Here is a 288,358-nt window from a genome sequence, read left to right as displayed (position 1 = left end):
CTTGAAGCTGGCTAAAAATAATATTGAATTCAGTCAAGTGAGAAGCAATGGAGACCCCTTCCTTCACCTATTGCTCAAACAACCTCTTCATGAGGTAAACTTTATTAGAGACAGTCTCCTTTTCATAAGTGGCACACAGTTTCTTCCACAAATCTTCTGTAGTCTGCTCATTTACTACTGTGAAATAAACTGACTCTGCAAGATGAAGTCTAATAGTAGATTTTGCTAATGCATCCAACTCATTCCAATCATTCTCAGACATATTTGCAGGCTTAGCTTCAATCCCTGCCAAGGGTTTAATCTGCTTCTTTTGAATAAGCACATCCCTTATTTGTTCTTTCCATAAGGAAAAGTTTGTCCCATCAAACTTTTTAATGCTAAAAGACTCATTTTTAGACATGGAAGAGGATGCCATGATGCAAATGAAGCAAAAATCCCAAATGCTAGTGCCTACAAGAGAGAATCAAACCAAATACCAGGTGCACCCAAATGTTATGCCACAATAGAGTGAAATATCACCAAAACTCATGTCTCAAAGCATCTAACTCATGTGCATATACTATGCATCCATATGAGCAAATCTGGCCCAAAAGAAAATGCCAACTACAATGGCAATCCAAAATGCCAATAAGTGCCAAATAACTCAAGCATAAACACCGTCCACTGGCATATGCATTAATAATATCTCACCCAAGAGAGCGTAGCACTATCAGTGCATCACTTGCAATGTGTCAAAGCTGCCCCTTAGCATAAAATAGCATCCATGTGCAAAGCGTCCATAAAAATAGCATCCCACAAGGCAATTTGGGCCTATTAGCGCATCCAATAAGGACCGCAATGCATCCAAATGACCTATAAATCATCCACTGCAACCCAATGCACATTAGGAATGAGTGCACACTGTTCAAACTGCAACCAGAGTGATCTGCATAAGGTATGCTCAAGAAATCATAGTCTCACGGTAATGACCGCTACTGAAAATACAACGTGAGATGCCTCAAAACATGGGTGCCATTGCATAATCGGACTCAGTAAGAAAATTTGTAAATATCTCTCTTCTGCCGGAACTCAAAAATCCCAACCGATGAGTGAGAAATGAGAGTCAACACTTATCCACTGCCATGTGGCATAAATCAAGGTTTCAAAACCTTAGAATGAAAAATGCATAATAGAGAGACGAAATCGAATATATAGAGATCTATAACTTTGAAAATCCTCCACCGAATCGTGTAAGAACTGACAGGTAGGGTTTTTTGGGCGTCCGGAACGCAATGGGACAGACGGTTTTAGAAACCGTGGTCTCAATCACTGGGTCCAACACACGGACTGAAAAACGTTTTTGGAAACAGAGCTATTTGTAAACTCCACCAGAGTGTGAATGATGAGCAACATAAAAGTTTTAGGACCTCCTAAGTCCATTGGAGCTGACAGATCTGCAAATGGTTGCTCCAAACTTGAGTTCTAACACCCGAGCAGAAAAACGTAGAAATTGACACAGTGAGTTAGAAATCCAATGAAATGATCCCAGATTCAAGAATGAAGGTGTTTCCAAGCTCCTAAAATAAAGTGGACACCAAAAGCAAGCAATAATTGCCTCTACAAGTCAATACGGAGTCTCTGTCATTGAATGGAATATGGAAAAGCTCAAAAAACGACTTTTTCTTTGAAAACATTTAACAGGCTCTCAAAACCACTTCGCAAAACCAAAGTGACTTTTCCAGAGGTTCCTCCAAGGTCTCTACACACTCGGATGTAAGTAAAGTCACCCACAAAGCTTCCCATAGAGCTTCTTCTTCCTCCCACAGAGCTGCTGAGCTTCAAGCATTCACGCACGCTCAGCTAGATCACCCAGGCTCTGATACCAGTTGAGAGTGCTCTCAGCGAAAGCAAGAACGGAAGAGGGAGAGAGAGAGACAGAGAGCCACACAAGTTTTGGTGGGTGTAGAATACCCTAATCTTCTTTTTCGTTCATTTATATATGTGTTTGAGTATTGTACATAACTGGGGTAAAGGCATACTGACCTTTAACCCCCACAAGAAGTACTCGACTAGTTCCCACTCCTTAAAGTCTGAAAGAAATACATTTGCTATGCACAAGTGCTATTTCAAAATACAATTTCAAACTGACTCATTACACTAGTTTCATTTCAAAATACAATTTCAAGCTGACTCATTACACTTCAAAATCTTACATAAAATGCAAACTTATAATGCGATGGTATTGTCGATTGATTACTCAACGGAAGAAGGCACATGTCCTTCCCCATGTAGATGTGTTGCACCTTTGCAAGCTATCCTTTCTTCCCAAGCTTGAACTTCATGATGCGGCCCTTCCATTCATGTAAAAGCTCACCTCTTTTGCTCTTGGGAAGCTTATGTGAACCCTTGCCAGATCCTATCATGACTATCCAATCATTCAAGATGTAGGTGCAAGGCACTCATTCACCCAGTGCATTTTTACTTCTGTGGGACACAGAGTACATGTATGGTCTCCTCACCATGCTTGTACATAGGTCACAACAGTAATAGTGGACTAGAAAGTGCAACTTGGAGGGAGAGAGCAGCTCCGATAGAGGGAGAAAGAGGGAGAAGGTATAGAGGGAAGCTTGAGAGAAGTCCAAGAGGTGCTGTAGCTAGGAATGGAGGGAGAAAGAGTAGAGAGAGATGAGCAGCTGCTCTAGGAGGTGTTGTAGCCAGGAATGGAGGGAAAAGAGCAGAGGGGGATGAGCAGCCACTACAGGAGGTATTGTAGCTAGGAATGGAGGAAGAAAGAGTAGAGGGGGATGAGCAGCTGTTGTTGTAGGAGGTGCTGTAGCTAGGAGTGAAAAGAGAATGAGCAGCTGCTACAGGAGGTGCCGGAAAGGGAGAAACACAGTGGACCAGAGCAAGAGGGGGCAGAGAAGATGCCAAATGAGTTCCCACATTTGAAAAATAGAGGGAGAATGGAGTTAGACCAGAGAAGAGAAGGGGGTAGCCTGTAACAAGCTGAGAGGGGAGAAAAATTCACCTAGAAGGGCCCACTGCTTCTTGAATGACTTGTAGGTTTGTTTGGGGGAGGTGCATATGGGAGAAAGGTCAAGCATAGGTTGAAGGGGGGGGGGGGGATGGTTTAAGTGGTCCCCGGTGTAAGAGGAGTAGCCAATAGGGGCTGTTTATAGGTCTATCCACCCTCCACCTCAACATGGCATTGCCCCACAAAAAGGAGCACTCCCATTGGTACACCTCAAATACCTCACTAATCCCTTGAAATTAGGAAACACTAATTGGGGGCCCTTTGGAGACCCCAATTCTCTCCTAATGTGGATACGAATTTATTCTGTGAGCTTGTACATGATGCGCTATATTTATTAGCAGGAGAACAGACCAAAACAATGGACCAATAGATGGTGCACATTTTCAGATATGTATTAATTGTGTGAATCTCTGCCCATCACTTTGGAGGTAGCCCACCACTCCTTTTCTTCATGCCACTTTGGAGGCAACCTACCACTCATGCAATGAGCTACCAAACCAATGATGTCAATATTGAAGCCCGAGAGTGTGAACAACTAACTTCATGTTAACTTCTAACATCATGCTAACTTCTAACTTCATTTTTACGATCTTGTAACTATCCATCAATAGAACTATGATATTCTAACTTCACGCTAACTTCTAACTTCATTCTAACTATCATGATAACGATCTAACTTTCCATCATGCTAACTTCTAACTTCATTCTAACAATCATGCTAATAATTATGCCTAACCGAGTGTTTTGCCTAACTGGAAGAACTAAGCATTCTGCTAAACTGAGTGTTCTATGAAGCGATTACCAATAATCTAAAGCGGTTGCCATCTTCATGTAAAACTGACTCTCCATCTATCCGTTTTCATGAAAATCTGACGTTCCACCCTCAATGAAAACTACGCTCAATGAAGCGGCTTGCTCATGCTGCAAATCTGTCAGCTCCATCTTCCCCATCTTGACTTCAGGCTTTGCTTCAAGCTTGCTCTCAAGCTTTGCTTCAAACTTCCTTTGCTCCATCTTCGCTCTTGACGCCAAGAATCCTGACGCTCACCAATCCTGACTCTAAGAATCTTGACGCTCACGAGCATTCTTCTCCCCTTCCCCCTCCTCCTTCTCATCAGGTACCTTCTCCTTTTTCCTTTCATACGCATTTTCCTTGCTTCCTTGCATGAATTTTCTGAAGCATATCATAGACGGAAAGTAGACGGATTGCACGATTTTCATCTTTGGTGTTTGCTTGAGCTGGATCTGCCATGCTGAGGAGCAGATTGTTAGGAATGCCTACCATCACCTCGATACTAGAGTTGGCTAGTGCCATGAGCGCGCTACTGTTGGAATCAAAGAGCTTCACTTTAGGTATGTGATTGCCCTTCAACATATTTGACGATTGTCTGGGGAGAGATTGATTCATCTTGACACCAAGCGCCACAGCCGATTGGGATAGAGGTCCCCAAGCGAGAGAGAGAGCGCAGAGATTGATTCATCTTGACACCAAGCGCCAGAGCCGAGTAAGCATGCATGTTGGTTACGCGAGAAAGCTAAGGCAGAAAGCCGCGCTTCTTTCTTGCGGGGGATGGCGAGCAGAGCAGCCGGTTGGGCATCAGTGTATGTGGTCGCCGTCACTGTGGAGCTGCCTGCATCTAAATGAAATGTACGATAGATCTTCAAGATGAAGAAGGTACAGAGAAGCTTTGAGCAGCATCCAACACGAAGCTTGCGGGGAATGTGGTAGGGAGTGGGCAAAAAGCTAGAAGGTGCGAAAGGCAACAAGAAGCTGGCAAGGAGAGGACGATGCAGGGTGGACATTGAATGTGTGTGGGGGGGGGGGGAGCTGGCGAAAGATGGACAGGAAAGGAGTAAAGGGAGTGAAGCCAAAGGAAGCTACTGCGGCAGCAAGCAGAGTAAGAAGATGATAGGAGGAAGACGAGGGGTGAGGAAGATGAAAGGCAAGGTAAAAGAGAGAACTGTAGTGCTGAGCTCTGGCTATGGGGATTGGCGAAGCTTCAACTAGGCTTCAAGTGGTCTGTGCAGTGTGAATGGTTATGGTCGTCAATTTGTGCTGAGCTCTAGCTATGGCGATTGGCGAAGCCTGATTCGCGGGGGATGTAGCGGAGCTTCTTTGAAATGTTGCTCCTCCATTCCGCGTGTGCAGCCTCTGCTCCCTTGTCTTCCTCGATTCTACAATAAGCAGAAATCCCTCACCTGACTGATGTGCGACGTCGTTGTTCTGGGAGATGAGGAGACAAAGCTTTCGAGCAACAATCTCTACGATGCCGACCGCTGCACTTTCTTTCCTTATCGGCGTCCCCAACAACGACACCACCGCAGCCATGTCGTGGGTGCAGCAGAACGTGGCCTCCTTCCTCCCCACCACCAACATCATCGGCATCATCGTAGGCAATGAGATCTTCAGTGGCACCATGCTCATGTCGCAGGTTCTTCCGGCCATGAAAAACATCTACGCAGAAGCAGATGGTCGTCTCCACCACACATTCCTTCTCGCCTCCTCCAATCCCCCCTCCTCTAGCGCCTTCAATGCGGCCATTGCTGCAACCTACATGCAGCCCCTCTTCGCTTTCCTCTCGTTCGCTCATTCGCTCCTGCTGCATCCAAGCCTCCAGTAGAAAAGCCTCTAGACTCCAGTCTCCCTTTCATGGCTTGAGCACCGCCGATTAATACGCGGTGCCAAACTGTATTATATAAGCTAAAATGAGTGCCTTCTCTCCAAGCTCTTTTTCCATGGAACCGACATGAGTGCCTTCTCTCCAAGCTCCTTTTCCATGGAACCAACATGGATCTTCGCCCTTTCATGGCTTGAGCACCCCGTGTTAATACGCGATGCCAAACTTATATCATAATAAGCTGAAATGACTCCCTTGCATGCAAACCCTCTCTCCTTGACAAGAGGAAGTAGTTTATGCTTGAATTATCACTTCCTCTTAGTTTGAATTATCACTTCCTCCTTAATTAAATAACTATTTTAATTGCCACTTCCTCACATATCACAAAGCTTTTTGATCAAATCGTCATCTCCAACTCGACTAGAGCCGTGGAGATAAATCTAGTACCATGATAACAAGTTTGGAATGAAGGCCTTTCAAGCAAGCTCTAAATGCATTTTTTTCATTGGTAGAGCATGCGTATTAATACGCGGTGGAAAATCTTTTAAATCTTGCTTTTTTTCAAATGTTCTACCATTGTCTCATGCTTCAAAGATTTTATAGTTTGCCTTTTATCAGTTCTCCATTGAGGTGATTTGTTAGCAAGAATGATGTGTTTTAGGCAGTGATTTGTTGGCCAAAGCACAGCGTATTAATGCACGGTTCCAAACATTATTACAATTCCAGATTTGCGCTGGAGGAAGGCAAGATTCCAGAGGTCATTAAATAAGACAATTTGCAGGTTTTAGCTCATCGTATTAATACACTATGCAAAAGGTTGTTCCTCATGTAGATTTACGAGGGCATATTATTGTTGTGCTCGTGACTACTCTTGGAGCCATTTGTTGGGGCTCGAGCAAAAAGGTGATTTTTAGCCTACCTTGATATAACAAATGCTTGAAAAATAATAATTTGATTGTTTTTTCATCATGGATTGCTTTTTGTTATTGGTGGATTTTAGTCTTGGAATCATGTTTAAGAAGAGGGTTTTGAAACTTTGTGAAAACAAAAAGCCTCCTCTTACCATTGCTGCAAGGGCACAAAGAAGGAAAAGAGAGTACCCCCCGAGTGAGAGATCTGTGCATGACAATGTAGGGAACGAAAGAGAGGTTCTTGAAGTGGATAGTGTTGCAATTCAGGGTATGGATGAAGACATTGAGCAATCGCTTCCACAACAGGATGAAGAGATAGATGTGGATCTTGCAGAAATGGAGGTGGAGATGGCAAGAGGAGGTGATGTCATTGGTGTAAAGAGAGTGGGAGAGAAGGAAAGAGTCTCACTTGCAGCTTTCTCACGTCGTACACAATGGGGGAATATACACAAAGGTGGAGGCTGAATACAGTTTTCCTCTTCTTAGTTGTGAAAGCCAAAAGAACTCTGAGTACAAAAGAATAGGTGAACCCTATATGTGGGTCTCAAACCAAACTCAGCTAACTAAGGTGGCATACTAACTGAGCCACTAACTAGAGTACATAAAGATAGGTGTCATCCAGCTATTATTCATGGGCAGTGTACCAACTGCATCTGCAGCTAACCAGTCGGTGACATAAATGCACAACAGTCACCCTGGCATATCATGAGTGGAGCTCGATATCTCAACAATTGGCAGATGCAGACTCCTTGGCTCTGATAAGTGTCCACGAATACCATTGTGTAGGATGATTTCATATGCTCATGTATGTGGTCTGAGGTCTGATGTGGCAACACTTAAAAGTGCTTTTCAATATGAAGGTTACTTACCTGAAAAAGGGGCTTTCATTGTTTCTCTTTACACTTCAAATGGGGAGGAAACAAAAGTCATAAATGAAGTCAGAGAAACATGGACACCATTGTGGAGGGAAGTTGAAGGTGAATTTGAAAAGGAGCTTGTAAGTAAAAAGGAGTGGCAATTTATGTGTAAGAAGATGTTTTATGTATGGGAGGGCAATCATCGTACCACTGCAGGATGCAATTGATTTTTGAGGCCTACATGGAGACTAAGGAAAGACACATTAGGGTGATGTCCACAGTGATAGACCCTTGCCGTACTTCAAAGATTGCATTGCTTACTGGATTGCAAAGAATGAATTCGTAAGTACATTAAAATATTTTCTTTGATGCCATGCACGATTTAATATGGAAACTACTAACTAGAATGCTATTTGAACCTTGTCTATTTGTGCAGATTGAATGAGCATGCTATTATTAAACCTAGTGTACGAGACACTCTTGTTAACAAAAACAATATATGTGAGTGTGATGCCACCTTGTTTCTTAGTACTTTGACTAGTGAACAATGTGTAGTCATTGAAAAAGCAAGGACAAGGGATTCAAAGGGGAAAAAACAATGGTACCCTTTGACAAGAGGATATCTTGCACATTTGGTATTTCAAGTGTGCTCATTTTTATCGTATTCACATTTCTCATTATATTCATTGTTTTCATTTAGCAAGATTAGCATGTTTGATTGTATTTATTCACTATTTCTCAAGGGTCTTGATTTCATAGGTTGAATACACTGGAGACCTTACGCAAGCAATATAACATGTAGGAAAGATAGTTTTTGAAGAGAGGAGGGTAGAGGCTGAGCGCAAAGAGCACACAAGAATTCACAAAAAGTTCTCGGATAAAATGGGCATGGCATGTGACCATCTTTTTCTTGAATGCTATTGATGGCTTTTAATGTGAAGTATCTTATCTTTTTGCTTATGTTGAATCATCCCAGGTGCTCAACATCCTTGATCCTAAACTTGGTGATGTGTGGAAGAAAAAGGTTTTTTCATTGCACTTTGAAAGTCATGATTCTATTGTTACCTTATCCAAGCTAAATATCTTGCTAATGCAAAGTTGAGAAATGAGAAGAGACTCATGTTGCTATCACTTCTCGATGCTAACAAGAGGATGAGGGAGATGTATTTTATGCCTGCAAGAGATAATGAGTTTAGAGGGTAAGTGTTTCATGCCTGTCCTATATTTTCTCAAGATGGTATGTGCTTAGTTGGATTTCTTTCTTTGATGTGCTAGTTTGATTTATTTCCAAGTAGGTGGTTAACAAAGGAGACATCCCTTGAGAAAGTGGAGATCCAATCATCAATGGCTTTGGAGGATTTATGTGCACTTTGTGCAATGACCCAGCCACTTGATTTGTTGGAAGACTATACACTACAACAATATATAGAGGACATTAAGTTGGAGGGACGAAAGCATATGTTTGCTTCCTTGAGATCCAAGGTTGGTAAGGCTGAGCTCAAGAGTGAGAGAAGAGGAGATGGAGGAGCACAGAGGAAGGTAATAGAGCTTGATCAAGCAGCACAACGTGTGGTTTTTAGGTATAGTTTTGAGTTATTTTGTTATGTTGCATTATCTTTGTGAGCACTTTGACACAACATTAAATTGTATGTCATACAATGTTTAAGGTATCTCTCCCACTTGGTCTAAGAAGGAAAATTGAAAGATCTCCCTAGGTAGTGCAAAGGGTGGTTTAGGGTTACCTTGCATTATCTTTCTAAGAACTTTGACACAACATTAAATTATATGTCTTTAAGGTATCTCTCCCACTTGGTGCAAGAAGGAAAATTGAATGATTTGCCTAGACAGTGCAAAGGGTGGTTGGAGATTAGGAACCCAGCAAGTTGCATGTACCCAGGAACCATGCATGCATTGTTTCAATGGGAACTTGCACACTGCCCTTGGTGGATTGACTTCACTGAAGGTCAAGTTTTAACAAGAGAGAGAGATCTCTGAGTCGGAGCCAGACCGACAGGGGTCACAGTAGCCCTAGTTAGACGCAGAGCTATGACCAACCTAGTGCAAACCCGGGCACAACATCTGCAATAGTGTGTAGTAGTACCAGCAAGAAAAGGCTCGCTAGAGAGAGAGAGTGGTTGCATCCAACCTGTTGCTTGAGAAACAAAGTTGGACCTTTCACCAACGTATCTCTCATGACCTTCCAGCTCATGTTGATAAAGAACGTCAGGAAAGCATTGGCCAAGACTAAGGTATAGTCATTTCTCCTTTCATGAAACAATTGCTCTATATACAATAACTCATTGTTATATCATTTTCATTATTGCAAGAAAAGGTTGTATTGTTATATTCGTGATATTGTATATTACAGGAAGTAGGATGGTTGTGTGTGAAAGAGATGATCACTTATGTCTTTCATCGTCCATCACCTATGGATCCCACTGTGTGTCGAGGAGACACATTGCTTTGCAATTGTTCCATTGAAGATTATATTGCCATGGGCTTGGACTTTGTTGATGGGAAGACGAATGGTGTTTACACATAGGCTGATGAGTTTTTCTTAGCAGTGGCTCAAAAAGAAATAGACAATAGGAGATTTGGTAAGAAGGTGAAGTGGGCTACAAACTTTATGTTGCTTGACTTTCTGATTGGTTTTGAGATTTTTGGAGATGTTGGCCTCCTGTCATGGAACAAACTCACAGAGGATCACTTGAAGTATGGCATAGCTATAGCTGTAGCGATGTTGGATGATGATGGGTGGTTGGTCCTTATCTATCCATTAGCAAGTAAGCTTCTATTTACATCCATTTTCTTCCTTCTTTTGCTTTACTTCCATTTAAGACTTAGAGCATGGATGCTCTTTGACAATATGGATATTTTGTATGATCTGTATATGAAGGACCATGTATTACATGGATGGAACGATATGTTCGTGCACAAGGATTGGAGCTGGACCGTCGTGTACTTGTGCTAGAAAAGCTTCCATATGGTCACATAAATGTACATGAAGGAGAAGATATGTTGGTGAGTTGAGTTCATGAAATTTCTTCCTATCATTGTATGGTGTGAGAGATAAAATGTCAATAACATATGTTCATCTTGCAGAAGCGATCCTTCATGCTTGTGTTTATGAGGCATGTGGGCCATAAACCACCAACATTCCATGCGGAGAGTAAACCTCTTTTTGACAAGTTGAATGTTTGCCAAATGAGTGACCATTGGACTCATTATCTCCCTGATATACAAAAGACAGCTCAAGGAGCATTAGAGAAATCTGCTAGTTTCATTGAGTGTCTGTTGATCCTTTTATGTCGTCCTGGTGGTTTGTGCATGGAGATGGGATGTGGTGTTGCAGCTCTCATGAGAGCATGCTTCGCAAATCAGCATGCATGCTTCTCTTTTGATAATGATGCTTTCATTGTGAGTAGTGTTGTGGAGCCACTTGTGCAGACCACCAATGCAAAGAGAGCTCGATTGGAACTTCTTGATCAAGACATTGAGGGTGATGAGAATGCTATTGAGCCTCTCAAAACCCCTTATGACTCATAGTGAGCTACTCTTAGCTTGACTTCTTTTGTGCTTGTTTTGGTGATATCTAGTGACATTTTAGAGTTATGTGATTAACATGGTCAGGGGTAATGACAGTTTATGGCGATTGGTGTTTTTAATACTTTTGATTGGAGAAAGACACATGAATTCTAGCACTCATCTAACTATTCTCTTATGCCACACTTAAATTAAGACTCACTCCATGTGATCTTATGTGATATTGGTCAAACTATGAAGTGCAAATGATAAGTAATTTCTTTTGGAAAGTCAAATGCAATGCTTTAGGATGAGTACATTGTGTGGACAAAAATGTAAATATGTATTTTACTTGTTGCATGCTGATGAGTTGGTGCTATTAGCTGGAAAAGAAATCAGGACCAGAGGCTAGAGGCTAAATGGCGACGCTCGAGGGCTATAGAGGAAAGGAGAACGTGAGGGCGAAACGTTATCATGGGAGGGGAAAAGGAATTAGAAGGGGAGGGAATGAAGAGGGAGACTATGACACAAGGGGAAAGGGAGAGGGGGAAGAGAAGAATGTACATGATGGGAGGAGGAATGTAAAGATGGAGACATAAAGGGAAGAGGACCATGATTTATTTTAAAAGGAAGGGAAGGGAGAAATCAAAGTACTAGCTAGGTGGCTTTACAAGAATCAGCGTATCTCATCAAGGAATAGCCCCCTCGTTTTATAGCCAAGAGAAAGGGTCTCTCCCAATAAATGCATCCTCCCACATGCATGGTGTGTGTGGAAGAGTCTCCCATGTGGGCTAGGTAGTTACGCACTCTCAATTGTGTGCGATAACCTTGGCCACATTTTTCCACATATATCAACTCCCATATCCCAAGTCTATGATACTCCCTTGGTCTCTTCCCAATTTTATAATACGTTCAAACATCTAGGAGGACAAGTGGAGGGTTGGCACAAGGAATCTTGCCACCTCATCCTACTTTTCCCATTATTTAACTTGCATCCTTGGACTATCTATACCTCCCCCACATGGGCCTATCCTATATGGAAGGAATAACCCAATATAATATCCATCTCCACCTATTTTATATTACTTCTCCCATGGACTTTGAGCCATATATCACTAAATGCAGCCTAGGTGGAGGGGTGGCACATGGAGGAGCCATGCCACCTTACATTTTATAATATTACTAACATGGATCACACCTTATGGGTCCTCTTATGTGGAAGGGTGGCACATGGTCATGCACTGCCACCTCAACCCTGGGCCCTATGCACACCATATTTTATTATACTATTGCCACACATACAAACACACACACATATTAATGCCTTTTTCTTTAGACAAATTTATCCATAACAGTTCCCCCCCCCAGGCAAGGAATGCATAGCATTTCCATGCCTGGGTCCATCATGCACAAAGAAGGGCTTGAGATAACGCTTGTTGATCACCTTCCTGCCATATGGCTCATGCAACTCCTGAACTTGTATAGACCCATTGCTATGTTCCTTGATGACTTTGTATGGACCGGTCCATAGTGGCAGAAACTTCTTATCCATTGGGTGGTCCAGCCTGTTATCAAAGCATAGCACAACATCCCCCTTAGCAAAGTGTCTTTCCCATCCCTTGCGAATCTTAGCATCCAAGCGGTCCTTTTGTCGATTCTTTTGAATCTCTGTTTGATGTAGGGCAAGGCATCGGGTTTCATCTAGCTTCTCAAGTTGCACCAACTGGGCCTCTACATGTTCATCTTCTATCATCCTCTGTTCTTGTGCCAATCTCAAAGCTGGAATCTCTATCTCTAGTGGTAAAACGGCCTCAGTACCATATACCAACTCAAAAGGAGTGTGACCTGTAGATGTTTTATGAGTGATGTTGTAAGCCCATATGGCTTCTGTGACCTTTTGATCCCACTGGCTCCTGTTCCCTGTGGCCATTTTTCCCATGGTTTTACAAAGGAGGCCATTGGTCTACTCCGTTTGACCCATGGATGCTGGATAATAGATGCTAGAAGTGCAATGATCAATACCCATGCGATCCATGAGTAACTCCATTGCTTCATTTAAGAATGGACTCCCATGGTCGGAGACTATTTCCATGGGTGTCCCAAACCTTGTGCAGATACGTTCAAATATGAAATTTGAAACTGCCTTACCATTTGCAGTGGGGAGGGTGATAGCTTCAGCCCACTTAGTGACATATTGAGTGGCTACCAAAAGATACTTCTTTTTGCGGGTAGTCATGGGCAAGGGCCCTACAAAATCTATTCCCCACTTCTGAAACAGATGGATGGACATCACTGGGTGATGTTGCCCAGGACGCAAATCCTTCCTACCAAAGAATTGGCATGGTTCACAGGTTTTGCAATACAAAGTGACATCCTTGAACAAGGTCGGCCAATAGTATCCAACATGTAAAATCTTCTTAGCTATATAGTCACTGGCATAGTGGCCTCCACAAAATCCATCATGATAATGCTTCAATACCTTAGGTACTTCATCTGCATCAATGGCCCATCTGAGTATCCCATCCATGCCTTGACGGTACAACACCCCATCAAAGAGGGTGTAGCGCCTACTATCTCTGCGGATCTTCTTTCTCTCATAGCTAGTACTTTCTGGAGGAAAGGAGAAAGCAGTCAGAAACCTGTAGATACCACCATACCATGGATTCCCCACTTCTATGGCTGCTACAAGGGTTACATCGAGGCACTCCTCTAAATCAATCAAAGCATTCTTCAAGTTGGAACAACCCCCTTTTACAATTTTGAAAGAAAAATCATATTCTTGTAGAACTGCCAACCATGTGGCCAACCAGCCCATGGGATTTGGTGATTGAAGAATCTGCTTTGCAAGACCATTGCTAGAGATTATAATGAAGGACTTTCTAGCCACATAATACTTAAATTTCTCAACGTAGAAAGCCAAAGACAAGGCCAATGGGATACATGAACCGATCCTCCCCTTGTTGGAGAAGAATACCTGCCAGAGTGTGCTCACCAAACCTAGGAGTGATATAGAAAGTCTTTGACCCAATCTAGATTGCATAGAATGGGTTTTGAAGCCAGAGCATTCTTGATTTGTGCAAACCCATGATCACAATCCTCATCCCAAGAGAAATCAATCCCATCTTTTAATAGCATAGTCATGGGTCGTGTCAAAGTAGCATATTGATCAATGAAGCGGCGATAGTATCCTACTAGATTGACAAATGAGCATACCTGACGTTTGGTTATTGGTGGGGAGAGCTTGAGGATGCCTTTTACCTTCTCGGGGTCAGTAGGCTTGACACCCTCAAATGAGAGAATATGTCCTAGTAACCTCCCTTGAGTGGCTCCAATGGTGCATTTCTCTAGGTTGAGACTGCCATTCGCATCATTGACCCTTTGGAAGGCCAACCTAACCTTCATGACATGCTCCTTACGTGATGAGAATATACAAAAATATTCTAAAAACACCTCCGAGAAATCCCCCAAATAAGGAGCAAACACCATCTGCATAAATCTTTGAAAGGTAGCAGAAGCATTGGTGAGGCCAAATGGCATTACTTTGAATGCAAATGTCCCCCAGGGTGTGGCAAATGTGGTTTTAAGCACATCTTCTTCGGCAATTCTGATTTGATAAAACCTAGAGTAACCATCACATAAAGTATACATCTCATGACCACTTACCTTCTCAAGAATGAGGTCTTGAAAGGGAAGAGGATGATGGTCCCTCTTGGTGGCTGCATTGAGTTTCTTATAGTCGATGCAGACCCGCCACTTGTTGTTTTTCTTTGGGGTGACCCCTGCTGAAACCCATTCAGTATTGTGAACCAGAATAATAAACCCAGCTTCTACAAGCTTTTGCAACTCCGAGTGCAAAGCATCGGTCTATAAGGGCCCTAATCTTCGATACTTTTGAGCCATAGGCTTCGCATCAGGCTTCAGCTCTATCTTGTGCTCTATGGTAGTCACATGGTGAAGGTGGTGGTAGCTAGTTGCAAAGAGGTCAAGGAAATCTTTGAACATTTCTAGGAACTCATCTTTCTCACTTGGAGTGAGGTTTGGGGAAAGCATAGATTCTAGCTGTTACCTTTTTTGCAGGTGGTGGGGTCAGAGACACCCCCATCATGTAAACTTCCTCCTCTGAGAACTCCTCCCCCCCGTCTGATTCTTCCATTGATTCAGACATCGAGGATGAGAGGGTATCACTGTCTTGCTCCTCTTCTTCTTCTAGTTCTATGGCACCTGGTTGCACCGGGATCTTCTCCTTAGAAGCACCAAAAGACATGTGTCTTGTCTTGCAATAGCTGACTGCATCACTCTTTCTCAACCATGGTCTCCCAAGTATGGCTGGGTAACTCCTACCTGTATCTTCAATGTCCACTACATAGAAATTGATGGTGGTGGTCAACCCATTGACAGTGATGGGCAAATCCTCAATGACTCCCAAGGTGGTGAGTCATCGACCATTTGCTACCTTGATTCGAGTGGAGGAATGCCTTGTACATTTCAAATTCAATTTCTTCATGATTCGGGCACCATGATATTACATGCAGCTCCCCCATCAACACACACATTTTTGACTCAGCAATTATCTATGATGACATCGACTGTATGTGGGTGCCGATCAATTTCTTCAAAGATAGAAGATACCTCTCTTACCTTTCCCTTTTTCTTGTTCCTCCACTCGCGTCATGCATGATTGAAGTACAAGCTTCTCGTGCCAAGAAATCAGTAACTATATTTTGAGTTCGAGGGATATGCTAAATTTTTACCTCTTCAAATTGTTGGTACAGTTCCAATGCTTGTTGATGTCATGGAACCAAGCCTTTGCTCTGCACCTTCCACCTTCCACTAACTTGTTCACACGCTAGTTGAGAATCTCCTTGCACCTCAAGTTGCTTGATGTGATGCTCTTGTGCCTTTTGTAGCTCAAAAATGAGTGCCAAGTACTCAGCTTGGTTGCATGTACTTGCAGGTGCAGACTTGCTATAACAATACTCACCACCTGGTGAAGTGAGCTTCACACCCACACCAGCAGCCTTGGTCGAAGGTTTGTAAGCTCCATCAAATCGAAGGATCCAAGATGTCATCACACCAAGACTAAAATCCGAACATCCCAAGTTCCTTGGTAGTCCAAGATAGGTAGAAGGAGAGGATGGGGAGAATTCAATACTTGAGCCAAACATTCAGCACCAAATAAACTGGTAATCCTTTGTTGATAGTTTATCTTTAGACCAAAAAGAATTACAACTTGAAGCTCAAAATGAGGCACAAAGGGTTGATTAGGTACGAATGGATTCCTTGGTCAAAACATTACCAACCATAGCCAAGGCCTAGAAACCTTTGTAGTGAGATTGAGAATAAACCATTCAAGATGAGCTTATCCACATGAATTAATAAGCAGATGCACCAAATCTCCCCCCAAGCTTGGGGAGCATCCGACCCTTCGAAGAAGGACACCATTTTAATTACCTATAAAGCAGCAAGTAGCTCAATCAGAGTAGAAATGAAATCAAAGTTCTCCAAGCGTATCAATAGTTCTTCACCTTGAATCATCCATGGTGTATCATCCCACACGTCATCTCCTTGAGCAATGCACTATTAAGGTGCGAAGGACCAGGCACCAAATCCTTGAACTCATCGAGAAGTGACATAAATATCTACCCTCTTCATGTGGTGTGCGTCCGTGAAGTGAACTCAAAAAAGTTTAGAATCTGTAATCTAGTAGGAGATATGAGTAGACTCGTAAAGTGAAGTACTTTTGCTTTTTACAGCATGTGAAAACTCCCTATGGTTATAGAGTTACAGTTTCTGAGATTTCAATATATAAGCAAGAATCATTACATTTTCATCACTTTTTATCTACTGGCCCAATGGTAAGTCTCCCTCTTGTGAAGGGGGAGGTCTTGGGTTCAAATCCCACTCTTTAATAAAAAGAGAGAAGAGGAGAGGAGAAGGAGAAGAGAAAGAGAAAGAGGAGGAGAAGAAGAGAAGAGAAGAGAGGGGGGCACGGGATTTGTTACAGTTTTACAGAAACCCAAAAAAATAGTCCGCGACCAAAAGATGCACGAGCCCAAAAAAACGTCGCGATTTGTTCGCGATGTGCACGATTGTACATAGTGGATGCACGAATGCATGCATGGGAGCACAGATGTTGCAATTTTGTAGCTCCAATCGGTACGAGCACAAGATTCGCCAGCCATAATACACGTGGGAACCACAAGAAGAAAGCAGGCCGACTGGAAGCACAGAAGTAAGGCAGTTTTGCAACCGTAGAGACAGGGAAGGCACGCAGTTTGGAGGCACAAAAGAAGAGAATTGTGCACAAAAGAGGCCACAGTGCTGCACCTAATCATAGGAGTAACAGATTTTATACCACTAGCCGTGGAGATTTTGATCCCAGCAGCCACACCATTTCTACTAGCCACAAAAGAAATCAAAACCAGAGGCTAGTGGCTAAGCATGGCGATGCTTGAGGGCCATAGAGGAAAGGAGAATGTGAGGGCAAAACATTATCATGGGAGGGGAAAAGGAATTAGAAGGGGAGGGAATGAAGAGGGAGACTATGACACAAGGGGAAAGGGAGAGGGGGAAGAGAAGCGTGTATACGATGGGAGGAGGAATGTAAAGATGGAGACATCAAGGAAAGAGGACCATGCTTTATTTTGAAAGGAAGGAAAGGGAGAAATCAAAGTACTAGCTAGGTGGCTTTACAAGAATGAGCGTGTCTCATCAAGAAATAGCCCCCTCCTTTTATAGCCAAGAGAAAGTGTCTCTCCCAATAAATGCATCCTCCCACATGCATGGTGTGTGTGGAAGAGTCTCCCATGTGGGCTAGGCAGTTATGCACTCTCAATTGTGTGCGATAATGCTTGGCCACATTTTTCCACATATATCAACTCCCATATCCCAAGTCTATGATACTCCCTTGGTCTCTTCCCAATTTTATAATAGGTTCAAACATCTAGAAGGACAAGTGGAGGGTTGAGACAAGGAATCTTGCCACCTCATCCTACTTTCCCCATTATTTAACTTGCATCCTTGGACTATCTATACCTTCCCCACATGGGCCTATCCTATATGGAGGGAATAACCCCATATAATATCCGTCTCCACCTATTTTATATTACTTCTCCCATGGACTTTGAGCCATATCTCACTAAATGCAGCCTAGGTGGAGGGGTGGCACATAGAGGAGCCATGCCACCTTACATTTTATAATATTACTACCATGGATCACACCTTATGGGTCCTCTTACATGGAAGGGTGGCACATGGTCATGCCCTGATAGAATAGTATGTACCACCATTAGCAAAGTGGCAATTTGCAACATTGTCATTTTTGTTGATAAATACGCCCTTGAATAAAAGCACAGTTGTTGTATGACCACAATAGGATCGCTTTGACACCTGTGATTTTGCCCACATGTAAGTTTGCAAATAGTATAAAAAATCATATAATAATATATTAATAGTTTGCAAATGTGTATAGCAAGTGAGTAATGGGAAGTGGAAGTGGGAGTGAGGAGGGAGGAGTGGAATGGGAGAGGGAAGTAATAGGGGTGTATGATAATAAGTATAAAAAATAGTATAATAATATATTAATAGTTTTCAAATGGCAAGTGAGTAATGGGAAGTGGAAGTGAGAGTGGGGAGGGAAGAATGCAATGGGAGAGGGGAAGGTAATAGGGGAGTAGGATAATAAGGGAGTGAAATGAGTGAGGGGAGTTAATAGGGGATGAAAAAGAGGAGGGTGAGATGGGGAAATATGGGATTTTGGGAAATGGGAGGAGTATGGGACGTGGTGGAAATGTGGGATGGGAGTGGTGGCAATGGGGGAGGAAGAAGAAATGGATGGAGGAAGGGCTAATGGAAGATTGGGATGAGGGATGGGGGTCCAATGGCAGAGGGGGAGTAATGGGAACTCATGGGAAGTTCACATGACTCAAGATAAAAGGAAAAATACTCATGACATTATAAACACACGACACAGGACAACAATGAAAAGCATGTCATCCCACACCAATTGCTTTGGAGTGTCTACTGCAACCACACTGCTTTTCATCACCTCCTAGAAGTCCTTGTAGAAGTATCTACCATCTATACATCTGTGTACAGTCTTTATGAGAGTATCCATAGCCCATTTCCTCCATCAACTAGCTATGTACATAGCTATGCACTGTTATGGATAAATTTGTCTAAGGAAAAAGGCATTAATATGTGTGTGTGTTTGTATGTGTGGCAATAGTATAATAAAATATGGTGTGCATAGGGCCCAGGGTTGAGGCTTGGTGTAAAGAGATTAGGAGAGGCATGCAATTGATTGAATGCCTATCTAGAACCATGTGTGGATTAAGTCTAAGGTTTGGAAATAAGCTTTTAAGGCTTAGTGTATGAATTGGGAGAAATTTTTTAGAGTGGTAAAATGTTATTGCTGAGGTGGCCGAATTGATTTGGAAAGGATACCATGCGTGTGAACGTGAGGAGAACGTGAGTACGTGAAACTTTTCTGAAGCTTCTAGATGGCGAGGTGTTACATGATGAGGGGATTGATGTTTCTGGATTGCATGCAAGGTGGCGACGAGATCTCTTCTGTGACGAGATCTAGAAAGGAGAATTGGGGGAAGTAGAAAAGGAAGGGGAGGCTAGGAAGAGCAAGGAGGAGGACCGTGACTATAGTTTTTCGGCAAGGAAGTTGTGACGAGGAGAATTGTGATCAGAGGAGGGTCGCATTCACGTGGAGACAAGGAAGAGTTTTTGGAAAAGGAAGGAAGCATGCATCGCTAAAAAGGCTGGGGGTTCATCGAGGGATGCATGGTGGCCAGTGTGGAGTTTACCATGGTAGTTGTTGCTTTATACTATGAGCTCATGGTGAAAGTATGGCCAGTGATAGAGAGCTTCTGGGAGAGCAATGCAATGAATTAGGCTGGAGGAATTTGGTTGATGCATTATCATGATCTACTGAGGGGTACAGGTAGCCATGGGCTATGGTTTTTTGGGAGATGGAGCTGGGAGAGTAGGTGGCAATGTTACTGCAGCACTGGGGTAAGTTATTTTGTCACTAGGGGAGCACCATTAGTAGGAGCATGGAGGGAAGGAGGTCATGAGATCTGGAGTAAGAGGGAGGCTACTGGTGGTCTAGACAAGGAGGAGCTTGGTGGGTGGAGAGTTTGATGAGCAAAGGGGGAGCTTCTAGAGTGGGACGGGATTAAAACTGCAAGTTCGGGGTGAAGAGGATGAGAGTTTGGGAGTAAGGAGAGAGCTACGCATAAGCTCAAGGGGTTCTGAGAAGCAAAAGAACCAGGGATTGCATTGGGGAGAGGCGTTGCTTGTGGCAGAAAAACTATGGACAGTAGAATGGAGAAAGAAGCGTGATGCTTCGATAGAGGAGACCCGCAATGCATCACAAATAGCTATGGCAATGTGCAAACAAATTAATAAGTGAGCACAATCTTGAGAAGATGCTCTCAAGGCAGAGTTTTTATAAATCAATGCAATGAAGGAAAAGGAACTCAACGATATGCATGCAAAGATGAAACAAGGTGATAGTTGGTAATCTACTGTGAAGTTTATTTGTCACACAACTAAAATGTGGATAGTGGTTGGCTATGCATTTGGAAGGGGTGGTACCTCTACTATGGGGGGTTATGTGGATTGCAATCTATTAGTCAAAAGTGAAGGAGCCGTGATTTGATAGGAGAGGTCCTCGTCTAGGTAAGGAGGACTGATGGCAGTGGCAGAGTCAGAGCGAGTGGAAGATGTGTGAGCACTTCCGGAGCAAGGAGTAGCAGTGGAAGTATGAGAGGGAAAGGGACCTGATTGAAACTGTGTCTCGAGACCAAGTGGAGACCTGTAGGGATGTGAGTGTGCTGACTCGTCTACATCTCCTGAGTCAGCACAACATAAGCGGCCCCTCCTACTTTTCATTCCCTTACGAGAGGCACGTGCAGGTCATGACCCCTCGATCGAAGGGACATGAGGGGACGGCTGGGCAGTAGGTCTAGCCATCAGTGTAGGAGAGGGATGGTTGAGGTCGTCTGAGATAGCAGAGATAAGAATCTCACTGCCTCCTCATCGGTCATCTGTGCTACAAACTCATCGGGACTCCTGACAAAGCCATGTGTTGCTAGCAAAGGAGTTCCCCGAGGGGTAGTCGCAGTGCTAGTCGGACTAGGGGTAGTCACAATGCTATGTCCGAGTGGAGTCAGACAAGGTGTAGTCCCCTCAGGTGTCGCCTGAGAGGAATCAAAGTCCTTTGGAGCATAGAGATCATGATGTCTCCTCCTGCGAGGCTATCCATACTTGTCGGACGTGCGACGTGATCCCATGTCTAACATAGACACAAACACAAAAACAAAAAACAAAAAACAAACATAAGCATAGGCATAGGCATAGGCAAATACATATGCTTATGATCGAAAGAGAAAAATGAGACATGCTCATGAGAGAGGGAAAAGAGGGAAAAGAGGGAGGGAAAGTGAAAAAGAGATTGAAAGAGGGAGACATATGCTCATACTTATGCTTATGCATGAGCATAAGAGAAAGAGACATATGCTTATGCTTATGCATGAGCATAAGAGCATGAGCATCAAAGAGGGAAAAGAGGGGGGAAAAGAGGAGAAGAGAGAAGAAGAGGGAAAGGAAAGAGAGATTGGAAAAGGGGAAAGAGGGGAAAAGAGACATATGCTCATGCATGATGATATGTCTCCTTCTCTTATGCTTATGCTTATGCTTAGGAGAAAGAGACATATGCTTATGCTTATGCATGAGCATAAGGGCATGAGCATGAAATAGGGGAAAGAGGGGGGAAAAGAGGGAGACATATGCTCAAGAGGGAGACATATGCTCAAGAGAGGAAAGAGGCAAAAGAGGGAGGAAAGAGGGAAAGAAAAGAGGGGAAGAAAGAGGGAAAGAAAGAAATACTGAAAGAGAGACTCCTCTTATGCATAAGCATAAGAGAAGGAGACATATGCTCATGCTTATGCTTATGCATGAGCATAAGAGCATGAGCATGAAAGAGGGAAAAGAGGGGGGAAAAGAGGAGAAGAGAGAAGAAGAGGGAAAGGAAAGAGAGATTGGAAGAAGGGAAAGAGGGGGGGAAAGTGAGAAGAAGAGGGAAAGGAAAGAGGGAAAAAGAGACATATGCTCATGCTTATGCATGAGCATATGTTTTCTTCTCTTATGCTCATGCATAAGCATAAGCATGAGTATATGTCTCCTTCTCTTATGCTTATGCTTATGCATAAGAGGAGACATATGCTCATGCATAAGCATAAGCATAAGAGAATGAGACATATGCTCATGCTTATGCTTATGCATGAGCATAAGAGCATGAGCATGAAAGAGGGAAAAGAGGGGGAAAAAGAGGGGAAGAGAGAAGAAGAGGGAAAGAAAAGAGGGAAAAAGAGACATATGCTCATGCTTATGCATGAGCATATGTCTCCTTCTCTTATGCTCATGCATAAGCATAAGCATGAGCATATGTCCCCTTCTCTTATGCTTATGCTTATGCTTATGCATAAGACTCCTCTTATGCATAAGAAGAAGCATAAGCATAAGAGAAAGGGACAAATTTCCTCCTGCTTATACTTATGCATGAGCATGGAAAGAGAGATTGGAAAAGGGGAAAGAGGGAAAGAAAGAGAGAAGAAGAGGGAAAGGAAAGAGGGAAAAAGAGACAGATGCTCATGCATGAGCATATGTCTCCTTCTCTTATGCTCATGCATAAGCATATGCATGAGCATATGTCTCCTCTTATGCTAATGCATAAGCATAAGCATGAGCATATGTCTCCTTCTCTTATGCCTATGCTTATGCTCTTAGCATAAGAGCATAAGCATAGGCATAAGAGAAGGAGAATGTTAAGAGCATAAGCATAGGCATAAGAGAAGGAGACATATGCTCATGCTTATGCTTATGCATGAGCATAAGAGCATGAGCATGAAAGAGGGAAAAGAGGGGGGAAAAGAGGAGAAGAGAGAAGAAGAGGGTAAGGAAAGAGAGATTGGAAAAGGGGAAAGAGGGAAAGAAAGAGAGAAGAAGAGGGAAAGGAAAGAGGGAAAAAGAGACATATGCTCATGCATGAGCATATGTCTCCCTCTCTTATGCTCATGCATAAGCATATGCATGAGCATATGTCTCCTTCTCTTATGCTCATGCATAAGCATAAGCATGAGCATATGTCTCCTTCTCTTATGCTTATGCTCCTCTTAAGCATAAGCATAAGAGAAGGAGACATATGCTCAAGAGGAGCATAAGCATAAGAGAAGGAGACATATGCTCATGCTTATGCTTATGCATGAGCATAAGAGCATGGGCATGAAAGAGGGAAAAGAGGGGGGAAAAGAGGAGAAGAGAGAAGAAGAGGGGAAGAGAGAAGAAGAGGGAAAGGAAAGAGAGAAAAAGAGACATATGCTCATGCATAAGCATAAGCATAAGCATGAGCATATGTCTCTTTCTCTTATGCTCATGCATATGCTTATGCATGAGCATTAGAGAAAGAGACATATGCTCATGCTTATGCTTATGCTTAGCATATGCATGAGCATTAGAGAAAGAGACATATGCTCATGCTTATGCTTATGCTTATGCATGAGCATAAGAGAAGGAGACATAACCGAGGGGAAAGAGGGGGGAAAAGAGATTGAAAGATGAAAAATAGAAGAGAAGAGGAGGGAAAAAGAGATTGAAAGAGGGGGGAAAAGAAGAGGGGAAAAGAGATTGAAAGAGGGAAAAAAGAAGAGATGGAAGAGGAGAGAAGAGGGAAGAGAGGGGAAGAGAGGGTTCCTATGCCCATCACTGTAGCTAGCGCTTAAGGCACTAGCTGTAGGCCAATGCAAATCACAAAAATAACAAATGGAAAAAAGAGGAAGCACTTACCTAGAATAGTACATCCCGCTCGGTGTTTTGTGGACTGGCCCTACAAAAGAGAGGAAACATACCATTTTTCAAATAAATGTTAGAGGAAGGAGGAGATTACAGAAGCGACTTCTCAAAGAGATTGGATTGAGGAGACAAGGAGAAATAGAAGGAAGAGAAATACAAAAAAGACTAGAGGAGATGAGTCTTCTTTCTTTCTTGAAATCTCGTTTTTTGTCTTCAATCCTTTGAAATCAAGCATGAAAACTAGTACACAGCTTTAGCAATATAATGAGAAACATGCTTCAACACTCACAAAACAAAATCTCACAAAAAATGAACCTACATTGTTCAAAGAGACTCACCTTCTTGAAAAACTTCATTTCAAGAAACCAAAGAGGGAAGGGTGGAGAGGGAGCACAAGTGTTAGGAGAGGGGTGAGTAGTGGTGAGGAGTGGAGAATAGAGTGGGAGGTCATCAGAAATAGGTGGGAGGAGAGATTGCTTTGCTTACAATTGAGATTAGAGATTGCTAAAGAAAGCATCGTGCATCACGTTGAGGTTCGGGTTTTAACCCATAGAGTTGCTATATAGCGATGGAACAGAGCAAATCGTCACTATATAGCAATGGAACAGGTCAAAATGTCACTATATAGCGATGCTTCAGGACACTTTATGTTTAAAGTTAAAAAAGAAGCTGATAGATGCTATTTTATAATTGTTAATATATTTCCTTGCAACTTATGTTGTGATTTTATAAGTGTAGATGGAAGGGATGAGTGGAAGCTCGCATTCGATGATGCACCAATGCCAGAGATCACAAAGTGGCTTACAGAGAGGTTATATTATCATTGCACTCATTGCAAGCAAGAAGTATGACATCAACATCGTATTATCATGCGCCACTTGTAGATGTATGGGGAGGAGCCCGAACCAATTGGTGTTGCACGTGTTGATGGATTATCGGTAAGTCAAAGCTATTTAAGTTCGTGGTTAATATTGGATACCATTATGGTATGAAACCTTGAGACAAGATCTTATATTTACACGAAATCTTAAAATAGGATGAGGATGCTGACGAGGGTACGCATATACCTTCACACTTTGAGCAAGACTATAGTCTCCCGGATGATGATGAGGGCATGGTCGACATGATGCATTCTATTTTTAGGGGCACTACATCCCATGTACACATGATGTCAGAGTCTGAGGTCAAAATGCAAGAGTTGCAATCAACACAATTGTATGAGGGTGCTAGGATGTCTAAACTACATGCTTGTCTCTCAATCTTGAATCTGCAAGTAAAGTATGGGTGGTCAGATACAAGTGTCTCGGCCTTAATGAGGTTAGCTCTTGCATTAATTTGACTCATTATTTGGATATTGTTTGTTTTGAGAATCATCATGTATGGATTAGTGTACCGAATCATCATTGTTCAAAGCCTATGTATGTTTGAATTGTGATAGGTTGCTCCAGAAGATGTTGCCTACACCAAATACCATGCCCGCATCAAGAGATGAACCAAAAAAGATGCTAACAACAGTGGGTATGGATTATGATACCATCCATGCTTGCGTAATGATTGTATTCTCTTTCATCATGAGCATGGAGATTTGGCTAGTTGTCCGAAGTGTGGGAAACAATGATATAGAGATGACTTGCAGGGTGAGTAGATACTAGTAAAGGTCTTGAGACACTTTCCCATCATTGCAAGAATACAGCACATGTTCCGATGCAAATCCATAGCGGAGTTGATGACATGGCATGCATCTCATCAGTCCACTGATGACACATTGAGGATGCCCGCAGATTGTGCAGCTTAGAAGCACATAGACAATCAGTGGCCAGACTTTGCGAGGGAGCCACACAACTTACATCTTGGGCTCACCATGGACGGCATGAATCCTTTCAGATTACCTCAACATCTTGGTCGACATGGCCCATAGTCGTGATGAATTACAATATCCCACCATGGCTAACAATAAAAAAGGGACACCTCATGCTTGCACTACTTGTGCCAGGGAAGTACAAGGCAAAAAATATGGACGTGTACATGGCACCTTTGATAGTGGAGTTATAGATATTATGGAGAGGAGTGTGGGTCTTTGATATCTAGAGCTCCTAGACATACCAATGATATTTTGGTCAGGGGTGTCTTGATGTGGACCATGCATGACTACCCAGGATATGGAGAGTGCGCAAGTATGTGGTTGTGTCTCTACAAGTATAATATAGGATTATGCTTTTATGACTCTCTTTCGCATGCATGTCTTATACTAACACATTCATGCACGCATGCAAGACTTGTTACAAGTGGGTACCATGCTTGTCCTATTTGTGGACTGGGTTTGAAATCACTTACACAATACTCCAAACACATGAGGAAAAATGTTTATGAAGGTCATGCTCGATACCTTCCGCTGGACCATCTCACATGTGGAGGTCAACTTGATCCACCACTATCATATTTGAAGGCAAGTGACTGGATTCAAGCTTGGAGGGCAAATGGAGAGGAACGTCCTCCTAGTATGAAGAGGCTATCGATCTTTGACGAGCTTCCTTATTGGGGTCAGTTACAAATCAATCATCTCTTGGATCCCATGCATATCTTCAAGAATGTGGGGGATACTATTTGGGCACACTTGGTTGGTTCCAAAGACTCGAGAGGAGTGCGAGAAGACTTGCATGCTATGAATAGGATGTCTTGTTTGTGGCCCCAAGTGCATACTTCGGGAAAAGTTGTCCTCTCGAAAGCAACGTGGATCCTCTCTACTAGGTAGGATGTAGCGGTCAAGGTGGACATTGCCTCTTTTCAAACACCGACAGGGTACATGCATTGCTTGAAAGGAGCATTTTCAAAGGACAATAAGCTTAGTGGGCTCAAGTTCCATGATTGGAACAAGGTCTTGTAGGTATTCTAAGGTGTAGAATTAGTGTACCGATAATCGTGATGCATTAGCATAATTATGATTATGTTATATTGTTGACATGACTTCTTTGTTGCTTTGATAGTTCATCCTCCCAATTACAATAAAAGGGTGCTCATAAGAAGATGTTAGAAATGCTATATTCAAGATTAGTGGTATTGTGAGGTATGCTTACTATCAAATTGCATTGATTGCATTTTCTTCAATTTAAGCTGATTAATCTGTAGATTGATTATGAAAATATCTTAAATGGACATGTGAAATAGGTGGATATCTCAAAAAGAGATCTCCATATCGAGCATCGAGAAGGCTAGGGTGGAATCCATCAAAGCCGTATGCTTGCTTGAGAAGCACTTTCCCTCGAGCATTATGACAACTCAAGTCCACTTGCTTGTGCACATAGTTGATGAGGTGGCTATTGCAGGTACCGTTCATAGTCGATGGATGTTTTTTCTCGAGTGGTTTATGAAAACTTTGAAGGGATTTGTAAGACAAAGAGCAAGACTAGAAGCAAGCATGGTAGAGGGATGGCTTGTGCAAGAGTCATTAGTATATATCACAGAGTTTCTTGCATCCACGAATCCTAATATGCCGCAAGCTTGGCATAACAAGGATGATGATTGCATCGTTGGTGAGGTTCCCCTAGGAAAAGGGATTGAAAGAAAGATGAGCAAAGAGCAAATGGAGAAATTCAATAAGTTTTGTATCCTCAATAGACCTAAGATGCAGAAGTGGATTGAGAGATATGAAGTGGCCAAAGCAGAAAGAATAAATGCAAGGACGAGATTCAGAGTGATGTACAAGCGATCGCAACCATATCCACAGGATCTGGCTCTTCTCCCCACTCACATGTCACTTGATTGGCTACAATTGGATCTATAAAGCCGAACGCGATGGAGAGACAATAAACGAGCACGAGCGAGAGTTATCATCTGGATGTATGATGCATGTAATTTTTTTACCTCTTGACGTAATTAAGTAATTATTTGTGGCAATATATGCTATAAAATAGATGCATCTTCATTGTTTTAATGATGCTTTTTTACAGTACAAAAAGTACAATGCATTATGGTCATATGGACGACATTTTCGCATGGAATGCATCGATTCAAAGAGAGTCACGTATGATTGTAGAGTCATGGCTAACTTCACACAAGATAGCCGAGCAAGTGCTTCGGATACCAATCTTCTCTCCTCATAGTTGGATTATTGTGGAACCATACACGAAATCTATGAAGTTGATTTCAGACGATTTAGTATTTTCATTCTTGATGTAAAATGGTTTAGAACTATTTACAATGGTCCCCATGCGACAGTGAGAAATGATAGTAGCAGTTTCTTTGCAATAGAATCCACCAAACATTGGACTGATGAAAGTGACACTTTTGTTCTTCTCGAGCACTGTGAGTAGGTGCATACTAATGATTTAATTAATCAAAGCTTTCACTTTTAAAGATCCATTGATACATGTACTTGAGCATAATTTCATATATATAATTGATGACATTTGCACCCATCTTCAATATAGGTGGTTTTTCATTCGGATCGTTTTGATCCAAGATGGTGGTACGTGATCCAAGTTGCACCATGAAGTAAGCAAATTTTTTAAGATAGAGATGTGGATATGGAGATGCCACTACCAATGCTAGATCCAATTGATCCCAATGAATCTAGTGAAGAAGATGAAGATCACAATATGAGCCAAGAGGAAGATGTGCATAATGACATCGCACAGGAGGAAGATGGAGATCACGATATTGAGGAAGAAGACAACGATCATCAAGAATCACCACACTTTATTGAAGAAGATGATCAAGTACATTTAGGTGAATGTACAATGCTAGAGTATGATGATGATATAGGAGATCAACTCGGTATAGAGTTAGAGATAGACTTGTTTGATGCCTTAGACTTGGCTCAAGATGAAATAGTTGATGTAAATGCTCGTCATTGATTTTTTTCATCTCAAACTTGGACATGAATATATGAGCTTCAAAGGCTTGATGTACATGCTCTCATACTTTTATTCTCTCAAAAGATTAAACATGTATGAAAATTTAAAAAAATTTGTCATTGGAAAAAACTAACTTTAAAGGCCTATATGAGTAAAAAACCTCTCTAGAAAACATCACTATAAAATAGTATCTCAGTGTCGCTATATGGCGACACTTAAAAGTCGCTATATAGCGACTTTTATAATAGTCGCTATATAGTGACATTTACCTAAAGTCACTATATAGCGATGCTTTACGGGATGCACTTTCCATACCGACGATTAGAGCCCCACGCGTGCTAAAGAGAGGAAAGGGCTTCAACAGCATACAGAGTGATGGCAACAGGAAGTAGCTCCATAAGAAGCAGCTCAAGTTTAGTAGCTGATGCTGCACCAACAATCCAAGCGGTGAGGATTCGTCGCCCACCAGCCTTCACTGATGGTAAGCTAGATGGTACGAAATACACTTTGTGGAAGTTTAAAATTACTGCTATTCTAGATTCATATAAGCTTCTAGAGACAAAACTGGGGACTGACCCAGAACCACAAGGAACCCTTGACCTAGCAAATCCAGGGAGTATGATACCTCCTGATGCTGACCTTCTACAAGCTTGGAAATGCAGGAACACAGATGCTCTATGTGCCCTAGTTAGTAGAATCAGACAAGGATCCAGAACCTGGAGAATCAAATCGTAGCTGAGAAGTTTAATGAAGGAGAGATAGCAGAGGTGTTCATAACCCGAATCAAAAATCTGCGTGACCAGATGTCTAGTGTTGGGATAGAAAAAACTAGCGAAGAGCTAGCTCAACGGTGTCTCCAAATATGTCCACCAAGGTTTGATGGACTAGTAACAGCGCTTAACAGTCCAGGCGAGACCCCAACCATTGTCATTTGAGGAGTTCTATGCTTTACTTATGGAGGAGGAATTGAGGCTTAAATCTCGAGATGGAGGTGGCAATGGGGATGTTGCTTTCTCTACCACTACAAAAGGCAAAGGTGGTTCCTCCACCAAAGGTGAGTCCTCTACTAGTGGTGGCAAAAAGAAGAAGGGCAGAAAGAAGAAGTTTTAGGGAGAATGCTTCTACTGCAAAAAGAAGGGCCATATGATTGCAGATTGCCGAGTCAAGAAAGCATATGAAAAGAATGGTATCCTGAAGAAGACAGATAAGGGGAAAGAGATATCTAACACAGCAGAAGCAGGGTGGATCTATTTCTGGCCATTGAGGAAGAGTGTTTCTCAATTCAAGAAGCTTCAACCATTGATTCATGGGTGTTGGATAGTGATGCCTCCCATCACATGACTTGCAAGAAGGGTCTATATTGTTCCATGTAGCCTCTACAGGAACCCATCACCATGATGATTGGTAATAATGCAAAATGCCCTATTGAGGGTACAGGTACGGTTTCATTTGTTTCTATAAATGGAGATGTTAAGAAACTATCTAATGTGCTGTATGTTCCACAAATCAAGAGAAATTTGCTATCAGTTGCTTCCATAACTGACCTTGACCATGAGGTGAGGTTCAACAAGATAGGAGCAAAAATTTTGGATAGTGCAGGCGAGGTGCAGGCAATCTTGTTGGCAAGGAGTAAGGAGGAACAACCTGTATGAGCTAAGTGCTCTTACAGCCACCGCTAGAGTGGGCACAAGCAGACTTTGGCATGAAATATTCGGCCACATCGGATTTGTAGTGCTGAAGGAGATGCAGAAGCAAGGTATGGTTGCTCACTTACCTGCAGTCATAGAAATCAAAGAACCGTGTGAAGCTTGCATGATGGGCAAGCAATAGAGAAAGTCATTTCCACAAGAAAGCAAGAATAGAGCAAACGCTCCTCTAGAGATGGTGCATGTTGACTTGTGCGGTAAGATGCCTACACAGGCCTTGGGGGGATCTTCCTATTTTTTATTGATTTTTGATGACTAGAGTAGGAAGATGTGGGTGTACTTTCTTCACAAAAAGGCTCAAGCTTTTGGTAAATTTAAAGAATGGCTATAGTTTATTGAAATGAAACAGGGAGAAAAGTGAAGAAAATCAGATCGAATGGTGGTGGTGAGTTTGCACTATTGTTTGGGGATTGAAGTCTGGCAAGAGCTAGGCAAGATCTTCATCTCTCAACAAAAATATGCAAGGGAGATCTTGAAGGCATTTGGTATGTCCGAGTGCAAGGAGATAGCTACACCTATGGAGGTAAATGCGAGGTTGTCTGTGGAGGATGCCTCACCACAAGCAGACATCGGGAGGTATAGGAAGTTAGTTGATAGTCTCATCTATGTGTGCAACACCTGACCGGACATCAGTTTTGCTATTGGCATTTTGAGCAGGTTCTCCAATAAGCCCTGAGAGAATAATTGGAATGCAGGGATGTAGGTGCTCAGGTATGTGAAGGGCACTCTTGATTATGGCATCACCTATGGTACAAGCACTTCCTTGGTTGGTCATTATGACTCAGATTGGGCTGGAGATGTTGATTTCACAAAATTAGTTTATGGATATTGTTTCTCTTTAGGTTCAAGTATCTTCTCTTGGATCAGTAACAAACAACCAACAGTGGCATTGTCTTCTACCGAGGCCGAGTACAAGGCAGCATGTTTTGCTACATGTGAAGCAGTGTGGCTAAGGAGGATCTTATCGCACATGGGAGTGCAAGAGGATGAGGCAACTGTGCTGAGGTGCGGCGACAATCAAATTTGCATGGCCATTGCTAAAAATCCAGTGTTTCATGCGAGCACAAAGCATATAGAGATTCAGTATCACTATGTGCGTGATTTGATTAAGGACGAGATAGTGGAATTAGTCTACTGTTAAACAGAGAAAAATGGAGCATATATCTTCACCAAGGCACTCAAGAAGCTCAATACCCCACCCTTCTCGTAACCACCAGTGGTCCAAGGTGCTCAAGTTGTAAGGCAGCCATATGAGGAGAAGCCATGTGTGAGCTCGGGACACGTGCATGGATCCTAACTTGCATGTTAGATGAGGTCTATCATTGAGACTGTTGATGGTAGAAAGGCGATGGTATAGGGAATATTCCTTGAATATTCCATGGAAGACTAGTCGGTTCCACTGACTAGGTTGACTCGTCGGCTCCACCGACTAGGTCGACTCCACCGACTACATTGATCCGACTACCACGATCATAGCTATAAAGAGGCAACCTCCCCAGTCCACTATATTAGATCAGATTAGATAAGATCTTCCAGCTAGTAGCTCTTCACCTAGTATCTGTCTAGATTGCCATCTAAGCTCCACTATGGGAGCGCACGGGTGGACGGAGCAATCATTTGTACTACATCAGTATTGAAGGAAAAGTTTGTTCCTCTCTAATTTTCTATGTACTCTCTGTTCTTTGTTCAGTTTCTGTTCCATTGCATCGTGTAATTTAACAGAACTATATACATTTGTGGCTCATACCATTCGATATGTAATTGCTCAATCTCCAATTAAAGTAAATAAGACACCCAGTTTTCATCAAAGACTCTCGAGGAAGTAGAGACACAATATACTCCCAATCCATCACAACCTTTAAAGGAGTCTACTACTCTCGAAGCATCACAATCAAGTCTAGCGGAAGTACAGACTCAATCTACAGCCAAAGCATCACACCGTTCTGTGGAGTCCATGCCCAAAGAATCCTAGCAAATTCCACGAGTGGAAGTAGACTCATTCTATGCTGCAAGCATCACATTCTCTCGAAGAGTCTATGCCCAAGGAATCACCATCCACCCCACACTCAATAGGAGAGATTCAATATATGCCCAGAGAAGCACAACCTCCACTAGATTCTATGCCTAAACCATCACAACCAAGTCCACACTTGGAAGTATACAAATTCCATGCCCGAAGGATGATTCTATATATGCCTAAAAAATCAAAGCCTCGAGAGAAAGAGTCGATTTCCAAAGCATTACAACAAAGTCCACAGCAAGCATCAGAATCCACTTCATTGTGAAGCTTTATGATGGGGTTTAGCATCATGTACATGAGTTTTTCTTGTAGGAAAAACTTCCTATATACAATAAATATCTCATGATGAGAATCCAATAATTATATCATTCTTGTGTTCCATCACTTTATTTTATAGATTTTAATGTACTCAAAATCTATTGTCTCACATGTCTCACGTTACAGTCTTGCATCTATTACTTCACACAATCTAGTAGTCTAGCATTCTCCAACCATCATCTTAGCAACATCTCAGCCTCTCCCAATTCTTTATTCTAAATCTTTCATCTCACATTATGAGTTTGCAGTTCTATAAATCCCTCTCTAGTCGTTCGTCTTCTACATCTCACCTGCAGCCTTACAACTAAACACTTCTTCCACTTTGCTCTTATTACCTTTCTCCTCTCCTCAAGCTTACTCCTTCCATCTCACCTGTAGCCTTGTAGCCAAAAAATTCTTCCACTTTTCTCTCATTACCTCCTCCTCTCCTCAAACTTACTCCTTCCATCTTGCTCGCAGCCTTACTCTGGAACTCAACTCTCCTCCCATTATCATTCTTGCACTAAGCTCATAGCCTTACTCTCAAACTCTTCTTCCATCTCACCTTACTCCCTCACTATCTCTTGTTCCTAATTCCATATTCTTGTAACTTAAATCTTAATGGATCTTTTTGAAGTCATCAATTCCGTGGAGGAACCCATTAGCACCAACAAAGATTGGATTGCTGACAATGACACGAGAAGAGAAAGAGACAGCGAGCTCCATTAATCCAGGACGAAAAGGAGTAGTTTACTCTTTACAAGCGCCTAGAGAAGGAGGAGAGAGAAAAAATAAAGTAGGTCTACTAGCAAAATAGATAGATTACTTTCATATAGGAGAGAGCTAACAGACTATTTACATGAGGTTACTTTGCATGTGGCTCATTATGGGAGATTTCCACCCCAGGAAGTGCAAGCCATATGGAAGAGAAAGAGACAGTGAGCTCCATTTGTTAGATATGCTCAATGCCCCACCCTCTTGGTAACCACCAGTGGTCCACGGTGCTCAAGTTGTAAGGCCCCCATATGAGGAGAAGCCATGTGTGAGCCTGGGACACTGGATGGATCTTGACTTACATGTCAGATGAGGTCTATCATTGAGACTGTTGATGGTAGAAAGGCAATGGTATAGGGAATATTCCTTGAATATTCCATGGATGACTAGTCGGTTCTACCGACTAGGTTGACTGGTCGGCTCTACCGACTAGATTGACTGGTCGACTCCATCGACTACATTGATCCAACTACTACCATCATAGTTATAAAGAGGCAACCTCCCCAGTCCATTGTATTAGATTAGATCAGATCAGATCTTCTAGCTAGTAGCTCTTCACCTAGTATCTATCTAGATCGCCATCTAAGCTCCACTATGGGACCCCCGGCGGGTCCTCTAGAGTTTATCGTATCGTACCACATGAGTGTAAGGGAGGGGGGTTATATAAGAGAAGGAAGGTACATTTTATAAGGTAAGGTCCCGTAAATAGTGGGTAGATAAGGGGAATTTTCCTATATTTATTGCATGCAGGTGACGTCTCCTTATTACTACTAGTGAATCCCCCTAGTGGGAGCGCACGAGTGGATGGAGCAATCATCTATACTACATTAGTATTGAAGTAAAAGTTTGTTCCTCTCCAATTTTCCATGTACTCTCTATTCTTTGTTTAGTTTCTGTTCCATTCCATCGTGTAATTTAACAAAACTATATACATGTTGAGATATCGTGCTCCACTCGTGATATGCCAGGGTGACCGTTGTGCATTTATGTCACCGACTTGTTAGCTACAGATGCGGTTGGTACACCGCCCATGAATAATAGCTGGATGATAGCTATCCTTATCTACTCTAGTTCGTGGCTCAATTAGTATGCCACCTTAGCTAGCTGAGTTTGGTTTGAGAACCACATATAGGGTTCTTCTATTTCTTTGTACTAGAGTTCTTTTGGCTTTCACATCTAAGAAGAGGAAAACTGTTTTCAGCCTCCACCTTTGTGTGTATTCCCCCATTGTGTATGTGAGAAAGCCGCAAGTGAGACTCCTTCCCTCTCTCCCACTATCTTCACATGGTATCAGAGCCTTGTTCGTGGTAAGGAGCTCAAGAAAGCAAACCAAGTTCACGGTGTCCTGGTAAGAGGACCAGTGTTGCTTTCCTTTTTCGAGTTTGGGGGCAAATCTCTACAGGTAGCATAGATGAAAGTGCAAGAGTGCACTGCTCAGACTGAGACGCCCTTCGTGGTGTGGCGAGAGGGCATTTCTGATTTGATGCCATTTCGGGGCCCGTTTTGAAGGTGGAAGTTCTTCAGAGGCACTCAGAAAAAGGCCCTATTTTTTTTGTGCGACCACTGCTCTACAGGTCGGTGAAAAGTTGTCGCAGAAATTGCATCGTATGCCTGTGCGTAGAGATATTGGGAGTTGCAAAATCATCCTTATTGCCTGTTGATGCAAAATCATCACTAGGAAGTGACTGTGTGGTCAAATTCCACTTTCATCAGTTTTGCAAATCTGCCCGTGTGAGGAAAAAGTTGTGTTTTTTGCAGTGACAGAATATTTTGCAGTGTTTTGTAATGGCACCTGATTCTCTCTCACACATTGTCACTGAAAAGCTTGACAAGAACAACTTCCAGGCATGGAAGTTTAGAATGATGAATTTCCTTATGGGAAAAGGCTATTGGGAGTTCATTACAGGAAATGAAGAAGAACCAGTTCTCCCTAATGTTCCCAATCAACAGGAAATGCAGGCATTTAAAGGATGGCATGAGAGAGCCAGAAAAGTTATGTACTGGCTTTCTATCAGTATTTTGGATTCTATGATTGTGCATATTCAGGATGCAAGTACGCCAAAGGAGGCATGGGATACTTCGGCAAAAATATACAGCACAAACACACAAGCCAGGAAAATGCAGCTCAAGCAGGAGTTGCACAATGTGCAGAGAGAAAATATGAGCATCAATGACTACCACATGAAGGTGAAGAAAATTGCAGATGCACTTGCTTCCATTGGCTCACCAGTGGAAGATGATGATCTAGTTTCCGTGACCTTGAATGGTCTAGGAAAGGATTATGCATAGTCCCGGACATCCATTGCCGTCCGTGAAAAATTTCCTGATTTTGAGGAGTTGTTTGCTCTTCTAATTTATAAAGAGCAGAGAAATGGTGGTGCATCTTCTTTAGGAGGAACTTCAAAAGAAACTGTCTTCTACTCAAATGATGGAAGAGGTAGAGGCAGAGGTAGAGGAGGCCGATCTGGAAGCCATGGTAGAAATTAGAATATGTAGCAAACTCAAGAAAACCAATCCTTTGGAAGAGGATGTGGTAGCTCTAGAGGCAAGGGGAGCCAAAGAGGTCGTGGTGGATGGCAGAGAGGCCAAAATGCAAACAACAATGTTGAATGCTACTATTGTGGTAAAATGGGTCATATGGCTAAAGACTGCTACAAAAAGCAGAATGACATTATGAATGGAAAATTGCAGCAAGGCAATTATGCATCTTCTAGTAGACAGGGTGATGACAGAAATGAGCATCTGTTTATGGTGCAACACATGATCAATTCTGTGACAAGTGCAGAAGAAAGCAATTATGTGTGGTATGTTGACTCAGGTGCGTCAAACCACATGATAGGTCATGCAGAATGGATGCAGGATGCAAGGAAAATGGAAAGACCAGGATTTGTGGAGACTGGTGATGATACTGCACATCCTATTACGCAGATTGGTAAAATTCCTTTGTCTATGCAGGATGGGAAAAAGAAATACCTGTCTGATGTATTTCATGTCCTGAACATCACCAAGAACCTAGTTTCTGTTGGTCAAATGGTTGAGCAGGCTTGTAGGTCAGATTTAATCCTCATGGATGCTTTGTTGAGGATATGAAAAATAATGGTCGCTTGATAGCAAAAGGAAAGAAGAAGGTTAGGATGTTTATGTTGCATGCCAACATGCCTGAATTGAGTGCAGCAATGTTTGCACATGGGACCGATGTAGTTGCAGATATTGATATCTGGCATAAACGCATTGGTCATGTTAATGTACAGCGACTTAAATCAATGCAGGCCCAAAACATTGTTGCAGGATTGCCTAAATTCAAGGTTGCAAAAATGCATAAGGTATGTGAAGCCTGTCAATTTGGAAAACAGGCAAGGAAACCATTTCCTAGGCATGTTCAAGAGAGTAAGAAGCCATTGGAATTAATCCACTCTGATGTGTGGACTACTAAAGTTGCATCTATTGGAGGAGGTCATTATTTTGTCACTTTTATTGATGACTACAGCATAAAAGTTTGGGTGTATTTTATGAAAAAGAAAAGTGAAGTGTTTGGGCACTTCAAAGCTTTCAAAGCTATGGTTGAAGAAGAAACAGGACTGCAAATAAAATGCCTAAGGTCAGATGGAGAGGGAGAGTACCTCTCAAATGAGTTTGCAAGGTTCCTATAGGAGCATGGCATAAAGCAGCAATATTCATGCAGTCATAACCCACAGCAAAATGGACTTGCAAAAAGGAAAAATAGGCATATTGGAGAGGCATCTCGGGCCATGCTAAATGAAAAAGACCTTCCAGATTATTATTGGGCTAAAGCAGTTGCTACAGCAGTTTACATAATGAACAGGACTCCCACTGCAACAATACATGGCATGACACCAGAGGAGATGTATATTGGTAGGAAACCAGATATTTCTCATTTGAAAAATTTTGGTTGCATTGCCTATGTTCATGTGCGAGATGAGTTGAGGTCTAAGTTGGATCCAAAAGCTGAGAAGTGCATCTTTATTGGTTATTCTCTACAGCAGAAAGGGTATAGGTGCTATAACCCTTCTACTCGTAAGTTTACAGTGAGTAGAGATGTTGTTTTTTATGAGATGAGCAGCTAGTATAAACCAGTAAATGTGATGATTGATGTAGATGCACAAAATGGTAATGCTGCATAGAATTCACAGCAGCAATCACAAAATATTAGTGGACCTACAGTGTCCTCTAGCAGTGGTTCACATACTTCACCATGGATAGGCAGATTGAGATCAGGAGAATCTCCTCAAAGCAATGCAGATAGTGGTACGCAGGTATCACGAAAAGGAAAAGAGAAGGTCAATCAGCCCATGTTTGATGTGAATGCAGGTCACTCTTATGTGGATGGTGAATCCAGTGGCTCAGAACAGAGCATTGATGATGAGTTGGGTATTCCTTCTATTATTACACCTGGAGTAAGGAAGACCAGGGATGTATTGAGAGCACTCCGAAGTGAGCCTATTTTGCGTAGGTCTACTAGAGCTAGATATCCTATGGATAGGCTGAAATATGATGGATTTATAGCCATTCACTATGCCTATATGGTCAAAGTGATACAGGAACCAGAACTCACTTCTTTTGAGTAAGCCATGGGAAAAGAAAAATGGGAGAAAGTGATGGATGAAGAAATGGATGCCTTGGAAGCAAATGCTACATGGGAATTGGAGCCTTTGCCGAAAGACAAGAATGCAATTGGCTGTAAGTGGGCTTATAAGGTGAAGCACAATGCAAATGGTTTTGTGAACAAATACAAGGCAAGATTAGTTGTCAAGGGTTATGCACAGACATATGGGATTGATTATGAAGAAACATTCAGTCCGGTTGCAAGGATGGCAACCGTAAGAGCAGTCATTGCTATGGCTGCATCAAAGGGATGGTCTTTACATCAGATGGATGTAGAGAATGCCTTCTTGCATGGTGATTTACAAGAAGAGGTCTTTATGGAGTAGCCACCAGGTTATGTTCATGCTGTTCATCCTGAGTTTGTTTATAGGTTGAAGAAAGCCTTGTATGGCTTGAAGCAAGCACCTAGAGCATGGTCTGATAAGTTAGGACAATATCTTGTCACTATTGGATTTCAGATTTCCAAGGCAGATTTCTCACTGTATGTGACAAAAACAGAGAAAGGTATTATGCTGCTTGCCATTTATGTTGATGATTTGATCATCACAAGTGATAGTGATGAAGATATCCTTCATGTGAAAATGCTATTGAAGTAGAAGTTTGAGATGAAGGATTTGGGAGAGCTGCATTATTTCTTGGGCATTGAGGTGATTAGATCACCAAGTGGGATACAGCTCTTGCAGAGGCAGTATGGATTGGACATGTTGTCTAAATATGGGATGACAGGCTGTAAGCCTATTTTAGTTCCTTTGGAGCCGAATGTGAAGCTGAGTGCAAATGCAGGTGAGCTTCTGGAAGACCTTACTATGTACAGATGCATAGTAGGAAGTTTGATTTACATGACTATTACCAGACCAGATTTGAGCTATGCTATTGGATTGGTAAGTCAGTTTATGCAGGCTCCAAGGAAACCGCATTTGGATGCGGCTAGACACATACTCAGGTATGTGAAGTTCACATTGCAGTATGGAATATTTTATGAGGCTAGGGTTCAGATACAGTTGCATGGATACACTGATGCTGATTGGGCTGGTAGTATTTCAGATAGACGATCTACCAGTGGATATGTGTTGTCTTTTGGGAGTGCTGCAGTCACTTGGAGCAACAAGAAACAGCCTACAGTTTCCTTGTCAAGCACAAAGGTTGAGTACAAGGGTGCAGCAATGGCTGCATGTGAGATAGCTTGGTTGCATAAGCTACTTTATGGTATGCATTAGTCTACAGATGGGCCAGTTGTCATTTATTGTGAAAACATGAGCAGTATACACTTGGCAAATAACCCAGTCTATCATGCTAGAACAAAGCACATTGAGGTGCATTATCACTATGTGCAGGAGAAGGTTTTACTAGGTCTTATTGATCTAGTTTATGTCAGCACATAGGATCAGGTAGTTGACATATTTACGAAGGCATTGGGCGTAGAGAAGCTGCGCAAGTTCAGAGACCTGCTTGGTGTGCAGGAATTGGGATTGAGCTTGAGGGGGAGTGTTGAGATCTCGAGCTCCACTCGTGATATGCTAGGGTGACCATTGTGCATTTATCTCACCGACTTGTTAGCTGCAGATGTGGTTGGTACACCGCCCACGAATAATAGCTGGATGACAGCTATCCTTATCTACTCTAATTCATGGCTCAGTTAGTATGCCACCTTAGTTAGCAGAGTTTGGTTTGAGACCCACATATAGGGTTCTTCTACTTTGTACTAGAGTTCTTTTGGCTTTCACAACTAAGAAGAGGAAAACTGTTTTCAGCCTCCACCTTTGTGTGTATTCCCCCATTGTGTATGTGAGAAAGCCACAAGTGAGACTCCTTCCCTCTCTCCCACTATCTTCACAATACATTTGTGGCTCATACCATTCGATGTGAAGATAGTGGTAGAGAGGGAAGGAGTCTCACTTGTAGCTTTCTCACATGCACAATAAGGGAATACAAGCACAGGTGGAGGCTAAAAACAGTTTTCCTCTTCTTAGTTGTGAAAGCCAAAGGAACTCAAGTACAAAGAAATAGAAGAACCCTATATGTGGGTCTCAAACCAAACTCAACTAACTAAGGTGGCATACTAATTGAGTCACGAACTAGAGTAGATAAGGACAGTTGTCATCCAGCTATTATCCGTGGGCGGTGTACCAACCGCATCTGCAGCTAACAAGTCGGTGACATAAATGCACAACGGTCACCCTGGCGAGTGGAGCTCGATATCTCAACACTCCCCCTCGAACTCAATCCCAAATCTTGCACACCAAGCAAGTCTCTGAATTGCACAGCTTCTCTGTGCCCAATGCCTTCGTGAATATGTCAGCTACCTGATCCTCTGTGCTGACATAAACTAGATCAATAAGACCTAGTAAAACCTTCTCCCGCACATAGTGATAATGCACCTCAATGTGCTTTGTTCTAGCATAATAGACTGGGTTATTTGCCAAGTGTATACTGCTCATGTTGTCACAATAAATGACAATTGGCCCATCTGTAGACTGATGCATATCATAAAGTAGCTTATGCAACCAAGCTACCTCACATGCAGCCATTGTTACACCCCTGTACTCAGCCTCTGTTCTCGACAAGGCAACTATAGGCTATTTCTTACTGCTTCAGGTGACTGCAGCACTCCCAAAATATCCACGGGTAGATCGTCTATCAGAAATACTACTAGCCCAATCAACATCAGTGTATCCATGCAATTGTATCTGAACCCCATCCTCATAAAATAGTCCATACTGCAATGTGGACTTCACATACCTGAGTATGCATCTAGCCACATCCAAATGCGGTTTCCCTGGATCCTGCATAAATTGACTTACCAATCCAGCAGCATAGCTTAAATCTGGCCTGGTAATAGTCATATAAATCAAACTTCCTACTATGCATCTGTACATAATAGGGTCTTCTAGAAGCTCACCTGCATCTGTGCTCAGCTTCACATTCTGCTCCAAAGGAACTGAAATAGGTTTACAACCTGTCATCCCATATTTGGACAGCATGTCCAATCCATACTGCCTCTGCAAGAGCTATATCCCACTTGGTGATCTAATCACCTCAATGCCCAAGAAATAACGCAGCTCTCCCAAATCCTTCATCTCAAACTTGTGCTTCAATAGCATTTTCACATGAAGGATATCTTCATCACTATCACCTATGATGATCAAATCATCAACATAAATGACAAGCATCATAATCCCTTTCTTTGTTTTTCTCACATAGAGTGAGAAATCTGCCTTGGAAATCTGAAAGCCAATAGTAACAAGATACAGTCCTATCTTGTCAGACCATGCTCTAGGTGCTTGCTTCAAGCCATACAAGGCTTTCTTCAACCTACAAACAAAATCAGGATGAATAGCATGAACATAACCTGCTGGCTGCTCCATAAAGACCTCTTCTTGTAAATCACCATGCAAGAAGGCATTCTTTACATCCATCTGATGTAAAGACCATCCCTTTGATGCAACCATAGCAATGACTGCTCTTACCGTTGCCACCCTTGCAACCGAACTGAATGTTTCTTCATAATCAATGCCATATGTCTGTGCATACCCCTTGACAACTAATCTTGCCTTGTATCTATTCACAGAACCATCTGCATTGTGCTTGATCTTATAAACCTACTTACAGCCAATTGCATTCTTGTCTTTAGGCAAAGTCACCAATTCCCATGTAGCATTTGCTTCCAAGGCATCCATTTCTTCATCCATGGCTTTCTCCCATTTTTCATTTCCCATGGATTACTCAAAAGAAGTGGGTTCTGGTTCCTGTATCACTTTGACCATATAGGCATAGTGAATGGCTATAAATCCATCATATTTTAGCCTATCCACAGGATATCTAGCTCTGGTAGACCTGCACAAAATAGGCTCACTTCCAGGTGCTCTCAACTCATCATCAATGCTCTGTTCTGAGCCACTGGATTCACCATCCACATAAGAGTGACCTGCATTCACATCAAACATGGGCTGATCTACCTTCTCTTTTCCTTTTCATGATGGTACCTGCATACCACTATCTGCATTGCTTTGAGGAGATTCTCCTGATCTTAATCTGCCTATCCATGGCGAAGTATGTGAACCACTACTAGAGGACACTACAGGTCCACTGATATTTTGTGACTGCTGCATTGAATTCTGTGCAGCATTACCATTTTGTGCATCTACATCAATCATCACATTTACTAGTTTATACCAGCTACTCATCTCATCAAAGACATCTCTGCTCACTATAAACTTACGAGTAGAAGGGTTATAGCATCTATACCCTTTTTGCTACAGAGAATAACCAATAAAGATGCACTTCTCAGCTTTTGGATCCAACTTGGACCTCAACTCATCTGGCACATGAACATAGGCAATGCAACCAAAAATTTTCAAATGAGAAATGTCTAGTTTCCTACCAGTATACATCTCCTCTGGCGTCATGCCATGTATTGCTGCAGTGGGAGTCCTGTTCATTATGTAAACTATTGTAGCAACTGCTTCAGCCCAATAATAATCTGGTAGATCTTTCTCATTTAGCATGGCCCGAGATACCTCTCCAATATGCCTGTTTTTCCTTTCTACAAGTCCATTTTGCTATGGGGTATGACTGCATGAATATTGCTACTTTATGCCATGCTCGTGCAAGAACCTTGCAAACTCATTTGAGAGGTACTGTCCCCCTCCATCTAACCTTAGGCATTTTATTTGCAGGCCTGTTTCTTTTTCAACCATAGCTTTAAAAGCTTTGAAGTGCCCAAACACTTCACTTTTCTTTTTCATAAAATACACCCAAACTTTTCTGCTGAAGTCATCAATAAAAGTGACAAAATAGTGACAAACTCCAATAGATGTAGCTTTAGTAGTCCACACATCAGAGTGGATTAATTCTAATGGCTTTTTACTCTCTTGAACATGCCTAGGAAATGGTTTCCTTGCCTGTTTTCCAAATTGACAGGCTTCACAAACTTTATGCATTTTTGCAACCTTGAATTTAGGCAATCCTGCAACAATATTTTGGGCTTGCATTGATTTAAGTCACTGTATATTAACATGACCAATGTGTTTATGCCAGATATCAATATCTGCAACTACACCGGTCCCATGTGCAAACATTGCTGCACTCAATTCAGGCATGTCCGCATCCAACGTAAACATCCCGTCCTTCTTCTTTCCTTTTTCTATCAAGTGACCGTTATTTTCCATATCCTCAACAAAGCATCCATGAGGATTAAATCTGACTTGCAAGCCCTGCTCAACCATTTGACCAACAGAAACCAGGTTCTTGGTGATTTTCGGGACATGAAATACATCAGATAGGTATTTCTTTTTCCCATCCTGCATAGACAAAGGAATTTTACCAATCTGCACAATAGGATGTGCAGTATCATCACCAGTCTCCACAAATCCTAGTTTTTCCATTTTCCTTGCATCCTACATCCATTCTGCATGACCTGTCATGTGGTTTGATGCACTTGAGTCAACATACCACACATCATTTTGTTCTTCTGCACTTGTCACAGAATTTGTCATATGCTGCACCATAAATAGATGCTCATTTCTGTCATCACCCTATCTACTAGAAGATGCATAATTGCTTTGCTGCAATTTTCCATTCATAATGTCATTCTGCTTTTTGTAGTAGTCCTTAGCCATATGACCAATTTTACCACAGTAGTAGCATTCAACATTGTTGTTTGCATTTTGGCCTCTCTGCCATCCACCACGGCCTCTTTGGCTCCCCCTGCCTCTAGAGTTACCACGTCCTCCTCCATAGGACTGGTTTTCTTGAGTTTGCTGCATCTTCTGATTTCTACCACGGCTTGTAGATTGGCCTCCTCTACCTCTGCCTCTACCTCTTCCAGCATTTGAGTAGAAGACAGTTTCTTTTGAAGTTCCTCCTGAAGAAGATGCACCCCCATTTCTCTGCTCTTCAGAAATTAGAAGAGCAAACAACTCTTCAAAATCAGGAAATTTTTCACGGACGGCAATGGATGTCCGGGACTATGCATAATCCTTTCCTAGACCATTCAAGGTCACAAAAACTAGATCGTCATCTTCCACTGGCGACCCAATGGAAGCAAGTGCATCTGCAATTTTCTTCACCTTCATGTGGTAGTCATTGATGCTCAAATTTTCTCTTTGCACATTGTGCAACTCTTGTTTGAGCTACATTTTCTTGGCTTGCGTATTTGTGCTGTACATTTTTGCCAAAGTATCCCATGCCTCCTTTGGCGTACTTGCATCCTGAATATGCACAATCATAGAATCCGAAATACTGATAGACAACCAGTACATAACGTTTCTAGCTCTCTCATGCCATCCTTTAAATGCCTGCATTTCTTGTTGATTGGGAACATTAGGAAGAACTGGTTCTTCTTCATTTCCTGTAATGAACTCCCAATAGCCTTTTCCCATAAGGAAATTCGTCATTCTAAACTTCCATGCCTGGAAGTTGTTCTTGTCAAGCTTTTCAGTGATAATCTACGAAAGAGAATCAGACGCCATTATAGAACACTACAAAATATTCTATCATTGCAAAAAAACATAGCTTTTGCCTCACACGGGCAGATCTGCAAAACTGACGCAAGTGGTATTTGACCACACAGTCACTTCCTAGTGACAATTTTGCATCAACAGGCAATAAGCATGATTTTGCAACTCCCAATATCTCTGCACACAGGCATACGATGCAATTTTTGCGGCAACTGTTCACTGACCAGCAGAGTAGTAGTTGACAGCAAAAAATAGGGCCTTTTTCTGAGTGCCTGTGAAGAGCTTCCGCCTTCAAAACGGGCCCTGAAATGGCCTCGAATCAGAAAAATAGAACCACCAAGGGCTTTGCCCTTACGTGTAGCATATACTGCGCTCTCGCCACACTGCAAAGAGCGTCTCAATCTGAGACAGTGCACTCTTGCACTTCTGGTTGTGCTACTTGTAGAGATTTGCTCCCAAACTCAAAATAGGAAAGCAACACTGGTCCTCTTACCAGGACACCATGAACTTGGTTTTCTTTCTTGAGCTCCTTACCACGAACAAGGCTCTGATACCATGTGAAGATAGTGGGAGAGAGGGAAGGAGTCTCACTTGCGGCTTTGTCACATGCATAATGGGGGAATACACACACAGGTGGAGGCTGAAAACAGTTTTCCTCTTCTTAGTTGTGAAAGCCAAAAGAACTCAAGTACAAAGAAGTAGAAGAACCCTATATGTGGGTCTCAAACCAAACTCAACTAACTAAGGTGGCATACTAACTGAGCCACGAACTAGAGTAGATAAGGATAGCTGTCATCCAGCTATTATTCGTGGGCCGTGTACCAACCGCATCTGTAGCAAACAAGTCGGTGACATAAATGCACAACGGTCACCTTGGCATATCACGAGTGGAGCTCGATATCTCAACATTCGATACGTAATTGCTCAATCTCCAATTAAAGTAAATAAGACACCCAAGTTTGCATCAAAGACTCTCGAGGAAGTAGAGACTCAATATACTCCCAATCCATCACAACCTTTAAAGGAGTCTACTACTCCCGAAGCATCACAATCAAGTCCAGCAGAACTAGAGACTCAATCTATAGCCAAAGCATCACACCATTCTGGGGAGTCTATGCCCAAAGAATCCCATCAAAGTCCATGGGTGGAAGTAGAGACTCATTCTATGCCACAAGCATCACATCCTCCTGAAGAGTCTATGCCCAAGGAATCACCATCTACCCCACACTCAAAAGCAGAGATTCAATATATGCCCAGAGAATCACAACCTCCACTAGATTTTATGCCTAAATCATCACAACCAAGTCCACGCTTGGAAGTATACAAATTCCATGCCCAAAGGAAGAGACCACATACACCTAAAGAATCAAAGCCTCGAGAGAAAGAGTCTATTTCCAAAGCATCACAACAAAGTCCACAGCAAGCATCAGAATCCACTTCATTGTGAAGCTTTATGATGGGGTTTAGCATCATGTACATGAGTTTTTTTTTAGGTAGGAAAAACTTCTTATATACAATAAATATCTCATGATGATAATCTAATAACTATATCATTCTTTTGTTCCATCACTTTATTTTATAGATTTTAATGTACTCAAAATCTATCGTCTCACATGTCTCACATTATGGTCTTGCATCTGTTACTTCACACAATCTAGTAGTCTAGCATTCTCCAACCATCATCTTAGCGACATCTCAGCCTCTCCCAATTCTTTATTCTAAATCTTTCATCTCACATTATGAGTTTGTAGTTGTAGTTCTATAAATCCCTCTCTAGTCATTCGTCTTCTATGTCATCTCACCCATAGCCTTACAACCAAACACTTCTTCCACTTTGCTCTCATTACCTTCCTCCTCTCCTCAAGCTTACTCCTTCCATCTCACCTACAGCCTTATAGCCAAACAATTCTTCCACTTTTCTCTCATTACCTTTCTCCTCTCCTCAAGCTTACTCATTCCATCTTGCGCGCATCCTTACTCTGGAACTCAACTCTACTCCCATTATCATTCTTGCACTAAGCTCATAGCCTTACTCTCAAACTCTTCTTCCATCTCACCTTACTCCCTCACTATCTCTTGTTCCTATCGTGACTTAAAGCTTAATGGATCTTTTTGAAGTCATCAATTTTGTGGAGGAACCCATTAGCACCAACAAAGATTGGATCACCAACAATGACACGAATAGAGAGAAGAGAAGGAGACATCAAGCTCCATTAACCTAGGACGATGAAAAGGAGGAGTTTGCTCTTTAGAAGTGCCTAGAGAAGGAGAGAGAAAAAAATAAGTAGGTCTACTAGCAAAATAGATAGATTACTTTCATATATGAGAGAGCTAATAGACTATCTACATGAGGTTACTTCACATGTGGCTCATTTTGGGAGATTTCCACGCCATGAAGTGCAAGCCCTATGGAAGAGAAAGAGACAGTGAGCTCCATTTTTTAGATATGCTCAATGCCCCACCCTCCTGGTAACGACCAGTGGTCCACGGTGCTCAAGTTGTAAGGCCCCCATATGGAGAGAAGCCATGTGTGAGCCCGGGACACTGGATGGATCTTGACTTCCATGTCAGATGAGGTCTATCATTGAGACTATTGATGGTAGAAAGGTGATCTATGTGAGTCTAGCCTATTGGCTAGGCAAGGTAGGTAAGTTGGTAGCAGCACGAGGCACATTGTCTTGATTGTATGGGAGCCCCTTGCTCTCGCTAGGGTTTGGGGACCAGATGGCACGGGGGTCCTAGGGGGGCCAGCGGCCCCCTAATGGGGGTTCAGGGGGCGAGAGCCCTCGAGACGAAGGTATAGGGAATATTCTTTGAATATTCCATGGACGACTGGTTGGCTCCACCGATTAGGTTGATTGGTTGGCTCCACCTACTACGTTGATCTGGCTACCGCCCTCATAGCTATAAAGAGATGACCTTCTCAGTTCATTGTATCAGATCAGATCAGATCAGATCTTCTAGCAGAGATCTTCCAGCTAGTAGCTCTTCACCTAGTATCTGTCTAGATTGCCATCTAAGCTCCACTGCGGGTGGACGGAACCACCATCTGCACTACATCAGTATTGAAGGAAAATTTTGTTCCTCTCCAGTTTGCTATGTACTCTCTATTCTTTGTTCAGTTTTTGTGCCGCTGCACTGTGTAATTTAACACCATTAACCCATGATGAAAAGGAGGAGTTTGCTCTTTAGAAGCACCTAGAAAAGGAGGAGAGAAAAAAAATAATTAGGTCTGCTAGTGAAATAGATAGATTACTTTCATATAGGAGAGAGCTAATAGACTATCTAAGTGAGGTTACTTTGCATCTGGCTCCTTATGGGAGATTTCCACCCCAAGAAGCACAAGCCATACGGAATCAAGAAAGTGCTATACAGGAAAAAATTTATAGTTCCTTACTTCTCTTTTGCAATTTTAACTACATTGATCATGATGAGATGGTCTCAGCCCTTAAATGGGTTGAGTCTAGGATATCAATGGCAAATATTAATACCTTCTAGTGAGAGGCTTATTGTAACTTTTTGTGAAACTATTAACACCGTTATAAATATTGTAAGAGTTTGCTTTTAATATTGTAACTTTTGAAGGTGTTTGTTAACACCATTATAAATATTACGAGAGTTTACAACTACTGAATCTTATCTTTTGGTGTAACTTATCTATGTCACATTAAATTTTATAATTTTGATTTCATCTCCTTTAAAAATCTCTAAAAAATTGCTTGTTTTTATGTTTTCATCTATGCTTTGAAGAGTGGATTTTTTTTTTAATTTTATTCAAAAACTAGTTCAAAAGTTTCTGTAAAAATGAAATTGTACATTGACAAGTCCAAAATTGATGAAATAAGTGTTGGTTGTACCTCTACCATCATGCATATGTATTTGATGGGTACAATACTTTGTAGAGGAATTCTTTTGATTAGTTTTGCATCGGTATCCAACTACCATGTGGAGGTTTGGTGTGGATGATCTAGATCAACTTGAAACTGGTAGTGGAGTCATTTCTTACTCTAGCTATTAAAAATTCAATGGATGTATGAAGAATGTGTGGTCTTATAGGAGAGGATGAACTTACAAGTGGTCCATAAGAGGTGAAGGGAAAAAATCCTTCTGAAAGTACCGTGCGGTAAGTACCACGTCAACCGGTTTTAAATATCCAATTTAAAAAAATGCAGCTTTGGACAATTGGAACATTTTTTATGTTCTTAAAATTTTAAAAAAGTATTCACAACAAGACAAAGCCCCCACAAACATGCACAGACGCGTTTATTGAACTAAAAAAAAAACTTACGGGCACATCTATTTGCACGTCTATTTTCACATCTAGAGACTCGCATCTAACAGTGTGTCTATATAGCAGACAGATGCACGTATAGACGTGCATCTAGATGCGTAAATAGATGCTCTACTAAAAATTTTAAAAGACAGATAGATGCATCATTAAACGTGTGTATAGACGCATCATTAAACGCGTGTGTAGACATGCAAATAGATGCTTCTCGAACAGACAGACGTGTATATAGATGCATTTATAGATGCACTGATAGATGCGCTACATAATATATTTTTTCAAATTTACAGAATGCTGTGTATGTTGTGTATGCTATATAGTTACAAGAATCCCATTTCCACATTGTGTAATTCAATTCTTACAGCCAACCGCATTTTAATTACAATTCCAAATAAAACATTACAACTCCAAAACGCAATAAAATTGAAAGCTCAAAAAGTGCTTGTATGTACATATAGCACAAAGCTAAGCCGCGTCATGTGGCTTCAAGTACAAAAAATAAGAGGAGTGTATATATAAGATGCACGAAGCCAAGCCAGTGGCTTTAAGTACAAAAAAGAGTAGCTAGCACTATTTCTATGACTAATCTATGTTCTCCACATCCTCGCTCCCTTCCATGCTCCCTTCTGCACTCCCTTCTCTGCCTCCTTCCTCGTCTTCTTCCTCACCTTCTTGTGCAAGGACCTGTAAACAAGGGACAACATATATCAATGTATGAAAAATCAAATCTTTACTTATAATATTGACATTATTTAGTTACTTTCAAATACCTTGGGGGCCACTCCAGTAGCCTAGATATACTGCTCCTCAGTAATCAACCCGTCATGATAGAAGTGCTTCTATGTATCTCCTTTGCGATGGAGGCAGTGGTAGGCTATCTCGACAAGAGTAGGGTATCTGCCCACGATATCAAGCTGCAAGATGACACAATTTGTGGAGGGGTTAGTACAAAGAAACAACCTCCTAATAAACTACATAAGCAATATAATTGAGATCGATACTTACAAATTGGGCCTCCCATGATTCAACACCACCTGCTCCAAAATGCATGCTTCCATATTGCTCCATCTAGATCCTTCGTGCCTCCATGTGCTGCAGACTGGGGTCCTCCCTTACTGACTTCATTGCTTTCTTCCACTCATGCTTATGAGCAGTGTGGGGCGGGCCCCTTGGTGGTTGACCTCCCTCGAGCCTGGCAAGCTCTGCTAGTGCCTGCCTCTTAAGTGAAGATCTTTTATTGCCAAGTATCGTAACAATCTTTGACTTGGCCCATTTATCTGTGAACTGATGATTGGGGGGGTTAGGATACCTAGAGCGAACAACAGCGAGGGTCTCATCAGCCAACCTCTTTGGCCGGTCTTTGTAGTGGATAAAGCAATCTCTGTAATTGTTAGCAATTACAGAGCGCATGAAGGCCATGATGTCATTCCCCGGTGCATCCATCAAGATGCCTCCTATCTGAGTGATGTCATAGAAGATCGTACCATCACCCGGAGGCACGTCTAAGTCATCTGAATCATCATCGTCCCCACCACCACCCATCCCAAAGCACTGTGCCATGCATCCCCCACTGCTCTCCCTTCTACTATGTCTGCTACCCTGTCGTGTCGAGCTAGTACGCTGGCCACTCGTAGCTGGAGATTGCATGGGACTACGTGGACCACTCGTAGCTGGAGAACCAAGTCTCGACTGCACAAGAGTACGCTGACGGCTTTGTGAGACAGGACCTCCTGACGGCATGGGGGAAGGGGCATAAGATGGCATGGCAAAAGGGGCATAAGACGGCATGGGGGAAGGGGCATAAGATGGCATGGGAGAAGGGCCTCGGCTATGTCGCCGGTTGGGCTATGCTAACTCCGCTGGGGTAATCTCAGCTGATGTGGGGTGGTTTGGAGTCTATAGTGTCGACTCCTGGGGGGTGTTTAGAGTACCTGTCATATACGTGTATAACTCCGCAGGACTAGGAGGGTGCCCTAAAAGGTTATATAAGTCCCTAAAAATAGACTCTCGGAGATCAGATGAGCCCAAAGAGCTTCTTGGCTACATGATGAACTAGAAAAAAGAAAAAAAGATGATTACTAATGAGCTGAGAAGAAAGAGGAAGGGAAAAAAAGATTACTATCAAAGCGCATCTATAGACGTGTCTAACAAGCGCATCTATTTTTGCATATAACAGCGCGTCTATAGATGTGGCTGTCCGTGTCTACACATAGGCTAGATGCACATCAAGACGCGGCTGTAGATGCGGTTTTAGATGCGCTCTAAGATGCGCCTATAGATGCACTCCGACAGACAGACTTTTCTAAAAAGTAGAAAAGGACATGCACCTGACACAAAAACATAACACTGATACCAAAATCATGCATTTCTTGGATACGAGAAAGGACAAATCCAAAGAGAGCAAACTTCCAAAAAAGATCAACTGTAAAAAGACTTACCTTGGATAGAGGTATGGAAGCTTTTTCTCCTTTTTCAAAGTTGCTTCTCTTCCTTGTTCACCCTCTTCTCCTTTAAGCTTAGAAGTAAGTGTGGGTGCCTTCCTCTTAAGTGTAAGCTTGGAAGTAAGTATGGGTGCCTTTCTCTTAAGCATTGAAACTGTGGATCTGCTAATAGCAAAGCAAGCAAGCCGCACGAAGTATAAGTAATGTGAAGAAAAGCAAAGCGAGCGTGCTTAAAGCAGATTTAAAAACCACGTCTATAGGTGTGTCTAATAGCGCATCTATACATGCGTCTAAATATGTGTGTAATTGTCTCGTAATTGTGCATCTAGATACACAGAGTAGATGCGGCTTTAGACGCGCTTGTAGATGCGCAACACTAAATAGACAAACGCGGTTTTAGACGCGCCACAGAGTTTAAAATTAAATATTTGAGAAAAATCAAATTTTTTTGGGTTGTTTGTTTGTAGGATGTCTTCATCTTCAACAAGTAGCTCCAGTGAGGATGAATCCCTCCGTATCCACCATCGCGAAATGTGGTTGGAACAAAAAATCAAATGTATGTGTGATTGATGTCGAGGAAACATGTATCATGCACACAGGATTACACTCAATCACATCTCAAAGAATGGAGAATGGGATGCAACCGTAAACATGGTAAGTGTTAAAGAGTTAAGGTTGATTGAGATACCTATGGGTGTTCATATGTTTGAGTTATGATCCTGTTTTAATTTGATACAGGATGCGGTGCCACACCTGCATAAGTTGCCCTATGCTCTCCGTGAGGAGGCAAAGCGTCAGCGATACGAGGTGGGATCTTCAGGAGGGACGGTTACGGATGCATGGAGTGATGGTGATAATAGCCCTCCACCATTACCTCATGAAGCCGTGGAGGAGGAGGTGTTTGATGATATGGTGCAGGATTTATATGTCCATTAAGGGAGGGATGATAGCATGGAGCAGGATGATTTTTTTACTGCAGCATCGACTCCAGTGTTTGAGGGGTGCACATTCTCTGTTCTACATGCCTCCCTTGAGTTACTAAACTTACAAACCATCTATGGATGGAGCAATGCAAGTTTGAATGCATTACTCAAGTAAGCTTTAAAGTCTATTTTGCAAACATGGTGAATTATGCTAGTGGGTCAATTACTCGAATGCTTTTCTTCATTTATGGTATTCATGTGCAAGCTATTGTGTAAAATGCTTCCAAGGGAGAATAAATTACCGACCTCAAGAGATATGGCAAGGCAACATGTGACCTCCCTTGGAGGATTAGATTACAAGCGCATCCATGCATGTGTCAACGATTGTGTTTTGTTTCGTGGACTACATAAGGATGCAAGAGAGTGCCCTACTTGTGGAGAGGCAAGATATAGAGCAGATCTCAAAACTTTGGACGTGCCTCGTAAGGTTCTGCAACATTTTCCCATAATCCCTCACATCCAACATATGTTCAAGTGCAAATCCATTGCAGAGCTTATGTCATGGTATTAAGCTTGACTTTCGACGCTTCTTTGTGTATGTTTTGGATGTAAAGTGGTTTAAGGGCGTGGTGGAAAGAGGTCCTAATGCAACAATCAAACGCCATGCAAGTTGCTTTGTAACTATTGACTCCACAAAGTTTTGGCAAAGTAGGAAGGACACACTAGTATTACCACAACAATGTGAACAGGTACTATGCACACATATAAAAATACTCGCTTTTAAATATTTGATGCAAGGAAAATAACATGATTGTATTTGTGTTTGAATTAGGTTGTCTATCAACCAATGGTGGATAATAATAGATGGTGGCATGTCATACCTATTATGCCACATTCCAAAGTGATGTATAGTACATTTACTAATATGGAGCGTATGGAGGATGATCATGGCCATGGACGTGATGATGACCGTGATACGAGAGAGGAGGATGATCATGAGATAGGAGATATGGATATTGAGGCCATTAATCGTGAGAATGAACCTACCATTGGTGACGCTGATTTCGATGAGCACATGAGTAGCACAAGTAGAAAAATTACCACATGGTAATTATGTGTATTGTGTGGTATATAAATACTGCATGGTAATTATGTATACCATGTGGTATTGCTAAAAGTCATGCAATATATTTACACAATATGGCACAATGTGTTTAGTTACTGCACAGGGACCACCTTTAGTGGTCTTGCTAGAAATACACAACTAGGTTGTTTTTAATCATTATAGGCCTCATTTCAAAACATTTAAAAAGCTTTAGAACAAAACCCAAAAATCCGTAAGATTCCCAATGCAGGGTGTTGCAGCAACCTTCAACTCAACATTTCCCTACCAACCCATTGGACTGCTTGATGGTCAGATCAATTCACCATGCAAGTCCATCCTCCATTGTTTGTGTGTTTCATCTGTCAACCCATTACCTTCTTCTCCATAGTTACACCTATGCCTCTCTTCTCTTCACAATTATGGGAACACAACATCACCCTTAATTACATCTACTAAATGTAAGCCATATGCCATCATTGCAATATCGAAGGAACACTACATCAGTAGCATGGATGATTTTTTCAAGTTAGTTTCATTAGCAAGTTAAACTTTTATATTGGTGTTGAGAGTTTGTATGCCATAATAAAAATCAATGTTGAAAAATTCACCAGTATTTGAAACTTTTATGCAAAAAAATTCAAAGTTTCGCGAGGATTTACATTTTTTCCTTCAAAATTCAAAAGAAAAAATATAAAGAAGTATTGCATTCTACCAAGATTGTGAAACTAAAAAAATGAGCTTGAAAACTTTTGCAAAGAATTTATTTTAATATATAAGCCATAAAAACATCCCTGATCAGTAGTTCAAATAGACCACCAAGGACCATAATCCCCTGGCTTATATTGATATTGGTCCACGGTCTCAAATTCACTAGGTAAACTCAAACCTCATTAGCTACAAAGATTTCAATACATTTGCTTTTAGAATGGAATTTCAGTGCCATTTATATCAACTACATGGGCATCATCTACACCTTTCTTCATGACTCCCACTCTAACAAAAAATTCTGCAAGAGTGGGCCCACAATACCTTGCTTCTCTACCGAATTGGATTCAATAATTTCATGAATCTCATTCCAAACGTTGTTTACATTACTCCTGTTAAGCTTTGGCAGACCTTAGAGGTTGCTTTTGATGTGCTAGCTAGGCTGAGTGCCTAGAGTATCACTTCAAGCTACATATATTTTCAAGAAATTATCCATATTCATGCTATCAAAATGCTTTCACGGTGGCTGCTCCTTAGAATTTTGAAATCCCTCAAGCATTCAATAGAGTAAATAGATAGCTTCAGCTATTGTTCACTTCTATTTTGCCCGAAATGACATAGCTTCATGTACCGTCTCAAAGGGTAAGACAAATGTGTGGTTATATGCTAAATGTAAAGTGCTACGTGATAAATGCAATTTCGTATGTACTATGCATATACTATGAATGTACTATGTACCCAAGGAAGGGCTCGTTCCTGGTTTTATAATTTTTTGAGAGAAAGTGTGCCAACTCTATGTATGTGCTAAATGCAAAGTGCAAAATGCTTTCCAATTATCTAACACAAATGCAATATTCAATTTCATGCTCACTTTTGCAAAGTGCTATATTCTAATGTGAATTGCTATGTGCCCTACGAAGGGCACACTCTTTGGTCTTTTTAACAAGAGACATGTACATTTTTTTAAATAGTCGCGTTCACGGATCTAATGTCAAGCGAGTTGGGCTATTAAACGGCGATTTGAAATACAAGAACTCAACACACACCAAAAAGGGATCCACTGTATCATTATCTCACCGAGTGCAACAAAAGTGAAGGTGTGAATGAAACTTCACTTTATTTATTTGTTGGAAAATAGAGAAAACTCGTTATTCTGCGAGGGGAAAGAAAACCCTAATAGACAGATTTGAAGTCCGCCGTAGATCTACATAATGTGAAGAGCTGCCCAACAAAGGCTCCAGGCTACGTTACAAGATCAAGAATTAATCTAATTTGGGTTTTGGGAGACTTTAAATTTAGCTTGATCGGCTGAGGAATGTAGAACGTCTGAGCATAGTCATAAGAAGGTCGAGAAGAGTAGATTTGGGAAGTTTTCACAAGCTATTCTGATTGTTGAGTTGGAACAAAGATGACATGCGGAAAGAGAATGTCCAATTCAGTTTTCCAGACAGGTATGGATATAGATGATTAGTGGAACTGAACCTGCTACATTTATTGCAATTAGAAAGATCTGCAGCTTCGAATAAGTTCCAGATCACAGGATTAAGTTGCAGTTTTTGAGTATCCAGAGCAGCAGATCATTTATTTTGAGAAAGGTTCATGAAATGACTAACAATTTACGGGCCTATCCGTTTTTGCTGTCGTATCAGCTGATCAACGTGAACAATATTTGCATGTTGCAGCAGATATATGTATGTTGATGCACGCCATTTCGTTTTCGCATTTATATTCTTGCTTGTTGCAGCAGCTAATGTAGCTTCATGCACGTAAAACAATCCGAACGGAATCAAGATTTAAGAGAAATTGCAGCAGCACTACTCATGTTGATCAACCATCGTAGGGTGTTCCGAAACTTAAGCTGCTTGTGAATTGATCCGATCGTCCTTCGTACGGTGGAGTTTGTTCCATTGACATAGACGCAGTCGATGCAGTCAATTCATCTTCTCGGATTTCTGTAATCATCTTGTGAACCTGGCTCATCTTTGGGCGTTGATCGGGAGATTTGGAAATGCACGCCATCGCTATCTGCAACATCGTCACAAGGGATTCCTCGGAAGCATTTGTGGCCACAAGGGTCCGATCGAACACCTCTGCAGTCCATTCTGATCGTACCACAGAGGTCACCCACTCTGGGAGGCTGAAGTTCGCGGGACTCTCGTTCATGTTGTCATAGTCAGCCATCCTGCCTGTGAGAAGCTCCAGCAACACGACGCCGAAGCTATAAACATCTGCCTTGTGGGATATCTTCTTGGTGGCGTCGTATTCGGGGGCCTTGTACCCGACCATCCGAAGGGAGGCGCTTGTGGGGTTCAAGAGCGGAGCTAAGCCAAAATCAGCAATGCAAGCCTCGAAGTTTTTGTCAATGAGGATGTTGGAACATTTGAGATTGCCGTGAGGGATCTTCTGGGACTCGCATTCGTGGTGGAGGAAGGCAAGGCCATTGGCGACACCTCGAGCGATTCGGACACGAGCATTCCACGAGAGAGGCTTCCGGGAGAACTTTGAACCTCTTGAACGGTTACCTGCTAAAACGGCAAGCTTTCAGTTAAACAAAAGTATTGATTTGGCACCGTTTTGCTACGTCAAAACCACTCGTTACGTTTTGATTTGCAACCTCTACGATTTTCGAACGTTAACCTTTGATCTGTCGCTCTTGCGCTAGCTCTGATTCTGTTGCTCACCTATTGCACATTCGAACGTTAAGCTTCGATCTGCTAAACTACTGACTGCGCACAACTTTCTAACGTTAAGATAAGGTCGAGCTCATCTGCTCAGCTACGATCATTGATTTGCTAAGTTTTCATCTGTTCAACTACGATTGTTGACTTGCAAAACTGCTGATTAAATTGGATTTCGCTTTTATGTAATCACCACGTTATTTCTGAAAATGGACGCGCAGGTTAATTAATGCCTGTCTCTCAACCCTCAGCAGCTGCAACAATTACTCTCTCTCTAGTCTCAGCAGTTGCATGAGATCGTCCATCCGATACTGTGCATGCATGTAAACACCATAAGCAAACAGAAGCATAAAGTGCGCTGTTGTTGATTAGATTTCGAAAATTTACCGTGAAGAAGCGTCATCAGATTGCCGTTAGGTTGATACTCGTACACCAGTAGCTTCTCGTCCTTCGCGTAGTAGTATGCCCACAATGGAACCACGTTTGGATGCGTGAGCTTTCCTACCAGCTGCATCTGCTGTTCGAATTCTTTTCGTGCAACGTTGTTCAGCTCCTTTAGCCTTTTCACAGCCATCGCCCTGCCATCTTCCATCACGGCTTTGTAAGCACTTCCCAGACTTCCTTTCCCTAGCAATTCTGCGGACGCACGCAGAAGATCTTCCAATCTGAACGGTTGATGATTTTCGAAGAAAACAAGTTTGGGTTTCTCTTCTTCAGCCACGGAAAGGAAGCTTGATTGGTAGTCTTCTGATCTCGTCTGATCTGGGAGCTTTGTGGAAGGATTGGTATCGCTGCTGCGCGCGTACCTCCGCTTATAGTATAAGAGGAAACCGAGGGTCAGCAGCACAAGGAAAGCCACATCCGCAAGCACGATTCCCACTATTTGACCGGTCGTTAGCCGCCGTTTTGGTGCTGTAGCTGGGCCGCGTCCGCTCGCAGTTTGAGTATCAGGCGCTGAGGAACTATTGCATGGTGTTGACAGTAGGTCTCCGCAGAGCATCGCGTTGCCTACAAACGCACTGGTTGAGATATGTTTAGAAGAGAGATCAGGCGGGATTGGGCCACTCAATTTATTGTTCGAGACATTGAAATCCGTCAAGGTTGTCTGCTTGAAGGGCGGGATGGTTCCGTCGAGTTCATTGTTCTCCACGTGGAAGCTCAAAAGACCAGGAATGTCAGCGAACGAAGACGGGATGCTTCCTGTCAGCTTATTGTTGGATAGGAACACCTTTTTCAGTCGGTGAGACAAAGGACTTGGGATTGGACCTGTAAGTTGATTGTCCGTCAGGTATATCATCTTCAGCTGTGTACATTTTGTCAAATCTGCAGGGATTGTTCCTATCAGCCCATTTCCGTTGAGGCTTAGTTTCCTCAATTGTGTCAATTGGCTCAATGAGTTTTGAGGGATCGATCCAGTAAGATTTTTGTTATCTAGGACCAACCCTGTCACTTCGCCAGCCTGACAATCTATCCCAATCCAGTTTCCCGTGCAAGGATCGTCACCTAGCCATTGTTTTGCCAGCGTCCCTTGACTTTCTGCAGATGCTATGAAGCTCTTGAGCACAACACCATCTATTTGGCTGGCCCGGGTGGTGCTCAGGAAAACTACAGAAACAAGAGCAATTTGGAGGTAGATTGCTGGCATAGAGGCCTCCTGTCTCCAGTGGCGTAAACTCCGCATCGTTCCCAAAAAAATATAGGGCAAAAGCAAGACTGTTTGTCGGCCAAAGAGCGGACGCTCGTGAATATATGGCTAGAACAACCAGTCCAACTCCAGTCTGGCAAAATCTGTGCAATTGGACCAAGAGTTTAGCAGAGCAGAATGCCAAAGCAAAACTGGGAGATCCGTCTGATCTGAGATAAGTGCTCTACGTATCGATTACCTTCACAACAGAACTTAGTTTGAATTTGTATGAGTGCGTAGGGGCAAAATAATATCAAAAGAGCTTGTTGTCCCCGTTTATTCCCTGCTATAACAGAAACCATCAATCAATTCACCATCGTTGCAGTTGGTTGGCTAGTTCTACAGCAGAAGCATCCAACGTTTCCCGCAGGAGATGTCGTAAACGATTCATTATATGAGGTCGTTTTCCCAGTGGATTACCGAAGGTGCTTCTCGTAAGGACCAACGAAATCGAAGCAAAACGGTTGCGATACGAGAAGGGCGTCCCCGAGGACTACCTGCAGCAACAACAACAAAAGAAGGAATCGATGGGTGAATTCGCAGCGGTGGATGACCCGATAAACAAGAGGAGGAAGGAAGGAGAGGAAAGCAAGAGGGGAGGGAGGTACGTGGGAAATGGGGAGATGGGTGCAGCTCCAAGGGCAGCCAAATTGATGCAGGAGAAGTATAGAATTGAGGAGGACGGTGCAGGCGGGGTGAGGACAAGGCAGGGCGGTGGGAACGACGAAGGTGGTGGAGTAGGAAAACGTGCAGCAGGCCGGAGCGAGAAAGAAAGAAAGAGCGAGGCGGCAAAATGCATTAGGCAACACAATTTAACGTTGTATATAGTGCCTAGCAACCTTAAGCTTATTCTACTACTCTTACGTGCCTGTCTACAAGGCCGGCCCTGCCGGCTCTACGCGTTTGTTTTCTTCTTGAATAACGCTTTCTTTGAAAAATTTTATGGGAATGCCTATTGTAATGTTCGAAAATTCGTATTAGTATTTTCGTCCCCTTGGAAAACATAATGCTTCATCTCGTGTCCCTTCATATTGATAGGAGAACTCATGGAATTACTAGTTTAGAGGATATTCATGTTAGCACTTTTTGAGGGTCAAGATCAACTAAGTGGGCACTCATTAGAAATATTTTCAAGAGAACCCTTCACTATACGATTACATCAAAAAGATTTGTGGGAACCGCTTAAGGAGCTCTTAAAATGAATAACCGATATGATATTGACCTCAACTACATGCATTTTTATATAAAAATAAGCGCACACTTTGTGCTCAACGTAATAGTATACTAAATGAAAAGGAATTGCTTTGTTAAGATCTAGTATCATTTATATAGTTGTATTGAGCCCATTGGCATAGCATGACAAGAAATGAAGAGGCCCTTCTTAGCAAGGACACACAATAGAAGTTAAGAAAGAAACTAATTTGCATTTCTTTCTTATTAAAAGAAATCATTACTTTTCAGAGCATATTACGATTATCTTCCCAAACATTTGGTCCCCTAGAGGTTGCACCTAAAAATATGCAACCATAGGTTGTAGGCTCAACACAAGGATCTTTTTAGTCTAGTAAATTCACATAAAAATACATACAAAATGGGTCTAGGATTTGTACGTAACTAGGGATCTGAATATTACCCCTTGAATGTGAATTGCATGAAAGTTTTCTAGTAGAGCACGTCTAAGGGGTTCTCATAGAATTTGATGAGAACTATGCAAAGAAACTCGAAAAGTGTTTTTTCCTAGTACTTCACCCCCCTACGGATACTCATAAGCTCAAATGAGAACTATGTGAGGAAGCTTGAAGGTGGTTTTTTATAATATTGCACCCTCTACTGATATTCGCAGGCTAATTATTGAAAGCTCCTAACTTATACATAACATTCTATATACCGACCTTGCTCATGCATCCCCTAGCATACTCCCATTCTTCCATTGTGTTATGCATCCCCTCGTCTCTCTCTGCTCTCTCCATTTCGTTAAGTAGCCATTGGAAGTGCTCTTAGATGCTGAGGCTATGGCACACGAGATCCGTGGTGTGTACAAAAGAGGACCCTTTCTCCTTGTCTTCTTGCCTTTGCATCCTTGTATCTTGTCACCCATCTTTTTATCACATCACGATTAAGCATGCAATAAAGGTTGATATTCTTAAGCGACTCCGTGTCGATTACTTTGTTGCGTCCTTTCCCTTGAGGCACAATAGAGGTCATCCTTAGGTCTTCATCATCTCTCCATAGTCGTGGGAGAGAGCTATCCACATCAAGGAACTCAGAAATATATACAAGTGACTCTTGTACCAACCAATACTCGGCCATGCTACCTTTGGGTCTTGCATTTTGTCTCACGAAGCCCTTCAAGGTCTTCATGAAGTGCTCAAGGAAGAACAACCATCGTGCATGTACAATACCGCATATAGCAATCTCATCCACCAAATGCACTATGAGATGTAGTTGGCTTGTCAAAATAGAACGTGGAAATGTTTCCTCCACTAAACAAACCACCTCCACTCACATAACTCGAGCATTCTCAAGCATGGTGGGATCTATTTCCTTTGAGCTCACATACCTAGAAAGGAAAAAGTATGCCATATTAGCAATATGAACACCTTGCATGGAGCATTCATACGCTTCACATTTTGTATCCTGTAAAGTACCTCACAAGCTCGCCCATCTTGTAAATACAATCCTTCACGTCCTTCGATGCACTGCGAGAAATGCCAGTAGGTAGTATGAACTGAACACACGAGGAATGGTTGATTAGTTGCTTCTAATTCACTCACAAATTTAGAAGGAAAAAGATATTATGCACATAAAATAATTACTTGGAGCATCTTGTGCCAATCATGAGATTTCAAGACATATAATTGCTCTACACCTCTTTTCTTGCTCTTTGTAAAGGCCCCCTTCAAACACCGCATGCATCCAGTAGGAGTACGAATTGTAGTGATAGCCCGCTTCACTGCGCCACCATCTCTAGCTTTGATAACCTCCATGGTGCACAAGGTAAAAAGACACGCCCATTTGGCCTCTCTTGTGGCCAAGCTTCACGCATACTCCCTGTGGTGCAAAGATCCTCCCTTATGCCTACAAAATCTCGTGTCCCATTTAAATGTTCCCAAATGGTAGACGCCACATTATTGAAGATATGCATGGGATCAAGTAGGTGATTGACCTTGAGGCGGGACCAATATGGTAAACGATAAAAGATGGAGTATCTAAACAAAAGCTAGTGTTAGCGGGCAATCTTCATTTTGATTCAATATAGCACATAATAGCTACAAACCCTTACCGACTCATGCCAAGTGGTGGAGGAGTCGTGGAACCATCCCAAATTCTCATCGAATCTCCTATAGTGAGTGATTGTGGGGGGACTTCATTCCAAGGGGCGACGTATCTAGGATGATCAGGTGGAAGAGATCGATGGTTATTCTCATAGATGACCTTATTCAATGCGTCTACCCATGAGGCAACTAGCGAAGGACCACAAACAGAACATGCATGGTAACCTGATGTAGTGAGACCTAAACAATAGATGCAATTAAGAGTTGAAGGGGGTTTAGGGTGCCACATCGATTGCCTACTCATAATTAAAAGTGTAATGCTTACCTCAATACTCACCATAGCTTGGGAAGTCATGCATCATCCACATTAAGACTGCTTTGCAGTTGAAGTCTCGTGACGAGGGAGGCCTGCTTACATCATGCACCTTGATAGCTCTCCAAAGTATCTCTAGCTCATCAATCAAAGGCTCCAAATAAACATCAGGATTTTTTACTTTATGTTTCCCTAGAATTAGAAGGGATAACATAACATGTCCTTTCTTAATCGTCGCCATAGAGGGTGGAAGATTATAATTCACCAATATCACTAGCCATACATTGTAAGAGGTGCTTTTGAGACCAAGTGGGTTCACACCGTCCATACCCAATCCAAGTCTCAAGCTCTTAGGTTCTTCCTTGAAGCTTGGCCATGTGTCTTCAATATGCTTCCACGCAAGAGTGTCTGTGGGAGTTCTCCACTTACCATCGGTTGATAGATGGGAGGAATGTCATGACATGAGCTCTGCAATGGATTTGCACTTGAACATATGTTGGATGCGAGGGATTATGGAAAAATGTCGCAGAACCTTACGAGGCACATCCAAAGTTTTGAGATCTACTCTATATCTTGCCTCTCCACAAGTAGGACACTCTGTTGCATCCTTATGTGGTCCACGAAACAGAACACAATCGTTGATGCATGCATGGATGCGCTTGTAATCTAATTCTATAAGAGAGGTCACATGTTGCCTTACCATATCTCTTAAGGTCGATAATTTATTCTCCCTTGGAAGCATTTTACACAATAGCTTGCACGTGAAGACCATAAATAAGAAAAAGCATTCAAGTAATTGACCCACTAGCATAATTTACCATGTTTGCAAAATAGACTTTAAAGCTTACTTGAGTCATGCATTCAAACTTGCATTGCTCCATCCATAGATGGTCTACAAGTTTAGTAACTCAAGGGGGGCATGTAGAACAGAGAATGTGCACCCCTCAAATAGGGGAGTCGATGCTGTAGTAAAAAGATTGTCCTGCTCCATGCTATCATCCCTACCTAAGGATTGATGGACATATAAATCCCACACCATATCATCAAACACCTCCTTCTCCATGAACTCACGAGGTAATGGCAAAGGGCTACTATCACCATCACTCCATGCATCTGTAACGGTCCCTCCTAAAGATCCCACCTCATATCGTTGATGCTTCGCCTCCTCCCGACGAGCATAGGGCAACATATGCGGGTGTGGTACTGCATCCTGTATCAAATTAAAATGAGATCATAACTCAAACACATGAACACCCATATGTCTCTCAATCAACCTTAACTCTTTAACACTTACCATGTTTTCGGTCGCATCCCATTCTCCATAGTTTGAGACGTGATTAAAACACCTATTTCATTAATTTTGGACTTTTTGTGTTGTTTTTGGATGAAGCCCAAAAATCCTTCCCAAATGAAAACTTTACTTTGTGAAAATATCCTTCCCAAATCAAAATTTTACTTTCTGAAAATATTCTTCCCAAATCAAAAGTTCACTTTGTGGCACTATCATATTCACATAAAAATATTGTTTTTTCAATCTATACTTTTGCACCAACATGCAAGAATTTGAAATAATCCTATATTAGAAATTCTAGCTATATCTAAGTTATTTGTTAATTTAATTATTTTTAATATTTTTCCTTGATGTTTTTCCTTTCCAAATCAAAAGTTCTCTTTGTGGCACTATTATATTCACATAAAAATATTGTTTTTTCAATCTATACTTTTGCACCAACATGCAAGAATTTGAAATAATCCTATATTAGAAATTCTAGCTATATCTAAGTTATTTGTTAATTTAATTATTTTTAATATTTTTCCTTGACTTTTTTCCTTGACGTGATAAATTTATAAATCCATGAAAGGAGACTTAAATATTTCATGAAAATAACATTGTCACTCTCAATATGCACAAAATTTTTAAAACTTTTAATAAATAGAAAAAAGACATGATGGCATAAGATCCAAGTTTTGTATTGAACCAAAGAGGTATAATAGCAATTATAGCTATTATTATATGATTACATTGAGAGACGTTGCTCTTAGCTAGAGTCTTTATATCCAAAATGATATAGATTGAACATATGTTTACAATTTAAATTGTTACTCTTAAAGAGCCTCAATTCGTGCCATCTGCATAATTTGACTCCCCATTGTCTTATTGCTCAATGTCATGACAGTCCCTTGCCAGGTGCCATCTGCATAATTTGACTCCCACTTGTCTTGCCAAGCCTTGCCCCTTGGGTGCATTGACTCCCCATTGTCTTATTGCTCAATGCGATAGTCCCTTGCCAGGTGCCATCTGCATTAACTCCCTATTGTCTTGCCAAGCCTTGACCCTTGGGTGACATCTATTGCAAAATGTGCCATCTGCATTAACTCCCACAAGTTATCTTGCCAAGCCTTGCCCCTTGGGTGCATTGACTCCCCATTGTCTTATTGCTCAATGTGATAGTCCCTTTCCAGGTGCCATCTGCATTAACTCCCTATTGTCTTGGCAAGCCTTGACCCTTGGGTGACATCCAGTGCATATTTTAACTCTCATTTGACATAGGAGGTGATGACTCTGATTATAATTGTCTTGGATTGGCTCCTTGCCTAGTACCCAAATAAAATCCTTCAATGGACTTCAATACAAAGCTTTAATCATGGACATTCTTCATTTGTGCTATCTCCTTCTACTTCCTCCATGGCGAGCATCCTTAAAAATTCATGTATATGCAAAATAGTTTGCTGTGGTATTTTTATTTTTCCTTCTACCTCATATCCCATGCGCTTCTTTGATTTCTTTGCCCTTGAATGCCAAGACACTATGATTGTCTCCGTCGAAACTTGAGACACCGCTTTATCATTTGGGACCCACTCGTTCATTATACAATTAGTATACAATGTGTTGTTATCCAGATTCTCCTTCCTACCCTTTGGCTCATACCATACCGCTGTAAATGTTGTAGCTTTTCCTCTTTCATCTCTTTGCACATCAACTACTTTTGCAACCCAAAACTTCACATTCTCATATTCATCATCCGATGGCCGAACCACAACAAAACAATCGACCTCTATATCTACTTGTGGCATAAACTCTCTGTTCTTCGGTCCACAATATGGACGTGGGAGTAATGACACAAATTCATTTTCAAAAACTGGAGCTGGGCGCAAATCGTTATGAACATTTGGCCAAAACATATTGCATTCTTCCTTGACATCCTTTGAGCCTCGCATTCTCTCAAGGTCCTTTATTAAATTTCGTGTCTTGTTAAGTACAGTGGCAGTGTGTTCTCTCCAAGTAGGCTTCGAATCAGGATATCTCCGGAGCATTTCCTCTTTGTATGTAATAAATGCTTTTAATCCTTCTATTTCACAATTAGACCTCTCATTGAATTCTTGTATAGGAGCCCATGTTGGATACCTTTCCTTGCTGGGAATTGAAGTTAAGAGACTGTAAGGTTCTTCAGGTTTCCATTTTGTATCATGAGAATACTGTTGCCATTGCATTACGGGTTTTTCATCTTTTAAAAAAAAATGAAAGTAGTGTGGATTGGTATGACCTGTCAATGCATCACCACCCGTTTGTATGAAAGGTAGAATGAAGCTCTTCCAATCATACATTCTTTCGAGCCTCTCACATACTGTACTTTCCTTATGACCACTAACTTGCCTGCCACATCTTCTTACCAAGTCATCTATTGTCTCCACATCCTTGCATTTAAGCTCCCTTGAGACTGTGCTAAAAACCTGATCGATATCCTCATGTGTATGCCCAACATACAAAAATCCACATTCGACCTCATTGAAGATTCGATGAGCAATTAGCATGGAGCAGAATGCAAACATGAGTACATTCTTATTTTCTCGCCAACAATAATCAGCTTGTATTCTCAAAGTTGGTGGTAGGCGACCTTTTTCTGCATGTACATTGCGAATTGCCTTCATAATAGATGTTACAACTTGATTGCTATCATGTAGATGCAAGGAATCAATCCATATATCTGCAAAGAACTTAATTCCATGCACTAACACTCCACATAGATGTGTCTTTAGAAAGTGCTTTCCTTGTAATTTAGGTTGAGTGGCAACAAAACGAGGCAATGTTGTTGTATTTTGATCCATGCCATCTACAATAAGGCACATGTAGCCATCGGGATGCGAAATAGCTTGCTCCTTCCAAAATGCATATTTTTGTTTGGAATTTCGAATAAGGTCATGATGAGATTTTCAGTTTTTTTTGTATAATTCCCTTTGATTTGGACATGTTGCACTCTCAATCGCTCGCTTTAAATCATCACAGACATTGCACTTTGACACTTTTTGCCTCATTGGGATTTAAACATATCCAAAGTTCTTCTTCCAAAGAGTATACAAAGTATGAGAAGAAGCTACGGCATCCCCTCTTTGCCTTTGCTTTTCTGCAATAGAGTCAAATACTTCGAGCTTTGTCAAGCCCATTGGAAGGTGCATTTCAATGATTGCATCACCATTAGGGAGTTTCGTAGATATATGGGGTTGAGGTAAAGCTTTCATGTATGAAGTCTTGCAAAATTGTTGCTGCCCTAACAGTTGAGATTCTTGATTTGGACCTTCCTCTATTATCGTGAATGCTAAATTTGTTGCTGCCCTTTGCCTTGGTGACTAAATCCCAATATGTACCATGGGATAATCCAGTAATATTGCGATATGCCTTATTGTAAATCCTTTTTCCATTTACGAGAGGTTTTACCTTTTGTCTTGAACTTAGCCTTTTATTGCCATTCTGAAGAAAGCAAGAGAGACTTGTGAGAAGGTATTCATTTCTTTCGCTTCCTCTTCTTTACCACACATGTCCTCTACATTCCCTGATGTCTGCAAGATCAATGAAGCACATACATCTTCGCTTGCAACATAGATATCCCAATGCATTTAACATGTTCTCCTCCTTCATTACTCTCTTCCTCTTTGGTTGCTTTTGTGGATCTGCCTGGATTCGCTTTCTCTTCATGCATATGTATGACTGTTTTCATTCCTCGTGCATGTTGTTATCTGTATTTATGCACTTCTTCTTGTTTGTAACCAAGCATCCATGGTTGGTCATTGCATCCTTGTCCATATCACAATCAAAGTTTAATATTGAATAATCCTCTGTTGATTTCATCCTCGTTTTTAACATACTCTTAGGACCATTCAATGAATTCAATATTCTACGAGAGTATTGAGAACCTTGAAACTCTTCCACTCCTGAGAGAACATCACTCATTGGGACATCTTGCATGGCTTTCACAAATCCACAAGCTTGATTGACACCAAGTTTGTTAATATGCATGAACTCATCCACACTTGACAAGACATCGCATTGAAACCTTTGCCCTTCTCACTGTGCGAGAATTCATCCACCCCAGATAAGGCTTCGCTTCTAAAATCATTTTGTTTCTTGGAACCAATGAACTCATCCACTCCAGATAAGATGTCAGTTCTATAATTGAGTATATTGAAATCATCCACATTTGAAGTGATAGAGCCTAGCACATGGGCACGCTTTTTAGGTCCTTTGATATTGTACTATACGTTGTCTTTATCATTGAAAACCACGTGCCTCTTTCTCATGTTTAAAAATTGCATGCTCCATCTCATATTCTTGCCTACCTCATAGTAGGGATCACATAAGGATGTTATGTTATCAACCATACCATCATCAGTGACTTTTAGAATCCTCATCTGTGCAAATGACCATTGCTCCACTTGTTCAAATCCCAATACTTCACCTTCTGCTACAATCTTATTTGCAAATGATCTCATTTGTAAAATGTCCCCTATAGTAAAATCCAAGGAGAATCCAAGGTGGTGCACTTTGTATTCTTGATAATGTCTGTTGCATAAGTCTCATCTTTGTCCCATGCTATAAATGATTTGTTGGATGTATTGTAGGGCATAACATCTCCAAGTGTTTCCATATCTCCACATTTATACTTTAGCTCAACATGTGTGCTAAGAATCTTTGATACAGTAACTGCCACCTTATCTTCGCCAAGTCTTCGAAAGTGGCAAACTGAATTGGGATCACTATCATGGATTGTAGCAAATGCAATTACTTCTCTTTTGCTATATAAAATCACATCCATCCCTGGAACAAAATCTATAGCCATCTCCTTTGTGAGAGTCCTTCGCAAGCAAGCTGCAGTAGCTAGCAGCAATTACATAAATATTAGTCTCTTTTTAATAATCTACTCATTTATTATAATTTTGAATTAGTACTTAATTTATTGGTGGGAGAAGTTATCCGATCAAGTACTCATCAAATGGACATGCCAAGTTATCCTTTGCATGGTCGATCAAGTATTAAATACCATTTTTGCTCTAGTGTCATGCACATCTATAAAAAAACATGAGCCTGCTAGGTATGTTATCCAATCAAGCACTAATGGGATGCGTGTGCCACTTTGCATGTAAGTCAATTCCACCTAGTTGAAGGTGTGTGTAAAGTATTGTGCCCATCGGATATGCTTTGAATTGTCGATCAAGCATAAAACACCATTTTTGCCTTAGTGTCATGCACAACCATGAAAAAACGCGGTCCTAAGTGTGTTAATCAAGCAAGTACTTATTGGATGGGGGCTCCACTTTTCACGCAAGTCTGTTTCAACTAGGTTGAGATGCGTGCAAAGTATTGTCACCATCGGATATGCTCTGCATGGTCGTTCATGCATTATACAACGTTCTTCCCGTAGTGATATGCACATTTGCAAAAAAACACGCCCTTATGTATATTATGTAACCAAGTACTACTTATCGGATGGGTGTGACTCTTTGATAAAATTTCAATACCACCTAGGTTAAGGCGTAGGAAAAGTATTGTTCCCATCAGATATGCTTTGCATGGTCGATCGAGCATTAAATACTATTTTTGCTCATGTCATGCACATCCGTAAAAAAAACACGCTGCTAGGTGTGTTATCCGATCAAGTACTTATGCGATGGGAATGCCACTTTGCATGTAAGTCAGAGGTGCGTGCAAAGTATTGTCACCATCGGATATGCTTTGCATGGTCGATCATGCATTTTACACCATTTTTTCCCTAGTGATATGGACATCCGCAAAAAAACATGCCATTAGGTGTGTTATCTGACCAAGTACTTATCGGATGGGTGTGCCTCATTGAGAACATCTCAATACCACCTAGGTTGCTGCATACGAAAAGTTTTGTGCCCATCGGATATGATTTGCATGGTCGATCACACATTATACACCGTTTTTCCCCTAGTGGTATGCACATCCGAAAAAAACACGCCCTTAGGTATGTTATCTGACCAACTACTTATCGGATGGGTGTGCCTATTTGAGAACATTTCAATACCACCTAGGTTGAGGTGTACGAAAAGTATTGTGCCCATCGGATATGCTTTGCATGGTCGATCGAGCATTAAATACTATTTTTGCTCTAGTGTCATGCACATCCGTAAAAAAACACGTTGCTAGGTGTGTTATCCGATCTAGCACTTATGGGATGGGTGTGCCACTTTGCATGTAAGTCCATTCCACCTAGTTGAAGGTGTGTGCAAAGTATTGTGCCCATCGGATATGATTTGCATTGTGGATCAAGCATAAAACGCCGTTTTTGCCTTTGTGTCATGCACAACCAAATAAAAACACGGCTGTAGGTGTGTTATTCAAATAAGTACTTATCAGATGGGGGCTCCACTTTGCACGCAAGTCCGTTTGAACTACATTGATGTGCGCGCAAAGTATTGTCACCATCGGCGGATATGCTTTGCATGGTCGATCACGCATTATACACCATTTTTTCCCTAGTGATATGGACATCCACAAAAAAACATGCCATTAGGTGTCTTATCTGACCAAGTACTTATCGGATGGGTGTGCCTCATTGAAAACATTTCAATACCACCAAGGTTGACGTGTACGAAAAGTGTTGTGCCCATCGGATATCCTTTGCATGGTCGATCGAGCATTAAATACTATTTTTGCTCTAGTGTCATGCACATCCGTAAAAAAACACGCTGCTAGGTATGTTATCCGATCAAGCACTTATGGGATGGGCGTGCCACTTTTCATGTGAGTCAATTTCACCTAGTTAAAGGTGTGTGCAAATTTTTGTGCCCATCGGATATGCTTTGCATTGTCGATCAAGCATAAAACACCGTTTTTGCCTTAGTGTCATGCACAACCATGAGAAAACGCAGTCCTAGATGTGTTATTCAAACTAGTACTTATCGGTTGGGGGCTCCACTTTGCACGCAATTCCATTTCCACCACATTGAAGGGCGTGCGAAGTATTGTCAGCATCGCATATGCTTTGCATGGTCAATCACGCATTATACACCATTTTTTCCCTAGTGATATGCACATCTGCAAAAAAACACGACCTTAGGTGTGTTATCTGACCAAGTACTTATCGGATGGGTGTGCCTCTTTGAGAACATTTCAATACCACCTAGGTTGATGTGTACGAAAAGTGTTGTGCCCTTATTTCCTTTGCATGGTCGATCGAGCATTAAATACTATTTTTGCTCTAGTATCATGCACATCTATAAAAAAACACACTACTAGGTATGTTATCCGATCAAGAACTTATGGGATGGGCATGCCACTTTGCATGTAAGTCCATTCCACCTAGTTGAAGGTGTGCGCAAAGTATTGTGCCCATCAGATATGCTTTGCATTGTCGATCAAGCATAAAACACCATTTCTGCCTTAGTGTCATGCACAACCATGAAAAAACACGGTCCTAGGTGTGTTATCCGATCAAGCACTTATGGGATGGGCATGCCACTTTTCATGTAAGTCAATTCCACCTAGTTAAAGGTGTGTGCAAAGTATTGTGCCCATCGGATATGCTTTGCATTGTCGATCAAGCATAAAAAACCGTTTTTGCCTTAGTGTCATGCACAACCATGAAAAAACACGGTCCTAGGTGTGTTATTCAAACTAGTACTTATCGGATGGGGGCTCCACTTTGCACGCAAGTCCGTTTCAACTACATTGCAGGGCGTGCCAAGTATTGTCACCATCGGATATGCTTTGCATGGTCGATCACGCATTATACACCATTTTTTCCATAGTGATATGCACATCCGCAAAAAAACATGCCCTTAGGTGTGTTATTTGACCAAGTACTTATCGGATGGGTGTGCCTCTTTGAGAAAATTTCAATACCACCTAGGTTGAGGTGTACAAAAAGTGTTGTGCCCATCGGATATCCTTTGCATGGTCGATCGAGCATTAAATACTATTTTTGCTCTAGTGTCATGCACATCCGTAAAAAAACACGCTGCTAGGTATGTTATCTGATCAAGCACTTATGGGATGGGCGTGCCACTTCTCATGTAAGTCAATTCCACCTAGTTAAAGGTGTGTGCAAAGTATTGTGCCCATCGGATATGCTTTGCATTGTCGATCAAGCATAAAACACAGTTTTTGCCATAGTGTCATGCACAACCATGAAAAAACACGGTCCTAGGTGTGTTATTCAAACTAGTACTTATCGGATGGGGGCTCCACTTTGCACACAATTCTGTTTCAACTAAATTGAAGGGTGTGCAAAGTATTGTCACCATCAGATATGATTTGCATGGTCGATCACGCATTACACACCATTTTTTCCCTAGTGATATGCACATCCACAAAAAAACACGCCCTTAGGTGTGTTATCTGACCAAGTACTTATCGGATGGGTGTGCCTCTTTGAGAAAATTTCAATACCACCTAGGTTGAGGTGTACGAAAAGTGTTGTGCCCATCGGATATCCTTTGCATGGTCGATTGAGCATTAAATACTATTTTTGCTCTAGTGTCATGCACATCTGTAAATAAACACGCTACTAGGTATGTTATCGGATCAAGCACTTATGGGATTGGCATGCCACTTTGCATGTAAGTTAATTCCACCTAGTTGAAGGTGTGTGCAAAGTATTGTGCCCATCGGATATGCTTTGCATTGTCGATCAAGCATAAAACAACATTTTTGCCTTAGTGTCATGCACAACCATGAAAAAACACGGTCCTAAGTGTGTTAATCAAACAAGTACTTATCGGATGGGGGCTCCAATTTGCACGCAAGTCCGTTTCAACTAGGTTGAGATGAGTGAAAAGTATTGTCACCGTCAGATATGATTTGCATGGTCGATCACGCATTATACACCATTTTTTCCCTAGTGGTATGCACATCCACAAAAAAACACGCCCTTAGGTGTGTTATCTGACCAAGTACTTATCGGATGGGTGTGCCTCTTTGAGAAGATTTCAATACCACCTAGGTTAAGGTGTATGAAAAGTATTCTACCTATCAGATATGCTTTGCATGGTCGATCGAGCATTAAATACCATTTTTGCCTTAGTGTCATGCACATCCGTAAAAAAACACGCTGCTAGGTGTGTTATCCGATCAAGTACTTATACGATGGGAATGCAATTTGCATGTAAGTCAATTCCACTTGGTTGAAGGTGTGTGCAAAGTATTGTGCCCATCGGATATGCTTTGCATTGTCGATCAAGCATAAAACACCGTTTTTGCCTTTGTGTCATGCACAACCATATAAAAACATGGCCGTAGCTGTGTTATTCAAATAAGTACTTATCGATGGGGGCTCCACTTTGCACGCAAGTCCGTTTCAACTATGTTGAGATGCGTGCAAAGTATTGTCACCATCGGATATGCTTTGCATGGTCGATCACGCATTATACACCATTTTTTCCCTAGTGATATGGACATCCGCAAAGAAACACGCCATTAGGTGTGTTATCTAACCAAGTACCTATCGGATGGGTGTGCCTCATTAAGAACATCTCAATACCACCTAGGTTGATGCATATGAAAAGTGTTGTGCCCATCGGATATGATTTGCATGGTCGATCACACATTATACACCGTTTTTCCCCTAGTGGTATGCACATCCGAGAAAAACACGCCCTTAGGTATGTTATCTGACCAAGTACTTATCGGATGGGTGTGCTTGTTTGAGAACATTTAATTACCACCTAGGTTGAGGTGTACGAAAAGTATTGTGCCCATTGGATATGCTTTACATGGTCGATCGAGCATTAAATACTATTTTTGCTCTAGTGTCATGCACATCCGTAAAAAAACACGCTGCTAGGTGTGTTATCTGATCAAGCACTTGTGCGATGGGCGTGCCACTTTGCATGTAAGTCAATTCCACCTAGTTGAAGGTGTGTGCAAAGTATTGTGCCCATTGGATATGATTTGCATTGTGGATGAAGCATAAAACACCGTTTTTACCTTTGTGTCATGCACAACCAAATAAAAACACGGCCGTAGGTGTGTTATTCAAATAAGTACTTATCGGATTGGCGCTCCACTTTGCACGCAAAGTCCGTTTGAACTACTTTGAGGTGCGTGCAAAGTATTGTCACCATCGGATATGCTTTGCATGGTCGATCACGCATTATACACCATTTTTTCCCTAGTGATATGGACATCCGCAAAAAAACATGCCATTAGGTGTGTTATCGTACCAAGTACTTATTAGATGGGTGTGCCTCATTGAGAACATTTCAATACCACCTAGGTTGACATGTACGAACAGCGTTGTGCCCATCGGATATCCTTTGCATGGTCGATCGAGCATTAAATACTATTTTTACTCTAGTGTCATGCAGGGGATGAGCATTTTCTGAGCGAAATCTTGCGAGCGTCCAAGTGAAGGAAAAAAAAAGCTTCCAACTATGCAAAAATATGACAAAAATGGATCAGAAGAAAACATAGTTTCACTTAGAAATATGAAAAGTATTAAAGGAATGCCTATTTTATACACGAATATTTATGTGAATCTTTGGGAATGGTGAGAACATAATGGGATGGCTTTTGAAGAAACCCACATATAGAGTAGACTTCAGTATGAAAATTCTCTTATGATCCTTCTTACAACTTCTTACTTAATAGGGGGTGACATTGAAAAACCTCTCTCAACCTATCTTCATGAAAGGGTTTCTCCAAAGAAAACTCATTGAAGCAAGCCATCAAGGTAGTTTCGCCAGTGAAACCCCTTTGAACAAGGTCTTTCAAGGTAGTTTCGCTGGCGAAACTATCTTGGACAGCACTTTTAAAAGTGACATAACTTTCACATCCAATGTCCAAATATAGTCATTCAGCCACTCAAATTGATCGGAAAACCCCATTTGAGCACATCTATGGGGTTATATTTTAGAAAACCTTGCATATATAGTATTAAATATTACATGTATTTTATGAGAGTGATATATAAGCCCAAGTTAATACTTATTTATAGTAATTTAAACTTCTGTAGAAACATGTCATAAATATCTTGTTATTAATACTATAAAAACACTTGAAAGATATTGCCATATGATATAAATGTGTTTATTAAGAAATTATTTATGTATAATATTATTATATTAACAGTGATTATGAGGGATATTATTATATTGAGAGTGATTAGAAGGGATGCTTCTTAAATGAATTATTTTTCAATACTTTTTTAAGGTAATAACAAGGGTACAAAGGGATGTCTATGAATAAGAAGATTTATGTTATGTAAAAGTGAATGAGTGACTAGTCTGTATAATTTTATGATAAAGGGATCTAGTTCTAATGAAAATAAAAGTGTAAAAACCATGTTTCCTAAACAAATACTATTTTTAAAATCTCTTGAAAAACACGCTCGTATAAACCTGCTCATAGGTTTTTGCTCGTAAAATTGACGCATCCATGCCATGCACATCCGTTAAAAAACACACTGCTAGGTATGTTATCCGATCAAGCACTTATGGGATGGGCATGCCACTTTTCATGTAAGTCAATTTCACCTAGTTAAAGGTGTGTGCAAAGTATTGTGCCCATCGGATATGCTTTGCATTGTCGATCAAGCATAAAACACCGTTTTTGCCTTAATGTCATGCACAACCATGAGAAAACACAGTCCTAGGTGTGTTATTCAAACTAGTACTTATCGGATGGGGGCTCCACTTTGCACGCAAGTCCGTTTAAACTACGTTGAAGGGCGTGCAAAGTATTGTCACCATCGCATATGCTTTGCATGGTCGATCACGCATTATACACCATTTTTTCCCTAGTGATATGCACATCTGCAAAAAAACACGCCCTTAGGTGTGTTATCTGACCAAGTACTTATCGGATGGGTGTGACTCTTTGAGAACATTTCAATACCACCTAGGTTGATGTGTACAAAAAGTGTTGTGCCCATCGGATATCCTTTGCATGGTTGATCGAGCATTAAATACTATTTTTGCTCTAGTATCATGCACATCTATAAAAAAACACGCTGCTAGGTATGTTATCTGATCAAGCACTTATGGGATGGGCGTGCCACTTTGCATGTAAGTCTATTACCCCTAGTTGAAGGTGTGTACAAAGTATTGTGCCCATCAGATATTCTTTGCATTGTCAATCAAGCATAAAACACCATTTTTGCCTTAGTGTCATGCACAACCATGAAAAAACACGGTCCTAGGTGTGTTATCTTATCAAGCACTTATGGGATGGCGATGCCACTTTTCATGTAAGTCAAGTCCACCTATTTAAAGGAGTTTGCAAAGTATTGTGCCCATCCGATATGCTTTGCATTGTCAATCAAGCATAAAACACTGTTTTTGCCTTAGTGTCATGCACAACTATGAAAAAACACGGTCCTAGGTGTGTTATTCAAACTAGTACTTATCGGATGGGGGCTCCACTTGGCACGCAAGTCCATTTCAAGTACGTTGCATGGCGTGCAAAGTATTGTCACCATCGGATATGCTTTGCATGGTCGATCACGCATTATACACCATTTTTTCCCTAGTGATATGCACATCCGCAAAAAAACACGCCCTTAGGTGTGTTATTTGACCAAATACTTATCGGATGGGTGTATGTTCTTGAGAACATTTCAATACCACCTAGGTCGAGGTGTACAAAAAGTGTTGTGCCCATCGGATACCCTTTGCATGGTCGATCAAGCATTAGATACTATTTTTGCTCTAGTGTCATGCACATCTGTAAAAAAACATGCTGCTAGGTATGTTAGCCGATCAAGCACTTATGGGATGGGTGTGCCACTCTACATTTAAGTCGATTCCACCTAGTTAAAGGTGTGTGCAAATTATTGTGCCCATCGTATATGCTTTGCATTGTCGATCAAGCATAAAACACCATTTTTGCCTTAGTGTCATGCACAACCATGAAAAAACACAGTCCTAGGTGTGTTATTCAAACAAGTACTTATCGGATGGGTGCTCCAATTTCCACTCGAGTCCGTTTCAACTAGGTTGAGATGCATGCAAAGCATTGTCACCATTGGATATGCTTTGCATGGTCGATCACGCATTATACACCATTTTTTCCCTAATGATATGCACATTTGCAAAAAAACACGCCATTAGGTGTGTTATCTAACCAAGTACTTATCGGATGGGTGTGCCTCATTGAGAACATTTCAATACCACCTAGTTTGAGGTGTACAAAAAGTGTTGTGTCCATCGGATATCCTTTGCATGGTCGATCGAGCATTAAATACTATTTTTGCTCTAGTGTCATGCACATCCGAAAAAAAACACGCTGCTAGGTATGTTATCCGATCAAGCACTTATGGGATGGGCGTGCCACTTTGCATGTAAGTCAATTCCACCTAGTTGAAGGTGTGTACAAAGTATTGTGCCCATCGGATATGCTTTGCATTGTCGATCAAGCCTAAAACACCGTTTTTGCCTTAGTGTCATGCACAACCATGAAAAAACATGGTCCTAAGTGTGTTATTCAAACAAGTACTTATCGGATGGGGGCTCCACTTTGCAGGCAAGTTCGTTTCAACTATTTTGAGGTGCATGCAAAGTATTGTCACCATCGAACATGATTTACATGGTCGATCATGCATTATACACCATTTTTGGCCTTGGTGTCATGTACAACCGTCAAAAAACACGGCGGTAGGTGTGTTATTCAAATAAGTACTTATTGGATGGGGGCTCCACTTTGCACGCAAGTCCATTTCAACTATGTTGAGGTGCGTGCAAAGTATTTCCACCATTAGATATGCTTTGCATGGTCGATCATGCATTATAGACCATTTTTTCCCTAGTGATATGGACATCCACAAAAAAACATGCCATTAGGTGTGTTATCTGACCAAGTACTTATCAGATGGGTGTGCCTCTTTGAGAACATTTCAATACCACCTAGGTTGAGTTGTACGAAAAGTGTTGTGCCCATCGGATATCCTTTGCATGGTTGATCGAGCATTAAATACTATTTTTGCTCTAGTGTCATGCACATCCGTAAAAAAACACGCTGCTAGGTATGTTATCCGATCAAGCACTTATGGGATGGGCATGCCACTTTGCATGTAAGTTGATTCCACCTAGTTGAAAGTGTGTGCAAAGTATTGTGCCCATCGGATATGGTTTGCATTGTCGATCAAGGATAAAACCCCAATTTAGCCTTAGTGTCATGCATAACCATGAAAAAACACGGTCCTAGGTGTGTTATTCAAACAAGTACTTATCGGATGGAGGCTCCACTTTGCACGCAAGTCCGTTTCAACTACATTGAGGTGCGTGCAAAGTAGTCACCATCGGATATGCTTTGCATGGTCGATCATGCATTAAACACCATTTTTTCCCGAGTGATATTCACATCCGCAAAAAAACACGCCCTTAGGTGTGTTATCTAACCAAGGACTTGTCGGATGGGTGTGCCTCTTTGCGAACATTTCAATACCACCTAGGTTGAGGCGTACGAAAAGCGTTGTGCCCATCGGATGTCCTTTGCATGGTAGATCGAGCATTAAATACTATTTTTGCTCTAGTGTCATGCACATCCGTAAAAAAACATGCTGCTAGGTATGTTATCCGATCACGCACTTATGGGATGGGCATGCCACTTTGCATGTAAGTTGATTCCACCTAGTTGAAGGTGTGTGCAAAGTATTGTGCCCATCGGATATGATTTGCATTGTGGAACAAGCATTAAACGACGCTGTTTTGGCCTTAGTATCATGCACAATCATCAAAAAACGCGGTCTAGATGTGTTATTCGACTAAGTACTTATGGGATGGGCACGCCACTTTGCATGTAAGTTGCCTTAGTGTCATGGACAACAACCAATAAAAAACATGGTCCTAGGTGAGATATTCTAAAAAGTACTTATTGAATGGGCGTTCCACTTTGCATGGAATACCATACCACCGCTTTTGAGGCACGTGCAAAGTATTGTGCCCATCTGATATGCTTTACATGGTAGATTGAGTATTAAATACCATTTTTGGCCTTGGCGTCATGTACAACGGTCAAAAAACACGATCGTAGGTGTATTTTTCAAACAAGTACTTATCGAATGGGGATGCCACTTTGCACACAAGTCAATACTGCCTAGGTTGAGGAACGTGCAAAGTCTTGTGTCCATTGGATATGCTTTGCATAGTCGATCTCACACGATACACCATTTTGTTCCTAGTGTTATGCACAATCGTCATAAAATACATTTGGAGGTGTGTTACCCGAACAAGTACTTATGGGATGGTGTACCACTTTGTATGAAAGTCAGTAAGACCTAGGTTGAGGCGTGTACAAAGTTTTGTGCCCATCGGAGAAATGTAGATGCGATAATATTAGAAAATTCTCGGTATGTGTATATGTGTGTGTGTGTGGCAAACAATTTTGATACAAAGTAAACACCTAGTGCACAAATTATGCACTTCATATCTTGAGTAAATAAGCTTGTTGATGAGGATAAATATGCCCTTGAATAAAAGCACAGTTGTTGTATGACCACAATAGGATCGCTTTGACACCTGTGATTTTGCCCACATGTAAGTTTGCAAATAGTATAAAAAATCTTATAATAAGATATTAATAGTTTGCAAATGTGTATAGCAAGTGAGTAATGGGAAGTGGAAGTGGGAGTGAGGAGGGAGGAGTGGAATGGGAGAGGGAAGTAATAGGGGTGTATGATAATAAGTATAAAAAATAGTATAATAATATATTAATAGTTTTCAAATGGCAAGTGAGTAATGGGAAGTGGAAGTGAGAGTGGGGGAGGGAAGAATGGAATGGGAGAGGGGAAGGTAATAGGGGAGTAGGATAATAAGGGAGTGAAATGAGTGAGGGAGTTAATAGGGGATGAAAAAGAGGAGGGTGAGATGGGGAAATATGGGATTTTGGAAATGGGAGGAGTATGGGACGTGGTGGAAATGTGGGATGGAGTGGTGGCAATGGGGAGGAAGAAGAAATGGATGGATGGGGGGAGGACTAATGGAAGATTGGGATGAGGGATGGGGGTCCAATGGGAGAGGGGGAGTAATGGGAGGCAATGGGAGAGGGATAAATGAAAAGCCAATAGGAGAGAGGGGAGGAATGGAAAGCCAATAGGAGAGGAGGAGGAAAACCTAATTTTCTTATATATAGTCTTCCTTCTTCATTCATTCTCCCCTCATTTCATTCATTGAAGCAAGAAAGCAAGGACGATCAAGAGAGCAAGGAAGGAAGAGCAAGAAAGCAAGAAAGAGCAAACTTACAAACTTTTTCCAGGTACTTGCAAATTTTTTGATTAATTATTTTTCTAGATTTTTTTTAAAAATTTGAAGAGAGAGAAAGGTTAAGGGGAGGAGAAGAAGACGATGGAGGGGCTGGAGGGAAGGGAGGAGGAAGGGAGGGAGAGGCTGCGGCTGAGTAGAGGGAGGAAAGGAGGAGGGAAGGGGGGCGGGGGGGAAGGGAGGGACTAGGTCTCCCCTAGAGGGGGGAAGGGGGGAGGGGAGGGGGGCTGGCGGAAGGGGAGGAGGGGGGGACTGGCGGGGGAAGGGGGAAGGGGGGCTGGCAGCGGGGGGGGGGGGGGAGGGGGGAGTGGGGAAGGGGGGGCTGGCGGCAGGGAGGGGGGGAAGGGGGGAGTGGGGAAGGGGGGGCGAGGGTGAAGAGGGGGGAGAGGGAAGGGGGTGGGAGGGGCTGGCGGCTGGGGGAAGAGGAGGGGGAGGAGGGGTGGGAAAAGCGGGGGGATGGGGGAAGGGCTGAGAGGGGGGTGGGGGTGCTGGGGGGCTGGCGGCCACAGCTGCCAGCTCGGGGGCGGGGAGCGGGGTGGGTGGGGCGGAAGGGGGTGGGAGGGGTGAAGGGGGTGGAGGGTTGAGGGGGGGGCGGGGGGGTTGGCAGCCGCGGTCGCCAGCTTGGGGGCGGGGGAGGGGGGTGGGTGGGGGCAAGGGGGTGGGAGGGCTGAAGGGGGTGGGAGGGGCTGAGAGGGGAGGGGGCTGGCGGCCGCGGCCGCCAGCTGGCAGGGAGGGGGGTGGGTAGGGGGGAAGGGGGTGGGAGGGGTGAAGGGGGTGGAGGGCTGAGAGGGGGGCGGGGGGGCTGGCGACCGCGACCGCCAGCTCGGGGGCGGGGAGGGGGGTGGGTTGGGGGCAAGGGGTGGGGAGGGGTGAAGGGGGTGGGAGGGGCTGAGAGGGGGGGGGTTGGCGGCCGCGGCCGCCAGCCTAGGGGAAGGGGGGTGGGGAAGAGGGGGGGAGGGCTGAGAGGGGGGCGGGCTGGGGGGCCGCGAAGGGGGGGTGGGGAAGAGGGGGGGAGGGCTGAGAGGGGGGGCTGGCGGCCACGGCCACCAGCCCAGGGGAAGGAGGGAGGGGGGGGGAGGGGGCGGGAAGGGGGTGGCGGGGGTGAAGGGGGGAGGGGGGGTGCGAGAGGGGGGTTGCAGAGGAGGGGGGGGCTGGGGGGCCGCGAAGGGGGGGTGGGGAAGAGGGGGGGCTGGCAGCCGTGGCCGCCAGCCCAGGGGAAGGGGGGAGGGGGGGGAGAGGGGGCGAGGAAGGGGGGGCGGGGGTGAACGGGGGGAGGGGGAAGGGGGTGGGGTGCGAGAGGGGGGTGTGAGGGGGGGAAGGCTGGCGACCGCGGTCGCCAGCCCATGGAGAGGGAAGGGGGTGGGGTGCGAGAGGGGGGGGAGGCTGGCGACCACGGTCGCCAGCCCGTGGAGGGAAGGCGGGGGTGAAGGGGCGAGAGGGGGAAGGGGGTGCGAGGGGGGTAGTGGAAGGGGGAGTGGGTCGAGAAAGGGGGAGGGGGGGCTGGGAGAGTGGGTCAAGAAAGGGGGAAGGGGGTGCGACGGGGTAGGGAAAGGGGGGAGGGGGGCTAGCGGCCGCGGCCGCCACCCCGAGGGAAGGGGGAGGGGGGCGGGGGGGAAGGGGGGAGGAAGGCAGTGGGACGGTGGGGGAGGAAGGGGGTAGGGGGGCCTGGCGGCCACAGCCGCCAGCCCTGGAGAAGGGGGAAAGGGGGGTGGAGGGGGAAGGGGGTGGGAAAGGGGGTAGGGGGGGAAAGGGGGTAGGGGGGGCTGGCGGCCGCCACCCTGGGGAAGGGGGGGGGGAGGGGTAAGGGGTTGGGATGGGACCGGGGGAAAGGGGGTAGGGGGGGAAAGGGGGTGGGATGGGGGCGAGGGGGAAAGGGGGTAGGGGGGGTGAAAAGGGGGGGGGAGGGGGAAGGGGGGGGCAGAGGGGGAAGGGGAGGGGGGAGCGGGAGGGGAGGGGTCAAGGGGGGGAGGGGTTTTGGCGACGGAGGGAGGGGAGGGGAGGGGAGAGGAGGAGGGGAGGGCGGGGGTCGAGGGAGGGAGGATTTTTGGCGGCGGAGGGAGGGGAGGGGAGGGGAAGGTAGGGGAGGGGAGGAGGGGAGGGCGGGGGTCGAGGGAGGGAGGGAGGGAGGGGAGCGGAAGGAGAAAGAGGAGAGAGAGAGGGAGAGGAGAGGAGGGAGTAGAAGGAGAGAGAGGGGAGAGGAGGATTTGACTTACTATCACGAGCAAGAGTGACAAATAAGATTTGACTTACGAGAAGAATGAAAAGGACTTACGAGAAGAAAGTATCGAGAAGAATGTTGAAGAAAGTATCAAGAAGAATGTTGAACACAAATTTGAATTCAAAAGGAACGTACGAGAAGAAAGTATGAGAAGAATGTTGAACACAAATTTGAATTCAAATTTATAATGAATTCAAATTTCCCTCTCTTTTTTGAAAATTCAAATTTATGCATAGGAGGAGTAGGCTAGTTTTTCTTATATATACTTTTCTTTCCATTCATTCATTCTAACTCTCTCCTCATTTCATTGAAGCAACCAAGAGTGGAAGAGAAAGGATAAGCGGAGCCTTAATTTTTTCACTTTTTCCAGGTACTTGCATTCTTTTTCATTCATCTTGTAATTCTTTTTCTTTACTTAAAATTCTTTTTCAATTAGTTTCTACCACGGTTCTAATGTGTGGTCGATGGCCGGGACCAACCTCTAGTCGGCTGTTTTGGGTCGACTGGGTCGGTCTCCTAATTGGGTCTAATTGACTACGACTAGTGGCTATATAAGAGCAAGCCTGTGAAGCCCATATTCATCACTGGCTACAGCAACCCTAATTCCTTAGCATCTAGCCTCCGTCCTCTATTGTTTCTAGCATTCCAGCGAAGCTTCTCACACAGGAGTGCATGGCTAGGAGGCAGTGCCCTCTATTGTATCAATTTTACAGTAATCAAATTTTTTATTCTCCAAACTATTTGCTTTTCTCTCTTGCATACGAGATCCTGTTATCTGTTGAGCACAGACATTGTATTATTTTCTTACAGATTATCTAAGCATCCTGCAAGGGGAATTGTAGACCATGTTAAGAGACCGGAGTGCTCCCGAGGCTAGATTTCTTACATACTATACATTGCACGACTTGATTCTTTAAGCACTACAGACCGTGTCAAGAGACCGAAGTGCTCCCGAGGCTAAATTGTTTACATACTATACGTTGCATGACTTGATTCTTGTGAGCATTCTACCAGGGGAATTGCAGATCGTGTCAAGAAACCGGAGTGCTCCCAAGGCTAGATTGCTTACATAGTATACGTTGCATGACTTAATTCTCTAAGCCTTATAGACCATGTCAAGAGACTGGAGTGCTCCCGAGGCTAGATTTCTTACCTACTATATGTTGCACGACTTGATTCTTGTGAGCATTCTGCTAGGGGAATTGCATATCGTGTCAAGAGACCGAAGTGCTCCCAAGGCTAGATTGCTTACATACTATACATTGCATGACTTGATTCTCTAAGCCTTCTACTAGGGGAATTGCATGTAAAGAGACTAGGAGAGAAGGAAGGAGTCTCACTTGCAGCTTTCTCACATACACAATGGGGGAATATACACAAAGGTGGAGGTTGAAAACAATTTTCCTCTTCTTAGTTGTGTAAGCCAAAAGAACTCTAAGCACAAAAGAATAGCCGAACCCTATATGTGGGTCTCAAACCAAACTCAGCTAACTAAGGTGGCATACTAACTAAGCCACTAACTAGAGTACATAAAGATAGTTGTCATCTAGCTATTATTCATGGGCAGTGTACCGACCGCATCTGCAGCTAATAAGTCGGTGACATAAATGCACAATGGTCACCCTAGCATATCATAAGTGGAGCGCGATATCTCAACACTCCCCCTCGAGCTCAATCCCAATTCTTGCACACCAAGTAGGTCTCTGAACTTGCGCAGCTTCTCTATGCCAAATGCCTTTGTGAATATGTTAGCTACCTGATCTTCTGTGGTGACATAACCTAGATCAATAAAACCTACTAGAACCTTCTCCCGCACATGGTGATAATGCACCCCAATGTGCTTTGTTCTAGCATGATAGACTGGGTTATTTTGCCAAGTGTATACTGCTCATGTTGTCACAATAAATGACAACTGGCCCATCTGTAGACTGATGCATATCATAAAGTAGCTTTTGCAACCAAGCTATCTCACATGCAACCATTGTTGCACCCCTGTACTCAACCTCTATGCTCGACAAGGAAACTATAGGCTGTTTCTTGCTGCTCCAAGTGACTACATCACTCCCAAAAGAGAACACATATCCACAGGTACATCGTCTATCAAAAATACTACCAACCCAATCAGCATCATTGTATCCATGGATGCAACTGTATTTGAACCCCAGTCTCATAAAATAGTCCATACTGCAATGTGGACTTCACATACCTTAGTATGCGTCTAGCCACATCCAAATGCGGTTTCCTTGGAGCCTGCATAAACTAACTTACCAAACTAACAGCATAGCTCAAATCTAGCGTGGTAATAGTCAAATAAATCAGACTTTTTACTATGCGTCTGTACATAGTAGGGTCTTCCAGAAGCTCACCTGCATCTGCGCTCAGCTTCACATTCTGCTCCAAAGGAACTGAGATAGGCTTACAACCTATCATCCCATATTTGGATAGCATGTCCAATCCATATTGCCTCTGCAAGAGCCATATCCCACTTGTGGATCTAATCACCTCAATGCCCAAGAAGTAACGCAGCTCTCCCAGATCCTTCATCTCAAACTTCTGCTTTAATAGCATTTTAGTCATAGAGCTGTCTTACCCATCACAGCAATGGCTTTTCTAGTGGTGTAACAAGAGGTTTGTGACTTATACCTTCATCATCTGATATTTCCTCCTCCTTTATAGCTCCTGGGATAGGTCCCTAGTGAATTACCCCTTCGCTTGATGATAAAGTGGAAGAGCTCTTCTCTGCCTCCACTGCATGTGGCTGCTCCCTGAACACCACATCGCGGCTCGCTATGATCTTCTTTGCCTCTTGGTCATACAACTTATAGGCTTTCTTCTCATCACAATAGCCTAAGAAGAGGTGCTTTTTGGTTGTAGCTTGTTTCTCTCTTTGTCTAGTACATGCGCATAGCATTCACACCCAAATGTTCTGAAGTCGGAGACAGCAGATGGCTTCTTACCGTTGTAAGCCTCATGTGGTGTTTTACCTTTGAGTGCCTTTGTATAGCTGTGATTAAGGATGTAAACCATAGTATTGACAGCCTCAGCCCAAAAGTGGTTTGGCAGAGTCCAGCACCTTTCAACATACACCTCCCCATCTCCATGGTGGTCTGCATTCGGCATTCAACAACTGAATTTTGTTGAGGTGTATGTGGTATCCTCATTTGTCACTTGATCCCTTTGCTCTTGCAAAAATCTCCAAACTCTGTAGAAACAAACTTAACACCACCATTCGATCTGATTTTCTTCACTTTTCTCCGTGTTTCATTTTCAACAAGTTGTAGCCATTCTTTAAATTTACCAAAAGCTTGAGCCTTTTCGCAAAGAAAGTACACCCACATCTTCCTACTATAGTCATTGACAATCAAAAAAAAATAGGAAGATCCCCCCAAGGCCTGTGTAGGCATCTTACCGCACAAGTCAACATGCACCAACTCTAGAGGAGTGTTTGCTCTATTCTTGCTTTCTTGTGGGAATGCCTTTCTCTGTTGCTTGCCCATCATGCAAGCTTCACATGGTTCTTTGATTTCTGTGACTGCAAGTAAGTGAGCAACCATACCTTGCTTTTGCATCTCCTTCAGCACTGCAAATCCGATGTGGCCAAATCTTTCATGCCAAAGTCTGCTTTTTCCCACTCCAACGGTGGCTGTAAGAGCACTTAGCTCATACAGGTTGTTCCTCCTTAAACCTGTTCCAACAAGATTGCCTGCACTATTTAGAATTTTTGCTCCTATCTTGTTGAACCTCACCTCATGGTCAAAATCAGTTATGGAAGCAACTGATACCAAATTTCTCTTGATTTGTGAAACATACAACACATTAGATAGTTTCTTAACATCTCCATTTATAGAAACAAATGAAACCATACCTATACCCTCAACAGGGCATTATTACCAACCGTCACGATGATGGGTTTGTGTAGAGGCTGCATGGAACAATATAGACCCTTCTTGCAGGTCATGTGATAGGAGGCACCACTATCCAACACCCATGAATCAGTGGTTGAAGCTTCTTGAACTGAGTAACACTCTTCCTCAATGGATAGAAATAGATCCAACTCTGCTTCTGCTATGTTAGCTCTCTTTCCCCTTATCTGTCTTCTTCAGGGTACCATTCTTTTCATCTGCTTTCTTGACCCGACAATCTACAATCATATGGGCCTTTTTCTTGCGATACAACCATTCTCCCTGAAACTTCCTTGCCACCCTTCTTCTTTTTGTCACCACTAGTAGAGGACTCGCCTTTGGTGGAGGAACCACCTTTGCCTTTCGCAGTGGTAGAGAATGTAGCATCCCCATTGCCACCTCCATCTCGAGCTTTAAGCCTCAATTCCTCCTCCACAAGTAAAGCACAGAACTCCTCAAATGACAATGGTTGAGTGTTAAGCGCTATTACCAGTCCATCAAACCTTGCTGGACATATCTGGAGACACCACCGAGCTAGCTCTTTGCTAGTCTTTTGTATCCCAACACCTGCCATCTGTTCACGCATATTTTCGATTCGGGTTATGAACGCCTCCATTGTCTCTCCTTCATTAAACTTCTCAGCTGCAAGCTGATTCTCCAAGTTCTGATTCCGCGTCTCATACTGAATCTTCAATATGTTCCAGGCCACAGTTGCCTTAGATGTATGTTGAATCAAGGTCAAAACACTATCAATAGTACTTGTAACCAGGGCACACAGAGCATCTACGTTCCTACATTTCCAAGCTCCTAGAAGGTTGGCATTAGGAGATATCATACTCCTTGGATTTGCTGGGTCGAGTGTTCCTTATGGTTCTGGGTCAATCCCCAGTACTGTTTCCAAAAGCTCATATGAATCCAGAATAGCAGTAATTTTAAACTTCCACAGAGTGTAGTTCATACCATCTAGCTTGCCTTCAGTGAAGGTTGGTGGGCGAATCCTCAATGCCTGGATTGTTGGTGTAGTAGTAGAGCTGCTGAACTAGAGCTGCTTCCTATTGCCATCACTCCGTATGCTATTGAATCCCTCACCTCTCTTCTATTATTTGATCCTTAGAGCCGCTTGGGCTCTAATACCATGTTAAATTACACGGCGCAACAGAACAGAAACTAAACAAAGAATAGAGAGTACACAACAAATTAGAGAGGAATAAACTTTTTCTTCAATACTGATGTAGTACAGATGATGGCTCTGTCCACCCATGCACTCCCACAATGGAGCTTAGATGGCGATCTAGACAAATACTAGGTGAAGAGCTACTAGCTAGAAGATCTGATCTGATTTGAACTAATCTGATGCAATGGACTGGGGAGGTCACCTCTTTATAGCTATGAGGGCGATAGTTGGGCCAATGTAGTCGATGGAGTCGACCACTCGACCTAGTCGGTGGAGCCGACCAGTCAACCTAATCAGTGGAGCTGACTAGTCGTCCATGGAATATTTAAGGAATATTCCCTATACCGTCGCCTCGGGGGCTCTCGCCCTGGAACCCACTCCAGGGGGGCCAGCTAGCCCCCAAGCCCCAATGAGAATAAGGGGCTCCCATGCAATCACCTTTCTACCATCAACGGTCTCATTGATAGACCTCATCTGACATGCGAGTTCGAGTCAGGATCCATCCAGTGTCCTGGGCTCTCACACATGGCTTCTCCTCATATGGGAGCCTTACAACTTGAGCACCTTGGACCACTAGTGGTTTCCAGGAGGGTGGGGCACTAGGCATATCTAACATGCTTACATACTATACATTGCACAACTTGGCCTTTCCCTAAAGAAGTATGCATGCATTTGCCCATCCAAAATGATGCTAGCATAGTCGTGTACAAGCACAAGACATGCAAGCATAGTTACTTATAGTGGATACGGTTCTTTTTAGTTTGAAGAAACTAATGTGCTACAAGAATTACTCTATTACCATGCCAAGATAGAGTGCCATAGAGCATCTAAGCCCCTTTTTGATTAACTAAGAAGTTAATGCTATAGTGCATTCAAACTAGCTCAAACAAGAGCCTGAAACCAAATATCAAAGCATTTTGCAATTTACTTTGGCCACAAACACTAAAGTGTTTGCATAAAGAAGCCATTGTCCAATACAATGCAAATGACTTATATTTTGACAATACATTGCGCAACTTAGATTCAAACTATGGTGTCAATCAAGACCTTCTTGTCCAGAAATCGTAACATTACAACTCAATTTATTTCTTGATAGTTTGTGGCAATCCCCTTTACAATGGGGATGATATTTATCGTGAACACATAATTAGCTTAATTATCACTACAATAATCACTTCAAAGATCACATGCCTTTCTTATTCTATCATTAATAAATGCATAGCAATTGCACCATATCTTAACCATAGAACTCACAAATTCTTTGACATGCATTAGAGTCTATAGTAGCCATGAAACATTCCAGATAGGCAATAGAGACTCAAGAATACTCAAGAGAATCTACAAGAACAAGGTAGTTTTTTTTATCACCATACATGTCAATCTTAGTATGATATTTGGGTAGCACAAGTTGAAAACTTGAACAATGACACTACGACAGTGTCATTATATGGCTTTAATACCCTCCTTAAGCTTCCTACATGGTCAGCTGAGTCAATCTTATAACATGCAATTCTTGCCCCATAGATGCTCATTGCCTCAAATGGTAATCATCCCCTAGATCTAGAGTCATTTAATTTTGATATCAACAATTATGCAATCTTCTACAAATCATAAGTACTATCATGACAAAGATTGAGAGATATCTCCTCACACAGGTGGTTCCAACCCTATCAGTGTGAGGTGATGTGACTGGGGATCTCATGATGCAATCTCAAGGGTATGTCCTCCCTCCAATGCAATGGATGGGAACTGAGATGATGGACAACATAATTGATAGTTTGCCACCTAGTTTTATGTTCTTTGAAAATTGTGATAAACTAGGAGACCATCGGCCAATTCCTCATTATTTTCTAGTTTTGCATTCCAAGAGACTAGAAGCTGATTGCTCAAAACAAAATCCACCCTTTCAACCAATGTTGGAAGTCTACATGCAAAAAAGGCAATTGAAGACGAGCTGAATGCCATGAAGAACTTGCCTTCATAGTTAGCTTTCCCTAGTCATGCAAGATCCCGTGAAAGTAGCAAGGTCCTTCTTCAAAGGATTGAAAGTCCTCTTGACTACTAAAATCTTGGCCAAGATTAGAATAATGCCCATGAAATGAGAGAATAATATACAATAAGGAGAAGTTTATGTTGGAATAGGTAGCCATGTGATGGAAAAAATGGAAAGCCTATTTCATGTAAGTGTCTCGTTTCCTTAATGAGATGGTTAAGAGGCTTAACTTTCATATTCTAGTTGGATTTATTCATGCTCCCCCCCCCTAGCCCCCTCTTCCCTTTATCTCTCCTTAAGACATGGATGCATGTAAATTGGCCTAAAAATTGATTTAATGTCATAAATATCAAGCTCATGCAAAACATATTTATCGTTTTTCCATTTGAAAAGTCATAAAATGGAAAAAACTATGGTCAAGCACGAAAATTTTGGTGATGAAAAATGAGATCCTCTTGGTTCAAATGTGGGGTATTTATTTTAGTCTCAATATGCCCTTGCCCACTAAGGCTCCCATCTAGGTGGAATTCCTAGACCTCCCTTTAGCTTTGTGCACCTTTAGGACAATTTTTGGGGAGCAAATAGGAGTGATTTATTAGTCCTAAAGAGAATCTACAAGCATGTGTAATGAATAGGTATATGGCTATGTCAGAGGCTCTTTTTCAAGAAGTTGAGCAAGGAGGGAGGATGGTGCATAAAATTTTTTATAAGAATTTTCCAAACTCATGGCTTTTGTGTAGCATAGGTGGGCATTTTTATTCAAGATTGCCTACTACAAAAGTTAGACCGCAAGAATTCTAGAGGAAAATTTGAGGATGCTAAGAAGAAGTGTCAAAAGCCAACCTTGAGATAGAAGAAGCTCTTCAGGTTCAGGTAGCCCACCAAAGAGGGGACAAACGTTGCACATTCTTTGACAGTTCTAAACTCACCCTTACTTTGTATATGTCTTCAATATGATATTATGTAGTAGCATGCATTTTTAGCGAACCTAATATCAAGTAGAACATCAATTTTAAACCTTACTTTAATCATTGGTTACACTGTAATTCATGCTAATTTCAAGCTACAAGGATTAAGTGATATCATATGAGCCTTCAAAATATAAATTATAGTTATAGAGTGGCTCTGGTCATGAATGAGTGATATCAACAAAAAATACTTATATTATGTAGAATACTTATAGATACTTCAAAATTATAAAAGAAAGACTGGATGTGAAACTTGTTTTGAATCCTACCCAGGTGAAAAGCTATGTTGTTATGCATTTTTGGGCACTTTATAATCATTTGTGATGCTTTTTCATGTTCCTTATATCTTTTAAAATAAGTCATATGAGTTCAAGGACCTTCCTCTAGGAAGGAGATGAGGATAATAGAAAGGCAGACAAGGTGAGAGGGGAAGTATGTACCATACCCAAGGCTGAAGGAGGATTAGAGATTATCAACATTGAATGGTCTTTTGCATGCTTTATGGGATAGTGGATCATTAAGTCTTTCCAAAATAATGATTCCTGCTACTGCTCATCTATCTTAGTCAAGAGGCACCTAAGGTACACGAGACCCTGTTCATTGTAAAATCTAGAAGGATTTGGGTGATCTTGGCCTTGTTTGGAAATGAGCCCTATATCACTACAAGTTTGGGTCTATGGAGGGCTATGTGGAAGGGTTGGGAGTTTGTTTTCTGGAAGGGTTTCTCTAGGAAGATGGGAACCTTTACCTCCAAGGACTCGAGTTGGTTCTTTGTTATTTGGAAATCTAGGGTGCAGATTTGGGATAGAGACTCTATGTCCTTGGGATGGATGGGTGGTAGATAGATAGAATTTCTAAATGAATTCCAGTAGAAGGGACAGAATTCCACTAGAGGGTTGGTAGACAAATAGAATTTCTATACGACTTCCACTAGAAGCAAAAGGACATACTCCTTGTTGCCATCTTCTTTAGTTGGCAAGGCATTTTTGTTTCTTTAAGTAGAACATGGTTAAGAAGAGATGATGAGAAGATTTGGAGGATGAGGGTCAAAAGTTTTGGGATAAAAATCTACCAGAAAGACAGTATTGTCTATTATGGTTATTTGTTGGACAGGAAGTAGCGAAGCAACAATAGGTAAAGGGTCTCCCATGTGCCAACATTGTCACAATTCTATAAAAGACACTACCCACATCTTCCTTAACCATAGGTTCTCCAAATACATTTGGTATACGCTAACCAGATGCTCACTCCTAAGTTACACTATGGTCGTTTTGGGGGGTAAGCCTCTTAGGTGGGAGTGTAAGAAAACAATACAACGTCTGTGCTCAACAGATAACAGGATCTCGTACGCAAGAGAGAAAACAGATAGTATGGAGAATCAAAAATTTGATTACTACAAAACTGATACAATAGATGGTGCTGCCTCCCAACTGTGTGCTCCTATGAGAGAAGCTTCGATGACATGCTAGGAACAGTAGAAGACAGAGGCTAGATGCTAAGGAATCAGGGTTGCTATAGCTAGTGATGAAATGGGCTTCACGAGCTTGCTCTTATATAGCCACCACTAGTAGTCAGTTAGACCCAATTGGGTGACCGACCCAGTCCGCCCAAAACGATCGACTGGGGGTCGGTCCCGAAATAGGCCACCAACCACACGATAGAACCATGGCACAAAATAGAGCAACTAACCTATAGTTGCTATTCGGCCCAGAGCCATCTGGGATTATCTGAGGCTCCAAACGGGCCCCGCAACCCGAGAGTGGGCTGCCTCGGGAAATGCTCCATCTACCCTCAGTGCAGTCAGTCATGGGATGCCTAAACACACTTGCATGTAGACTAGTTGGCAGTGTGTCAACTATATTTGAAGTCGTCCAGCCATCAGGCCACACATGGCCCCCATCTGGTGTCCAAACCAGGACTACTGGATAACCGAGCTACTCAAATGTCTTCTCCTCATATGGGGGGGCTTACAAGTAGAGTTAGCTGGTTCCCGCATAGTTACACAAGAGCTCAGGGGGGTCACTATGTATAAACCCTCTATATCACGTGCGTTCAGGGCCGATTTGTAAAATCCCTTATCTGTAATTTTCCTAATAATAAAATGTACCCTTTTTCTATACAAATATGTAAATTTTTCCCAAAATTATTTTAAAAATTCCCTTATGTAAATTAATTTTTGTAAAATTTAGATATTAAAAATATCCTTCTGTTGAACTCACGTGATAGGGTTACATATGATGACTGACCTCCCCGAGCACAAGAGTGGAGCATTGATATTTAACAGGGAGGAGGGATGGATAGTAGTGAGAAGTCAGATGTTATGGTTCATTTGGCTTCAACAAAATGCAATTCATTGATGTTGTGCCTCTCATGTCAAACTAGCGCTTGTGATGTTTGCATTGACTAGATTGCTAAGAATCTTAAATTGGATGTGGCATTGGCTTCTACACACTTGTTGGTTGCAAAAATATTTGGAATCTATTCGATGATCTCCACACTACTTTCTAGAAACAACAGAAGCACTTGGAGATAATCTTTAACTCCCTAACCACACAAGAATGATGGTGTCAGTCTTGGTGCTTTTCTTTTGTTTTGGTTGGTCAGTGTCTTGGTTGGTAAATCATGTGACTTGACCCTTCTTTACCTTAGTTGCTTGGTTTCTTGGTCAGTAGATTATGTGACTTGATCCTTCTCTATATGGGGTTGTTACTCGTGTTTTGGATCGGTGGTTCTTTCGGTGTTATGGCACACAATGCCCTTGTAAAGACTCTTTTGTTAGCTATATAAATCATAAATAAAATACCCTCTTTCTTGGGAAAACATACATTATCATGAAAACATGCTTACATATGCATAATCATCTTTAGTTGACTGATCCATTGGTCTTGATTTGGTCTTGATACTGGCAACAACCCATCATCTAGTGCTAACAAATTCTTTGTTTCAGGTGGCTATGATCCTCAAGTCTACCACTCAAATGATAGGCAAACAGGAGCAACATCCCAATTGCTAATGTATAATGGCTTTGTCAAAAAAGGTGAAGGATAGAGCCCCTTGTTTTCTCTCATCACATTTTGTCCATTGTTACATCTTATAATCTCAAGCTCACAACTTAGGATGGAGAATGAAGAGTAGTTATGTTGCTCATCTTTTGCAATGTTTGCAACTATGTTTGGTAGCATTGTTAACACTTATTCTCAAGCACAATCTCTGTCAGGTGAATTAATTTCAATTTTTTCTTTTGTAGCAAGTTTTGCTTATGTATCAAAAGTTCAAAATGTAACTCCACCCTCATCTTTCAAAGTGCAATTCAAGAGGGGATGAAAAATATGTAAATTGCACTTGGATATGTGAATGTGTGTGTGCGCGTGCACGTGCGTGTGTGCATGCCTGCGTGCGTGTCTGCATGCGTGCATGCGTGTGTGTGTGTGTGTGTGTGTGTGTGTGTGTCTGTGTGTGTGTGTGTGTGTGTGTGTGTGTGTGTGTGTGTGTGTGTGGAATGGGGACTAAGGCTGATGTGAATGTGTTTAGAAGGGTTACAGTATGAGTATATTCTCTTTGTAATACATGAGGACACCTTTCATTTGTATCTTGCATTTGTTGTGTGTGTGTGTGTGTGTGTGTCCTCTCTCTCTCTCCTCAATATATAAGATGTCTTTGTATGTGTTTTAGATGTGATTCGATAGATACATCTTAGTGTTGGGAATTTGGTTGGACTACACTTCCAATCAAAGGAGGTTCCCTTTCATTATAATTGAAGATTATAATATGGACCATTCAAAAACTTGTCATAGACTTTGTGCTTGTGCTTATTGGATGGGATAGTTTTTGAAGGAACCACTCAACGTCATAGCTTGGAGGACTAAAAAAGGAACATGGCTATGTCTAGCTACTTTTGTTTTTAGAAGCAAGCCTTGCTTGCATTGTGCTTTTTGGCCTTTTCAAGGTACTATGGCCCATGGCTATTGTGGGTGAGCCATCACTTGTAACGTGTATGAGATGTTGGCACTAATAATGCTAGGGTGAAGCATCTTGAAAGGTTTGTGTTTTCTTTCTAGAGAAGTCATTAAAAGTTTTCATTGAGTGGCATATGTGTAGGTCACGGAATGCTCAATTGGAAGACGTCCAGAAATCTTTGGATTTTATTTCTAGAGAATTCCACATTTAATAAAGTTTTCTTTTTAAAAGATTTATGAAGGAGCATAGGAGTATGTTAGGGGGTGCTTAATTCATATAGAAGAATCTCTCTAAGTTGTGCTAAGATAGAGCTCATATAATGTTGGAGGTAATTAAATACTTGTAATTTAAATTGGCATGACCTTGCCTGAAGGATGGTAAACCCATTATGGTTGATTGGTTTGCTTATGGTTTAATGTTGTTGTTGGCATTGTTAGGCCATGATGATTTCTCATTATTGTTTGTTTGCTTGTTTTTTAATGCACTCTTTCGCCCAAGCTCACAAATAAAGAAAAGGGGTGGGTTAGCCCTATACACATCAAAGTTTGAACATTGCCATGGGGAATCGAATGCTCATAGTTGCTTAAGAAAGTGAGTGCCTACCAGTGCCATTTGAGTTGGTAATTTAGGTCGGAGAGGGGGTGTGGGTCTAAAATGATAGGAATGAGACAGGGAAAGGGTGGATAGATAGATAGCTACGAGGAAGAGGGGGGTGACGTGGGAGGGGGGAGGGGGAAGGGGCCACGTGGAGGCTGAGGTGTCAAAAAGGGAGGGGGGTGTGGGTGGAGGAGGGGGGGACAGCGTGGAAGCCTCTTTTTCCACGCAACTGCCACCTTCCTTCCTAACAGCAAACCAATCACGCCGCCATAGCCACCCTCTCTAAGCTTTCTGTTTCTCAATTTCTAAGAATCTCACAGTCCGCCATAGCCACCCCCTCAAAGCTTTCTTTTTCTCAATCTCAAAACACTTCACAGTCCTCCATAGCCACCCTCCTCCAAGCTTTCCTTTTCTCAATCTCACAGAAGCTCACAGCCCGCCGCCATCGCCAACCTCCTCCACGCTCTCTCACCTTTCCTCCATAGCCACCCTCCCAACCTCTCCACCCTCTCCACGCTCTTTCCTCCTCCCTCCCATCTCCTTTCTTCATCTTTCCTTTGTTTCACCTTCTTGCATATCTGCTCTTCGTTGCTCTCTACCCAGTTTAACACATAAATATATTCAAATCGCTCTCCCCACAACTTCCGAGCATTCTTTTAAGACCATGGCTGTCGCTCGCTGCGCCGCACCTTCCCTGCTGCCTGCTGAACTATGGCGCCAAACGACGGACCCTCTCCTTAGTACACGCTCGCTTTCTAGCATTACCACCTCTGCGAGGTCTAGCGTATCGTTCCAGACTGTCGGGCAATATGATGCAGTAGCGAAAAGAGCTCGATTCAAAACGGCTAGCAGCTTGGAGTCGCAATTCCTGGGTCGTTGGAGCTATCAAGAAGTCCTGTCGACCGAGCAAGAGAAGAGGGCAGCCCTTCGTCCAGTTCATCGCAGCCCCACTGTGGTGAGTGTACAACAAAATGACATATTCCGCCCTTGCACGACGAACTGAAGTTTTTTGTAACGATTAAGCCTTCGTCTTCAGGTGGCCAGGTTGTTTGGGTCGGCGATTTTCGAGGCATCCAAGCTCAAAGTGTTATTTCTTGGCGATGGCAAAGACAAACACCCTGATCAGCTGCCTCGCACTTACACGCTCACCCACAGCGATCTCACAGCTAAGCTGACGCTTGCCGTTTCTCAAACGATCAACAAAGCCCAGGTTCGTGTTGATCTCTGGTTTCACACGTTAGTTCTCCTTCATGCTTTGATGTTCAACTGAAATCTTTTGCTTCCCCGAGCGCAGATTCAGGGCTGGTATAGTAGGCTGCAGCGAGACGAGGTGCTGGCAGAATGGAGAAAGTCTCAAGGTTCTATGTCGCTGCATGTTCATTGCCACATCAGTGGGGGGCATTGGTTGCTGGACGCTATTGCGAAGCTGCGATTCTACATCTTTCGGAAGGAGCTACCAGTGGTGAGAATCTTTTCGTGCTTGTGGAGGTTCGATGTTGTAGTCGTTGATCAGTTCACGGAGGGACATGACTCGTATTTCTCTTTTACAAGTGGCGGCTCTTCTTTCTTGCTCGTTTCGAAATGGTTGTTACGGTTTCTCTCAGTCTGAAGTTTAAATCATGTATGCAGGTGTTAGAAGCGTTCCGGTACGGGGATCAGAACTTGTTTAAGGAGCACCCAGGTTCGTTTGCATAGCTCTTTCCAAATTCTGGGGCCTTCAGAAAGGAAAGCTTGAGTTGCAAATCATTCAAATCTTGTCCTCGATTCTGAGAAGGATTTGAGGTTTCTTGAACCAGAATTGGAGGAGGCCCTGGTGTGGGTGTACTTCCACTCGAACATGGAGGAATTCAATCGAGTAGAGTGCTGGGGGCCGCTAGGGGAGGCTGCAAAGGCAAGTGCGAGGGCCAAGCTTGGAGTTATGGTGAAGCGATATGAATGGCAGATATTGATTGGGGTTGTGTGTGTGCAGGGGCAATCAGAGGCGACAAAGCAAGCGATCCACAACGCTTTGGACGAGATCGAGCAGGAGTCGTGGCCGAAGCAGAACTGGAAGAGGCCTCAGCGATGCCCCTACCCCTGCGACTGTTGCTTCCCTCCAGCCAACGTGATTCCTCTCCCCCCTTCCTTCCGAGAAGACAATCAGGAGCAACCTCAGCAGGCCTGATAATTGAGTGATTACTGGGTGAAAGTTCTCCTCAGCCGTTCATCTCTGGAATCTGTACAGAGACGCCTTTGTATATCTTGTTCTGGATCACTTGCTTGACTGGTAAATTCTCCATGGATGCAACTACTGGGGAGAGTCGCAGATCACTTCCTTTTCTTTCAACCTGTTAAATTCGTTGACACTACTTCAACCTGTTAAATTCCTTGACACTTCTGCTGCCCTTGGTGAAGGTGGATCGGTTTGTAGCTCTGAATCGACAACAGTTAAGATGTCGCTCCCCTTGAAGATCCAAGAAGATGTTTGGAAGTTATGTGGCTGTTCATCATAGAGATGAGGTTTATATGTAAACACAGTATGGAGGTCGTTGAGCAGCCAGGTTTCGAGTGTAGCTTCCGAGGGCAGAAAATATGAAGCTGGTCCTGGAAAAGAAACAACTTACTGAAGAAAATCTAAACACTTGCATCCTTTTCATGTACAAAAATATGTCTACACATATTGATGCTCCATCCACTTACGTAGCTGCTCTGTCAATGGCAGTTGCGAGATAACGCCCACTATTGAAAAGACATTCCATTTAAATTTTAGCTTGCATACTCGTGGTTTCACTCATAAAGCCACTATTTTCTTTATCACCTGCAGTTCTGTTATGGGATGATTAACATTGATCTGCCCCCAATCTCCCAAATACCAAAGGTAAATAGTCAGTGAAACTCTTTATCATAAAAAATGCAAGCAAGCTAGAGGAATCCTCTGGCCACATACAAGCCAAAGAAATACCAAAAAGACATATTGTAAATATTCCAATTATTATGAGGAAAAGCGTCTAGGTTTAAGAAAATCTCTGGGTAAAAGAAGTGAATTGAAAAAGAAGTTCGGAAGCATTCTTGTTGTGTTGTTATTGCACTCTTTGATGAGTTCGATGAAGTTAAGTTGGGTAGACACATCTTTAGACCAGAGTAGAAGACTAGACTCCATCAAAAAAGTACAAATACTTTAAAAAACTGTAGACAATAACATATCACCAAACAATAGGAGATTATAGCTCTTTAAATGGCCTTTTAGCTCCATGGAGCACGAAAAGAGTAAGTTAAAATTGAAGTTGAATCCTACCATTTTATGAATTTTTTTAAAGGAAAAAAAAGAATAAGTAGAAATATGGTCATGATAGTAGACGATGCAGGGTCCCAATCGTCCCTCCAAACGTCAAGGGTGGTGTTTTATTACAGGCTTGGTGATGTCCAAAGGTTTGTTCCTTTTGGGAATTGACGTGTAACAAATACATGGATAAGGCAATGCTCACAAGAGCTCATAATTCATCCTTTGTTGCAACCTTTATAAATATTGTGACATGGACTACAACCATGTGAATTGACATCCTTCGATCTTGCATCCAATTTGGCTATCTCTACGGACTCCGAATGTTCCCTCGCATCATGAATATGCATCAAAAGAGAGGACTGTTGTAAGAATTTAGATTGACGTAAATATATTTAGGGCAAGGAAAGCAACTAAAAATATTCCTCTAATAATAGATAATATAATTATTATAACCACACATAGTCTGGGTGAGGAGACGGCACGCTTCCTTCGCCAAAAAATTATAATCCGAGGAAATGGGCCCTTCCTTGGGCATTGAGTTTTAGAGCATCGAGTAGCATTGTGAATAAGTGTCAGGCTTTACTCATAACTATTATTGTAGATCTTCTTGTTCTAAAGAAACATGTTTAAAAAGCTCCCTAGTCTATGTTTCGAAGCTATAAAGTCTTGTTTCAAAGCTTTATTATGTTTGTGCCTACTAGTAAGGAGGATTCCATTATCAAGAGTAGGTGAGAAAAATCTATCTCTTGCCTCATTCTATTCCTTTCTTTTTTTAAGGGAGGAAAGCCCCCCCCTTGTCACATGCCTTTGTTAGGGACTAGCCCTTAGGCCTCTTGCTTGTCATGCTCTATGCCATCCTCTCATTGGGAGGTAAGATAAAACTCAAGCTCCCCTTCCTCATGCTTCAAGACCTTTATTTATTTTTATTTTTCATGGTCCAAGGGACTAACCATCAAAGTAGATGATGCCCTAGCCTCACACACAAGTCCATTAGGGACTCAACTATTGAGCTCCAAGGATTTTATGCCAAAGAAGCAACATCTAGGGAGAACCATATGCAAAGTGGACCACAAAGCTTGAGAGTTCCATCAACATTACAATAACAAATGATAGAAGAAATGAAAGAAAATGTCTTATTCACTTACTCAGAGTGATATGGTAAGAGGATGATAGTGATCATGGTGAAGTCACAGTGTTTAAACCACCTGACCAGATTGTTTGTAGGAACCTTTGAATTTCTTAGTAAGGGAGACAGGCAAGGATCAAGTACATGAACCTCAATTTGATGCTTCTCTTTTAACCCTTCTCTATACATGCTGGTAAAAATATTGTTATCAGTGCATTGTATAAGAAACTCAATCCATATCATCAATTAGTTAAGAAACTCAACCCATGTATTAATCAACTAAGCATGAAGGTCAATAGAATTGTATTAGCCACCCACTCTCCTCATGACCTCAATGCTTGCAAACAGTCTTGGGTCAATTTAATATCTCTAACAGAAGTGGCATCTTGCAACTTCAAGATAATATTTGATCCCAACTAAGTTATCATTTGATTATTTCTAATGTCCCTTAGGGAAATATCTTGGATAAATTGCATGTTGGAAGCATCCTTCTACTCTATCATGGCTTGCTCATAAGCAATCTTACTCCTTGACATGTCCATGCTGTGTGTTACCTCCTCTATATGTATTCCTTCATCCTTTTGTTTCCTTTGCTGGTGGCATAAATAGGATATCCCTCATTTTTAGGTCCACCCAATCACAAGGATAAAGGAGTCTATAGTATCTATAATGAACTATCTTTAGTGTCTCAAAATCCTTCACCATCAAGGTGACTCAATGAGTATGAGCAACAACAACCATGCTATCTTGAAAGAATTCTATCATCCAAGCTTCAACTAGCTCTTGGAGGGAAAACATTGTAGACCTATGCCATCTATAACCTAGCTAAATGCCATAATAGAACTCCCTCACAAGCCTTTGATAGGGAGCCTTTGGTATTTCATATCCCATGGCCTTTATGCCTTCCTTATCTCCCTAATATAAGCACTGACACCTTTTGGGAAAACCTCCTCTTCTTTACCAGTTTAATTATTTGCACTGATAAACCAATGATGGTAACTCTTGATTTTGGAAAAGAAACTAAACTCCCCTCCTGGTTTAAGGGTGACCCCAAATTCTTCAACTTATAGACAGTACAACAGGAAATTACCTAAGCTTTGATACATGCCTTTTCTTTGGAAACACCTACAGTAGAGTCTTGGCAACTGGCTTTCTCTAACAATCAATGTATTTTAAAGGAAGCTAGGAAAAATAGAGCAACCATTCATGCCAGAAGGATGGTTCAAGACTCAAAAAAGATATTGAAGTACTAAAGCAACATGCTAGATCTCAAGATACTCAAGCACAGGTCAAACTGTTCGAGAAAAAGAGAGAAAAAAATGGCAAGAGCAAATAAAAATCAATTAACCTAAAATCCATTTTAGAGATTGGTAGTAGGAAATATTGATAGGCCCACTAGAGAAAATTTTTAACTTATTAGAATTCAAGAGGAAATCTGCTTACTCAGTAAAGGAGATGATGTCCTAGCTTCCTCAAATGAGGAAAACTTGGACAAAATTTGGCTGCATTTCGAGATCTTACTAAGCTTAACTATTGAGCTCAATGCTAACATAACATATGCAAGGAGATAGCGCAACCATGTAAAAAAAGCTACAGTTCGAGGGTATGATTGGGTGCAACTGGATAAACATGTGACACTCTAGGAGTTGAAGGATGCAATGTATTCACTACTGATGGTAAGACACCTTGTGAGGATGGACTTCCCTATGAATTTTATAAATGCTTATGGGAAACTGTAGGCCCATGTCTACTGAAGGTCTAAAGTCAAAGCGTTTCCTAGGAGAATCTTCCCTTTCATTTGAATGGTTGGATTACTAAGTTCATTCCTAAGGAGGGAGATAAAATTGAGCTAAGGAACTGGAGACCTCTCACAATGCTAAACTATAGTTACAAGATTCTAGAAAAATCTTTAGCTTTGAGAATCTAGAGAAGAATGGACAAATGGATACACCATGAACAGAAAGGCTTTATCAAAGGAAGACATATTCTTGAAGCTATTGTCAACATCTCGGAAGGATGTAAAGGAAACACAACAAGATATTTGCTTCATTAAGGTTGATTTTGACAAGGCTTGTGACAGACTAAATTGGGATTCCTTACTCCAATCTTTGCATGATCAATTCATATCTTTTGTCAAGCTTCTCCTTTCTAATGCCTCTGTGAAAATTTGTTTCAATGGAGAATCAACTCAACCCTTCTTTTTAAAGAGATCTATTGGATAGGGCTACCCCTTTCCCCTTTACTCTTTGCAATCTCAACTGATGCCCTGGGATGGCTACTCCATGAGCAGATAGATGAGGGAACACTTAGAGGCATTGAACTTCTTCGTGGTCTCCAGTTGGTAAACCAATAGTTTGCATATGATACTAACCTCATAGTAAGAAATACCCCTCAAGATGTGACTACAACACTTCAATGCATGGACATTTTTTGTGTGTCATCTAGGTCTATAATAAAGCACTCAAAGACAAGGGTATGCAATTTTGACAAATAGGGAGCAAAACACTCTAGAACAACTAGGATGCAAAAAGATTCCAAAGGTAAGGCCTTCATACTTCTTGGTATTCCCATGGGATTTTAAGTCTCCATGAAGGAAAGATGGGATTGGTTCTTAGAGCCAAACTTGACAAGTGGAGAGGATTTCAAGCCAATTTAATAAGGAGAAGAGTTGTTCTTAATATTGCATGTATACTATTTCCATCGTTTACCTCTCTGACTGATTCCCATCCAATTGACAAGTTTATCAGGCTATGTCGGTCTTTCCTTTAGAGAGGCACTGATACCAAAAGAAGACTTGCTAAGGTTAAGTGGTCCTTTTGCACAAGGCCTATGAAAGAAGGGGGCTTAAGAGTTACTGACATTCAACATGCTACTTTCAAACTATTGCCTCTTAATAGTGTAACATCTAGTTCGAGAATTGTAACCTCAAAATGAGAACTCTAGGGGAATCTTTCAAAGATTCCCTTCTTTTCATGTGAATTTTATATATATATTTTTAAAGATGGCCATTTTGCACAATGTCTTTTTACAAAAGACATAAAAGCCATCTTTCTTTGAAAAATTCTTGACAACAGTATTTCAGAAAATAGGCATGAAAACCTTTACTTAAAATACAAAATCCACATAAAATGCAATAATGTCTCAAAACCATTACAATATGGACCTGCTGCATCCAATGCAAATAAAAGGGCCATGGCATGACATATTTCAAAAGTCTAACATGCTAGAAATTACATTGCTTCACAAATATACATGCCATTGATTCTATAAAGAATAGTACTCATCCTCAAATCCTATACTTTCAAATGCACTAGAGATAAAGCTTTGTGGGGTAAAAGTTGTAAGATCCTTCCTCCTCCAAACTATCCACTAGAACATTCTTTGAGTCAACCTAGCCAATTTGAGATGCCACCCTCTATCTTGCATGGTGTGTCTTGGCTTTAACTTGTGCACTGCATTCAATTAATGTCTTTGGTATCTTTCAGGATAATGTTATGTATTGTGTCGCCTTTGGCAATTGCCCTGCTTGTCTCAATTGAAATGCATATACCAAAATATCTAACCCAATTGCTCAATCAATGATATCATCTACCAAGCTCTACCTTGCTTGCTTTATGAAACCATATGCTTGGTCAATGATATCATTGACCGAGTGAGCCAAAACCTTTGAAAGCTCTAAATTATTTGGAAAAAAATTTAAACTTTTTGTATATACATATTTTGGTACTTTTGACATTAGAAATGAGCTTGGAAGGCCCCAAAACCCTAAAAAGGACTACAAACATGGATACCTTCTGATGATATTTTTAAAAAGCCCATCGAAAAAAGCATGCGTCCATGTGCTAGGTCAATGATATCATCGACCTGACACACATATGGTCAATGATATCATATCATCGACCAAGAACATTCTTGGTTGATGATATCATCGACTAAATGCATGCCAAGTCAATGATATCAATGCTCGAGAGCCAGGTGCATGCTTTCCCATCTGGGATTTTCAAAAAATTGTCGGAAGGTATCCATGTTTGCAGTCGCTTTTAGGGTTTTGGGGCCTTTCAAGATCATTTATAATGTCAAAAGTACCAAAATATGAATGTACAAAAAAAAAAGTGTCTTTTCCTTCAAAGAATTTAAAGGTTTTAGCTCATTCGAATAAACATTTTTCATTATTTCTTTATGTGATTTAAAAAGTGGGTGAAAAGACTCGTTTGGACAATAATGAGTAGAACATGCTATTAGGCGCAACAAGTTAAGATAATAAAAGTTATTTTTTGATAAAAATACAAAGGGCATGGGAAGGAAAAATCTTTAAGACTTTGAGAATATAGAAAATCAAAAGATATTTTGCGATATAGTGGAGGCTCTTTTTAATTTATAGGCATGATGTTTGAAAAATATATGAATTCTATAAGTTTTTAGTCTTTGACCGCAAAATATAGCTTTTTTTTAAAAAGTTATAATTTTAATGAAATTTTGAGGGAATCTTAAAATGGGTATCAATGTTACGTACTTGAAATAGATGTTACACTGTTTCTTGGCCCTTGGGTGATTAGAGATGATCTGCATCCTGAGGCAGACTAGGCTAGCCTCCTCCTGAGAAATTTTAATTATGTCAGGCCTATAAGTGTCTCTAAATGGAAGAATTATCCTAGACTCTCTGCTCTGTTCTACCCTAAACCTTATCAGACCAAGGGAAGCTAGCTTTGGAGATCACTTTGTTATGTCTTTGAGCAAGTCAAATGTCTGATAGTATTTTCTTGGTAAAGGGGCTTTCATGGGCATTGGTTCTTTTTGGGTCTTAGTTTTTTCAAGCAGTCCTCCCTTAATAATGTAGAGATTTTCAAATCTTGGTTTCTCTTTAAAAAAGGTTTACAAACATGGGAATAACTCTGGCACAAGCATGAGACTGAAAGATGACCAAATCAAGGAAAGGATCTGGTGATGAGTAGACTTCTATTGTGGTAGTAAGATGTTACTTGGAAAGGATGCCATGTGTTGAACCTGGCAAAAGAATTTATCCATCCCAACCCCTTTCAATGACATTGAAGAGATGACTCAATCTCTCAATTTAAAAGGGAAACTTGCTAACAACAAATAAAAATGGCAGAGTATGGAAGTATGTGTAAATGCAAGTTGGAGACCCTATTAATCGAGAAGTAATATTACTAGGAGACTCCTACAAAATGCCTCACTCCTCTCGGATTATTTTGAAAGCACATACACTGTGGCCTATAAGGATTGCGAGGAATGCCTACCAATTTTAAAATGAGACATTCAATGCTCTTGATTCTTTCTCACTTTGGTTTATCAAAATTTATTACTCTTGCAAAAGTAATTTTCAGATTATTAATATCTCTACTCATCGTGTGAGTAGGCCAAGTGCCTTCTTGATCACCAAATTTTTACAACTATTATAAATCACTTACTCATCTACAAGAAGAGGTCAAAGAACACTTCAAAGCCTTTAACATCTACAAAGGACTCTTTGAATGTTTGCAAAATCAAGGCATTCCTCCTATCTTTCCTGTTAAAAAAGAAGCAATTCTTGAATCTTCAGTCTACTCTAACAAGCTACCTCAAGCAAGTTTTTATATCGCTACAGATTTGTAGTTACAAGATCTTTTTTTACTTGGTTCTCTCTAGAACACAAAGGTTGTATGCAACTAAATTGTATAAAGCTTTTGTGAATATATATACAAATTAAAGTTTCTTCCCAAACTTGCATCTTCAAGCTCTTCAGTTGATTCAATACACCTTACTATTGCAAACTTGCACCTCTTGGACAAAAAATGTATCTCTATGACCAAAAGGATATGCCAACTCCCTAATAGCACCATTAATTTAGTCATTGTCCCCTAGGACTCTTATGGAGTTGGATTGGAAGGGCATTTGGTAGATCATGCATGCACTCTTGCTAAAGAGCTTCACAATGATCTCAACAATCATGGTCTAATAGGAAGAACCATAAGAGGCCTCTTACACATCTTAGAAAATTTTACTAGACCTATTTTAGACCCTTACAAACTCTCTCCTCCAATGAATTTTTTTTTAATGATAAGAACCTCATATATGGGATCATATTCCCATCTTTAAAGAATCCCTACTTGCTCATATTAAAAAGAGGGGGATGTTAAAGCCCTTGTGGAATGTTCACATTGACTCCTTCACTGATATTTAGACCCTTGATGAAACAAACCTTCTCTGTATAGTATAGTTGCATCTCAATTTCAAGCATGTCTCCTTACCAATCATCAAAAGTATGAAACAATCTATAAGAGACATTTTCCCTCCCCAAGCACTCTTGCACTGTAATTGCCTCCAAATTTATCCTTTTCCTAGCAATAATCACAAGATTTTCCCCTAGCTTGAAAGATAATTTTCTTGAAATGAACACACCAAATAATACTCCTCATAATAGCGACTTAGTATTAATCAAAACCTAGTCCCATCCACAACCTCGCAACCCACTCCCTCCCCCAAGAAAACCCATAAGAAAGTGCCCCAACAAGCAAAAAGGGTTAGTCTCATCATGCAGGTTATGGCTATCTCTCACAATCGCATACCCTAAATTTTGAAAATTGGAATTCCATTTTCCTAACTCCTAGATAATTTGTAAAGATTCATAACCTAGAGAAGGTCCTTATACATGTTGAGGCAAGTAACATGCCAGCATCTCTTCAAATTGCCTTACATATCAAGGAAGCCCATCAAAGAAAAGACACTAGGCATTTTAACTAGCATTCAAATACCCCACTTATCTATCTCCACACAGAAAACTAACCCAAATACAACCATCATAACTAAGAAGCCTTGTATAGGTGAAAATAATAATATTTCTATTGTTTAGGATCCCAAGGGCCATGTATTGGGAACTCTACCTATTTTGTGTTATACATTTCTCATATGCTTGAAAGGTACATGGGATTATGGATTGAAGTATGACAAGTTAATAGGTCTAAATTCTCATGTGGGCATTGACGTTGATTGGGCAAGAAGTGTAAATGATAGAAGTTGTACAAGTGGATATAATTTGAGTCTCAGTTTGGCAACCTTATCTTGGCAAAGCAAGAGGAAACCAAAAGTGTCATGATCTTAAATGAAAGTAGAATACTAATAAGGATCAAAAAATGATACATGTAAAGAATTTTGGTTCAAGAGACCTTAATTTAAATATTGAAATTCTTTTTGGAGAAGCAATTGTGCTCTATTCTAACAAAACAAAGCTACATTCAACAGGCAAAGAGTCTAGTGTTTCATGCCAAAGCAAAGTATATCAAAGTACGTTATCACTTTATAAGAGGAATGCTATTAAAAATCGATGTTCTTCACTATCCAACAAAAGAAAAAGCTACAAATGTCTTCACGAAGCCACTTTCCCTTGACATGTTCTCTTTTGTTTTTGCTAGTTTTCATTGTATCTCCCAATTAATTACAATGATTTGTGCCATGAAGGATTGCAAACAAGACTCAAAGACAATGTAGAACAACATATAGCCATTCATAATGTCAACTTTGACATTTTGAAATTAATTCTCCCTTAGGGCTTCTATATTGTCAATTGCCTTTATTGCTTGAGAAAGAGGTCCTAATAGAAGAAGAAAATCAATAAACATGCTTTGTATTTCTTCCTCTAGTCATAATTGCAATAAAACCTCTATGATTGATGCCCTTATATATCTATGCTTCTTAAGGCAACACTTAATTGAGCATACATAGTTAGCAAGTTTCTATCATAATGCATTTGCAATCGCCTATGTACTTGGCCTTGCACAGTGTTTTGATGATGTTTTCCAACCCCAAAAAATGTCCTCTTATGTGTGCAACTTCACTCATTATTTTTTTACAAGTTGGGTATAATCATCATCTACACATTGTTGGCTAGCTTACTTAGCATGTCCCTTATCTCTTCAGATCCAAGTGAAGGCTCGAAGGTTGGTTCATCCATGGTGCCTACAAGTACAATACATGCCAAAATATCCTTTAATATAAATGAAGGCTTAAGGGTTGATTCCACTATATACCAACAGTTCCTTTGATATAGAAGCATTGTACTCTACTATGATTAAAAACCACTAAATCTCGATGCAACTGTGTAATAAAGGAAACCAAAGTAAAATACTAAATGCAAGCCAATATTACCCTAGCTAGCAAACACTAATTCCTTTGCTACTAAAAGGGTCAAAAACCAAAAGAGATGCCAATTCTTGAAGAGCTCTTCCTCGGAATCACCCAAGCACCAATGCAGCCAAGCCTAATCTCAAACAATAAAACAGTTCAAAATCCTTTCCATTAAGACTTGAGAATTCAAGTTCTACACTCTAAGCTCAAATCCTATTCTCAAGATTGTTCAAGCCCTAATGAGAACGAAAAATTAGGTTATCTTGTTTTGGGTGGTTATACACATATTTTTCCTTTCCTTTCTTTGGGTGAGTAGGACGGAAAAAAGGGGGGGGGGAGGGGGATGAAGGAGGGAAAAGTAGAGATTTAATCAAGAAACTTAGGCACACAATATTTTTTTGTGAGTGTATAGTTCAAAAGCTGAAGTTTCCATTCTTGGTTCGTAAACATTCTTTTCTACTCCAAAAATTTTCTATATTTTGGAGGGGGAAAATAGAAATAGGCAGTGGGTAAGGTATAGGGGTATGGAGGCATTTATACAAAATCAAAATGGTAATTTTTTAAATTATCATAATGGCATACATGTAAAGGAAGAGACAATTATAGAAGATAGAAAATTCAATATTTAAAAAATATGAAGGTGCTATCTAGTGTGATATTATTCTTCTAAAAATCCAAAAGACTAGTTTTACATGGTGAAGCATGGGTTGATCATTCTTCTGTTTAAACCTCCAAGGATTACTCGAATTTTAAGCTTTCCCTTATATTGGCCTTATTCTCATACTCAACCAAATCTCGTGCATGCTCCAAATCCATTCCATGTCAAAAGAAGTCATCTAACTTACAACTTTCTCTTTTTTGGTGGTAGTATGTCTTGAGTAGAAGTCAAAGTGGAAGTGATTTCTTGCATGTTAGTTTGTGTCACATCTGGCATGTAATCCTCAACATTTGCATCTTCAAAGACATATTTCTTTTGAGGTGCAATTTCAACCTACAAACCACCACTTTTTATCCAACCAGATGGGATTTATAAAATACACACACTTTTGACTCTATATTACGTGTTGCTATGGGACATTCCATGATGACATGTTACAAACAATGCACAAGTCAAAAAAATGTGCCCATTAAGGGAACCCAAGACTTGATTTAGTGGATTGAACCCACTAGAGCAATTTTTTGACAATTTGTTGAGGTTTCCCGCATTCATTTGCAACATTTCTTAAGGGATTCAACACAGTCTAGTTCAACATGAATCAAGTTTGTATTTCTAGCACTAGCATGGTTGTCATGTGCAAAGTTTGATTAGTCCATATTGAAAGCATTGTAGATCAATTCTCTCTACTCAAAAATGATGACCAAATGTCCTTACTGCATTGAACAAGGTGTGGAACCCAAAAGGAGGCCACGTTAGAGAGTTATATTTGACGACTTCAAAATCAGTAAAGAAATGATTAACTTATTTGTTGCCAATTCCTATTTGCTACAATGTACAAACTCCCTCATTCCTTGTTCTCTTATCCTTATTGACTAAAAAGTCAGCACTTGAGACTTCCCAACACCTACTTAGATTTAGGTAGAGCAGAATCCTAAGGAATGAAATTTCCAACTAGAGACAAAGATCTAAAGAGGCGAAGCGACATCCAAGAGTGATATGGAACACCATCTATGGGTAGTTAAGGTCAACATTTGGATGACTATTAGGTCAAGAAAAAATTAAGGACAAAGAATAGCAATTTTGAAGAATAAGACGAGAAATAGATTCTGAGGAGATGATAGAGAGCATTGCGCAAAAGTGTATCGGTAAAATTGCCTAATCGTAGTTGTTTGAAAAGTCTATACGACTGATATTTTGTTTACTTTTGCACCTCTGTAAGTCTAGTTTGAGAAATTAAATTCATTCTAGAATTCATTTGCTATTCTCAATAAAGTTAATGTCAAAGAAGTTGATGAATCTTTTACATCTTCTATATTGTGTCCATAAAATTTGTCAATGTTAACAGTGTACGGCGATGGTTGTCATTCATTTTGTTCCCTTTTTATAGCAATCTTTTCTTTGTGTAAGAACTACAGTCTTAATCGGGTGCATATAAGCCCAAACGCTTTCTATTTGAGAAGAGAGATTGTGCTAGAGATAAGGGGTAATGGATTACAAAAAATTCATTCACTAACTGAGAGCATGTGAATCTTATTCAATCAAACAAAGAGCTTGATTTACAAAACCAACGACCAATTTGTTATGGAAAATGAGATCAATTCAACAATTTCGAGTTCAAAGAGAGTAGTTTTATGATACCAACAAAATAGAACTCTACCATTGGAATTCGGTAGTGAACAAGTGCCATTGGGGTTTGAGACTGCACAAGTAGAAAATCTTGAAGCATAACTTGCTAGAATGGCTCAAAAGGAGTGCAGTCTCTCAAGCTTCTAAAGTCCTTTAGTTTGCCTGGGGTTATCAAGATCTGAAGGAAATCAATCCTTGATTCTATTAGCACCACACAAATTTGAAGGATGATGTTAATTCAATGTGATAGCAATGGTACTGAATGAACCCCCATTATGCATTGAGTGAGATTAATGCAATTTTGGAGGCTAACGAAACATGGTTTTAATCCATTGCGATTGATTGAGTGTGAGTGTGAGTGTGAGTGTGAGTGAGTGTGAGTGTGAGTGTGAGTGTGCACGCACGCGCGTGCTTGCAGACTCGCTACATCGATCATGATGCATATTTAGCACATACAGAGATTTTCAACTGATGTAATTTCTAGCTCCTCGCTTTGAGGTGTCTTTTCTTTTAATATAAACAATCATAGCTTTCACTAAAAATGTGTGTCTTTTTTGAAACAAGGCTCAAGGAAAGCAATGATGGCTTACTAATTGCCTATGTTAAACAATGTAGGATCACCCCTATATTTGGGTAATTCAAGCTTAGCAAAGCTTTAGCTAGTGCTTTTCTTTTGGTCGTTCCTCCTTTATAACTACTAGCACTTTTCAAATTTTGTTCAACTCAATTGTACTATCCCATTGACTCCTTTCTAAGTTGTTCGATGTCTCAAAAAGCATGGAGAGTATGATTATGAAATTGCTCATTTATGGTCTAATTTGATTAGAGGTAGCAAGCCATGGAAGGGGTCAAATGCACCCCTCAATTTTTGAAAATAAAGGCCCCTAGCTTAGTCTTGAACAAAGGTGCATACACACTTGAGATGATCACACTAACAATTGACACTTGAACATTTAGCTTCTCATGTATGCAAGGCGATCAAGTTTGCAACATACCTTGCAAACATTGTGACTCTTATAAACATTTCACAATTAGCTATATCTTATACTAGTTTTTCAAAGTCTAATGCCTTCAATTACTGCACGTTTTTTTTTTCCAAAGTCTAATGCCTTCACTTATTGCAAGTCCTAATACTTGTAGTTTGACTATTTCTAAACAATTTGCAAATTTGGTCTGGTTGTGATAAGATGAATTACTATTGTTTAAATTTTCGTATAATTTTTATTTGATTCTCGAGGGCATTTCCAAGTAAAACATACACGGAGGCAATGGTGAGATGTTAGTGCTACCAGGGTTTGAGTGGGAACCAATCCACCTTAAGAACTTTAGGGTACAAAAATGAGTTAAGGTGTAGGAAGTGTTTGGGGTTTGAAAGGTAACGTGAAGTGGATGCAAAAAAGGTTCATAAAATATAGAAAGAACAAGAGTAGTACCTTTAAAGTTAGAAAATAATTAGAAAATGCTATTGAATCTTCCCAATCTCATTCCAAAGGCTGGTCTCAATCCCTCAGACCCATGTAACAACACAGACTTGGCAAGTGTATCAAACCAGAGTTTTCCAACTCCCAACACCATATGTTAAGATAATCTATTAAGAATCAGCCATAATCTTTCCATCTTGTGTCTTTATCAAGCTCCATTGTGATCAACCATGCAAGATTGATAATGAAAACAGGCCTGTTCAACTTTGTGAAATGATCCCAGTCGTGTTATGCCTCATAGATTACAGAAGAAGTATTAGCTTCCAGAGTTCATTGTAGTTTTTAGGATTACACCAGTACATACAACATTCCTTCTTGGGTTAGGTGCCTTACAAACTTGATACATGTACAGCAGATATATAATAACCTTGGTATATATAAATATGATTACAAGCCTGAAGTTTTACTCAGATTTTAGCTGATATATTGGGATTTTCCCAGGAAAGGATTTGCTCATCTAACTGACAAAAATTACAGCGAGACTTTGTCTCGAGGTCCGTAATTTTGGACCAGTAGAATGCTTTGTACACATGCTCAATCATTGAAGTCCTCATAGCATGAAGATGCATCAGACGATGCTTCACTTTGGAAGGATGGAGATTCTTGAGACTGCTCTTTGAAAAAAATTGCTGCTAACAAAGTAAAATGGCTGGAGTCAGTAGATGTTTGTCTCTTATACACAGTAAAAGTTTCAACAAGAGTTTCGCCAAGTCTATAGATCAGAGTGAAGCTGAAGATTCTTCACAACTTTGTGCATTCAAGCATGTAACTGCATGTGTGCATGTCTGAGTGACAGAAAAGAGAGAGAGAGAGAGAGAGTCTCCATGAACTACAGAAAGTCAAACCTTATGCCACATGTTTGAAAGAACTTCTTGGTATGGTGATGATGCAGCCGTGCATGTGTGTGTATGTGTGTGTGTGTGTGTTGAAAAACGTGCGTGTGTGTCTGGTGTGTGCGAAGAGAGCTGCGCAGGTGTGTGCGCACAGGTGAGTGTGTGAGCGAGATGACCTGCTCCACATTTCCTTTGGACTGTGTGCAGCCTGTTCGGAGCCCTTATCTCTGCTCGCGGGAGATTTCGTCACTGTTTCGCCACCCTGTGTGCTCTCTTAAACCACCTTCAGCGCCTCGTTTTTGGTTTCCTCTCAGTTTTTGCCCACTCTGTCAGTGCGTTGGATTAGTAAGTTGTGTGTAAGGCAGTATTCCTGCAAGCTTTTTTGTCGCAACAGGTCCCCGTGCCCTCTTGTCCAGGTCTCGTGCCCTTCTGTCCAAATCCTGTGCCCAGCTGCTATAGCATCACCGCCCTTTTTCTGGTTTCAACCCAACCTGTCTAGTTTGCGTTACTGTCTGGTTACTCCCTCTCTCGCTTGGATATTGCTCCGCTTGTCTATTCCTTTTCAGCTTGCTATCTGCCCCGACTGAAATTTCTGTCCAGTCTGTTTATTTCGTCTTGGCCCTCATCCCCCTCTATTTCATAGCTTGTTACCTAACTGCAATTTCAGATTTGAATCTTTCTATTGAATCGACTAGCTTCAATGGCAAAAACAAATAAGTATTATGTAAAGAGAGCGCTCTCTCCAGAACCCAAAAGACAGTCAAGGGAGACTCTGCCCCCCATAGCCCCTTCATCTGAAGATGCTTCCTATGTGTTTGACATGTTGAATGAGAAATTTCAACAAAGTAGAAGAGAATGGATGCTACCTGCTCCGAAACTCACTTACAAAATGAAGTTGCCTTCTCTTGTGCATCCTCTGAAGAAGCTCTCTCAGACTGCAGTCATCATCTTTTTCCCAGGGAAAATACCTTCGGCTAATGATGTGGGACAATGGGTGAATTCCCTCCTAGGTCCATGCTATGCGGAAGGAGTTTATTTTGCCTCCCGAGGATTTTATGAAGTTCATCTCTTGGATGCCTTGACAAAACAAAAGATGTTGGAAATGTCCCCTTTAATTTTTGGTCGTCAAATGGTGCACATCATGCCTTGGTCTCCTAATAAGGACTATCAGAATCTCATCAAGCATCATTGCCCTGTATGGGTTGAAGTGGTTGATTTCCCAGATTACATGAGAACGGAGCTTCGTGGCTTAGTGATGATATTCGGCCAAGTGATCTGTCCCCCTCGTCCCACAGGTAATAAAAATCGCTTTTGCATCTTATGGGATACTGATAGACCAACCCCTCCTTCTATTGCTGTTGAGATTGAGAGTGTTCTTTTTTTTTTTTTTTTTTTGGGCACAAAAAGTAGTGCTAGTTATATTGCTTGAAAACGAGAGTACAAGAAGGCCTAAAGGCCAGCGGGCTGTAATCACAAAACGGATACAGCCCGTGGTAACAAAATAATTACAAGCCTCTCAGGGCATAATCATCTGAGTGTGGACAAACAGCCACGGTGGGGGGGAGTAATGCCACTGAAGACTCTGAGCAGAGTGCTGGAAGAACAGCTCTTGATGGTCCGAGTCGCGAAGGAAGCGTCGTCGCTTCTCCTTCCCTGCCCGGGTCTCCCCCTGAATATGATCTCACTGACCCTTGAGCGTGTGAATGATCGTACTCCAGATGTCCGCTAGGGTCTGGGTAGCAGAGGAAACCTGATCTCCTAGGGTCTGCGCACATCTCGAAGTCCAGATATGCCAGCCTACAATACTCCCTATGATCTCCCAAACTGGGTGCCGAGTCATCGCTCCTGCATCTGTCTCTGTCAGATGCCAAGGGAAGCTGTCCATGTATGCCCAGGTGTCCTGCGTGATGAAGAAAACTGGATCCTGCCGGGAGAACTCATAAGCCAAGTGATGTCCCATCTCGGTGCTGCACCAGCGAACGGCTCCCCAAGTGACCGGTCCTAGCTCGGGTGCAGCCCTCGCTAAGATCCCCATGACTCCCTTCCACACTGTCTGAGCACGCGAGCAGCTCCAAAGGCAGTGCTTCAGGGACGACTCCTGAAAACACATCTGGCCTCCTGCCCCATCTGCCTCAGCCATCTCCCAACAGGTAGCCCCTTGTGGACCACCATCCAAAGAAAATAAGAGATCTTCCTCGGCCGCCAACTTGCCCAAAGAGTCTTTCAAAATGTACGAAGAAAAACCAGAGATATCCCTTGGGCATACCAACTATGTGCTTGGGTGGGTAGCTTGCGCTGGAGAGCACCAAGAGCACGCCTACCGGTACGCGCACTGTATGAGAAGAAGGGGGAAGGGTTCTCTGAGGTCTCCAGTGGTGGCCAGCGCCACTCCCTTGGGTCCCACTCCACCTCTGTCAAGGAGCGACCCTCCCAAATCCAGAGTCTCCAGTCCTAGTCCTGAACAATCAGGGGGTCTATATGCCACGCTTTCCCTTGCAGCCCTATGATGCAAAGGCGCTGCCAGGGAAGCTGGGGGTCGATCACAGCCTCTCTGCTCTGGAGACGGCTACCATCGACGACGGAGAAGAAGTGGATCGAGGAGTCCGAGAAAAGACCTGCAACCACCAAAGGAATGCCGCGGGGTGTGAACTGCCCTAGCCACCTCTCATCTCCTGGGAAGAGCTCTCTGGTGATCACTGGAATCCTCCAACCTGCAGGAATGGCAGCATCGATCTCCGCTCACCGAGCCTGGATCCCACGTGCCGTACCTACTGCTGCTGCCAGCTCGCCTGGGCCCAATTGGCTATAGACGTCCCTCCAAACCCAGAGCGAGCGCGTAGGCCCACACGCCCAGAGCGCCCATGGGATATGGGATCTCTCTCCAGCTGGCGACCTGTATCATCTGTCACCTGGCTACCCAGATCAGGGGCTGTCTGTCTACCTCCACTCAGTAGCTGGGGGGAACCTAAGAGAGGCTGTGCCGCAACTTCCTCCAGACCGAGACAAGGCCGCGGAGGAAGGGGGAACAGGGCTGAAGTGAAAATCCACCAGATAGACGGCTGCCAATCGCCCCCTTTCTGGGGGATGCATGCGCTGAGACCATGCTGAAGCAAGAGCTTCCACGTCTGCCCTCCTGGGGTCACACCACAGATGACTAACTTGCCAAGTAATGCCTGACTCTGTAGTTCTGGATCTATGATGCCAAGACCGCCCTCTGTCTGGGGGAGAATGACCATCTGCCAGGCGGCCCGGGCTCTGGTGGTGCCGGAACCATCTGAGCCAGACCACAGAAAGTTCCGCACCAGTCTCCTCAGCTAGGCTACGCATGATCTCGAGAAACACCAGCAAGAAGCCACGTACCAAGCGGTGGCTAGAAGGACCTGATTGACCACAAGGGCCCTGCCTGCCAGAGATAGCCGAGCCATGCTCGAGAAGGCTAGCTTCCATCGTATGGAAACTAGGACCGGTAGGAACTGCTAAGCCGGCGTGATATCCAGCCCTACCTGGAATCCCACGTAACGTGTCGTCTATCCTCTGGGGATCCAACGAAACCCCAAGAAAATACCCCACTATGAACTAGCTCCCGGATGTGTAAGAAAACCGACTGACTTATGCCAGTTGATTTTCGCCCCAGCAGCTAGGCAAAAAACCTCTAAAGACAGTCTCACTCGCTCGAGTGACTCGATATCATCCTGCACATACAGAGCCGTGTCGTCTGCATACTCGAAATCCAGAAGTTCTGCATCATCCCGAATAGGGAGGCGCATCCCTCGAAGACCAGTGGTACGGGCTCGTAGGAAGTGAGTCATGGCCTCCGCAAAAAATAGAAAGAGGTAGGGTGCAAGCGGGCAGCCCTGACGTACCGAGCGCTTGAGGGTGAATCTCTCCCCCATCTTGCCACTGATGATAACCCGGCTGGAGGCCGATCTGTAGAGGCTAGCAATACCTCTGATCCACTCGTCCGGGAAACCGAACTGAGAAGTGTACCCTCCAAGAAGGACCAGTCCACCCTGTCGTACGCGTTCTCAAAGTCAAGGAGTATGGCAAGGTGCTGGCCACTATGCTGGGCCCACTCCGTCGCCTCTGAGAATGTGAAGATGTTGTCCAAAATGCTGCGATCTTGGACAAAACGGGTCTGGGTGTCATGGATCAAGTCATGTAGCAAGGGTCAGATGCGGCTACTGATCATCTTGGCGAGGATTTTATAGGTAGTCGGGAGGAGGGTGATAGGGCGCCACTGTCTGATCTCCTGACGGTCCCCCCCTTTGGGGATGAGGCAAATCAAGCCTCATCGCAAGGCTCTCTGGCATCTGTCCGCTGGAGACGATATGCTAGAAGGCTGCGAGCAAGGGCTGGTGGATCTGCTCCCAGAAGGTGGTGAAGAAAGCTCCCATCCTCACCTGGGCATTTCTGCCCATCAATATCGCTCACAGCATCCTGCATCTCTGCCACGGTGAATGGGGCGAGAAGGGTTTCACTCATGCTAGGCTGCACGAGCGACGGCGTATACCTCCACACCTCCTTCCTGCATCGGCGGGCTCGAGGGTCTCGGGGCTCTTGCTGGAACAGGGATCTGTAGAAATCTGTCGCCAAGTCCCTGACCTCGTCTGGATTTGTTCTGACACTACCATCTTGCGCTCTAAGAGATCGGAGCTGTTCCCTTGCTGACCTCTGGCCATGAGTCCTGAAGAACTCTCTGCACATCCTGTCGCCTTTCCTAGCCCAAAAGGACTTGGAAGCATGAAACGAGAACTCTGAGCGTCGTTGGGTGATCTCCTGTAACATGGCTCGGGCTCTAACCTCCTGTCGTCTGAGCTTCTCAGAGCCTGGAGAAGACTGCTGCATCCGCTGTATCGAGGCAAGGTCTCGTCTGAGACCCCTCTCCTTCGCCCACCACTGCTGCCTGACCAGAGTCGCCTCCTGCTGACATATGAGACTAGACTCCGCAAGAACCTGAGCTACCTGAGCTGCCATATCCCCCATGGGGTCCCAATCCTGCTCCCACAGGTCCTCTATCCTGCTGCAAACCGCTGCTCTGGAGTAGATGGAGTCTGGGATCCGGCACGAGTGGGGAGTTAAGGAATGAGACGCTGAGTCCAGGACTAGGATGACGGGGGCATGGTCAGAGAGGGTCATCCCTGGAACCACCCCTAACTCTCCACCTCTGCCTATCGCCCAATCACTGACATAGAAACGGTCCAACCGCTCCAAAAGTCTGCCTCCCTCCCTCCTATAACCCCAAGAGAAGTCTAGGCTCCCTATCCATCTGCAGAAGGAAGGCTCCCTCCCACTGTCCCGTCCTCCCACAGCGAACAAGGAGTCCCATTCCGCCTGCTCCGCTTGAGCTATACCGAAAAACTCTGGGCCCCGTCCCTGCTGATCCTCTAAAGTCTCAAGGTTATTGAAATCCCCTCCTACAATCCAAGAATCCATCTCTGGCAACAAGTCTGTCAAAGAGCTCCAGAAAGCGGCTCTCCATCTAAGGTCGGTCGGGGCATAGATATTGAGGATGCCTATGCGGGATCCCTCAATATTCAAGCCCACCCAAAGCGCTCGTCCTGAGATCAAGGTGCCAAAGCCACTCACATGCTGAACTGGAGAAGCGCCGATGGAGGCACAGACACCCCCGCTCCTCTCCTACTCGCCAATCGAAGGTTCCCAGTAGGTGTGGGAGCGTCCTGTGAGGACCTTCCCACATTTACTGGTCTGAGAAGCCGAAAGCTTGTGTTCCTGTAATAGGAGCACATCTACCCTTCCCACCAAGGCTGGCTGGAGCTCCTGTCTGAGCACCATCTTCCTGGGTCCGCGGGTTCCTAATGAGTGGAACCCGTTGACGTTCCAAGAGATAATGCATATACTCATGAAGAGGAGAGATGGGCCACAAACAGCTGTCTGCTTGCGGTCGATGTCAAGGTGGTCGGAGGATGTCCAGTGTGCAGACGAAGGCGCTTCTGTGAAGGTTTTGAAGGAGAGGCCGGATCATCGGACCCATCCTCTAAAACCTTCAGCAGAGGGGAAAGGCCCTTCGTCCCATGGTGATAAGCTCTCTCTAACCAACTCGAAGCCTCCGCCAGGGAAATACTGTAGAAGCCCGCTACCTCTGAGGTCCTCCAAGGGCGGAGCCCTTCCGTGTAGATCCACTCCAGAGGCGGTCAAATGATGACCAAAAGGCGGAAGCGTTTGGCGTTGTGGCACCATCTCAAACGAACATCACCCTCCTTCCACTGCTGCTGAAGAAGCTCCGTTGCTCTGCTACTGATCCAGTCCTACACCTGCTCCTGGGACTGATCACGAATCGTCTCCCAAACATTTTCATTCATCCATTGCTCATTCCCGTCACTGGTGATAGTGAAGGAGTAGCTAGGACCATCATGAGGGGCAAGGATGGACACCTTACCCTCCGCCCCCTTTCAGAGGAAGAAGATGCTAATGTCTAGGCATGCAGGGAAGGAGCCAATACCAGCAGCATCCAAGTAATCCCAAGAACCTGCTCGGTAAAACTCCAAAGGTAGAGCTCTAGGAGCTGCCCTTGGGTGGGGGGACAAAGATGAGGAGTCAGAACCAGAAAGAGGGGTGCTGGCAGTCAAAGGAGCTGGAGTAATGCTGGCTGTCTGCAGGGAAGGACCTCTCCCCTCCACCGGGCCAGGAGGGATAGGCGCAGAGGAGGTCTGTGCTGGCTTCGGGCCACAGGCGGTGTAGGCGGATAGGGGGGTTCCCGCGGGAACATGCTCAAGGGAGAGGGGGGGGCTGAAACCAAAGGTGCCGGGGGGGGTCCCGGAGGGGGGGGAGATAGAGGAACCGAGGAGGAGGGGGGAGGAGGGGGGGGGTGGGGTGAAGGATGAGGAGGAGGCTGGCTGACCTTCTCCTTCCCCTTACCGGGCTGCTGCTGACTGGTGACCACAGGGGTCTCTTGCTGGAGAGGGGGGAGCTTTTTTGTTACTGTAGATTGAGAGTGTTAATTTGGGAAAGAAATATTTCACTTTGAAATGGGGAATTTTTGCTGGAGCTTGTTCCTCTTATCACGAGTTTGGGCACCTAGCTTCTGAGTGTCCCTCTATCCTTCATCCGCCTCCTCCGGCTGCCATTCCTCAGCCATCTAATAAAGGAGGTTAGAAGACTTACGTGGAAAAGAAAGAAGCCAAAGGAGCAAAGCCTTCAGTTCATACAGGGAGCCAAGTCATTTCAGCTCAAAACAAGGATAAAGGAAAGAGCAAGCTAGTGGAAAATAATTAATCTTCTCACGAGGGTTGGCAGACTACAAAGAAGACAGTGCCTCTCAAACAAAGACCCCTCCAATCTTGTAATTGGGATGCTTCTGCTCCTTCTCCTAGTCAACCATCTACCTCTTCGGACAGCCCCATCTCAAAGGCATGGTTTAATGTAGTCAAGAAGGGTATTCCGCTTTGTGAAGAAGATGATCTAGTCAGAGAATTGGATTCTGAGGGTCAGCAAGACCCTGAGGCAATGGCAGAGGCCTGATGTCTCCCTTTCTTTTTGAGGACTCTCATTTCTTGTACATATTTTCATGCGTGCTTCTCTTAAATGTGTTTCTTACAATATACAGGGCCTCTGCAACCCGAATAAATGGAGGCTCCTTTGGCACTATATAAATAAAACTCATCCAGATGTTGTGTGTCTGCAAGAGCATAATCAGCATTCTTTTGCTGGCCAGCATGGGTTCTTTTCAGGATATGATATATTTTATGCAGGCTCTGATCAATTCTCTGGGCTGTGCATTCTAGCCAGACATGATTTGCAGCCCTGGGTAGCATATAATGATCTATGTGTCTTTTTCAGATATTGAATTGGATGAAGCCCTCAAACATTTGGGTAAACATAAATCCCCTGGCTGGGATGGTTTGACGGTTGAATTTTTTGTAGCCTTCTGGGCTGAATTGAAGGGTCCAATCTTGAAGCTCATTAATGTAGCCTGGCAGCATCAACATCTTCCTTCAGCTTGGAAGCATGGTCTGGTCAAGCTTGTGCCCGAAAAACTCCTATGTGAGACTATGGTTGACTGGAGGGCCATCAGTTCGATGCCTGTTATATATAAACTTATTGCTAAAATGTTGGTTTATCGGATAAAGGATATTCTTCATGATGGACTTCATCCCAAGCAATATGGTTTTGTTCCAAGAAGGAATATACATGATAATATCTCCAATACTCTCATCGCAATGAAATATGCTAAATATTCAGCTCAAGATGTTTTGGTCATGCACGTGGATGTGGCAAAGGCATTTGATACCGTACAGTGGGATTATGTCTCTCAAATCTCCCCATCTTGCTTCTATAGCTTCATTGCTTCGAATGGAAAGCCTTCACTGGAGTGCTGTTTTTTACTCTCCTCTTGCTGTACAACAACCAATCAGAGCTTACAATCTCATGAAGTTGGGCATCCGGTTCATTGATGATGTGGTAGATACTCAGGGGCATATTCTCTCTTTTCCGGCAGCATGCCAACACTACAATCTTGGGATGCATCATAGACCCATATGGAAAGTAATTACAGATCTCTTACTCCCTTTGGTTCCGATTCCAACATTGGAAGTAAGAGACAGGCTTTAAGATTGGCATCTTCAGTCTTCAAGTCCAGGATTATCCTCTCAGCCTTTTTGCATCTATTAACTTCCATACAGGCTTATCGATTGATATTGCCTCCTCCATGGATTGCTCATCATGCAAATTCTCTTTGGCATCTGAATAAGTCTTTACCTTGGTGGAAAGGAAAATTGAAATTGATATGGAAGTTGAAAATGCCATTGAAGCATAGACTCTTTCTCTAGAGATGTATTGTTGGTATTTTTCCAGTGGGAGTGAAATTGGCTCAAAGAAGGATTGCCTCTCCTCTTTGTCCAAGATGTCATCATACATCTGAGAGTATTCATCACTTATTGTGGTTTTGTTCATATTCCAGAGACCTTCTGGACAAGATCTCCTATTTTTATCTCTCAGATTTCCAACACATAGGTTCTCGAGGTTTTTCTAGATATTTGGCAGATTATCAGCTTCTTTGTCACAGTATTCTCTTTTCTTTCATTGGATCAAATACTAGGCCTTATGGACCCTCTGGCTACAGCGAAATCATGCATTTCTGAATTCATCCCTTCAGCACCCTTATGAGTTCTTCCAGGCCTCATTGTGGCAGTCCTTATATGATGCCTTGCATGAGGAAGATTTGGATGTTTCTTGCATTCAGCTTTTCTTTTACTGTTTCTTATGGATAGGGCATTGGCTCTTTTCTCGAGCACTGCCTAGAGAGAGAGAGAGAGAGAGAGAGAGAGAGAGCTTCCCATTTTTTGGGATAGCTACCTTGTAATATAAAGCGTTCAAAGTTTTCACCCCCCCCCCCAAAAAAAAAATGTGTGTGTGTGTGTGTGTGTGTGAGTGAGAGAGAGAGAGAGAGAGAGAGAAAGAAAGAAAGAAAGAAAGAAATTTTATTAAAGGTCCACGGAAGGCCATACATGGCCTATGGGACACAAAATCATCCGAAAGGAAAATACATCATCAACGATGCGCCAACTAGGTGGCCTCATCGTAATACCGCTAAGATGCCAAAAATGGCTACAAAAATCCTAGATACAAAATGAAATGAAATAGAGTACCAAAATTGCCTAGATACAAAATGTAAAATATGGAATATGAGGAACATCGTCTTCCCTAAGGGGTCTGTGATCCAAAGAAATGATGGAAGTCATGGCCATCGACCATGCCTCCTGCCATGAGTGTGAAGATCTGGGCAAGTGTCAAATGGGCTGCTGGCGGTGCCAAGTCTCCATGGAGCAATCTCCTCCGAAAATCTGCCATCATCCTCCGTCGTCTAGAAATAAAGCGACGGGTACGGCCTCTGTGTAAGATCATCCTGCGGTGCTGCCGGATCATGTCATATGTACATCCTCGGGGTGGAACCATCGGTGCTCTCTGGCAAGATGGGCTATCTCTGTGCTCATGGTCCTGCGCCTCGTCCTGCTCCTCATGAATAACCAGGTCTCTGGCAGGGATGCGACGGTGCTCTCTGAGGAATCTCTCTCTGTATCTGGTGATCTCCCTGATGAACAACGCTAAGCAATACTGATCCTCATACTCCATAATCCGAGAGAGAGGTCCAAATCCGTGCCCAAATAAACAGTGAAATCTGCCACGGATCTCATAATATAAAGGGCATCTGCAAACAAAGTGCTCCTCAGTCTCCACCTCCCCCATAGTGCAACAAGGGCATATCCTAGTCTCTCGCCTGGGTCTATGTCCGGTAGCTGTACGACGCATCCTGCCGGCCTCAACGTCTAATCTGTGGGAAGATACCCTGAGCTGGCCCAAGGCAATCCTGAGTGAGTGCGACATATGAACGCCGATATATCCTGGGGATATGATGAAGCCATCCTCTGAAATCCTGAGAAAATGGTCACGATATGTGGCCATCTTCGTAGGAAGCTCCGTGGGATGAACCCAAGTGCGAAACGTGTATAGCTGCAACAAATCTGCCCTGATAACCTGACTGAGCTCATGTCGAGTGAGAGGGAGGCGAGGGGCATCTATGCTGTATCGAAATGGTGGCAGCCTATCCATATCCAAGCCCAGCGAGGTGAGCCATGTGGAGAGTGTGTGGTACCAACAAAAAGTATGACCTCTCTCCGCTAACATCTGCGAGGATGTCAGTGCTAGCCACGGTAATCGTGCTCTGCCTGCTGCTGAGTCTCCGAGCGCCCTGATCCTATGCAAGTACGTAACTGACTGAAATGCTGCATCTAGCGCTAGGGGTGTAGCTCCGAACTCTGCGAACGTAATCTGATGCGGTACCGTGGGCTTCGCTCTGATCAATCTGGAGAACATGATGATCTGTAACCTCTCTACTCGTCTCCAATCTGCAACCCTGAGATCTCCTGCCCAAAAGGGGCTAGCATACATGACTGCAGGTCTCACCAGCGTATCGAAAAGTAAGGACTTCGTGTCGGGATGCTGAAAATATGACTGTGCACACTGCCTCTCGAGAAGAGCCAAGGCGGCATACCCTCTACTGATCCTATCTCGTGCTGCATGCGTCATGGTGAAGACTGGACCTCTAAATGTGGCACCCAAATATGTATACTCCCTGACTAGCTCCACCTCCTGCCCATCAAATGTGAAAGAGAACTCGCCTCTCCTATAAACCTGGTATGACGTGTTGAAGACCATGACTTTGGTCTTCCCAAGGTTTACAGACAACCCTCTGTCCTGACAAAAGCTGTGGAGTGCATGGAGATGTGCCTGTAAACCCTGCTGGGAGGAAGAAATAAGAACCACGTCATCTGCATAGAGGAGAATCGGTATCGTGGATCCTGCCAGTAAAGAACCTGTACCACCCATCGTCTGTATGTACATCTCTAACTCATCGATATAGAGACCAAAGAGTGTCGGAGACAAAGGACACCCCTGCTTCACCCCTATCGTACTGCGTACTTCCCCCGACAGCCCCGCCCGTGTCCTGACTCTACCTGTGACTCTCTCATACAAGGCCATGATCACCCATTGAATCTCCCCATTGAATCCCAAGTCACGGAGTCGCTGGAAGAGTCTGAAACGCGGCACAGTGTCAAATGCCTTTCTGAAGTCCACGAAGCAACAATAGAGCCGTTGCTTACGTGACTTCGCCTCCTCAATCAAAGCCCTGAGTGTGAAGATATGATCTAGAGTCGAGTGCTCTGCACGAAATCCTGCCTGCCCTCTAGCTCTCATGCCTGTCGCCTCGGCATGGTCATTTATATGTCCTTCTAGAATGGTCGCATAAATCTTGGCCATGACATGGCCAATCATAATGGTCCTGTAGTTCGACGCCTCCAAAGGATCTCCCGACTTGTGTATGGGTACTATGGTATTTTCTAGCCAACTAGGTGGAAGACCTGTACAAATGGACTCGTTAAAAAGACGGGAGAGGACTGTAGCTAAGGCATCAATCCCATGGATTACATACTCCGCTTGCAATCCATCATGGTCCTTAGCTCTCCCAGTCTTCAAACGATGAGCTGCTGCTCGGACACTATTGGATGAGAATAAGGCAGAGGAGGTGGGTCTAGGCACATGGGATAAGTCGATCTGTGGCTGGTCTGGAATATCATATAAAGTGGAAGTATAGGCAAGCCAAACCTGCGGGTCTGTAAGAGGAGTTTGAGATTTCAAGCGAAGGAATTTCTTCCAGAATTCCTTGGAATCACAGCTGAAAAGTAAACTTCTCAGCTCCTCCTCATTCCGGGCTAGAAATTGGCACTTTTTGCGTCGCACCAAACGCTTGTAACTCTTCTTGGTCTCAATGAGGAGGGGAGACTTCTCCTGTGTCTCAAGGCGAAGCTTTTTGCGGAGTTCTTTACACTCCTCATCATACCATCCATTACAAGGCACAAGACCGACTGGTGGAGGACTGGATGTGTGGCAAGTGACGGGGAAGGACTTGTGGGCTGCTGAGATGATGGAGGTATGTACAAGGTCCCACCGATCCTGTGTGGAGGGTAGGGCATCGAGAAGGTGCGGACGGAGAAGACCACTCAGGTGCTGGCTATAAATATCATCAAACTGGTGGTCAAAATGAACCTCATAGTATGGCTGACGCTCATGATGTCTAGAAGGGGGGGCATGAGGAATCTGGGTAAGAATAAAGTGCAGACGTGCATGATCGGCTGAAGGCATAAAAGGGTCGACTGTGAGGTTATGTACAAAAGGGATTAAAGTCGGGGGACCCAAGACGTAATCAATGACGCTCGTGCCACCACCCGCGAAGGGAAAACATGTGGCTGTGGATGAATGCGGCCACTGTCGAAGTCCATTATAAATGACCATGCCGTGCGATGAGAGAAGCTCCAATAGGCGATGTCCCTGATCTGTCACCTCTACCCCTCTATCTGAAGATAAGCGTGAAAAACTCTCATCTGGGGCAGCTGGAACTAAGACTGGATCCTCAGCAAAGTCCAAAATCTCTGCCTGTCTGTCTGATGTCCTCGCGTTGAAGTCTCCTAAAAGGATGACCTCTCCGCGGCGTGAGTACTCCAATACATCGGCTGACAAATCCTCAAAAGGTGACTGTCCTGGTCCATCTGAGGCATAACGAGACTGTCTCGGGGGAAAGTAGCATACTGCAATAAACAAGTCTCTCAGGGGGGGTCTCCTGATCCGTACCCAAAGATATCTGGCCCGATGGTCTCTGCTCATGACTGTGAGTATCGATCTGAGATGCTCTCTATAAAGAACTGCCACACCGCCAGATCCTCTGACTCCTCCTAATCGTCTAGTCTGCTGTCGAAAGACAGACTCCCAGGCATACCCTGTCACCTGCGGCAAGCCTCTCTCTGGGCTCTCATGGGTCTCTGTAAAGAAGACGATGTCCTGATCAAAAAAGGCCTCTCGTAAGTTGCCAGGCTGAGCTGTGAGGGAACCATTACAGTTCCAAACTGCGAAACTCAAGCTATCTGGTAGACTACGTGTCCCATAGGCCTCGTGTCGTCAACTGTGGGCTCCAGCCGGTCTAGATCGCATAGCTCCTATCAAAAGTCTGCCCTCTCTGATCACGGCCCACTTGCCCTCACGACGGGCAACATCCCTCTGTGCAATGAGACGTCTATGCTCCTCCCACTGAAGAGCTGTAAGGTCCTCATCCATGTGAATCTGTGGATGGTCCCTCAATCTGGATCTCCTTCGTAATGCTGCGAGACGGGCCTCAGCATCTCTGAATCTGATGATAAGTGGCTGGTGCCGTGCTGGATCCCGGCCCACTCGATATGCAGCTACTATGCCATGATCCTGAACTCCGAGTGTCCCAGATATGAAATCTGTCGCCTGATCCATGGCTGATCTCGTATCTGATCGCTCAACTCCGCGGATGCGGATGTTGAGGGCCTTCTGAGCTCGCCGCTGACTCTCGGCAATAGTCTCAGAGACTGTGGTCTGCTGGGCCTGTGGGGCTCTACGCACAACGTCCACCCACTCTGAGGTCTTCTGTACCTCTGTCTGCAGTGTGGCCAACCTCTCCTCAACTGCTGCACTAGCTGGAGGAGCTACATGCAGCTGCTGGAGGCGATCATCGCATGCCACAACATGCTCCTGAATGCGTGTCTCCAGCTGCACTATGCGCTCAGCATGTGTCCGTAACTGGATATCCCGATCAATATCTCTGGTATGAAGCTGGCGAATATGGGAGTCCTGATCAGATCTATGACTCTCAACTGTCGATAGCTGATCAGTCAGTGTGTGTATCTGTGCTGTGAGAGACTGAATCGCAACGCCCTGAAGTCTGCAAGTCTCCATGCACTGCATAACTAAATCTCTCAATCGCAGATTATCTGCCGGGACTGCTTCCGCTGTGGAGGGTGAAGGGGAGAGGGGGTACAAGGATGAGGGGGTAAGAGGGTAAGAAGGTGAGTAAAGGAGGGGTGCAGAAAATGGAGGTCCTGAAGAGAGAGATCCGGTAGAAGGAAGTAGGGAGTCAGGGACCGAAGAAGAGCCTGCACTAGGGGAGGAAGGGGCTGAAAGGGAGGGTCGGTGGGGAGAGGTGGGAAGAAGCTGGGTAGGGACTAGGGGAGGGGAAGAAGAGGAGGGAGGAGGCTGGGTAGGGAATAGGGAAGGGGAGGAAGAGGATGGAAGAGGATGGATAGGGACTAGGGGAGGGGAGGAAGAGGAAGGAAGAGGATGGGTAGGGACTAGGAGAGGGGAGGAATAAGCAAGGGAAAGGGCTAGGGAGGAATGAACGGGAGCAAGAGGAGGAGGTGAGACTGAAGGAGGGAGAGGAGGAGGATTGAGTAGAGGAGGTGGGTAGGAAAGGGTTGGGATTGAGGCAAGGGAGGTAACCGGAAGTGATGGGGGAGATGGAAGTAAAGGAGATGGGGTCGGAGCCACAGGAGGATTGAGTAAAGTAGATGGGTAAGAAAGGGTTGGGGTGGAGGCAAGGGAGGTCGTTGGAGGTGGTGGGGAAGGAGATGTTAAGGGTAAAGAAGAACTTGCCTCTTCGGCTCTTGTACTGCTACCTATGCTTTTATCTTTCTCTACTTTTGCTCCTTGGAGGGCCATGGTGGAGCTCCTTGTTTGTGGCATCTCCTTACTCCTGGAAGTGCTGAATTCTCTGCTCAAAACTGCCTCTAAGGGCCATGGTGGAGCTGCTAAATTCTCTGCTTTCAAAACTGTCAAAACTGCCTCCTTTTGCCCTCAAAAACTGCCCCTTTTCTGTTTTTCCTGCACTTTAAGGACACTTGCTGTAAGTCTATTCGCACGGGGGGGGAGAGAAGTTTAAGACTTTCCTTAAACCCCCTTCCCTTCCAACAGAGGCTTCCGCAGGGAGCTGAGCTGCTGGCTTGCACAGGGAGGTTGCGGGGCTGAGCAGGAGCAACAGGGAGCTGAGCTGCTGGCTTGCACAGAGAGGTTGCGGGGCTGAGCAGGAGCAACAGGCAGGAGGCAAGAGAGGAGCAGCTTGCGCAGGGAGGGTTGGCGGGGCTGAGCAGGAGGGAGCTGTTGCGACTGAGCAGGAGGGAGCTGTTGCTGCGAGAGAGGCTGAGGCGGAGGGAAAGGGGCTGAGCGGGTGAGTGGCGGGCTGAGCCTGAGCGGGTGAGGGAGGGAGGGGAGCGGGTGAGTGGCGGGCTGAGGCTGAGCGGGTGAGAGAGAGTGAGCTGCGAGGGGGAGAGGGGGGGGGGGGAGCTGCGAGGGGGGGGTGAGGGGCTGCGAGGGGGGGGAGGGGTGAGCTGCGAGGGGGGGGAGGGGTGAGCTGCGAGGGGAGCTGCGAGGGGGGGGAGGAGTGAGCTGCGAGGGGGAGAGGGGAGCTCCGAGGGGGGGGTGAGGGGCTGCGAGGGGGGGGAGGGGTGAGCTGCGAGGGGGGGGAGGGGTGAGCTGCGAGGGGAGCTGAGAGAGAGAGAGAGAGAGAGAGAGAAAAGGGGATATTTCTACAACTTGGACTCTTGGTTGTTCTGTTTGACAAGGCTGTCCCCTCAGTGCTTTACTATTTGCCATAGCCACTCATGCAATGCTTCAATATATGGATCACCTTTTGGACACTGGCATGTTGCACGGATTGAAAATTCATGGCAGCCGTAGCATGATCGCTCAAGCATATGCTGATGATTCTTTCTTTACCCCGAAAAATACTCAGAGCGATCTTTCCTTGATTATGCAGGCTCTTTCTACATATGGCTTAGCTGCTGGTCTTCATGTGAATTTTCGGAAATCCAAGCTATTGCCGTTGCACGCTAAAGACTGGCATAGTCTTTTGTGGCCTGGGGAAATTGTTCCAACTTCTCAATTGATTCAACATCTTGGCTATCCTCTATATTGGGGACTCACTCATTCTCAACAAACTGATTGGGTGCTCACAAAGTTGAGGACAAAACTTGAATATTGGAAGCTTGCAACTTAGCCATTACATGTTCGTTTGCAAAAAACACAATCCATTTCGATAGCATACATACAATTCTATCTACCCCTCATCATGTTTACTAAGGCAGATCTGGTTTCCTTTATGTCTACTATCATGGAGATTTTCTGGTGTTCAAAAAATGGCAAGAAAAGTCTCAGATTACTCTCTATGCATCGTATCTGTTCTCCAAAGATGCACGGGGGTTTGAACATACTCAATATTCAAATGCATATACTTGCTCACAGGGGGAAAATGATGTTGCAGTTTATGCAAGGGGATCAGCCTTGGGCTTTCATGATCCGCTCTCTTTTGTTGCATATTGATACTTCTGCTTTTGGGCATTGGCAGCCTACACAGTGGGATTTTCTATTTGGCTCTATTCAAGGCAAGATCAAAGGTTGCCCTTTTGTCTCTCGTTTGCTTCTTGATTGGAAGCATATTTTATCCCACTTGGAATAGAATGGCAGGGATTCTTTGTCAGGAAATTCCTTGAAGGCTGAGAATATTTATTGGTCCAAAGTATTCCACCCTCCTTTGGCTATACAAGAACCCAGGCGTTCTTATTTTATATCTTTCAAAGGTATTTCTTCTGTGGCGGATGTACTTTAGGATGATGGCACTCTTTCATCTTTTTCTGCGGCTGCTAGCAAGTATGGTTTGGGAGCTCATTATTGTCCTTTATGGCACAAAATTTCAGAAATGCTTCAACCTTTCTTGCCAGTACCTCGTTTGGAACTTCAGGATAGGCTTGAGGATTGGACTCTCCATTCTTCCTCTTCTTCAGCCCGTCCTTTAAAGCTCTCACATATCATAGTGCCTTCTCTGTATAAAGTGTTGTTACCTCCGCCTTGGGTTTCTGACAGAGCCAATTCTGTTTGGCATATGGATCGCCCATCAAAGTGGTGGAGAAAGCGGCTGCGTCTCCTTTGGCATTATAAAGTCCCTCTTCAGCTACAACTTTTCCTTTGGCGAGTCCTACTTGGCATTTTTCCATCTGGGCAGTTACTCGCGCATAGACATATTGCCCCGGCTATTTGCCACAGATGTCTACATTCTGCTGAATCTGTGCCTTACATTTTCTCACACTGTCCACATACTTGTGATTTCCTCGCTCTCATTTGTCAGGGGCTTCGAGCGAGATTTCCTACTTTTACTTTTGGCACGTTCTTCTGGTTATTTGGTTTTCGTCCCGCTAGACAAGGTTTTGATTTATTTTTTGTCTAGGTGCGCTACTCGGCACTTTGGACTCTATGGATGGACTGAAATCATAGAGTCTTTGGTGATCCTACTTTTCCATCTTCGTTTTTTTCAAACGATCTCTGCGGCAATTGTTTTATGATTGCTTTCAGACTCATTTGATTGATCATGATGTATATATGGCTTATACTGAAATTTTCGGTTGAGTAGTAATTACTCCGCTTTAGGAGTAATTATGAATGTAATTATTCCACAGCAATCAAATATTTATTCTCACCAAAAAAAAAAATGTGTGTGTGTGCGTGTGTGTGTGTGTGTGTGTGTGTGTGAGAGAGAGAGAGAGAGAGTCCATGGCATACAAAAGGCAAACCTCTATGCCGCGTACTTGAAATAAACTTCTTCGTATGCCGACGTAGCAGCCGCTTCGCTTTGCTTATACTGAGCTGCCTGGTGAAAGGAGCACTGTCAGCGTCACTCTCTGTCCAATTTCCTCTGTTTTCTTCTTCACCATCGATGCCCGTGGTTCGCCGTACTATTGCCTTTGCTTTTCTGCGTTGTGAATTGAAGAGTCCTCGGATGGATGACACGAATCCTTCACCTGCACGGTCTCTTTGTCTTTTGAACATGGTGGGAAACTGTTCATAAATTCCCGTATTGCTTCCTTCACTGTCAGTTGAATTGGATTCATCACCAGGGTAGCCCCCACCTTCTGCTTGACCTTGTGCCTGGAGCTTGTCTTTAAATTTTTTCCCCTAAAACAAATTATATTCAGGAATTAGAAACCAAAATGAGCATACCGATGAAAATCCCATGCTCATTCCAAGCATTATAAACACATGATATTTACTTCATCAAAGTCTACACGTCTACACGAAAAGAATCGAACCAAAATACGAAAAAATATCCCATGGTTGTTGTTATTGAGATGTAGCTCCTATTGAGATGTTATGAACTCCATGACAATGAGCTGAGAGGGAAGCCCCAACTCTGACAACACAGAGAGAAAGAGAAGAGAAAAGCAAGCAGTAAGGCAGCGGAATAATTGGTGAGCGAAGAGGGGGAAACTCACAAAACAGGAAAAATCATGTGTGGTCATATGTGGAGAATATGCTAACAAGAGGTCAAATTGTGCAAGGGGAGAGAAAACAGCGCAGGAGAAAAAGACAGAGAGTCTGCCAAAAGTAGAAAAAAACCAGTACAGGAGGAAAGGACGGAGTCAGCCAAAAGTGGAAGGCAAAGGGACCTGCATAAGGGACAGCAGCACAGGGAGAGGTGGGGGCCTGCATATATGAGGGGAAAGGGGAAAGGACCCTCATAGAGGCAATCTGTTCAGGAGAAAAGAAGGGGGGAGTCCTGTGCAGGGAGGGCCACAGAAAGGAAAGACTACACATGGACAGCAAAGAAAGCGATAGGGGAAAAAGGAAAGGTGGCAAGGGGAAGGCTGAAGGGTAGGTGGAGCAGTGAGGGAGAGGGGAAATGCATGAGGGATGCAGGGAGAGTGACCACTGGCCAAAGGGAGAAAGTACTGCAAGACACACCTTTTCTTATACAAGGTAGCAGGATTGGCAATTTCATTGTAACGCACCTTGCAGCATGGCAAGGTCTTGTGCTCAAGTATTCCAATAACGTATTTCCAATACAAAGACGAGGATTTATGCAACGTTTTCTGGAATGAGATTCCAAAATGAGATAATGCTTTCAATTCAGAAGGTGTGAACACATGACCTAATTGCATGCATGCCAAATAGTCTTTAAGGAATTGTCTTGAGCACCACCATCAAAGTAGCAAGAGACCGTGAGAGTTTCAAGCAGGCACTGGTGTTGTCAAAAGGATACTAAAGAGAACCATGATGTGAAGCACGGTGGAGGATCCTGGTGCCACACAATAATTATTGCCAGTCTTGAACTGCAGGAACTTTGAAAGCAGAAATGTTAATACTGTTATGACTACATTAGAGAGTTGGGGCCTTCACAGAACTCTATTTACTCAATTTTTCAAATAACCTTCGGTTTCCGGTCATTTTCAAAGGAATCCATCTGTTACTGCTCATAAACAATATACACCAACAGTTCAGGGTCATTTTCAAAGGAACCCATCTGCTGCTGCTCATACCCAAAATACAACAAGTGAATCATTCTGAACTTCAATTTGCAGGATCTGTTTGATTAGAGACAGGGTGCTTTCCAAATTCAGCACTAGATTTCAAACTATTGCATAGACACTGGAATTATCGGTGTCTATGAAATAAAGAACTTCAAATGGAACACATCACATCACTATACTCTAGTAAGATACACAAAGATCCGTCCATTGTAGGACCACACACCTATACAAAGATCTGACTTTTGATCTTTTGACACCCATGGTGCCAATGACTAGCATTTTGTGGAAAACATACTCAAAGGAAGCCTTGAAAGAGCTTGAGCAAACACTGCTAAGATAAAATTACTTGGCATTAGAAAAGGAGAGAAAATCAAATGTTTGCTAGAGGAAGCATAAGGTATTGACCGGAAGGTTCACACACGTAGCAGATAAATGACACAAGCCTCGTGCTGCTAATTATTACCTGCATACCAGTGACAGATTTCAGGACTCCCCAAATTATATGTTTCTTCACTCGTGCAAACAATCTCCGCCAAGTTCCTGTAAACTCTAACCGTGTAAATGTGTCCATCAGAAGTCGCAACTCATTGACAGCTAACCTTGACCCTTCATATGTAACCAGCAGCTCCACCTGCATTCATAGGTAAGGAATTATGACAGGGAAAAGTGGCGATGCAGCAATTAAAAGCAGAGTATGATTAAGTTGCAGAACCCTGAAATGACAACAGGGAAAAGTGGAGATGCGGCAATTAAAAGCAGAGTCTGATTAAGTTGCAGAATTTTAGATGACAGCTTCAATCCAGCGCAATGGATGTTCCTTCAATCAGATATGTTATGTGCAGAATTTCCTGCACTCCTGTATAAAAAGGACCTACAGCTTAAGCATGATCACAATAGGCATGCAAGGCCCAAACCCCCCCCCCCCCCTCCCCTGGCCGGTGAAATAGACTTCTTTCTATTCATGCTTGACATAAACCACCGTACAAATCAGCAAAACCAACAGGTGTTGACCATGGGAAATAAGGAAACAAAGCTGGAACAAGGGCTAACAACCAAGGTAGCAGCCTATATAGCCAGTGAATACCTCTCGCAGTGAGGATATAGAAAATGTTTGCAGGCCATGCCTTGTAGAAACGCTCCCGCTTTTCGGCAGTTGCTCTAGAACTCAAAGTTCTGCGCTCCCATATGGCACGCAGGGTGTAAATAGTATACTGCCAGATGGCGGCAAGAGTAGCTGCCGGTGGAACAGGATGCCCCCCCATCACCCAACTGCAACAGAACCTAGATGTTCCAAGCAGTGATGCTCTCAGACACCCATCCTCCAATCCATAGTTTCCCGTGTGTTTCCTCTTCAACAATAGCTTTCCCTTTCCTCTCCCTTCCTCAGTTTCTATAGATACTATTTCTCTCTCTTGGACTCGTTATTGTAAAATAAAAGAGAGAGAAGGGGTCTTTGGAGAGGAAGAGGAAACCAGAGAATTGGAGGGTGAAATGGTTTTATACACATACACATATATGTTATGTATATATCTACATATATGTACATATACATACATACATACATACATATATCATGACAGCTTTTATCATGCAGAGGCATTGCTCCAACTATCTGTCGTTGGTGTTTAGCTCCAAGGGAATCAGTATCTCATATCTTTTGGCATTGCCCCGAGACACATATTGTATACATATGTATATATATGTATCTATATATCTACATATATACACACACACTTTTTTTAAGTGAAAACTCTGAATGCTGTATATATGTAGATATATAGATACATATATATACATATGTATACAATATGTGTCTCGGGGCAATGCCAAAAGATATGAGATACCGATTCCCTTGGAGCTAAACACCAACGACAGATAGTTGGAGCAATGCCTCTGCATGATAAAAGCTGTCCAGACGGAACAACCCCCAACAGAACACGCCATAAAAAGACCCGTTGGCATAATGGAGCCTTGGAGTGCCAAATCAGTTTCGATCTCTTTCTCCACCATTTGACTAGACGGTGCAATGCCCAAATCTGATTGGCCCTATCCGACACCCAGGGTGGTGATGGTGATAACATATCTTTATATAAAGAAGAGATTGTTATATGAGATAGCTTCAAAGGACGAATGGACGAGTATAAAGGAAGAACAGTCTAATTCTGAAGCATGTCTTTAAGTTCTAAAGGCGGTACTAGCTGAAATGGCTGAAGCATTCGAGTAATGACTTGCCATACTAGACGAAAGTGCATACCCAAACCATATTTTGCAGCAACCAAAGGGAAGGATAAAAGAGTGCCATCATCCAAAAACCCGTGACCAATGGATGCTCTCAGCTCGCAAAGAGTTACCCTGTAAAGAGTCTCTTCCATTCCATTCCAAGTGTGAAAGATTCCAATATTCCAATTTTTTCCTCAATTAAGCAAGAACCCAATCAATCTGTTGTCGACGAGTAATGCTCCAGAGGATATCCAAGATGATGAATCAATTGAGTTGGTGGAACAATTTCCCCCAGCCACAGCAATCTTTGCCAATCCTTAGAGTGCAATGGCAACAGACGGGATTTTCTGAAAATTAATGCGAAGGCCAGCAGCCAGTCCATAGTACCATGGTTGACACGTACGATCACGTTTGATGTGTACCGTTTGATATTAGTGTACTAAACGAACTAAAAAATCTTAGGCGTACGTCCGATGGTACATTCGATACCCAAAAAAAAAGACAAAGATTTTAGAGTTTTGGAGTAGGTACTTGTACAAGCTTTAAAACTTGTACAAACATGTAATATAGGTGCTTGATGGAGATAAAGAGGGAGAGAGATCAAGATGCTTGATGCAGCTTGAGCCTCGTCACTTGTTGGAGATGGAGAGGGGAGAGTCGAGACTCAGAGTCAGAGGTAGATGCTTAGTGTGAGATCATAGTGAGGACTCAAGAGAGAGGGGGTTTATATGGAACCTTCCCATTTCGGAGGCCCAAAATCAGTTTGGCAAAACCACCACCAATTACAAAACCAGTCATCCAAAACAAACGAACGCAAAAATAAAAACAAAAACACACCCTTTCCACACACAAAAAAAAGAACATAATGTACAGATTGTACGGTATCGTATGGAACGTTCCGTACGTTGAACGAGGGCAACCATGGTCCATACAAACAAAGAGCCTGCGTAAGCAAGAAAGATCTCTTGCAGTGTTCTCTCTCTCTCTCTCTCTCTTCCTCCCTCACACACTTTTTTTTTTTAGTGAAATCTTTTATTTCTGTGTGGGAAACCCCAAGAAGAGATAAAAACCCACCAATAAGTACAAAGGAAAATTTTACAAGTAAAGCCTCAGAGCAAAAGTCATGAGGCAACCAAGTAAAAGTTACAAGATCAAATTGGAGGAGGATCAAACACAACATCCTCCAGTTTCAGATTGTTGCTTTGTAAATATTGATGCAGTGAAGAAACTACACCATCAATAAAAACCAGCTGTTTTTTGCCCTTGTGATTCTTCTTAATATAAGCTGGAAGCCGGAATTTTTGAATCACAGGGTCAAAAACCTGTTGCATCATAGGATGAAAAGACTTAAGAGAAAAAGAAACATCTGCATCCTAAACAGAAAGAGACTCTGGCATAGTCTTCACAGACATAGGAACTGGATCAATATCTATACTCTCTAAAGGAGCATCTGACAAAAGAGCTGCATCAGATAAATCAAGACTCATCATTTCAGCTTCAGTCGGGATAGCAACCTGAGAGAGAGCATGCGCATCATCCTGTAAAATCCCCTTTGCAAGGGGCACATTCATATCCTGAGGAGAAGGAGATTGATAGTGCTCAACAAGGGTGCGATCCTGAGCTTCTTCAGTAAGAGAAAGATTGGCCTATGATTTATCTACCTTTCTCTAGTAGTGCTTCGGAGCAGTAGAAGAAGGCTTTTCCAATGAAGCCATAGCAGAAACCGGAGGAGAAGGGAGAGTAACCTTCACAGGTGAAGGAGTAGGAGGAGTGGGCCTGGATGCAAAAGGGCAATCACGTGCAAAATGACCAACTTGTCGGCACCGATAACATGCAGTGGAAAAAGATGCAAAATGCAGCCTGATGCACATCGGATGGGCAAATCCCAAATCAAGGTCCAGAGTAGATGGCACCGGCTGCATCATATCCCACAAAACGCAAAGGCGAACATCACGGGAAGCTTGCAAGAACTCCTATCTTGGAACATGAAGAGGCCTTCCCAAATGCACTGCAAGAGTAGGAAGATGCTGAAGAAGAGGCACAGGCAACGCTTTGAGAGTAATCCAGACCAGACAGTGAGTCAAAAGGGTAGCAGAAGGATCGAAAAGTGGATCCCATGGCATCACATAAGCAAAGAAACCAGCCCCAGGAACACCAGCACGACTGACGAGCCGCTCCACCACATCAATCGAAGAAACGTGGGCATAATAAAACCCTTTGCCCAAAAATACAAAGGAGGAAATACAATCCGGACCCATTGCGGCTTCAACCCAACGACGAAGATGAGCGGCAAAAAGAACCCTGCCCATAAAGTAGAGACAGACTCCAAACTACTGAGCCTGTCGAAGACCTAAAACCAAAAGGGCAGAATCCAATGAACAAACAAACGGGAAACCCGATGAAGAAACATCTGTGACAGAGGCTGAACATAACTGTCGCAGGAGATCCAGCTGAAGGGAAGAAGAAGGGCCATCTGCGAGATCAAGCTTTGCTAATTTGAAAGAGGATGAAGAAGGCAAAGCACCATGCTTCCGTCGAATGAAAACTCGGGCAAGAGGAACAGAGGAAGCAGAAAAAACAAAAGATGTTTTGGGACCCTGTATGGACGGCCGTACAGACTGTACGGGCCGTACGGACGGGGAATCATGTTCGGACAGCGAATCCTGTATGGACAGGAAATCGGGCAATTGGAACATGTACGGATGGGGAATGCTGTACAAATTTTGTAGGTATGGATGGAGCAGGTGGAGTAGATACGGATGAAGCAGGTACGGTCGACTGCACCACGTGTACCTGTATGGAGTGTTGTACAAAGGGCTGGACAGGAAGCGGAAGCTGTATAGGAAGGCTGCTGTACAAAGAACTGTAGGGGTCGGGGAGGCTGTACAGACTGTACGAAATTCCGTACAACTATACAGATGACGATGAAGACTGCAAGGAGGAAGAAGGGGGTTGTACGGGCAAAACCAGGGAGGGAATAGAGGCTGTCGGAGCAGAGGAGGAGGAGGTCTCCATCGCTCACACACACACACACACACCCACACACACCTCCCTCACACACACACACCCACACACCAACACATACACACATAAAAGACTAATAAGGGGTCTTTGGAGAGGAAGAGGAAACCTTAGAGAATTGGAGAATTTCAAAAGCTTTCTTGACTTTGTGCAACGTGGTCGTTGGTCTCCTATGTTTAGTATCCTTGTGTGCAAATCGCGTCGCTGCACGTCTCTACTTTACCTCTGCTACGTTTCAGCTTAAACTTTTGTTGGGAGGCTTGAGGCTTGGTAATGCTCTGCTTTTCTCTCATTCTATTAGGTTTCTTAATCAGCAGCATTCATCTCTAGCTAGCACAATTTGCTATATTCTCTTATAGGCAAGCCAACTCGTTTCAAACATATTACCAGTTGTGCCTACTCTGACTAATGGGACTGGTTTATCCTGACATGATGGATAATATGTTGCTTAGTTGCTCATCCGGTTCTTTTGGCTTAGCTTGCAATCTTTGCCAGATTCCCGTCTCATGAAAAAGGATACACATAAAAGATTGGCCGCGAAAGGATCTCAAGATTCCCATATTAACTCGAACGACGATCTATTTAAAAATAAACACTACTCAAACTTAAGCGCAGGCCTCAACACATGACTCCTTGAATTGAAATTAACGGCTGCTGCAATTCTGATTGTAGATCCCACGACTAAATCTAGAATTCTCCCCTCAACCCATTGCTGGCCACATGGAGCCTCCTTGAGTGCCATGTGTCCATAATGGACCTTATTACCTCTATGCCCCTTTAGACCTCGGCATTGCACTACATTCTATTGCCTAGGCATAGGATTCTCCATAGACCCAAACCTTCTGAACTCCCATTAATGCAAGCACTGTTGAGCCCTCTTGGTTTCTTGCCTCACCATAACCAAGCTGCACGCTTCCAAGATTATGGCTAACGTAATAGAAAAGATAGGACGTCCTCTCCATTCTTTGAGAGAGACCGTCCTCCATGCAAAGCTTGTCTAGAAAAACGCTACATCTAGACCAAATAGCAATGAAAGTATAATATCTACCCAAATGCAGGCTAAGGATGAGCTAGGTGGACCTGTGTCACTCCCCAACAAACTTGTATCCACTTGCTTAGCAATTTTTCTTTTACATTTCAATTTTAATAGCATGTTTGCAAAAGTAGATGAAAGTTTTCTTGCAGTTTCAGTTAGGCCATGGGACCTAGGTCTAGCACTTAAGGGTGGATCCCCTTGCTTGGGATTATGGGCATTAGTGACCCACAAGAGTGATGCCTTCTCTTGAGAAAGGACATTAGGAAATCACACCCCACCCGAGTACCCATCTTTGGGACCAAACAAATGCACAGATTGTATACCGACCTAGCAATTATCCAAGAGAATGTCTCAGGGCTTTGGGTGTGAGCCACGAAGCATGCCAAGAGGCATGGAGATACAAGATAAGATGACAAATAGATAAACCTCTTAACTAAGGTCAATTAAGCTCAAGCACGAAATTAGAATAGGTCAATATGTAGGACTACTTGGCAGGAATCCATTGGTGAAGTCAGAATTCAATTCTGCCTACTTTGAAATGTTAGGGCTTTCAGGTGATACGTGGAAGGTGACATGTGGCAGGCTTAGTTGGCAGCAAGGCCACTTGGCCATGCATGAAGGGGTGGGTGGCATCAAGAGGGACATTATGGTCCAATGGGACCTACTCCGTCAACGACAAGAAGAGAAAGTTAGTGAGTATGTTGCTTGCTTTTGGGATACATTGTTGAAAGTTCAAGCATTCATTTGGAAGGATTAAGAGGAACATCAAAGAAAGTTCTTTGCTAGGTTAAGGTATACCATTTAGAATGAGATAGATATCAATGCTCCTACTTCTTTGGAGGACACCATCAACATGGCTTTGAAGGTGGAAAAGAAACTGCTCTTCAACAACAACCGCAGCCCCAAAGACAAGCTGAAGTTCCAGAGAGACTTTTCAAAGGAGCAAAAGAAAAGAGACCTTACAAAGGACCAAAAGGGGACCAGCCAGCCTCCTCCAAAGAAGTCAGAGAAACCCTTGAATTCCCTCTCCCCTCAGCAAAAGCAAAAGTACTATTCCGAGAGAAGGTGCTTCAAGTGTGGCGAACGAGGCCATAACTTATGAATGCCCTAAGGCTACCAAAACCAGCCCCAACAACAACAATAAAGAGGCAGCCCAAAGCAAGAAGACTCCGGTAGTGATCAAAGTGGAAGCTACCCTACCAAAAGAAGGTGACATTGGTGCCCATAGTTTACTTAAAACATGGGGTCATGTAAAAGGATAAATCCACTCTTTTCTTTCTAGATAATGGTGCTACTCACAATTTTATTCCTCTTGTGATGGCTCAGAACTTGGGGATAGTCCCATAAGATCACGGAGAGGCCCCCGGAAGCACATAGGGCTTCCAGAAACAGTGAAGAAAAGGTGTATCCTCTCGTCGGCAAGTTAGAGTACAAATTCAAGGATATCTGGACCATCTATCCTTTATGGTATCTCCAATTCAATGGGCTGAGATAATTCTCAGGATGCCTTGGCATAAGCCATAGATTAATTACGCAAAGAACATTCACACCCTCCAACATAAGAGTAGGGATGTGAGAATCGCAGTAGGAGTGTCGGGGAACACCATTCCCATGGTAAGTCATGCAGGATCTTCCGATCTAATTAAGAAAGGAATGTGTTCTTTCCTCATTTTTGTACGTGCAAGGAAATACGATGAAGAAAGTTCAACTCCTCTTTTGCAAGAACGATTAGACTTTCTTAGGGAGTTTTCAAGTTGTTTTTCTTAAGAACTTCCAAAGCCATCTTCCTCCTGAAAGACCCGTACGTTAGAAACATGGTGTGTGTGTGTGTGTGTGTGTGTGTGTGTGTAGTGCTTTGGCACTGCCCGTCTTCTCGGAACCTCCTTGGGAAAATTTCAGATCATCTTCGCCTCCGTTTTCCGAGTCACAGATTTGGGAAACTTTTTTGGTTATTTGGCAGATTTAGGAGGTCTTTATCTCAATACTCACTATTTCTCTCATGGGTGAGATATTGGGCTCTTTGGACAATCTGGGATGAGCATAATTTGGCATACTTGGGCCGCCAGATTCACAAGTCATATGAATCTTTCAGAGCCTCATTGCGGCAATCTTTATATGATGCCTGCCATGAGGGTGATATACATGCTTCTTGCATAGAGCTTTTCTTTTTATGCTTCTGATCTTTGGGATACTCTCCATTTTGGAGACTTCCCATTTTGTAAAGTTATGAGAATATAAATACAATGCACTGGATTTTACCAAAAAAAAAGTGTGTGTGTGTAGTGTGTGGTGTGTGTGTGTGTGTGAGATTGGCCTCTACATGTTCGACTTCGGATAGTACAGTCTATCATTATGGCATATGTGCAATTTTATTTGCCTCTTCTTCCCTGGTCTTTTAAGCATTTGGCTTCCTATATGTCCCAGGCTATGGAGATATTTTGGAAAAGCAAATCTCACAAAAAGGCTTTGCGACTACTTCCCATGCACTCTGTTTGTTCTCCTAAGACTCATGGGGGACTGAATATTCTCAATCTTCAGTTTCATATGTTGGCAAGAAAGAGCACTATGATTGCTGATTTTTTTCAGCAAAAACAGCCATGGGCTATTATGTTAGCAGCTATGTGTGGAAACATGACGTCCCATGCATATGGGCATTGGATTACAGATCACTGGGAAGCAGTCATGACCACATTTCACGGGAAAATTCCTGGTTGTCCTATTTCTACTGCTTTTATTCATGATTGGAAGAGAATTCTCTCTTATGCTAAATGGTCAGGTGCTTCTTCCCATCATGGTAATTCTCTTCGCTTGGAAAGCATCCATTGAAGCAAGGTGTTTGAATCGCCTCTTGCTTTACAGGCACCTATTAAAGCATATAATCTTATGAAATTGGGCATAAGATTTGTCGGAGATGTTGTGGATCAACATGGTTATGTGCTTTCATTTCCACAAGCTTGCAGGACATTCCCCTTGGGTCTGCATCATAGGCCTATTTGGAGAATACTTACAACTATGTTGCAGCCATTTGTTCCTGTTCCTCCACTGTTTGTATAGGACAGATTACTGGACTAGAATCTGAATTCCTTATCTCCTGCTACCTATTCACTTTCAATGCATAATTTGGCCTCCTTGATGGTCTACAGATTTCTTCTGCCACCGCCATGGATTGATAAGCACGCCAACACTCTTTGGAATTTGGATAGGCCTTTATCTTGGTGGCAGTCACAACTCAAGAAAATTTGGAAAGCTAAATTGCCATTGAAACAGAGGCTTTTCTTTTGGAGATGTATAGTGGGAGCTTTTTCCATTGGGGTGAAATTGGCAGCACGTCGTATTGCTTCCTCTTCCTGCCCCCGTTGCTCTCATCACCGTGAGACAGTTTCCCATTTGTTATGGTCTTGCCCGCACTCTCGGATATTGATCACTCATGTCTCTCATTTGCTGCGGCTTCGGTTTCCCTCTATCAAATTCGGGAAACTCTTCTGGATGTTTGGATGCTTCTCATCTCAGATGTCTCCATTCCTCCTTTTCTTTCACTTGGCTCGTTTTTGGGTACTATGGACTATTTGGACACAGAGATTGCATTTTACGATGGGACAACAGTTTCCTCAGACATATGCTTTGTTCAGAATGTCCCTCAAGCAATCTGTATATGATAGTTATGCTGCGAGGGACTTGGATGCTACTAGCCTTGAAGTGTTTTCTGACTCTTTTTGAGTTCTTCCATTAGGCTCTCTTTTGGAGTCTAATGCCATGTACATTGATTTCATGTTAATGTTATAGTTACTGGTTTCACAAAAAAAAAAAAAAAGGTGTGTGTGTGAGAGAGAGGAGCTCTAGCCATGGCACCGATTCCAGCCCTCACCTGGCTCTGTTGGTGATCTTGACCTGCCCCTACTGCTGCCTATGGTATGCTGTTATCAGCCGCCTCTCTATCGCTCCATCTGGTTTCTTTTCCGCCTCATCTGCAGCCTCCTGCAGCTCCTCGTCTTTTGTGTGTGTGTTGTGGTGCGATCTCTGTTTTTCAGCCGTACAGATTCCGTACATCTGTACGGTCGCCGTACAGATTCCGTACGTTGACGTCCCGTCTACTTTCCGTACAGCCCCGTACGCTGTTTACCGTATAGTTTTTATCTCGTACGCTGCTGTCCTCTCTGTCGTACAGTTTCCGTACAACTGCACGGTCGCTGTCCAGTTTCTCCGTACAGTCCCCTCTCTGAATTTTCGTACAATCCTGTCCACAGGTCCATACATCTGATGTTCCTGTACTTCCCCGTACAGTCCCGTGTTTGCTAGCTCCTCTCTTCCTTCTTGTCTTGCCACAGTTCCCTTATGGCTTCAAATTCGGAAGTTTGTACATATGCTCGAAAAGAAAGACCTGCAGATGCTAAGCGTCGCCTTTAATAGCCTCAGAATATGTCGAAATAGCCTTGAAAGGTCACGAAAATCTGGAATAAATGCTCATAGATGGTTGACTTCTGCTGCAGCAACCTGCAAACCCTAGAATCGGGGTTGAAAAGCTCCAAGACAACTTCAAAGATCCACATGTGTAGGCGTGCCTTGAGCTATGTGCCAACCAACAAGCTAGGAGGAAGAGGGTGCACCGACCAACTATCCGAGAGGCTAAGGCTTTCAATGGCCTAGGCACTGCTCCAAGAGACCCGAATGGTGGCGGCTGGTTGAGGAGATCCTAGACGGGCAAGAATGAGCACAAAGGGCTGCAAGGAGAGGTGGCTATGGAGGCAGCAATGAAGGCGGCTGTGCAAAAAACCTAATCGGGTAGGAAGCAGCTCAAAAGAGGCGAAAATGAGCAGAGGGAAAGTTTCAGCTGTGACGGAAATGAGGCGGCTGCATAGGCTTCCGGCTTGAGCAGAATCATGGTTAGGGTTAGGGCAAAGATGATGTGGCAGCTATGGTAGGGTTAACCTCGCTCTGATACCATGTTAGAAACATGGTGTGAGGGAGAGAGAGAGAGAGAGAGAGAGAGAGAGAGAGAGAGAGAGAGGCTAGGGAGTGAAGAAATGGTAGACAAATGTAGAATCCATGAAGGCTTTCATTCATTCATCATTACTAAATGAGAGAAGTAAAGTACAAGCCTTGCAGGCTACACACTAACAAACTTGCACCAAGTGCTATGGAATAAGTCCCATAGTGATACGTGGCACTACACGACTCACAAAAGGACTAGTACTAGATCTCCTAGTACTACACACCAACATATCAACACACTCTTTGGCTATGATATCTCCAACACCGAAGATCACAAGATCGATATAGTTCCTGGATCCTCACCTCCAAATAGACATCCCTACAGAGTCAGCCAATCTCAGCAACAAAAAATCTTCAAACAAGTTCAATAACTCTTGGATAAGGGTTTGATCTGACCCAGTAGCTCTCCTTTTTGCTCTCCGCTCTTATTAAGTCCAAAAGAAAGACAACTTTTAGGATATGCATAGACTATAGGACTCCAAACAAACAGATTGTGAAAAATCGCTTTCTGATTCCCCAAATAGATGATATCTTTGATCATCTAGGATGATCACAAATATTCAGCCACATAGACCTTAACACTGGCTACCTTTTGGTCCATATTGTGCCTGAGGATATTTAGGTAAGCTTGAAGCCTCAACCTTGTTCGTGAAGACTCCTTCCGAACAACTTTCGGGCTGTATAAATACTTCGTAATGCCATTTGGCCTTACTAATGCCCGAGCCACTTTCAATCGGTTGATGGAGCAGCTGTTTGGAAACCATCGGCAGTTTGCAATAGTCTTCTTTGATGACATTCTCATTTTCGGCAAGAATCAAGAAGAGCATAGAATCTAAGGATTGTATTTCAAGTCTTAGTTGAAAATGCTCTCTTCATTAATGAAAAGAAGAGTGAATATTTTCTACCCGAAATTCAGTATCTTAGGCACATTATTTCACATTAAGGTGTCCGAATGGACCCGGCCAAGATACAGGCAATTGTGGAATGGCCCAACTTGAGAAATGCCCATGAGGTGAGATCCTTTCTGGGTCTATGCTCTTATTACTGAAGGTTCATTTGGCAAATTGCTGAAATTGCTGCCCCTCTACATGACCTCACCAAGAAAAATATGAAGTTTGGATGGACCCAAAAAGCAAAGCACTCCTTCAATTCTTTGAAGCATGCCTTGATTACAAGTCCTATACTTATCATTCCTGATTTAAGGAAACCTTTCTTAGTAGCAGCTGATGCAAGTGGTGATTTCCTTGGGGCTTCTCTTGCCCAAGATGGTCATGCAATAGTCTTTGAGAACAGACATTAAGAGATGCTGAGCTTCATTATGATATGTATGAAAAAGAACTGTTGGTTGTAATTCATGCTCTAAAGCTTTGGAAGCAATATCATTTAGGGATTGATTTCCTGGTAAAGATTGATCATGAAAGTCTCAAATATTTCCGAAAGCAACATCTGATTAGAGAGAGACATATGAAATGGTCTACCTTTTTGTAGTCATTTGATTTTCAAATCCTATACACCCCTGGTAAAATAATGTAGTGGCAAACGCTCTCCTGTAGACCAAAGATCTGTCACATCTCAGCCACTTACCATGATGAGCTGACAGCCCTTAAAGACTCATATGCAGGAGATGTTGATTTCTCACAGATATGGGCACATCTGACAACTGAGGTACTGATCCTGCCTATCGAGTTAGAGATAGATACTTGTTTATGCAAGACCAGCTATGCATAACAAAGGAACTTCGATCCAAAGTTCTAGAAGAAAGTCATAATCCACATTTTATGCTTATGACGAAGCATTTCAGTTGAGGACAACAAAAAAAAAGACGGAGGGAATGTCACTCCCCAATCCACTTGCTTTGTAATTTTTCTTTTACATTTCAATTTTAATAGCATGTTTTGCAAAAGTAGATGAAAGTTTTCCTGCAGTTCAGTTCAGTCACGGGGGCTAGGTGTAGCATTTGAGGATGGATCTTCTTGCCTGGGGTTATAGGCATTAGTGACCCACATGAGTGATGACTTCTCTTGAGAAAGGACATCAAAAAATCACAACACATCTTTGGGACCAATCAACTGGGTGTGAGCCAGGAAGCATGCAAAGAGACATGGAGAAAAAGATAAGACGACAAAAAAATAAACCTTTTAATTGAGGTCAATTAAGCTCAAACACAACTTTAGAATAGGTCAATGTGTAGGACTACTTGCAAAGAGCCCATTGGTGAAGTTAGAATTCAATTCTGACCACTGGTCCTCATGGCTGGGCCAACTGGCCTTGCTGCCAACTAAGCCTGCCACATGTCCGTCTGCCATGTGTTAGCTTGCCACGTGTCCGTCTGACACGTCACCTGGTGGGTGGCATGCAAGATGACGTGTGTGGGGGCTCACCCACCGCACTTGGTGGGCTGGGAAAACTTGCCAACTTGAGCAAGGGGGTGGGCTGGGCCTTTAAAAGAAGGCTCATTCCAAACAAATCCCACATCCATTTTCTACCCCTCCTTCCTCCTGGGTGCAGCAGCCCTCCTCCCTTCCCCCTCTTGGTGCAGCCAGCCTCTTCTCAGGCCCTCTTGGTGGGTGCAGCAGACTCTCTCTCCTCTGCCAGTATTTCTCTATCTATTGTGCAGAATTTCTCTCTCCACAGTTTCAGCCCTCTCTTCCTGAATAAATCTCTCTCTCTCTTCTCATCCCTAGAGCAGCAGCCACGTCTCTTTCCTTCCCCCTACCTTGGAGCAGCCAAAGCACTCTCTCTCTAGACCATTAGTCTACTCTAGGGCCTTCTCTCTCTAGACTGCAGCACCCTTTTCTGAGTTTTCCCTCTCTCTAGCCTCAGAATCCAGATCTTTTCAGCAAGGGGAGGCTGCCATTCCAGCAAGGTCTCCATCCTCAGAGGAGTTTGTATCTAAGTTTCTATTTTTTTCCAGCACTTCCTACTCACATTTTCGTTTTGTGATTTCTTTTCTTATGCTACTAATGTTGGATGAAGTTTGGATTATACAGGCATCTTCCTTGCGGATTGTGGTGCCCAGGAAGTCCAGTTCCCTCTAGTTCCAGCATTGAATCATTCCTTGTATAAAGCTCAATTTGAGCATCCCTTGTTTTTCAGTTGTGTCTGAGTCCTCTCTCTCTCTCAAGAGCATAAGTCAAAGTTTGTAAGGTGCATTACACCTTGGTCTTGTATCTCCATTTGAGTAATAAAAGAGCCTGGATAAAGAGGAGGGGGAGGGGGGGGCGGGGGGCTTCTTGGCCCCTCAACTCGAGTGCAATCATTGAATTTCTCTTGATGCTCTTTAAAATTATTAAGAAATGCAAGCATTCTGATTCATGCAAACTCCAATCCAACTTGCATCCATGTGCATTGTGAGAATTCCATAAAAACGGTCTTTAAAACCCTTTATCCGAACTGTTGAAAAGCATAGTGGTTTCAACCTGGTAGAGCAGGGGCATGCCTATACAAAACTGCACACCTTGGGGCTGCACCAAGAGAGCCCATGAGGAATCCTGACTCTAATAAAAGATCTAAGGCCCAGTAAGGGAGATCCGGGCCATGGAACCCCAAGCAATGAAGAAAGGGGAGAAGGGAAACAGTGCAGTAGATCTGTGATCCAAGTCTAAACAATCCTGGCCCATCTACACTCCCAAAGGCAGTACCGAGGACAAGAGGGATGAAGACCAAAAAATCTTCTCCACTCTCCCACAAGATTCTTATGACCTGAAGAAGGATGCCTGTGCCTGAAAAGCACCTATCCATCTAATAAGCCTAATGTTGTCCCCTATCAATAGAGGTCCACTTCAGAGGGATGGCTGCATCCATCTGAGCAATCAAAAGTAAAGTCAAGTCACTTTACTCACGCATGCAAAAGTATAGCTCAGCCATGCCTTGCCTTTAGTGGGCTAGCTCTATCCACAGAATCTAGACTTCAGCTTTGCTGGCTCTGGTCTCAACCCTAGGTTATTTCTAGCCCAGTTAGACCACATTCTAACCTTAGATCTAGTCCTAGATCCCACGTTAGTTAGGCCTAGGCTTTGATAAGCCTATACTCTGGTTAGTCCAGTCATGGATGTAACATTCTCCTGCCCTTAAAATAAGGTTTATGCTGGCATAAATCGAGATAGGAGAGCTAAATCAGTATTTCTTAGGCTATACTTCTCAATCCTTCATTTGATTCCAAATGGTAGTATCTCTAACGTATCCCTTCAAAAGAATCTTGGAATCAAGTCATTTACCATGCATGGTAAATGGAGAAGTATCAGTTTCAGAAACTTCTGAATAAACTTCTCAATTCTCATCCGAGATTTGAGTGCACTGCATTGAACATCTAGCTGAATGTATTGATTCTGATTTATTTCAGAATCCAGTTTATGCTGTAAATATGCCAAAATGTACTCAAAACTTCAGAAAAGAAGTGAGTATATTACATTCAATACTCAATTGAATGTTCAGATTCTCATTCAGCCCAGAATCTGAATTAGTGTTCAAATTATGCACAGATAAACCAGTTCTTTCAGATTTGGATTCAATATACTATCCATAGAGTAGTATCTGTACTATAATGCCTTAGAATCCATCTGAATTCCAGCAGGAACCTTAGAAGAATTGAGTGCACCTGGCAAACAATGAAGTCAATTTACAGCACTATAAAACTTTCATAACAGAAAGTTGAACGTGACTCACTTACCAAAAATCATTTAGTGAATTACCAGTCACCTTAGCCAATATTATTTGGGTAATAGCAGTCCATTGGTATGACTTTTTTCAGTCACACTCTCCAATGGAGAAAGCAAGATAAGCTAATGAAATTCTCAGCTAGAAAGTGATCAGCTTTACCAGTGCCAGCCACATTTCGAACCTTACACCAAATATAAAATCAAGGGCCCATTGGTAAAGATTCTGAATTCCCTGCCATATAGGAATTCTGATGCATCCACAATAGTATAGTGTCCCATACCACCACATACCATCCCTCAAGATGACCTATCTGGTTCATCAAGAGTAGACTTTTGTTGGATCCAATTTTCAAAGCACGGAATACTAGAATCCTTTTCAGGATCCTTGAATCTATTACTAGATTTGAGAAGATCGTTACAGATTTTCTCTTCTCTCCCTCATTTAAAGATAAATGTAAGGGATCCCAGACCTATACCACAATACCATGGCCATGAGGGAGAGGTATGGGTGGAATGTGAGTCAAGTACGCAACTCGACTTCCATCATGTCCATCAGACATGAGTGATCCTGTCCAGAAGGTTTACTCTTGCTAGAGTTACCTCTTTGCTTCCTGAAAGGGATTCTCAGCCAAGCAATCAACCTCTTAATCTGTCTCTCCATTTGAAAGCATAATCAGAATGTCTCTTTAGACAGTATACTTAATCCTTTTTGTAGGAGGGCTCTTTGTATCCTCTCTGCCTTATCTAGGAAAAGGATATAGGAATTCATAGTCTAATAGTACTAAGTGTTCTCATCCTGTGCTTAGTCAAGCACTGGATATGCTCACCTAAACGACTTTGCCATGTCGACAGGTAGAGGTCACTAGTCTTCCTGTACTTAACTAAATGATATCCCATGGATTTCATGAACAAGGGGTTAGCCAACCACACATTATTTGTGTGACCATCGCTAGGGCGATGTGATCGGCTATTAACATGGACGATTAGTCAAAGCATGACTAAACATTCAAACTCTTGTCCTTAATTTACATGTCCCATACCACGAAAATCCACCCAACGGGTGATAGGACAAGATGTGAATACCAAGGGATATACCAACAGTTGGGTAATCAAGACTTGACCAAACAAAATAAAATATCAACCTTTAAAAAACTTCTCAAATTCTGCATAGAACATAAAGTACTTTTGACACCTTTTTAAACAAATGCTTTAAACTTAAACTTAAAACTTATTCAATATAGCATATGAATTCCAAAAGAAGCATCAAATGGTGGCAAATAATCAACAAGGTGAATGATATTTAATCATTATAAGGCCTACCCAAGATCAAAAAGCGAAAAAGAATACACTGGAGATAATGTGTAGGAAGACTACAGGAGATAAAGGAAGGAGAGAGAGAGAGAGAGAGAGAGAGAGAGAGAGAGAGAGAGCGGGGGGGGGAGAGTAAAAGGTGGAGGATTTCAAGGGAAAGAAATAGAAAGTGGACCAATCATAAAATTTAGGAATTTCACAAAAAGAAAATTCTGAATTTTAGCTTCTTAGAGAAGAACCTCCACTTAGACCTACCCAAAGGGCAGGCCAAAAAGGACAAGTAGCAGTGATTATTATTAGAGTGGAAATTTTAATATATTAATAATTACATGCATATTTCACCACCCAAGAACAAAATGGTGGTTTTATAAAATATGACCTTTTTATTCGGGTTTCTTCTTTTCATTTCTTGATTCATCCTTCCTAGCCTCAAGACTTCCCCTTCTCGAGAAGTCATAATCAAAATCCTCCTCATCACTGCTGCTACTATCCCAGCTACTATCCCAGCCAGTTATTCAGATATGAAAAGATTGAAGTTTGAAAGAGGCAATCAGTTCTTGTTGTAAAGCCTTTATCTCCCAAATAATAGTTTTGGACGATCGTAGATTAAGCTGGGATGTAACTTCATCCTCCAGCTCAATCAAAGAATAATCAAGGGTCACGATTTTATTAGAGATGTAACTTCAATTAGAGAATAATCAAGGGTCGGGGTTTTATTAATGCCTTGTTGTTCAGGACGGTTCATTATGAATCTAGGGAATGAAACCCTTGACAGTTAAGCAAGGGGAGTACAAGTAGAATCGTAGAATAAGCTGGTCTTTGAGGGAGTGCTTGAGTGCATTAGTCGATAGATATCAACCCAATTACTACTTAGATAGTGATTTCAGGGAGCTGAAGTGAAATCGATGCAGGATCAGTGATGAGCGTCCTTGATCATGAGAGCGACCAATCGAGAACCAGGGCATGTGATGGTTGAAGCGCTGACTGTAAGACTGTCACGCTTGAAGCAAGCGGCACAATAGTATATGAATACAGACCAATATGCAAAGGGAATAGATGACAAGCGATCAGAGGTAAGCAGTGAAGCTGGGCAAGAGGAAGCGGTCATCACAAGGCAAATTTACAAATTGACAAAAGAAAATGGATCACTACTCTCTCCTGCCAGTTGCACTCAGCCTACCAGATTAAATACACATACGATGCACTTGAAGTATAAGCTAATTTGGGCATGCAGGATAAATTTTAGATACTTGATGAGTACTTTTAGTTCAAAGGCTAAAAGTAAGTACTCGTTTCATCTTGAGAAATACAAATACAGAACAATTAAACGCAATATGAGAACTAATTTCCCTTTTAAGAATATCTACTGCATCAGGAGAAAGTGCAATGCAAATAATAAATTTCTTCTTCTAGTCTTTCTAGAGGGTGTCTGATTGAATAATCTAATACTGCTTTTATTCGAATTTCTGAAAAATTCAGTTACTCACATTCCTACTCGTAATATCCATGAAAACCGATCATAATATTTAATTCAAAACTCAATTAAAAGCTATGGTTGCAGCAGAAGAACTGATGATGTTCATAAGTGAACAGTCCTGTGTTTTTTTTAAACATAACTTAATTTCCAGCAAGAAAACTAAGCATAGGTGCTGAAATGACAATATCAATAGTTAAATCATCCCGGCTTCCATCTCCATGTTAATACATCCTGAATTCCAGCTCCACATCAACACATCTGGATCTCGTATTGCATATCCGGATCCCACATCATCAACTCAACTCCAGTGCCATGTCAACACATCTGGTGCACGATCCGATACGCACTGCTATTCCAGAGTAGTCCCCAGATTACACATCAGTATTCCAAGTCTGGTGCCATGTTTGCACGATCTGGTGCACACTGTTTCTATATCCGGCAGAGTTTTCTTCCATTCCGGCCTAATCCGGATTTACAATTTTTGATCCAGCACACAGTCCCAGCTGATGAGTTCCATCTCCAACGTCATCTCAGAATACAGACCAAATCTGTCTGCTTTCATCACCCAAGGCCTGTTTCCCTGTTCATTCTCTCCACCAGCTTCAGAGTCATTGAGCAGGCACCTTGCAGATTGGACAATTAACGACCAACCTAGAACCTAGATAGAGCATCAATATTCGAGAGAGATGCAATGTTGACAAATATCATGATCATGTAAATAATGATGCTACCTTTGCATCTATCTTGCAAACCATGGATCCAAGTAGATCATTTTCATAGCATATAAAATATCATGCACTTAACTCTATGTAGCTTGAGGCAGGTTAAAACAAGCCATGGAAGTTTTGGCCAAGAGTCCTTCTAATGCTTTTATAGAAGGTAAAATACCATGCATCGAACTATTTGTAGCTTTATAGATAGGAAAGCACAAGCATGGAGGTTTTCACAAGGGCCGGCTTCAAGAGAAATCGCTTCCGCAAAATGGAACTCGGAGCAAAGCATATGAGAAGTAGTCAATGAGCTTATCAGGATCATCTGAGAGAACATGGTTGACCCAAAAGCCAGCCATGTGCCAAGAAACTGCATCTGTTCCATACTAGGGAAACAAAAGTCTGTCAGCCCCTTGAATCAGCGGAAAACAAAATTCCAGATTACATGTCATTGGGCTGCCATATGTCTGGCATCGAATGGCTGTATCTCTAATTGGCCCCATGTTGGTGGTCATGTCTAGTGAATCTTGCCAAGAGGCATCATGGCCATGTGACAAGGGAGGCGGCCAACTCAGGTTGGCTAAGGTGCAGATCCCTAGCTAGGGGTTTCAATTCCCTCCTAATTTACTCCTCATCCTTCCTTGAAGAGGTGTGAAGATATAAGAATCGCATCAATGTGCTTGGCAAAGCACATCGATGGTTGTACCACTCTTGGTTCACCTTGCGTTGGAGCAACATCTTGTGAGTACAAAGTGAACCAGAACGAATTCAAGGAGGACATAGATCAACTTTCAATCAAACAAAATTAAAAGAAACAAGTAAACGGATAATTAGTAGGGACACAAATCAAACCAACAGTGCTCTAGCCATCACAACTAGAAAGCAACAGACCAGCTTTAATACGAAACACAGTCAATTTCATTAACATCATTAGACGTATAAGTATATATAATAAAACAGACTCAGATGGTGCAAAATGCAATAGCATATTCAAAGAAGGCTCCATAATTCACAGACCTGACTGATCTTTATGTTGTGGAACTCTAGGTTGGTATGTTGGATTCTTGTACTCTTCTTCTCGTCCTGGGAAGTCACTTTGCCAAGTTTCTTATCCTCGTTTGACAATGCTTTGTGCAATTTGTTTACGCGAGTGCTGTCCTTGTTTTCAGTGAGATTGGCGGTTGCGCCAGTTTGCTGTGTACATTCCCCTTCATCTTGAGGGTGGAAACCTTGAGTATTTCTAGAGGAAGAAAAGAGCTGTTTCTTTGGAACAATATCCAGTGCAATCATTTCAGAAAAATTATCCTCCCGACTTCTATCGAAAGAGGACGTCCTCCGATGATTTGAAACCTTAGCTTTCCTTTCACTTGATGCTTTCATGTCTTTCTGCATTAGCAGGAGCCAACAATAAAAGGTTATCAAACATATTTGGCATAGAGCTAACAAATTGAAATGTAGATAAGAGACGATCAATGTTTGCTGGCAATGTCAGAATCATCAAATACCGCTGAAAAAATCATCTTTCGAAGATCACGTATGTCAGACATAATAGAAGAAAATGATTTTGAATATGACTTATTTTATATTTTTACATGGTTTTTGAAACTTTTCCAACATTACGTTGGCCCTCTTCTGATTGGTCGAGAGCCTATTTTTCTAAACCCTAAAAGGCCCCAAAATGAGCTCCCTTTTTTTCCTAATGTGCCCTGAGACCGAAACCATTTACAGATGAGTGCATACCAGGTTTTGCTGTCCTCGCATAAGCTAGCCATCAAGACAACTCTAGTGCCAACCTAGGTAGTCTCCATCTAGGAAAGGCCCATACCCTATGTAGATATGTCACTGTCTGGAAGATGGCATCAATCTGCAGCTGTGTCATAGTGAACTCAACCTGTATGATCTGGTGAGGGACTAATGCCCTAGTCCTAATCATTCTAGACCCCGTGACAACCTATAGCCTCTCCAATCTCCGCCACTCAATTATCGATAGATCACATCTCTAGAAGGGTTCTACATATATGGCTGTCGGTCTCACTACTGTATCAAACAGCCACCCCTTCGTCAAGGGATCCCATTATGGGTGATTCTTGTTAATACTGATGTCGCTAGCATTATTGGTGTTGTGCTTTGACCATAATTATTTTAGGACTGATTGATTTGGTGATTAGTTCAATTAATTATTAACTACTTTCTATAAATTTTATTTTATAAAGTAGAAAAGCTTTCACATATTACAATTTCGATGAAAAGAAGGATGCACTCACTATCCTATCATGGATTAGTAAGCTAGAAGATTAATTTTCAGGAGAGAGATTCTCTAAAAAAGATAAAATCAAATGTGTTGCTAAACATTTGGTAGAAAGCACTGCACTCTAGTGGAATCAACTAATTGATTTTTCTAGACCATTCTTTGTAGTTGTGACTAATGCTAGTGGTTATGGGATTAAAGCAGTTCTTATGCAAGATGGACATCCCATAGCCAAAGTTGCAAGAAACGTTTTGCTTATAAATATCATAGCTTATAAAAGCCATAAGTTAAAACCAACGGAATGCAATTATAGCACATATCATAAAGAATTAACCTTTGTTGTTCATGCATTAAGGATGTGGAAACATTATCTCGATAAGGCTGAATTCCTTACCAAGACGGATCAACAAAGTATCACACACTTGTTGACCCAACCATTGATTTCAGATAGGCACATCAAATGGGCATCATTTAAACAAATTTTGCTTCCCATGATTAAATATCAACCTAGCAAATACAAGCTCAGAAAACTTCATTGTAAGACAAGTAGATAGTGTAATCTATTCGCCGAACAAACAAGCAATCATAAAACGATTGCTTGAGTGACAGCCGGAAATAGTAGAACATGGAAGTAGACTCTCAAAAGACTCGGTAGTTCTTCTCTCTCCACTAAGTCAAGAATGCCCAGTATCAAACCCATGTGAAAAACAGATCAAATTCTGGTCTCTCTGGGTAAATGCCAAAGATCTAAAAAAGCTTGCCAACACAAGCAGTGGGAAAGCGGGCCTGGAGATGCTACTTAAGAATAGTAAGAAGTCATAGGTGATAGGGCAATTCCAAAAAAGATGAAGCAAGTATTCCCTGGGAGCTAAACATATGTGACATAGAGTAGAAGCAATATGTCTACGTGCCAAGAGTTGAGCATAAATAATAACACCAAGCATCACTTTCCATAGAAAAACTTGTTGGAGAAGCGGAAGTTTGCAGGACAAGGGCTATTGCAATCTTTAACTCCACCATTTGGCACTACGATGCAAAGACCAAAGCTGATTCACATGATGCGACATCCAAGGATGAGGCATCAAAACCATGTACAAACCAGCCACTAAGATATCTATCAGGCATAAGGGGCGAGCAGCAAAACCCTGCCGATGTAAGGTCCCCAGTCAATGATGAGGCCATACATAAACTCCAACCTGGGTACTGGTAAAAAGCAATGAAGCATCTGAGAAAGATGATGCCAGAGGGGCCTCTCAAATCCAAAAATTCTGGCCACCAAAGGAAAAGACAATAAAATACCGCCATCAGAAAGTACATCGTCAACAAGAGTAATTCCTTTTTTATGAACTAAAACATGAGCGCCTGGGTTCTTGAAAACAAGGGGTCGATCAAATGCCTTTGACCAGTGCAGGTTCTCAGCTCGCAAGGAATTTCCATCCAAAGAGTCACAACCATGCCATGTAAGATGAGAAAGAATCTCCTTCCAAGCCAAGAACATTTTGGAAACAAAAGAACAGCCTTTGACCGTGCCATCAATATAACCCAGAATGAAATCCCAGTGAGTGGGATGCCAATGCCCAAATCAGGAGTAGATGACACATCATGGCAACCAAAGGCTGATCAACCTGCAAAACTTGCAGCATCATTTTCCCCTTGTGAGCCAAAATATGGATATGAATATTCAATATATTCAAGCCACTGTGCATCTTCGGGGAACAGAGATGCTCCATAGAGAGTAATCTGATACTCTTACGGCCATGTTTTGAGCACCAAAAAGTCTCCATATGCAAGAAGAAATGCCTTTTTTGTCAAACACTATCAAAGGAAAGAATATAATCCACCAAAATTGATTGCACAATTCGGCGAGTAATATGCCATCCCAATGGATAGTCCAGATGACGATACAAGAAGATTGGGTAAAACAATTTCCCAAGGCCACAAAGAGCTATGCCAATCCTTAGCATGCAAAGGCAAAAGCTACACACTTTTTTTTTCTTTTGGTGGGGTAAAAACTTTGAATGCTTTATATTACAAGAAAGCTATCCCAAAACTGGGAAGCTGAGAAAGTACATCAAGAGAAAATCTCCATGTAGGACAAATATACATCATAATCTATGTAGTGAGTTTGCTGACAATCAAAGAGTGATTGCTCCAAAGAACAACGAAAGAAAAAAAAGGAGAAAACATAGGATCACCAAAGACTCTGTGGTTTCTATCTTGCTTCTTAAAATTACTACTACTACTTTTGACTATTGCAAACCTATGCAGTGGGATTTTCTGTTGGCCAGTATTGAAGGCAAGGTCAAAGGTTGTCCTCTCGTTTCTCAAATGCATATTCTTTCACATTTGGCTTGGCGTGGCCGTGACTCTTTGCAGGGTAACTCTTTGGATTGGAAACATATTCTTTCACATTTGGCTTGGCGTGGCCGTGACTCTTTGCAGGGTAACTCTTTGAGAACTGAGAGCATCCACTAGTCACGGGTTTTTTCTCCACCGTTGGCTTTGCAAGAGCCCAGACGCTGATATTTTCTTAATTCAAAAGGAAAAAGCTACACACAGACACTTTTTTTAGTGAAAACTTTGAGTGCTTTATATTACAAGATAGCTATCCAAAAAAATAACTGGTAAGCTGAAATATTACATAAGTGAAAATTCCATGTAGGAAAAATATACATCTTGATCTATGCAGTGAGTTTGCAGACAATCGAAAAGCGATTGCTACAAAAGAACAACGGAAGAAAACAAAAGAAGAAAAAACTAGATCTCCAAAGACTGTGGTTTGTAGCTTTCCACAGAATCTAGAGTGCCCAGTAGCGAACACAGAGACACACATTCTTAGCAAAAATCAATGAAGACAAAGTCCTGGTATGATGTACGATGCAAAACTCTTTTCACCAACCTCCCACCCAAGATCGATGGACTCCAAGGGCTCTATTTCTAGAGTAACAAACTAATGGGGATAGAGGGAGAATATCTCTATGACTGAGGAAACTACTTGGCCCTAACACTACCTCATCTCTACGTGAATTATCTCTTCAAATCCATTCAATAGGAGCTTGGTATGACGAATAAGGTGTGGTGGCTTGCTCTTGAAGCCTTTTGAATATAGTTGTCCCCTTGGAATCATTTTGTAATATCAAACACTACATGATCAAGGCTCATAATCACATGTTAAAAAAGCTACCCTTATCGAGGTGCTCAAGGGATTTTGGAATATTGTACTTAGGCAACAATGATAATGAAGAAGTGGATAAACACTTATTTATGTTTCTCCTATACCCACCCCCCCTTTCCCCTTAGTGTGTATTTGTGTGTGCGTGGGTCCCTCTGTCTTCTTAACCTAGTGTATCTCTTACTCCTAGATCCCCACAATGTGTATTTATATGTGTGCCCCCCCTCTCTGTTTCTAATGTTGTGCTTCCCTTCCTCCTAGATCCCCCCAACATGGATGTTTTTATCAAAGCTATGTTTATCTATTATTATAAAATTATCGGTGAAAGTTTCTCAACCTCATTTTTTTATATTCACAATATTGACACTTTTATTAATTTTTGAATTTTGAAATAAAAAAGCAAGTCTTGGTGCAACTTTAAATTTTTTTGCATAAAAGTTTCAAATCGTGGCGACTAATTTTTATTAGGGCATACAAACTTTGGACACCAATATAAAAATTTTAGCTTCTTAAGGAAACTATCTTGAAAAAATCATCCCTACCTCCCAAAGGAGAAAACCCTACCTTCCCACTCAAGTACTGTGTGCATTAAACCTATTTGGTTGTTCATGCCCCTTATCCCTAGGTTTTTGTGCGACCGTGTGCCTCTGTGTGTATGTGTGTGTGTGTGTGTGTGTGTGTGCGTGCTAGCTGAGAGCCTCGCCAAGACCTCCTTGCAGCCCCCACCTCTGTCCGTACGCCCGTACGATCGCCGTACGGTTTTTCCGGATAGCCGTACCAACAACTACGGTAGGGTCGACATCTCTGCACAGATTTGCGCGCAGGCCCGTACAGCTCTCTGACCTCTGTTTTTTCGTACGCACATACGGTTTCTATCAGTCCCTCCCTACAACACAATCTTTGCAGCGCCCATCAGCTTCCTCGTACAACCCAGCCTCTACCGTACAATTCCGTTGATATTTCCGTGCAGTCCATCTTTGTCCGTACAGTCTCCTTGCTGTCCCGTACAGTCTATCCCGTACCATCTTCCATACAGTCTCTGCCGTATAGTTCTGGGTTTTTTCCTCTGTGCTTTTCCGTACAGTTTCTTTGTCTAGTTTATCTTTCACTCTATTTCTCTCCGTACAGCTCTTTCTTGCCTTGCCATATTTCAATCATGGCTTCAGGTTCCGATGTCTGTATATATGCTAGAAAAGAAAGACCCGCAGATGCCAAGCGTCGTCCTTCACAGCCCGCATCACAAGATGATGAGCTTACTATGGAAGCTCAATATGTGTTTGATACACTTAAGGATGACTTTCAGCAGTCACGACAGGAATGGGGCAAACCAGTTCCAGAGGTCACATACAAACTGAAATTGCCATCCCTCGTGAATCCTCTCAGGAAGCTATCTCAAACCGCGGTAATAATTTTCTTTCCACGAAGAATCCCAACAGCCAGTGATGTCACACAGTGGATCAAGTCCATCCTTGGAGGATGCTTTGTAGAGGGTGTCTATTCTGCATCTAGAGGCTTTTAAGAGGTGCACTTATCAGATACCTTGTGCAAGCAAAGGCTACTTGAGCTTTCTCCCCTCTTCTATGGGAAGCAGATGGTACATGCTATGCCTTGGTCCCCAAATAAGGATTACCAAAGTCTTATACGACATCATTGTCCTGTATGGGTTGAGGTTGTCAACTTCCCGGATTATATGCATGAAGAATTGCCTGGACTGGCTGCTTCTTTGGGACAGGTCATTTGTCCTCCACGCCCCATGGGAAATCGTAACAGATTCTGCATCCTCTGGGACACTGACACACCTACCCCTCCTTCTATTGCAGTGGAAGTTGAGGGTGTGCAATTGGGGAAAAAGTATTTTGAATTGAAATGGGGTGTGTTTGCAAGAGCTTGCTTTGCCTGCCACAAGTTTGGGCATCTAGCCTATGAATGCCCAATGGTTCTGCATCAACCCCCTCCTAATGCCTTGCCGCCCCTGGACACAGGAAAAGAATGAGAATTTGCAAGTTAAGGCAGCAAATAGAAATGGAGCAAAGAATGAATCAGGTGCAATCACTTGCTGGAAAAGGAAAAGTAAAAGATAAAGAGAAGATGAAGGAATCTGAGGGAACAGATTGGGATGGGTTTCAACAGCCTAAGAAGGTGGTTGTATTGAAGCAACGCCCCTTTCAATCTCGTCAATGGGATGCTTCTTCTCCCTCACCAGGACAGGCTTCCACTTCAGCTCCTGTCCTTCAAAATTGGGTGGGGGTTTTGAAGAAGGGCATCCCCATATGTGATTCTGAAGAAGGGGAGAATGCTATATCTTTCATGGATCAAGAAGGCATGCAGCCCATGCAGGCAGAGGCTTTGCCTCTCTGATATCTTGTTTCATACTTATACTTTTCTATATATATCTCTTTCATGCATCAAACACTTAAGTGCTTTACATACAATGTACAGAGCTTCTGCAATGTCTCAAAGTGGAGGCTTTTCTGGAATTATGTACATAAAATGCAGCCAAATATTGTTTGTTTGCAAGAGCATAATCAACACTCTAAGGCTGGTCATCATGATTACTTTGGCGGCTATGATATATAATATGCTGGTACCACTACCTATTCATGTGTATGCATAATGGCTAGACATGAGCTGGAGCCTCAGTTAGCTTTCAATGACAGCAGTGGTAGATGGACGGTCATACAATGTAATGTCAATGGTGATATTCTTGAGTTAGCATCAGTCTATGCCTCCCAGACCTCTGGCATATGGGCTTCTTTATGGGATTCTTTAAGCAAATATCCATGGAGATCTAATGCATTTATCTGTGGAGATTTTAATAATTCCCCTCTACCGAGAGATAACACCACTTCAAGATCTCATTTGCTATCATCGGAAAGGCAAAAATGGGATAGCATGCTTCTTTCTGTGCAGGCTGAAGATTTATGGCTGTTGCTCTAAGGGTCAATGCCTGGATATACTTTTCATCATAATGCATTTACTACATACTGGGCAAGGCTTGACAGATGGTATTTGTTTTATCCACAACAATATGCAGATTTTAGCCCTCATCTCCTCATAGATTTCTCACTGGGCTTGTCAGATCATGCCCCATTATGGATAAATCTGCAACTTGATATGCCACTGGATGATTTGCCAACTCTTTCCAGTAGATTGCTGCATGTTAATCAGGCTTATCTCTGACATCAATATTTCCAGCAAATGATCAGACTTGCAATTCATCCCTTGCCTTTGCATGCCCAGGCCATTGTAATGTCCTATGTTCAGTTCTTTTTGCCTTTGCTACATTGGTCCTCCAGAGATATTTCAACCTTTATGTCTCAAGCTATGGAGCTGTTATGGAGGACAAAAACTGCTGTGAAAGCATTGAGACTGATGAAGATGGAAATGGTGTGCCCTCCTAGGATGCATGGGGGACTCAATGTTCTCAATATAAGATATCATGTACTTGCAAGGAAGGCGACTATGCTCCATACTTTTTTCCTCAACAACAGCCACGGACTTATATGATAGCATCCATGTGTGTCAACATGAGGACATCTGCTTATGGCCATTGGACTACTGATCATTGGGAGGTTGTCACTGGGAGATTTGTAGGGAAGATTCCTGGCTGCCCTTTCTCTATTGCTCTGATACTTGACTGGAAACAAGTACTTTCCAAGGTCAAATGGGCTCCTGATAATTGCTCGGGGACAAACTCAACAAGGAAAGAAAGTCTTCATTGGAGTGCCATCTTTGACATTCCACTTGCTTTACAGGAACCTGTTCAGGCATATAATCTCATCAAATTTGGAATTAGATACATCAATGATGTGGTAAATTATCACGGTTATGTCTTATCTTTTCCTCAGGCCACTGCCTCCTATGCATTGGGAATGCATCATAGGTCGATATGGAAGAAAATTGCTGATCTGTTACATCCTCTTCTACCTGTTCCTCCTATGGCTGACACAGACAAGCTTATGGATTGGCAATTGCAACCCTCTGCTACATGCTCTCATCCTGTTCCTCTGCCTGCTTTGACCTCCATCAAAGCCTACAAGCTTCTTCAGCCTGCTCCATGGATTCAGCAATATGCTAATACTCTGTGGCATATCAAGAAGCCCCTCTCATGGTGGCGGAAGAATCTCCGAATATTATGGTGTGAAATGCCTTTGAAACAAAGACTTTTTCTTTGGAGATGCATGACCGGCACATTGTCAGTGGGAATCACACTTGCCAAACATCACATTGCACCATCCACATGTTTACTGTGTCAGGCTCCTTCAGAGACTGTCCCTCATTTGCTTTGGCACTGCCCGTCTTCTAGGAACCTCCTTGGGAGAATTTCAGATCATCTTCGGCTCCGTTTCCCGAGTCACAGATTTGGGAAACAATTTTGGTTATTTGGCAGATTTATGAGGTCTTTGTCTCAATACCCACTATTTCTCTCATGGGTGAGATATTGGGCTCTTTGGACAATCTGGAATGAGCATAATTTGGCATACTTGGGCCGGCAGATTCACAAGTCATATGAATCTTTCCGAGCCTCATTGCGGCAATCCTTATATGATGCCTGCCATGAAGGTGATCTACATGCTTCTTGCATAGAGATTTTCTTTTTATGCTTCTGATCTTTGGGATACTCTCCATTTTGGAGACTTGCCATCTTGTAAATTTATGAGAATATAAATACAATGCACTGGATTTTACCAAAAAAAAAGTGTGTGTGTCTTACATGGAGGTGTGTGTGTGTGTGTGAGAGAGAGAGAGAGAGAGGACCTGCAGCCCTTGCTCCAGCCCTCCCATCAGCTCCTTAGCCTCCTCAGACAAGCCCGTCTGCCTCAGTACCTACTGCTCCAAATCAGCGACCCAAAACAGCTGTCTGGGGTCATAATTCCCTGCCGTACAGGCCTGCCATAGCTCCGTACAATTCTGTACAAGTGTACGGACCTGTACGGCCTTTTCTACCCTATTCAGGCTGCTGCTGCCGGCTCGTTTCCTGCTCCTGGGTTGCTGTTGTACCGGGTTTGCTTACGGCCTGCTTCTAAACGCTGGTTCTGAGGGTTCTCTCTTCCTCCTTTCTCTCCTTTTTGGTTCCTGGGTCTTGTGTACTCTTTCCATCGCCAGAACTTCTCTTTTTTCTCTGATTTCTAGTTTATCTTGGATCTTTTTCTGGTTTTTTCTCTTTTCCTTCTCCGGAACTTGTATTTTCTTCTCTCTAAATCCCTAAATATCTCTTTCCTCTTCTTCTCCTTGAAAATACACTATTTCCTTCTTCTTTGTGGGCTGTTTTTCGGGACTGTTTTTTCTCTTTTATCACTTTACAGGTACCCCTTTTTGGGTTCCATCTTCAGAAGACATAGCTGAATACTCTTATGAAAAAACTTTTCAAAAGGATCGATCGGCTCAATGCAAAAAGAAAAAGCAGGCTGAGGGTCAGCATGACCCCGTGCATGATTCTATTGAAGCACAACTGGTGTATGATGTCATGCACGAAGGATTTGTAGACACACGGAAAGAGTGGAAAGACTGTTCCATCGGTTGGTCTCATGGTTGAAGTGGATGAAATTGTGGATCCAATTAGAGAATATGCCAAAAATGTAGTCATTTTATTTTTCCCAGGTCGGATGCCACCTGCTGCAGAGATAGGTAACTGGTTGACCCGAACACTGGCTGGCTCGTTTGTTCGTAAGGTACACTATGCAGCCAGAGGCTTTTTTGAGGTCATTATGGTAGATGAGGTTCACAGGCAAATGGTTTTAGAACATTCGCCACTCTTTTTTGGGCAGCAAATGGTGCGCGTTTTGCCATGGTCCCCCACAAGGGATTATCAGGCTCTGATTCGACATCAATGTCCCGTCTCGGTTGAAGTTGTAGACTTCCCGCAATGCATGGCTTCACTCTTGCCTAAAATTGCAGAAACTTTAGGCAAAGTGGTTTGCCCACCGCTGCCTAACGGCAACTCTAATCGATTTTGCATTCTCTGGGATACTGATAATCCCACACCAGTCACGGTGAACAATGTTGACATGGGAAGTGCATTTTATAAATTGAAATGGGGATTATTTGCAGGGGCTTGTTTTGAATGTAAAAAATTTGGGCACATGGCTTCGCAAAGTCCAATGAGTCAGCATAAAATGCCTCATGCTACTTTGCTTGCTCAGATGCCCGATAAGGATGCTCCTGCCTCTATTGGGAATAAAAATAAAGGTAATAGACAGTTTTATGTGAATCAGGATAAAGGCAAAGCCCCAGTTGTTTCAAATGGGAGTGCTTCTTCCCCTTCACTTCTTGCTATTCAACTCTCAGCAAAAGGACCAAAAACTCCAATTGATAGATGGCAAAGTCCAAGAAAAGTTATTTCTGTTCGACGACCTCCACCCCCTCGCACTTGGAATGGTGCATCTTCTAGTGGAAATTCTCCAAAAGTCAACTTAAGAATTGGAATCACATGGGCTGCAGTGATAGCTAGCAAAACCCTCTTCCCTGAAGAAGAGGTTGCTGCATTGTTGTCCAATCCTCATGCAGATGTTTCTTCTCAGGGAACAAGCCCTGACCTTGAGGTAGAAATGTAGGGTTGACATCCTGAAGGTTGCAGCTGTACATAACTGTTTTTTTCCTATAAATATCTGTAAATATGCTTGCTCATATCAAATGCCTTACCTTAAATGTCCAAAGGATGTGCAACAGTAGAAAATGGAAATCTGTATGGCTGTATATCAATCGATTTCAGCCTGATATAGTGGCATTACAAGAACACAATCAGCATGTCTATGCAGGAAAGACGAGTCATTACTGCGGCTATGATATCTTTGGAGCACTCTTTCTCAGGTGTAGTCATTCTGATTAAGCATGAGCTTCAGCCAAATATTGCTTTAAATGACAATCAAGGCAGATGGATTATTCTTCAATGCATCATTCAAGGCGAGGTGTTTGAATTTACTTCTGTATATGCACCTCAATCTTCTCGAGTGCAATTTGGGATGCCATGCAACGATATCCATGGAGATATCATGCCTTTATATGTGAGGATTTCAATAATGCTCCGCAACACGGTGACAATACATCAGGAAATACTCATGTGTTAACCTTGAAAGGCATGCATGGTCTCAATTACTTATTCATCTTAATTTGGTTGATCTTTGAAGGAATTGCAGCCTTTGTCACCGGGATACACTTTTCAACATAATGCCCGTTCTTCTTACCAGGCACGTCTAGATCGCTGGTATAGTGTAGCCCCGCAACAAAATGATGATTTTACTTGCAAAATCTGGATTGACTATGCCTTTGTGCATTCAAATCATGCACCGTTATGGTTGAGGCTATCTTCTCATGATATGCCAGATGATAGACTGCCTCAAAGGCGACATCTGATTGTGAACAATAGCTATTTGCAGCATGTTGCTTTCAAGACAATGGTTACTAATGCATATCAATCTCTGTCTTCTCAGAGTCACTTTGATATTGATAATGCATGGGATTCTTTTGTTTCCAAAATGCAAGTTGTAATTAGAGGTTATGGCAAGTCTTACATGAAGACTCTGAGGAAAACTGTTGCTCAAGCTAAATTGACTTGCCAAGACCTCACTGAACTCAGTCACTTTCGTTCTTTGTTCTTGCATGAGCAAACAACACTATGCCAAGCTAAACATTGTCTCCAAATCAGTGATCACAGGAAACTTGCCAAATAGGAGACCAGAGCACAAAGAGCTTTCACCGATAAATGTTGTTCTTCCAAACAATTTTATAAAAGCTTGCATCAAAAGAGATTAAAAACAAACATTTGCAGGGTGCTTATGCCTGATGGTTCATGGACTACATCACAGTCACAGCTTGCTTCTGTTTGTGTATATCATTTCTCTCAGCACTTTGGTTATGCAGATCCTCCCTCAGAGCAGGTTTTGTCTGCAAGAAATTTACTTTTACAGTATGTTTCTCCTATTATCTCCACTACTCGAGCTTTGGAATTGGAGGAACCTTTTACTAAAAGGAAATTGTCAGATGCAATCAAATCCCGTGGTAGATGGAAATTTCCAGGATGGGATGGTCTTACAGTTGAGTTTTTTTTTAAATATTGGCCTCTTTTGAAGCATACTTTGCTGCATATGGTGAATTCTGCTTGGCCAAATCAGAAAATGCCAAACACATGGAAGAGAGGTCTTGTTAAACTCCTTCCAAAAAAGCAAATCTGTGAATCTTTGGCTGATTGGAGACCTATCACGTTTATGCCAGTTATTTACAAATTTACTACCAAAATGATTGTTGATCGGATAAAAGGCTATTTGCATGATGGGTTGCATCCTGCGCAATATGGTTTCGTTCCTCGTAGGCATATCACAGACAACATTGCTAATGCCTATGTTGGAATAGAATATGCCAAATATATGCAGCAAGATGTTTTGCTATTGCAAGTTGATATTAAAGCTTTTGATGCTGTTCAGTGGGACTTTATTTCACAAACAATGCACGCCTTGGGATTTGGCACAAAAATGCAGCAAGTTATCAATTGGCTATATCAAGATAGTAAAGCTGCCTGCATACTTTCAAGCGATATTTCTACAACCTGGACTCTTGGTTATTCTGCTCGGCAAGGCTATCCCCTCAGTGCTTTACTATTTGCCATAGCCACTCATCCAATGCTTCAATATATGGACCACCTTTTGGACACTGGCATGTTGCATGGATTGGAAATTCCTGGCAGCCGTACCATGATCGCTCAAGCATATGCTAATGATTCTTTCTTTACCCCGAAAAATACTCAGGGCGATCTCTCCTTGATTATGCAAGCTCTTTCCACATATGGCTTAGCTGCTGGTTTTCATGTGAATTTTCAAATTTCCAAGCTATTGCCGTTGCATGCTAAAGATTGGCATAGTCTTTTGTGACCTGCGGAAATTGTTCCACCTTCTCAATTGATTCGACATCTTGGCTATCCTCTAGGTTGGGGGCTCACTCGTTCTCAACAAACTGATTGGGTGCTCACAAAGCTGAGGAAAAAACTTGAATATTGGAAGCTTGCAACTTGGCCGTTACATGTTCGTTTGCGAATAACGCAATCCATTTTGATAGCATACATACAATTCTATCTACCCCTCATTATGTTTACTAAGGCAGATCTGGTTTCCTTTATGTCTGCTATCATGGAGATTTTTGGCATTCAAAAAATGGCAAGAAAAGTCTCAGATTACTCTCTATGCATCGTCTCTGTTCTCCAAAGATGCACGGGGGTTTGAACATACTCAATGTTCAAGTGCATATACTTGCTCACAGGGGGAAAATGATATTGTAGTTTATGCAAGGGGATCAGCCTTGGGCTTTCATGATCCGCTCTCTTTTGTTGCATATTGATACGTCTGCTTTCGGGCATTGGCAGCCTACACAGTGGGATTTTCTATTTGGCTCTATTCAAGGCAAGACCAGAGGCTGCCCTTCTGTCTCTCATTTGCTTCTTGATTGGAAGCATATTTTATCCCACTTTGAATGGAATGGCAGGGATTCTTTGTTGGAAAATTCCTTGAGGGCTGAGAATATTTACTGGTCCAAAGTATTCCACCCTCCTTTGGCTATACAAGAACCCAGGCGTTCTTATTTTATATCTTTCAAAGGTATTGCCTCTGTGACGGATGTACTTCAGGATGATGGCACTCTTTTATCTTTTTTTGCGGCTGCTACCAAGTATAGTTTGGGAGCTCATTATCGTCCTTTATGGCACAAAATTTCAGAAATGGTTCAACCTTTCTTGCCGGTACCTCATTTGGAACTTCAGGATAGGCTTGAGAATTGGACTCTCCATTCTTCCTCTTCTTCAGCCCATCCTTTGAAGCTGTCACATATCACAATGACTTCTTTGTATAAAGTGTTGTTACCTCCGTCTTGGGTTTCTAACAGAGCCAATTCTGTTTGGCATATGGATCGACCATCAACATGGTGGAGAAAGCGGTTGCGTCTCCTTTGGCATTATAAAGTCCCTCTTCGGCAACAGCTTTTCCTTTGGCGACTCCTATTGGAATTTTTCCATCTAGGCGGTTACTCGCGCATAGACATATTACCCCAACTTTTTGCCACCAATGTCTATATTCTATTGAATCTGTATCCTCACATTTTCTGGCATTGTCCACATACTTGTGATTTCCTCGCTCTCATTCGTCAGGGGCTTCGAGCGAGATTTCCTACTGTTACTTTTGGCAGGTTCTACTAGTTATTTGGTTTTCATCCCACTAAACAGGGTTTTGATTTATTTTTTGTTTGGGTGCACTACTGGGCACTTTGGACTCTATGGATGGACAGAAATCATAGTGTCTTTGGTGATCCTACTTTTCCATCTTTGGTTTTTTTCAAACGATCTCTGCGACAATCGTTTTATGATTGCTTTCAACTTGTTTGATTGATCATGATGTATATATGGTTTATACTGAAGCTATGTTTGTATCTGGCAGATGCCCATCCCCGGTAGGAGTTTTTGGCAGATGCAAGAGCAGGATTAATGAAGCAAAAAGGAGAACTCCCAAATATGTCAATGACATTTTTAACGTGGGCAGACCATATATTAAGTGCAGATGCAATGAAGAAAGAATGGACTGCAAAGCCCAACCGCTTTGGTTTGACCATGCCATTTGGTTCATCATCAATAACTTGGTTACCTTCTTTCCTGGCAGACCGTTGAAGGCAGCCTTTAACTCTTTTCTAACTATTTATGAAGACCTCTGATATGGCCCATTGGATGGCCAATGTAGCATCATAAATGTATTCTAATATTCTACTTTTTCATGACATTGCTACTCTCCTAGGTAGCACCTGCTCTAACGGTCATCTTGTTCTTATGCAGCTAGAAAAGCCAAACCCTAGATCATAGGGAGGCACTTCAAAATGCATGGCTCTGTTAGAAGATGCAAATACATTGGATCAAATGGATGAGTTCCAGCAAGATGCTCCCTCTCCACTTGACCAAAATAAGAGCAAACCATTGATATGTATGGAATTACAAATGAAATAAATTCCTCCATGACGATTTCCAATGCACGCCCGAAATGTGTACAAATTCTCTCCATGAGGTTTTTAGGCTTTCTTTGAGCAAAGCCTTTTGTTCTTGAATAAGGTGCCCTTCAAAGGAGCATAGTCCTTATGAACACCATGACTAGACACAGCAGTCATGCTTCTGTAGGACCCCAATTCAATCAGGGGCCTGTTTAGAAGCTACAAGGCAAGCATGGGTAACACGAAATGAGTTAGTGTCATGAAACAGATCATCAAAAAAGTCTAAAGGTTTCTCTACTAAATACTAGGCTCTAATCAGGCATGGAACTAGGGATCAAGTCTAGCAACAACCACAGGTACCCAAGGTACACTCCTTGAGGCTCAACTTTTCTTGGCAAGCATTTAAGGAATCATGACCTACCCCAAGATTTCTTGAGACCATGTGTGCACTTCAATGGAAGCATGGACCAGTGCTTTCAATGATATAATTAAAAACGTTTAGATACCTTCATGTCTTATCTTTATGCGAGGTGATTGAAATTTTGTGCCCTATTTTGCTACGTGGAACTTCTTGTATGGTCTTTCTGGAGACTGTTGGCCTTTGAATGGCAGCCCCGTCTTGAATCTCATAGAATACTCAGACATGACTGTTTGGGATCAGAGTACACTACGTAATTTTACACTAGTTTAATACTACACTTGGATATAAACGAATGCACATGACTACACTGGGATATAGAAGAATGGACAAGACTACAACATTTAACACCACAATTCGATGCAGAAAAATGGACAAGACAATACCATTCTTCTTCTTCTGCATTTGACAAGGCCTATGATAAGCTTTCAAATGATAGAACAGAAGCCTGGCATTTCTTTCTTTTACCACTCATATCCAAGGGCTGATATGTGAAGCTAAAAAAGAGAGGCAGATGCATTGTTGCCATCACATTTTTATAAATCTGAATATCTACCAATGATATTAAACGATTGCATTTATAAAAGTCGCATGTCTCCAGCACATCGAGACACTGGCCGGTATTGGCTCCTGAAGAAACCATCTAGGCTACTATGTAAACTGCAGATATTGAAGTCAAAGTTCAATGATTTTCAGTCCATGGATGTGATACTTTCATTCTGGGAAAATGAGTAGCAAAACAGTCCGCTGAGTGTATTACAACTTTACAAGTCTTTTTCTCATAAAACTAGTGACCATCTGTGACTTTAATAAGCGTGTAGTGTCTAAATTTGCAGACTTGTTCAGAACATGCTGATAGCACCGTAATCCTCTCTCAGAGACAAATATACAAACTTTCCATGTGAAATATTGAATGATATCCTTGGGGCATGATCTTAGCAAGTCAAGAATATACACTGGTTCAGTGGCACTGGGAGAGATTGAATTCCCTAAGCGTATGGCTCTCTTCAGTCACAGTAGAGGAGTTTTCTGAAGGTCCAAGGTACACCTCAAGTAGACATATCAAGGCAAGTGGAACAAATTGAACGGGAAAAAAACGAGTCCTTCAATACGATTGTACACAATAAGGATAGAGTTCTTTTAATGATGCTCTACCTCCAAGATCTGTGCTGCTAACCGAAAATCCACACCATGGCACTGTCCATTGACAGAATGTGGTTGGTTCTCGGGTGGCAATAATGATGCAGAGCTGCTTGTCTTAGTGCTCATCTGCTCCCGCTTTGATGTGGATGAAGAGGGCTCAGTTGATGAAGTTGCCATTTTCTTTCCACGCTTTACAACTGCCGTTGTTGACGCTTTCCAGAACTTAAGCATCAACCCAGACATCCAGAAAGCATGAAGTGATACAATCAAATGGAGACATTTAGAGAGCATTTTGTATGTCAGCCAAAATCTAAAAATCCATGCAAACAGATAAAAGTGCATACTTGCCGCCTTTGGGAATCTTGGTCTTCTTCTGGAAAAAAATAATGCCACATCATTCTGTACATTGTTTCTGTCAGGTATATTTTCAGAGGATAAATTTCCACCTGAAAGGTCACATATTGAGAGGGTCACATGCTGACTTTATTGCAATGAAAAAGGTAGCAAGGTTGTTTTCCCTATCAAATTTCCAACTGGTTCATTGAACATGCAAACAGAAGTGTCCACACATAAGATCATCCGATTGGAGGCCATGTTGGCCATCCCACAACTCAGCCCTACTCTGAGATGTTCTACAATCCACCAAGAAGCTCAGTATAGGTTGCATTAACTCATGCTTGATAAAAGACAAACCTGAAAGAGCTCCAAGGGAGAGTAGCCATCTTTCGGAGCCCCTTGCTTTGCATCCACCCGCAACATGACATTTCTGCACCAAAGATCTTCCAAATTTGATTTGCTTTTCATTACCACCTACTACAACTACCAGGAAACTGAGATTCTTTTTATTCCCCCAAAGTTGATCCAAGACAAAAGAATGAAAGATTTTGCTGATAATGGTGGTTAGCAAACAACTTATACAGGAATCGGTACACAATCATCCACTGCAGTCACTGAAGTATGAAGTTGAATGATTGTACATACCTTCCCCATTCCATAGGAGGATTCCAGGCTGCAAGCACTGTGCTTGATTTAGGATTTGGCAAACAGTTTTTCACTACAAAATGCTTTGCTGTCAATTGTGCGATGCCAATCTCATGATAATCACGGTCAACATTAAGAATCTGTCACCAAAAAGAGGGCATTGTTGTAATTACAGAATTAAAGTTCCTAATGTCTGCTTCAAATAATCATGCAAAACAGTCTTGTGACAAGCCCATTAGCAAGCCATCCATATATAATTCTAGCTTTCCGGTTTATTACATTTTCATGCCAAGATTATCAGAAACTCATCCCCAAAATCGTATTAGTCCTTCGATCTAAAGAAAATCACCATATTACTGATTTCAGCCTCAGCAAAAGCCTCTCCATCGGTTATCATGCTCCAAACTATCTTGTCAATGGCCCATGATATCCGCATGGCAAAAGGTGAGCTTTTATTCTTCTCTTTCTCTTTGAATCTCTGCTGCACGGCTTTCTGCAATGCAAGTCTGACAGAGATTGCTACCAGTTTTCTAGATTTCCACTTACTCCTTAAATCATCTCCCAGCCTTGATGCCTGTCATCAAACCAACAATGATCAGGAGAGCAACAGCCTCTTGTTGACTTCTGTCATGGCAAATTATATGAGTCTATACAAGGTTCATACAAGTATGTAGAGCTGCACACATGCAAGTGGAAATTTATAACTTAACTCCAAACTTCTGAATTTCAGCTCTAAATGTTCACAAACGCCAATGCATATTATATGAATGATCATCCAGTAACACCATATACTAAGTGTGCATAGAAAATGCAAAACAAATGAGTGAACAGAAGAGCAATTACCTGTGAGCAGTCAACAGAGGCATTCTGAGAACGTATTCTAGGAGGGCACTCAAACAAAGCCGGTAAACAAGAGATAGACCAGCAATGTCGAAATCTTACTCATAAACAACATAATGCGGGTGACAAATTCAGCCCATGCTCCGAAAACTCTTTTAAAATACTAAGGTAAGCAACACAAGCAGTGTGTCACAGCTCAACACCAAGCTGCTCACTTTTGGGATGAGAGAGGGGCCAACCATCATGAAATGCACGTGAGTTATGAGCTGTCTCATCCAAAGGCATTTCTTGCTCAAAAATCCTAATTGCAAAGAGATGTCCCAACAGGTAGATGCTGCTCTCATTAATGCTAGACGGTGAGGCATTGCTCAATTAATCCTGCATGCCCATGTTGATTTTGGCATCAATCATACTTCTTGTTCCTACACTCTTTCTCATGGTGTTCCATCTCTCCACAGGAATGACTTTGATTCACTATTTCATTCTAAGCATTACAATTGACATTGCCACCACCTGCATTAGAGGTATCTACATTTGAGGTTAATTTCGATGACCACGTGCTGCAAATTCCTTATACTTGTACATATTTTGCATCATTTGCCCTTCCTAGTACTGCATACTGTTCATCTCTTATGTTGTAGGCATTGCAGATTCAGTCATATTTTGAAGCTAGAGATGGAGCTAAGTAAAAAGGTGTCAATGAGTTCAAACAGATGGGAATGAGGTTTCTACCCTTTATTGTCTAATCAATGGCATATACGTTATTCTTGGGGCATAGAAGTATGGCGGAAAAAAAGCTAGCATTTTGGTGAGCCAAGCTAAGTACGTAAAGGGCTTCCTAGGAGAATTCATTTTTGGTGAGTCACGGGCTTCCTGGGAGAAATCATATGCAGGACAGACCCCAATTGGGGATACAATGCTGGCCGGGAAAGTTGTTGTGTGCGTACCAAGGTGACCAATGTGACCAAGATAGTAAGTGTCAGCACTTGCAACATCATTGAGCCTCCCAACATGTAAGCAGGTCTACCTGAAGATGGAACCCCGCTCAATCTCCATGAGCCAAGTTACCCGAAGTAACACCCCGGGCTCTATAATGAATGAGCTATAATCCTGAGCATGCCTGAAATCCATTGGGCCACCTAGTAGAGACAATGCTGGATGGTCTCCTACGGGGTGTCTAGGGGCAAGTAGCATGTACCATCCCCACCCATGTGCTCATGGGCAGCCCTTCTTGTGGCATGCTTCAAAAGACATAGAATATGCCCCTTGATGGGAGGCTGATCATGAAACTGGCCTTCAATAAATTAAAGGGAAGAGGACTACAAATAACCAGCCAACACTGTTACATCAACAATTCAGTAAATATACACCTAGTAGAATGGGAGCTAGAGTGCTCCTGCACCAAGTCAAAGACACACATTGGCCCCAAACCTTGGCGCCCCTTTCGGAACTTCTTTAATTAAGTGAGAGGCCTTGAATCCAGGCTATACAAAGGATACAGTTTCTCTTGCAGGGGCATTCCACAACCCATTAGGCGTCCAAGTCAAAGACACACATTGGACCCAAACCTTGGTGCCCCTTTCGGTATTTCTTTAATTAACTGAGAGGCCTTGAATCCAGGCTATACAAAGGATACAGTTTCTCTTGCAGGGGCATTCCACAACCCATTAGGCGTCCACATTCCCTGCATAGCCTCTGCTATTCACTGCTCTCACCAATCTTGGCCATAGGAATCCATTCCTATCCCGGATAGCTTGCACACAGCCGGGAATTGTTACTAATAACCACTCTTGGCCACACAGTTACCCATAGCTGTCACTAGTGCCCAAATAGCTACCTATCTGCTGAAAGCAGAAAGAGAAAGCATACAGAAGCTTTTCCCACGGTCCAGGCCTGCCACTACCTATATTCTCTCAGTCTATGGGCAGCATACATCCTGATACATCAATTTGTTTCTCATAGGAGAACTTACATCACAACATAGCAAACAATATGGCAGTCATACAAGTACCATCCCTCTAGCATCAATGGCATTACACAGCCCGTTAGGCATCTGTATGTTCTCTGCTGAGAATGGTGAATATCTGTCATCCTTCAATATTACACATGGAGGACTTTTGCGGACATCTGTCATCCTTCAATATTACACATGGAGGACTTTTGCGGACATCTGTCATCCTTCAATATTACACGTGGAGGACTTTTTCCGGCACAATGGCAATCCCAATAGTATCTTCACAGAGTAGATACCTTCTTGGAGGAGATTCCCTAGCAGAGAGTGTGGGTTATTGTTAGATAGGTCACTTTGAGCCTGTCAACATTTAAGACTAGGCACAATGGCAAATCTGCCTTTGAGCTGCCGAGCACTACGATGCCATGTTGTTTAGAGGATAGTTTCCCAAGCTTTGCTCCAGGTATGAGCCCTCATACTACGAGCTTACTCTATAAAGTACATGTTTTTGCTTTTAGATCAATGATTCCTAGTGTGTGGTAGGATCATTGTTCACCAAAACCATGTAGCAGTATCATCCTCACACCATATTTTGACCAAAGCAAGTTCCAAACCAATTCCCTCAGCTGTGTTCATGCATCCTTTGTGGAAACACTATAAAAGAAAGCAGTATTCTCTCATGCCTTTTGGGAGATCATGTGTATTTGCCTCTCTACATCTCCAAGTTTTACTACAATGTCCCTTCTCAACTAGGTCCCATGATTTGAAAGAAGCATCTCGCCATCATGTCCTACAAAAGCTCGGCTCAAGTGAAAGGAATACTCTAGTGGCATGTGTCAATAGCACAAAACATACCCGCCCGCATTAGTTTGCAAGCCAAACGGAGGTTGGTTGACGCTGCATGAGTCACTCTAAGGGCACAGGTTCCATTTAAGTGCTTTCCTCCTCTCAAAGTCTCCAAGATGGACAAATTGTCCCTCAACAAGGTTCAAGCCAAACAACCCTTTAGATTCATATGACAAGCCTACAACTAAAGATAACAAATGGGACGAGCATTCAACTGCATACTGATAGACCTCAACATCATTATAGACCTATATAGGTAGGAGCGCAAATGGCATAACTTTTTAGGAACACTATGGAATAAAAGGTTCATGATGAGTGGCACAACCCCAGCACTCCTCAAACCTCTGATCTGCAAGCAAACACAAGAACACATCAAACGTAAGGAGACTGAGCAGGCTGCTCACCAACATCTACGGGATGCGATCTCAAATTAGGAGATGCCCCCTCCGAGCCACAAGCTGAGCTACTGGCACGAACTCCTAGCTAGATCCTAACCAGCCTAGTGTCCCATACCACCAAGTGGCACTGTGAAGCCTGAGATCTGTTGCTGGGCCTTGGGCTATGCTATGATGCGGGCGCATGTCCGCGACTCAATCCAGGATCAGACCTAGCACTTGGGAACAAGACTTGCTCCCATCGGCCTGAATGGAAATGCCAATCAATGGTACAATGCACCAACCAAGAATGCAACAACTAATGGCTGCTCACATGCAATTAATCGTATGTACTAAACCCTAACTAACTTGTGAAGAGGTGTGAGGGAAGGACCACCTGTGGCTTCACACAGAAGCTAGGGCCTCAGCCCCCTTGTAATTGGCACTAACACAGTCTTACCTGATTAGAATGCACTAATACACATGCATGGGAATGGCTGCTCTAAAGTGTGTGAGCCACCTAGGATTCATCAATAGAATAGTGACATGTGGCACCCATCCCGTCATCCATGGTGGATGGATGTGTGGGAATGCCACCTCATGTCCTTAAAATTTCTACCCACTACCAACAACATAAAATCATGGCATGGTCCACCTAGGACCTTAGGTCTACCCTACCACTCTAGGAAAGGTTAACTAGTCCTAATCACCAAATAAACCCAAGAGTGAATTAACGAGCCATCCATGTTAGTTCCCCACTCAATATTGCAACAGCATGTGTGCGTGTGTGCGAGCATATGTGTACACAAATCAACCTAAGAAGTAGATTTTGTATTTCCACTTCCATAGCATGTATACACACACAAAGCATGTATGTACTACAATTTTAAGAGAATAGCATAAGGTGAAGACCACAGCTTGCTCTTTGCCTTCCTTCTATAGTCGAGTAAACATATGTTCATATAAGGAGCTCTTTATTTCTCCTTTGATCTTCTCTTTGATACCTCCTTTGAGCTTCTCATGCATCTCTTCCATTTGACTAAAGAGAACCTGATCATTTAAAGTTGCATTCGGAATTGCCTTTTCTACTTAGTCTCAGCCACTTTTACTGTCTCTTCTAGCTCCTGGAACTTGTACTTCATCCCAATATTCTCCTTTTTGAAAAGGAGAACTTGTTGTTGAAGAAGAAGAATGACCTCATTTTTCCTAATGTTAGGCAAAGGTGAAGCTATTGTCCCAGCATATGAAGGATACTTCTCTAGTTTCCTGTCTCCTATAAAAAAAGCCTTTTGCTAGCACCCCCTCTGCTTGTGACTTCCACCACGGCCAAATGGCACTTATGAGCATAGCAAAACAAATAAAGCAATATACCTTGATTATTTAAGTGTACAAGTAATTGAACAATTTATTGTATAAACAGTGCACGTGCATCTGTAAAAATGCTGTTGTGCTATGTTACCCATGTTTGTCACATTGGCTATCTTTACCTCAAAACAATATTCATTTCATCTAATCTCAAAGCTAAGTTCTTGCGATCCATAGAAAGAGTAAAACAACACCCACAAGAACATTTATAAAAAACCCATTGCTTCATTGGTAAACTCCAAATATGCATAACGTAAGAGTAAAGAAAAGTCATTTTCTTTATAGACTTGGAAAAAACCAACTCCAGGTACCACAAAGCATGCAAAAAAGTAGAAACAGCTTGGTGTACCAGAGTTGCCTTCCCACAAGACATCATCCAAAGTTCTGGCTCCTGCCTCCCCTCATTATGGTCTCCTTCAGATGCACCAATTGCAGTACAATGCTGCTTTATCCTTCGAAGGTCATCTAACAATAGTTTAAGCTCCCTCTCTGACTCCTCCAGCTTTATACGTGCAAGCTCTACCTCTAACACACCATCAGGTACAACTTCATCTATCTCTTCCTCAATATTATCATCCTCGTCACCATGGTGCAACAAAAAATTCTTCCTAGGCCTGTGAGGAAAAAAAGGAAATTTCAATATAAAAGAAAACATATCACATAGCAAAGCACTTCGCAAAACATTTTCCTAGATTCAGAAGAATGAGCTTTAAATGCAAGCTGATGAATAGAATACTCAAACATTGTTCAAATCCATTGCTAATGATTAAAGGGGCTTATGCTTATGTTCCAAGCTTTACTTTTAAGAACATATTGGCGATAGAAAGACTCTCTCTCTCTCTCTCTCTCTCTCTCTCTCTCTCTCTGCGCTCTCCCTCCTCTGCCTACTGCTCTCTGCTCTCCCTCCTCCGCCCGCTGCCTCCTCCCTGCAGCTCCCTCCTCCACCCGCTGCCTCATCCCCTCAGCTCCCCCCTCCGCGCAGCTCCCTCCCTGCAGCTCCCTCCTCCGCTTGCTGCCTCCTCCCCGCAACTCCCTCCTCCACCCGCTGCCTCCTCCCCTCAGCTCCCCCCACTGTGCAGCTCCCCCCCCCCCCGCAGCTCCCTCCTCCACCCGCTGCCTCCGCTCCCACTCCTCCCCTGCTGCTCCTTTGCTCCTGCTTCCCCGCCTGCAACCCCTCCGCCCTTGCACTCCTACTCCCCCACCCGCCTGCAGCTCCGCCTGCAACCCCGCTGCCCCTCCGTGCCTACTGCGCCGCCCTCCTGCAGCTCCCTCCCCGCCTGCATGTCCCTCCCTCCGCTGCCTCCCCACCTTCAGCTCCCCCGCTCGCTGCCTTCTCTCCCTGCCTCTACTCCACCCTCCTTCTTCCACCCTCCCTCCCTCTTGGCTCCCCGCCTAGACTCACCACCCTCCCTCCCTCTTGGCTTCACCCCTTCAGCCCTCCCCACCTACAGCCTCCTACAACCCCTCCCCCACCCCGGCCTACAGCCTCGTTTCAACCCCCTGGGGGTTCTCTCGTCATGAGGGGGGGGTACATGCTCCCGCTCCCACTCCCGCCCCTGCAAAAAGAAGTCCTACACCAAACGCGGGTCTATCCTACGAAATGGGAAAAGGTTGCAAGGATACAGATGAAGCCACCAAGAAAGACGAAAACAAAGCCAAGAAACAAACACAACTGAAACTCGAAGATGTGAACACACGCTACAACCGCAGTGGACTCGGAGTGGACAACAAAGCAAAGGCGGGATCCACCTCGGCACCTCGGCCTCAGCTTCAGCCGCAGCTTCAGCTTCAATTTCAGCTTCAGTCTCATCCTCGGTCTCAGCTACATCCTCATCCTCAACCTCAGCACCAGCCTCAGCTTCAGCTTCAGTGTCAGCTCCAGCTCCAGTTTCAGCTGCACTTACACTCACAGCCTCTACAATTACAGCTACTGGATCCGATATACCCCTACCCATGACATCGATTGCTCCACCCTCCCCTAGGATAGAGGGGTTGCCACTGACACCATCTCTCCCTTCCTCTCCCGCTATAGTTCTCTCTCCGATTATGACACATACTTTGGAGGGGTCATACACTGTTCCGCACTACTCGACCTTCTTCTCCCCTCTGCCTCTCAATCAATCCACGCTCCCAGTCCCTGTTGGGATCGCCTCCTCCAGACCACTATCATCTCCATACCACACCCATCTCACCCAGTCATCACCCAGCCTCAAGTCTCATCCTCACACTTCCAGGCCACAATCCTTTCAGTTTTCGTTGAAGCACGAACGAGCTGACCCATCAGAGGCTTGGAGTATTTGTTGATGGAGGTCCACAGCATCCGAAAGCGCGAGAGGGAGCAGACACGCTTCACCCAGGAGCAGGCTCGTCTCATACAGGAGCAGTCTTAGGCTATCCGAGACCAAGCTGACCTTATTCAGGGGCTCAAACAAGAGATCTCCCAGCTCTGACAAGAGGTCACTGTGGGAGCACCCCAGTTATGGAGGCACAGATTGCGAGCATGCAATCTGCCATCAAGGAGACGTCCAAATGGGTCGATGTAGCCAAACGGGAATCTGCAAGGGTAACCGTTTCGGCTACCCTCTTGGAGCAGCAGCAGAGAGCCACCAAGGCTCTCAACATCAGAGTACGTGGGATTCCCCGCACTGAGCTACACCAATGGCAAATGCGTAGGCCTTCATGACCACTATCCTAGGGGCGACTGAGCACAGGATTGAGAGAGCATGGTAGGTTGGGAGGGACCCCAACCGAGAGCAGCCCCTTATCATACGGTTCCATGACGCCCAGACACGACTTTCGGCTTTACGTCGTAGGTCAGTCTTACAAGACCAGCCAGCAATCTACATGGATGAGGACCTCACTCCACTACAGGTTGAGGAGAGGCGTTTTCTATCGCAGTAGCGGGATCAGGCCCGCAAGAAGGGACGACGCCTTACATGCCCCCGTCGGACACCCACCTCTCGTCCCGTATAGGGAGGCGTCTATGAGACCCAGACATCCGAGACCCTATCCTATACCATCCGGAACTATAATGGTACCTTATGGTCAAAACCAGGGAACTTCTTGGAATCCTATATAGTTCATGACATAGTCTTTTACACAAAGACACATCAGAGCCCAGAGCGCCCACTACCAGTAGTCAGCAGGTATACATGGGAGTCTGCCTACAGAGATGAGAAGAGGGATATAGGAGGGGTTCGAGGGTCAGAAGGAATTGCAATCCTTTACAGATCCACACTTTTGGGGGCCATCTCAATGGAGCAAAGAGATCCACACTACAGGTTTCTCTGGATCCGGATTCGACACATGGATAGCCAGGATCTATTTATTGCAGTTTGCTACTCCCCCCCGAGACCTCCTGCTTTGCCAGAGATATTCGAGGGGAGGATGAGAACTCACCATTTGCTGCTCTTTATCAGTCCATTGTTGACTTCTCTAGCCGCGGGAAAGTCCTCCTAGTCGGGGACTTCAACGCGAGGACAGGCGCTCGTCAGGCACCACTCCTCGACTTCAAAGATGATTCCACTCTATTGCCAGACATTGACCTTGAGGAAGCAGGTATGCTATGAGTTTCGGCTGACAAACGAGGACCGCTCACATCTTATGGATAGGCCCTATTAGACCTCGGCATGATGCACGATCTCATTATCTATAATGGTCTTGATACATGGCCCGCTTCAAGTGGCTTCACTTGCTTTCCACATGGGGGTGGCTCCAGTGTTGTGGACTACATTATGGGATCCCCTTCCTTCACATCTCGCATCACTGACTTTACCATAGCACCTCTCCCTCCAGGGACTAATCATACATATCTTTTCTTTAGCATTTCTACCCCCCGCCGCACAGCACTTTCTACCCCGTTGAGTTCTTACTCCACCTACCATGATATACGCTTTGATCGCAATCACTCACCTACTTACTCTGGCCGTCTGTACATACTTCTCGCATACATTGACTTTATACCCCTTTTAGAGGATCGTGCTACCCTAGTCACTCGCTCACTTCACGAGGCCACTCTTCACGCCTTCCCCCACACCACCCGCTCCACCCGTCCACCACCACCTGGGACCGTACCCTGTAATAGCCGGTATGATGATGAGTGTCAGGCTTTACGCCGTCAGCTCAGATTCAAAACAAAAAACAGCCTTCCGAGCGAACCAGAGACGCTACGCGAGTACCGTCGTCTGGTACGCAGGAAGAAACCTGACTTTGTGTGCCGAAACGAGAAGGAGCTACTGAACATTTTGTTCAGTAACAACTCTAAGGACTTCTAGCGGAGATTTCTAGAGGGACAGTCCCCCCAACCACTCACTGACACTCAGGTATGGTCTGATTATGCACGCAAGCTGTATAATATCCCAAATCGACCTATCACATATGCCACGCCCCACATCCTGCACCCTCTTCACTGGGGGGGGGGGGTTAAAGGATGTCGTAATAAAACTTCATAATGGCCAAGCAAAGGATTATGAGGGACTATGCACTGAGTTCATTGCATATGTTCCCGAAATAGACTTCTATTAAGTAGGAGAAAAACCCCGCGAGAGTAAGCTCAAAGCGGAATACATCATGAAATCATGAGGATAAATAAAATCCCCTCAAAGTGAGATGGAAAACAACCAAGGCTAAGGCTGAAAGTGCCACCTCAACCCTGTAGGATTCTCAGAGAAGAAAGGAGAATCCTTTCATTCCCTGAAGAAAGAAGCCCTCCTAGCTGAGGCTGCACGGGAGTCTCCCTACATACTCATCCATACGGCCATCAAAGTATGTACAGTGCCTGTCCAGATACTAGCCAAAGTGTGCGAGAGATGAACTTGGCTCTCTAGATATGCCATGATGCTATGCTGGCTAAAATCTCCCAAGAAGTATCCATAGAGGCATGTACATCTATAAAAGGAAGGTGTGATACCACATCCAACGAACAGGACTCGATCTGATGACGTCAAACCAAAATGGCCCGAGAGGAGTCAAGTCTCTCATAGAATACCTGAGGCCCTATAAGAGAACGCCAAGCCACTGAGCCCCATGTCATAAAGAATGGGAAGTGGGCAAAGTGACTGAAAATCCTGGCTACCCCCATCCAAATCATCCTCGCCTGCCTGCAATCCCATAAACAATGTTGAATAGTCTCCGAAGCAAAGAGGCAACGAGGGCAAGTAGGGTCGGCTCCAAACCTGGATCTCCAAAGGTTCACTGCAATCCCACCATGGATAGAAAACCAAAAGAAGAGAGTGATCTTTCTATTCCTGTGGGATTTCCAGAGTCTCCTCCAGAAGCACCTCTGCAGATCCGCAATGATATCAAATGTCTCCCGATGAGGAACTCTGGAAGGTCTCCAGCCTCTACTACTGAGCTGAAATCTCCTGGCATTACTGACCGTGTAACAAAAGAAGGGAATGCTCTTCTCTCGATGCCTTGCGTCAATCCACTCCCACTCTCCAGAGTCCCACTGCAAATACCTAATGGGAACTCCCCCTTAGAGCCAAAGCCTCCAAGACTCGGTGGAGAGTAGCCGGGGGTCTGGGTCCAGGAACCACTCTGAATCTGATCCCTGCACCAAAAGACCTACAACCCTGATAGGCTGCAAAATAGACTCAAGCAAGATGTCCTCTGTGGATCTGAGCAATCTGCCACCATCCTGCACACTAAAAACTAAAGCTATGGGATTAACCTCCTAGCCCCGATCTTAGCCAAGCTATTTAATGAAGCTGTTTGCTTGGGGTTTCCACGCACCTGGGCCATCAACACTATCTCACCCATCCACAAGGCAAGGGATCCCGTGAACCCGGAGAACTACAGGACCATTATGATTGGACATGTCATGTCCAAGCTTTATGCATCAGTACTTGATTCTGAGGTCAGCAAATTTACAGAGTATCAAAGACTCAAAGCAGCAGGACAGGTTGGTTTTAGACGGGATCATGGGACCATGGACCATATTCTCACGCTCAGATGTATCATCGAGGAGGCGAGGGCACGGAAGCAGATCTATTGCTTTGTGGATTTCCGCAAAGCATTTGACACTGTTTCGAGAGCCCGCCTCATATGTCACCTACAAGATTTGGGTTATGACCAGGAGATCATTTGGGCTGTCATGGCACTTTATGAGCGAGTTTCAGGCAGAGTCCGAACACGATCTGGATGGACAGACAAGATCATGAGCACTATCGGTGTCAAACAAGGGTGCCATTATCACCTACCATGTTTGGCCTCTACATTGACGAGCTCGAGACAGTGATGCAGGCACAGGGTGGGGTAGGTTGCTCTCTCGTGGGCACGCTGATCCGGATATTGCTTTACGCAGATGACGTGGCTCTCTTGTCTTCCTCAGCAGAGGGGCTCCAAAGACACCTTGACGCACTACAGTCCTTTTGTGAGTCTCATGATTTGAAGGTCAACTTGGATAAAACCAAGGTTATGATCTTCAATACATCTCGAGTCATCATGCGCGATGAGCGTTTTACATTTGATGGTTCCCCTATTGAGGTAGTTTCATCATACACCTATCTTGGGGTCGTCTTTTCCAGACCCATCTTCACTATGAGACCCGCAATGTGTGCACGCCTGAGCAGAGGATATGCTTCATTGGCTAGACTAGAGAGGCAGTGCTCACTTTCAAGATCCACGGACCAAAGGGTTTCTTTTTTACTCCTTGGTCTGCCTAGCAAGGATGTATGGTAGTCCATGCTGGGGGCCAGACTTGTTGGATACAGAGTGGGCCAGGGTGGAGTGGCTACATGTTTTCATGTTATCACGAATGATCCATGGTAATCCATCCATCCCTCACCAGATCATCTGGGCGGAGTTTGGGTCACCCCCATTACAACTAGATGCTACATTTCAAGTCATTACGTATCTGTACCAAGTCACGGAGTATGGGGATTACACATCCGCGCGTAGTAGGATACCATAGCTAGCATTGTCCTCTTCTATGGCACTTGCAGCAAGGGGAGACCAGAGGTGTTGGTATGCATGCACAGAGAGATGGTTTGCAGGACTGACAGACTACCTCTTTTCCAGTACGGCATGGATGCTCCTTTCTCTCCCCTCCTATCACACGAGGTCTACTAGGTTATCCGTGAGGATCTACTACCGCTACACACATTCGGGACTTGGTTGGGCCCGAGTGATCTTCAATGAAGATGGGCTTCTACAGAGATCACTTCTTACATATCACAGCGGAGGGTTTCATTGATCAACCAGGATACACGCAGATTCACCTACCCCACTCGTTGAGGATCTCTCTTGGGCAGTTCCGGATCTCTTCTCATGGACTTCGTATCGAGAGCGGCAGAGCACCCAGGGAGAGGCACATATGCACACTGTGTGACATGCAAGAGGTTGAGATAGAGGAGCATTTCATATTCAGATGCCATGTTTACTATGAGATCCGTGGGCGTTTCTATTCGTAGAGAGGCACTCAAATCTTGTGAGCCTACTCACGCATGTACATCCTCCTATCTTGGGCACATATATTGGTAGGATTCTTAAGCACAGAGAACAATGCACGATGTCGTAGGCTACAAAGCAGTGATACTGTGTTACTTTATCACCCCTTCCTCTTTGGAGGACAGAGACTTTCTTTTTTGTATCTTCTCTGATCAGATGAGGTCCCATGGGTCGTTTTTCGGCCCCCAGAGGACGATAATACAACATTCTATTCTATTCTCTCTCTCTCTCTCTCTCTCTCTCTCTCTCTCTCTCTCTCAGCCCATCACATACGATGGAGGTTCAGCCCATCACGGCTATATTCGGATGGATCGCTCAACCCGAGTCACTATCGACATGGCCAGCCGGATACAAAGATCACGGAGACCAACCCCCCCCAAACCACCGAGAGAGATGACCCAGCGGACACAGATGCGATACATTTTTGCAGTTCGTAGGAGAGCCACCCTGGCACCGGGCTATGTCTTTTGACCCTGAGTTTGAGTACTAGTTTTGTTATCTTGTATTTTGAAATTGATTTAGCTTAGTACTCATTAAAGGGCCTTAGCGAGCCCTTTGAGCCCACAATGGCTTGTATGCATAGTTGCCAGAAACGGACGTTTCTAGCCAGGAAACAGGTTCAGCCAAACAGAAATGGCGTTTCTTCCAAAAACGTCGTTTCCTAAAACCTCCTTTTTTCCCTAAATCCCCAGATGCCCTTTCTGACGTGATTTCACCACCTGCGCTCTAATTTTTGCCGTGTGCGCTGCTGTTGTCCATCCATCCTGCTCTCCATCCTCTCAAGTCTCCATCCCCCCATCCTTCTCTCTCCATCCTCTCCATCCTGCTCTCCATCTTCTCCATCCTGCAAGCTACAGCCTAGCAGCCACTTCACGTCTCTAGAATCCATGCCTTTGCTCCAAACCGTCATGCTTGCGTATCACCTTGCACCAAGTTCCTATGCCGCAAAACACTGCATCTCCAAATCACCACTCGTCCAATTTTGTAGATACTGTTGCATCCCCTCCTCCACCACTCATTCCATATAGCATGGATGGACTGAATCCTAAATCATGCCACAAGAAATTAGAATGCATTATGCATGCAAAATTCATACATATCTGAAAATCCAGCCATAAGCTTTGATAGCAAATTGCAATTTAGTAACTGCAAAATTTACACGAGTAAAAAGTCTTACTTGTCAGGTGATAGGAAAGTGTTTCTGTTGAGGGCCTCTCCAATCTTGTCCATAAACTTGTACAAGAGCCCTAACGTGCTTCCCTCCATGTCCGTGATGCAAAGCACCATGTAGATAGGATTAATTGATTTGATTAATGCCTCCGCCTAATTCCATCAAGACTCATCCATGATCATGCGGACAAATTTGATAGACTTTGCTTGGCCTCTATCATCCCAATCTCCTCACTCCCAAGACACAACCGTGTGGAACAAGCCCTGGCGCAATTGCACGAGCCTCTCCACCACTATGAATATGTAAGCAAACCTTGTCGCTGGATTTTCAGTAGCTCAAGGTCACTGTAAGCCCGATAGATGCTGAGGACTTTGGGTCTCTTCGTGACAAACTTCACGATACTGCGGGCTATGGAGAAGATGTCATCAATCCAAGGTAGCTCTCCATCCCTCCATCCTTCTAAGTTCTATCTCACCATCCTCCTCTCCATCCTCTCTTACCTCTCCATCCTCCTTTTACCTCTGATCCTCCTTCTACCTCTCCATCCTCTTTCACCTTTCCATCCTCCTCCTACCTCTCCATCCTTTCTCACCTCTCCATCCTCCTCCTTGCCTCTCCATCCTCCTCAATGCCGAGAGATCCTTATTGGGTCCATGTCTCCCTCCTGGATACCAAATAGACACCATGCCTGGAGAGATCATCTAGGACTAAAACTAGGCAAGCTAAGGCAGTAGAGGTTCCCAATCCAAGTAGACAGCATTAGTCTTAGAGTGATTGATGTGAGAATTAGAGATAGCTACAAATTCAAAGATGTGTAGTCTCAATGGTGACTCACGTGTTGTGGGGATCTTGAAGGAATGCTGATGGAGCCTCCAATCCAAGCTACTCCTTGTGAGAGCAAGGCAAAGCATGAGCCATCCACAAGTGTCACTCAAGTGGGTCTCGGATTGTTGCAATGTGTTTCCATGAGAGAAAGAGGGAAGGGGGAGAAGGGAGAAGAGAGGGAGAAGGGGAGATGGGAGAATGGAGGGAGAGGGAGAGGGAAAGGGAGGAATGAAGGGGGATGGAGTGGCAAACACAAAGGCACTACAACGGAAACAAGAGAACACCCAAAGACACTCTTAGAAGAGAAGAGGGAGCTTGTATTCCAAACTTGTGCATACAACAATGAAGAGACCAAAGTCAGCGACTTGGCCTTTTATCCATGTCACTTTTTGATGGGAGTGTCAACCCTAATCTCTTTATACCACTCTCTCTTCACATTCTTTTACCATCCTCTTGGGCCCATCTAGCTCCAAGACACAATCTTTGCTCTACAGACTCATCGTTGTCCATCAAATCACATCACTAACCAGCGGTGGCATATAGTTAGCCAATCGGTTAACATGCCCCCCTTACTAATCTTGATCCAGTCCTTTGGATTGTGCAACATTCATGGTTGTTGGATTGTTGTCAATGAGGATCATGCAAAGTAGTCTTTCTTGTGCACTGGTTGAATCTTCTTTTGGTCCATTGTAGCAGAGGGATGTAGTGGCTCCTTGTTATGGAATGATTGATGGAAGTATGGATGAGTGATTCTACTGGACTAGCACCTCAGGATTTGAGTGAGCCAAGTAGAGTATTTGTGACCATGCAAAGAAGGAATAAGAAAAAGAAAAAGAAAAATCTAAGGAGTAAATTATTAGGAAGAAGGTGTTATTGGGGATTGATGTAAGATCCTAGTGGTGTTAGTGTTAGCAAATTAAGTAAAGTGCATTCTCATGCTCCTGTTAAGTCCCATATTTGATTTAAGTTGGACTTCTAATGGATTCTCATCAGACTATGTCTTTGACATGCCATGTTTGAATGTCTAGAGTTGTGCATGACATTTTGTCTTGCTTCTCTGAATTGAAGTTCATTAAAAGTCCATTTTATGGATTATATTTCATTGAGGGCTTTGCTTAGAAGTATTTGAGCCCAATAAGGTTGTGGCACCATCTGGAGCTTTATTTGTCTGAGTCATCAAAATCAAGAGGGGTCTAATAATACACCATACAAACCCCTAAAATGAGGAATATGGTTGAAGAGGTTTATAGAAGGAGGATTCTAGGAAAGGCTTCTAAGCTAGAGATGAAATAAGAGAAAAATAAGGAAAAGAGGATGAGTAGACGTTAGATAGTTAATGGTGATGAGGTGGTGATGTTAGTTAGAAAGGAATGTGAGAAAAGCTTGGAGGGTCACAAGAAACTCATCCAAAACCATATTGGTGTAATCATCTTCACCCTGGATTTGAATGCATCCTCGATCGAGAGCTGCTTATGGAGAACCACTTGTCATTCCATGTGGGAACTCAAATTGAAGACCCTGATGACTTAGGCATAACTCAGTGCCCTGTTCTATTTTGGCTCTGCTGATGGGATTTGTTGTTGATGTTGATTGGTGTATTGACTTTCCATAGTGTTTGTAGCTTATCTTCTCGATCAAGGAGCCCTTGGGTTGATGTAGTTGTGATTTGCTAAGTGTGCAGTGCTAAGGACATGAAGAGGATTGACCGCCTATTTTCACCTAGTCCTATTTTCACCTAGGACTTCCACATGTGCGCAGAGAGGTAGGACTTTTACATGTTATAACTTTATTAATCTTTATGGACACATCTAGAACTAGCACCTAGAACTGAGTTCCTATTCACCGAAATGGCCTTGGTACCTATGAGTACATCAGAAGGTGAGTGCAGTGACATATTAACTAATTGCAACTCAGACGTAGCGAGGACATCATTTTGTAGACCACTAGAGGAATATGAATTGTATAGCTATTTGGGACCTCATGTCAGTCTTATAATCACTTCGAAAATAGAATCACTAAGACATCCATGGGTGCTTTTATTTTGACATGACTCATGAGTCATGATCATGGAATTTGTGGATCATGATCATCTATGAATGCTTTCAAGTTTCAAGTTTCAACTTGTGTACTTCAAACTTCTAAATTTCAGATTGTTGTAACTTCAAACTTGTTAGAAGTTAGAACTTAGAACTTAGTTCATGACACATGTTGATTGTGGAAGCATCATTCATGGATAATAGATGATACTAGATAGATCAATCATCATAGGAATTTAGAATCATAGAAGCATGCACGATGCTTTAAGTATAATTGTATTATGTATGATTTGCACTCTATTGATAATTGTATTATGTATAAAAAAATAATTTTTAATACATAAATTGTACCATATTGCCATTTCTTCCGTTTCCATTTCAGCGAGGGCCGGAAACTTCGTTTTCCCGGTCTGTTTCTTCCACTTCCGTTTCGGCTGGAAACTATGCTTGTATGGGTTACCTTTGTGATTGTACTTTGTCTCATAGGCCCGCGAGGCCTCCAAAAGACGGTAATACATACATCTTTCTTTCTTTCTTTCTTTCTTTTCTCTCTCTCTCAGAGAGGCCTTACTATAGCTGATCAGACAACAGGAGCTGACATGCCGGAAGATATAGATGGAGTGTAGCGACACGTCACCAGCTTCTATGCCTTTGGGTCTGCCCCAGGAGACAATGGGGTAGAGGATAGACATGAAGGCAGCATGGATCAACTAGAAGAGACGGCGCGGAGCAATGGAGCTATCACGCACGATGCAAAGGAGCACGCACAATAGAGGTCCAGCCTATCACTACTTTACGCAGAGGAGACTGTCTGAGCCAAGGTGTCACTCTAGATATGGCGCACCAGATACAGAGATCACGGAGACTACGCCTCCCACCACATCAAGAGACGGCTCGATAGATGCAGATACGAGACATTTTTGTGTCCGATCGGTGAGCCACCATGGCGTCTGGATGTATTTGGAGCACTAGCTTTGCATGGCTGAGTTCTAAGTTTTTACTTCAGCCCACAGTGGCTTGTATTAGTTACTTTCTTGATTGGGCTTTTATCTCATAGGCCTGCAAGGCCTTCCCTTCACATTAATACATCTCTCTCTCTCTCTCTCTCTCTCTCTCTCTCTCTCCCCCCACCTAGCCTCGCCAACCCTCAACCCAGCCCCCCCTGCCCTCATTCTACCCCTACCTAGTCCCGCCGCCATGCCATCTTTGCCCCACAAACCACCTTCCCTCGTACCAATACTCTTTGGATGGCCCAAACACTATGCCTAGCACACCGATAGAATCATAGGATTATTAGAGATACCTATGGAAAATATACACTTAGTAGACATAAGTTACCCTAGCGTGACCAGATGCCACCAAAAATCACACTATGTACAGAATGTCTCCTTCACCTAACCGGGGGGGATTCTAACCTAGCGAGGACTGCCGTCGACGAGGAAGAAAATTTGATCGATCGTTGTTGGTGCTTAGCATGATCAGTCTGTCCAGGTCCCTCCCCACTCCTCTATAGTCTTCGAGAGGTAGCTCGTCATCTAACAAATGCTATTGTCATCCAATAGTCATGTTAGAAATATGTATATTTCCTAAGGCAATGCCCAATGTTATGTAATGAGCAGCTAGGGGCATTTTTTCCCTTTATTAAGTTATCCCTAACATCAATTAGAGGTTGAGTTTGTGAGTGAGTTAGTCACCACACATCTTTTGACCCCATTTAAGGTCCTTTTAGGGTTTTGTCTCTGTGACTATCCTAGCTTTGTAGTTTCCATTATCTCGAGTTCTCTCACAACATTTGGCATTAGAGCAGCTTCCCCCTCACTCCCACAGCACTCCTTGTCCCTCCCCTACCCTTGTGCTTCAATTTTGTCATGAAAAACTCCACTTTTGTTGCAAACAACTTGGCCAATACAGCTCGTTTTTGCTGGCAGCCACCTCCTATATGGCCTTCTTGCTTGGGTGCCACTTATGCAGAAGTCCTACTGCTGTTCTAGACTTCAGCAACGAGTTTTTGGAGGGTTTCTTGCTGATTTCGACTTTGTTTGGAGCAGCCACCACCTCCTACTGCAAGTCCAAGGCTGGGCGCCTCTTTTAAGCACTTTGGGAGATTCTTTGGGCTCGGCAACCTCATTTTGGTCCATTTTTTACAAAAAGGCCAGCTGTACTTGTTTTTTTGAGATTTGTTGCTGATTTTCAAACACAGCACTCATTCCTAGGCTAGGCACCTATTTCTCGAAGGCTGGACATGCTTTTCGAGGTGTTTTTCCCGACTTTTTTGCTGTTTTGAAGCTTTTCCATCACTTTAGTGGCTGTTTTAGGAGCTTCTGGAGATCTCTCCTTGCCATTTTGAGCCTATCTCATGCAGTATTGTGCAAGGAGAGCCCATAGTTTGCACCTTTAGGTGCATTTTCAGTCCATGCAGTTGGGGACTTGCTGTTTTTTTCAAAACAGAGGTTAAATCCAGTCATTTATTGCTAATACTCCAAGGAAAGCACATATAGTTGGTGGGAGATCCTTCTCAATTCATCTTGGAGCTCTTTTTGGAGGCATTTTGCAGCCCATTTGTTTGGGTTTTGGTTAAACTTTCAGTTTTGTTGTTACTGCTTGCATTGGGTGTTCTTTTCCCTCTCCACTGTTTGCGTTTGTTGGCGTTTGGCTCCGCAGGAATCAGTGCCTCGTCTTCTTTGGCATTGCTCCCACACTCGTAATTTCTTAGGCTTCCTTGGGCAGCGTTTGAGAACCAGATTTCCAAATGCTTCTTTTCGGAAGTTTTTTGGGCTTTTTGGGATTCACCCACCTAGACAGGAGTTTGATTTATTTTTCACTTGGGTTCGTTATTGGACATTCTGGACTCTATGGAAAGACAGAAATCATAGAGTCTTTGGTGATCCTACTTTCTCTTTTTTCAAGCACTCTTTGCAGCAATCTCTCTACGATTGTTTACAAACTCATTATATAGACTCTAATGTATACTTGTCATATACTAAGATCTTCTCTTGATGTATTTTGCCACATCACATTTTGGGATAGTTACTCTATAATATACAACATCAAAATTTTCACCCAAAAAAAAAAAAAAAGGTGTATGTGTATGTGTATGTGTATGTGTATGTGTGTGTGTGGCACGTAGAGTGTGTGTGTGTGTGTGTGTGTGTGTGTCTGATCAAGTGGTGGTGAGAGAGGTGGAGACGAGCCTCACCTGCATCCCGTACAGACTCCCCGTCTGTCCGTACATCCGTACGGTAGCCGTATGCTCACCGTACAGCCGTACGGTCTGATCCGCCTCTTCCCTGCGTAGCCTTTCGTAACTCTGCCTCTGTTTTCATCGTCTTGCCGTACCTTTTCTGAAACCTCTTCCAGACGTCCGTACATTTTCGTCCTTTTCCGTACAGCCTGGTTTCCCCGCCCAATTTTATTTCTCCGAACAGCTCTTGCGTGCCTTTTCAGTACCCCCATACCGCTCAGCTTCTTCCATACAGCCCCCTCCGTACAACCGTACTTTCCGTACAGTCCCTGCTTCTTCCTTCTTTCCGTTCAGCTCGCATCTCTAGCTTATTCTTTGTCCGTACAGCCCTTCTTTGCTCTGCCCTTCTTTCAATCCTGCCCTGCTTCTCCTCATGGAAGCTCAGTTCAAAAGCTACTCTCGTAAGGAGTCGACCCGGGACTCCAAAAGACAACAGGTTGATTTTTCTACTACAGATTCGGTCGACGCTCACTATGTCTTTGATATGCTTAAAGATGAATTTCAGTACAGCCGGAAGGAGTGGGCCAAACCTCCCCCGGCCATCAAATACAAGTTGAAGCTTCCATCTTTGGTTGCTCCTCTTCGAAAATTCTCTCAGCAAGCAGTTATTATCTTCTTCCCAGGAAAGCTACCTTCAGCAAATGATGTGGCTCAATGGGTTCAGGCATTGTTGGGAGGCTGCTTTGTTGAAGGGGTATATTTTGCTTCTAGGGGTTTTTATGAGGTGCACTTTTCAGATGCCTCATATCGCCAACAGATTTTGGAGATGTCGCCCCTTTTCTATGGCAGACAAATGGTGCATGTCATGCCATGGTCGCCAAACAAAGATTACCACAGCCTCATTCGACATCATTGCCCCGTATGGGTTGAGGTAGTGGATTTTCCAGACTATATGAGGGCTGAGTTACCAAGTTTGGCAGCCTCTTTGGGGCAAGTTGTTTGCCCACCCTGCCCTTCGGGTAATCGCAATCGCTTTTGTATTCTTTGGGATACAGATCACCCAACCCCTCCTTCCATTGCGGTAGAAGTGGAGGATGTTCCCCTTGGTGAAAAATATTTTCACTTGAAATGGGGAGTTTTTGCAGGTGCTTGTTTCACATGCCATAAGTTCGGCCACTTAGCCTCACAGTGTCCTGCAGTTCTGCATCAGCTTCCTCCCACAGCTATTGCTCCAGAAAATACTCCCCCTCCGACTTATGCCTCGGGGTCTAAGGCAATGCCTACTAAACTGGGTGATGTGGCTCTCAAATCTGTCCCTTCCAAAGAAAATGTACTTCAGGTTTCAGCTAAGCAAAAGGATAAGGGTAAAGGCAAAATTTCAGAATCTCATGTCTCTCCCCAGGGTGCCTGGCAGCAACCCAAAAAGGTTTTTGCTCTCAAACCACGTCCACTACAATCTCGCCATTGGGATGCTTCAATTTCTACCCCTGGTCAGACCTCTTCCCCTGCTGACAGCCTTGCTTCTCAACTGTGGGTTGATGTGCTAAAAAGAGGCATCCCTGTATGTGATAATGATGAGGATCATAGAGCTAATGATCCAGGAGCCCAGGTGGATGTTGATGTCATGGCTGAGGCCTGACAGTTTACACTCTATTCTGCCTTTTGGTTTGACTGTACATATCTTTTATGTCTACTTCAATTACTTGCATTACATACAATGTTCAGGGTCTTTGCAATGCCAATAAGTGGAGACTCTTCTGGCATTATGTACATAGAATGCATCCCGATGTGATCTCCTTACAAGAACACAATCAACATTTCTTGGCTGGTCAGCAAGGCCACTATGCTGGTTATGATATTTTTTATGCTGGTACAATGCACTTTTCGGGGGTTTGCATGCTTGTAAAACATGATATACAGCCCACGGTGGCCCACAATGATCCTCAGGGTCGATGGATGGTGATCAGGTGCACCTGGCAGGATACTCTCTATGAAATAGCATCTGTTTATGCCTCACAAACTTCTGCGACTAGAGCTCAAATGTGGGACTCCCTCAAACAATACCCATGGCTTTCCAATGCTTTTTTGTGTGGAGACTTTAACAATTCGCCTGCCTCCCAAGATAATACTACTCATCGCTCTCACATGATCCCCACTGAGTTCCGACATTGGGAAGATATGCTCTCATCTCTGCATGCTGAAGATCTATGGCTCTCAACAAGGGACACAGATATGGGTTATACATATCATCACAATGCTTTTAATCATTACTGGGCTCGACTTGACAGATGGTATTTGCTGCATGCTCAGCAGTATGCTGATTTCACATGTACATTGCGGATTGATCACTCCCTCCTGCTATCTGATCATTTCCCAGTATGCTTGACATTATCAATAGCACGTCTGACAGATGATATGCCTTTTTTTGGTCATCGCTTGCTCCATGTTAATAGTGCCTACTTGCTTCATCAACAATTTCAGAACATGGTGAGAGTGGCTGTCCGTCCCCTCCTCTTACATGCTCAGGAGGATATGGATTTTGCTTGGATCAGCCTTGCTCATCGTTTACAGGCTGTTATTCAAGACTATGGACGGAGTTACATGGAAAACCTTCGGCTCAAGATAAAATGGGCTCAATCCCACAAGCAGCAAATGGATGCAATCAGTTCTCATAGGCAGCTTACTTCTTCTGAACAAGATTCTTGTGCTTATGCGGTTCATATCATCCATCAAAATGATCTTCGCAAATTAAAGAAGTGGCAAATTCGAGCTCGTATGAAACCCCTTTTGGATAAGGGCTGCTCCTCCAAAGCCTTTTTTAAAAGTCTCCATGCGGATAGGCGAAAGGAGGATATTTGCAGGATCAAGAAAGCTGATGGCACCTGGACCACTTCCAAATCAGACTTGGAATTGCAATGTTCTAGTCACTTTCAGCAGCTCCTTTCCTCTCAACCTGATCATTTGATGCAAGTAAATGCAGCCAGGTCTCAATTTCTTATGCATGTTCAGCCCATAGTATCTCGGGAACAGGCCCATGCATTGGAGCAGCCTTTTATGCTTAGTGAACTGGAAGATGCTTTGAGTCATCTACGCAAAAGCAGCTCCCCTGGTTGGGATGGACTGACTGTTGAATTCTTCCGTGCATTTTGGGGTGATCTCAAGAATACTCTCCTTCTAATGATCAATCATGCTTGGGCAGAACAATCTCTACCTCCATCCTGGAAACATGGCCTAGTAAAATTGATTCCCAAAAAAAGGTTGTGTGAGACGATGGCTGATTGGCGGCCTATATCCCTCATGCCTGTCATTTACAAACTCATTGCTAAAATGATTGTCCTCAGGGTTCGCTTCCTCTTGCAAGCAGGACTTCATCCTAGGCAGTATGGGTTTGTCCCCAAAAGGCAGATCACTGACAATATCTCCAATGCCTTGCTTGCGATTGAGTATGCCAAATATTCTAAACAAGATGTTCTCATTCTGCAAGTAGACATTGCGAAAGCTTTTGATACTGTCCATTGGGATTTCATCTCTCAAACTATGCAAAAATTGGGATTTGGCTTTCGACTTGTCCACATCATTTACTGGCTTTATTCTCATGCCACTGCACAGTGCTTGCTTGGTGGTGGGTTGTCAAGAACCTGGACTATGACTCGCTCAGTGAGACAGGGTTGCCCTCTTAGTTCCTTACTGTATGCCATTGCTACCCATCCGTTACTCTTGCATATGGACTATCTGGCAGATACAGGACAGCTTCATGGTTTGCAAATTCCAGGGGCACAGTCTTTTCTTGCACAGGCTTATGCTGATGATTCATTCTTCATGCCAAGGAATTCTCAAAGTGATCTTTCTCGTTTGATGCATACACTAAATGATTTTGGCATAGCTGCTGGACTGCATATCAATTTTCAGAAATCAAAACTTCTAGCTTTGAAAGAAGCTGATTGGCATGCACTGTTTTGGCCAGGCCACATTATCTCTTCCCTTACTATTGTCAGACATCTCGGATACCCCATTGGCTGGAATATTACTCCGCAACAACAGCTCAAATGGGTGCTTCAAAAGATCAACAAGAAGCTGGAATACTGGCATTTGTCCACTTGGCCTCTACATGTTCGACTCCGGATAGTACAGTCCATCATTATGGCATATGTGCAATTTTATTTGCCTCTTCTTCCTTGGTCTTTCAAGCATTTGGCCTCTTATATGTCCCAAGCTATGGAGATATTTTGGAAAAGCAAATCTCTTAAAAAAGCTTTGCGACTACTACCTATGCAGTCTATTTGTTCACCCAAGACTCATGGGGGGCTGAATATTCTCAATCTCCAGGTTCATATGTTGGCAAGAAAGAGCACTATGATTGCTGATTTTTTTCAGCAAAAACAACCATGGGCTATTATGTTAGCAGCTATGTGTGGAAACATGGCTTCCCATGCATATGGGCATTGGATTACAGATCACTGGGAAGCAGTTTTATCTACCTTTCAGGGAAAAATTCCTGGTTGCCCTGTTTCTACTGCTTTTCTTCATGATTGGAAGCGAATTCTTTCATATGCAAAATGGACAGGTGCTTCCTCTCATCATGGCAATTCTTTTCGATTGGAAAGCATCCATTGGAGCAAGGTGTTTGCATCGCCTCTCGCTTTACAGGCACCTATCAAAGCATATAATCTCATGAAATTGGGCATAAGATTTGTTGGTGATGTTGTGGATCAACAAGGCTATACACTTTCATTTCCACAAGCTTGCAGGACATTCTCCTTGGGTCTGCATCATAGATCCATTTGGAGAACACTTTCAACTATGTTGCAGCCATTTGTTCCGGTTCCTCCACTGTTTGCACAGGACAGATTAATGGACTGGAATTTGACTTCCATACCTCCTGCTACACATACACTCTCGATACACAATCTGACCTCCTCGAAGGTTTACAGATTTCTTCTTCCACAGCCATGGATTGACAAGCATGCCAACACTCTTTGGAATTTGGATAGGCCTTTATCTTGGTGGCAATCCCGTCTCATGAAAATCTGGAAAACCAAATTGCCATTGAAACAGAGGCTTTTCTTTTGGAGATGTATAGTGGGAGCCTTTTCCATTGGGGTGAAATTGGCAGCTCGCCGCATTGCTTCTCCTTTCTGCCCCCGTTGCTCTCATCCCCGCGAGACAGTTCCTCACTTATTATGGTTTTGCCCGCACTCTCGCACATTGATCACTCATGTTTCTCATTTACTGCGGCTTCGGTTCCCTTCTATCAGATTTGGGAAACTTTTCTGGATGTTTGGATGCTGCTCATCTCAGATGTCTCCACTACTCCTTTTCTTTCATTGGACTCGCTTTTGGGTATTATGGACCATCTGGACACAGAGACTGCATTCTAGGATGGGTCAACAGTTTCCTCAGGCATATATTTTCTTCAGAATGTCCCTTAAGCAGTCTTTACATGACAGTCTTGCTGCAAGGGATTTGGATGCTACTTGCCTTGAAGTGTTCTCTACTTGTTTTTGAGTTCTTCTATCGGGCTCTCTTTCGGAGTTTTTTGCTAGTGTGTGGGAGACTTCCCATATTGTAAATTCATGAGCATATAAATACAATGGATTTTACCAAAAAAAAAGTGTGTGTGTGTGTGTGTGTGTGTGTGGACGACTGGAGACCCATCACTTTGATGCCGGTTATATACAAACTGATTGCCAAGATGTTGGTACATCGGATAAAGGATATCCTTCATGAAGGCCTTCATCCCAGGCAATATGGTTTTGTTCCTAGACGGCACATACATGACAATATCTCTAACACTATCATCGCAATGGAATATGCAAAATATTCAGAACAGGATGTGTTGGTCATGCAGGTGGATGTGGCTAAGGCTTTTGATACAGTACAGTGGGATTATGTTTCTCAAATCATGTTAAAACTTGGTTTTGGGCCAAATCTAGTTAATGTCATATATTGGCTTTACTCAGATTCCACTGCTCAATGCTTTATTGGTAATCATTTGTCTGCGTCTTGGACTCTCGAACGCTCAGTTCGACAGGTCTCAGTGCTTTGCTCTATGCCATTGCTTCACACCCTTTGCTACTTTATATGGATCACATGGTTGATACTGGACAGCTAGAGGGGCTTCAGATTTCTGCTTCACGCCCCTTCCTTGCACAGGCTTATGCAGATGATTCATTCTTCATGCCAAAGAATAGTCCTTTGGAGATTCGCCTCTTGATGGATACCCTTTCAGAATTTGGGCTGGCAGCTGGTCTTAAAATTAATTTTCAGAAATCAAAACTCTTGCCACTCAAGCATTGTGACTGGCATGCTATCTTGTGGCCAGGCCAGATTGTTTATCCTGAAAATATAGTAAGACATTTGGGCTATCCCATTGGCTGGAAAATCAGCAATAAGCAACAAATGTCCTGGGTGGCAAACAAAATTCAGAACAAATTAGAATATTGGAAGATCTCCACTTGGCCTCTGCATGTACGGCTTCAAATTGTCCAGTCTATTGTTCTAGCTTATGTCCAGTTCTATCTTCCTCTATTACACTGGTCATCTCGAGATCTCACTTCCTTTATGTCTCAAGCCATGGAGATTTTTTGGAAAACAAAGCTTCATAAAAAAGCTTTACGGCTGCTCAAAATGGATTTGCTCTGCTCACCAAGAATGCATGGTGGTTTGAATATAATCAACATCAAATTTCATGTGTTGGCAAGAAAGATCACTATGCTCAAGACTTGTTTTGAACAACAGCAGCCTTGGTCTATCATGTTGGCAATTTTGTGTGGACAGATGAGCACTAATGTTTATGGACACTGGCTAGTTGATCCATCGGAAGTGGTGCTTGGCAAATTGCAAGGTAAAATCCCTCGTTGTCCATTCTCTAATTCCTTGATTCAGGACTGGAAGCAAGTACTCTCTCACATCAAATGGTCTCCCCATCCTGCTTCTTTAGCTTCTTCACTCAGAATGGAAAGTATCCATTGGAGTGCTGTCTTTTCCTCTCCCCTTGCTGTTCAACAACCCATCAGAGCTTACAATCTTATGAAAATGGGTATCCGGTTCATTGATGATGTAGTGGATATGCAAGGAAATATTCTCACTTTTCCAGTAGCATGTCGACGATACAATTTGGGGATGCATAATCGACCCATTTGGAAAGCTATTGCTGATCTCTTACTCCCTCTGCTTCCAATTCCGACATTGAATGTCGGAGACAGGCTTCAAGATTGGCATCTTTGCTCTTCAAATACAAGCATATCCTCTAAGCCTTTGAATTTATTGACTTCTATACAGGCTTATCGTTTGATATTACCTCCTCCCTGGATTGCCCATCATGCTAATTCTCTATGGCATTTGAACAAGTCTTTAGCCTGGTGGAAAGGAAGATTGCATTTGATATGGAAATTGAAAATGCCTTTGAAGCAACGACTCTTTCTATGGCAATGTATTGTTGGTATTCTTCCAGTAGGGGTGAAATTGGCTCAAAGAAGGATAGCTTCGCCCCTTTGTCCAAGATATCATCTTACATCTGAGAGTATTCCGCATTTACTGTGGTTTTGTTCGTATTCCAGAGACCTCCTTGACAGAATCTCCTTTTTCTTATCTCTCAGATTCCCAGCTCACAGGTTCTACAGGTTTTTCTGGATATATGGCAAACTATCAGCTTCTTTATCACAATATTCTCTTTTCTTCCACTGGATTAGATACTGGGCTTTATGGACCCTCTGGTTACAGCGCAATCAAGCATATCTGAATTCTCCACTTCAGCAGCCATATGAGTTCTTCCGAGCCTCATTGCGGCAGTCTTTATATGATGCCTTACATGAGGAAGATTTAGATCTTTCTTGTATTCAGCTTTTCTTTTACTGCTTTTGATGGATAGGGCTTTGGCTCTCTTTTGAGCTCTGCCCAGATGTAAATGAATGTATCATAATATAAGTATCTTGGTTTTACCAAAAAAAAAAAAAGTGTGTGTGTGTGTGTGTGTGTGTGCGCGTGTGTGCGTGTGTGGTTCCCCTCTGCAATTTCACGTACACAGCCCGGTACCTTCTTCTTACAGGTTTTTCCGTACGTTTGTCCCCTCTGTGCAGTTCCATCCGTACAGTTCCCGTACTTCCTGCCGTACAAATCCTTGGAGTTTTTTGGGCCCCGCTGTCTTCTCTAACAGTCTAGTATTCCAGCCTAAATTTTACAATTCCCTCTACTATCTCCTTCCCAACTATACTCTTCTTTATCCTCTCTGATGGACTTCCTATGAATATTTCTTTGGGACTAGTTTTTTTTGGCTTTCACTACTCTTTTACAGGTACTTCATTCTCAAGCTCCCTTTCTTTCAAAGTCATGGCAGAGTATTCATATGAAAAAACGTTTCAAAAGGAGCACTCGGCTCCCTGCAAGAAGCAAAAGCAGGTTGAGGGTGAAAATGACCCGATGCATGAGACTCTTGAGGCTCAACTGGTATATGATGTAATGCATGAAGGATTTGCAGATACGAGAAAAGAGTGGAAAGACTCGGTTCCTTCAATTGGCCTCATGGTTGAGGTCGATGAAATTGTCGATCCAGTCAAGGAATATGCCAAGAATGCAGTCATATTATTTTTTCCAGGCCGGATGCCCCCTGCTGCAGAGATAGGCAACTGGCTGACACGCACATTGGCTGGTTCTTTTGTTCATAAAGTACACTATGCAGCCAGGGGAGCAAATGGTGCATGTCTTGCCATGGTCTCCCACAAGGGATTTTCAGGCTTTAATCCGACACAGATGCCCGGTTTGGGTTGAAGCTGTTGATTTCTCCCAATGTATGGCCTCGCTTTTGCCTAAAATTGCAGCATCTTTAGGTAAAGTGGTTTGCCCACCACGGCCAAATGGCAACTCAAACAGATTTTGCATTCTCTGGGATACTGACAATCCCACACCGGACTCTTATTCAGTCACAGTGAATAATGTGAACATGGGAAGTGCTTTTTATAAACTCAAATGGGGTTTATTTGCAGGGGCCTGTTTTGAATGCAAAAAGTTTGGAGACATGGCTTCACAGTGTCCAATGAATCAACATAAAATGCCTCGTGCCACTTTGCCAGTTTCCATGCCTACTAAAGATGTTCCCACTCTAGTGGCCAACAAAAAAAAAAGCAATAGACAGCCTGCTGGGAGTCAGGATAAAGGCAAAGCTCTAGTGGCTCCCAATGAGAATCTCACTTCACATTCACCTCCTGTTATTCAATCCTCAACCAAAGGACAGCAACCTTCAACTAATGGCTGGCAAAGTCCAAGAAAAGTTATTTCTGCTCGAAGAATTCCACCCCCCCGCACTTGGAATGGTGCATCTTCTAGCGGAAATACCCCAGAGATAAATACAGGAATTGGGATTACATGGGCTGCAGTAACAGCCAGCAGAACACTCTTCCCTGAAGAAGAGGTTGCTGCTTTGCTGTCTACTTCTCAGGCGGCTACTTCTTCTCAGGGGCGAGGCCTCGACCCTGAGATAGAAATGCAAGGCTGACCTCATAAATTTTGCTGCTGTAAATAATTGTTACATTACTATAAATACCTGTATATATGACTGCTCACATCAAATGTTTTACACTCAATGTCCAGGGCATCTGTGACAGTAGGAAATGGAAATCTGTGTGGCTGTACATCAACAGATTTCAGCCTGACATAGTGGCATTACAAGAACACAACCAACATATTTATGCAGGCAAGACAGGACACTACTGTGGATATGATATTTTCTATGCTGGGGAGCACTCTTTCTCAGGAGTTGTCCTTCTGATCAAACATGAGCTTCAACCAATCATTGCATTAAATGACAACAAAGGCAGATGGCTTGTTCTCCAATGCATTATTAGAGGAGAGGTGTTTGAATTTGCTTCAGTTTATGCACCTCAGTCCTCTAGAGAAAGAACTGCAATTTGGGATGCCATGCAACAATATCCGTGGAGATATCATGCCTACATATGTGGAGATTTCAATAATGCTCCACAACAGGGAGACAACACCTCCAGACATGACCATATGTTATCTCCTGAAAGGCATGCATGGTCTCAACTACTTCTGCATCTGGATCTGGTTGACCTTTGGAAGGAATTACAGCCTTTGTCACCAGGCTACACTTTTCAACATAATGCTCTTTCTGCCTATCAGGCACGTATGGATCGTTGGTATAATATTGCTCCCCAACAAAATGGCGATTTCACATGCAAAATGTGGATTGACTATGCCTTTGTTCATTCAGACCATGCACCACTATGGTTGCGGTTATCTTTTCATAATATGCCAGATGATAGATTACCACACAGGAGACATCTAATCATAAATAATAGTTATTTGCAACATGCTGATTTCAAGGCAATGTTTATTGAAGCAGCTCATTGTCTCTCCTCTAGCAGCCATCTTCATGTTGATGGTGCCTGGGATTCTTTTATTTCTAAAATGCAAGCGGTGATTAGAGCTTATGGCAAGTCTTACATGAAGACCCTGAGGGAAACCATTGCTCAGGCCAAATCTACTCGTCAAGACCTCACTGAACTCAGTCATCATCGGCCATTGTCCATGCATGAGCACACAACACTATGCCAGGCCAGACATTGTCTTAAGCTAAATGATCACAGGAAACTGGCAAAATGGGAGACTAGAGCAAGACAAAGAGCCTTTACAGATAAAGGCTGCTCTTCCAAAGAATTTTTCAAAAGTTTACATCAGAGGAGAATCAAAACAGAAATTTGCGGAGTGCTTATGCCAGATGGATCATGGACTACTTCACGGTCACAGCTTGCTTCTGTTTGTGTGCATCATTTCTCTCAGCAATTTGGCTCTGCAGTTCCTCCCTCGCAACAGATTTTGCTTGCACGAAATTTACTGTTGCAACATGTTTCTCCTATCATTTCCCCTACTCAAGCTTTGGAATTGGAGGAACCCTTTATTGAGAGGGAACTGTCAGATGCGATCAAATCATGTGGCAGATGGAAATCCCCTGGATGGGATGGTTTAACAGTCGAGTTTTTTCTAGCATACTGGCCTATTTTGAAGCATTCATTGCTATATATGGTGAATGCTGCGTGGCAAAATCAGAAAATGCCGGACACATGGAAGAGAGGTCTTGTTAAACTCCTTCCCAAAAAACAAATTTGTGAGTCTTTGGCAGATTGGAGACCTATCACTCTTATGCCAGTAATTTACAAAGTCACCACCAAAATGATTGTCGATCGGCTAAAGGGGATTTTACATGATGGGTTGCATCCTGCTCAATATGGCTTTGTCCCGTGCAGGCATATCACCGATAACATTGCTAATGCCTACATTGGAATTGAATATGCCAAATACACACAGCAGGATGTTTTGTTATTGCAACTTGATATTGCCAAAGCCTTTGATACTGTTCAGTGGGATTTTATTTCATCGACTATGCAAGCATTGTTTGGCACAAAAATGCAGCAACTCATTACTTGGCTATATCAAGATAGTGAAGCTGCCTGCATACTCTCAGGCGATATTTCTCCATCCTGGACTCTTGCTTGCTCTGTCAGGCAAGGATGTCCCCTGAGTGCTTTACTTTTTGCCATAGCCACTCATCCACTGCTTCAATATCTGGATCACCTCTTGGACACTGACCAGTTGCACGGTTTGGAGATTCTTGGAAGTCGCAGCATGATTGCTCAGGCATATGCTGATGACTCATTCGCTGATCTGTCCATGATTATGCATGCTCTTTCCACATATGGTTTGGCTGCTGGCCTTCGGGTAAATTTTCAAAAATCAAAATTGCTGCCGTTACATGCACAGGAATGGCACAACCTTCTGTGGCCTGGAGAAATTGTCCCCGCTTCTCAATTCATTCGACATCTTGGTTATCCTCTAGGCTGGGGACTTACCCGTTCACAACAAACTGATTGGGTGCTAGTAAAGTTAAGGGCAAAACTTGAATATTGGAAGCTTGCAACTTGGCCATTACATGTTCGTCTGCGAATCACACAATCCATTTTGATAGCATACATACAATTTTATCTGCCTCTCACTATGTTCACTAAGGCACATCTGATTTCATTTATGTCAGCTATCATGGAAATTTTCTGGCGTTCAAAACATGGCAAGAAAAGTCTCAGATTACTCTCTATGCATCGTCTCTGTTCTCCAAAGATGCACGGGGTCTGAACATTCTAAATATTCACATGCATTTACTTGCTCACAGAGGAAAAATGATGTTGCAGTTTATGCAGGAGATCAACCGTGGGCTTTAATGATCCGCTCTCTCTTATTACATATTCATACTTCCGCATTTGAGCATTGGCAGCCAACTCAGTGGGATTTCATATTTGGCTCTATCCAAGGCAAGATCAGAGGCTGCCCTTTTGTCTCTCGTCTGCTTCTTGATTGGAAACACATCTTATCCCACTTGGAATGACATGGCAGGGACTCTCTGTCGGGCAACTCTTTGAGGGTAGAGAATATTTTTTGGTCTAAAGTATTCCACCCTCCGTTGGCCATACAAGTACCCAGACGTTCTTATTTTCTCTCCATCAAAGGCATTTCATCTGTGGCGGATGTACTTCAAGATGATGGCACAATTTTATCTTTTTCTATGGCTGCTCGCAAGTATGGTTTGGGAGCTCACTATCGTCCTTTATGGCATAAAATTTTAGCAATGCTCCAACCGTACTTGCCGGTACCTCATTTGGAGCTTCAGAATCGGCTTGAGGATTGGATTTTACGCTCTCCTTCCTTATACGTCCGTCCTTTGAAGCTCTCACATATCACAGTGTCATCACTGTATAAAGTGTTATTACCTCCACCTTGGATTTCCCACAGAGCAAATACTATTTGGCATATGGATCGCCCAATGAAGTGGTGGCAAAAAATGCTGCGCCTCCTTTGGCATTACAAAGTCCCTCTTCGACAACAGCTTTTCCTATGGCGAGTTCTCCTTGGCATTTTTCCATCCGGACAGTTACTCGCACACAGACATATTGTTTCAGCTGTTTGTCACAGATGCAGCACTCTACTGAATCAGTGTTTCATATCTTTTGGTCCTGTCCAAATACTTCTGATCTCATTGCTCTCATCAGACAGAGGCTTCGACAGCGATTTCCTACTGTTACTTTTGGCAGAATTTTCTAGTTGTTTGGCTTTCATCCGCAGAGATAGGGTTTTGATTTATTTTTTGTATGGGTGCGCTATTTGACCCTATGGACTTTATGGATGGACAAAAATCATAGAGTCTTTGGTGATCCACTATTTTCATCTTTTCTTTTTTTCAAACGATCTTTGCAACAATCATTCTATGATTGCTTTCAGACTCGTTTGATTGATCAGGATGTGTATACAGCTTATACTGAGATCTTCAGTTGAGTAGTAGCTACTTCGTTTTTGAAGTAACTATGAATGTAATTATTCTACAGCAATAAAAGATTTCTTCCCACAAAAAAAAAAAAGTGTGTGTGCACAGAGTGTGTGTGAAGAGCATCGAGAGAGAGAGCGGGCCTCTGCTGTTCACCCTTGCCAAAGCCCCCGTGCAGTCGCCCTTGCTGACCGTACAATCGTACAGCCACCGTACGTTTTTCGTATGGCCGTATGACCACCTACGCCAACGTTAGCCTACCTCTGCGCAGCTTTGCACGTAGCTCCCGCCTCTCTGCATCGTCGTTTTTTTTTCTACAACTTTTTTTCCGTACGTCCGTACAGCTCCCCTTGTGTCTCCCTACAGTTTCACTTTCTCCCGTATAGCCACGCCCGTACAGTCTGCCCTTTCCCGTACAGCCTCTTCCGTACAGCTCCGCTCTTTTTCCCGTACAATCTTCTCTTTTCCGTACAGCCCTGACAGTACCATCGTACAGCCTGGTTTTGCCCATACAAACCCGTTTCCTCTCCATACAGTATCAAGTTCTTGCTCTCGTGCTTCTCTGTACCCTCCTGTGACTCGCTTGTTTCTGATTCTCTACTCCTCCATACAGTCCCTCTTGCCTTGTCTTCCTTCAATCATGGCTTCAGGTTCGGATGTTAGTACATATGCTCGCAAAGAAAGAACTGCAGAAGCTAAGCACCGCTCTTCACAGCCTGCAGCACAAGATGATGAACTTACTATGGAAGCTCAATATGTGTTTGATACCCTCAAGGATGACTTTCAGCAGTCACGACAGGAATGGGGCAAACCAGTTCCATAGGTCACGTACAAATTGAAATTGCCCTCCCTTGTGAATCCTCTCAGGAAATTATCTCAAACTACGGTTATAATTTTCTTTCCAGGAAGAATCCCAGCAGCCAGTGATATAGCACAGTGGATTAAGTCCATCCTTGGAGGATGCTTTGTAGAGGGAGTATATTTTGCAACAGAGGCTTTTATGAGGTGCATTTATCGGATGCTTTATGCAAGCAGAGGTTACTTGAGCTTTCTCCCCTCTTTTATGGGAAGCAAATGGTTCATGCTATGCCTTGGTCCCCAAACAAGGATTATCAAAGCCTCATACGACATCATTGTCCTGTATGGGTTGAGGTTGTTAATTTCCCAGACTATATGCACGAAGAATTGCCTGGCCTGGCTGCTACTTTGCGACAGGTCATTTGTCCTCCACGTCCTATGGGAAACCGCAACAGGTTCTGCATTCTCTAGGACACGGATTCACCTACCCCTCCTTCTATTGCAGTGGAAGTTGAGGGAGTGCAATTGGGAAAAAAGTATTTTGATATGAAATGGGGGGTGTTTGCAAGAGCTTGTTTTGTCTGCACAAGTTTGGGCACCTAGCCTCTGAATGCCCAATGGTTCTACATCAGCCCCCTCCCAATGCATTACCACCCCAGACACGGGAAAAAAATGAGAATTTGCAAGCTAAGACAGCAAATAGAAATGGAGCAAAGAATGCCAAACCAATCAATCAGGTGCAATCATTTGATGGAAAAGGAAAAGAAAAAGAAAAAGAGAAGATGAAGGAATCTGTGGGAAATGATAGGGATGGCTTTCAACAGCCTAAGAAGGTGGTTGTATTGAAGCAACGCCCCTTTCAATCTCGTCAATGGGATGCCTCTTCTCCCACACCAGGACAGGCTTCCACTTCAGCTCCTGTCCTTCAAAATTGGGTGGGGGTTTTGAAGAAGGGCATCCCCATATGTGATTCTGAAGAAGGGGAGAATGTTATATCTTTCATGGACCATGAAGGCATGCAGCCCATGCGGGCAGAGGCTTTGCCTCTCTGATATCTTGTTTTCATATTTATACCTTTCTGTATATATCTCTTTCATGCATCAAACACTTAAGTGCTTTACATACAATGTACAGAGCCTCTGCAATGTCTCAAAGTGGAGGCTTTTCTGGAATTATGTACATAAAATGCAGCCCGATGTTGTTTGTTTACAAGAGCATAATCAGCACTCTAAGGCTGGTCATCATGATTACTTTGGCGGTTATGACATATATTATGCTGGTACCACTACCTACTCAGGTGTATGCATAATGGTCAGACATGAGCTGGAGCCTCAGTTGGCCTCCAATGACAGCAGTGGCAGATGGATGGTCATACAATGTAATGTCAATGGTGATATTCTTGAGTTTGCATCAGTTTATGCCTCCCAAACCTCTGCCATGAGGGCTTCCTTATGGGATTCTTTAAGCAAATATCCATGGAGATCTAATGCATTTATCTGTGGAGATTTAAACAATTCTCCTCTACCGAGAGATAACACCACTTCAAGATCTCATATGTTATCATCGGAAAGGCAGAAATGGGATAGCATGCTTCTTTCTGTGCATGCTGAAGATTTATGGCTGCTTCCCCAAGGGTCAGTGACTGGATATACTTTTCATCATAATACATTTACTACGTACTGGGCAAGGCTTGACACATGGTATTTGTTTTACCCACAACAATATTAGCCCTCATCTCCTCATCGATTTCTCATTGGGCTTGTCAACCATGCCCCATTATGGATGAATCTGCAACTTGGTATGCCACTGGATGATTTGCGACCTCTTTCCAGTAGATTACTGCATGTTAATTAGGCTTATCTCCGACATCAATATTTCCAGCAAATGATCAGACTTGCCATTCATCCCTTGCCTTTGCATGCCCAGGAGGACATGGATTATGCTTGGGACAGTTTTGTCTCTCGTATACAGAATGTCATTAGGGAGTATGGAAACTGGCATATGACTAAATGGAGGAAAGAGGTTAAATGGGCAAAAAGGACAGCACAACAATCGACTGAATTTTCACATTTCAGACCTCTCTCTCAATCTGAAAATGATTCCCTTTCACATGCTCGGATCAAACTGAATGATAATGATCAGAGGAAATTGCACAAATGGCAAATTAGAGCAAGAATGAAGCCTCTCATGGATAAGGTCTGCTCATCAAAAGCCTTCTTCCAAGGCCTGCATGCTACTCGAAAGAAAAACTCATGTCTAAGGGTAAGGAAGATAGATGGCTCTTGGACGCACTCTTTCTCTGATCTCCAAGATGAATGCCAAAATTATTTCCAGCAATTGTTCTCTGCTCCTGGTTCCCCATCAAATCAAGTGACTGATGCAAGGATTGAATTTCTTCAATATGTTTATGAAATAGTGGAAATGGATGATGCACTAACATTGGAGAGACCTTTTACTGACACAGAACTTGATAATGCATTGTCCCACCTCAGCAAATACAAGTCCCCTGGTTGGGATGGTCTAACGGTGGAATTTTATATTTCTTTTTGGGATGATCTGAAAGATGTCCTTTTGCAAATGATCAATGTTGCCTGGCAAGAAAATCACTTGCTGCCCTTTTGGAAGCATGGCATAATCAAACTTGTGCCCAAAAAACATCTGTGTGACCATATGTCAGATTGGAGGCCTATTACTTTGATGCCTGTAGTTTACAAACTCATTGCCAAAATGATTGTGTATAGGCTTCACGGGATATTGAATGCAGGCCTTCATCCTCATTAGTATGGGTTTATGCCGCGAAGACAAATCCATGACAATATCTCAAATGCATTGACTGCAATTAAATATGCTAAGTATTCGCATCAAGATGTGCTCATATTGCAGGTAGACATTGCTAAGGCATTTGACACTGTTCAATGGGATTTTATCTCTCAAGTCATGACAAAGTTGGGCTTTGGTCCCAAGATAGCAAATGTAGTTTATTGGCTTTATTCTAGCTCTACTTCTCAGTGCATTCTTGGGGGTCATCTATCTCGATCATGGACATTGGGGAGATCAGTTCGACAAGGCTGCCCTCTTAGTGCTCTCTTCTATGCTATTGCGACCCATCCCCTCTTGATGTATCTTGATCATCTTACAAACATAGGACAAATGATTGCTCTTAAAATCCCTGGGGCTGCATCTTTTTGGGCACAAGCATATGCTGATGATTCCTTCTTTATGCCACAAAATTCTCCCTGGGAAGTTCATATGCTTATGACCACCCTATCATTGTATGGATTAGCAGCGGGATTGCATGTCAATTTTGACAAATCTAAATTGCTTCCCCTGAAACAATGTGACTGGCATTCTATTCTCTGGCCAGGTCAGGTGGTGCATTCCAAAGATGTAGTCAGGCATTTGGGATATCCTATAGGATGGCATATCACCAGGAAGCAGCAGTTAAAATGGATCTTTCAAAGACTTCAACATAAACTGGAATATTGGAAAATTTCTACTTTGCCACTTCATGTCAGGCTCAGAATAGTACAGTCCATTGTAATGTCCTATGTTCAGTTCTTTTTGCCTTTGTTACATTGGTCCCCCAGAGATATTTCAGCCTTTATGTCTCAAGATATGGAGCTTTTATGGAGGACAAAAACTGCTGTGAAAGCATTGAGACTGATGAAGATGGAAATGGTGTGCTCTCCTAGGATGCATGGTGGACTTAATGTTCTCAATATAAGATATCATGTACTTGCAAGGAAGGCGACTATGCTCCGTACTTTTTTCCGTCAACAGCAGCCATGGACTTGTATGATAGCATCCATGTGTGTCAACATGAGGACATCTGCTTATGGCCATTGGACTACTGATCATTGGGAGGTTGTCATTGGGAGATTTGTAGGGAAGATACCTGGCTGTCCTTTCTCTACTGCTCTGATACTTGACTGGAAACAAGTACTTTCTAAGGTCAAATGGACTCCCGATAACTGCTCGGGGACAAACTCGATGAGGAAAGAAAGTATTCATTAGAGTATCATCTTTGACATTCCACTTGCTTTACAGGAACCTGTTCGGGCATATAATCTCATGAAATTGGGAATTAGATACATAAATGATGTGGTAGATGATCAGGGCTATGTCTTATCTTTTCCTCAGGCCACTGCTTCCTATGCATTGGGAATGCATCATAGGTCGATATGGAAGAAAACTGCTGATTTGTTACATCCTCTTCTCCTTGTTCCTCCTGTAGCTGGCACAGACAGGCTGATGGATTGGCAATTGCAACCCTCTGCTACATGCTCTCATCTTGTTCCTCTGCCTGTCTTGACTTCCATCAAAGCCTACAGGCTTCTTCGGCCTGCTCCATGGATTCAGCAATATGCTAATACTCTGTGGCATGTCAGGAAGCCCCTTTCATGGTGGCGGAAGAATCTCCGGATATTATGGAAGTATAAAATGCCTTTGAAACAAAGACTTTTTCTTTGGAGATGCATGACCGGCACTTTGTCAGTGGGAATCACACTTGCCAAACGTCACATTGCACCATCCACATGTTTACGATGTCGAGCTCCTTCAGAGACTATCCCTCATTTGCTTTGGCACTGCCTGTGTTCTAGGAACCTCCTTCGAAAAATTTCAGATCATCTTCGGCTCCGTTTCCCGAGACACAGATTTGGGAAACATTTTTGGTTATTTGGCAGATATATGAGGTCTTTGTCTCACTATTTACTATTTCTCTCATGGGTCAGATTTTGGGCTCTTTGGACAATCTGGAATGAGCATAATTTGGCATACTTGGGTCGCCAGTCATATGAATCTTTCCGAGCCTCATTGCGGCAATCCTTATATGATGCCTGCCATGAGGGTGATATCCATGCTTCTTGCATAGAGCTTTTCTTTTTATGTTTTTGATCTTTGGGATACTCTCCATTTTGGAGACTTCCCATCTTGTAAATTTATGAGAATATAAATACACTGGATTTTACAAAAAAAAAGTGTGTGGCACGTAGACACATTGCTCCTGTTGTATGTCGCAGATGTTTGGCTTCTCAGGAGACTGTGCTTCATCTATTCTGGTTTTGCCCGTCCTCCCGTAAGTTCCTGGATTATCTTCGACAGTGGTTGAGAACGAGATTCTCGACTCCTGCTTCTAGGAAATTCTTTTGGCTCTTTGGTTTTCATCCGCGCACTCAGGAGTTTGATCTTTTCTTTGTTTGGGTTCGTTATTAGGCACTTTGGACTTTGTGGATGAATAGGAATTGTAAAGTCTTTGGTGATCCAACATTTTCTTTATTTTCTTTCTTCAAGCATTCTCTGCAACAATCTTTTTTTGATTGCTTGCAAACTCGCTACATTTAGCATAGACAGAGGTTTTCAGCTGATGTAATTTCTAGCTCCTCGCTTTGAGGTGGTTTTTCTTATAATATAAACAATCATGGCTTTCACTAACAAAAAGTGTGTGTGTGTGTGTGTTGATTCAGCAACGTGTTTGCGCACGCTTTCCTTTTGCTACATTTGGAAAGTTTTTTGGCTCTTTGGGATTCACCCGCAATGACTGGAGTTCGACTTATTCTTTGCATCGGTCAGATGAGTCCACCTCTTCCATGTTTTTTTACTTTCGCATCTCACTCGAGCAATCACTCTATGATTGCTTGTTTGTTCAGCAGATAGACTATGCTGTCTACTTGTCTTATATTGAGATTTTTTGATTTTGTATTGGCTGATCTCTACTTTGGAGACAGTCTTTTTGTATTATAAAGCTACATGGATTTCTCTTTTTTTTTTTTAAGTGTGTGCGCGCCCGTGTATGTGGGTGCATGTGGGCAGGGGAAATCAAGCCTGGAGAGGCTAAGGATGATGTCAAGAAAGATGAGGCAATGATTCCCTTGGAGCCAAGCATCGATGGCAAATAGCAAGAGTAATGTGTCTGCCAAACAAGAGTTGACCAAAGGGAATAACCCAAAGCATCACCCACCACAAGAAAACCTATTGAGCAAGAGGAAATTTGCAGCTCCAAAGTTGCTGCACTCGTTTTCACCACCATGCACCCGCGCACGCACACACATACATACACGCATGTGAATGATATGATATCATATCATTAATGCCCGTTGGAGACCCAAAGGATCTATAGGACAAAGGTGAGTCTAATGAAAGGATCTATAGGACAAAGATGAGTCTAATGAAAAATTATATGTTGCAGCTCTAAAAATAGTTGTCAACAACAATAGGTCACGTGTCTTTACTCCAATGTGCCTTAGGCTTGGTAGGTGAGATGTGTGTGGTATTCGTCCCCTACGTCTCTGATGGGCAGAGGTTGCAAACACAATCCTCCAGTGGCATAGTTTTCCATCTACTAATCTCTACTTGGAGCTCATAGGAGCTGGTTCGTAGTTGGCATATTAGCTTTCTGTAAAGAGAGTGATGTACTCGTTGAGATATTATTGGCTCCCATAGGGCAGCATTGGGCCGATTTCTGTTTTGTAGAAGGCCATCTTCTCCTGCCATAGTTTGCCTATGATTTTTTCAGTTACTAGTTCTCTAATGTCAATCGTTGCATCCTAGAGTTGTGATGTGTCGAACGCCTAAATATCCCAGCCACTCTATTCTTGTTTTGTACCAGCCTTGCGTTTGGTTGCTTCCATTGCTTGTGGGGGAGCTTGTCCTTGTGCAGTTTTGCTACTGTATTGAGATATCTGAGTTTTGGCATAGGCCTTCCCCTTCTCGTGATAGCATGCCCATTTCAGCTAGTAAGGTGGGCTAGGGAGTTTGGACCTTGATTCCTAGCTCTTCAATTGAAAACCTTTGTGCTCTCTCCACACTCTTCCACGAGCCTCTAGCACCGAGGCTTGGCATCCATAAAGAATGACGGTCTGCACTAGTCTAGGTATGAAGATTTTTACATTTTCCAATTCAAGATGTTGTACTTGTTGAATTTGCTTTGTAGGCTGAAAAGTGCCTTCATTTCCCGTATGATTCTTCTCTCCACACACGTGTTATGATCATAACCTTAGTCTTTGCAATGTTACTTACATGCTGGAAAAGCTCCATAATTCATGTAAAGCATCCAAGTGTCTTTGTAGTCCGTGTTCATCCTTTGCAAATAGGACAATGTCGCCTGCACATAGCAATAGGTGTGTTATATACTTTGCAAGAATCACCTCTCTTTTTTTCCTAGTTGCTGTTTTGGATTCCCCTTCCCTTATTGTTTTTCCTTCTATTATTGCTGAGTTGTAGGCCACTCTATGGGCTACCCATTGGTGCCTTCTATTCTTTGGTATGTGCCTTGTAGGCTTAGATATAGGCAGTTAGGACATATGGTACACTTAGTAGTACATGTACTAGTTAGTTAATACACTTGGTACTACTAGGACACCCTATCCGACGGTTTTGTTATATTGGGTGTACTTTGTACTTTTCATGTCATTGCAGCAATTCATTACAGCAATACGGTTTGCCCCATTGCTTCCACCTCCATTTGCTTCACTGCTTGCCCTAGTCTACAGTGGTATCAGAGCAGGTCAGGGTCACACCCCTCAGCCATTTCCAGCCACCCCAAGCCCTCTAGTGCTCATTGCCAGCTGTTTGGCGGCCTATTCGTCTGCTCGGCACATTTTCCAAGGCACAGCTGCACGTGTCATCACCCAAGGCCATTTTGGATCTTTCCATCTCCGGAAATCACCTTTATGGTGCTGCTGCTGCATAGCCGACTACCTTCTAAGGTACATTTCCAGCATTTCGAAGTATTTGAAGCCACCTACAAGTGCTGCATTTTGACCTGGCTTTGCATTTCGAAGCATCTACAGCCACCAACTAGCTACTGCAACACCTACATGAGCTCTAGACCAGCCGCCTTTCACATTTGTGGCCTACTGCTGCATTTCGGAGTGCCCTAAGTGAGCTGCTTCTGGAGACATTACTTTATTTGCAACAAGGAACTCTCTATGATTTAGGAGCACTAGATGAAATTGAAAGGGAGCAGAAGAGTAATGCATATGTCTGTTAGAGTACCTTGCTAAAGCATTTTTGCCCTCAAAATTCGAAGCATTTCTCATCTATGTTTTATATAGGGCCGCCGGAACACTTTCTGTCTTTTATTCATTTCCATTGCCGCTGGACCCTTTCTTCCTCTTTCCTGAGCCGCCTTGCTGTCCTTTGCTGGCTGCTGCAATTCGAGGTGCCCTAGGTCAGCCGCCTTGCTGCCATTTGCTGGTTTCTCATCTCGGGCTGAGAGTTCTTCATCCCTGGCAGCTGCTGCATTGATTACAAGGTCTTCTCTTGCTGGCCTTCACTTGTGTAAGCTTCTACTTGTGCCCAATCCTCTTCTCCTTGAAGGCCCACTACTCCTTGCACTCCCCGAGGTCATTCTCAGCTCTCCTCTTCACTTCCTCTCTCTCTCTCTCTCTCTCTCTCTCTCTCTCTCTCTCCTCTCTGCTCTCCGTTTCCTCTCTTCTTCTCTCTCTTTCTCTCTCTCTCTACTTACATAATCAGAAATGAACAGTAAGTGCAAGCTCAATATACAACAAATCCACGTTATTATTTATAGATTTTGACATAGACCAACATGCTGAGTGTCTATGATTTCTCTAAAAGAAAAGAGTAAACTCAATCATGAGAAAAGGATGCTTACTTTGGGAGCCTTGCAAGAAGCAAATTGCTGATAATATCGACCATGACTTGAAATTGACGAGAATTCATAGTGGCTGTAATATTTGGAGAATTAAATGACAATTCCTTAAGTGGCTTCACCTGCACAGACTATGCACAGCAGCCATGGTTGGAAAATCAGGACATTAACTTAAGTTGATGACAAAGATTGAGTAAAATTACATTTTCTTCTTCTCTTTGATTTGACTATCTAAAACAAAATTGATTGTGCACAAATCTTTAGACATTCCAACAATCCATAGCCATCACAAGCCTTTCAAATTATAATCCTCTATCAGGCCACCTTTACTGTGAACCTGTCAATTCTCTAGACATTCCAATCCATAGCCATCACAAGCCTTTCAAGTTATACTTTTCCCATCCAAAATAATTGGCAACTATTGCAATTACAACCACATTTTGCAACAGCAGTTAAAAGAGTGCAGCAGAGAAATCTCAGTAACAATTAAAGAAGAATCAACATTGATTACCAAGAGCTTGGTTACCCCCCGTCACTCCCTCCCCCCCCCCCCAAAAAAAAAAAACAAAAGAGACTCTAAATAATCAGCACATTTCGCTTCTTTTTTTTCTTTTTTTTTTAAAGGCAAAAAAGAGACGTCTATTAAGTAAGAAAGAAACTCGCTAGAGGAAGCTCTGTGCGGAAATACAACATGCTAAGCATGTAATAAAAAACACCTCAAAAGAATGAGGTAGAAAGAAACCAAGACTGAGGCTGAAAATGCCAACTCAACCCTGTAGAAGTCTCAGCAAGGAAGGGAGAGTCTCTCCAATCCCTGAGAAAAGTAACTCTCCTAGAGGAGGCTGCTCAAGAGGATCCCTGCATGGTCGCCCATATGGCCATCAGAGTGTGTACTGTATCTATCCAAGTACTGGCCAAGATCTTGAGCTATAGGCTTCTCAATCTCCAGCCTCATGAAATGTGAATTGAACTCGGTGTTTTTCTTCTTAGGCAAATTTTTAATAATTTGGGCTTGGGACAAAAAGATGGGCAATCATGTTTTTTTCTTTTTCTTTTTTTTGGGGGCCGGGGGGGGAGGGGGGATCTATGTTGATCGGCAAAAACTGTCAAACTTTGACAACCTATATCTTTTAATTGAGAAACCCAAATTGGGCATATCAAATAAAATGGCAAGACATAATTTAGATATTTATCACCATTTAATGAAGTTACATGCATCAAAATAATCATTTTATGAAGTTACGGCTAATTTTAACCACCAAGTTTAGAGCACAATCGCCCATTTTAGGCTACCATTTCTCAAGAGTGAGGATGGTAGGATAACTCACTTAGGCACTCCTTTTTCAAAGGGGCGTCATTTAAAAAATCGCTAATTGAATTCCTGTTTAAAAGTATTTTACAAACCACAAGTACCCACTTACAAACCAGATATCCGGTAATATCTTTTTCATTCCAGAAATCAAATATGTGAGTGAGTATTACTAATTTAAGGCTCATCTGACGCAAATGCTGATTGGGACATCAGGCTTAACCTCTATTTGTTGTGGGACCTTATTTTTCATGGGACAATCCATATAGGCATGTCCTATGATCAATCCATTAAACATGCTACATGTAAGGTCTCCCTTGACCAGAACTGAAATTTGAATTACACTCTGCACTTTTTTGCAGTGAGCTTGGCATGTTGACAATTTGCAAAACTAATGTGAGAAGGGTTTTTCCAACTTAATAGAATTTTTGCATGATTTTCATACATAACATTGGACATGAGTTATATATCTAGTTGCTGGTGGCTTGTCTCTTGTTTCATAAAATAACCACAAATTCAAGAAAAACTGTCATTCTTGCTTGTACTGTCTGTGGTGTAGATGTAACTGACCATGAGAAAGATTTCTGAGTGCTATAAACAAAGCAGCCAATATCAAATAGCCTCCCTTTCCCAAACCCAATTTCATGCACTGAAAGAAGTAACAGCTTTAATCCTCATGCCAAGGTTTAAAAATCCAAATGAATAAGCAAGGCATGTCACCTTTAAGTCTGCTGTCTCGCTTTTACAGCGGGTATACTGGAAGTACATTGTGCATGGCATAAACACACGTTCAAGTAGAGCACCTGTTCGCTTTACTTTTGGCGCTCCCCTTGAAATTTTCGGAAGCCATTGCAGACCAGCACCTGGATCAACATCAGTAGGTGCAACATGAGCCTGCACTTGCTCTAGCATAACTGATAATTCTCGCCTATTCCACGTCAATTCTGGTATATTGCCGGACAGCTGGTCACCGCCTGACCTTAGGGCCTGTACTATAATTTCTGGTCTTACATGCATCACTGAATGGAATGATCGAGCTATTACTTTTCCACTTGCTGCTGCGAGAAGGAATCGACCCTAAACGAGGTAAGCAGGGCCACAAAAGTCAGAGAGAACTTGCAAAACAAGTATTGTGATCTTTTCTAAGCTATTGCACAGCATAAACATAAAACAAAATTGAAGATGTAGAATGTGGAGATAATCATAAAAACACTCCTGGCATAAAATTGATAGCCCTACCCTTGCATCCTCCGAGTGAAGGTTGAACTGAGGCTGAACTACATTGACCATAAAATGCATGGTTCCCTCCTCTTCAGTCTCATCTGGCTCTCCTTGTCTCAAAGAACCTGTATGTAGAGACAACCGTACCATAAAATAAATCAAATCATATCATATAAAAGTCACACAACTACATCAGCAAAGACTAGCAAAGTAGGAACAGAATATAACCAACAGTGTCTGTTCTATATCTACAGTAGGAAAGCATCCACAACCAGTCAAAAAGCTAAGAAAAACAGGTGTGACAAAAACTCATATAATTTTATAAATACGACACTTTCATGCAACAAGATCCCAAGCCAATCGGACTTTCCTGCAATCATTTGATGCTATTAACCTTGCAAAACTTATGGTAGGGGAGACTCTATAGGGCAAGGTTATTGGCAGGAAAGACAGGTGCAGTGTTGTGTTGATACCAGATTTGTATAAGTATGGTCAACAACTCAAAGAACTGATAGTTGGAATTTTCTCTGCCCTGGACTATTGAGTATCTTGCTCAATGTATCAAAATATGATTTTGCTTTGAAATTTCTTAGTTAAATAGAAGGCCTTTTCCTTCCCGATGCCAAAACTGTTGGGACTAAGATAGCTTTGTATCATTGTTTGTTAAGCTCCTGGTTCAGACGCATTGAGAAGTCAAAAAAGTGGCATCAATACCTGTATGGAAATTGATACAAAATAAAGACTGAACATCGGCAACATAAGCAACTTTTTCATGTTGCCCGTCTTGTGCACCAAGTTTAAGAAGAGTGCATGGTAAGTAAAAGGTATTTGATTGTGATTTGTCTGAATTGTGCAAAGCCTGCAGTTTTGTAAACTGCATCGCCTTGAAAGGGTCCCCTTTTAGCAAAATGCCTGATAAATCTCCATAAAAAGAGGCATGAACCCAAAACCCCATGTTATTGATTCTCTTTCGTGACTGTAACCACATGTTTTTAGGAGCCTGCTCTGATTCCATCGCAAATAGGCCCAAGACATCCAACCTCTTATCTGCTAATAAGTGCATTTGCAGGACTTTACATAAAGCTTGTACATCCTGAAAATTCAACACATCCTTGCATGCCTGATCTATCCTTGGTTACACTTTCTCTAAATGAGGTTGCCGCCAGCATCAAAAAGCAAAAACTGAAACAATTGAGGCTATGATATCTTTTTAATTCATGATTGGATGGTGATAGTGCAATGGTCAATCAGCCTTGACACATATATTTCCATTTTCGTAGTGTTGTAGGCTATTATATTTATCCTTCTGTTTGATTTGTATCCAGTGGTACTCTAACCAATACCCAAGGTAAGCAGCAACTGTCCTAAAGAGTTGTGCCCAAAATATCTTTCATTTGACTCACTTGCTTTAATCTTAGTGTCATTTACAGTGGGAAAATCAAATACTCGGAAAAATCCAGAATCTTCTACAGAAGTATAAACACAACAGCACTCTCTTCCCAAATGGAGAGAGATCAAATCTTATTTCCAAACTAGGAAAGTACAACAATCTACACTTCCCAAACTCGAAAGTGAATCAAATCTCACTTCCCAGACTCAGAAAGTCAAAATACCTGCTTTTCAAGCTCGAAAAGCATAGTCTAGGGTGTTAACTCAAAGCAAATTTGAACGGTCAATCTCCAAGAAGCTTTGAGTATCAAGAACCAACATTTCAACAGATGTTATTATGATTTAAGCTAGCATCTCATAATTGCCTGTATAAGTAACCTATTTTCCAAAAAGGAAAAGATAGTCATGTGTTTGTAGGCGCAGAGTCCTAAATAAATCTGGATACTCTGGCATAACCCCACAGCATGTGATGGATCATGGCGTCCCATACCACCATAATACACCACACACCCACGTGCTATGATTGCTACAAGAGCAGTTTGTGGATATGTTGCAAACTATCATAAATAGTAAATACAAATGGCCAACCAAAACCCACAAACTGAAAAAATGCACTTCGAGACTAGGGACCCACTCTTGGTCTAGGGAATAGATAACATGTGTGTACTTAGAAACTTCCCTGACTAGCGTCCTAGTCGAAGCATCTATCTAGACCCATCAAATCTTGGAAACTAAGCATGTTTCCCAAAACTTTGGACTCATCGAAATCCTTAAGATTTGAGATATCTATGAAAGGATTTTCGTTACTCTCCAACATGTTGGATTAGTAGAGATCACCTCCCCATCTGTGAGCCCCCAAATGAGAAGTGCATCATGGGGGTTGAGGACCATAGCGAAAAGGAAAGGGTTTTGGGGCTGCCACATGGACAGCAAACAGGCTGCCATGTGGGCAGCACAATAGAGGGCTTACCCGGCAGTTTGTGAGGCTCCATGGTGTGCACAAGGACTGGGGTATGCCACGTGCCAGCAGCACTGGCTGGAGCAGGTCTGCACCGGTTTAACAGGCTGGAAGCAGGCAGATGCTGACATCAATAACAGTATGGATATCTACGGGATGCTACAGGCAGTTGTATGGATAGAAGCCAGGGCTATAAGAGCCCTAAACAGATGCAAAGACGCAGGCAATGTTTGCGCCTGCATGGAGCAAGGTTAGGACCAGCATATGGGCCAGCCTGAGCAGGTTGGGATAGGCGCTGCAGAGCTTGGGCCAGTGGCGGCAAGTCACGTGGCTAGGCAGCGCCTGCAAGCCCTGGAAAAGAGGGCCCTGAACAGGTCAGTATGCACAGATTAGGGGCTGGACCCCAGGTCAGTTTTCAGTCAGTGAAAGTCGGCCAAAAGGGGGCATATTGGGCGATTGGTTAGGGGCCCTTTGGGGCCTCACTTGGCAACCAGCAAGAGCAGCCTTCGGTAAGAAGAAACGAGCAGCAGAAGGCCCTCTCTTGGGCCTACATCCAAGAGGTGGAGGGACAGAGGAGCTGCACACTTAGCTCAAAAGTGGCTGTACCCTAGGCTGTCTTCCAGGGCAGTAAGGTGCGGGGATCATGGACGAAGAGTCTACATAAGCTCAGAGAGGAGCACGTGGGCTCAGGGATCTAGAGGTGCCAAGTAGATAGTATGGTAAGATCAGAAGACCACCGTTTGGTGGGAGTCTACATCTCTCTTTTGTATTGTGTCCGGTCTTGGATGGAAACATACCTTTTATGGATCCTATATCTTTCTTGGAGTACTGTCTATTTACTAGCTTGCACACACTATGGTCGTGAAGTACACATTAGTAAAGAAGTATTTGATTCCGTAGTTAAACACTTCCGCATGTAATTGTTGGGGACGCTCTATCAATCTTCTACTGCACAACACTGTGGCAAATTGTTGTGAAGGAGAAGCCCATAGCAAACTAGCAGCCTAAATATCTTATAGAAACACCTCTCTAAATCCAACTGAAACATAAATCATCCCCCCAACTTGGAGTGTCCTGGTCACTAATCCAAAATCCATTGGATCTATTCCAATTGATATGTGCCGAACAAAATAAACCCAAGGCTGTCCTAAAAGAAGTGAGGTTCTACGGAGTGGCGTCCAAAAAAACAATAGCATCATTAGTCATCTCACTATCCAAAAGCTCCTCATCTTGCCTCAAGGGAAGTCTCAGCCCAATAACATCTGCTGGAGATCTCAAAAATATGCTCATTGCTTCAGCCACAATCCAAAAGGACTCACGAGCATGAAAGACATACTCTACTCTCTGATCTAGAAAAACCTATTGATGCGCCCTTGCAGATCCTGTATTCAAGCATCAATAAGAGTTTTACTCTTCCCTCTATAGGGCTACTAGCTGTTGTCTGAGGCCAATCTCCCTCTAAGAATCTCAACTCTTCCGGGATGCTACCACATGTGAAGGAGATCCCACTCCACCTTGTGAGACACCCAAATTTGTAACACATCCTCCATGAGGCCCTCCTCTACATACAATGCACCTAGAATTATGATACTAGCAGAGCAGCGTCTCAAGTGAGTCTTAGAATGAGAGGGAAGGAAAGAGAGAGAAGTACAACGGGGAGAGAGTGAGAGAGAGAGGTGACACAAAAGATGCGGGTGTGAAGTGATGAGCCACACCACAAACTCATAGGTTTTATTAGGATTAGGTTTTTCACCCTATGACTGTCTTAAGACAGTCATAGGTGTCATATCTTTAATAAAGGGGTGGCAATGTGCCTTTACCCCAACAACCTCCCACCTAAAGGCCAATGTGCCTAAAGGGGAGAAAAGAATAAAAATTACAGCAATATACAGTTCCTGTATACAAGACCATAAAATAAGAATGGTCTCATCCTAATCCCATGATGTGGCGGCAATGTGCAAACCGCTCTGTAGGCAAGCTCTTAGTGAGCAAATCTGCAGGATTATCATCAATATGCACTTTCACAAGCTCAAGTCGCTTGTCTTCCAGTACCTCCCTAATGAAATGATATTTCACATCTATGTGCTTGGTCTTTTGATGAAAGACCGGATTCTTTGCCAACATGATAGCACTCTGACTATCACAATGCAAAACTGGCATATCTCCTGTAGTGCCCAAATCTCCCACCAGCCGAGTAAGCCATATTGCTTCCTTGCAAGCCTCAGTGGCTGCAACATATTCAGCTTCAGTAGTTGACAGTGCAACGCATTTCTGCAACCGAGACACCCATGATATAGCACCTCCTGCAAATGTGAAAATATAACCGGTAGTAGACTTCCGGTTATCTGCATTCCCTGCATAGTCTGAATTTGTAAAACCATGCACCAATGCATCCTGCCTACCATATCATATGCACAAGTCTTTGGTACCCTTGAGATACCTCAAGACACCTTTCACTGCTTCCCAGTGCCGCTTGCCTGGATTTGCCATATACCTGCTGATGACTCCCACCGCAAAAGCAATATCCGGACGAGTGGCAACCATGGCATACATCAAAGAACCAACTCCAGATGCATACGGAACTTTGGCCATTTCAGCCTTATCATCATCTGATCTGGGGCTGTCCTTACTGCTGAGTTTTAAATGTGGAGGCAACGGGGTACTAATAGACTTCCCCCCCTCCATTTTAAACCTCTGCAGTACTTTGTCAATGTACTCCTTCTGTGACAGAAACAAAAGTCCCTTGGACCTGTCACGAGTAATCCGCATGCCAAGAATATGGTTTGCATCACCCAAGTCTTTCATGTCAAAAGACTTATGCAGTTGTTTCTTTAAAGCACTAATCTCATGCTGAGATTTACTCGCAATCAGCATGTCATCCACATATAGAATGAGTAGCATCAAACTGCCATCCTTTGCCCGTTTGGTGTACAAGCAATGATCGGTCTCACACCTATGATACCCTTGGGACTGCATGAAGGCATCAAACTTCTTGTACCATTCTCTTGGTGCCTGCTTGAGTCCATACAAGCTCCTCTTGAGCTTACACACAAGCTGCTCTTTCCCTTTAACAGCATATCCCTCTGGCTGACTCATATAGATCTCATCATGGAGATCTCCATGAAGAAAAGCAATCTTCACATCCATCTGACATAAATCCATGTCCTCATGAGCAACAAGAGCTAACACTGCTCTCAAAGTAGTCATCTTGACTACAGGGGAAAAGATCTCATCAAAGTCAATGCCTTTCTCCTGCTTAAATCCCTTGGCAACCAATCTGGCCTTATACCTCGGTAAAGCATTTGAATCCACTTTGACTTTGTAAACCCACTTGCATGGCAAAACCTTTCTGCCTGCAGGTAGCTGCACCAAGTCCCATGTATCATTTTAAAGTAGGGAGTCCATTTCTGACTGCATGGCTTTCTCCCACTTCCTTTTCTCTGTTCTTCCCATAGCTTCCTTGAAGCTGAAAGGCTCACCACAATCTGTCAGCATAATAAAATCAGCCACATTATTGGCTCCTGGAACAAACCTGTCAGGAGGCCGTTGTACACGGGTGCTCCTCCTAACAAAATGTTCCGGATTAGGCTGCTGTCTAGCCTGTTCGTCATGCATGACGGGTGGCTGTACCACCATATCTGGCTGTTCTACAGCCCCATTTGCTGGCACATTCAGTGGTGCATCATTGGCAAAATTATCTGGTTGATTTTCAGCCTGTATACCCTCTTGAACAGGGTTATCTGCAGCAGCCTGCTGCTGCATATTAATGGGCATTCTTTGCTGTCTGACATCATCATAAACAACCCTCCTGTATTCCACAGGTTGCACGGGTTCTTTGTGTACACTATCCTCTTTAAAGATGACATCATTGCTGCGTATAATCTTCCGTTTAACGGGATCCCATAACCTGTACCCCATTTCACCTTCGTCACCATAACCCATAAAGATGCATCTGGAAGACTTTGGCTCCAGTTTGGTGCGCAATTCTTTGCGTATATGAGCAAAGCACTCGCAGCCAAACACACGTAAGTGCTTATATGAAGGTGGCTTGCCAGACCACACCTCCTCTGGCACTTTCAACTCCAAAGCCTTGTTCGGCGACCTGTTAATTATGTGAACTGCTGTTTGCACGGCTTCTGCCCAAAAGCCATGGGGCAATGCAGCATAAGACAACATACATCGAACCTTCTCCTGAATAGTTCGATTCATCCGCTCACTCACACCATTTTGAGATGCATTATGAGGGGCTGTGAGTTCCTGTTTTTTTTCCTTAGCTTCGCAAAACTGTACAAAAGCATTTGACACATACCCCCATTATCGGATCTGAGGCATTTCAGCCTGCGACCTGTCCGATTCTCAACCTGAGCGACAAACTTCTTGAAAGCATCTAAGGCATCGCTCTTATGCTTCAAGAAATAGACCCACACTTTGCGTGTGGCATCATCAATAAAAGTAATGAAATACTTTGCACCCCCATCACAAGTAGGCAAATCTGAAAATGAAAGAGACGGCAGATAACCCAAACGTGACAGTTCTTGCATTCCTTTAACGGACATGTGTCCCAACCGGCTATGCCACAATGAAACCTTTGGCAGCTCGGTTATGGCAACAACATGATTACCTACACTGGAAACATAAAGAACAAGGTATCACTCTTATAACCCTCAGCCACTACAACCTGGCCATCAGTAATCACCCATTTGGAATCCCCAAATGTGGTGTGGTAACCACTGTCATCCAACAAGCCAGTGCTAATCAGATTTTTCTTGATTTGCGGCACATGGCGAACACCATCAAGCATAAATATGCGTCCATCAGGGAATACTATCTGTATACTACCAATCCCTGCAATCTGACATGCATAGTTGTTCCCAAGGTGAACAACTCCATGAGTACCTGTGTACGAAGTAAACCACTCCCTATGAGGAGTAACATGAAAAGAAGCACCTGAATCCAAGAGCCAGGTGTGCATGTCATGGCCATCAATAACCAAAGTATGTGCAATTACAGCAGAAGAGCATAAAACATCATGTCTGTCACTGTCACTGTCCTCTGCTGCAACATTCACTGCATCCAAGTCATCTACCTTGGCCTTGCCTTTGCCTTTGCTTCCACTGCCTGCATCCTTTGCCTCAGCCTTCTTGGCTTTCTGATCTCGTATAAACTTGAAGCACTTAGACTTCACATGTCCCTTCTTGCCACAATAAAAGCATTCAATATCCTTTTTGCCACGGGACTGACTGCGGGATTTGGACTTACTAGCAGATCTCCCCTTCTGCTGAGTCCTGCCTCTTTCCTGTACCTGCAAAGCATTTGAAGACTTGCTGCCCGCATTATTCTTCCTGCTCATCTCCTCCATGAGGAGAGAGCTCTCTACATCAGCATATATAAGAGTGACATTTGAATTATACAGGGTGGTCTTGAAAGTGTCCCAACTCTCAGGGAGGGTACACAACAAGAAAGTAGCCTTGAACTCCTCATCAAGGTTCAACCCCTGTGCAATCAGCTGTGTAAAGATGGCATTGAACTCACTCAAGTGTGAGGTCATAGCTGTACCTTCCTTCATGCGAAGATCAACCAGCTTCTTCAACCAATAAACCTTACTGGCTGAACTCTTTTGGGCATACAATTCTGCTAGCCTCTGCCATAGGCCATAAGAGGTCTTTTCAGCCTGAACATTGAACACAAGAGAATCACTGAGAGTAAGCATGATAGCAGCCCTCGCGGACAAATCTAGCTCCTCCCACTCATCATCTGACATCCCAGATGGCTTGACACCCTTCACCCTTATGGGCTTAGAAATCTTCTTAAGCAGAAGTACATTCAAACACTGTTCTGCCCATAATGCATGATTGTGTGCCCCTTCCAATTTCTTTATGTTCAGAATTGATGATTCACTTCCCCCTGATGCCATATCAGATAAGGAAAGTACCTGACTCCCTGTAAGTCAAAAAAGACTGAATAAAATTCTGATTTCTCAGAAAAAACCTGCTCTATCAAGAGCCAGGAGCACTCACAATAGTGCTGTTTTTACTGTCAAAAAATCTGCAGCAAAACAGAAAAATTTCCCTCCAGTTACTGTACCTTCTGACACACTGTACCGTGCTCAAATAGACATAAAACAGTAATTTCAGAATGCTGCAGCTGTTCCACAAGTGCTTTAACAGTGCATCATCAGCTGACGAAGCACAAAACACTCCTGTCCTGATCACTTCTCCCACCTTAGATGAGGTATTGCACTGATTTTATATGCATAAACCACTTGTCATACACTGTTTTGTTAACTGAAAAGAGGCTCCAGACACTTCAGCCTGTCACAAACCTGCAACAGAAAATGGGACAAATCCCAAGCAATCACCCTTCTGCCAAGGGGATAAAAGGCATCTAAAGGTCTCAAACAGTAACCCAAGTGCTCTCAAGCAAAATCTGGGCAAAAGCCCCTTGATTTGACACCTGTACCAAGTGAAAAACACCTCAACACTGAGGTAGCATAACAAAATACAGCGCTCTCCTGGCACTTTCACCTGGCAATGCAATGCATAAACAGCCCTGTGTACACAATAACAACACAGATCCCAACGTACAAACACTGAAGAGAAAATCTTTTGAGCACTGTCAACGATGGACAGTTAGGGACCGAGTAAACTCGATGCGCCCTGGCCAAGCGTGGCTCAACTGAGATTTTCCAAGGTGTCGTACACAAAATGTGACCTGCAGAAATGTCACTGAATACACTGCGGAAACAAGACCAATGTGGGCTCCCTGGCTCCACACTGCCTCAAGGCATACACTGCATAAGCTTCCAGGCAAAAGCCCTTTGAAAATGTCACCCAAAAGCTGAGATTTGCACTCAGCAAAAGCATAAAAGCCCTCTGCAAAATCAAGGCATTACCTTCCCGAAACAAGATAACTGTGCAACCACCACACACTGTGGTACTAGTCACCTCAAGCACGAGGGACAGGAGGGTACTTGCTGTACCTTCAACACACAGTTTTAAGAACTGAACAGCCGGGAATGTGAAGAGCAGAGTGCTCTCTCTTTTTCTTCTTTCCCCAAAGAAAAACTGCTGTACCTGCTGTACTTTCTGTACCTGTGTACTTGTGTAGGGTACCACTGTACCTGCTGTACACCTGTGCAGGGTACAGATCCAAAACTGCTGTACTTTCTATACCTGTGTACTTGTGCAGGGTACCACTGTACCTGCTGTACCTGTGCAAGGTACAGATCCAAAAGAAATTTCGAAATGCACTTCCCTGACGCAGCTCCCTGACTCAGTTCGTACGGCGGCGTCCGTACAATACGGACGCCTGTACGGTATTCGTACGGCGGTACGGACGGCCGTACGTCCGTACACAAGCTCCCTGCGCGCCGCCCTGTTCAAGGCCCTGAGGCTGCCTGGGTGCGCACCGGTGCTGCGCACTGGCTGCGCCCGCTTGGTAGCGGGTAGCAGCTAGCAGCAGCTAGCTGCTGCTGTTGCAGCTGTTGGCGCTGCTCCGCACCGCCCTGTTCTGCCCACACGCGCGTTGTCGCCCGCGCTACCCCGCGCTGTTGCCCACGCTACCCCGCTGCAGCCCGCGCTGCCTGCGCAATGCCCAGCTCCGCCCACGCTGCCTTCACGCTGCTGAGGGCACGAGTCCCGAGGGGATAAGGAGGGGTAGAGGGGGAGGTAGGCAGGAGTGGGGAGGGAGAGATGAAGGCTCTGATACCAGTTGAGAGGGAAGGAAAGAGGGAGAAGTACAACGGGGAGAGAGTGAGAGAGAGAGGTGACACAAAAGATGCGGGTGTGAAGTGATGAGCCACACCACAAACTCATAGGTTTTATTAGGATTAGGTTTTTCACCCTATGACTGTCTTAAGACAGTCATAGGTGTCATATCTTTAATAAAGGGGTGGCAATGTGCCTTTACACCAACATAGAAATCACCATAACCACTGGAAAATGATATAAGTTGAAAACCCCTGGTGCAATGCATACTGAACAAATGCACAATCATCAACATAGAACCTGTCAATTCATGCATGGATGGGCATCTGCAACCGCCTGTTCAACCAAGAGAACAGAAGCGAATGCGGCAAAGCATCATCTCTCCAAGCATGTTTGCAACTATACTCAAAGAGAAAGGCATTCTAAGCCACTCTATCTAGTGAAGAAACGCCACCTTCTCTCCCCCCCCTTTTGGTCTCCTCTTTCTTGGGGGGCATAAAGGTTGAGAAGACCAACCTTATGTCCACCAATCAACAAAATGATCCACTATGCTCTAGAGGGTATAATGATACCCCCCAACTACGGAGTACATAACGCATGCTTAGCAGCTAGCACCGCAGCTACATGAGCTCAACCTTCCAAGAGAGGTCCATCATCCTGTATTCAAAGCAAAATGTGAGACACTGCCATCCACTGTAAGAAAGCTCATGAAGATAATCAGGGCCCTACCAGCTCCAACAGACATGCTGTCCACCATAAAAGATAACTGAAACATCAAGATCTAAATAGAAACACCGCCATATAAGGCATACATCCATGCCACACAATGCCTTCCCCAACATGGCCCAGGCATAGGCCAACAAACAAGAGTCTTCTACCCAAGTTAAATACCAACTCGATACTCTGAAGTACTCATATCCACAAGACCATGCATAGCATCCGCCAAACCAGCAACTCACACCCCTCGCTAGGACACCAATGAACTCCATTCATCATTAGGCATTGCACTTGCATCATGACGCTGGCTCACCTCTACATAAGCCACAACCTTTGAGGTCACCTCCACACACATAGACCCATGGGGCTCACCCAACCCATGATCTATAACTAGAGACCCCTCAACAAGCTCCACTGCCTCATCCCCGCAAGTTGCAATACCCTCAACCACATCACTTGAGTCATCAACAAAATCTGGGAGCACATGAGCATCCCCCCCATCTATGTCCAATGGAAGATTTTGCCATAGTCAACATGACTATAATATAAAATAATATCCTAGTAAGGTAAGAAATGTAATTTCCATAACATGCCTCTTGCTTGGATTGCAATTGTCAACGTGTATAAGGAGAGATGTGAAGAGTCTCTTGGATATTCGTCACGTGTCATCCTCGAGATGGTAAAAAAGCAAGAGATTTTAAACTTTCATTAATGAAGACATAATGAATTATTCAAATTAGAACTTATGAGAGATTTTTTTTTTTTAAATCCTATATTGATTAAACTTACTATATTACATCAATTTATCGTTCATTTTAATTTGGTATAGGTTCAAGCATTGTTTTTTGTCAAATTCGGCAACATCGATACTATGACATTGAGAAAAGTAACAAATACAATGCTCAATTATTTTATTGTTTTATACTTTTTCCCTTTCAAGTCTCACTAAGTTCAATTCTCTAGGAAGTATATTAGTTACAAATTATCATTTTTAATAATCAGATGTCCAGTTTAGTTGGTGTGTGAATTCATCGGTTGATTGTTACTAACACAATTAGTGGCTTGAGTACAAATGATGAGTGGCAATGGAGATGGTGGAGGAATTTGGATTGACCGAAGTATCCAATGGTAGGTTGAAGCTCTCATTCGGGACATGATGCATAGCGGTCACTGTGATGACATGCTTGAAGGCCGCCCACTGCCCCCTCCTCGCCACCCTCCCTCCTTGCCTCACCGCCCTTCCGCCCTACTTCCCCGCTCCGCCTCCACCTCCCGCCCTACCTCCGCCCACTCCGTCTCCTCCTTGCTTCCCCGCTCCGCCTCCCCCCCCGCCCTGCCTTCTCCCACTCCGCCCCGCTCTGCCGCCCCTAACCGTTCCTCTGCCTCCACTCTTCCCCACCTTCTCCCGTCTCCTTGCCTCCAAGCCTCCTCCCTTCCGCCTCGCACCTCCCCCCGCCAATGCGCCCCCCCTCCTCCTCCTCCGCTTCTCCCGCCTCTCCCGCCCTCATTCCTCTTCGTCACTCCTTCCTCCTCCTCCTCCCCTTGCTCCCTCCTTCCTCTCCTCCCCTCTTCTTTCCCTGCCCCCCTCTCCACCTCTCTTCTCCGCCTCACCTCGACGTCCTTCTTCCTTTTCCTTTTTTCATTTACCTCCCTGCAGCGGGAGCATTCATGTTTGTCACAATGAAAGAAAATCTTGGAGGTGACCTTTGGTCTAGCCAAAGGGGCTCTATAGCACCCTCCACTCCCACAGCCGTTGAGGTTCTTCTTTCCCCAGCTGACAAGCAACAGGTACAGCATGCATCTCAGTCCCTCCAGGAGAAGGCGCTTGTGGGCAGAATTGTGGGCCTCATGCCTATACGGAGACAGGTGTGAGAGTGGATCTAGCCGAGCTTGGCATTAGAGGGAGACCACATCTAGGTTGTCACCATCTATACGGAGACAGGTGTGAGAGTGGATCTAGCCGAGCTTAGCATTAGAGGGAGACCACATCCACGAGGTCACCATCTATGGAAGAGGCGTTTTCCTCATCCAGTTCAGCTCCCCCGACATTGCCTCGACACTTGTGGAGCACAGCCCCATCCTGCATCTTGTTTACCTCTTTCCTTGGTATCATGGGTTCACAGTAGAGGACATGGATACGACACATCATGTTCCATGTTTTTCAGTTAAACTCCGCTTCCTAGGGCTCCCCAAGGAGTATCGAGCCATCCTCCCTTCCATTGGTTGGGCATTTGGCACAGTGCTCGAGTCCCTGTCAGAGTCGGCCACTTCAGTTCTAGCAGATGATGGAGTCCCTAGGATCAGACTGGTGGTTGAGAGCCCAGAGTCCCTCCCAGAGTTGATCCTTCTCGAGACCCTTGAAGGAGGCACACTTCGCCCGAGGGTGGAGATTTCCAGGTAACCAGGCCAGTGTCTTCGGTGCAGACAGATGGGTCACTTTGCCAGAGATTGCCCCCGTGTGCCTCCCCCCCCTTCCCCGCAAAGTAGACAGAGTCAACAGGCCCGCGTCCAGCATCCTCTCAAGTAGGGACAGTAGGAGTCTCAGACCCCGTCCATCTTTGGAGGTTCAACCTCCGCACCCACCCTTGCAGCAGTAGCCAGCCCCAGGAGATTCAGATGCGGCGATGGTGGAAGCCACAGACGCTAGCCCGACAACAGCCGCAGGGGAGCGGATCCAAAGCCCCAGCCAGCTTAATCAGCAGGGGGAGCCTAAGGTCGTCCTAATCCCTCCTCCTCCCCCTCCAGACCCCTCCCCCTCCCCCTCCAGGGTTCTCCCCGCCCCCTCCCCCCCTACTCAACCCCCCCTTCTATGGTCACTCTCACCACCCGCCCCCCTCCCTCTGCCCCCCGCATCCCTACCCCTCCCTCTCCCGCCCCCTCTCCACCTCAGCAGCAGGTTCTTCCACCTCGACACACCTGATAGGAGGCAAGGGAACGATGATGCCCCCTTAGACGCAGAGGATGACCCCAGCTGGTCTTGTGGCCTGAGAGCTAGTTTGGGATCACATTCCGACAGTAGTCTTGCTCCCCCCCTACTCAGCCTCCCCTTCTATGGTCACTCTCACCACCCGCCCCCCCTCCCTCTGCCCCCCGCATCCCTACCCCTCCCTCTCCCGCCCCCTCTCCACCTCAGCAGTAGGTTCTTCCACCTCGACACCCCTGACAGGAGGCAAGGGAACGATGACGCCCCCTCAGACGCAGAGGATGACCCCAGCTGGTCTTGTGGCCCGAGAGCTAGTTTGGGATCACATTCCGACAGTAGTCTCGCAGGATTTATGTAGCAGACTTGAGGAACCTTTCATAGATGAGGAGCTCTGGGAAGCCCTCAAGGCTCTCCCGACCCATAAGTGCCCGGGTGAGGATGGCTTGACTCCGGCCTTCTTCTGGAGATTCTAGGAGATTATTTCCACCCCTTTCCGTTTAGCTTGCCAGGAGATTTTTGACACAGGCTTTCTCCCTCAGTCCTTGAGCAAGGGGTGGATTTGTTTGATCCCAAAAGGGGGAGATAGGTCAGACATCCGACCGTGGAGGCCGATCACTTTGTTTGATACTGCATACAAGATCCTCGCCAAGGTCTTAAGTTTGCCGTTATGGCCCCATCTTACCGACATCATCCACGACACACAGACTGGGTTTGCCAGGAGCGCAACATCCTGGACAACATCTTCACATTCTAGGAGGTAGTGGATTGGTCCAGGGAGGAGTCACAGCCGCTGGCCGTCCTTCTCTTGGAATTTGAGAAGACCTACAACAGGGTGGAGTGGTCCTTCCAAGAGGGTACTATGAGGAGATTGGGTTTCCTAGACAGATGGGTCAAAGGAGTTTTAGCGCTATATGCAGGGAGCTCTAGTTAGATGCTTATCGAAGGACATGTGGGCGAGGCCTTTCCTCTCTCTCGCTCGGCCCGCCAAGGCTGCCCACTCGCTCCCTTCCTCTTCTTGTTTGTAGCGGAGGCTTTGGGCTACTACTTGAGATCACAGGTGGCAGGTCTCACAAGGTTGAGGCTCCCAATCAGACAAGAGGAGGAGCTACTTGGACTCGGAGTTTGCAAATGACACGACCTTGTATGTTGAGGGCACCACAGCGAGTTTGGAGAGAGTCAGGGGCACCCTCGTTATTTACTGTGAGGCCTCAGGGACATGGATCAACTGGACGAAATCTATAGGTTTCTTCACAAGCTTTGAGGAGACACAGGAGATCCGTGAGTGGGGGAGTGACTTTGGCTTCAGATGGATACCGCGGGGCCAGACAACGAGATACCTCGGATGCCAGGTGGGTATTGACATTACAGCAGAGCAGCAGATTGCCCCGGTCCTTGAGAGTGTTCGGCACAAGCTTCTCTATTGGAGCTTGGCCAAACTCTCCCTAGCAGGCCGCGCCTTAGTGGCAAACCAGGTCCTTCTTGCCATGGCCTGGTATGTCGCCTCCTGGTAGTGCTTTCACAGAGGATGCATTGGGCAGCTCCGATGGTTGGTACGGAGCTTCCTTTGGGCAGGTTTAGATGGCACGAGGAACACTAGGGCCCAAGTAGCTTGGCAGACAGTGATCACACCGCAGGCCTTGGGAGGCTTGGATATCATTGATCCGGAGATGCAGAGCAGAGCCGGGCCCTTCGGGGCAAGTTAGTGGTTCGTGGCCTCACCCCAGGTGCAGAGCCTTGGAAGCTCCTCTTACAGTGAGGGCTTCTAAGGAACACCCCACGCACTGGGGGACAGTGGCAGCCTTCACATAGATGGATCTTCTCAGAGGCCCCCCTTACGGGGAAGGGCTCCCCCCTGATGAGGAGCCTTCACAGGGTCTGGCACAGACTGGCAGAGGGTCTCATCCATGCTCCACCCAGATGCAGAGAGGAGTTTGAGCGCCAACCCCTTATGTGGCACCCAGAGATCAAAGATCAAGAGGGACGTATGCTCTGACCACAGACTCACATTGCTTGGGCACAGTGGAATAGTGATCCAGCAGGGTCCTTTGGCCGTTGGAGCAGATTACCTATGGAGGCAGAGGTGAGGCTTGACGCCCTATCGCATCTGCGAGGGGCAGGGCAGCCGAATGGGCGAGATTGACTTAGCCATTCCTGAGTTCTGGTGGGAAGGACTTCACATTTGGAGAAAGAGCAGATGGTTGGGGCAGTTTTCCCGTACTAGTGTTTCCTTGAGAATGTTGATGTAGCAAGGCAGCATACACCCCGGCTTCTTCCGTGTAGGACCTGGAGGCCTACTTCAGTCACTCACTGAGAGAGACCCCGAGATGGATGGGAATCTTGATGGGATTCACTCGCAGATGATCAGAGTGGTGGGATGTTTGGGGAAGGAGTGGCACATTGACCCTCCCAGTATCTCAGAGCAGGATGCCTCTAGATGGTGCCTTTGGCTGTGGGAGGGTAGACCCCTGAGGGAGGTCCAGTGGGATTCAAGAGAGTGGTTCTGGCCCTCCAAGGGCGGCCTAGCTCAGCCGGTGGATGAGGTGCCCTTCTTTTCCTACACCACACAGATTGGCAAGAGGCTTCATGTGGGTAGCTTCTCCCACACACCCCACACCCCTCACAATAAGGTTGGAAGTTAAGATGTGGATCATTAGTTGCTACAATTGTTTATGCATCTCTCATCTTCTCTAAGTGCATCGAACCAGAGATCAATGCATTTTCATACTGCAGTCATTCATTGCGTAGGCACTTGATTCTACATGTCCAAGTGTCTAGAGGGCACTACACCTCCATTTTCTCATATGGCACTCTATATCCTGGTGCATGAGCTCAAACAGGCACAAAAGAATAGGACGGAAATGAGAGAACGTACGGCCCACCATAATGCCCACTTCGTTAAGCCAACTGGCCACTGTAAGAACATGTCCTCCAAAAGGGCAACATAACGTGGGCCAACTAACGTAGAAACACCTCCTAAGATACCTATAACCAGCCTCCCAAAAGTATGGTCCCATCACTTAATTCGCATACTAGCATACTAGCCTCCTCTATGTGAGCCTGAATCTTATTCAATGCAGAAATTACACATACCTTGGTCCACAGATGGTGAGTCAGCACCTTTTCTGATGGGGGATGAATTAGAGAGTGGTTTGACTTGACGAGATGGGGATGGAGAGGCACTGGGTCCCTTGGTGCACTGTGTAGGGCGCCCAGAATTTGATACTTCATGCAATCCTGATTCCATCTCAATCAGCTTGTTTCGTTCTTCCATGATTTTCCGTTGAGCATACTGCCTGGATGGAGATGGCTTTGGTGATTCAAAAGCTCTGGAGATATCTTCAACCCAAGCCCAAACTGCATCCCTGTTGGAAATGGTCCAGAGAAGCTTTAAGCCATACAAAGAAATGCGCAAGCAGTTATCTGGTAAGACGATGTTGAATCCATCGTCATCGCTAGGGTCCGATCTAGCTGGATCATTCCCACTCCCATAGGCAAACTCTGCAGTGTTGACATTTGAGGTTCCATGGCCTACCTCCTGCCATGAAGATAAGCGTGAGACATCAGCCTTTGGGGCTTGTTTCCTTAAGGAAAAATAGTCAGTGGTAAAAAAGAAACCACTTTCTGTGGATTTTGTCAGTAGTTTCAAATCATGAGATGATCCATGCTCTGCTTCTGAGACCCCTGCATTTTCAGGTGCGTTGTATTTATCTCTGGCTTGTAAGATTGGCTCCCTCCTCAAGTCTGCCTTAAGCATGTGCAAATCCAGTCCCTGATAAACAAGCTCAAGGATATCACGTTTGCTTTCAAATGTGTACCGTTGTTTTCCACGGCTATAGCAAAGTTCATACTTCAGCTTTTTCATGTTGAAGGTGAGTCCCTCTGCAGGATCATCTGTAATTAATGAAGCATGCTTAATTCGAGCAGGAGTTGCATCAACCCTCAACATGAAATCAGTAAGAACCTTGTCTAAAGAAAGGTTTCCTGACCTAGGAACTCTTACCAACCCAAACCTAGGCCACTTTGAAAAAGTACGAAGCTTGTGAGGGGGACTGTAATATGTGCTCCACCATTTGAATATCCAGATCAAGTCATGTGCGCCCAGGTTCATCGTTGGTAATGCAGAATCAGGATCCTTTAAGGTTTTATTTGCAGGTGACTTGTGAACATTTTGTGACCTGAATCTATGTGAAGATCTTCCCATATTTATCGATGGTCCTGATATGTTTTCTGCTACTGTAGAATCCCTCAAGCAAAAATTCCATCTGAGAGCCAATGATGTGGAACGGAAAGGATCATAAACTTTTTCACGTGTCATTGCCTCATTGGGAAGTGCGTGTAAATAATGAAAGAGAGGATTGCTTGAAGCACAATCCCAATCCATGGTTATATCCAATTGGAAAAAAGGGGATCGAATGCAGCTCTGACCCTCTTTTATCGGCACTGGCTTCAGCCCTTGATAAGACATAACTTTCTCTAAACTAGAGATACTGATATCAAAATCCTTTGCAAAAAAGGACAGACAACCATCCTGTTGCTGGATATCCATTAGACCAGCTGATATCTTCATCATGTCTCTCTTTTCATATGGATCTGTCGTAGCCAGGAAAACCCACTTGAAGTGTGTTGCAATTACAGAATTCCTTCCATGCACATAATAACGCATATCATCCCACCAAGGTAAGCTCCGCTCTTTCTTGACAGAACGGGAACCTGTGTTTAACGTTTTAGCTGAAGTACGAAGATCGTAAAAATCAGCACCTGTTAAGATCTGCATATCCTTAACTAAATCATGCACACTTAGATCAGCTTTCCTCAAAGCCACAGTAAAGGCATAGCTTACATCAGCAAAGGCTGGCTCAAACCCTACTCCATAGGCTACTTCTGCTCTCTCAAACTCTATTGGTAACTCCGAAAACATTTTGTAAGGAGGTGTTGTCCCACTCTCCGAGCGTAGCATTAAAACCTTCCGCCATCGGCCTATGTACACCTCTTGAGCCACTTGTTTGGGGAAGCAGGTAGCCTGCAAAGCCAAGAGGAAAATCATCATTTAACAAATAGAGACAACGACCAGTTCTCCTGCAGACATAAAAGTTAAAAATATATTCTGTATTCTATCAGGGAAAATACAAACCTGTCTGGCAAAGATGATTTGTCCGTCACACCTACCACCTGTGGCTGAAAGCATAGGAAGGGAGTAGTTACGAAGTTGAATCACCAGAGATGCAGTTGAGATCTTCACACGTTTTCCAAGAATTCTAGAGTAGGGTATTTCTGATTCTGAAGGGATGCAGTCCATCTTTTTTATTTGCTCAATCAACCCAGGAATGCCTCCTTCTACATCCAATAAGGTTACTTCTAAATTCACGGCCCGTATTAAAAAGAGAGATCCCCTGTTTACACTTGGCCTGAAGCCTGATTGAAAAGCACTTCTTGGAGATCCTGAATCTTCATAAGGCTGCAACTTTTTACATGACCTCTTATAAGCCTCAAAAGCTTTCTGTTGCAATCTGTACTTCAGTGTTTTACAAAGAAAATGATGAGAACTTTCCACGTCGTTGCCTTCAACAATGCTATCAGGTCTGCAATCACTCAAAAGTTCAAAGTCATGGCTAGTACATAGTCTGCCTCCTGCTATGACCTCATCAAGAAACTTTTCTCTGACATCAAGCTCAAGCTGATGTTGTTTGATGAGCCGACGATGCTCATCAAACCATCCTTGTAATGGCTCCTCTTCAATTTCAGCCGTTATACTTTCAAGAACAAATTTTACAGCACCAACAGATGAAGGTTGTTTCTTCCCTATCTTCATCTTTGCCTTGCTTGTTGGGCCTACAATAGTAATTTTCTGAGCAACCATGGAAAGCTTCAAGCCTCGCCACATATCTTCGATTGCATCTTCTATTGCCCGGCACTCTAACCTGTATGGCATAATCACACGAATTTCAGAGCCCTGAATAAGATAGTCCCAACAAGTAACAATCTCAGTTCCACATTTCAAGCATTCCTGTGCAGGAGTGCTTCCACTGTTATTCTGTAGAAAACATGGGAGGCGTGCTGCCTGCAAGCGTTTACATCTTAGCACTGTTGCACCATTCAGTGCAACCTTCAGCTCTTCAAGCAAGATTCCAATTCTACAATCTTCTGAAAACACAGAAGCAATAGATAATGAGCCTTCCACACCATCAGCTAGAGCAGCTGAGAAATCTACTCGTTCAATGTCAACGGCTACAACTGGATCATGGTTCTTGGCACTGTTATGAACACTATTAGAGCCTTTTGAAGAATATCCTCTCTCTTCTTCTTTCCCAGCTACCTCAACAGAGCGCATTAACTGCTTTTGCTTCTCGAGATAAGTCTTGAATTGCAGAAGAGCACCATGAAAAAACAATTGGATATCAGGTTCCCACCTGCCTTTCAAATCACTTGCACAGACTAGGCAACGAGGAGTCTCATTCATAACAATAGCTGTCCGGTATACTATTTTCCCACTCTGCAAAGCTGCAACTTCAATTTCACTCATAAGCTTCACTCCTGATCCCAATTCTTGGTAAGCTGTTCTCAGCCTCTGTATATCTACCTGAATATCACCCTTGTGACGATCTAGTTGCAGCTGCAAGTGTGCGACATCAGTAATAGATTTACAAATGAGACCTGGACCTTCAAGACCATTATACACAGCGACCTTGATGCTAGCCATACGAGGCTTACCATCATCATTCACTTCCAAGACCACCTCACCACCTTGACTACCAAAGTTCACCTTTTTTGGATCTGGGACATGCATGTTCATGACATGCAGCTGCTCACAAAACTGAACAGAAAATCCTTCAAGGCATAGTCTCAATTCTCGAACCTCTCTTTTGCTCCCCATGTGCCTGTCTATGCTTCCCTTACTAGATTTTTGGGTGCGCCCTGTAGCCCAAAGATTTTTGAAGTGGACTGCCAAAAGCATGCTCGAAGAGAGCAGAGACTGCAAGCGATGCAGAGTGAGATACAATGCACTCCCTGTGACTTCTGCTACTAATGCAATGTTCCTTGGATCATCCCCATTACTTGTATTTTCAGATTCTGTTATACCCCAGTCAACTGTTACTCGAGGCATCTGCAGCAAACAACCTGGATTTGTGTCCACACCAAATATGCTCTCCTTGTATTGTGCATAGTTCTCATCAACCAAGTAAACATGTAGCTCACCCAGTTCAGTATGAACTCCAGTTCCTTGATTGAAAATGGAGTTGATAAACACATGGGAAGTCTGCAAGCATACCTGAGGACCCACATAAAGGTTATTACAGAGTCTGCAAGCATAACAAGGACCATCACAAAGGTTATTACAGAAGAGCCTATCAAACGAAAAAGATACTAAGGCCTGTTTTGCAATTGTTGCATTATCTACTGACAAATACAGACCTGAGAAAGCACAGGGCTTGCAACCCCAAACCATAACTGGAAATACCAGTTCAATTAGAATTGAATAAGATAAGATTTTTAGAAGATCTAGCAAGCATTCAAAATGTCAAAGAAGGGACCTCCGTACATGGTAAAGCACTACACCATCCAAATTGTATACTAAAATAGCCAAATCCGGTGCTGAAAGTGTGCATGTCCAACTTATTTTATTCTTTGCAATCGTAGATTTCTTTTTAGGAACAGGAGACATCTCCATTTTGTTGGGTCTCATGCAGTGTAGCATATTAACCCATTTTTTGAACTTGTTTGTCAGCAAATTGCATTGAGCACCTCCAAGTTTTATATCAACCTCAGCTTGCAACAAACCCTCCGGCTGTGGATGAACAAAAAATGCGTCTTTGATCAATAAATTATTAAGCTCTGACAGACGGATCAATAATTGTACATAGAGAGCTACATCACCAAGCAAGGAACAATTACATGCAGAAAATATGATGTGCAAAAAATACCTGTGCAGGAATTTCAAGAGAAGCAGCAACAGCTAATTTCATTATCTCCACGAATGACTTGTCCATCTCACGCAGCAGCTAATAACGATACCCATGCAGTAAGAAGCACCACAATAGCACATGTCAACTTACACAAGAAAGGGAACAAGCATAGAATAAGACAAAGATGAGGGTTGTTATAAATGTGAGTAGTTGAAGAGAAATACTTGGATTTGACCACAATCTATATGAATGCCAAGGTGTGAAATAATGCCCCCAGGTTCTTCTAGCCTTTCAATCTTAGTGCAGAGTAACTGTATCCCTGTAATTTCATTCTCCAGATCAAATCCCTTTACTTTGTGGCAGCACTTGATCACCAGCTTTGGCAGATTGAAACTAGCCTTCCAGCCATCAGTAAAACCAATGTTAACACACAGATTGACCACGCCAAACCCTTCTGAATATCTTCATGCGATGCAAGATAATAAGCTTGAATAGGCATAAATAGCTTAATTTCAAGTGTAGTGCCCAGTGAAAGATCTCATTACATGACATAATAGCAGCCAGACAAAAGTCCCAAAATTTTGGATCAAAGAGTTTGGTTATGAGAATATGGAAAATATTTAAAACGAGTTAAACATAACTAATTAGCTTTAAATCCTTATCTAAGCGTTCACATGGTTCAAAACTCCTTGAGGAAGTCTGAAAAAGTCTCTAGAGTCACACAAATCATATCCCAGGATCACTTTAAAGTTAGATGAGAACAATGTCCAAGTGGATTCTCATGATTGTAAAATAATATGGTCCAGTGTTTTATCTCCTTCTGTGTATCCACAACAGTCATTCCTAACGTTGAAATAACAATTCATGTTGGAAAATGAAAACAAAGGCAAAGCCTAAGTCTTGCCCCTCCCCATGTCATCCACCACAGGTTTGGTCACCCTGTTTCTGCTTCTCCTGGCCCCCGTTCAGCCTTGGCACACCTGTGCCATATATCAGCAAGGCCTCCTGATCAGTCCCACACCCCCTGGAGCATTTTCCCTCTGCTCGCTCTCAGTTGAAGGCTTGGATACCCTGTTTTTTGGCTTGCTGCTACCTCGATGGGCTGTCTTTCCATCCCATTTTCTTCCAACTACTCTCCTCCTAGTGTGTGTGTGTGCGCACACGCACGCAAATGAATGCATGCATGCGTGCGTGCGTGCATTCGTGTGTGTTTTCTGCGCAGGGTTTTGCATCCGAACTACAGCCACGCCCTGATCTTGAAGGCCTTCACTCCCATTTCTCTCCTCTTCAGTCTCTGGGTCTGCTACACCTTTCCCATGGCCAAAATCTGCTATTTCCCTCTGAAATATATTTCATTTGGGGTTTTTTTACTGGTTTTTTTCTCTTTTTCCTCTACAAAACTGTTTTCTATCCTATCTTGGCCTCTACATCCCTCTTTCCCGTCTTTCTCCTTACAAATATACTCTTTTGCTCTTCTCTGTGGGCTTCCTGTGGGCTTTTTTTGGGACTGGTTTTTTCCCTCCACTACCACTTTACAGGTATTTCCTTTCTGAGTTCCACTTTTTACAAAGCTATGGCTGAATATTCCTATGAAAAGACATTTCAAAAGGAACGTTCAGTTCACTGCAAGAAGCAAAAGCAGGCTGAGGGTCAGCATGACCCGGTACATGATACTCTTGAGGCCCAACTAGTCTACGATGTCATGCATGAAGGATTTGCAGACACCAGGAAAGAGTGGAAAGACTCGGTTCCATCAGTTGGCCTCATGGTGGAAGTAGATGAAATTGTGGATCTTGTCAGAGAATATGCTAAAAATGCAGTAATTTTATTTTTTCCTGGCCGGATGCCACTTGCTGTGCAGAGATAGGCAACTGGTTGACTCGCACACTGGCTGGCTCGTTTGTTCGCAAAGTGCACTATGCAGCCAGGGGTTTTTTTGAGGTTATTATGGTGGATGAGCTACACAGACAAATGCTTTTGGAACATTCGCCTCTTTTTTTTGGGCAACAAATGGTGCATGTATTGCCATGGTCTCCCACAAGGGATTATCAGGCTTTAATCCGACATAGATGCCCAATCTGGGTTGAAGTTGTAGACTTCCCACAATGCATGGCCTCACTCTTGCCTAAAATTGCAGCTTCTTTAGGCAAAGTGGTCTGCCCACCATGGCCTAATGGCAATTCAAATCGATTTTGCATTCTTTTGGACACTGATAATCCCACACCAAACTCTTATTCAATCACGATGAATAATGTGGACATGGGAAGTGCCTTTTACAAACTGAAATGGGGATTGGTTCAAATGCCTACCAAGGATGCTCCTACTTCTATTGCAAATAAAAACAAAGGTAGTAGACAGTTTTCTGGAATTCAGGATAAAGGCAAAGCTCCAGTGATTTCAAATGGGAATGTTTCTTCACATTCACCTCCTGCTATTCAACCCTCGACCAATTGATGGATGGCAAAGTCCAATAAAAGTTATTTCTGCTAGAAGACTTCCACCCCCTCGTACTTGGAATGGTGCGTCTTCCAGTGGAAACACGCCAGAGGTCAATACAGGAATTGGGATCACATGGGCTGCAGTGACAGCCAACCGAACACTCTTCCCTGAAGAAGAGGTTGCTGCTTTGCTGTCTACTCCTCAGGTGGATATTTCTTCTCAGGGGAGAAGCATTGACCTTGAGATAGAAATGCAGGTTTGACATCATGAAATTTGCTGTTGTACATAGTTGTTATATTACTATAAATATCTGTAAATATGACTGCTCATATCAAATGTTTTACACTCAATGTCCATGGGATGTGTGACAGTAGGAAATGGAAAACAGTGTGGCTGTACATCAATAGATTTCAGCCTGACATAGTGGCATTACAAGAACATAACCAACATGTCTATGCAGGAAAGACAGGACACTACTGTGGCTATGACATTTTCTATGCTGGAGAGCACTCTTTCTCAAGGGTGGTCATTTTGATCAAACATGAGCTCCAACCAATTATTGCTTTAAATGACCACAAAGGCAGATGGCTTGTTCTTCAATGCGTTATTCGAGGAGAGGTGTTTGAATTTGCCTCTGTTTATGCACCTCAATCCTCTAGAGAAAGAACTGAAATTTGGGATGCCATGCAACAATATCCATGGAGATATCATGCCTTTATATGTGGGGATTTTAATAATGCTCCTCAACAGGGAGACAATACCTCCAGACATACTCATATGTTAACCCCTAAAAGTCATGCATGGTCTCAATTACTGATGCATCTGGATTTGGTGGACCTTTGGAAGGAATTGCAGCCTTTGTCACCTGGATACACATTCCAACATAATGCTCTTTCTTCTTATCAGGCACGTCTGGATCAATGGTATAGTGTAGCTCTGCAACAAAATGGGGATTTTACATGCAAAATGTGGATTGACTATGCCTTTGTGCATTCAGATCATGCACCTCTATGGTTGTGGTTATCCTTTCATGATATGCCAGATGATAGATTGCCATAAAGGCGCCATCTGATCGTGAACAATAGCTACTTGCAACATGCTGTGTTCAAGGCCATGGTTACTGAAGCATCTCACTCTCTGTCTTCTCGCAGCCATGTTCATATTGATGATGCCTGGGATTCTTTTGTTTCCAAAATGCAAGTTGTGATAAGAAGTTACGGCAAGTCTTACATGAAGACTCTGAGGGAAACTACTGCTCAGGCCAAACTTACTTGTCAGGATCTCACTGAACTCAGCCATCTTCGTTCGTTGTCCCTACATGAGCAAACAACACTATGCCAGGCCAGACATTGTCTTCAACTAAATGATCATAGAAAACTGGCCAAATGGGAGACTAGAGCTAGACAAAGAGCCTTTACAGATAAAAGCTGCTCTTCCAAAGAATTTTTCAAAAGCTTGCATCAGAGGAGATTAAAAACAGAAATTTGCAGGGTGCTTATGCGTGATGCATCATGGACCACCTCGCGGTCACAGCTTGCTTCTGTTTGTGTGCAACATTTCTCTGAGCAATTTGGTTCTGCAGTTCCTCCCTCACAGCAAGCTTTGGTTGCACGAAATTTGTTGTTACAGCATGTTTCTCCTATTATTTCCACTACTCAAGCTTTGGAATTGGAGGAACCTTTTACTGAGAGGGAACTGTCAGATGCAATCAAATCTTGCAAAAGATCGAAATCTCCAAGATGGGATGGTCTTACAGTTGAGTTTTTTCTAAAATATTGGCCTCTTTTGAAGCATACATTGCTGCGTATGGTGAATTCTGCATGGCAAAATCAGAAAATGCCAGACACATGGAAGAGAGGTATTGTTAAACTCCTTCCAAAAAAACAAATCTATGAATCTTTGGCAGACTGGAAACCTATCACCCTTATGCCAGTCATTTACAAAGTCACTATTAAAATGATTGTCGATCGGCTAAAGGGGTTTTTACATGATGGGTTGCATTCTGCCCAATATGGCTTTGTCCCACGTAGGTATATCACAGATAACATTGCTAATGCCTATGTTGGAATTGAATCTGCCAAATACACGCAGCAAGATGTTTTATTATTGCAAGTTGATATTGCCAAAGCCTTTGATACGGTTAAATGGGATTTTATTTCATCGACTACGCACGCATTGGGATTTGGCACAAAAATGCAGCAAGTTATCACTTGGCTATATCAAGATAGTAAAGCTGCCTGCATACTTTCAGGGGATATTTCTACATCCTGGACTCTTGGCTGTTCTGTTAGGATGTCCCCTAAGTGCTTTACTTTTTGCAATAGCCACTCATCCAATGCTTCAATATCTGGACCACCTTTTGGACACTGACCAGTTGCATGGTTTGGAGATTACTGGCAGTCGCAGCATGATCGCTCAAGCATATGCTGATGATTCATTCTTTACTCCAATTTTCAGAAATCAAAATTGTTGCCGTTGCATGAATAGGAATGGCACTGTCTTCTGTGGCCTGGGGAAATTGTCCCCGCTTCTCAATTTATTCGACATCTCGGCTATCCTCTAGGTTGGGAACTCACCCGTTCCCAACAAACTGATTGGGTGTTGACAAAGTTGAGGGCAAAACTTGAATATTGGAAGCTTGCAACTTGGCCACTACATGTTCGTTTGCGAATCGCACAATCCATTTTGATAGCATACATACAGTTTTATCTGCCTCTCATTATGTTCACTAAGGCAGAGCTGAACTCCTTTATGTCAGCTATTATGGAAATTTTCTAGTGTGCCAAAAATGGCAAGAAAAGTCTCAGATTACTCTCTATGCATCGTCTTTGTTCTTCAAAGATGCACGGGGGTCTGAACATTCTAAATATTCACATGCATTTACTTGCTCACAGAGGAAAAATGATGTTGCAGTTTATGCAAGGAGATCAACCGTGGGCTTTAATGATCCGCTCTCTCTTATTACATATTCATACTTCCGCATTTGAGCATTGGCAGCCAACTCAGTGGGATTTCATATTTGGCTCTATCCAAGGCAAGATCAGAGGCTGCCCTTTTGTTTCTCGCCTGCTTCTTGATTGGAAACATATCTTATCCCACTTGGAATGGCATGTCCGAGACTCTTTGTCGGGTAACTCCTTGAGGGCTAAGAATATTTATTGGTCTAAAGTATTCCACCCTTCTTTGGCCATTCAAGAACCAAGACGTTCTTACTTTCTCTCCTTTAAAGGCATCACTTCTATGGCAGATGTACTTCAAGATGATGGCACACTATTATCCTTTTCTATGGCTGCCAGCAAATACGGTTTGGGAGCTCATTATCGTCCTCTTTGGCATCGGATTTCAGCAATGCTTCAACCGTTTTTGCCAGTACCTCGCATGGAACTTCAGAATAGGTTTGAGGATTGGATTTTACACTCTTCTTACTCTTCAGCCCGTCCCTTGAAGTTCTCACATATCACAATGCCATCACTGTATAAAGTGCTATTACTTCCGCCTTGGATTTCTCACAGAGCAAATACTGTTTGGCATATGGATCGTCCACTAAAGTGATGGAGAAAAAGGCTGCGTCTCCTTTGGCATTACAACGTCCCTCTTCAACAACAGCTTTTTCTTTGGCGAGTCCTGCTTGGCATTTTTCCATCTGGCCAGCTACTTGCACACTGACATATTGCTCCGGCTGTTTGTCACAGATGCTTACACCCCACTGAATCTGTGCTACACATTTTTTGGTTCTGTCCACATACTTGCACCTTCATCGCTCTCATCCGACAGAGGCTTCGAGCGAGATTTCCTATTATTACTTTTGGCAGGCTTTTTTAGTTGTTTGGTTTTCATCCACCGAGACAAGGTTTTGATTTATTTTTTATATGGGTACGCTACTGGGCACTATGGACTTTATGGATGGACAGAAATCATAGAGTCTTTGGTGATCCCCTTTTTTCATCCTTTATTTTTTTCAAACGATCTCTGCAGCAATCCTTTTTTTCATCCTTTATTCTATGATTGTGTTCAGACTCGTTTGATTGATCAGGATGTGTATACAGCTTATACTGAGATCTTTAGTTGAGTAATAGTTACTTCAGTTTCGAACTATGAATGTAATTATTTTACAGCAATAAAAGATTTCTTCACAAAAAAAAAAAGTGTGTGTCCTTTGTGGCAACAAATTACTTCTATGCTTTCGCCTTTAGTTCCGATTCCTCCTTTGGAACCCCAGGATCGGCTAGAAGATTAGACTTTGACTTCTCCAGGGTCCTCTTCTCGTCCTTTGAGGCTATCTCATATTACTGAACCTGCATTGTATAAAATCCTTTTGCCTCAACATTGGGTTTCAGAGAGAGGTGATTCTGTTTGGCGAATGCATCGCCCAACCAAGTGATGGAGGAAAAGATTATAGCAACTTTGGGCCTATAAAGTACCGCTTCGCAATAGGTCATCTTTTGGCGAGTTCTTTTGGGAGTGTTTCCATCTGGACAGCTATTAGCTCATCAACACATTGCTCCTGCACTTTGCCACAGATGTTTTGCTTCTTCGGAGACTGTGCCTCAGTTGTTTTGGCATTGTCCGTGCTCTGGTGAGTTTTTTTATCTGCTTCAACAGCGCCTGCGAGCGAGATTCCCATCTGTTTGTTTGGGAAGTTCTTCTGGCTATTTGGGTTTCATCCATCCAGACCGGAGTTTCATCTTTTCTTCATTTGGGTTCGCTATTGGACACTATGGACTTTATGGACATATAGGAATTGTAAAGTCTTTGGTGATCCCACTTTCTCTCTGTTTGGGTTTTTTAGGCGTTCTCTACAGCAATCTTTCTTTGATTGCTTGCAGACCCGCTGCATAGATCATGAGATCTTTTTGGCATATACTGAAATTTTCAGTTGATGTAATTTTAGCACCTTGTTTTAGGTTGCTACTCATATAATATAATCAATCAAAGATTTCACCAAAAAAGAGTGTGTGTGTGTAGGAGACAGTGAGACAAAGAAGGGATCTAATTTTGGCCCTCTTTTGCAACACTTAACCCTGTACATTTGCAGCGCCTAACTCTGTAATCATCCCGCCCCTACACACTCTTTATTTGCCCTATTTTGAGCTGGTTCTGAGTGCTGTTATCTGCTCGCGTGTGCTGCTACGTCTGTTCTATCGCTTGTTTCCCTTTAGCTTTGCCATGGTTTCCTTTGCTGTGTTTCATTGGTTATATGTGTTTCAGATAGCGATGTGTGTGATAGGTGGTGTGTGTCAAAATATGACAAAACTTACACCAGGGAGAGATCCTCACAGCAGAAATTTGTTAAGAATATGGACAGCCCTGTCCGTGTCTCACATGAAGCCCACTTGGTTTTTTATGTTATGCATGAAGGATTCGAAGGTACCAGGAAAGATTGGATGGAGCTTGCCCCCACTGTTGGCATTTTCAGTTGAGTCGGGGAGATTGTTAGCTCAGTTCGTGTATATGCAAAGAGCGAAATCATCATTTTCTTTCCAGGTGGGATGCCAGTTGCTGCTGGTGTGCACAATTGGTTGACAAGGACACCGGAGGGCTGCTTTGTACAGAAAATGTACTATGCAGCCAAGGGCTTTTTGAGTTTAGTCTAGTTGTGCAGATGTGTAACCAAATGCTTTTGAAGTACTCTCCTTTGTACTATGGTCAACAGGTAGTGCATGTCCTACCATTGTCTCCTACAGAAGACTATCAATCATTAATCAAGCATAGATGCCCCGTATGGGTTGTTAGTTGTAGACTTCTCCAATGCTTGGGAGCTTTGTAGCAAAAAATTGCAGCTTCACTGGGCAAGGTTGTGTGCCGCCTCGGCAAAATGGGAATTCCTCATGGGACACGATGTCTCCACTCCCCAATTATATTATGTTGTTGTCAATAATGTTGTGATTGGAAGTGCTTTCTATAAGCACAAATGGGGTATAATTGCTGGTGCATGTTTTAAATGTAGTAACTTTGGGCATATAACTTCCCATTCCATTAGCTTTACATAAGATACCCTCTTAGGTAATTTATTCATCTATGCAAAACAAAGATACTCATGGGACTTCAGGACTCAAAAATAATCCAATTAGTGGGAGTGGATAGATCATGGGCACCGAGAGAGGGGGATTCCCTTCTTTCGTTTCACGGTTGGTAATGCCACGAGGTTTCAACTGAACAGTAGGGGTTGGATTCCCTCCAGAGCCCCCCATTGGGAAAGCTTCTTCATCACCGCAGATTTGCGTAGAAATTTCTGGAGGAGGCTCTGGAAATTCCTTAGAAATAGAAAGATCACTCTTTCCTTTTGGCTTTCTATTCATGGAGGGATTGCAGTGAACCTGTGGAGATCAAGGTTTGGGGCTGATCCCACTTGTCCTCGATGTCATTCTGCAGAGGAGTCAGTGCGACATTGCCTTTGGGACTGCAGTCAGGCGAGGACTGTTTGGAAAGGGGTTGCTCGGATACTCAGCATCTTTCACACTTCCCCTTTCTTCATGACTTGGGGCTCGGTCGCATGGTTATCTCTTACCGGGCCCCAGGTGTTTTATGAGGGTGAGCCTTCTTCTTGGGCACTCTCGGTCCGCCGGCGGGTGATAGAGCCCTGCTCTCTGCAGGATGTGCCACTTACTCCCTTCAGAGCTTCTCATGTTTCAGTGGACACCTCTTGGGAGATTTTGGCTAGCATTTCCTCTTGGCACATTTGGAGAGCCAGATGTACTGAGGCCTTGGATGGCACCCAGATACACCCATCACAGGTGTTCACAGGTATTTGGACTGACACGGTTCATACTTTGATAGCCATATGGGCTAGCATGCATGGCCCCTCACGGGCAGCCTCTTCTAGAAGGACTATATTTCTTCGAGTTTGGAGGGGTTCTCCCTTTTTCTCGGAGCTTTCTACCGGATTGAGATGGCACTATCAGCCTCAATCCTTTCTTTTTGGCTCTTGAGCTTTTCGTGCATTGCATGATGTATCCCGTATGGAGCTTGCTCTAACGGTTTTTCTTTAATACTTAATAGAAGTCTCTTTTTGCAAAAAATAATAATAATAATAATCCAATTAGCAGCCCCTGTTGTTCAGGATAAAGGAAAGGCTAAAATCAGTCCTGCTGGTAATACGCATGCTTCAATGCCTATTGCAACTCAGTCAACAACAAACTCTCCCACCCCGTACTTGCGACTATCCAATTAGCAGCCCCTGTTGTTCAGGATAAAGGAAAGTACAACAAACTCTCCCACCCCGTACTTGGGACTCGCACTTCCTCTACTGAGCACACTCCTGCTGAGAATTCTGCTATAGGCATTACTTGTGCTGCAGTGACTAAAATCTATGTCCGAGATTTGAAGAAGCACCCACAACTTCCCCTTCTTCCTTCGAAGAAGGCCCATTCCTTCCAATCTCGCATTACTTGAGACATATGAAGAGCAGATTCTATCCACAGCATGCTATAAAGGCTTAAATTAAGAATATCAAGTACATACCAGATCGTCATACTGCTTGTGTGCTTGCTCCGAAAGCAAACCATGCACCTCATCGAGGCATATATCAATAACATGTGCCATCCTGTACTGTCCCCTTCTCAATTACAACAACCATCTGAACATGAAACCCTAAGGTACTCCATGGAATCCACCCTCGTATCAATATCAACAGCTACACACCTGGAAGATTCCAAGAACTCCATGCTGTCCTTCACCTTCACAAAAGTCTCTGACTCCCCGTCAGCCCACATCTCAATGTCAGACATCATCACTGTGGTTTCTAGGTCATCATATCTTACCTCAATAACACATGGAGATGTCACCAAGAATAGTTCTTCGATTACCACATTAGCTTTGGCTTTTGTATCACCATCTGAATCAGAGTCGGACTCCTTTTTCTTCTTCTAATACGCCTTCTTCTTTCTGCAATCCTTTGCAAAATGGCCTAGCGTGTAAGAATAGAAGCACTTCTTCTTGTGCTTTCTCTTCTTGGAAGTGTCCTCGTCATCTCTAGAGTCATCCTTTTTGGGCTTGCCACCATTAGGCTTGCCCTTTCCTTTGCCAGCATTATCCTTTGCCAGCAATGCCTTGTCATCATTGTCGTTTTTGTAGAGCTTCTTCCTAGCTTCTTCCTGAAGCAGTAATGGACCAACTCCTCAAAAGTCAGGTTTGGTCCTCTTTCCTATTGTCACAGTCGTAACGAAGCTTTTGAAACTCCGAGGTAGCCTTCTCAAAATACCATCAAAGCTAACTGGCACGAGTCCATCTTCTGACCAACCGATGCTAGTTCATCCCTCACCACCTTGACCTTCGTCAGGTGGTCATGTACAGAATCTCCTTCATCAATATCCAAGTTGTAGCACTGATGCTGAAGAAGCAAGATCCGTGTCTGGCTACTCTACATACACCTTCTGTACTACCCAAGACCATGTTGGCACAGAGACAACATACTTTTGCACACACTATCCAAAGCTGAAATCCCAACTTGCATAAATTGGAACCCAAATCATTGCGATATAGGCATGATCTAACCACTTGCAACTGCTTAGAATTCCAACCCGTAAAGTTGTATGTTCACACCAATCAAAACCAAAACCTTCTCCCTATACCAGGGAACTACCTACAATCCAAAATAACTACAAAAGAACCCTTAATTTGAACAAAGCTCATTTTTTAAAGAAAGGATGAGAAGCTTCCTGGTCAAAACCATTGCCTCGCTTCAATAACCTTCGTCCTTTTTCACTTGAACCACACTGCCAATTCCCAAATCAAATCTGCAAATTTCACGCTGCTTCTCAGTCAAAGGATAGCCACCAATAACGTCACACCACAGTTAGCTCACCATCGTTCTCAAACATTATGCAATCATGGGAAGCACATCAAAGATTCCATTGAAAACGTCAGGTCAGCTATATTTAATGGATCAGCCAACGATCCATGAATTTGTAACTATCGGAATGTAACCATTATGCTTCATCGCTTCACAACACTGCTAACGTAAATCTATTGTTGCTAGCTGTGTTCAACAACCAATCCTATCGCTTAGTGGTTGACCACCAATCCACGGAGATGGCCTCACAAAGTTCATACAGATTCAAAATACCATGTGACAGATGGGAGATGATTGACGAATGGAGAGTAGTGAGTGTGCAGGACCCCCTCGAGCAAACCTTCGTCCGGTTTATTATTGCCTTCCCATACGTAACGTGTACACAATGAATAGGTGAAACTTTTTAGTGCAGGAGGATGAACGTTGTGTCGCCAAGAAAAATCCTGCCACCTTCACCCTATTCTGTTCTATGATTTTGCCTGCGGTAGCCTCTAGTCAATATTCACCAGTCCACCATGAATCATGCAATCTTAACAGCAGCTTCATTACTTGTTGGCATCTTCCCTCAAATAGCTCTGGTTCAAAACAGTGCCCCTTCACGCTACATGTCAACCTTATATGCAAATTTTCCACCATTCCCCAGCCTATAGCTCTCATACCAAATGATACAGGAAAAAAACGAGTACTAACTACCAATCCATATTCAGTTGAAGGAAAGCATCACGTGCTACTATGTATTTCTCCTCCTGGCAACGATCTGTAAAATCACCTCGTTTCATTAAGTTCATGTGGTTCCCAGTTCCCTAGATGAGTCTAGATTGCCACATGTCCAATTTCTAAAGCCTTCCGTAGGTGCCCACTTTACCCCTCCCTCCATGGAATATCTTTAAATCAGCACAATTCACAAGTTGGAGCACCTAGGCCTTTGCCCTTTAGGACGTAATCATCCTCACCGACGACCTTGACATTAAACTTCTTGACCATACACATAAAGCGCACAATACAAATGTCGGCCACTTAGAAGTTATGCCAACTGACCCTTCCGAGGTCATGTTATCTCAGCCTGAGCATAACATTAAAGGCAAGATCATTCTCATGATCAGTCCATATCCAGCTATGTCTAATCTAATAATACTAAATTTGAGTTACATATCACGCTTAAAAATGGAATCCCTACATGTGTCTTGGTAAGAAAGATAGCATGCCAAGTTCCAATGTGTGCATCTACAATACATAGCTCCATTAAGAGTTCTATATCATCATCTAAAGATGGATAACCTCTTAACAGAAATTATTGAACATAAGAAGGTAACAGCTAGTACTTAGACACAAGTCAAAAGAGTGCAATAGAGGAAAAGTTTTCAATAAAGATTAGTAATTTGAGGTCGATATCACACTTAAAAGTGAAATCCCTACATGACCATCAAAAGGATCCAGATAGATGGCAGAAATATTCCCAATCTCGGTTCCTACGCTTTCACCTTCTACTTGCAAATCTGTCTGGACTTCTATCAATTCATTAGACACTAGAATCAAGCAGCTAGCGCTTGTAGGCACAGCTGATAAATTGCAATTCTGAATATGATAATTCAGCCAGGACTCCCATGGGAAACAATTCACCAGCCATCTATCTCCTGCGAGTTGTTCCCATGGAGCCATGTTGAACTAACTATGAATATAATTCATGAAGGATCATTTGATTTCTTTGCTTGGTTTCTTTCACTAAACAATCACAATGATGAAGTACCAAAAGTTACTCTAACAACATACTTTCTCTGGAGCAATTTTTACAAATAAGCCATGTGATGTCCTTCCACCATCCTTAACATTGGGTCTTTTACTCTGGAGGCTAGGTTCTGAAATTTCTGTAGCTTTTGTTGTTGAAGAGAAAATACTCCTCGAATGAAGTAGTTCCTCAGTCAACTCCATGGAAACCTCTCCACAGATCACATCTAACTGTTTTATTGTGACACCCTGCTCCCTGCAGTGAAAAAGACTACTAAAAGTGAATTCTGACCACTGTAAATTCAGCAACATAGATACAAATGAGAAATTGTGATAGATGGCATATCACCTTGCATGACCAATGGTGCTGTTTATTGAGAGTCGCTCTAAGAAGAATGGAGTTGGAGTTCCATCTACCCTACAACCCATTCCTCCAACAGAGAGTAGTCTCTCTCGCAAACTTAAAGTCAAAGAATCATTAGAAAATGCATGCTGTTCTCTTTCATATATATTGCATGCCACCAGCATTAACCTGAGTCCCAACAAAGAAAGACCAGTTTCCTCACTGTCCATTCCCAAATCAAGCTCTTTGACTTCCATGGTCCAATTGGCTATCTGCATAGGAAACAATATGAAAGGTTCGATCAAAGAGACTTCATACAAGAGAATACCATTGCAAAAAAATAAACCGTTTCTAACAGTCCCATCCCTCGAGGAAGGAGAGGCACAAACAACCAAAAATAAACAAAAGATCCATATTCGCCTCTGTTTACCACCTACTGGAAGACTCAAATGCATTGGGGTTTTCCATGTTAAAAGACACCCCCTTCCAAAATTGTTGAACACAATTACTTTGCTTCACTTCATCTCTCCTTCATGACAAGAGAATGATGCATGTTATACCCTAATATGCATTAACGCCATGCATGTGCATGCTGAGTGAGATTACTTAAGTAAAGATGGCAAATCTTGCCACTTGACTGAGATGATTCAAGTAGATATCTTGCCAGCAGACTCAAGTATGAGGCCCATAAGGTCTCATGAGGCATGACCAGCGTTACAATCGTCTACATAGACAATATACCAGAATAAGTCCAATATATTGTCTACATAGACAATATATTGGAATGGTTATAATGAATAGCATTGATCATCCGTGCTTCCATGTACATATGATGCCTCGCTTAGAACTAGATACTCTGGAAAGCTTTTAAATTCGCAACCATCAAAATCTTCATCGTCAAACAGGAGATTACTTTGAAATTCAAGAACTATAAAAATATTAGCTCATCCAGTTGCTCTTGATCATGCGATGCAAGCCTATTAGGCAATGACACATAGATTGCATCTAACTCTAAATCAAACGAGTAATTCCAAGGTTAAACCCAGGGTTAGATAGGTTGATAAAACTTCATGCTTCAAACATTGATTTGACCTACAAACATACAAGGGGAGGCCCAGACCACTAGCTCGCTGACACTCACATATTGAAAGTCAAATCTCAACTTGGGAATATAACTGTAGAGCTAACCAACAATAAAACACGGGCCCAATAGCTGCAAATGAAATCGTCACTCTTGCTAAGTCAAGATTTCAATTGATTTCCTTGTGCGAGCTGGACTAGTATTTCCATTTCATATTCAAGTGCTTGAAGATGGACATTAGGCATGGAGCGAACACCCTTTGGGGAGAATTCTTGCTGCCCTTCCGCTCACCTCATCCTCCCCTGCCCGAATATACTGACTCCAGGCGTGGAGTGAACACCCTTTGGGGAGAACTTTGCTGCCCTCCTGCTCACCTCAGCCTCCCCTGCCCAAATATACTCCAACTCCAGGGCCTCTTGCCATTCCTGGCATTCAACAAATTCCTTAAATTACACAGGCTCCTGCCTATCGATCTGCATCTCTCCCACAAATGATGCATTTTGCATTTCACCTGCAGATGATGCATTGAAGTTTGAGTATCTCTCATTTAGCTTTTTCACCCTTTGTGAACTTTCTAACTCCTAGTCCTAGTGTTCCCACATTTCTGAATCCTTTATTAAATCCATTCAGAATCTAGCAAGCTTTTTCTCGGGAGTACCAGGCGTGGTTCCTCCTCTACCATGTTCTACTCACCCTTCAAGAGCCATGCTGTTTGCCAGGCTGAGTGTCGTTAGACTCCTAGACTGTATAGCACAGCCTGTATGCTCTCTGCTCCCTTGCATAACCAACGAAAAGTGTATTTTTTAGATTTGGCATCCAACTTCCATCTCTTCTCATGTGCATAAGCAATGGAACCAAAAATCCTAAGATGCTTAAGTATCAGCTTCCTGCCTGTAAATACCTCCTCAGGTGTCATATCATTGACAGCTTTAGTTGGTGCCCTATTCAGCAACAAACAACTGTATTTACAGCTTCAACCCAAAAATATTTTGGTACAATTTTGTACCTGAGCATTGCTCTGGTGTATTCCAATATGGTCATGTTTTTCCTTTCAACCACCCCATTCTGCTGAGTGATATATGCTGCTGTATATTGCCTGTGAGATTCAATGAATATTGAAGATTTGTACTCTCCCCTGCACTGTGACGTGAGTATCTTTACCTTCTTCCCCATTTGATTCTCCACCAGAGTCTTTAATGTTTAAATAAATACGAAGTATCAGACTTGTGTGCCATCAGGTGCACCCACGTCATCCTGCAGAAATCATCTATAAAAGTGATGGAGTATAGTGCACCACCCAATGACCTCCAAGGGTCCAACTCTACATGATGCACTTGTTCAAGCACATCTTTTGCTCTATGTGCCTGACCTTCAAGAAAAAATATATATACATATACCTAGATGAATCCAAGAACATTCCCAAACTCATCCTCTAAAAACAGAACATACTGCAGTTTCAATCTCATGATAGTCACTCATAAGGTTGAAAACCATAAACTCCATCATGCATACCAAGGACTAGCTACTACGACATCCCCACTGACATCATCAGCGCCAACAGTGGGTTTAGTACAAATCCACACACCCACACATACTTGAGCATCCATTTATTCAACGTCTTCATACTGAGTTTTTGTTAGTTTCCATAGCAGCATGGCTGACATACCTTCTTTCTTATGAATCACATAAGGCGGTCCATACACCATCAGTTACTTATGCAAATTTGCCAAACTTTCAAAATTATTGTCCAAATCATGCCAAAGCCAAATCTTTTCATCATTCTCAGAGTTACTTGCATTTGTTGTCATAACATCAGTATATAGCCTGTACGAGTTACTCTATCTCACACCTCTTGTAATGACCTTCATATCTTGTTGTTTGTCTAGGACTACATATTCATTACTATCAAATTTCACCTTCATTTGCTGATCAAAAATTTGACTAATAACAGACATCAAATTCATGCATGAACCTGGAACATAAAATGCATTAAGTATATATTTGAGGTCAACAAACCTTAGATAAGGAAAAAGTGCCCCTAACCCTTCTAACTTACATTGGCCGCTGGCGGAACCTTTCTTTTGTCCTCGTGTGAACGTCACTCCAGCTCCGGAAGTCCCCACCGAATCAGGGTTAGGAGATTTGTCAGCCAGATCAGGCCCCTTGTCGGCTTTTACAGCAGGGCCTTGTGTACTATGAAACACCCCTCTGGAAGGGCATGGGGGTGTTCCATTGGAGGGCAGAGGAGTGGTTGAGTGCAGCAGTAGAGGTTCTCACAGTCAGTTCATGCAGGAGCAGACCTCACCTATTTTGGGGGCAGATCTCAGTGCATATCTTGAGCAATAAGGAGAGCACAAGACTGCCAAGAGGGAGTAGCAGTAGAGCTCAACTATTGAAGCCTGTTAGAGACACAGACGGCAGTTTGGAGGAGATCTGCATCAGGGAGTGCAACATACTAGTTCAAGGTGGTGTCTTACCTCAGCAGAGCTTGCTGCAGGTGTAGGTACACTATTAAAGCTTGGGATTTCTACATCTTTATGCAATCTATTCTTGGCTGTACATCTGCATGTTCTTTCTCTCTATCTATCTATTGTTCAAAGTGTTGTATATCTATCTCCCCTTCTAAGTGCACAGTCTAAATCAAAATTTATGAGTGTTGTACTTTGGTAAAATGCATTTAGATGCCTTGTTTTCTCAATTAAGGATTGCAAGGAAATTCATACAGACTACACATTATATGATTTTGCAAGGAATGGTCCAATGCCTTTCACTGGACATTCCTGTTATCACCAACTATAACTAAAAGTACTAATGTGTAGGATTATTAGCTTGAACTAGCTTTTGTGATTGGATTTCTCTTCCTTCTTTTGATCAGCCTTCTTGTTACAATCCTGTCCAGGTTTGTCATATTTCCGCTTCTTTTTCTTGTTTGCACCGCCATCAGACTTGTCACCCTTTGAGTCACCATCTCCTTTGGCTTCCCCTTATCCCAGGTTTGCCCTTACCGCCTTTCCCTTGAACCGAAAAAAAAAGGCATTGTCACCTCCATTTCCATCATACATCTTCTCCATTAAAATAAAATGGGCCCTATCTTTACTAAAATCTGAAATTACACATCTAATCAGCAGCATTAAAGCAGCCCACTCTAAAATTGGATCACCCGGAGATTAGGATCCAATGGCCAGCTGATAAAGCTTTTTTGGGGTCAATGTTGACTTTTGGTCAACGTTTTAGCATTTTTGTAACACAAGGATGTTTCATTCTTTGAAGAGAAAGAGCCATCACCATCCGAAGTGCAAACTAATGGAACTTCTATTACTTTCTAAGTAACTGGATTCAAAATCGTAGATTTTCAATGTGATAAGAGAAAATCGCCCCTTTCCAATGTGATCGGGACTTCTTTTAGTCACCTGGTCAATGTCAGACTGACTAGGATGCGTTTCAGCCTATAAGAGGCCCTTCAAACCCTCATCCTACTCATCCACAGCTCCAGCAAATCCTAGCCCATCATTCAACCTTTCAGCCCTCGGCGGCAGCAATTCTAGCACTCATCCCTCAGCTTCACCCAGCAGCAGCTCTCTCAGGATCCTCTCTAGCCTCTTAGCCCTCTCCATATCCAATGCTTACTTGGAATCCCTTCCCTTCTTTCATCCACACCTTCCCTTCCTTACGTGGGATTTCTTCCCTTCATTCACAGCCAGTCCTAGCAATGGATAGCCAGCCATAGCCTCTACATCCAGCAGATCTAGCCCCTCCGGTGAGGATCACCCTTTTGTATTCAGAGGTTCACTGGTGACTGCCAAGGGTATCAGTAATACTTTTGATGCAGAACTTCCCATTAGACACAACCCTTTACGAGAGCTACAACTATGCAAAAGAAACAGTCTTTCATGAAGATAGCAATCGTGTTATAGCAATGTAACGTACATCCTCTCGTAAGGGTCAACTGATTCACAAAAAGTACCTCTTCATGCACATATCCCTTTGGGCACACCCTTGCTCTTCTCTTTATAAGGAGATGCCTTTTGTATATTGAGCTAAGAAGCACAAAGAGACTTAAAGCAGAGAACAAGAATCTGTATTTAATCAGAATATGTGAATAAATTATCAAAGATATTAGTTTACTAGGACTTCTTACATCCACCCTCTGAGCGTACCCATCATCATGCTCCAGGAGGGTAAGAGATCGTGTACGAAAGCAGCCACAATGTCTGATACTTCGACAGGAGTTGCAGAGGCTGTGGTAGGGCAGAATGTGGATTTTCTTCTGATACATAAGTACATGTTTTCAGCAGCAGATGTTACTCACTGAAGGCATCTTCTCACAGTGAGAGGTCCAGAGGTGTGGTCCCCCGTGGTAGGCAAGAGTGGAGGGGTCTATATCTCAGTCTCACAGGCCATGGCCGTGGATGTATATGATCAGGGAGAGTTGACCACACAGAGGGCAATATGGATGGGTCTTCACCTGGGTGACTCCAGGATCGGCATACTGAATGTTTACACCCCTGCTTGTCGATAGCAGCAGCCCCCTTTCTGGAGTAGGCTGACGAAAGATCTTCGCTTAGGTGACTCTAGGACCGGCATACCGAAAGTTTACATCCCTGCTTGTCAATATCAACGGCCCTCTTTCTGCCTGAGAGGAGCACATGGAAGCAATTTATCTTCACCATTTGCGGTTCTCTAGACTTCCAGGTAGCCTGCACTTCTCGCAGCGACGACATGATGGACTTCTTGAGAGGCTGGACAGGTTCTATGTAGGTGATTGGGCGCTACACAGGGAGGAAGCCAGTGGCATTTTGACAACTCCCCAATCATCTTGCACCTTGAGAAGCCTTGCCGTGGCCTCCCCCAGAAGGAGGTCCGCATTCCAAATGCCTTGCTCCAGCAGGACGACATACGGCAGATAGTTCTCAAGATTTAGCAGCAGCCTGAGATCCCTCCAATGTTGGAAATGGTGTGATTGCCTCCCCATCTGTAAGCCCCCATATCAAGAGAGCATGCTTTTTTTAAAGCCGCGGTGGCAGGGGGAACAACAAAGTGATGTGGCTGCCACATGGGCAGCACCGTGGCTGCCATGTGGGCAGCATGCTCACAGCAAAACAACAAAGGATGGGGCTGCCACATGGGCAGCACATGGGCTGCCATGTGGGCAGCAGGTCCAAGGAGATACCTGGCATTTCAGAGCCACCAAGGTGGACAGCAGTGGTATGGCTATGCCGCCTGACTGCCAGCGATTGGAGGGAGCTTGATTGCACAGTAAATCCAGCAGCGATGATGTCAACAATGGTTCGGATAGCTTCTACAGTGGTACATAGCAGTACAGCAGGCTGTACATAACTGTTTGCAGAGGCTCCAACGGCTGGAGGAGCCTGGAACAGAAGTCGAATAGAAGGACAGGTTTTGAGGCAGATCAGGCCCTAGAACAGGTCAGGGTAGGGGCTGCAAATGTGCCCCCAACTCAGGTCGGTTTTTTGGGGATTTTTTGGGGGGGCATCCAAGCCCTATACAAGGAGGCCTTTCGGACCTCACTCTACATCCACCAGAGCAGCAGCAAGTCCAGCAGATTGAAGCATAAGTCAGCAGCACTAGGGCCAATTCCAGGAGGTCTAGAGCAGGCTGAAGAGTTGCAGACAAAGAGCTTGATAGGGCTACACGCCTAGGCTTTCTTCCAGAGCAGCAAAGTGCGGGGATCAGGCACACAGTGACTAAGTCTACATAAGCTCGGCAAGGAGCACACGGCTCACGGAACTAGAATTGCCATGGAGGTAGTACGACGACACCTCCTGGGGTAAGGACAGAGGACCACTATTTTGTGGGACTCCGAACTTTTTTCATATTGTGTCCAAGCGGACGGAAATATATTTTGGTTCGTTCTATATCTCCTATGGAGCATTGTCTACTTAGTGGCTTGCACGCACACACACACACACACACAGTGACATAAGAAAAGAAGTTTTGGATTCCGTAGTTCAACACTTCTACATGAATTCTTGGGACGCTCTGATCAGTCTTCTGCTATGAGATACCCTCTCTTTGGCTCATTTCTAATGCATAGTTGCATCGAGAAGAGTTCTCTTATTATTCATATAGGGCCACATGGGTACAGCAAAGTGATAGGATGACTAGACAGTACTTCTACACCTGGGCCTCAGTCTGCAGGGATGCAATTGCAAAGACTGAGAGATGGGAGAGAACTGATGCACTTTGACCCTCTATAGATTCTGGAGATGACCACAGACTTCTACCGGAGCTTGTTGCAGTAAGAGGAGGGGTCTCCATAGATACTTGTAGCCCAAGAGGGTGTGTGGGCTCATATCTTGATAGTGGTCCCACCGCACATGAGCAAGCGAACCTTTCACCAATAAGGAGCTCTAGCAAGCCCTCAAGGCCCTCCCTCCGCAAAAGTATCTGGGAGAAGATGGATTGACACCGTCCTTCTTCATGTGCTTCTGGGAATTTCACACACTCCCCTTTGACTGGCCTTCAGGAGATCTTTGACTCAAGTTTTCTTCCGTGATCTCAGAGCCATGGTTGGATTTGCTTGATTCTGAAGGGAGGAGATAAGGCGGATATGTACCAGTGGAGACCAATCACTCTACTAGACACCGCATACAAAATCTTGGCCAAGGTCTTGAGTCTACGGTTGCGACCTCACCTAAGGGATATATTCATGACACTCAGACAGGCTTTGTCCAGGAGCGTAGTATCTTGGACAACATCTTCACCTTTTGAAAGACATTGGATTGGGCCAAAGAGAAGTCCCAGCCTTCAGTTGTTCTTCTCTTGGATTTCCAGAAGGCTTACGATAGGGTTGAGTGGTCCTCTTTGGAGGGCACTATGAAGAGACTTGGTTTTCCATCCAAATCGATCAGAGGAGTCTCAACCTTGTACGAAGGGAGTTCCATTCAAATGCTTATCAGTGCCCAGATGGGCGAGGCATCTCTCTCTCTCTCTCGCTCAGTTCAAGAGGGCTGCCCTCTTGCCCCCTTTCTCTTCCTCTTTGTAGCTGAGGTGTTGGGATATTTTTTGGGCTATCATGCCACAGGCATACCGGGATGAGGCTCCCGATTTGACAAGAGGAGTTGTTGGATGCAGAGTTTGCGAATGACACGGCCCTTTTCGTGCAGGATTCAACAGTGAGTCCTTACAATGACAGAGGAGGTTCAGTAGATCCAAGATAGGAAAGCAACCCTTGGCTTTCACGAGATACCACGGGGCAGACAGTGTGATATCTGGGTTGCCAGGTGGGTTTGGACATCTCAGCAGAACAGCAGATCACACTCGCGTTGGAAAGTGTGCAGCGCAAGCTATTGTATTGGAGCTTGCCAAAAACTCTCTAGCAGGTAGGGCTTTGATGGCAAACTAGGTCCTTCTTGCTACGGCTTGGTACATAGGATCTTGTTAGTGCTTTCATCAAGGATGCATGGGGCAGCTTAGATGCTTAGTGCGCAATTTCTTGTGGGTAGGATCAGACGGCACGAGAAATACCAGAGCCAGAGTTGCTTGGCAGCAAATAGTGATCATGCCTTAGGCACTAGGAGACTTGGGCATCATCGACCCAAAGATGCAAAGAAGAGCCCTCCTCGGCGGGCTAGTTTTGCGAGGTCTCACCCCAGGCGCAAAGCCCTGGAAGCTCCTACTCTTCTAAGGAACACTCCACACACCAGTGGTCGGTGGCAATAGTCTCATATATGGATCTTCTCCAAGGCCCCCTTGACAAGGAAGGGCTTCCCTTTGATGCGGAGTCTTTTCAAAGTCTAGCAGGATGGGACTCATTCGGGCTCACCTCCGTTGGAAGGAGGACTTTGAGAGGTAGCCCCTTACATGGCATCTGGAGATTCGAGATCAAAATGGCATCATGCTTGGGCAACGGGCTCGCGACAGTGGGCCAACTAGTTCCTTCGGAACTTGGAGCAAGCTCCCCGCGAAGGCACATGCGCAGTTGGGAGTTATTTCTCACATTCAAGGGCTGGCTCACCGATAAGGATGATAGATGCAGCAATTCCTGAGTTGTGGTGGGCAGGACTTTAAATTTGGGCAGCCAGCAGTCAGTGGGCCGGGCAGTTTTCTAGAACTGGGCTACCCTTGCACATTATATTTCGATGCGGAGATCGTGTCCGTTTCTTCAGAGTGGGACCAGAAGGGATCCTTCAGTCAGTTGATGGATTTGGTTGAGATCTCTGCGGATTGTGGCTCAAGTGCAGAGGATCCATAGGGATTTTACTTAAGGCATGGCAGTTTGGCTAACAGAGGGAGGACATGCTTTCTCCATTGACGAGGTCTCCCCCGCCTACAAGATAAATGGTTAGAGCATCCTTCAGATCAAACTACATGAGGCAAACCCACTGGCTCGGCATCGCCCTCTTCCCTCATCAAACACCACTCTGGGCACCATCTGGTAGAATATCATCTACCCCTCTATGTTCCACTTGGGAGTGCGGGAAGGTGGGTTCTAGAGCGACTGCCGAAAGGCGAGAGCGTTATCGAAAGGCTTGACATGCAGGCATATTCTATACTTTCACACCGCAAGGAATTCATTGGTTGTATTTCAGAGATTCCCTAGGTAGTGAGCTAGGTTCTCTTAAACAGGAAGTCAACCAATTTCTTGGTATTGTTTCCCATAATCAACGCTCACCTGAGGGACAGCTGAGCTATATGGTGGTTTTTTTCAAGCATTAATAGAAGTTCTTTTCTTTGGAGAAAAACAAAGAAACGCCCTGGTACACACGTCCAATCCAAATAGAACTCTAGAATACCTGGACCATGAGCTTCCAATGAGCTCTCAAACAAGTACCTCTCTAGCTTCGGCACACTCTGTCCTCCTATACTAAGGCTTCAACAAGTCCATCTTCATCTTCTCGTACCCTGCTTCCAAGCTTCAGAGACGCACCAAGACTTCCCCCTCTGACTTCCATGAAGGCATACACCCTCCAATCTCTCATCAAACACCCTCCAATCTCTCATCAATTAAGAAATGCAAAGCATAGAATCTGCCCAAAACAAGTTATTAAGGCTCAAATGACTATACAAGGAATGCACATCCCAGATGATCCACTTGCTTGCTTGCTTTGAAAGTAGACCCATCAGGAGATGAGCATGAAGCAATACCTATAGTACCAGAGGTAGTGTGGGGTTAAAGGTCACTGTGCCTTAACCCCAGTTATGTACAATACTCAAACACATATATAAATGAATGAAAAAGAAGATTAGGGTGGTTCTGCACCCACCAAAACTTGTGTGGCTCTCTGTCTCTCTCTCTCGCTCTCTCTCCCTCTTCCGTTCATTGCTTCCGTTGAGAGCACTCTCAACTGGTATCAGAGCCCGGGTGATCTAGCTGAGCGTGCGTGAATGCTTTGAAGCTCAGCAGCTCTGTGGGAGGAAGGAGAAGCTCTGTGGGAAGCTTTGTGGGTGACTTTACTTGCATCCGAGTGTGCAGAGACCTTGGAGGAACCTTTGGAAAAGTCACTTTGGCTTTGCGAAGTGGTTTTGAGAGCCTGGTAAGAGCTTTCAAAGAAAAAGTCGTTTTTTGAGCTTTTCCCTGTTCCGTTCGATGACAGAGACTCCGTATTGACTTGTAGAGGCAACTATTGCTTGCTTTTGGTGCCCACATTACTTCAGGAGCTTGGAAACACCTTCATTCTTGAATCCGGGATCATTTCATTGGATTTCTGGCTCTCTGTGTCAGTTTCTGCGTTTTTTGCCCGGGTGTTGGAACTCAAGTTTGGAGCAACCATTTGCAGATCTGTCAGTTCCGGTGGACTCAGGAGGTCCTAAAACTTCTATGTTGCTCATCATTCGCACTCTGGTGGAGTTTACAGATAGCTCTGTTTCAAAAAACGTTTTTCAGTCTGTGTGTTGGACCCAGTGATTGAGACCACGGTTTCCAAAACCGTATGTCCCATTGCGTTCCGGACGCCCAAAAACCCCTACCTATCAGTTCTTGCGTGATTCAGTGGAGGATTTTCAGAGTTATAAATCTCTGTGTATTCGATTTCGTCTCTCTGTTATGCATTTTTCATACTAAGGTTTTGAAACCTTAGATTTATGCCACATGGCAGTGGATAAGTGTTGACTCCCATTTCTCACTCATCGGTTGGGATTTTGGAGTTCTGGCAGAAGAGAGATATTTGCAGATTTTCTTGCTGAGTCCGATTATGCAATGGCGCCCATGTTTTGAAGCATCTCAGGTTCTATTTTCAGTAGCGCTCATTACCGTGGGACTATGATTTCTTGAGCATACCTTATGCAGATCACTCTGGTTGCAGTTTGAGCAGCAGTGTGCGCTCATTCGTGGTATGCATTGGGTTGCAATGGATGATTTATAGGCCATTTGGATGCATTGCGGTCCTTGTTGGATGCGCTGATAGGCCCAAATTGCCTTGTGGGATGCTATTTTTTATGGACGCTTTGCACATGGATGCTATTTTATGCTGAGGGACAGCTTTGAAACATTGCAGGTGATGCACTGATAGTGCTATGCTCTCTTGGATGAGACATTATTGATGCATATGCCAGTGGACAGTGTTTATGCTTGAGTCATTTGGCACTTATTGGCATTTTCTTTTGGGCCAGATTTGCTCATATGGATGCATAGTATATGCACATGAGTCAGATGCATCTTTTGATGCTTTGAGCTTTGAATTTTGGTGATATTTCACTCTATTGTGGCATACACATTTGGATGCACCTGGTATTTGGTGTGATTCTCTCTTGCAGGCACTAGCATTTGGGATTTTGCTTTATTTGCATCATGGCATCCTCTTCCATGTCTGAAAAGGAGTTTTTCAGCATTAAAAAGTTTGATGGGACAAACTTTTCTTTGTAAAAAGAACAAATAAGGGATGTGCTTATTCAAAAGAAGCAGATTAAACCCTTGGCAGGGATTGAAGCTAAGCCTGCAAATATGTCTGAGGATGATTGGAATGAGTTGGATGCATTAGCAAAGTCTACTATTAGACTTCATCTTGCAGAGTCAGTTTATTTCACAGTAGTAAATGAGCAGACTACGGAAGATTTGTGGAAGAAACTGTGTGCCACTTATGAGAAGGAAACTGCCTCTAATAAAGTTTACCTCATGAAGAGGTTGTTTGAGCTGCAAATGAAGGAAGGGGTCTCCATTGCTTCTCATTTGAATGAATTCAATATTATTTTCAGCCAGCTTCAGGCTCAGAAAATGAATTTTGATGTGGAGACTAAGGCAATATTTCTCTTATGTTCATTGCCATCCTCATGGGATACCTTTCGTACAGCTGTCAGTAACTCTGCACCTGGTGGAGTACTGAAATTTGATGATGTTGTGGGTAGCTTGTTGGCCGAGGAGATTAGACAGAAGTCTATGGATGGCAACAAGCAGGATGCAGCCTTAAATGTGCAAAGGGGCAGATCACAGTTCAGGGGGAAGTCCCAAGAAAGAGGGAAGTCTCGTAGCAAATCCAGGGCACGGAACATTGAGTGTTACCATTGTGGCAAGAAGGGCCATATGAAAAAGGATTGCTACAAGCTGAAAAGAGAGCAAAAGGATAAGAAAAAGAATGCAAATTGGCGTGCAAATCAAAAGGAAGAGAGTCCAAGGGAGGACAAAGGAAAAGTGAAGATCGAGGAAATCAATGCAGACATGAAGAGAACATCATTGTCACTATCACGTGTGACTGAGTTGCTTACCACTTCAGATGATGCATATTCCCAGGATTGGATTTTGGATTCTGGTGCTTCATTCCATGTTACTCCCCATAGGGAATGGTTCTCCACTTATGACAGTGGAAAGACAGGTTGTGTGCATCTTGGAAATGACTATGCATGTGACATAGTGGGAGCAGGTGACATAAAGTTTTCTTTTGCAAATGGGTCTGCATTTGTTTTGAAACATGTGAGACATGTGCCTAAGCTGACCAAGAGTCTTATTTCAGTGGGTCAGCTAGATGATGCTGGTTTTCACACCACTTTTGGCTTTCAGAGTTGGAAAATTCAAAAGGGCTCTATGCTTTTGGCCAGGGGTGCCAAGTGTGGGACTTTGTATCCCTTACATGTATCAGGGGTATTTGATCATGTTGTTGCAATAACCGAGCAGCCAAGCACTTCTTTGTGGCATTGCAGGTTGGGGCACATGAGCCAGAATGGAATGAAACTCTTATGCCGTTTGGGTTATGTACCGCATTTGAGTTTCTCTGATTTTGAATTTTGTGAGCACTGTCTCTATGGGAAGCAGACTAAATCAGCCCATAAAAGAAGGGGAAAGAAAGAGTTTGAAATGCTTGATTTGGTGCATTCAGACGTATGTGGTCCCATGCCTACACGGTCATTAGGCGGGGCTGAATACTATGTGACATTCATTGATGATGCAACTAGGAAAGTGTGGGCTTATGCTATAGCTCGGAAGAGTGATGTGTTCCAGGTATTTCAGAAATGGCTGGCCTTGGTTGAGAATCAGTCAGGTAGAACGCTTAAATGCCTACGGACTGACAATGGTGGAGAGTATCTCTCTCATGACTTTCAGCATTTCTGTGATACTCGTGGGATTAAGAGGGAGCTTACATCCCCTCGTACTCCAGAGCAAAATCCAGTTGCAGAAAAGATGAACCGTACCATTCAAGAAAGATTGCAATGCATGCTTTCCAATGCAAGTCTTTCTGGTGGTTTTTGGGCTGAGGCAATGAAGACTGCAGTGCATGTGATCAACAGATCACCTAGTAAGAGTTTGGATGGTGGTATTCCTGAAGAGGCATGGAGTGGCAAGAAGCCCTCTTACTCTCATTTGCGTATATTTGGGTGTGAGGCATATGCACATGTGCCAAAAGAGCTTCGAAAGAAGCTAGATCCTAAGTCTAGGAAATGCATCTTTCTGGGTTATGGTGAAAGTGGAGAGATGGGCTATCGTCTCTGGGATCCAGAAGCAAAGAAGATCATACGCAACCATGATGTGGTCTTCAATGAGAAGAAGATGCATAAGGCACCCATGAGGGATGTGGAAATGAGGAGAATCACTTTCCAGGATGTGAATCCACCTGCATATGTTGATAGACAGCAAGCTGTCCATGCACCAAATGTGCAAGAAATGGTACAACCAAGTACTCCCACAGGTATACAATCAAGGGTAGATGATGGATCATCTATTGGTGGAAATGATGAGCCAAATGTGGCTGATATGCAAGTGGGACAGCAAGCTGAAATGCCCTTGAAAAGATCATCTAGAGTGTCTAGACCGCCTGATAGGTTTGTTCCAGGGGTAGACTATGTGATGCTTACTGATTGCGGGGAGCCTTCTTGCTACAAAGAGGCTATGATGCGTGAGGATCAACGCAAGTGGGAGTATGCTATGCAATCAGAGATGAGTTCACTTATGAAGAATAAGACTTGGGACTTGGTTTCTTTGCCACCTGGAAAGAAAGCATTGCCATGTAAATGGGTCTACAAAATGAAGGTCACAGGTGATGATGTGCCTAGGTACAAGGCCCGTTTGGTTGCTAAAGGGTTCAAGCAAGAGAAGGGTGTGGACTTTGATGAGATATTCTCTCCGGTTGTGAAGATGACCACACTTAGATGCATGCTTGGACTAGTGGCATCAGAGGATATGGAGCTTATGCAAATGGATGTCAAGACAGCTTTCTTGCATGGGGATTTGCATGAGGAAATTTACATGGTGCAGCCGGAAGGCTTTGAAGAAAAGGGCAAAGAGCATTTAGTTTGCAAGCTGAAGAAAAGTCTCTATGGTCTTAAGCAAGCGCCTAGAGAATGGTATCAGAAGTTTGATGCTTTCATTCGGTCCCAGGGTTTTAGAAGGAGTGAAATTGATCACTGCCTCTACACTAAAAGGGCTAAGGATAGTAGCCTGATAATCCTGGCACTATATGTGGATGATATGCTATTGGCTAGCAAGAATACTTATGAGCTAGATGCATTAAAGGCGAAGTTGCATGAGGCCTTTGATATGAAGGATTTGGGACTTGCAGGTCATATTCTTGGTATGCGCATCACGCGTGATCGGAGTAGGAAACTCCTTTGGCTTTCACAAAAAGAGTATGTTACAAAAGTATTACAGCGTTTCAATATGGAGGGGGGGAAGGCGGTGAGTACTCCATTGCCTCCATATGTGAAACTGAGTCATACAGATAGTCCCAAATCAGATGAGGAGAGGGCCATGATGGCCAAGGTTCCTTATGCATCAGCAGTTGGGAGTCTTATGTATGCTATGATAGCTACTAGACCAGACATTGCATTTGCAGTGGGAGTTGTTAGCCGGTATATGGCTAATCCAGGAAAGAGGCATTGGGAGGCAGTTAAGTGCATCATGAGGTACATGAAGGGTACCAAGGAGATGTGCATTTGCTTTGGTAAAGGAGACATGCATGTACTTGGGTACACAGATTCAGACTATGCAGGGCATGTGGATAGTAGGAGATCCACTTCTGGTTATGTGTTCACCTTTGCAGGTGGTGCAGTGTCGTGGATGTCTCGCGCACAGAAGTGCGTTGCTTTGTCTACCACAGAGGCTGAGTATGTTGCAGCCACAGAGGGTTGCAAGGAGGCTATATGGCTTGATCGGCTAGTGGGAGATTTGGGGATTCATACAGGTGTACCGACATTGCATAGTGATTCCATGAGTGCTATTCAGCTAGCACGGAATCCGGTCTTTCATGCAAAGACCAAACACATTGAGGTCAGGTACCATTTCATCAGAGAGGTACTTGAGGACAAGCGCATAGAGCTTGTCAAGGTTCATATAGATGATAACCCTGCAGATATGCTGACGAAGAGTCTACCTAGTCAGCGGTTTGAGTATTGTCGTGTATTGATGGGCATTGGATAGTATGCTCACTGGTTGTTCTCCCTTAAAGGCACATTGTCCTTTAAGTGGGAGGTTGTGGGGTTAAAGGTCACTGTGCCTTAACCCCAGTTATGTACAATACTCAAACACATATATAAATGAATGAAAAAGAAGATTAGGGTGGTTCTGCACCCACCAAAACTTGTGTGGCTCTCTGTCTCTCTCTCTCGCTCTCTCTCCCTCTTCCGTTCATTGCTTCCGTTGAGAGCACTCTCAGGTAGGAGTAGTAGCACCAGAGACTGCATTACGTGCAGGCCTAACCTCAGCGCCTGTAACAATGTTCCACAAATTCTTGGCAATCAAGACATGCCCCATCATGTATGCCCACATGGGGTAATTTGTGCCATCAAGTTTGTCCTCAGCCCCAAGCATCCCAAACAAATCATCCTTGTGCTAGTCATGGTGCTAAAATTCAAGGCAAATGCACCAACCAACGATGTAGCTCAAAAAGATAGCAGGGAAAAGGCTCCAAATGCGAGTAGAGGGTTTCACCCTTGAGGGAGATGTGAAAAAAAACAGCAAATGGCAGTAAGAGATGCCAAGAAAAGGCTGGAAATGAGATTTACAGCAAGAAAAAGTGCTCCCACGAGGAGGAGAGCACTTGGAGATGAGAGCAGAGTAATCCAATGGAGGGGCACTCGCAGCCCGAGGCAAGGGAAAGCCAAATGAAGAGGAATGGGCTCAAGGACGGACCTCCAGATCACTGCAACAATCTCCAAATGTCTTCTAGCACCGGCACGCAGCATGAGAAAGCTCCGAAGGGCTGAAAAAAGCTTCGAACAGTGGGAATGAACCTTGAACAGTTGTACGGAATCTGTACAGCAGGGTAAATCCCACACATGCGGACTTGGTGCTGCAAAAAATGCTTCAAAATGCCTTGAAATGCATCTCCCTTCACGGTAGCTGCTCCAAAATGCGGTCTTCACACATCAAATGCAGAGTTTTTGCGACAGAAGTGCTTGGAGACGCCACAAATGCTCACGGGTGTTTAGAAAACCAGCGAACAAGCAAAAAAGAGAGGTCCAGGGGTTGCCAAACAGCTTAAACAAGCTGCCAATGGCTGTAGGAATGAATCCCCGACCTGCTCTGATACCACTATATGCTATGGCAAGCTATGGAAGCTCAAAATGAAGGAGAGAAGACAAAAACCGAGATGTTATAATGAATTGGTCTAAAACGGAGTGGAGGCTCAAGAGAGAGCCAATATAACAAAACCCTAGGGCTAAGTGTTCTAAGTGGACTAAGTGGTACATGTACTAACTGTACCAACTGACCTAACTGACTGTAACTAGGCCTACAAGGCACATACCAAGGAATGAGTGGCACCGATGGATAGCCCATAGAATAACCTACAGCCTGTAAGCTGAGTTACATGCCTCTTTTGAGATGACTGATCTTGGCTAGTTGCACTTTTACTTGGGTATTCAATTCTCATAGCTGAGTCATGGTATTGTCATGTTGCAGTCAAAGAAAATTTCCAGAAACTGCTACAAAGGTTTTCTTTCAAGGATTGCAAGCTTTGTGCCATACTAGTTGAAACATGTGCTAGTCTTCAAGATCCTAGAGAGCCTTTTGATCAGAATATCAACAGCCTGTGGGATGCTTGATTTACTTATGCAATACGAAGCCTGACATACAGTTGCAGCTGTCACAATTGAGCAGATTCCTACACAGGCCAGGACAAGGCACTGGAGCTGTAAAGTGGATTTTCCATTACTTGCAAGACTCAAAACCTTGGCTTGTTTTATCCCAAGGGGTAAGAATCAGAGTTGCATACCTTCAGTGATGCTGATTGGTCTGATTGATTTGACACATGGGTATAGGATTTTGATTCCATCTTCTTGATTCCTGCATATCATGGCTCAGTAAGAAGCAACCTACATTGGCTACCTCGAGTTGTGAGGCTAAGTACATACCTCAGTAGAACGTGTCAGGCTCAGAAGGTTGTTTGCTGATTTGGGGATAAGACAGCCATCCACCACTCCCATCTTCACTGACACTCAGAGTGCTTTGGTAGTTGCAAAGAATCCTGTATTTCATGCTCGCACAAAGCACATCAAGGTGCATCATCCCTATGTCAGGGAGTGATTCTCTACAAAAGAGACCAGCATGATCCATGTGCCTACACATGAGAATGTGGCAAACATTTTCACAAGACCTGGCCACATGAGAAGTCTTCTAAACTTACTACTTTTTGGCGATTGATGTCATTCTCATCCTTATGTTTGATCACCACATCACTCCAAGGGGTGATTTGTAGACTATCAAGCTACAAGAGTGATGGGTGTTCACCTAGGAACCCAGCTGGGGCACTTTTTACTCCAATTAATGGATGCCGAGCTAATTTTGTGCTTGGCAAACACACCATGTGACCATGGGTATGCTTAGGGCACACAACCCTAGCTAGATATGTGCATTGTACTTCCAGCTTCAAACTTATTCAATCAATCATCATCTTCAGCACTCACGTGTACTCTACTAGCTCCCTTCGTTCCTGAGATAGCCTAGTCCTATCATGTCTAATGGTTTCCCATGGCTTTTTGTTTAGAACTGCCTAGGGCATCCCACTCCTTGAAAGTAGGAAAAGATAGAAGCTCCCTCGAACGACAGCAGGCTCTCAAGGTGACTTGGCCTCGAAAAGCAGGAATCTTCCTCTGCATGGCTGGTCGATCAGCATGAGCAGGCTTGCATAGAGCTTTCAAATCATTGAGGCACAATGGACATGGCACTGCTTCAATTCAAGTACGGAGTTAGGATCCAATGGGGACCAAGCAATAGGCCGGTGTGCTCAAACAAGTCCTAGTTTTGTGGGCACCCAGCTCCAAGAATCCAGCAAGCCATTGCAGTCAGACCTGCAAGATTAGATAACATTGGACCTTTATTGACACCTCTTTCAAGCACAGGGCATAACACGCCTCCATTATTCCATGGAGATCCAGTTTCTCTTATTTATTTATAATTACTGGTTTGGACATCTTTACCAATCATCTCTGAGTTCTTTTTATAGGACTTCACACATCAGACAGACAGCAGCAGAGTCAAGCGGAGTGATTCATATGACTGATCCTTCAGCTTCAGAAAGACAAGTTGTCCAAAGCTCAATAAATTTGTTCATGAACTTAAGAAAGGCATTCAATTAGCTTGCCGAAAAACTTCAAATCGATACACAAGACTAAGAGGCAAAACCAGCATGCCAAAACCTCGACACATTTTGGAGGTATGCGCCTCTACATAGCATCCCCTTGGTATATCTCTTAACAAATTGATACCGATTGTTGCTGCTAAATGGAAACTCCACAAGAATCTTGACTCTTCTGTGTCAAACAATCTCTTTGTCTAGCTAATAGAATCGTACTCTGGCCGTTTACAATCTAATCTCAAACCACAAACTATAAACGATGAAAGGCCAAAAATGGACTACAATATATCGCACAACTTCTCCATATCACCACCAAACCACATAAAATTATGTCACATGTAAATTTTCACAAATACTAGCATGCTAAAATCCTTCTTTTTTCAGAGGCGAGAGCTAGGCCCAGCTAACAGAAGAAAGGCTAACCAAGTGAACACTTGCTGCTTAGAAAAAGCATAATACTCAATTTCATAGGCTACTAAGGGAAACAGTCAAATAGTAGCGTAGCCAAACTTCATGTGGAAATTTTGAAAATCTTCAAGTGATCTAACCTGCACCACGAGCTCGACCACTGAAACAGTAACATACTTTGCAATATTCACGACTATCATCCATTTTCCACGACCCGGTGGATGCTTTTTGTTGTGCAACACTTTTGCTGCACTCTTCTTAGAATTCTTTCTGAGTACTACCTCAGCATCATAGAGCAGCACCTGTAGCATGGAAACCCTTGCTGCCATGCTGTTATGTGAATTTGTCGAGGACTTACATCTCTGCACCCTCAACTCCCCAATCATCAGTGATTCCATGGATCCCTGCAAAATTTAACACCTAATAACTTCAGACATTGCTCTTTCAATACCATGTCTCTATCCATACCATATAAGAACTTGCCAATGAATTTTGTCAGAATGAGCATGAAACTTTAAAGTTTGCGCAACCTTGTGGTTCGCAGCAAACTAGCCGTTCTATGTGGACAGTGCACTGTAGATTCACATAGAATATAGTTGATTGTCAATGTGCCTTCCATCTACCAAGGATATGAAGTTTGAACGTTTTGGAATTGAGCCAAAGTTGTACACATATGAAATTACAAATTAAGCAGCAGAGCAATGGTTAATTACCATGAACACTAGTTATACAAATTTGGGTGTAAATTGCTATTGCAAGCTACTCCATAACACATTTTGCTACTTTGAACTGCGCAAGCCCAAACCATATTAACGCTTTGGAGTCTACCTAGGACATGGATGAAGAAATGTTTCACTTCCAATCAATGTCATCTCAAGTTAAAAGCATTTATGTCAAAATTTAGTATGTCTCCTTGCCCTGGGCACCTGCAGTGTTGAACCCAGGGACCATCACACTCAATAAAGATAGGACACATCCTCTTCCCCCTGCTGTGCAAAGATTCCAAAGCATGGTCGGAGATTTATTCGATATACAACACTCATAGGTACGATTTGAATCTCTCTTTCAAAATTCAGCGGATCTACTGAAATGAAATCAAACGCTTTTTTCATTTGGCCTCACAATAAGTTTAGCATTTTCATTAGGCTTACTTGAGATACAATTAAACAGGATATATATTCAAAGAATACGACAGACACTTGACAAAGACAGCATATATATTCCCCATTGAGGTTGTCAACTATGAAAAACATTCGGGGAGATACACACATGCTGAAACCAGAGGAACAAGAAATATATGTGTGTGCGCGTGCATGCTCGTGCATTCACATGCACATGCACATGCGTGCGCATGCATGTTTGTGTGTGTGTATCAGCTGTGCTGCACTTGAAAAGCCCAAACTTCTCCTCCTGTTGTATTGTCCTTTGGATTTGATTAAGTCAATAGTTCTAGGCTTGCTACTCGCTATCTGTGACGGGCAGCTAACTGATTAGATGCATACGCGATCAATTGTTTTAGTGGATGACCAAAAATGAATGTCGGAATGAGGAGCCTCGCCAAATCGTAGTTTTGGCTAAATACGATCGACTCCGCTCAAAACTGGTAGAGAAGTCTTGGAGGGTGGTAAGCGCACCGCTCGGAAAATGGCACAAAATTCTATGTCAATTAGATGTGATTAGCATTTAGCAACCATGAAGACCAAATAAGATCTATGTGGGATGCCAATAAATCTTTTTCCAGCATAATCTAGCGTTCTTGCATGCGTGCATACCTGCTGAGACCTTAACCAAACCTCATACTCAACTCCCGTAGTCAAATTGCAGCAAGGGAAGATAATCCCCAACACCCTAGATCAAATCGCACTTCTATAGAAAGAGTCCATTTGGAAGCTGGAAACTCCAAATAGCTAGCAAAAACTCAACGAAGGGGCTGTAGAGAAAAAATGTGGGAGAAGGGGAGAGAGAGAGAGAGAGAGAGAGAGAGAGATGAGGAGGAGGAGGAGGACCAGGTGAAGGAGGCAGGAGTGGGAGGCGGCAGCAGAAGAGGGGCCGAGGGGACTGATGAGTTGTTACTGTACATATGCAGTATACATGGCTTCTTAAGAGTTTAAAAACGTCCATTCTTAAATTAAAAACTTTCTGAAACTGGCCCATGTAGCCTGCCATTCGTTATAATATGTGTTTAGCAGAATTTGACATGACAAACGGTGACATATTCCAATGAAAAGGAAGAAACAGGAACAACACATTAGAAAGCGATGACTTGTTTCAATGTGATGTCCCAAAGAGCATTGGACGAGCTTCAGTGATTAGTTGTAGTCATTTACTTGTGCATTCAGCAGTTTTTTAACTCGTGGAGATACTGAACCATGCACTTATTATCTCCCCGAAAAAGTAAATTTGAGCTCCTCTCTTTGTCCGATAATTACCAAACCCACGCGTCATCTACCTTGCATCAGGTTCCAGGATTCGTAGGCCGGATTGCTTCCGGTAAATTGTTTAAGTTTTTCTATTTATCTTGTTTGTCTGAGCTGCAACAAAGGAAGAAACGGCAACAGGTTTATCGCATTGAGCCTTGCGCCATCGAAAAGGCTTACCTTCTTAAAATTTAAAGAAATATCTTTCAGGCAATTCAATCCGCCTATTCGAAACCGAACTTCAGCCCCGATCATTCTGCTTAGCATCCACGCTACCAATCTTGCCGCAAACCTGCGGGGAGAGACATACGATTATGTCGCATTGAAGTGTCTGCCGAGCGGGAAGGAAGGCACATTGTCCATATAAAAGAAACTGCAAATTGAGTAGGCCTTACGTGAAAAGTAGCCAGCCAGTGACTGACAGAAACAAAAAAAGCGCCAAGAATTTGGCGGGAGTAAGCTCCATGGCATCAAGATCGACGACCCGGAAATCCCCGAGCACAAGGTGAAAATACTTATACTCGTAGGAGGCAGCATTCGCTGTCAATTGCGAGAAGCGACAAGCTGGAAGATGGATGACGATCCATGGGAAGGCGACAAGAATTTGGTGCGGGCACCATAAAAAACACTGCGATAACCGATGCAGTGATCCGTCTGGGCAAGGAGTGCAGAGAATTCCGAGAGGAAGTGTGCTGTTGATGCTGACTGGCAAAGCGGAAGAGGTTTTGATGGTAATGGCGAGCAAAAGGGAAGCTGTAGAAGGGATCTGAGAAGGGGATGTGCCGGCGATGGAGCTGGGATTTGTGCGCTGCTCATCCGATCTTCAAAGCGACAGCAAAAGAAGAATGAAGAAGAAGAAACAGAGGATTCTTCACGCCTTATATACTTACATTACCACGTCACTCTCTGTCCTTACATCTCAGCCTATTCACACCCGTTCCCCCCTTCGGCTTTTCACCTCTCCCCTCCTTTGAGCACAAGCTATCTAGTTGTTTCGTTTGCAATTTCTCCACCGTTCATTTCGAATCAATCCGTTCACCCAAGTGGTTTTTGGCCTGCCACAAACATAGTGCATGCATGTGTAAAAGGAACTTGTATCATCATAGTTAAGGTAATGAAGGCTTTTGCCTTCATTGAGGGTTGAGGGGTTTAGGAGGAGTTTAAGGGTTAGAGGGAAGTTCAGGGTTTAGAAGGAGGTCCAAGGTTTAGAGAGAGGTTCCAAGGTTTAGAGAGAGGTTCCAAAGTTCAGAAGAGGTTCCAGGGTTAGAAGGAGGATCCAAGGTTCAAGATAGAGTACATGGTGGAGAACTCGTCTCCCTCGTAGATCATGGAGGTTAAGGGTTGAGAAACTAAGGGTTTAGGGAGAGCATAGGAGTAGGAGAGGAAGAAGGTGTAAGAGCATGGGAGAAAGAAGAGAGGAGAGGAGGGAGGAGGAGGGAGGAGGAGGAGGGAGGAGGAGGGAGGAGGGAGGAGGAGAGGGAGAGGTTGGGTTGCAAGGTTAGAGGAGAGGGGAGGAGGAGTTACAAGGTTAGGACATGCTTTTGGACGTGGAGTGCAAGGAAGCATGGACACTTGAGACAATTGCTTGGAATACCAAAGTAGAACTCAACACAATGCCCCAAAGAGTGTGGGCTTCATTTCATTATGGGGTATTTATACAAGTTGGAGAGCTTCTCTCTCTGCATGTAGGAATTGTAAGACATTCTCTCTCTGCATGTAGAACTTGCATATAGAAGTTGCATGTAGAAGTTGCAAGTTGCATGTAGGAGCTACATGTAAAACTCGCATGTTGCATGTTGCAAGTAGGAGTTGCATGTAGAACATAGGAGTTGCATGTAGAACTTGCATGTAAAACTTGCATCATGTAGGAGTTGCATGTAGGAATCGTATGTCGCATGTAGGAATCACATGTTAAAGTTGCATGTAGGAGTTGCATGTAGAATTGGCATGTAGAACTTGCATGTTGGACTTGCATGTAGAACTTGCATGTAGAACTCACATGTAGGAGTTACATGTAGGAATCGTATGTAGAACTTGCATGTAGAACATGCAAGTTGGATTTCTAAGAGGGATTATTTCTAGCCTTAACAAGTACAAGCGGAGCTTTGCCACTACTTTACACACACATTTTGTCCTACCTAAGTCCATGTTGGCACAGAGACAACAATTACCCAAAAAACCTACTTGCGTGGACAATTGCAAACACATGAACACACTCTTAGAATTCTTTTACTTGTTCATGTCTTCTTCTTTGTGCTTCCCTTCAATTCCATGCATGTCTTTGGCGTTCCCTATGCCTTTTTCTGTAGCTCCTCACCAAAAACTTTTTTGGGTATAAATACCTTCAACTTCAAAATTTACAAGGTTTTGTTCAAGATTTTATAGATTTTTCCACTGAAATATAGCTAAAATGGCCTCACAATTATAAGTTAAAAAACCCTCTCTTCCAAAATGTCAAGATCTTTTTTCTAGATTTCGGTTAGAGTTTGTTCACACAGGGCAATAGGTTTCAAATTATATCTGTAGGTGACAAAAAGCCTCGGACACTTATTTTCTTTTCTTTTGCCCACTTTGTATATTAAATTCTTCTTTTAATTGGTTAACTTTTTTTAATGGTTTACACACACACATTCCCCCTTTTTTTAATTTCATGTAATACTTTCCCCCACATTGGTATGCTCCTTATACTCATTCACACACACTTAGGCTCCTTACATTTTCACTTACTGACACACCTAACCTCTCCTCTCCCTACACCAAAGTTTTTTCTCACTTCTTTTTATATTTTATGCTCAACATAGGCTTTTTCTACATTTTATGCTTAACTTAGGTATTATTGTAACACACTATCACATATATGCATGCACACAGCCTCTCCTAAACCCCCCTTCTTTTTTTTCATGTGTCGTGCTTCTCCAATTGATAGAGTCTTTCTTTCAAGGATTCATGGTCTCCCATGTGTTCGTGTACTGTTATGCGTAGGCTTGGTATTACAAATTCTAGTAGGACCACAGCTTCAAGGCTATATACCAATTGAAAAGGTGTGTTCCCTATATTGACCTTAAGTGTGGTTTTGTATGCCCATAAGGCTGCATTTAGTTTCTCTGCCTAATCAGAACGCTGTGGTTCTACTACCTTGTTGAGGATAATGCATAATATGTTGTTAGTGGATTCGGCCTATCCATTCCCTTGGGGTTAGTAGGGTGTGCTTTTTCTATGGATTACCATAAAGCCAGACAAGAGTTCTTGGATTACCTCATTGATAAAATGTGTGCCTCTATCTGACACAATTTCAATGGCGCATCGGAATCGGGTGATCACATTTTCATATAAGAATCTTGCTGTACTTCTAGCATCCTCCTTTCTGACTGCTTTAGCTTGAGGTAGTCGATAGAGTGAGCGAGAAGAAGCGCGCAGGCACAAAAAAGCGAGCGATGCTTTTTGCAATCTCCTTGTAGTGGTAGCCAACATATCTTTGTGCTATCCACTGCTTGGGAAGAATATCCAAAATGAAACTTAACTTACTATGCATATTTGGGAAACAATTAGTTCATAATTGATTACAATTATCTTGAAAATGAAACTTGAGACGAAGGCAACTAATGCTTCTTCAAAAAGTTGCTATCCTTTAGATTTGTGTTTTATTACACCTTCATTTCTACCAAAGATAACTCCATAATTTTTCTTTATCTTTATCCAATTGACAAGAGATTATTTTTGGAAGCTAAAATACTTCATTTACCAATCCTTTGTGTCTTGTAAAAATTCTCTAAAGGTAGTTTTATTTTTCCTTGGATAGGAGTTATGTTATGTGTATTGTCAACTATATAGATCCCATCTTACATCCCCCTTCCAAAGGCTATATCTCTGTAAACCATTCTTTATGCCCTATCAGATGAGAGGATGAAACGCTATTAATATACCATGGGTCTTCACCATTTTCTTATGCATTGGTAGCTACTTTCATCTTTTGACTTTGTAATGGGATACATTTACTCATCCCAATAACACTGTACATGTGTTCGCTTTTAGGTTTATCATAAGTGTCATTTTGTATACTTGAATAATGAATATGGCTATGTTCATAACATTTCCTCTACCTTGAAATATTGTTGTGTTGACCAATAGTTCCTTTTGTAATCTCTTTCATAATTCCCAAAGTTGTGACAATAATTGCATTAAATTCTTAACCCATTTCTTGAAGATTTTCCTCTACCTTGTGCATTTCCTTTGTTTGAATGATTTCCTCTAATTGCCATGATTTCTATTTTGTTGTTGATGCTAATTATGTTGTTGACATTGATGTTAATACCCATTTCCTTATATATTGATGCGACCCTTCCCTTACTTCTATTGGAGGCTACAAAAGCTTGTATAGTTTCTTATCTATTCTAGCTTGAATTAATTCTATTCTTAATTCATTGCCCAATGAAATAGGTTGGAGTGCTTCCAATGTTGGCACTTACTTTTGAATTTCTATGCTTTGAGCTCACTTCTCATACCCTTCATTGAGTGTATTGAGGACTCATTGAGGATGACTTGCAAAATCTCTTGATATTTTGTAGTCCCTTGTATGGCTACAAGTTGTGTATTAATGTCTGTGAGTATCAATGTATAGGCATGACCTAGTTCATTGCTATGTCAAAATCTTTGGTTGATTTTCTTTCTCTATATCAAAGTCTTAAGTATTCATTGGCCTCATACAAAGTTACAAACACATCTTGTACATTTTGCTTTGTCAAATAGTAAATATATTTGTCCTTCCTATTCTATTTAAATTGTGCTTGTGCAATAAATTGTGTTTGTATATTACCCTTGGATGACCAATAGCTATTTTGTTAATGTACCATGAACATATTGTCATGCAATGAACTAGTGCATATTAACAAGCAACATAATTCGAGTTTCCTAAATTAACTAAAATCTCAAGATTTGATATTTCTTGTAGTTGACATGATTTGTGTGTTAAATGACCTATATACAAGCCAAAGAGGTAAAAAAGTGATGTTTTTGAATAATGCTATGAAAAACATACAAATTTGATTAGGACTATCTTGATAATGTAACTTCCAATATGTCTCTTTAGTAATTGAAAGAAACTTAAGTGCCACTTCAAAATGTGGGATTGCATCGCATACACATCAATTCGTCCGCATTCAAAGTGGGTCTTATTACCACAAGTGTTACTGCAATAAAAACTTCCAAAGTGCTTGAAATTATACTTAGTAAATTTAAAAACACTTCACCCATTTGCGGAATAACCCGTGTCATTTGAAAGCATGGGATTGCATAATGCATAGAACAATATTACCACATTAATATCACTTCACCCATACGTCAAGAAAGCCTAGTGTCATTTGAAAGCATATGATTTCATAATACATAGAGCAATATTACCATATTCAAAATGGGTCTTCTTCTTGCAAGTATCATGAAGCTCTCAATAAAAAGGTGTTTAAATCATATTCTACTCCTCTTGGCATTCATCATCAACAAAGTGGTTTCATGCTCGTGGCCTATCTAAATGCCTCTCATCACATCTCCTTTCTATTGACATGAATCTTGCCATTTCTTCTGCATAGCATGGTAACAAACTACAATCAAACATACATTTGAAACCATAGTAAGTCAAAATGTTAAAGTCATAATAACAACAATCCAACAATATCCACAATTCATTAAAGCAAGTTCTAAGTTTAGTACCATACTAATCATCATATGGATTTGTGATGGGGTCCACTCTATCTTCATCCCCATCACCATCATGATCTGAACTCACCCGTTTCCCAGAATGGTCTGCTACAAGTGGCTCAACAATGTTAGCCACAATACTACTATCTGAATCAAAAGAAAAACAAGGCCTACCAGTAGCCTGACAGGAACACATGAGAGGAGCTGTGCCATAACCCATCTCCAAAACTAGTCCTCCTGGAATACACAAGAGAGACAAAAGGCACCCAACAAAGTCCACCTCGAGCCATCCGAGAAGACATAGGCATTGTTGTCCTCTCACTAAGAGGCACATACTGAGTCCATAAATCAGATAGTGGATCAATGGAAAGGTTTTGAAATAGTGAAAGACTCTCTTCCAAATAAATTGATGGATTCTTCTTAGCTCTACGTACTAGAGCCAACATAGATGACTACATCTGTAAAATTATGCATAGAGAACCACATATAAAAGAATGTCCTTAGCTAGCAAGTATCATAGCATGAAAGACTGCACATGACCACACATATAGAGACCCAAATGAATTGTATGACTTTATCATCAAAACTTAGCATGCATACTATATGTAACATGGCATCTATCAGTCACGCATTACAACATAGTGTGCATGGAATTATAGCATACCTTAAGAGTTATACCATGGTATTTGTAGTATCCATGTGGAAGCTTGTCATGAATGACTACACGTCTTACAACTTCCAAGCCTTGAACAAATGCAAAGCGCTCCATCCAAGAAATGCAGTGCCCTACAATCAAATGATACTACATCGGACAAGAAGAATGGGAATAGAGGACATAAAACAACAATAGTCATAGTCACACTTACCTGCCCTAGGACATATAACTGCTAGCCAACCACTATCTGATAATGTAGCTGCTACTACCACAAGCCCATAACGTGCATGGTCCTCCAACAAGAGGTTCCAAACTAGGATGGGTCCTCTCTCATCAAGTGGAAATCCAGTGGGAAAGTCAAGCAATATAAAATCCGCAGCCCACTTAATCTTCTTGCCCAACCACATAGTCTTGGTCAAGGCTATAACCAGAGTCATGAAAAATTCATGTAGAATAGTTTACTTGTCATTCTTTTTGGACTGTGCAAAGTCCATTCCCATGGTTATGTAATCACCCACCATACATGCATATAGCAGAGTGATACCACGAGTCAATATGCTATCTGGTGATTGTGCCTCATGGAACACATAATGTTATACTAACTTTGTGATTGATTGTGAACCTACATGGAAAAATTATATCAAACACAACCACAACAAGCTTTAAAATACCAACAACAAAACTAGACCCTTACTGGCATGCTCCATTTGATCCTTATCCTACCTTGGTGGACTGGATGGCTCCTCACCTAAATAGATAGGAAAGAATAACATTAGTATAATATTCCAAACCCTCATCATAAACAAAATTAGAAACTCAACATGTATGTATATTTCTTACCTTTCTTTTGAGCTTGTTCTTGTTTTTGTGTTTACCATCAAACCACAAGGCAAACAACTTTTCCAACCAGGCCTCACCCAAGCCTGGATCTAGCAATTCAATAGAAACACAAAATGAAAATAAATATAATGAAGAACTCTATAGAGTTCAACTCTCACCTTTTCTATCCTATCAGCAATTCTCTTCTGAATTAGTACACATTGCTTTCCTTCAACCTCTGTTCTTTGGTCTATAGGTAACTTTGCGGATACCTTATCAATTGTGTCTTTAAGCTCGGTATTGTACTCAACCTACACAAATGTTATATTTTTATAGAAAGCAAAAGAATGAAAGAGAAATAAGCACAAATAGAAGTGTAGCATTAAACTTGGAAGACCAATCTTGCAAGATAGCCTCTTGTCAATGGAAACCAGGGTTTTTTTCCCTTGCTCTCTTGAGCCCTCCAGTTTTCAATGGATTTCACTTCATTAGGAGACAATGATTTCATAAATATTGCAGAATCACACCCAAAAATGTTATGTGCATTTATGAGTGTATCACGGAGGCTAGGTTTGATGATGGCATGCTCATTCATACCACAAGATATAGCAAAAGATTAGTTCATTTATACCCAACACAAATAATGAAGCAAAGGAAGTGTACAATACAAAATAATGAAAGACAATAAATATTCCAAGTACTTATGAATTCATGCGTTGTAGGCCAGCCAAGAGAGCAATCTCACTAAGTTTTCTAGGATCGATTATTGTGCAAACCACTCTTATATGCCATTTTTTGTCTGTAGGAAAGATATCCTTTATAACACTCATCCAAGCAGTAGTCTTGCACGATTGCCCTCCGAAACAAAAAATATCCCTCTTGACATAAATTTAAAGTCATAACTTGATAGCAAGTCATGCTCAAACTCTTCATCAACATCTCTCCAAGTGGGAGACCAGTTCTCCATCATATCATCTGTCACTACTACCTCCCCTCAATCACTCTTGCAAACAGACACGATGAAAGATCCTTTCTCTGGAAGGTAGCCCTCCACTTGGAATGCACTTTTTAGTGAAGACACATTATCACGCAGTCCTGTTACTTGTGCATAGGGGATCAAACTACACAATGGAATGCGAGGACAATGATCTGAATCAAGAATCCTACATTTGCCAATCACATCACGTCCTCTGTCCACTTGCACTTCAGTGTCCTTCAACTCAACTTCCTCCACCCTTGGTCCTTCATCTCTTTGACCAGATGATGTATTAGGCTCAGAACCTACTGCACTCCCTGGCTCTTCAGTCCCACCTACTGATGATTGGGCAGGGATATCCACTTTCTTTCCTCTTGTTGACTTTGGAGGCTGAGCCTCTTGAGCCTTTCTACCTTTTCTTCCAGTCATCCTGAAGTGACTAACAAAAATTATCACCTTTTCATACACTAGTCACACATGAAAAAAGTTTGCAACACAATTGAAATGTAATCCAAGAGCAAGTATAGTATAGCAAATTATAGAAAGATTATATTGGTCATGCTATTCTTCTCTGAACATGCCTATGAAGAACAAGAGTTCAATACAAGCACAACTATAGATTTTATAAACAATAATCAAATACATCTTTTAACTATCCTCTTGAACACATTCATTGAGAGCCAATAGTCAAACTCCTATAGTATCATAGATACACAGATGTGGATAAAGTATATCCAAATATATTTATTTATGTTTTTACACATATACATATATTATCTCCTTTGAATACATATGTCCATTTTTTGAAGTATTCAAATCTTTGCACACACGTGTATGCATGTTTATTTACATGTGTAAGATAGATGTGTATCTATGTGTATAATAATGTATTCACATATATGCATGCATATCCTAATCTATGCATATGTATTCACATATATGTGTGCATATATCCTAATCTATGTTTAAAAAAATACACATATATATTTGTACATATGTATATATGCACATGCATATTTATGTATATATTTGTGTGTACATATACATACATAACCCCTCAAACTCTAAACCCCTTGTAAAACTCATTTGCTAATGGAAGAGACTTCATCTTCCATGCTATTTGATAGTATATGTACACAATTAAAATAGATTTCCATATAAAAAGTGTTCATGCAAGGATGTCATTATCATACATGTAATACAAACACATATGTATATACATGTCTATGTATACATTTATATGAATATATAGTGGAAATAAAATCATATATATGCCGACTGCAAGTGTGGGAGCACACATTAGTAGACCACCATTTGGATGACATTTTGGATGCCCTTTCTACCAAAATGGACAGCGCGTTGACGCGCTGTCCATTTTGGCGGAAAGGGAAGATAAAATGTTATCCTAATACAAGGCAACTACACAAGATGGCTTGACCTTTGTTACTCTTCATAAACCATGTGGCAGCACAGTAGCTCTTCACCATACGTTAGCTCTACACACATTAGCTTGGTGTATGTAAACTGTGCCAAGTGTGGGAGCATGTCAATGTACTTATCTCCGACATAGTCCAAGTATTATGGATGAATTTTCGATACTCATTCTATTGAAACAAGCAACGCGTTAATGCGCTGTCCAATTTGAAGGAAAAGGCATCCGAAATGCTACCCGAATGATAGCCTCCTCATGAAGCAAAGAAGAGCCCAACTTTGATGCTTGTCATACCAAAATGGGCAGCGCGTCAACGCGCTGTCTATTTTGGTCTCAAAAGCATCAAAATCGAGGGCCACACATGAAAGACAAAATTGAGGATTTTGGATGCCCTTTCTATAGAAATAGGCAGCGCGTCAACACGCTGCCCATTTCAAAGGAAAGAGTATGCAAAATGCTCCTCCAAATGCTTGAGGAAGAGCTCAATGGACCGACGATGGGAGCCGCTTGGACAAGAGGTGAAGCAAATGCATGATGCCTAAATGGATGGGAGGTCAAGCCAATGTATACATCTAAGATTAAAAAGGAGTCTTTGATTTGATTACTTTTCATGAAAAAGGGCTACGCGTTGACACGCTGTCATTTCTCATGGAAAGTATATTAAAGATGGAGCAAAAGATTTTGATTACTTTTCATGAGAAAGAGCAGCGCGTCGACGCGCTGCCATTTCTCACTCAAAGTACATTAAAAAAAAGAGCCAAAGCACTTAGGACCGTACCTTGATTGCTTCAGGTCATGATGATCTCAAAGGTGGAGAAGCATTTCTTGGAGGGGAGAGGAGGAGCTTTGAGGATGAGAGAGGTGCTTCAAGGAAAGGTGTTGCTCCACGGGGAGAGCTAGTCTTCAAGGGCGCTATAAGGAGAGCTCCACGGGGAGTGTGGAGAAGACTAATCATCCAGAGAACTCCGAAGGGAGCGGGGAACTCAAGAAGGCTGTTTATCAAGGGAGCTCGGAAGGGAGGCCGGAGACATGGCGTCAAGGGAGCATGGAGAAGGCTGTTTGTCAAGGGAGTTCGGAAGGGAGGCCAGAGAGATGGCATCAAGGGAGCCCGCAGAGATGCAGAGAGATGGCACGACGTCAAAGGAAGAAGACGATGCTCACAAATAGACAGACTATGCTGAGAGAGAGACGATGCAGAAAGCTGTCAAAAATTGTTCTGTGCTGTGTGAAGGAGCGCCTTGTTTCGACAGTTTTGGTAGCGCAGCTAACGATTTTGAGAGACAGACTATGCTCAGAGAGAGAGACAATGGCTTTCAATGCTTTCCTGTAAGCTTGCAGGATTACTGTTTGGAATGATTACTGTCAGAGCTCGTAGGATTACTGTCAGAGCTTGCATGAGAAATCTGAGCATGAGAAATCCGACCGTTGGAGTGCATGACATTTTCCATTTGGCTTTCCTGTATATATTTTAAGTGCTGGAAAGTTACAGTTAAGCTTCCGGTGCTTCCCAATGAATGTAGTTCAGTTCGGTGGTGGCATTCAGACGATTCTAGCATTCAAACGGTTCTGGCCCTACAAGCGCATATGAGAAATCCAAGCGATTGAAGGATTGGGAGATTGAAGGGAATTGGGAGATTGAAGGATTGGGCGTAGAAGGATTGAAGGGAATTGGGCGATTGAAGGATTGACCATAGATGGATTGGGCGTAGAGCGATTGAGCGTAGAAGGATTGGGCGTAGAAGTTTGCACAACCATTTTGTTTTGGTGAGTATTTGTTGCCTGTCAGTGAGTATTTGACGATATGTTTACATTGCTACAGCAGCCACCTTTCATGACAGAGAGAGTATGAGCGAACATCTTTGAAATTGTTCATTGCAAATGCGGTATTCTACTTCCGTCTAGAGCCCTGTTCAAGAGCCAAGTCCCTAGTGCTTACTATTCGAATTCCTTTGCAGAGTCTCTCGATTCTGAAGCGATTAAGGAAATTCCACGAAGCTATGTGCGGTCGGGCATCCTACCATCGCAAGCCCCGTCATAACCAATATGACTCTGCGACCTTCAATGTCTCCAACATAAAATCGGGGACCTGAAGCATGAAATAGCATTGAGAACCTAAGTTTTTCTCCGCTAAAGATCAAAGAGAAAGGCATGAGAAATGCTCGGAGCAACAATGGGATGACCTGATATGTGGATGATTGGAAAGTGGGAGTTGGGGGTGAGAATTCGAGAGTGAAGGAGAGGGTCCAATTCGAAAGGGTTGGGGACTACTAAGCCGAGGTAAGGTCCCTGAGAATTGATGGAAGTGACATGTGCGAGGATGGCGAAGTCGAGGATGGCACAGGAAAAGAAGAAGAAGAAGAAGAAGCAGCAGCAGCAGACCCGAGAGCTCACCATCCCTCGTGTACTCTCTTCTTGTGCCTGTTGTCGGGCAATGTCTCACCAAGTGCCAAAAAGGTAGAAACTAGGAGCTTGCACAATTACCGTCTAGAGCCTTGTTCTTTGAATCAGACAAGAAACTATGAATCCCCCCCATGTGATTTTATCATTTAACTCTTACAACCTGCATGATTTCACTCCTGAATGTGATTTTATCGTTTAAGTTCAAAGGTAACAGAAATGACGAAGATAAGGAACGAAGTGATTTGTTTCGATTTGTGATTTCGTTTGCACATACATAGCCTACATAAGCCAAGCCCTCCGGTCCGTACTCGGCATTTACCATGTGTATCCATTGCAAGCTTAGCGACAAAAAAGGCTCTATCTACAGTTTCTTCGACTGTCTACAGTTTCTTTCAGTTGATGGCTGCAGACTATTTTGGGCACAGGACTGTCAGGGCCTCTTGTAGTTGAGAAAATCTTCTCAAGATTCTTGGCAGTAGAATTTGCCATCTGAGTTAGGTCTTCATTCATTTTAATGAAGGCCACTTATTTGCAGTTTACAACTGAAGTGATGCAGAGGCTAATGTCTAAGATTGACTAATGTTCTAAAATAACCCAAATATTGCTAACTAGACTAACCAATGCTATCATTACTAAAATTTAACATTCTTACTTGACTAACATTGTTAAACATTCTACCATTATGTTAACAATGTTCTAATAGTACTCACATTCTAACATTGCTAATAGTACTAACACTACTAATATTACTAACATTGCAAACAATTCTAACATTCTAACATTGCTATTATTACTAGCATTACTAACATCGCATAAATTGATGTGAAATAAATTCAATGCATTAAACTAACTATTGTTATTAACCAATTTACTTTCCACATACCTTTGTCGTTCATTAAGTGGTAGTATTATAGACAAAGATATTGATTTATTCCTCTTACCAAAATCATGATGGCAAGTCATGTTCTCTTTCTCCAAATTACCATGTTGTGAAATGATTACCATTTTCGTGGTTTTAAAAACTAGGATATTATGAAACCATGTTTTACATGTTATGGAGCCTTTATGAAGATAATTTTGACGGCGCCAGCAGCATTTCAAGAGCCATCTGTCTCGCCACCTTTCAGAGACAAATTTCATTCACGTCCAGTCTTCTTCTGTCATCTCTTCTATCAACCTCTTCTCTGATACTGCCATGTATTCTGTTGTGATGTCCTCCTCTATCAACCTCTTCTCTTCTATTGCCATCTCTTGTACTTCCATTTGCTTTTCTCTTGCCAGCTCTTCTATAGCAATGTCTTTTTTAATCACATTCTTCATTTGGCTTTATCTTGTTTTGTGAGCAAAGCCCCACTAACTTTTCTTCTACTCCGTCTTCTTTCTTGCCTGCATATTGATAAAATTATTCTGGTAATGGGCGGTGCCAACCCTAAGGTGGATGTGAAACATGCCTGCATTTGTGCTCATTCACTTTGGAGAAGCTCAAACATTGTCCATTCGTTATGACACTCCTTTATTAGCAGATCTCAAAGAACACTTTCATCTTGTGGACGAGGAGATTAGTTTGGATCAACAAATTGGAGAGGATGACATTACCATAATGCTTCCATTAGTGGACTTGGAGGATGGCCAGAAAGGGTTCAAGATCAATGGGAAACAACATTCGACCTTCAGAGTTCAGGTGATAAGAAGGAGAGGTGCTCATAATGACTTTCAGAATGCTGAAGTGAATAGTGTTCTTACGCTTATAGAGAAGATGCCTTCGAATAGTTCTTTGCACGTTGCACTAACTTCTGCAGTTTGGGTTGAGAAGGTTATTGAACTGCCTAAAACTTACGATGGATATGTTGTCTTTGAACTCCCCCCTTTGCCTAATGGATCTTCAATGTCTGGAATGGAACAAAATGTCGATGACCATGTATGGACAAAATATTCAACATGTTCACAAGATTTTTTCAATGGAATTGTAAGGATGAGTAGATGTTCTGGATACTTGAGATGCTCTAATATTCATTGTCCTTACCTTGAACAGATGGGAGTTTTAAATGATACACAATGGAAGAGAAAGCTTAAGAAGCCACCAGACAGTGCCTGGTCCAATTGATTCGACTTTGGGATCAGTAGTGTGCAAGCATTATTTGGGAATCCAGAGTGCGTTTATCAATGCAATTCTATTATATATTATTGCTTGCCTCATGAAAGAGCGAAGACAACAAGATGTGTAGTACATGTTGGGCTCCATGACCATCCTGTTGAGAAAGGAAAAAGTCATGCAAAGGAATTGCAAGTGGATGATCTTGTTTCAATGCATGCTAGGCTAAATGCAAATGCATCTTGCAAAAACATTGAGGTCTCAGTGACACAAGATCTTATGATGGATATGCTGCTTGCAAAGGAGGGGGTTGCTGTGGAACCACTAGATGATCAGCAATCTGAAGAGGTTTTGGATACAATCACACCAATGACACAAAGAAGAAGGCTTCAAAGAATAGTGCAAAGTACAAGATGTGGTACTAGAGGAGGGGATGGTGGAATGGATTCAATATTGGGCTTGAAAAGGAGATACAAATATCCATATGTGCAAAGTATCCTATTTCTTGGACAGTTGCAAGATGAACAACAACCACATATTTTCAAAATGTCAACCGTGGGCCTAGGATCAGGGGTGGATTTGGTGAATCGAATGCAACCAAGAGGAAGCGGTGGCTCACAATGGGTCCATTTTAACTACGTCCATTGGGTACAAGGATGGTCAACAATGGGTGCTCATGTGTATGACCCTTACATATATATGTGAATTCAAGGTTGAAAATACCCATGCACAAGTGCAATTCTGGAAGCTTTTGAATAGTCAGATGGAGAGGAATGGTTTTGAACCACCTGAATTTTGGGGATTCATGGCAGATGGAACACGAGCAAATTGGCTTGCTATCCGCACAGTTTACAATGGTGGGCCTGAAAACGTAATGGAGGGTAAAGAAAGGACTTCTGGTTTCCATTGGGAGATGAGCATGGTCGAGCATACCAAAAGGTGCATTGAGCCACAATTTCAAGACGAGCATTAGGTTCTATGCAAGAGATGGAGGGAGGCAACCACAGTTACTTCTGCAGACCAATGCAAGAGAGCATTGATCTTATATTGGTCTCCATTTCATGTGAAAGAGGGTGAGTTGCCAGCCCTCCACACATGATTGGCTTGGTGGGATGTTAGAGTGAATCAATGGGGGGGAATGTTTTTGCAACAACAAGAAAATTCTGAATTTGTTCCTACAGTAAATCTTTCAGAGACAAAATACTCTAGCATGAGAGCAGCACATGCGTATGGAAGGCACATAACATTGTATGAAGTTTGTGTTGTAGATCTTGCAATGAGTGTCCTTCAGAGTGCTCACTATAATGCCTTTTTGAATGGAAAACACGTGGGTACGGGCCCAAATTTGGATGCCCTACGACAAATAATACTTGATGGCAGTGGATTTAGTAAAGGAGATAGAAATAGGCTTGTTGATTTGTCACACTGTGATTGAAGAGGCCGGGCTATACTCTCCAGAGCTAAATAGACCAATGACAGAACCGATAAGTATGAGAAGAAAGAGGGGTTCTACATGTCCAACAGTGGTCCATGCACTTGACAGCCATCGCCCTTAATACATCACGATCACAACTAAGAGAGTGATTGGAAAAAGATGACACCTTGATTTTTTGAATCCCGCAAATCAAGTGGTTTGTAGAGAGAAACATTCATGATGCCAATTGGGCAATTAGGAGAACTTATGCACATAGTGTTGTCACATGCTTTGGTTACTTGACAGAAAGTCGGAGACAGTGTGGGGTAATGATCATGCACTTGGTAGAAGTGCAAGCAAGGGTGTGCCAGCACCTTGCTTCAAGGGAAGAAGGCAACATTCCAATGGACTAACGGAGCCATTTGTTTGGTTTTGCAATAGTACCGTGACCCATACATGGAAAGTGGATAATTCCATTCAAGGTGTTCTTGGGAACTCTCCCGGTGTTTGGAAGGTTGCATGTGGGACATCAATTACTATGGATGAGAAGGAGAGCCTAGTAAGGGCAGGGTTTATATTTGAGAGTGATGATGATATTGGTGTCATGGGCCCCCCATCTCATATGCAACAAATCCATACACCGAGCCATGTCTGCCCATCTCATCGTGATGGAAAGCTAGTGTCATGGAGAACTAAGTTGAACAAAGAATTCAAAGAAACGATAAGCAAGGCAGTTACAAAGAATGGGGAGGTTGTAAGAGAGAACATTATTATTCCAAATGAGGTTCATGTTTTCCATGTTCATACACCAAGTTCAATTTCCAAGGGGTTGACATACTGTGTCTCAATTTCAGAATTCCCACGTTGTACATGTCTTGATTTCACACAAAGGGAGACAAGAAAAACTTCTTACATGCCTTGCAAGCACATATACTTTGTGTTCATTGTAGTGCTGGGATTGAGTGATACAATGCATCAATTTATGCATCAAGCAGCCCTGACAAAGGTTGAATTGTTTCAAGCTCTAGGTGGCAAAAGAAACCCATCTTCCATAGACTAGATGATGCAAAAGACCTTCTAGTGTGTTTTGATGAACATGCCGATTATAAAGGTAGGGATTCTTCCCTATTTTTGTAATGGAAGTAAGGATATAATTCTGCAAGCATTGGAGGAAAGATATGTGAGCCTGTAATGTGAGCAGTCTAAGGGAAATAAGATTACGTGGATGTAGTGTGCTTTTTTGCTGTACATGTCTTCCATTTTTTGGATGAGATGTTTGGATGTTGTACATCTGTAGGCATGGGAGGAATGATATATACATGTAGAATATGACCACTTTCTGGCTATTTTGAATCATATATTCTACCTACTCCTATGTCATTGTCTCTTCATAAAGATTTCAATCTGAAAGTAAGGAGAGGAAGGATATTAATGTGATGTCCAATCTACTTTCTTTTGGATGGATGTATGGAAGATACCAAGTAC

General features: G+C 43.1%; 3 protein-coding genes and 2 pseudogenes across 3 annotated transcripts; 3 read left to right on the top strand and 2 right to left on the bottom strand.

The window, feature by feature from the left end:
* Positions 1-55,805: 55,805 nt before the first annotated feature.
* Positions 55,806-58,337, bottom strand: LOC147891286 (putative inactive receptor kinase At5g58300 pseudogene; annotated as a pseudogene).
* Positions 58,338-94,521: 36,184 nt separating this feature from the next.
* On the top strand, positions 94,522-96,995 carry LOC147891285 (protein STAY-GREEN homolog, chloroplastic-like). Its single transcript, XM_087389971.1, has 6 exons — positions 94,522-95,185; positions 95,267-95,440; positions 95,525-95,692; positions 95,860-95,911; positions 96,027-96,121; positions 96,200-96,995. The coding sequence occupies exons 1-6, from the start codon at positions 94,895-94,897 to the stop codon at positions 96,392-96,394; spliced, it is 975 nt and encodes a 324-aa protein (XP_087246097.1). The 5' UTR covers positions 94,522-94,894; the 3' UTR covers positions 96,395-96,995.
* Positions 96,996-110,535: 13,540 nt separating this feature from the next.
* Positions 110,536-272,221, bottom strand: SAB (HYPERSENSITIVE TO PI STARVATION 4). The gene is made up of 23 exons (XM_087389961.1): positions 271,790-272,221; positions 271,575-271,686; positions 269,118-269,381; positions 249,535-249,800; positions 249,231-249,441; positions 236,455-236,628; positions 236,249-236,326; positions 235,867-236,112; positions 233,461-235,596; positions 231,420-233,349; positions 214,655-214,761; positions 214,136-214,492; positions 212,110-212,228; positions 175,061-175,325; positions 169,685-169,909; positions 169,336-169,475; positions 169,048-169,120; positions 168,699-168,800; positions 168,367-168,576; positions 151,438-151,806; positions 131,462-131,629; positions 129,265-129,646; positions 110,536-111,136 (listed from the first exon to the last, which is right to left on the bottom strand). Exons 1-23 carry the CDS (start codon positions 271,858-271,860, stop codon positions 111,039-111,041), a joined length of 8,103 nt encoding a protein of 2,700 aa, XP_087246087.1. The 5' UTR covers positions 271,861-272,221; the 3' UTR covers positions 110,536-111,038.
* Positions 193,793-197,114, top strand: LOC147891284 (uncharacterized). The gene is made up of 3 exons (XM_087389764.1): positions 193,793-193,955; positions 196,314-196,919; positions 197,065-197,114. The coding sequence occupies exons 1-3, from the start codon at positions 193,793-193,795 to the stop codon at positions 197,112-197,114; spliced, it is 819 nt and encodes a 272-aa protein (XP_087245890.1).
* On the top strand, positions 207,111-208,391 carry LOC147891283 (uncharacterized; annotated as a pseudogene).
* Positions 272,222-288,358: the final 16,137 nt, after the last annotated feature.

Source organism: Dipteris shenzhenensis, chromosome 18 (genome assembly GCF_047967505.1).
Source record: "Dipteris shenzhenensis isolate YYH24624 ecotype China chromosome 18, Dip_SZ_1.0, whole genome shotgun sequence".
In the NCBI taxonomy this organism is placed as follows: domain Eukaryota; kingdom Viridiplantae; phylum Streptophyta; class Polypodiopsida; order Gleicheniales; family Dipteridaceae; genus Dipteris; species Dipteris shenzhenensis.
Note: the sequence above shows the minus strand (reverse complement) of the source record. Positions and strands in the feature narration are given on the sequence as shown.

What these genes read in the sequence shown, in the direction of transcription:
- LOC147891284 (XM_087389764.1), top strand. Translation starts at nt 193,793, where the DNA reads ATGGCTTCCCATGCATATGGGCATTGGATTACAGATCACTGGGAAGCA. An exon ending in AGGTGCTTCCTCTCATCATG is followed by an intron (nt 193,956 to 196,313) that starts GCAATTCTTTTC and finishes CTGCTTCTTTAG; the next exon opens with CTTCTTCACTCAGAATGGAA. An exon ending in TCCGCATTTACTGTGGTTTT is followed by an intron (nt 196,920 to 197,064) that starts GTTCGTATTCCA and finishes CCACTGGATTAG; the next exon opens with ATACTGGGCTTTATGGACCC.
- SAB (XM_087389961.1), bottom strand. Translation starts at nt 271,860, where the DNA reads ATGGAGCTTACTCCCGCCAAATTCTTGGCGCTTTTTTTGTTTCTGTCA. An exon ending in AGCACCATTGGTCATGCAAG is followed by an intron (nt 249,442 to 249,534) that starts GTGATATGCCAT and finishes TTTTCACTGCAG; the next exon opens with GGAGCAGGGTGTCACAATAA. An exon ending in CTTGTGGGAAGGCAACTCTG is followed by an intron (nt 169,910 to 175,060) that starts GTACACCAAGCT and finishes GTTTGATGACAG; the next exon opens with GCATCAAGGCTGGGAGATGA.
- LOC147891285 (XM_087389971.1), top strand. Translation starts at nt 94,895, where the DNA reads ATGGCTGTCGCTCGCTGCGCCGCACCTTCCCTGCTGCCTGCTGAACTA. An exon ending in TTCATCGCAGCCCCACTGTG is followed by an intron (nt 95,186 to 95,266) that starts GTGAGTGTACAA and finishes CTTCGTCTTCAG; the next exon opens with GTGGCCAGGTTGTTTGGGTC. An exon ending in CTTGTTTAAGGAGCACCCAG is followed by an intron (nt 95,912 to 96,026) that starts GTTCGTTTGCAT and finishes TTCTTGAACCAG; the next exon opens with AATTGGAGGAGGCCCTGGTG.